Source organism: Phodopus roborovskii, unplaced genomic scaffold (genome assembly GCF_943737965.1).
Source record: "Phodopus roborovskii unplaced genomic scaffold, PHOROB, whole genome shotgun sequence".
Classification (NCBI taxonomy): Eukaryota; Metazoa; Chordata; class Mammalia; order Rodentia; family Cricetidae; genus Phodopus; species Phodopus roborovskii.
The window spans coordinates 544,818-833,175 of NW_026126618.1; the positions used below are offsets into that span (position 1 = coordinate 544,818).

Below are 288,358 nucleotides of genomic sequence, written 5' to 3' on the forward strand. Positions count from 1 at the left end.
CCCCTCCAAGCACTGGGGCTACAGGGTCCATAGCCACGTCAGCTCTCACGTGGGTGCTAGGGACTCGAACTCGGGTCTCCGTACTGGTGCAGTTTTGAGCCATGGAGTCATGTCCCCAGGCCATGCCACACCCTTATAACAAACATCTGGAACCAGCCCAGATAAGAGCACCCTGGTGACATTTTATAACAAAGACAAATTACTAAAATAAAGTAATATTTTATTTTACCTTCTCGGGCATGCAGTCCAAGGAAATACACATTTGTAGAAATTAAAAATAATACCAAAATGGGGATAACGTTAGAAGTTGCATGGAATCTGCAGAATGGGGTGATTTGGGGCCTTTTCGGTTTGCCAAGACAGGTCTAGCCCATGTAACAATTTCTGTGGTATCTGTCCAGAAGAGAGTTGTCACAGTCATGAGGCCCAAACAACTAAACATGCGTGGTACACAAAGCAAAATGGACAACATTACTAGGCAGCATGGATTAGCTGTTGACATCAAAATAACCAGAGTAAGTAAACCCCCTAGCCAGCTCCTCAGACATCCCGTCATTATTTGATTTGTTCAATTATTGATACGTGCATACATTCAATGCGTATTTATTTATTAAGCACCCACTGTGTACCAGAAGGCACGGTGTTGAACTCTAGGTAAAGGCACCTGTTCTGCCCTAAAGGAGGGAGCGCCCAGTCTCCAGTAGAAATGCAGAGAAGCCACCTGCATTTCTAGGGTGTTCCAACAATATTCCTGCCCAAAGCAAAGAGCAGGCACAGATTCAGTCAACCACAGTTTCCACAGGAAAGGTGCCGGCTCCCCTTTCTCTTCAGAATCAGAAAAGGTCACTGTCTTTTCCAGTGACCAAAGTGGCATTATATTATATTACAGTAGACTCAGAAATGGTTGCCAGTTTCCACCATTCGACACTTGAGAAGATGCAGGGTGTCATGGCAGAAGTGTCTGCTGAACCTCACCCATCCAGGTGTCCCTCTGTCCCCAGGTGTCCCAGCACCAAGGCTGTCCCAATGGGCTGTTCTGCCCCCGGCATGTGCCCTCAAGGCAGCTCCACTTGTCCAGACTTAGACAAGGGACTTGGGATCATCAGCACCTCCAAGGACACTTCTCCCTCTACAACAGCTGGGGTTTCTTCTGTCGGTTGTGAACTGGGTGAAGAGGTGGGGTCTGTGGGCCTGAACGACACCTGCCCTGTGATGTCACTAACAGTGGCCACAGGCATTGAAAGGCGCAACACACAGCAGCCTGTCCCCGGGTTCCTAGCCCATCTCCTGCCTCCCGGCCTCTGATGGGCTGACAGGCAAACTAAGAAGTCTCACTCCTAATGCCATGTCCCCGGGAAGTTTGTCATTTCTAAGCTGCCATGCGGAGCCCATCCTACCAGGAATTAGTTCCTAGGGCCCCCAGTTAATAGCAGCTTCTGTGGGAGACTGGGTTTTCAAACTGGGGTCCTTCTACCTCTGCTGGTTAATGTGCACAGCAAATGGCTTTTGAAGCCTTAACTTTAAAACATTTTTGTTTCATGCACTAAAAATCAAAGTGCTTTAGTATTAATCTTTACTGAATCTTTACCATTAGGGTATACAATCACTATGAATTACATTATATAAGTGCTCAAGATGAAAATATATGCAGGTCATTGTGTTTTAAAAAATGAAATTTCAAGTGAATATTCCCCTGATTTGGCTTCTTTTTTTTTTCTTAAAAAAAATAAATGTACTAAACTTAACATTGTTTCACTTAGTGTATTTTCATAAGTCATCCATACATAAAAGTCTAAATAATCTATACAAAAATATCCCCATTTTCTGCCATGTCTAGTCTTTTCTGCATATAAATTTGTTCATATAAAGAGAAAATATAAAAGTATTGTTAAAGTGTCGTTGATGCTAAGCATTCTCTAGAAAAACATACCTTTGTAAAAAGAACAACTACTAGAAATTCTTAATGAAGTTCAAGTTCCGGATGCGTCACAGGTGCGTCCTGGTCAGGGTGACATGCAAGTCCATCCGTCCTGGGTGCCACTTGCAGAAGCTGCCTGTGACGTTCACTGAGTGAGACAGGGTTCCTGCTCTTTCAAAAGTCATCATTGATTTCTGTGGATATCCTTAGGGTGACACTCTACAGAGAGGAAGAGCAAGGGTATCAACCAGTAAAACAATTCCGGCATTAGCGGTGGCATCCTCGGATATGCCCTAACAGCTTGACCCCACTATCATGACATGGCTGAAATGGGTCCTGGAGAAGTCTCTTGGCTTTGCACATCACTTATCCAATTACTCACTTGTTCTAGGAGGTGAGTCTCCCTGGGGTCAAATATGCTAAGGTCTTGTCTTCTCTTGGTCTTGGGAATATTTTCACCAACATAAAGTTTTTACACAGTCATATTTTCAGGGCTTTGGGACTAGTGAGATTTACCTGAACCCAGCCAGGACTTTGAGCATTGAATAGCAGATTATCATGAAAGTTTCATGTAAGTACCGTTAGAGATGTGCCTAATGTGTCCCTCTTTGGGAACACAAGGCCCTCCCCCCACTCCAATACACACATACATTATAAGAGTAAAAGAGAATGTCTCCCCAAAAATGCAAGAACTTTTCTAAGTTTTTAGTAGTCCTGATCATCACAGATTCATATAAGATTTGAACTGATAGATCCTTACCTGGAAATCTTGGATGAATGTTAGGAAATAGAAAATAAAACCAAAGGCCACGGTCCATTCACAGATAGCGCTCACTACGTGATACACATAATCCTAGCAGCAGCAACAAAGAAACAGAGTTTAGCCTAAAAGGCAATCATCTGAAATACGATATTGTCAAAACCGGAGAGGAAAAAGCTGCCCACTGGACACAAACTGTAACCTTGAGGAAAGGCCAGATGCCTTGCAGGGAGAGGTCAGGGCTGGTGGGAATGCAAACCTGCCCAAAGTTCTCACTTTCTGTTTGAAGACTCAGTGTACATAACTTCAAAATAAGGTAGATCAAGGACCACAGAATAGCTGAGACCTCAACGCACATTTGGACCCCAGTAAAGAAAGAGCTGGACTTGATTCGGTTGCCCACGGAAGCGTCTTGTGGGCACTCCCAGGGACAGCCCGAGAATTAGTGTGTGCATGCAGACAAGGGCAGCAGAGCCCAGCATCCCTCTAGGCATGTCTCTCTGTTCCTGTACTTGTTAATTCTGCACACAGTTCTGCTCAGCACAACCAGGCAAATGCAGCTGCAGGGGCAAATGCCAGCAAGACACAGCCATCCCATGACAAAATGGGAAAATAATATACCAGCGCTGTTTCACAAGTAGAAGGTCCTTCACATGTGCATGTGTGAGCATCTCTCACTTCCTCCCCCATGAGCCCCTCCACTTCTGGGTCTCTGTGTATGAATTTCTTCTTTCCCATGTCTGTGTATGTGTGTGAGTATATATGTCTCCTTTCCCATGTTTCTCCCAGTGTGTAGGTACATGTCTCCTCTCCCACAGCTCTCTGTGTGTGATCATCTGTACTTCTTTCTGTTGCAAGTAAATTCACTTGAAAGCACTCTTAAATTCCACATTCTTGTTTTTTTACCCTAATCTGCACTCTGATCAACTTACATGCCAACTCTGTAGCCACTTACTTTGAGGTCTGTGATTTCAGGTAAACGTGTCAGTTCTAGGACAAGAGCTCTTTTCTTTGACCTTCTCATTCACAGAGGTTTAACGGATGTGTGTCAAACTGTGGTAGACATCTCTACAGATGTTCACATCCATGCATGGTTCCCACCCAAGGTCACAACTGAGGAGATGCTGGCCAGGCTGATTAGGGACAGAGAATAGTGGTCACTAATGTTTGGTGCCAGCAGGAAGAGTCCAAGTGTACCCTAGGTCAGCCTTAAACAATGAAGGTGGCTTACAAAAGTAGAGGACAGGGGTTTGGAGAGATGGTTCGGCAGTTAAGAGCACTGGCTGCTCTTGCAGAGGACCGGGGTTTGTTCCCAGCACCCACAGGGTGGCTCACAACTGTCTGTAACTGCAGCTGCAGGGGATCCCAAGCCTTTTCTGCCTCCAAGGGGGAGCACCAGGCATGCTCATGCTGCACATACATACGTGAAGGCAACACACACACACATGTAAATATTTATTTTAAAAATGTAAGTAGTCAGGAAGACGGGCAGATGGCTCACTGGGTAAAAGGCACAGTGGCCAAGCCTAATGACCTGAGTCCGGTCTTTGGAGCTCACATGATGGAAGTACAGAGCCAATTTTAGAGAGTGGTTCTCTGCTCTCTCTCTCTCTCTCTCTCTCTGTGTGTGTGTGTGTGTGTGTGTGTGTGTGTGTGTGTGTGTCTGTGCACGCATGCTCGTTAAACAAAATTGTAAAAAGAAAAGTGGTAAGACAGTCTGATACTGAGAGAAACAGAGTTGTTTCTCCAGTTTATATGTAAATGCAGGCTAAGCTACCTGAATGACAATTATAATTCTCATCCTTCCCACCAAGTATGCGGCACTATGCAGAGAAAGATCTTAATCTACTACACGGAAGTTCAGGGCAGTGCCTAACTGTTACTCTATCCAGACAGCTGGTTAAAGGTTCTCACTGCAGCTATTGATACTGGAAGAAGGCAGTATCTGGGTGGTAAAGGAAAGAGAAAACTCTTTTTTTACGCTGGTCCTAAATGCATGCTCCTTCTTGCCTCGGTTTTCAGAGTCCTGGGATGGCAAACATGAGCCACCCACTCAGCCTTCCTCCTTTTCACACTTACAGACAGGAAATGGCCAGAGCTAATAGATTTTCAGGGGCCTGCAGGTAAGCCTTGTTGAGCCCCGCTGAGCCCTCGATTGCATTTCATTTGTGGTGAGACACTGCCACCTAGTGGACAAGGATTAAAGTACTGGAGAAGCCTTGTGTTCCTTTCCTCCTGCCGAGGACCTCCCCACACTTTTCCACTCCCTAGCTGGATGTTCTCTTCTTCAGCATCGTCCGGTAGGGTAGCTGCCCTGACGGCTTCCACTGCATGCCCGAATCTCCTCTCCCATCACTGCGCCTGCCTTTCACCTTTTACCTACAGCTCCTAACCCAACCTTTTACTGAAACTGCTTTCTGAAAAACATCTAGAGGACCCTCCCTTCTCAGACTGTTCAACTACACCTGCCATGGTTAAACTAGAGGTGGGGGGTCCTTCTCTTGGTCCCTAGGATACTGTCCCCTAGTCCATGGTGAGAACTGACTATTGCTTCTGTGGTCTGCGGTTCTACAACAGTGTTGGACTTCAACTCAGAGTTCTGCTTACTTTCAAAGTACTGCGCGTGGAGAAGACAGCGCTGTTCACCAGGCTTCCTTGGGGATGTGATTTCCCACAGCTGTCCTTCCTCCTAGCCTTCGTCACAGAGTCCTGCTGGTAGCAGGGACTAGCTCATGAGAATGGTCTGAGGGCGGTCCTGCACAGTCTGGTTCTTAGACTGGCCTGGGCCTCTTCCTGTCTGTTTCTATCTGGAAACATTCTTCTACTCGTCCCCTGAAAGCCCCCTGGTACTTCCTATCATCCTCCTGTCCGCCAAGCATTGCTCGTTCTGGACAAACTGACACATACTAAGGAAGCAGTTGGAACCCCAAACTGACCAATTTCCTTGGAAACAAGAGTCAGGGTAATTAAGAACCCCTGGTTTTCAAGAAAACTGAAGTGTCAGGACTACACAGAGAAACCCTGTCTCAGAAAAAAAAAGAAAACAAAAGTCCTAAAACAACCACAAACTTCACTTTCCTGTCATTGCCCAACTGTCATGACGTTCCTGTGTGTGTGTGTGTGAACCTGTGTGTGTGTGTGTGTGTGTGTGTGCACGCTCATGCACACTGGTCTCTACCACGAAGCTTTCTTCCTCAGCCCTGTGCAGCTCTGCAGGGCTCACTGTCCTCTGTAGACCAGCAGCTCCCTTGGATTTATGAAGTGCAAATAACGGCCAATTGCACCTTGAAGCAAGTTTGCCTCCATATTGTCTTTTGGAGCTAATTTTAACACACACACACACAGTAAGCTGATTTCACATCACTCCACACTTCCTGGGCCTTTCTAAGAAAGCTCAGTGACCCTTCCTAGAATTCACCAGCCACAGTCGCACAGACCCAGGACCAGAAACTATACCGAGGGTAAGTGCTTACCTTTTCTTTTGGATTCCATTCCAGCTTGGTTATAGAAATTAGCGAAGCACAGGCAATCACTTCAAAAGAGGAGATGGTTAAGGAGACAGCAGAAGAAAACAGGTCCTTTACTATTCAGGCAATGTATTAACATAGTCATTACACAATGCTTAAATAGGACAATTCTAAAAGCAAACCACCTGTATGAACTTCTCGTAATCTCGGACCTTCAATCACAACAGTAGCTAGGCTACAATAGGGCTGGCTGCAGAACACTTGCCTGGCATGCCTAGGGCCTCGAGTTCAGTCCCCAGTACCACAAATACATAAATCGACAAATTATAGCACGGAAATGCAGTTATTCCTTCGCAATAGTTTTTGGGTGTTGTGGTGGTTTGGGCCCCACAGGCTTGATATATTTGAATGATTAGGAGGTGTGGCCTTGTTGGAGGAAGTATGTCACTCAGGGTAAGCTTTGAGGTTGGCAAAAGCTCACACCCAGCCAGGTGCTTTTCTCTCTCAGTCTAATGATCAGGGTATAGCTCTTAGCTACTTCTTCAACAGCTTGTCTCCCTGTGTGATGCTGTCTGCCATGATGATAATGGACTAAGCCCCTGAAACTGTAAGCCAGCCCCAACTAAATGTCTTCTTTCATAAGAGTTGCCATGGATCTGGCACTAGGGAAATGTCCAGAGACCTACAAGGATGACCCTAATCAATAATCTAAGCAATAATGGAGAGGCTACCTTAAATGCCCTTCCCTGATAATGAGATTGATGAACACCTTATATGCCATCCTAGAACATTCATCTAGTAGCTGATGGAAGCAGAAGCAGACACCCACAGCTAAACACTGAGCCAAACTCCTGGAATCCAGTTGTAGAGGGGGAGGAGTGATGAACAAAGGGGTCAAGACCAGGCTGGAGAATCCCACAGAGACAGCTGACCTGAACAAGGGGGAGCTCATGGACCCCAGACTGCTAGCTGGGAAACCAGTATAGGACCAATCCAGACCCCCTGAATGTGGGTGTCTGTTAGGAGGACTGGGCAGTCTATCGGACCTCTGGTAATGGCTCAGTATTTATCCCTAGTGTACAAATGGACTCTGGGAGCCCATTCCACATAGAGGGATACTCCCTCAGCCTAAACACATGGGGGAGGGCCTAGGCTCTGTTCCAAATGATATGACAGACTTTGAAGACTCTCCATGGAAGGCTTCACCCTCCCTGGGGAGCAGAAAAGGAATGGGATGGGGGTTTGTGGGGGGGAACAGGGGAGGATGGGAGGGTGAGGGAACTGGAATTGACGTGTAAAACAAGCTTGTTTCAAATTTAAATTTTAAAAAAACTTATAAAAAAAAAGAGTTACCCCGGTCTCTTCACAGCAATAGAACAGTGACTGAGATGGGTGTGTATAGTAAAATTTTAATCTGTGTCTACATTTTGTTAACCTGAGCCTTTCCAGGAGTCCACATATGTAAACTGCTTAAAGCCAGCCCAACTGTCTGACATGGGACCCAAGACAGGTTTTTTTTTTTTTTTTTTTTTAAACACCTGCTACTGAATGAAAATACATTTCCTCTGAAATGTCATTCCCAAGGTGACAGCTTTCATGAAAAGAACATTCCATACACATAAATAAGCTACCAAGGGTCTGGAAAGATGACTCAGTGGTTAAGAGCACTGGCTGCTCTTCCAGAGGACCCGGGTTCCAAATTTCAGAACCCGTATGCATAAGCAACTATAACCCAGTTCCAGGGGCTCTGGTGCACGCCAAAAACCCATACACATAAAATAACAACAACAACAACAACAACAACAATAATAATAATAGCCGGAGAGATGGCTCAGAGGTAAAAAATCACTGCCTGCCCTTCCAGGGGTCCTGAGTTCAATTCCCAGCAACCACATGGTGGCTCACAACCATCTATAATGAGATCTGGTGCCCTCTTCTGGCATACAGGGATACATGCAGACAGACCACTGTATGCATAATAAAAAAATAAATCTTTAAAAAAAAAAAAAAGTTGATTTCCAAAGTTAAACTGCTACTTTCTAGAAACAGACTTTTGATGGGTGGTTAGATAGTAAGTAGCGGAGCCCCTTCCTCTGACCCCAAATTTTAGAGCCAAGAGTCTGTTAAAGTAAGACTTGGGAGTCCCCTGCAGACCAGCCTAACGATGCAGCCACAGAGGCTGCTGCCTTCCCTGAACCCAGCTATGAGCAAGGGCAGGGGATAAGGGGGAAAAAAGCTCTGGGGAAATAGAAAGCTCTAGAAATAGAAAACTACAGGAACCCAACCCAAAGTGCTGAGCCAAAGCCATGGCCTCTCCAGTTCAGAGTCACGAGTCCAAGAAAGGTCCCTCCCCTTTGTATTCTGCAAAGCTCAACCGTTCCCTACTTCTCAGAATAAAAGCAGCGAGAGCAGAGACGCTCCTTAATCATCTAATGACCGACTCTCTCATCCACTCCCTTTTCCCTTCCCGCTTCGGGGCACTAGGCACCGCGCTGTCTGGGAGCGCTGCAGAGTTCAGTTAACAGACTTAGTCTCAGCACTCAGAAAGTCCAGAAAGCATGGCAGCTACAGAGAAGAGTGGAGAACAGCACGGCTCAGATGAAAAAAAAAAAAATTAATTCAGTATGCCCTGGCATTTGGGGTACCAGGGAAGATATCACAGAGTTCGGTTTCGTCTGAGTTATGAATGTTAAAAGCCTCTCTGTAGCAGCCCCGCCCCACAGAACTATAATCTCTAAGTATACATTTGCTAGTAGCCGGGCTGTGGCGGTGCACACCTTTAATCCCAGGACTTGGGAGACAGAGGCGGGCGGATCTCTGAGTTTAAGAGCTGCTTGGTCTATATAGCAAGTTCCAGAACAGTCACGACTGTTACAGAAACCCTGTCTCAAAAAGCCAAATAATAGTAATAAATAGTAATGCTGATGATAATAATAAAAGAAATAAATGCAATTAATTTTAATAATGTAACTAATTTAGCCCAACATACTTAAATACTGTCACTACAGTAAGACTGATATATTATTTGATATTAGCATATATTCTGTGCTACCTACCTATGGTGATAGACAAGGGGCCCGCTGTTAAGGGTGTGTGCTGTTCCTCCAGAGGACATGAGTTAGGTGCCTAGCACACACCCTGGGCAGCCTAGAGCTGCCTGTAACCCACAGTTCCAGAGCACTTGATGGCTCTTCTGACAGCTGTGGGCAACCTGCACACACACACACACACACACACACACACACAAAATTTAAAAAAAAATAAAAATATTGGTGATGATGTCATTTTAACCTGCAATTCTGTAGTTATTAGTGTGAGCTGGAATAGAATCCCGTGCCAGTAATCCCAACACTTGGGAGGCTCAGATTAGAGAAGTCACAAGTTTGAAGCCAGCCAGGCCTGAATAATGAGTTTAAGTCCTCTCACCCCTGACCCCCCCCAAAAAAAAGAAAGAAAGAAAAACAACAACAAAACACCAACCACCCACCAAAAAATCAAGATAAGGACAGGGAACTAATGATGTCGTCTAAACTCCTCTCCCTTTTGCTCATGAACTAATGATGTCATCTAAACCCCACTCCCTTTTGCTCATGAGTATATATATCTGTGAAAGATCTCCGTCTGGGCCAGCCACATTTCAAGTATGCAGAAAGTCACAATTCCTGTGGTGAATCAGTAGCCCAGCTCTAGAACAGCCCTGGGGATGAGCACAGGAGAAGCAGAGAACAGGAAGCCACCATGCCTGGAGGGGAATGTCACAATGAGACTGGAGAGCCCAGAAGTCTCCGGCCACATGTCTCAAGAACCCCTCCAAGGTTCTTTTTCTCTTCCTTTCTTCGCCATTCCTCTCTCTCCCTTTCTTGTTTGCTTGCTGGCTTATTTATTTATTTACTTATTTATGAGATGGTCTCACTATGTACCTCTGGCTGTCCTGGAACTCACTCCATAGACCAGACTGGTCTTGAACTCATGGAGATCGAGTGCTGGAAATACAGGCATGTGCCACCTCGGCCCAGCCTTTCTCTCTTTGTCCTTTTCTTCTTTTCCCTTCTTACCTCTCTCTCTTCTTTCCCTTTCTTTCTTCCTCTCCCCCTCCTCTCTTTCTGAGTCAGGTTTGGACCATTACCATCACACCTGGATCCTATGAAGTTTTTGGAAGCTTTAGAAGCTGAGGCAATTTGAGCCAATAATCAGGAGAAATGAAGAAACCTGGTATGAAATAATGGGTCCCACAGCTGGGCGTGGTGGCTCATGACTTTAGTTCCAGCACCAGGGAGGCAGAGGCAGGGGGATTTCTGAGTTCCAAGCCAGCCTGGTCTAGAGAGTGAGTTCCCAGACAGCCAGGGCTGTGCAGAGAAACAAACAAGAAAGAAAGGAAAATGGGAAGGACTGGCCTCACTCTGGCTCAGTTTCTTCCAGAGTCAGTGGGGCAGTTTTGTTTTTTGTTGTTGTTGTTGTTTTGTTTGTTTGCTTTTGTTATTTGAGGCAGGGTTTCTCTCTGTAGCTTTGGAGCCTGTCCTGGAACTCTCTCTGTAGATCAAACTGACCTCAAACTCACAGAGATCCACCTGCCTCTGCCTCCTGAGTGCTGGGATTAAAGGCGTGCACCCCCCTCCCACCCCAGCTTCTGTGAGGCTGGTTTGTTGAAAGAAATACCAAGGAGAAACATGGACAGACATTCTAAGGAGCCTTTACCATCTTCCCAAAAAGCATTGCCACCACCAAAGAGCTGGAGGTCACAGACATCTTCAGGAGGAAGTTTGTTGAAATCCATTCAGGAGAGCTTGTTGCTTGCACTTAGCTGCTTCTGTGTGGGTCTCTGAGCTCTGGCTTGGCTAGGAATTTGAACCCTCTGAACATGAGAACAGAACATGGAAATGCTCCGATGGGAAATGGAGGCCAAGATGTCCCTGGTCCTCTGGTTTGAGTATCGAGTGATTTGCCTCTAGGAGTTGGAAGCAAAGAACTGTTTTCTGCATACGAAACTGTTTATGAAGGACACTACAGACGCCACTTACTTACACATTTTTATAGTCAGCACAAGCTAAAGATTTAAGGAAATGAATTCATAGAGGAAGTATGAACGTCTTCAAACCACAAACAGGACACGGATATTAGGGAAGGAGTTGTCTTCAGGGCAAAGGCTACAGTATGTTAGTACATTTCTCAGTGCCGGGGCTCAGTTCCTCCTTGATTGAAAATTCTACTAATTAAAAATTTTTCCAAGGCTGGGCATTGGTGGTGGATGCTTTTAATCATAGCACTGGGGAGGCAGAGGCAGGTGGATCGCAGTGAGTTCAAGGCCAGCCTGGTCTATAAAGCTACTTCTAGGACTAGGAAGAGGAACCCAGTTAGATGGCATATTCGTGTAATCTCCACACTCAGGAGGCTGAGTAGGTGTGGAGGGGATGGGTGATCGTGGCTAGCCTGGACTACAGATTGAAACGCTATCTCAAAACATAATAAAAACAAAAGCAAAATTGCACTTAGGCTACCTGATGTCACTTCTATTTCAGGAGAGAAACACAGAACTCAAAGGACATGATGTATCAAGGAGCTTGACCACGATAGACCGGGACATTGTTTACAAAATAGTGCCTGGTTTTTTGTTTGTTTGTTTGTTTGTTTCTGCAATCTGACATAAGATCAAATGATGGAGAAGTTAACACCCTTGAAATACCATATTACTTTTATTTTCTTGGTTTAAATACTTCATGAAGAAAGGAAAAAAGGAAGATAGGAAAAAAAGGAAGAAGGAAGGAAGGGAGGGAGGGAGCCCAGTGTAATCACACACAGCTGTAATCCCATCAGGGCAGGCTGAAACTGGTTGAACCGGTCGGCTACTGGCCATCAGCAAGACCCTGTCTCAAACAAATGCACAAAACAAAACCATGCACCTTAGAGAGAGAGAGAGAGAGAGAGAGAGAGAGAGAGAGAGAGGGAGGGAGGGAGGGAGGGAGGGAGGGAGAGGGAGGGAGGGGCGATTTTTGGAAACAGATCTTTGATACGGTACATCCTGACCGGTTTCCCCTCCCTCCACTCCCCCCCATCCCTCTCCTCTCCCCCAGACCTACTCCCCCTCCCCTCCCTTCAGAAAAGAGCAGGCTACACTAAGACGTGGTCAAGGCTGGACAAGGAGGGAAAGAGCATTTCTTAAGACACCAGTCTCTTAGCCCAGGCTAACCTTTCTGCCTTTGCCTGTCCAGTGTGCTAGACTCTAGACTACGGACATGCTCCTCCATGCCCGGCTTTCATTGCCTTGAGATCAGAATATATAAGCGTGGTTACTCATTTCCTTTATTTTTATGGCTGAGTTAGAAAATGAAGTGATAGCGGTTTAAAAGGAAATTTGAGTTAGTCAAACTGTGATGTCTCCAGCAGGCTCTGAGTCCAGACTCTCGGGATGTCGCAAAGCTGTTTCCTTAAATACAATGTCAATATTTGATGTCTTTAACCCAGCACTTCAAAAAATTAAATATTTTCATATGGCTTGTGAAACCGACCCGTGGGAAGGAGAAGTCAACAGGCCGGAGTGTCCTTGCTTCTTTTTTTCTATTCCCACTCACTCCTTTCTCCCAAAGTCTGTCTGAACCTAACACTTCTGCATTGTGTACACTGATCTCCTGTTTGGCCCTCTGCAGAGTAAGGACACTTGGTATATTTTCCTTGCCTTTTTAGTGCTTTAGGCCTGGGCGTAGAGGGACGAAGATTCTTCTCTTAGCTGAACTGTAGTCTGGAACCTAACCCTTCGATTTAACTGGAATAAGTTTAGAATATAAACCCAGTTTCATGAGATCCTGGTTAAGGTTAGTGTGGTGGTTTGAGTAAAACTGGCCCCCAAGGGCTCATATATTTTAAGGGTGGGGGGTCTCAGTGTGGAACTGTTTGGGAAGGATTCAGAGGTGTGGTCTTAGAGGTGTGCCACTGGGGGTAGGAGTGAAATTTCCAAAGCCCTGGCCACTCCCAGTTACCTTCCTCTGCCTTGTGACAGTGAAGCAAAACATGAGTTCTCAGCTACTGCTCCAGTGTCATGAATGTCTGTCTGCCACCATGGCCCCCATACCATGATAGCCACCGTCTCCAACCCTCTAACGCTATAAGCCCCAAATAAACTCCCCCTCTGTGAGTTGCCTGGGTCATGGTGTCTTTTCACTGCAACTGAAAAGTAAGACAGTTAGATATAGAGAATCTCCATCCCTACCCCCAAAGATTCTGTGTCAGCCCGGGACTGGATTCCAGAAAGTGGCACACTGGGGAAGATTCTAGAAACTTTAAGAGGTAGGACCTATCTGAAGCAGATCACTGGGGTCGATCCTTGGGCCAGGGCTGAGGGAGTCATGTCCCTGACCCCTTCCCCCACCTCCTCTTCCTGTCCCTGCCTTTCTTGGCCTTCTCCCCTTCCTCCCATCCATCCCTTGCCTTCTCTTTCCTGTTCATAATGAAGAAATTCTGCCCCCACATGCTCCAATTGCCATGATGTTGTCTGAGCACACCAGTCCAAGAAACCATGGAGTCTCAAAAACAGTGAACCCAAAGTAAAGCCTCCCCTATAAGTTGTTTGCATCAGGTTCCACGGCGGCGACACTGAGCCTGACAACCGTCTCCTCACAGTTGGTGTGACAACAGAAAGTCGTCCACAGCTGTCTGGTTGCCCTGAGTGTCCTGTACAAGAATCCTTTCAAGGAAGTTTAACTACCTCGTGTTTCCTGAGTCCTCTTCTACCCAAGAACCTCAAGCTGCTCCCTGCTGTAGACTTCCACTTACCCACAAGTGAGTCCCATTCCCTGCTGAAATACCCTCTAGCTACTGCTATGGCCCGAGGTAGGACAGTCTTTTTCCTTGCCATAATTTCCCAATTGACATATGGAAAGGATACTGGGGACCACAGCTGCGCAGGAAACGGCAGAGATGGCCATCCGGATATGGCATGTGGTGAGGCTGTTCCACTGGGGACATGATTTGTAGGAGATGATCGATTGCAGGAGCGTGTAAACCACACCACAGACAAAGGCCAGAAGGGCGCCACCATCGTGGACAACAGGCACAGCTAACTCCTGCAGAGATCACAGATGGGTTCTTACTCCATGGGAGAGTCGCCTGAAGCCAGCACTCACTCACTCACTCTGGGAGTCTCCAAGTCAGTGGTTCTCAACCTTCCTAATGCTGAGACCCTTTTCAAGCCGTTCCCCTAACCATAAAACTAATCATAAAATTATTGTCGTTGCTACCAGGTGTTAGTGGCGCACACCTTTAATACCAGCACTTAGGAGGCAGAGGCAGGTGGATCTTTTTGAGTTTGAGGCCAGCCTGGACTACAGAGTAAGTTCAAGGACAGGCTCCAAAGCCTGAAATACAAGACCAAACAAACAAATAAAAAACATTTTTGTTGCTACTCTGTGACTAGTTTTGCTGCTGTTATGAATTCTAATGTAAATGTCTGATATGTAAGCTATCTGATATTTGACCATCCCGCCCCAAGGGGTTGGGTCTCACAGGTGAGAACCATTGCACATCATCAGTAGTCAGGGAGGTAGGTGCCTATCTGAGTATCAGTATGGAGCAAAGCTTTCTGCTGCTGATTAATACCTGCGGCTGAAGCTGCTTGCTCCAGTAACTGTGGAGATTAACTATGAGTAAAGAAAAAGACAGCATCCACCCTGGAGGTCCGTGGGGTGGGCTTTAGAGCCTGGCACTTCTAAATCAAAAGTCCTAACCTCACTGTGAGACCGTGGCTTTAAGATAATTGGAGCTTCCCTTTAATCCCAGCTCTCAGGAGGCTGGCAGATCTCTGTGAGTTCAAGGCCAGCCTGGTCTACAGTGTGAGTTCCCGGACAGCCAGGCTACACAAAGAAACCCTGTCTAGGGGAGGAAAAATCAATGCATTTAGAAGCCAGGTGAGGTAGCTCAAGCCTGTAATGCCATCACTCAGGAGACGGAGGCTGGAGCATCACTGTGAGTACCTACACAATTGTATCCATATTCTACAATACCTGGCATTATTTTCTGTAAGTAGGATATCTAATGGAGTTACACATGGAAAGTAAGCGAGGGCATTCTATGCTTTAAAATGTGTGTGGCCCTTTAAATGTGTGTGGCCCTTTAAATGTGTGGGTACTTACAGAATTCAGGAAAATAATCGCTGAATGATACCGAGAAAAGTGTTTAAGATGAAATTTTTACACATAATGTGTATCTTACCATAGTTTTAAAAGATATCGTAAAAGAATTAAGAGAAATCCCTTTTATTGAGGGAGAGAGCAAAACAGAAACCAAAACATCATCTGCTAATTAATGACTCACTTTCAGGAGTAACCAGAATTCCGGTGCTTTCCACACTAATGGGAAGCCTGAGTTTGAATACATTTTCTCCTCCTCCCGCTATGGGGACATTTCCTTCCTCTGCCCTGGCCACCCTGACAAATCCTTTGGAGCTAAGTCTGCAAGCTTCATGGGCTCCCTGGGAATGTCTGCCCTGCCATGATCAGATCAAAAGACTCCAGACCCTGCTGTGTCTGCGTCTCTAATGTGTCTTCTTCCCAAAGGAACATCACTAAAGAGGTCGTAAAACTAGTTATGGTGGTATGCACCCATTATCACTGCAACTCAGAAAGCCAAGGAAGGAGGATTAAGAGCCCATGGCCAGCCTGGGCTACATAGTGAGCCCTCATCTCAAAAATCAGTCTCTCCTCTCTCTCTCTCTCTCTCTCTCTCTACCTCTCTCTCTCCCTCCCTCCCTCCCTCCCTCCTTCCCTCTCTCTCTCAGAACTTCATGTAGCCCAGGCTGGCCTCAAACTCTCTCTATAGTTGATCTTGAATTTTGTATCTCCCCGTCTCTACCTCCTAAATGCAATAGGCAGACTTGTACCATACCCAGAATTAGAAGGAGTTGAGGACTAAACCAGGCCTTCTTGCAAGCCAAGCAAGCAAGTATTCTGTGAACTGAGCCACATCCCTGTCTTTTAGAAGGGGAGGGGGTGGGGTCTTAGGTCAGATATGATGGAAATTTGGTGTGTTCTTTGGAAACTTCTGCAAGTTTCAAGGCACTAAGGGGGTTAAAACTTGTTTTTGTTTGTTTCTGCCATAATGAACATCTCAGTTTTAAAAAATTAGTTTTAACTTATAATACACAGGCCTGCCCCACACACACACCCCGTCCTAGAACCAGCCACCTTTTTTTTTTTTTTTTTTTTTTTTTTTTTGATTTTTGATTTTCTGAGACAGGGTTTCTCTGTATAGCCCTAGCTGTCCTGGAACTCACTCCGTAGACTACACTGGTCTCGAACTCACCAAGATTTGCCTGCCTCTGCCTCCCAAGTGCTGGGATTAAAGGCATGAGCCACCAGTGCCCAAACTTCAGTCACCTATTCATCCCATAAAATAAACATAAAAAAATTGTTTATAAAAATAAAAGGAAAGTGTTTCCTTGCTTCAGATTTAGATTCTACCTGTGAGGGAGAGCGTACAACATTTGTCTTTTTTGCATCTATTTTGTTTTTGTTTTTGTTTCATTTTGTGTGGGGCACTGTTCATATGGATGCAAATACGTGTGTGCTCACTCGGAAAGCAGTGTCGTTCTTAAGGAGCCAACCTCCTTGTTTGGACAGGGTCCCTCCTGGACCTGTAACTCACCAATTAGGCTAAGCTGCCCCGCCAGGGAGCCCCAGGGACCTACAGGCCTCTCTCTGCCTCCCCCGACAGGTGCCACCAGAACTGAGCTATGAGGACTCAGGGACTAACTCAGGTCCTCCAGCTTACACAGCAGGCACTTTGTCAGTGGACGGAGCAATCTCCGCAGCCCCTGGCTCATTTTACTTAACACGATATCTCACATTACCATTCAAAGGAGAGGACTCGGAAAAGAAAACGAAGCACTAACAGAAATAAATAAGGCAGATGCAAGGTGGGCAGCGTGCCCACCCAGTTGGGAAATCGAGCTTCGAACGTCTCATCAGGTGGATTTAAATGATCAAACTAGCTGCACCTGCCCCTCTCCTGGCCTCAAACCTGGGATTCTTCGGGTTCAGGGCTTATAGCATGCTAAAACGAACCACCGGACCTCACACGAGGAAGCCGGATGAAAACCTGGAGAGCTCGGACAAGGCAAACAGTTGACTCCCACGGAAGTCGTGAAGATCCTGTGTCTGGATGTTTGTAAGGTTCAAGAAAGCCTTAAAGGAGCGTTTTTTTAAAAAATCCATTCTCTAAACATCTACATTTTCCTCATAAAGCCTGTCCTTTCTGATTTTAAAAGTGGCACTTACAGCTTAGGGTGTTATTCAGAGGAGAAAGTGATATGATAAAATGTGTCCCTCCCTTGTAGTCACACCTCGATGATGCTCATCACTCTAAGCTCCTCCCCCCACCCCACCCCTCCCCGCCAATGCTAAGAGAGGGCGTGTCCCTTAGTGAGTGTGGAGATAGTGAGCCTTTGAGGCTCATGTCAGGCTGAGGCCACTCGGACCATCCACTCCTTACTTACAGGAAGACATTAGAGAATGTATGGACAGCAGGTGGCGTAGGAGGTATGTGCTGATTCCAGTGTATGACATGTGCTCGATCAGCCAGCTAGAGTGAAGCCCGCCATCTTTTTGTAAAAAACAAGCATCATACAAGGTCATTGCCAGTGGGGAGAAGGTTAGAGGTTCTCCTGGGCACAACGCAAGGCTTCCTGTGGTAACCCTGCCTGCTCTCACAGGGACACAAGGAGTGGAGTGCATGGCTATTACGATGACAGCCACTAAGTGCAGACTGTTGGTTATTCACTGATTATCTGATCCAATCCTTGCAACAGCATCCACGAGCTGGGTACTATCAGAAGTGTGAACATGAAGTCCACAGATTTCTCTAAGATATTAAATAGCTTCTCCATAGACAAACCAAATGCTACCTTGGAAAAGATTGTGAGCAAGTATGGGAAACCCCAGAGCAACATTACCATCTTAACAGCCTTCCTTCCTACTACTCTCTTAGAAACTAACATACCGGTAATTTTCCATTCTCCTATGATGCAGCCTGACCCTGAAAGAGTCCCAGCTGCAGGCTTATCGTATAGCAGGACTCCTGCATCCTGCTTGGAAGGACGTTCTGCCTCCCTCACACCCTCTCATTGGCCCATTCCCTCATTTCTCCACCGCTTAAACCCTGTTATTCTATTCATTGAAGGAGATTTGAGCAGAATACTGTCTTGTCTCCATCTCTCGAATCTCTTGTCTCTTCATTCTCCCTCCCTCCCTCCCTCAGGGTCCCCGACAACTGACCCCGCTGGCCGGGGCAACCAAGAGCCTTCAGATTAGTGAAAGTAAAGCTACTGGGACAGGGCCGTATTTGAATCTGCAAAGTAATTTACTGAATAAACCTGCACAAATGATTTCACCCCCACAAACCGAATCTTCATCTACAAAAGGGAGGGGCCAGGTGATTGTCTTTGAATACCAGATGGATAGGATCCAACAGCAGAATCATAAACATTTACTACGAGGAAAATCGTTTGCAAAGCTAAAGTAGCTCTTGCTTCAGACTACGAGGATATGAACTGGGAAGACATGGCAGTCCATGTCTCAATCCCTGAGTGCAATCCCTGAGTGCAGAAGGTTGGGGCAGAAGAACTAAGCGTTAGCAGTTCCAAGGGTGAGAGAGAGAGAGAGAGAGAGAGAGAGAGAGAGAGAGAGAGAGAGAGAGAGAGAGTGTGTGTTTAAAATGACTGCCACAAGTCCCAGGCCAAGCTGGGTCATACTGATGGTAAAGAACTGTCTTAAACAATGAGCAAACAAGGCGCTGAGCCTGTAGCACCGTTTGAGGGGCACACACTCATTATCTTCCACGTATAAACCCCTTCTCTCCCAACGCCCAGGCAAGACTGACAACCACGTTAAAAATCAATGGACACAATCCTAATTCATTGGCCATCTCACGGCTGCCCCAGCACAAGCTGGTTTCTTGACTTCTTGCTTGTCTACTCACACCTGGACTCTTTCATCATCAACCACCCCAAAACACTCAGGCCATACCTGAAAATTAGCTACAATGCCCATTCCGATACATCCCACCAATCCAAGAACCAAGGACACCAAGTTAAAGACGGGGGTGCCAAAATAGCAGGTCTCGTTTTGCTTTTCCACTATTTTATATCTCGTATACATCGTAGCTGCACCTGAAAAACAAAAAGAGTACAGTCTGGTGAATGTTAACCCCCGGTTCTTTTAATGAAAAGTAAGAACAGGTGTGAGTCTTCTATTTAAATATGTATATATTATATACTTGCTTAATTATGGCTGGGAGTGTATCGTGAGGCCTTGGGCCTGACTCCCAGATTCCCAGAAAGAAAAAAGTCCTGATTGTAAGTTTGCTGTTCCTGTTCTCTGTCCCATGCAGTGCACACACTCCATCTTGGCTATTTACATGTAAAGGGCATTGCACTCCATGCATTATTCTACAACTTGCTTTTCTGGCTTAATAATGTACCATGAAGATTCTTCCAAGTCACTGCTAAATAACCTACACTGTCCTTTTCAGTGTGTGAGATCCTGTCTTTATTTCACCCTTCCATTATGGATGGGTTTCTCCTTTGCCCCCTGGGTTTCCAACTACAAACAATACTCCATTAACATTTCTGATTTGTAAGTTTGGGGCACATTTTCAGAGCAGTATCCTAAGGTTAATTATATACGTACATACATACACACACTTATTTTGTGTGTGTGTGTGAGAGAGAGAGAGAAACTACATACATAACCTTTTACAATAAGCAGCCATCTAAGGAGTGAAAACAGAAAACTTTAATTGGTATTTCCTCATTAGTGAGAGGTAACAGTTTCTGCCTTTTGAAAATTACATTTTGGCTTTTTGTATGCCTTCTGAGAATCACATGACCATGTTGCCTTCATATTTTCCCCTTGGGTTCAAGTTGTAGTGGCTTGGACGTGTTCTGCACGTCAGTCTTCTGTCTACTGCTAATATTAACTTTTTTCTTCTGGTCTGGTTGCAAAGTGTGTGAAATGTGTGGCCCTCGCTGTATGAGGTAGACTGTGTGTGTGTTTACACAGTTAAGGCCACACTTGGAAACCTAGAGGAGACCTTATCTGAAAATTTTTAAAAGTAAAAACTAAGTAGATAAAAAGCAGGCTAGCAAGGAGTGGTGGCACATGGCTTTACTCCCAGCCTCTAGAAGGCTGAGGAAGAATCCTAAGTTCTGTGCAACCTCTGGCCTACACAACAAATGTTAGTGGGCCTGGTTATATAGCAAGACTTCATCTAGAAGGGGAAAAGCTAAAACTAAACACATATCCTAATTTCAAAATTGAATATATTCATGTCATGCATTGTGTCTAAACCCTGAACCTACCATTAATTATAGTCAAACAAGTGTCCATTTGCCCAGGTCGGGCTCAGCAGAGATGCATAAAAAGGCATCGGAACCAACTGGTCCTCTCTTTCTCCTCCCCGTTCTCTCCTCCAAACCCAGCTGGAAAAGCCTACAAATGGGTGAATAAGTGAAACTTATTGCACAAATTCTAAAGCTGCCCATTCCTTCAGAAGGGTTCCCAGAAGTCCTTCTGGCCTCCTCTATGGGGTAGAGAGGGTGTTGGTTACACAATGGGCCCTGGTGGCTCCACTGGGCGGAGAATAAAAAGAGAATGGAGGACTCCACATCTGACATTAATTGGCTCATGACAAGATTGCATCCCATAATGTATTTCTGCCTGGCTTCTGAGGAATGGAAAAGAAAAAAGTAGTTGTACCTGAGACTGATACAAACTACTCTGGTTTTATCTGTTTCTCCTCCCAAGTCAGCGGTTCCCAATCTGGAGAAAGCATCCAAGTGCCCTAACTGTTTTGCTTTGGATTTATGGAACACACCCAGCTCTGCCCACATGCCAAGCAAGTGTTCTGTCACTGATCTACAGCCTGGCTCCGTGTGGTTTTTTATACCATGTATTTCCTGAGTCCCATTACAGTTCTTGACTGAGTGGATCTTATGTAGCTCCAGAACATGCTTCTAACCCATATGGTTCTGGGTAAGCTGCCCTCAGAACACATTTTAAAACATTGCCTTATGCACTGCGCCTTGGCTACAAATCAGTTTTTGTTGTTGGTGGTGGTGGATTGTGGATTGATTTGGGGGGGGGGGAAGCAGTGAAGACAGGGTTTCTCTGTGTAGCCCTGGCTGTCCTGGAACTAACTCTGTAGATCAGGCTGGCCTCTGCCTCCCAAGTATGGGAGTATAGAGAAATGAATCACCGGTTAAAAATTTTTGTTGTTCTGTCATGAGGAATGGAGTTCAGACCCCAGCACCCACACTGAGTGGCTTACAAATACTTGTAACTTACCATAGAAGGTCTTGTCAAAAAACAAAAATGCTTGTAACTCTATGGAATCTGACTTCCTCTCCCCTAAGGGCACTGACACATACATGTTTGTGTACACATACAAGTACTGAAAATTAATCACTGACATATGCATGCCTATGTATGTGCGTGCATGCACATGCACACACACAAATAAAAATAAATTTTACATAAAATAAAAATCTTAACTCCATGTCAGAAATTTGGGATTTAAAGCCACCTCTTGCAAATTCTGTTACCAGATAAAGTATAGTTCTACAATGAGGCTACACATAATTTTGGATTTTCTTTTATATGCTTTAGTGTTTCAAAGTAGTGCAACATGCTAGTTACAAAAGTTGTGCTTGTTTGTAATGTACACAAACTATAAATAACATTCTATTTCATATAAGACTCTACATTTCTCATTTATAACAATCGTGTACTTACCAAGAAATGCAGAGAAGTTTATCATGAATCCAAAAATACCACTTTCTGGAGGTGTGGTTCCTGTGTCACTGAGAAGGAACAAAATACAATTTCTGAATTATTTAAAAAGGAATTTCAATTCCAACCCTCAGACAGATAACTGTTCCATCTCATACTGATTTTCCTAGGTGTTCAGACACTGAATTTCAACAGCACCAGCTGAAGTTGTCCTAAAGTATTTTGTTTGGGCTCTGAAAAAACCTAAAATTTGTTTTTCTACAAAAAAAAAAGGTGACATTTAGGGATAGGGAGATAGCTCTGTCAGTAAAGGGGTCTTGAATTCAATTCCCAGAACCTACATGGAAAATCTAGATATGGAATCTCACAAGTGCAATCCTGAGGAACTCTCTGGCTCTCCAGCCAGCCTAGATGAATCAGTGAGAGATCTTGTCTTGAGAAGCAGACGAAGAGTACACGGACACACACACACACACAGACAAAAGCACTCATATCTGCACCTGCCCATACACACAAACTCACACCATACATGAAGACACTATACACACTGTAGCAGTTTGAAAAAAAAAAAAAAAACCTCCAAAGGGAATGGCACTATTAACAGGTTGGAGTGGGTGTGGTCTTGTGGGAGGAAGTGTACCGCTGAGGAGGTGGGCTTTTAAAGTCACATATACTCAAGCCACACCCATTGAGATGACCACTTCCTGCTGCCTGGAAGCCAAGATGAAGGACACTCAGCTACCTCTTCACTGGGATGGACTAAACCTCTGAACTGTAAGCATGTTTTCCTTTATAAGAGTTGTCATGGTCATGGTGCCTTTTCACGGTAATAGAAACCTTAACTAAGACACACACAGAGATAAAAGCTAGACAATGTTTAAAATAAACAGCATGACTGTTTCTCAAACAACCCCACCTGGGTAAGCTCAATAAGAAGAATTGAATGAGACTATTTTGAAAATACAAGTAACTGAACAATATGCTCGAAAATTCCATGGTAGAGATATTAAGTACGTATACACACTCTATAATGGTTGGATTTGTGTATAATAACAAAAAGCTGAGCAATGTTATTGATCACTACTGAGTACTATATGGAAACCACACAGGAAGGGACCTTATTCATAGCTGTCCTCAGCTATGAGCAGCCCTAGGGCCATGGGTTGAGCATGCCTGCTAGAATATTGAAGGTATGTCCATTGGGTCAATTATCCTAACAAAAAGAGGTTCCTATTAAAAAAAGGAAGTCTTCAAGCCAGGCTGTGGTGGTGCACGCCTTTAATCCCAGTGCTTGGGAGGAAGAGGCCAGTGGATCTCTGTGAGTTCCAGAGGAGCCTGGTCTACAAGAGCTACAGGCTCCAAAACTACACAGAGAAACCCTGGCTCAAGCAACAACAACAAGGTCTTAGATGCAATTTGTTACTAAGGTGTCCCAGAAAGCGTGTTGAGGAGTGAGACTATGGCTCGGGGTTAGACTGCACGCACAGGTGCCCAATTCCATTCATAGGAAGTGCTTGGCCTGTTCTGTTTTCTTTTTGTTGGTGGCAGGTTGAAAAATGTCAAGCAGCTCACAAGCACCCTTTCCAGGGTAAAACAATGAATGACAAAGGTGCTCCCAGCATGTAATGACTTGCAAGGGTTCAGGCTGCTTCCACTTTAAAAACAAAAAACAGCTCTGAAACGTATATGTTGAAAACTGATCACCTTGAAAGGACACAAGCCAAGCATGCAAGAAAAACTCTACAAGAAGCCGGTGTGTCCAGAAAGCAGGAACCTCTAACTTTCAAAGGGATCTAAAGAGGCTAAGAGTGGCTGGTAAGGAACACCTCAACTCCCTGCTGTTTCCCTGTTGGCATCAGAGCCCGGTTAGGACAGAACACTCTACTTCCTACACTCAGGAGGCCTGGAGAAGGCTGTCCACATGCAGAGTGCCCTCGTGAAACCAGGGATGAGTGGACTTGGGGTGGGGGTGGGGGGAAGAGCCAGGAAGAGAATGTGGCAGAGGCAGCCGTTAGGCAACACATTTGCCAGACGATTAGTCTGATGAGAACATCAAGCCTTCCTGTCTCTGCCTGAGGGTGTGAAAAAGCAACCCCCAGTGAGACACGGCACAGTGCTTGTCACTCATGACCACCTTAGGCCTTAGGTGTGCTAGGGACAGGAGCTAGAGTAGATGTGTGCCTGTGTTTGGAAAGTGAAGGGAATGACCTAATGGGATTATATTCAAGAAAGTGTGTGGCTAGGGGATAAAAACATTCTGAAAGATCATGAGACAACTAGACTTGGGTACTCCTCTATTGATGGCAGACCAAAATACACATCAAAAGCCTGTATGTACGGTCCACATGGCATCAAACATGTGATCTGAAAGGCCAGAGGTTCAGAATGGTACTTTATTCTTGTTTATCTATTTCAAACCATATAGCTATGATGTAGCTCGTCGGTGGAGCCTGTGATTAATGTGAAGGTCTCAACTGAAAATAGGACAATAAATAAATAGATGAACAAACAAACCCATGCCTACAGGCAGGACATAAAGCACTCTCTAAATAACATATTTACATATGTGTTTATTGAATGCATGACTCTCACTTCCCACCCCAAGAAAGACTAGTCAAGATTTGGTGGACACACATCTGTAATCCTAGCACTTGGGACGTCCAGGAAAGCTATGGGTCAGGGACAGCTTGAGCTCCAGAAGACTCTGGAAAAAAAGACCTAATATATATTACTAATAGAATATTAATTATGCACCAGACGTGGTTTTATATCTACTCTACTATTTGTAATTTCACCTTCAGGAGCCTAGTTGGATGTGTATGGGGGTGTCTTCTATAAATTCCATTTTATTCAGGAAGAGATTGGGTATTTGAGAGGTTTCACAACTTGTTCAAGCTACAGAGGAAACTATGCCTAGTGTTCCCTGGTTGCCACAGGCACTCAAATGAAGGCATCGGAATGACTGGGGGTAGCAGAAAGGAGCCACTGATGTGCCAACAAGCGCTTAACAGCCAACTCTGGAAGACACTTGATTTGTTAGCATTTGCCAAGTCCTTGGGGGAAAATATCTCCAATATGGGAAACAGGCTACCAGAATTGCAGACCCTGAGCATAGAGTTATAAAGAGAAGTACACAGATGGCTTTCAGAGGTCCTGCTCGCTGGCCATAGCACTCCATGGGAAAGATCCCCATGGTAATGAGAAGGGACCCACTATGCCTCTACTGTATACTAGGAAGGGATTAAGTAGGTGCGAACTCTGTGCTCCTCAATAACAATTTAATTGTTAATTTAAAAGTCTCTTTGACAAGCAATGCTGTGCGCTATCTAATTTTTCTCCAGGATTCTGAATGCACAATACCTATCAACAATGCGTTAGTTCACACCCTTTAGGCTCATATTCAGATAACTTTCCACCCCACAGGAAGCTGTCAGCACTACATCTACTTAAACAAACAAAAACCAAACAACACCTTTGCTGTGACTTTACAAATAATATTATATTTATCTGCTTATCACTTAAATTAGGAACAATCAGAATTCATCAAGAAGAAGTGACTGTGAGTGCTCACTCTATATTCCCAGCATATGAGGGGTTGAGGACGGAGGATCGCCTCAAGTTCAAGGCCAGCCTAGGCTTATGGTGTGAAACTCTGTCCGCCCTGCCGCCCCCCCCCCCATCCCCAAATCCCAAAACTATTTGAGATACAATTTGAGTCACAGTTTCCTAAATTGTCAGGTTTGGGGTTTTCTATTCACAGATAAAATGGTACCTAATTACACGAGCCAATTTTCTCTCAAGAATACTTCATGAAATTTTTCTAAGCAGCAAACCAAAACTGCCATATATACAAAGTTATAGATAATATCATTGGGAAGCGTGGGAGGGCGGGGTGAGCAGATAATGGAAGGGTGAAGTGGGAGAAGGCACACAAAGACAAGGACAGAAGGGATGGGGGACGGAGGTGTCATGTAGGAAAGAGACAAATAAAAACAAAATATAGTAGTATTCACATTCCATAATTAAACTTATCATTCTGTGTGCTAACTTAGAAGAAGTACAGGAATTCTTACTACCACGGAAAAATGTTTTCATGCTGGGTGTGGTGCTGTAAATTTTAAATCCCCGCACTCAGGAGGCAGAGGCAAGTAGAGCTGTGTGAGTTCAAGGTCAGCCAGAGCCACATATTAAATACTAGGCTAGCCAGGGCCACATAGCAATACCCTGCGAGAGAGAGAGAGAGAGAGAGAGAGAGAGAGAGAGAGAGAGAGAGAGAGAGAGAGAGAGAGAAGGAAGGAAGAGGAGAAAAAAGAAAAACAGAACTCTTCATAAATCTGTCAAGTCTCTGATATTACATATCACATGATAAGTATTGAGTAATCCCACCAGATGTGGAAATGCAATGAATGTAGAAACAGTAAGGACAGCCAAAAGTCTTTGTTGGTGAACCTTTTTTAACAAAAATCTTTCTTTATAAGTTCAAATTAAATGATAGCACACAAGAGCAGAGGTAGACCATTTGTCCATCCATATCTGCATCTATATGCATATCTACTGAATGCATGAATTCAACCAAACAAGAATCCAAAACACATTTCAAATTCAGTACACTGAATACTCTAGTCGTTATCCCCTGAACAACACTGTTCAACGAGTACTTTCATAGTACTTACTTTGTTTAGATATCCTAAATAGTGCAGAGATGGCAAAGTATGCAAGAAAATGTGTCAAGATGTATGCAACCTTATGCTATTTTATATGATGCATTTGAGCAGCCAGCAACTTCAGTATCCTCAGAATTTTTTATTCCCAGGGTGACCAGGAACCAATCCTTCAAAACACCAAGAGGCCAAACCAGTTGCTTTCTAGTCTAATTGAAATAATTCCATCCTGCTTCCAACATATCCTTCTATATTACATGGCTTCCCAGCATGCTTGACCTCACTGGTCTTCTTGTTCAGAAGGAATTTATGATAGCAATCAGAAGTAATTTTTCTTTTGCTCCAAGGTTAGTAGTTGTTGAAGCCAGTAATTTCAAAATAAGTTATACCTGGGAAATCAATCATGACCACATTTCCTGTGTTTACATTAATATAAATTAAGCCAACTTTGGAAACTTCCAAGCAATTTGAGGAGCATACTCCGAACTAAATTTATGCTAAGGCAATGAATAATCTCTTAAAGCTCGAACAATACAATGATGGTGCAAGACTTTCCCAAGCATGGACAAACCATGATTTTTATCATTCAATACATGTGATTCCCATTAGCAAGGTGATGGCTTAACCGGGGATTGGAGATGCTGTGCCTTCGAATGGAGATTAACCTAATACCAGGTTCAGTGAGGGAGAGAGACCCTGTCTACATGGAACAAGCCTCTGGGTGCATGCATCCTCAATCGTTTACCACATACAATAAATAAGTAAATAAATATAAAGGCATTGGACTGGCTAAGTTTGTCAGCAAGTGCCTGTGAATTCCAGCGGTTACTTAGGAGCCTAAGGCAGGAGGACCAGGAAGGAGTCTGAGGCCACCCTGGAGGACATAACATGAATTCTGTCTACCTCCAAAAAGGAAAAAAAATCCTGCCTAGTCCAGGGTTGGGTTCACTGTTAACTTTCAAACCTGAATTCTTCAACCTCAACTTGAAAACAAAAGATCTACACTCTGAAGGCCTCTGGACATACCAGTCTACCATGAACATGCTAAAGAGTTATCGTTAGCCAAACTCCTCAGCAATGGCTCCAGAAAAGCCTGCAAAACCCTGACTGCAAGCATACAATGCTATGCTCACATAGCAATGGAAATGTGCTTAAGGAAATGTAACATGGACCATCACAGCAGAGGTCCTAACTGTGTCCATTGACTAGATGTTCAGCCTGGCTTCCCACTCATGTTGTGGTCTTGGGCAAGTTTTTAAAGAGATTTCCTTTTTTTTTTTTTTTTTTATTTTTTGTATTTTGTTTTAGGTAGCAAACTGCTTTAGTTAGGTTGCTGTGATGAGACACCATGATACCATGATGATTGCAACTCCGATAAAGATTTAATTGGGGGCTCTCTTACAGTTTCAGAGGTTCGGTCCATTATCATGATGACAAGGAATATGGTAGCATGCAGGCAGCCAAGGTGCTAGAGAGGAGTGCGACATCGTGTAGACCACAGGAAGTCAACTGAAAACCACACTGGGCACAGCTTGAACAAATGAGACCTCAAAGCCCACCCCCACAGTGACACACTTCCTCCAACAAGGCCACACCTCCCAATAGTGCCACTGCTTTGGGGGGCCATTTTTTTTCAAACCACCACAAATATTACTTTTGTGTTGGGTCCTTTGGTTTTGAAACAGGGTCTCATTTCCCAGGCTCACTTGCGTTATTACACTGTGTAGCCCAGGCTGGCCTTGAATTCACCTCCCTTTGACTCTCAGGTGCTGAGATTTTAAGTACGAGCTACCACGCCCAGTCTGAGGGTGTTTTGTTTTGTTTTTTAAGACAGGCTCTTCCTATGTAGTCCTGGCTGGCCTCAGAGTCACAGAGATGCACCTGCCTCTCTGCCTCCCAGAGCTGTGATAAAGGAGTGTACTACCACATCCAGCCATAATTTTGATTCTGAAATTAAAGTCCTGACTGAGCTTTTTTATGTCATTTACTATGTGACTATGTCTTTTAGGTAGCCGGGTTTTCTGCCATTGTTTACTGAGCTGAGATTATGGTCATGGGGAACAGCATAGGTGCTCAAAGACCGCATAAGCTGTCTAGCAAAAACCACACTCCCCACAAAAACTCTTGAAGTGCACTTCAAGAGGCCAGGCCAGCACCCAGAACTGACAGAACTGTGAGAGGGTAGGACCACATGGCAAACACAAGGACACTTCCAAGGAAGGCTTAAGAGGCAGCCTGGATGTTATCATCAGAAGCCCATAAAGATAAACTCATAGAGAGCCTGGAGGGGAGAGTTAGCCATGGTTGAGAATGGGAATGTGGCCTACAACTATGAGGTAGGCTTTTGTTTGAAGCCCATAAAGGCAAACTGATAGAGAGCCTGGAGGGGGAGAGTTTGCCATGGTTGAGAATGGGCATAGGAGTGTGGCCTACTCCTATGAGGTAGGCTTTTGTTTGTTTTGGGTTTGATACCCATGCATTAGCAGGTTCATAATGCACACAAAAATACTGCTTTGTACTACTCCAACTTACTACATGTGGCCAGTCTGGTCCTTTTAATTGAACCATAGGATAGAGATCCTAAGTATTTGTTTAAAATATTGATAACATACAAAAATATGTCAAGAAAATTCTTATAATGTCTTACTGACGTCAACGGCATTCTGCCACAAACATTTTTATTAGCCTCTTTATTTGATGAGCTGGTGATCCAGGGCCAGCATTTTGTTTGTGTTTGTGTTTTTGTTTGGGGGGAAAAGTTGTTGTTGTTGTTGGGGGTATATTTGTTTTTGTTGTTGTTTTTTTGTATGTCAATCCTGCAGTTTGCTATGCAGACCAGGTTGGTCTTGAACTCATAGAAATCTGGTTGCTTCTGCCTCCTGAGTGCTGAGGACTAAAAGTATGCTCCGCCACACCTGGGTAAGCACGTGCTCCTCTCTTAGTCCCTAGTTCTCTGATTGTCCTTGAAGTCTTCTTTATCTCAAGCTGTCCTCAGACCCACAGCAATTCTGCCCCTGACTCTTGAGTGTTGAGATAAAGTTGTGCGCTATCGTACTTAGTTTCCTATTAATCTTCATGCAAGCTGATACAAGTGTATTTGCTTCTCTCCCCTTTTGTTTCTAACTGAAAATGGCACACTTTGTTCTGCATCTTGCTTTTTTATCCATGCAATAATATATCTTGGACATGACGCGCTCCAAAGGTAAGAAACCACCTGACAGCTCTAAGCTTGAAGCACTGCATTCTTTGGCTAATCTATTTGTTTAGTAAGTTCTTTGTTATGACTATTTAAATGGTTTCCAAGTTTACTGAAAACAGTGTTGTAGCTCAGTGGGAGAGACCTTGTCACTTTTGATTTGGGTTTGCTCCATACCATGCACAGCAAATAACTAAATGAGTAGCTAGAAACAGTTCCAGCAACCTTACAGACAGGCAAACCTGTAGGATACTTTCCCTCCCCAAAGGGCAACTGTCATATCACACACTGAATTTGTCTTTTTCATAGATTTTCACTGAATTCCCTCCATATAATATAAAGCAAGGGCTGGAGAGACGGTTCAGTGGTTAAGGACACTGTCTGCTCTTCCAAAAGACCCATATTTGTTTTGGTTTGGTTTGGTTTTGATTTTTAGAGACAGAATTTCTCTGTGGCTTTGTTGGAGCCTGTCCTGAAACTAGCTCTGTAGACCAGGCTGGACTCACAGAGATCCACCTACTTCTGCCTCTCGAATGCTGGGATTAAAGGACACCAACACCCAGCTCCAAAAGACCCATATTTGATTCTCAGCCCATACAGAGACTGACAACCCCAAATGTCACTCCAGTCCCAGGGGACCCAACACTTTCTCTAGTCTCCTGAGTACCAGGTATGCATGCAGACAAAGCACCCATTAGTAATAATAATTTAAATTTTAAATAAATTTACAATTCCAGGAGTAATGGAATTCCCCCCAAACCTCACCAATAGTGTTATCAGTGAATCCCAACTGGAATTATTTTTCTTTATTATTATTGTTTATTTTATGTATGTATGAATTTCAGTATCCTTCCATGTCTCAGAATCATCTGAACATTTATGCAACATATTAAAGAATACCGGTGTTACTCGCTGGGCTTGGTGGTCCATGCCTAGTATCCAAGCACTTGAGAGGTGGAGATAGGAAGATCAATAAATATTCAAGGTAATCCTTGGCTTCACATCAAGTTTCAGGCCAGCCTAGACTACTTGAGACTTCATTTCAAAAGGCAAACAAAACCAAGACCAACAGTCTCACAAAGAGAAGTTGTCTGATAAGAAGGAAGCTGACGTTAAGGTCAACCTAGAAAATGGTTTCCCCTCATATTTCATAAATGTGCTAAAAATACCAGACCACCACAATGGCCAAACAGCAAAGGGAGCTCATCCTGAGAAGCTGCACATCACCAACCAAACACCCAATTGGCTGGTCTTATCTAATAGGGGTCCACCATGACCTGGAGCAAACAGATTGGGGAGGAGAGCATTTTTCCATACATACATGCGTTTATGTGAAGCTGGGAATTAAGCCTTGAAGACACGAGGCAAGTACTCCATCATTGAGTAACACCTACTTTCAGAGCTCTCATGGATCTTGTCTTCCTGATTGGTTGGAAGGCAATGGATGCTGGGGTGAAATAACACACGTGGTTGTCCTCTGCTGCCTTCAAGCAGTTGGACTATAGCTGTGGCTGTCCTTGGAGACCCATAGGCCAGTGATGACAAGTGAACCACACATGTGATTGCAAGCTCATGGCCTCCAAGATGGTGAAAGTGCTTGCTGCCAAGCCTGATAACTGAAGTTTGATCCCTGGAAACCACATAACTTAGGTAGAGAACGGACTCCAAATTATCCTCTGATTGCTACTTGTATGCCACGGAACTCCTGTGCGCGCGCGCGCACACACACACACACACACACACACACACACACACGTATTTGCAAACTGGCTATAGGAGTCTAAGAGTAGTAGGGTGCAGTTTTAAATCTGAGCTACCCTTCCAGGTATCAGTAGGGCAGGCTTTGCTAAGATGGTGTTTGAAGGAAGAATAGAGAAAACCTGTAGATGTCTAGATGGCCGACTCTGTAATGTAAAGAGGTGTACTTGTGTCTACAGCACGAGAAGGACTGTAGATACTGCTCAGTAGCAGAGCACTTGCTGTGTATCACAAGCAATGGCAAACTGGAGAGAGCCGGACTCAGGGGCTGTTTTATCCCAGCTACTTGGATGAGTTACAGAGGGCTGCCCAGTTTCGAGGAGGAGGAGACATGGTTAGATATGGTTACTCAGGGAGCTAAGACAGGAGGATTGCCACAGTTATGAAGCTTGTCTGGGACACATAGCAAGACCCTGCCTCACAAAAACAAACAAACAGAAATCAAGACATGGAAAGGAAAGCCAGTGTGATTGAGGACGTACAGATGTATGGAGAGGAGAGGAGACAGGAGTGGGGGAGGGGGAGGATGGCCCCCTGAGATAAGTGGTAAATACAGAGGCTTTGTTTTAACAAGGTCTCTCTTTGTAGCCCAGCTGTCCTGGAATTCACTATGTACACAGCAGCCTGGGCTCAGATCTCTGCCTGCAGAGGGCTTTTAAAACTTTTACTTTCCTCCATCTTGACGTTCTGCAGTGCTGGGGACTAAGGCCAGGGTTTTGTGCATGCTAGGCAAACCGTCGCCACATACTTCTTGATGTCTAGCTCTTACCTGCATCTGGCCCTTCTAGCAAGGGCTCACAGACAGTCCAGTGTCCCCACTGTTATAAAGGTAGAAGGCAAACGATGACCCAAATCCCCAGACACACTTGGGCAACCTTTTGTTTGCTTTGGCTTGTAGTTCCTAGCAATAAGGGGTCTGTCCGTCTTGTGATTTTGTGTCCCACCCATAATTCGGCACGCCTTAAAGCTTTCCTTGTTAGTCTATATAATCCCCTTTGTTGGAATGTCTGTGATTCCAGCACAACATGGTCTTCTCCTGTTTGAGGTTCGCTTTAGAGTAGCATCATTCATAACTACACCAGACACATAGATTCCAGTCTGGCCAACCCCTATCATATATTATCTATGAATGAACTTCATATCTAGGAAAACCGTAGCTGTTATTCTTGTCAGAAGCGATAACATGTCAAGCGGAGTATATGTTGATTCAGAAATGGGGAAAGGAAAACAGGTACTGGTACCTGTGACTACCAGATGCCATAGCTGCCCTGCCAAGGCTTTCAGGGACCCAGGACCAGCTACCAAAGTTCGTCCAAGGACAAAGCTACTCCTGTCGTCACTAAACACACGGAGCCATCAAAGAGGATCAAGCCATGGATAAAGTGGTCCTCAGGAAAGACTGAGACTAAATAGGAAACATTAAGTAGAAATGCCACAGTTTGGACAGCTTGAGGGTTCTGACTTTGGAGGCATCCGGTCCAGGGGAGTCTGAGGTAGAGCCATCCTAAATGTGTGACTCCTAAGGCTCTGGCAGTAAGCAGATTTGTGTTGCTGTTGACACAGGGGGTGACCAGGTCATGAATTCTGACCAGCGTGAGAATTCTACTGCTGTGGTTTGGTAGCTTTCACACCAATGTCCTGTGGCTGTGTCTTCATCCATTTAAAATCTGTTAAGTTCCGGGAGGGAAGAGGTGTGGTCGCACAGGGCAGGGGGAGTGCGGAACGCCTTTAATTCCAGCACTAGGGAAGCAGAGGAAGGTGGCTCTGTGAGTTCAAGGCCAGCCTAGAGTTCAGGTCAGCCAGGGCTACACAGTGAGATCCAGGCTCAGGAGTTTTTGGAAAGCGGAACTATCCTTGCCTCGATGCCACCAATGAAGGCAAGGCTCTTCCCAAGATTTTATCACATACCCGGGTACCCTCTGACTGCCCTCCAAATGCTTCTCTGCAGTTGCTCACAAAGGCAGAACCCAACACGCGCTCCCTGACTCTCTATCCTGGCCCGGAGGAAGGCGTGCCGGAGCTCACCCTTCATTGTCACACCTTCCTCTAGAAGATGCCCCTGTGCCTGGCCTTCCCTCCCCACGGACCCGGTCCCCCTGGTCCCTGACGCCCCACTTGCCCCTCACCTGATGTAGGGGAGAATGGGGTTGACGTGCCCCGAAAGCACCGCGACCACGTAGGAGATGATGAAGGCTGCGGACGACCATGTCACCAGGAGGAAGGGGACGAAGGCCATCCCCCTGAGGAAGCACAGCATCGCGGAGAGGGCTCGCCGCGCTCGTCGGGCCACCAAGCCGGCTTGCTGCGGGCTGCCTGGAGGCGGTGGCCACGACACCGACAGCTAACGTGTGGCGGACGGAGGCTCCGCGACAGCCGGGGCAGGCCCAGCCCCGGAGGGAGGGAAGCGCTCAGAGGCGAGAGGGCGGAGGGCGGACGGGCAGCCGGGTGGGTGGGGCGCGGGCGGTCCAGGCTTGTTGCGAAACCGGTGAAGTCACAAAGCGGCAGCCTGGTCCCGCGGAGCCGGAGCGCGCGGCCACCTCCCCGCCCACGCCAGGCCACGCCGGGCCGCTGCGCTTCCTTTCGCTTTTGCCTGGGACAGTGTCGGGCCGGTGCGGCGGGACCCGCGGGGCTGGCCAGCTCCTGCTGGAGTTCGCCGGCTGGGCTGGATTCCCAGCTTCTCCTTCCTTCCTTCGGGGTCTCCCTCTGAGCCTCTCTCCAGCACCCACGGGACGTCCTTCCTTGCAGTGTCTGGTCACAGATGCCCACCCCATCGGGTCGAGCGGGGCCTGCAGGGGTTCAGTGACGTTTGCCAGGTCACTGGGCATGGATGTGACACATGCCTAGGTGATAGGTACCTGGAAACGCAAATCGCGTGGTGGCCAGGTTTGATGATAGGGTGCCGTGGCATCCCTGGTGCTTAGCTACTACTGAAGCGGAGGCAGGAGGATCACAAGCTGAAGGCCTGACTGGGCAGCTTATTGAGACGGCCTCTAAAGGTGGGGATGCGGCTCAGTGGTGGAGCACTTGCCTAGCGCAGCTGAGGCTCTGGGTTTTATCTCTAAGCATCGCAAAGGACCTCATTCAATCAAGTGATGGGGAGGATTGGATCCAGCCTGGGTTACCCAGGTTACTACCCATGGTTCTGTTCCCACCAAAACTACTTGGAGTATTTATTTCCTAGCAAAAGACCAGATGGCTCGACCCACTTCAGATCCTTCTCAAACTCCACGGAAACCAAACTGATGGGTGTTCCTGAAGCACAGGCCTGCTCTGTGCTACCGAGTTATAGTTGGGGATTCTGTGCCGGCCCACCCCCTTCCCCCAGCTGTCATTCATGGTATTCATCGTACATCTTTTTTTTGGAGGGGGGGGACGGGGTTTCTCTGTAGCCTGTCCTGAAATTTGCTCAGTAGACCAGGTTGGCCTCAGACTCACAGAGATCCTCCTGCCTCTGCCTGCCAAGTGCTAGGATTAAAGAGACATGGACATGGACCACCCCACCCCACCCTGCCTTCTCCTTTTTTTTTTTTTTTAAGAGTTAGATCAAAATAAAATTTTCTCTTGCAGAGGACTGATGACCCCTACCCCAAAGGAATTTCACTTGATCACCTTATGTTTTTGGTGATTGTATGATATGATTCCCTACAAAATCCAATTTGACAGTTACTGTTTTTTGTCACTTAGAGCTCTCTCTCTCTCTCTCTCTCGACCTCTCTGTGTGTTTTGAGTCTAACAGGGGCTAGCCTCAAACTCATTCTGAGATCCTGCAGCTTCAGCCTCATACATCCTGAGATTATAGGTATACACCACCACAACTGGCTTCCTAACCATTTAAAACGTCGAATGTACTAAGCTGTCTGACCAGAGTAGCAGTAGTATGCTTGCTGGTGCTGATGTTTTAAGGAATTCAGATGAAGTTTATTACAAAGTAAAGGTGTGAACTCAAGGACAAATGTAGACTAAAAGGTCGCCTATCTTGTAAGTTACAATGAATACGTTTGCAGACACATTTCTTTTCTTTCTTTGTTTTTGTTTGAGTTTTTTTTTTTTTTTTTTTTTTTTTTTGAGACAGGGTTTCTCTGTGTAGCTTTGGCGGCTGTCCTGGAACTCATTCTGTAGACCAGGCTGCCTTGAACTCACAGAGATCCCCCTGCCTCTGCCTCCCTAGTGCTGGGATTAAAGGCATGTGCCACTGATGCCGGTGCACATATGTTTCTTAAAGAAGATTATTTTGAAGAAAGCCAGCATAATGATTCATTTTTTATTGACAACTTAATACTATCAGGAAATGCCTAGGGCACTAATGTCAGACATTGTGGATGTATCCATGAAGGGATTTCTGATGTGGCTTCAGTGAGAGGGGAAAACTGACCAAGTATATAAGTGGCCCCCCACATGGTCTCCCTTCATCAGTGCTGCAGATCTAGCCAGTCTGCTGCCATGGCTTGCCCGCTGTGGACTGAGTGCCTCTGAACTGTGAGCCAGCATAAGCCCAGCCTCCTCTAAGTAGCTTTTTCTTAAGTATAAGCAATCAGTCACAGCATAAAAAAAAAAAAAAAAAAAAAAAAAAAAAAAAGCAATGAGCAATGAACGCCACTGACATGTGAGAAGTGGTTACCAAGAGGCAGAAGAAACAGGCAAGCAGATCCAAGTCATCAAATAAAATGTATTTATTTATTTATTTGGTCGGTTGGTTGGTTTATTGAGATAGGATTTCTCATGTATCTTTGAGCCTGTCCTGGAACTCGCTCTGTGGACCAGGGTGGTCTGGAACTCATAGAGATTCACCTGACTCTGCCTCCCAAGTGCTGGGATTAAAGGCATGCGCCACCACCGTGTACTGGTGTATGATTTTCTAAAGCTTGCCTGAGGATTCAGAAAGCAAAGTCAGCCACAAGCCATGGAAGCCAGGCACAGGCCTTTAATCCCAGCAGCCAGAAGGCTAGGAGGTGGTGGTACACACCTTTAATGCAGAGGTAGATGGATCTCAGTGGATTCAAGACCACCCAGGGATACATTAAAGTGAATCAGTCTGAAAGAGGGTCAGAGCTCATACCTTTAATCCCAGGACCCAGGAGAAGTATTTAAGACCGGAGCAGGGTCAGTATCAGACATTCATTCATTCTCCAGCTACTCTGAAGATAGGAGGCATTGATTTTCCAGTCACACTGAGGAGACACAGCGGGATCAGCCCATTCAGCCTGAGGTAGTGGTGAGAGCTAGTGGCCCGCTACTTTATTTTTCTGTTCTCCAGCTTGAAGTTTGAACCCCATTATCAGTCTCTGGGTCATTTATTTTTCATGTTACGCAACCACCTGGCTCCGGTGCAATTTAGTAAGATTGCCAACAAAAGCATGTCTTACATTGCACAGTAAGGTAACTGGGCCTTTTCTTTACATTCCCTCCCCTCTTTACATTCACTTATGTAGAGAGAGAGAGAGAGAGAGAGAGAGAGAGAGAGAGAGAGAGAGTGCGCGTGCTAGGGTCACCTGAGAAGAGTTAAGAAAATGCCCCCTTCACTCCTGTGGGCTAGTCTGTGGGAGCATTTTCCTGATGAATGGTTGATACAGGACGGTCCAGCCCACAGTGGATCATGCCACCCCTGCACAGGTGGTCCTGCGTGGTATAAAAAGAAACTGGAGCAAGCCATGGAGAGAGAGCCTGGAAGGAGTGTTCTTTCGCGGGCTCTGCTTCAAGTCCTGCCTTAAGTTTCTCTCGTGGCTTCCCTCCATGATTAAGCCCTTCGCAAGTTGGCTTTGATCAGAACTTTATCACAAGAGAAACCAAACTAAACAGAACACATGCCAGGGCCACCTGGCAGGCAAGATAGCACTTATATCCCACATGGCAAGCTGGATCGCTACACAGGTATATAAACATAACTAGCCGTGTGTGTGTGTGTGTGTGTGTGTGTGTGTGTGCTGTGTGTGTGTGTGCTGTGTATGCGTGTGTGTGTGTGCGTGTGTGTGTGTGTGTGCTGTGTATGCGTGTGTGTGTGTGTGTGTGTGTGTGAGCATATGGCACACAACAGTCCCGACAGCACAGCTGCTGCTTTCTTTGCCTTCCTGAAGTTCGCCTTACCACAGACCTCCCCAGTCCAACCTTTACAGACTTTGACGCCACGCCCAACTCTTACTTCTGTATTTAAAATAACAAAACATTTTGACTTTTTGTATTTCAGTTATTTTCCCACAAGAGCCATCACCCTACCCAAAGGGCAAATAACCATCTTAAACTGTCTGCACCCATCCTAAGTCACCTGAGAGTATGGCATTGCTTTCGTTACCTCCGTTAACATGGGTGTGACAGTGGCAGTCAGATATTGGCTCTGTTTCCATTAGCGCTATAAACTTTTGATTTTAGGTTTTCACCTATACTCCTTTTTAAAGTGAGTGCTTATTTTGCTGTTGTACTAATTACTAGTTACCCACTCCAGTTTCTAAGTCCCCTTCCTAATAACAGAATCCTTATTTATTCTGCCCACCCCCAAAGACCTTAGCTTCCCTTGTAGTTATGGGTGCTTTTGACTTGATTTTGGCCCATGCATGGAAAAGAAGTATTTCATGATATCTATGAAAATGCCATTTTGGGAAATCTGTCTCATAATTAATAATAATGATGATGATGATGATGATAATGTAAAGTGGCAAGAACATGAAAATTGAGAAGAGACTTAAGGAACCGTCACAGGCTGATGAGTAGGGTGAATGGACTTAAGACAGCCTGGACCCTGGAACACAGATGGGACATTAGAGAAAAAGAGAATCCTAAGACTTGAATAGAGTCTGTCGTCATCCTCAATGAGTGGCAATGCACAGGCATTCATTTCTTGTTTTGATGAATGCGTCACGGTCATGTAAGATATCAGCATTAGAAGAAAACACAGGGCAAAGTATGCATAACTATCTTCTATTGTCACGATTTTTCTATACATTTAAAATTATCCCCAAGAAAATGTTTCTTCTAAAAGGAACTGTAGTAGTTTATTTGTCATGAACTCAGTGCAAAGTTCTTTCTCTAAATATAACACACACACACACACACACACACACACACACACACACTTGTTTGGGAGATTGCGCCTAACCTTGTAAATGCTAGCCATATGCTCTACCATCAAATCATAACCTCTGTGGTAGTTTTCTCATATTTCAAACTTCACATTTTTAGACGGCAGTGGTGTTGCATGTCTGTGATCCCAGCACTTGGGACTGCAAGCAGAGGATTGGGAATTCAGGGTTAAACCCCTGATACATAGGGAGTCTGGCCACATGAGCCCCTTTCTCAAAACAAACAATAATTCCCATAGGCTTTTTGTCTCTTACTCTAAATTGGGAGACCTGTCTCACATCAGCAGATCCAGGATCTGGCAAACACCTAATTTCTAATGTTCACACCCCCCCCCCGCCCTTTTATTTTTTTGGTGGTGGTGGTGGGGGTTGTTTTTCAAGACAGGGTTTTCTATGTAGCTTTTAGAGCCTGCCTTGGAACTCACTCTGTAGACCAGGCTGGCCTCGAACTCACAGAGATCCACCTGCCTCTGCCTCCTGAGTGCTGGGAGCAAAGGTGTGCACCCTCTTGCTATATCTTTACCTATCAGAGAACACAGAGAGGAAGCAGTGTCATTTGGTGATTTCTTCTCACAAGGACATGCAATGGGTAGTCTTGGTTATTAACAAGGATCTTGAATAAACTGAGACAAAACTCTAGGCAGGTGTGTAAATTCATTTCCCAAAGGGATGGACTAAGGTGAGGAGACCGTCCCTGAGAGTGACCTGCCCCTTCCGAGGCACCTGAGCAGTGGCATCCTACCAGCAGATGAAGAAGACAAGTGAGAAATGCATTCACTTACTTTCCACACCTTCTGGTCTTCTTATGGGGAAGCAAGTGGTTTTGTGTCTCAAGGAACCCTGGGAAATGAAGTCCGGGCCTGAGAAATTCCTTCCTAGTAAGTTCTCATGGGGAAAGTAAGATTCATGTTATTCTAGGTGAGAGCCTTCTGTGCCACAATGTGTGAACCCCTCACGGGTCCATATACGGAGTGCTGACCCCCAACTTTGGTGCTATTTTGAAGGCCATGGAAGGGCCTGGCTGCTGGAAATAAGTCACTAGAGCTGGGCCTTCAAATCCATGGTTTCCCTGGGGTCTTGGGCATGCTTTCTTTCTGTGATCGGAAAAAATTTAAAATGTGCTCTTGAAGACAGGGTTGGATCAAATCTTCTCCTGGGCATGGAGCCTTTCGAAACAGAATTAAAGCTGGGACCAGGCAAGGCAGTCAACAATCACTATGTGAGTGACTGATGTGTGCACTCTCTCTCTCTCTCTCTCTCTCTCTCTCTCTCTCTGTATCTCTCTTCCTCTCTTCCTCCTCTCCCCCTCTCCATCTCCTATCTCTCTCTCTGTTATACACATGCATGTTCTTACATGTGCACACTTGTATATATTTTCCATAGTGAGGTCCCTGTCCTGCGAATTAGTTCTGGGCTCTGTTCCCAGATATGTAGGGACATCACTCTTTAGAAAGTCAGGAAATTTCAACATGTCCTCAACATGTTTTGAAGTCGACTAGAAATTGCACAGTGAGTTTGATTTTACTGGCATCTAAGCTACCTGTGTTCACTTATTTTTATATAGTTAACCCCCAAAGGTGTGGATTTGTTTCTTTTTAGAATGTTCCTCTGCTTAGCTCTGTTGTTATTTGAGTCTGTTCTGTATGCAGGCTCATTCATGGTCTTCCAGCTGTGGAGCCATGTTCAATGTGGGTGCCTCATCATGTTGAGCCATTTGCCTACCAACTCAGATGTTTGACCTTCAAGCCACTTATTTGCATCCCAGGGCTATTTCTGCTTCATATTCCACAATGTTGACATGTTATCCATCAATTAGACTCTAATATCTTTGAGAGTAGGAACCAGTGCCGTATCTGACACAGATTAATTGGTTAATAAATGTTTATTGAGCCTGGTGGTGGTGGCACACACCTTTAATGCCAGCACTTCAGAGGCAGAGGCAGGCAGATCTCTGTGAGTTTGAGGCTAGCCTTGTCTACAGAGTGAGCTCCAGGACAGCCAGGACTGTTACGCAGAGAAACTCTATCTCCAAAAACAAACCAGCACCACCAACAACAAAACAACCAAAATGTTTATTGAAACAATATATGAAAGTGAATGCTTAATACTAGTTTAATCCTATTACCAAAACAATCTGACTTTATACATTTGTACACATCGGCTGACTATTCGTATCTCAGAAGAGCTACTATGGCTTTAAGCATAGAAATAATAGGGATGTTTAACAACCACCTGTCACTGAAGTCCCAGAGCATCCCACGCCCTCTTCTGGCTACCAGCGGTACTGCATGTATGTGATGTACGGGTATATATACAAGCAAAATACTCACACATAACATAAAATGAAAATAAATCTCCTGGGCTGGAGAGAAGGTTCAGTAGCTAATCTTCCATAGGTCCTGGGTTCAATTCCAAGCTGATCTTCCATAGGTCCTGGGTTCAATTCCAAGCACCCATTTGGCAGCTCAACAGCTATCTGTAATTCCAGTTCCAAGAGATCTGATTCCCCATCTGCCCTGCACAGATACCAGGCATGAATTGGTACATGTTCAAACATGCAGGGGAAACACCCACATATATAGACAGTAACAAAAATAAATTCAAAGGAAACAGAGAAGGTTTAGAAACTCCAGTTCCTCAAAGAGATAGAATACCAAAGTCCTTAGTGACCACTGTAATCACTCAGTTATCCAGGTCATTGCCATTTAGGACAGTAACATCTGATACTCTCTCGCTTTAATAACAATGCCTGGCAATTAGTTTTATTAAAGTTAGTGAAAAGTATTTCTGAGAAATCTGGGGATTTCCATTATGACAATACTAGAACTGTAAGTTTTAAGAGGTCAGCCCTCCCTCCCCCCACCTTCCTCTCATACATAGTTTCAAAATTAAGTCACAAGTACAGGAACTCATATGACATGAATTTCTCAATTTGGCTAACTTCCAATCTTTGTTGACTTCAATAGTCACACATAGAGCTTTTCTATTAGGTAAAATTCATGTTCAATTGTCATTATCTATGGAAATCCTGAGGTATGGTGCTATCAACCCATTTGTGTCCTATAAAAGGTTCTACATCTATGTCCCTTAAGAGGTCTGATGTCTATATCTATCTCATAAGAGGTACAGACTCCACACAGAGGAAAGAAGGGTCTCCTTTAGTCATCTTTCCTTGGTACTCTATAAGCTAGGGAGGTGACTCAGAGGGTAAGGTACTAGTCACCAAGACTGAGACCCAAGTTTGATCCCAGAGACCCACATGGAAAAATGGAGCAAAATGATTCCCACAAATTTTCCATGTATCCTCAGGTACACATGCACAAATGTGTGTGTGTGTGTGTGTGTGTGTGTGTGAGAGAGAGAGAGAGAGAGAGAGAGAGAGAGAGAGAGAGGGAGGGAGGGAGGGAGGGAGAGAGAGAGAGACTTTAAAAAACTTGAAAAGGGCTAAGAAAACATTGCAAACATCAGGATATAACTGCTTGCTTCCCATCTTCAAAATAAAATGCAATTTCGGGGTAGGGGAGGGGCTGGAGACATGGCTCAGGGGATAAGAGCACTTAATGCTTTTGAAAAGGGCCGGAGTTCAGTGCCTAGCATCAATCAGGAAGCTTATAACTGCCTATAACTCCACTTCCAGGGGATCTGATGCCCTTCTTTGGTCTCCATGGTTACTTGCAAACATGTGTGCATACATGCAAGAAGACACACACACACAACCAGGCGGTGGTAGAGCATGCCTTTAATCCCAGGAGGCAGAGGCAGGTGGATCTCTGTGATTTTTGAGGCCAGCCTGGTCTATAGAGTGAGTTCTAGGACAGACTCCAGAGCTACACAAAGAAACCTTGCTTGGAAAAATCAAAATAAATAAACTAAATAAATAAATAAAAAAAAATTTTTTTTAAAAAGAGAAAGGAATACATGCAAATAAAAATCTAAAAAAAATCTAAAATGTTTAAAGCAGCTTTTGGAGGGAGGAATTTCTTTACTGTTGTATTCTGCTTTACTTTATGATTAAGGCAATAACCCAGAATTTAAGATTGGTTCCTTTAAAAGCACATTGATTGAGGAATTGCAAGTTGCCAAACTCTGTTCTTCGTGACTAGGGCTATACAAAGAGAACACTTGGTGCTTAAAAACAAGGTCGTGGTGTTCAAATGAACCTTATCTGTCTGGGAGAAGCCAAGTGGTCCCATATGACAGGAGCACACCAGACTGGGAGGGGTGATTGGACTTTTACCAGGGAAACAACAAGAAGTCGAGGCCTAGGGTGGCACCATTATTTGATTGGTTGATTTTGTAGCAATAACTTCAGCAGCTCACAAAGGCCCTGTCTCACGAGAGATAGCCTTGATGATTAAAGGCTACTAAAGGAATGTTAGCCAGATGTGGAGGACACCCTGTTACAGTGCAAGTCTGAGGCCAGCCCAGACTATATGAGAAAGACCCTGTTTAAAAACACTAAGCATGTACTATGTTTCAGGCGGAGAAAAGGATTTGGTGGTCACTTTTTGAGTGGAATAAGAAAAAGAATCGAGGATGTAGAGCTTGTTTGTGGCATCAGAAGCTCAGACATTTTAATCATTGATGGCTAGGCGTTCCGTTTTTGAACACACAGAGGTCTGAAGTATCAGGATGAAGACATGCACTAGGGGCTTAGTTGCGAGTAGTGAGATGATCACTGTGGAGGGGCAGCGCTATGGAAACCCCAGAAGGGAAAGTGAGCTGGGGCAGACTAGCGATGCCACCGCTCTTCGCCAGAATTCCAGGACAGTAGTGCAAAGGGAAGCCGGACAGCTGGACTGAAGAGGGATGGAGTTAGAGTGGACAGCTCTGTAGACACAGTAGAAGGGGGTATGGGAAAGCCATGGAAACTCTCTGCTTTTCTTTTAGCTGGTTAATGTGAAACGCCCTCTACTGGCTCCCGTCTCGGATAATCTGTCCCCAACTGGAGAAGGCTTTGAATGCTGAATGTTGTGGAGTAAGGCCTCCCCGCTTAAAAGTAGGTCACTAGGGGTTGGCCTTTGAAGATTATGGGGCCCCTCCCCCCGGGCCCCCAAGCCAGGTTCCACCAGGCTTTCTGCTTCCTGGTCGGCTGCCATGTTGAAAGCTGCTGCCTCCCCTTCCTGAGATCCAGGTATAGATCTTCACGGCAGCCTGAAACCTCTCTGAAATCCTGAGCAAACTATGCTCTCTCTCCTTTGCATTGCTTTTTTTGGTCAACTAATGCAGCTGGCCTGAAAAGACTTGCCAGGACAGGCGGTGTGTTCTTTATCAATTCCAAAGTCCCAGAGGCTGAGGTGAGGGTCACTAAGTTCAGAGCTAACCAGGACTAGTGTTTTCCTGACCAAAAGACTCTCCCCATCCGAGGGATGGGGGGTGGCTGCCCATTCTATGAGTGAAGAAAGGCTACCTAGACCGAGAAAGGGGAATCAGAAATCGTTGACCCTGTCGTGTTCTCCTCCCAGAAGAGACGCTATCACGGATATGTGATGAAGTCTCTCCAAAACCCCACAGGGATTGAGTGGGTCCAGAGAGTTTCTGGGCAACTGAACATCTAAATCTTAAAAGCTGGTACACCTGAAGAGGGTGTACGGACTCAGGCATTAAGCCAGCCTGCCCCTGTCACCTGGTAGAATGCACTCAGGCCGTACCCTGGTCAGCCCAGGGTCCCGCGATTGTGTAGTCTGCAAAGGACGCCTTTAAAAGACAGACCCTGCCCACTTAGGCTCTCTTTCCCGCTGTTCTCCTGGGGCACACGGGACTTTCCTGTCTCTTCTGTCCGCTCTCTGCCTCTGTGTCTGTCTACCTTTTTGTCTTTCCTCCCCCCTCCCTCCCATTTCTAATAAAACTTCTCTCTTAAGCCCTGGCTGCCTGGCCTGCTTGTCCCTCCGCCTGGGTCACCCTTGCCGGCCATGGAATCCGCCAGGGTCCCCTCGCGCTTTAGCATAACAGAGGACTGCAGATCCCTTAACCCTTGCATCTTCTCTCTTCCATCCTCCTTTTCCTTCCGGTGGTGGAGTATCAAACTCAGGGCCTGCACACGACTGAAAACACACTCCCTGGACCCTGCGTCTCTGGGTTGTGGTCTCACCGTCCAGTCAGGCAAGCCTCCAGTTCGGGAAGCCCTGCATCTGCCTTCTGAGTGCTGAGATGACACAGGCATGAACCGCCCCGCCGCACTTGGTACCTTAGTTTGCTTCTCTGTTGTTGTGATAAACACCACGATGAAAAAGCAATGTGAGAAGTGAGTTTATTTCTCCTTACCCGTTAGAGTCAATCCGCAAGGGAAGCCAAGGCAGGGACCCGGAGCACCGCATCTTGGCTTGTTTCCCACGTAGTATGTTCAGCGCGCTCTCTTAGGCTGCACAGGACCAGGCTCAGGTGTGACCCTGCCCCCAGGGTTCGAGGCCCTCCCACATCAGTGCAATTGCCCCGCAGACATGCTCACAAGCTACCCCATGGAAGAATTGTCTCAGTGGCGGCCCCTCTTCTCGGGTGACTCTATGTCTAGTAGACAACATCTAATAGACACACTCAGGCAATTTGTAGCCTTGGAGCACTCACTATAATGAAGCAGCAATGTAGTTATTGGTTGAATTCTGTGAGCTGCTCAAGCAAATTAATTGAACCTGGGGAGACAGGGGTTGTTGGGACTCTATGAACTCCCTGTCCATAAGCACTGAGAAACATGGGGCTTTGACTGGTGTATAAATAGAGTGTTGGGCACTCAACTGTTAGGGTCTGCCACTATGTTGGTATCAGACTTTAACTGGAGTGGAGGATACCTGGATATTGTCCATGGTTGCAGAGCTTACCCCCAGAGGTTTTGAGGTCACACGTTTTCTGTGTTTATTACGGTGAAAATGGGGTGTTTGTTTGTTTAGACAAGTTCTAATCCTGTAGGCCAAACGCTCTTCCATGTTGTGCTAATAATCAATCTTTGACTTTCTGCTCCAAATCCGTACCTCTGCCTGTTAACATCGATCGCCTTTGCCGTGGGTGTGGTATTACGCTTGGCCAGTAGAGGGCAGTAAAGGAATGTTGCAGGAGCAAGGCTGTGGCTTCCTTGTGATTCTAGTGATTTCTCCAGCAGCGTGGTGAGTGGGTATGCAGGTAGGTGAGAACGGCGGTGGTCCCATATGCCTGGAAAGCAGTCTCCTCGGGACCTTGCCGTCTTGGAATGGGTTTGCTGGCCTTCCTGCCATCCTTCTGTGGAGACAACCGAAAGCGGTACCCCGACTCTCATTGAGAAGCTACGCTCCATACCAACATCTGCGCTTAGAGGGAAATCTATACTTTTGAGGTTCATAAGAAGCAATTCAGGAGGCTCCGGGTTCAATCCTCTCAGCGCTACAAAATAAAAATGCTAGGGAAAAAAGTGAACCAAGTATCATGTTTGACAAACATCAGAACAAACGGAGAGAAAGAAGAATGGGATTTACAAAGATGAAAGCACAAGCCATTAAACTAGAAAACCAGAAGAAAAGGTGGCGTTGGTAGCGTGTGCCTGTAATCCCATCTGGAAGGGAGAGATGGGAAAGTCAAGAGTTCGAGGTTTAGCCCGGCAGTGGTGGAGCACGCCTTTAATCCCAGCACTCGGGAGGCAGAAGCTGGAGGATTTCTGTGAGTTGGAAGCCAGCCTGGTCTATAGAGCAAGTTCCTAGGCAGCCCTAACTCGAGGGGGAAAAAAAAAGAGCCCGAGGTTTGTCTGGCTTCATTGGGAGTTAGAATCCACACTCGAGACAATGTTTCAACATCCTCCGCCACCTCCCTATTCTGCCCCCCCCCCAGAACAGTACTCCGCAAACCAATTAACAAAACAATAGGATAAATTAAAAAGCACACAAAAAACGAAACAGTAAAAAAAAAAAAAAAAAAAAAAAAAAAAAAAAAAACATAGGAAACAAAGGGGGTTCTGCTTTAACTTTCTTTTGTTTACCTTTGGACTCATTGTCTCCTTGCCTCAGTCCCAAGTACTTTGCTGGTGTGCCCTGTCAGGTTCACAGCAGCTGAAATCTTTGGATGTAGTTTGTGATACAAAAACAACCAAGGGAGGCCCAAACAATCCTCCAAGTGAATTTAACCTTAAAACAGTTTATTCCCTCTAACAGTCCAATTTCTTTTTTAGTAAACTGTTAATTCAATTCATCAAAACTGTAATTATGCCTCTCACTGTTTTTTTAGGACAAAGAAAGCCCATGCAAAATGCAATTTCTTCACACAAAACGTAAGCGGTCCAGAGCAGGCAGTTCTCTGTGGAGGGTTACCTACTTTGCACGTTGGATTTTCATTTAAGTGTGAGTGAAGGAGACACTCAAAGGTGATTGTTTTTTTCTTTTAAAGGCTATAATTCCTGAAGAAGAATTCTTATTTTCTCCCAAATTTTGAATGCATTGAGAAGGCTAGTGTAGAGAACTTAGACCTGCTTTAGTTCTGACAATTTTAATTAGAGGAGATTATCTTATATCTTTGGAGAGGAAGGCAGCCTATTCCACCTCTGAGTCTTTCCAGGTATGAACCTAGGCCCATGGACATGTATTCTCTTTGTTTGTCTTTTCAAGACGGTTTGTCTGTAGTTTTGGAGATAGTCCTGGAACTTGCTCTGTAGACCAGGCTGGCCTTGAACTCATAGATCCACCTACCTCTGCCTCCCGAGTGCTGGGATTAAAGGTGTGCATCACCAATGCCCAGCTGGACATGTATTCTTATGCCATTCTTATGCCTGACCAAGTGGCTTGGATAGCAGATCAGTATATAGGTCATTCAGATAAATGTGCAAATATACATTAAGTTGGGTAAGTATGTCCCCTGAATTGCATGGGATATACTTACACTAAATATATGCATTGACTCTCTTCTAAGATTTTTAGTTTTTATGTATATTTTTGCTTGCACATATGTTTACTACCATGTATGGACAGTGCCCTCAGAGACCTTTGGCTCCCCTGAAACTGGAGTTGCAGATGTTTGTGGGCTACCATGTGGATGCTGGGACTCAACCCTGCTCCTCAGGAAGAGCAGCTAGTGCTGGTAACTGCAGAGACATCTCTCCAGCCCGTGCACTGTTTTTCTGAAATTCAGAATTAACCTGGTCTTCTGTGTCTGGCATCTCCCCTGTCTCTGCTCTGGACTTTCTGCCTCAGATCTTCCCCAAGATACCTTGGATTTTGTTAACATTCTCGATGCCTTTAAGAGAAAGCTTTTTATTTTTAAGTTAGTCAATTAATCTTGAGACAGGACCTCGCTACATAGCCCTGCCTGGCTTTGAACTTGCTGTGTAGATCCAGCTGGCTTCAAATCCACGGAGATCTGGCTGCCTCCACTTCCTCAGTGCTGTGATTAGGAGTGTACACCACGCCCAGTTAACGTCCTTTATTTCCGACATGATCTTCAAGGCCCTGCTAAACGCCCCACTTTGCTGTACCTCTGATTGCCTTGTCTTCAAGTTTCAACATGGCCGGTCCGGCCTGGATGAACCTCCCTTCCCATCTTCTCTAATCCTTAGGCCCCTTTTTCCATATCATGTGCTCGTCAGCTTTCTATTACTGTAACAAATACCAGAGACAGTCGATTGAAAAACCATCAAGGTTCATTTCAACTCAGTTTTGGAGGTTTCAGCCCTTTACCTATTGCCCACTTACTTTTGGGTCTGGGAAACACCTGATGCCAATAAATGTATAAGTTAGCCATGCATACATTGTATAAATGTATAAGTTAGCCATGCATACATTGTATAAATGTATAAGTTAGCCATGCATACATTGTATAAATGTATAAGTTAGCCATGCATACATTGTATAAATGTATAAGTACCATGCCTACATTGTTAGCCATGCATACATTGTATAAATGTATAAGTTAGCCATGCATACATTGTATAAATGTATAAGTTAGCCATGCATACATTGTATAAATGTCTAAGTTAGCCATGCATACATTGTATAAATGTATAAGTTAGCCATGCATACATTGTATAAATGTCTAAGTTAGCCATGCATACATTGTATAAATGTATAAGTTAGCCATGCATACATTGGTTTTCCTCTTGCCCTGCTTGTTTCATAACATTCATTTTATACCTAGTGGTTTGTGCTTTTATCTTCCCTGGCAAGAGTGACCAACTCCAGCTGTTGTCCATACCATACCTGAAGGATGCTTTGCATATACCAGGTATGTAACAAGTCTTTCTCTGTCCTGCCTGTCAGCTCCCAAATAACCACGCAGAGACTTGTTATTGATTATGAATGCTCAGCCTTAGCTTAGGCTTGTTTCTAACTAGCTTTTATAGTTTAAATTAACCCATTTCTACTAATCTATGTGCTATGCTACCACCTGCCTCATGGATTTCACCTCTCTTCCTGCATGTCCTGCTTTCTCTCAGGCTTCCCTGTCTCTCCCAGGCCTAGATTCATCTCCTTTCCTTTTCTCTGTGCCCAGAAGTCTCACCTAACCTCTTCCTGTCTAGCTATTGGCCATTCAGCTCTTTATCAAAACCAGTCAGAAGGTGTCTTGACAAATACACATCTTCACGGTATACAAAAAGATTATTCCACAAGAACACACACACACACACACACACACACACACACACACACACACCTGACCTAGTAACCGTGTGACTATACAGTTTTTCAGTTGTGTGTGAGGGGGCCTGAAATAGTTCAGCAGGGTCAGGTGCTTACTTCAAAGTCTGACTCCCTGAGCTCAGTTCCCTGAACTGTTCCCTGAACAGTTCCCTGAAAGGACAGAAACGACTGACGATCATGCACACACAGGAGTGCCTGTGAATACACAAACATTCACAAAGTGAAGTGTTCTTAGCAGATCACCTATCCAAAGCTAAGTATTCAGATAGCATCTAAACCCGTTAGAGTTCTCTCCCTGCTTTGCCGTAACTAGCCTAACCTGTGGCCTCAAAAATGTATTTGGAAAATGTCTTGATTAGTGATTTTCATTTTTCTAGAACTAATCAGACCTGGAGCAAGAACATCCAGAGTAGATTGTCATTTTGGGGCAAGCTGAATATATGTTCCCTAACCACTGTCAAAAATCCCATTTGCCTCCAGAATAAACTTTAGACAGGAGCTGTGCTTTTAGCGGCATTGTGAGGATGCTTGTGAGGACACTTAGGGGGACAGTCCCTTTGGTTACCTGTTGCACTGGGTGGCTCCGGGCCAGTCTGGTCCCTTTGGGGTGGGGGGGGGGGGGGGAGAGCAGAGGGCAGAGCCCGCGGCGCACGCGCAGAGGACAGGCCGCGCGCCCTGCCCTTGCCCCTCCGCCCGCCAGGTGGCGCTGGCGACCCGCCGCCGCCTCTCGGAGGCCAAGGCGGGCGGCGCCGGCCGCCTTGCGGGCCCCGGGTCCGCCTCCGCCGCGCCGAGGGCGTGGGCTCCGGGCTCCCGGAAGCGGCGGCCGCGGCGTGGAGCCCAGCGGGCTGTCGGTCGCCGGAGCGACCATGCGCGGCGGCCGGGGGCTGTGAGCGGAGCGCGGCGGCGCGGCGCGGGCTCCTCCCGGCGTGGGGCGGCGCGGCCGGGGTGATGCTGCTCAAGCTCCTGCAGAGACAGACCTATACCTGCCTCTCCCACAGGTATGGGCTCTACGTCTGCTTCGTGGGCGTCGTGGTCACCATCGTCTCGGCTTTCCAGTTCGGAGAGGTGAGTAGCGGAGCCCGAGCCCTGCAGCCGCGTGCACAGCCCTCCCTGGCCGCGCCCCGCGTCTCCCTGCCGCCTCCCCATCCTCCTGCAGCCTCGGGACCAGCACACAGCCCGCCGGTCCCGGGAGCCCACAGCGCGCATCCTCTCCCCGGCTCGGCTGCGCCAGCTGGACTGGACGTCCGGGCCTCCGTGCTCCCGTGTGCTGTCCCCGAGATCCCCCCGGTCATTTGACTTCTGCTCTCAGGCCTTGCGCCGCTGGAACTCCTTTCTAGGGCAAGCAGTTGGTGTTGTGCTTGATTTTGTTTTCTGTAGTGATGATCCTCCATTCCTTGGCCCTCCTCGGTGCCACCCTACTAATCTTTCACTTCTGACAACACACCTTATCTTCTTCATCCGGTTTCTTCTGGATTTCAGACTTGCCTAAGAAGCACGTGCAGTTTTGCACCTGAGTTTGCATAGTGAAGGGTTGTTGTCCACCCTCCCCTAGCCGCCCCCCCCCCACTCTTGCTGTGTGGTGTATTGAACAGCCGTATGTCAGTGGGTGGTGGCTGTGCTGGTTAGAATGCTTTCGTGGATGGGAGACACCCAAGCGCTTATCTCAGATGAGCTGTGCCTAGGGTCCTTGTCAGGTGACTAGGACTGCCTGCCGACCTTGGACTCCAGCCCGGGCCCTCTTGGGAGCCAGCACAGGCAGACCCTTGCGTCATGGGGTATGCTAATACTTTTTAGAGCGGGCGCTGGTCTTTCTTGAGCAGAGACCTGCGCTTAATTCATGTGCAGTTAAGCAGTTTGGTTACATTGTAAACTATTCAAAGGGCACAGGCAACCGGTTTGGGAGGTGGGAAACACCAGCTGAAATGGATTTTGTGCTCCTTTGGAGGCATACGTTGGACGTTTTGGGACCGAAATTAATCTTCGTTTTAAGTGTGGTACAGCACTCTCAAGTGTGCACAGGGCGATGGATGGGCACGCGGGTGTGAGTCAACAAATGACTACTTCTGGAAACAGGAAGGAAAGTTGTGCTTTCAAATGGCTTGAAATGTTGTCTCCCAATTTTTTGTTTATATTTTAGTAAGAGGCTTAAAGGGCTTAAAAGTGAACAGAATGATTTTTATCGAATGCCACAGTACACATGTGTGCCATCTGCACCCACACTGGACTGTAAGATCTGTAGAGGAGGCGGTATCTGTTTAAAGACAGTAATGCTGCTCCAAGGTCAGTGCCAGGCACCACCACTGTGTGCAAACTAAGGATGTGTTCAGTGACTGGCTGAAGTATATGGCATGTGTCTAAGTGTGTTTTTAGTGGTTCCAGGGACTAGAAAAAAAATAGTCTTACAGATGGGAATGAGAATCCCCAGGCTTGTAAGAATGGTATAGTTTCTTAATATTGCACTACCTCCTAGTCTTTGTTTCGTGTGCTATAACTTAATGTGATTGTGTATAGTTAGTGTGTCTTACTGCTTTTGGATGACTTTGCTTTTAAAATAGTCTCAACTAAATTGCCCTGGCTAGCCAGAAGTTTGCAGTGTCCCTGACTCAGTCCTCCCAAATGCTGAGGTCACTGGGTTATGTTTCTAACCAGGTTAATTTTAAGTGAGCAGTTTATTAGCTGCAGTGTAAAATACATTACAGCCTTGAAGTCCCCATTTCATTTTACTTTGAGATAGAGTCTCACCATGTGAGCCCATGGCTGGCCTTGTGTCCAGAGTGCTAGGATTGAAGGTGTGGGCCACATGCCTGGCTTGTGGGCACAGACCTTAAAGGTTAGAGTAAATTAGAGAGTGGCTGACACAGAACCGTGGAGAAGAGGGGCTGGAGGGCTAGGTAGATGGAATCTGGATTTGACTGATGGCTCCATTTAATAAGCATGATAATAATGAACATATACCTTACTAGGCATTCTCTTGACTGCCTTACATATTAATTTAGTCCTCACAGTATCATCTGATACGGACAGTATTATTTTACCCACCTTACAGGTTATGGCAACTGAGGTGTTTGCATAAGTTAACACAGCTAATCCTTGGCAGACATTGGCATCCAACTTAGACAGTTGACTTTGATGCCACAATCACAATAAGACTTCTTAGTCTCTTTAAAAAAGGCTTTCATTGATTTATGTTGTGTGCATACATGTGGGTACACATGTGTACATTATGCATGTGGTTCTCTCCACCTCATGGTTCCTAGGGATCAAACTCAGCTTGTTGGTTTTGGCAGCTAGTGCCCTTATCCCCTAATCCATCTCATTACGACTGCCTCCTTTCCTTCCAGTGCGGGGACTGAACCTATGGCATCCGAGGCAAGAGCTCTATCCCTGAACGCCACCCCCAAGCTCTCAATAGTTTCTTGGTTTCTCAAGCAGCCCATACTTATCTGGTCTGGGAAAAGAAATCTAAACCCTCTCAGCTTCCCTTTCTTCAAAGGAAAGGCAAGGATATCTTCTTATCAGGGTCGCTAGATGGGATTAAGTGTGTGGCGCACCTTGTTCTGTTGACAGCAGGTAACATTGTGGAACCATCCAAGCCAATGTGACTCTCAGGGCTGTCATCATTCTCTCTCTCTCTAGCTCTCTCTCTCTCTCTCTCTCTCTCTCTCTCTCTCTCTCTCTCTCTCTCTGTGTGTGTGTGTGTGTGTGTGTGAGTGAGAAGGTGCCCTGGAGCTAGAGTGACAGGTAATATGAGCAGCTCAGGGTGGGTGCTGGGGTCCAAACTCCAGTGTGCTGGAAGGCTGCTGAGCCAGCTCTCCAGCCTCTGCTAGAGTGCCCCACCCTGTGTGTTTGAGGCAAGATCACATGCACCCTAGGCTAGTTTCCAGCTCCATAGGTACCTGAGGATGACCTTGAACTTCTTTCTGACTCTCCTGTTCCCTAGTGCTGGGATTATAGTTGTTCAAGGCTGTGCTGGATCTACCCCAGGGCCTTATGCATGCTAGGCAAGCATCTCCCCAGCCCCAGGTTGTTGCATTTAATTAGCCATTTGAACAATTTTCCAAATTTTGAGGAAAAATATAATCAAGGGAGGGATCGACTAAGTAACTTCTTTTCCCCTCAAAGTGGGGCCGAGTACTTTATGGATAACCCTTGGTAACTCCCTTGGGATAAATAAGAAACATAGCTGGCCCATAGCTGACAATCTAGAGGGTGAGCTGGGCCCTCATAGTGGATGTCCTGGTCTGAATGAAATGACAAGGTATGTGAAGGGGCTTTTACTGTAGATGTGAGGGGGGGCGCATCCAGGGGCTCTGGCAAGGAAGAGAAAGAAGTAGACTAAACAAGCCCAGTAGATTGGAGCTGGAGAGAGCAGGAGAGGAGAGGGGAGGGGAGGGGAGGAGAGCAAAGAGAGAGCTAATGCTTGCTGAATGGCAGGGTTGTGTAGGGTGTGAGGCTGAGGAGGGAAGCCCTGGAGCTGGAGAAGTTCAGGGTAGGGCTGGGAGAGAAGAGCTGAGGGGAGCCAGGGTGCCCGCATGAACCCTGTGGCAGGTGCTTGTAGTGCTGAGAGAGCCTGAGGTCAGCACGCTCTTGCTCTTTCGTATGCTAGTAAGCATCATAGTTAGCCATTTGTTCCAGGTCTCCTTAGGTCACAGCAGGTGAGCTGAGGGTAGTAGAGACCAGCTTGTTTGTAAGTCATGTGAGTCTGAGTTCCTTAGAAGTCAGAGCTCTAGACTGTCCTTAAGAGTCCTTTAAGCAATCTAGATCAACTGTGCCCTCAATTCAGAAACCTTCGGTTCTGCTTTTATGGTGCCAAATGACTTTAATGTTAGCACTCAGGGGGTCTGAGCTTTAGAGGTTAGCCTGGGCTGCAAAGTGAGACTCCTGCCTTTAGCATTAGTGTTTGTTCTGTCTTGTAGTTGCTGTTTTGTGTCTTAAGCCATGCTCTTGAGGTAAGATTGTATTTCAGGCCCAACGTCATGGATAAACAAATCTATACACCCTTGCCTGAGACTCGAAGGGCTTACTGCATTATCACATCATCAAATACCTGCACTCTCTATAGTGAAGTTCATGAATATTTATATTCCACGAGGAAAACACTGACTATAAATAGTCTCCTGTCAGTTAGGTCAGGTTTTGCCACCAGATGAGTTCAGGGCAGGTCACGTATGCTGCCAAGTGAGGAACAAAAGCAAAGCTGGTTTGGAGATTTGGGGATTTTAGGATCGTGAATGAAGGGTTGTAGATCTCCCGGTACGTGGGTGTTTTGATTGTGTGCCTTGTCTTACTTGGGAATATATGGCTTTCTTCAGTAAACTAAGCATGGAAATAAAATTAACTCAGGTAGGAAAGTGAGTAGGCGTGGTTAAAGTCTGCTCCTACTGTTCGAGAATCTCCTCTCCACCCCCCCCCCCTTCTTCCTTGTCTGTTTGTGGTCATGTTTTTGGATTTGGGAAGTATCCTTTTCCATGATAAAGAGGGTTGAAAACCCGGTCCAGCTCAAGTCACCCTTGCGACTAGTTTTCTTAACTTGTCCAATTTTAGGAAAAAAGGTGTGTTAGCATGCTTGTCTTTGATTGGTTTCCTGCTGTTAGGGTTTTAGTGGTCAGAGGCAACAAAGGGGGTGTGGTGGGGGCGGGTAAGCAGAAAGAGACCCATCTGAGAGGGCAGTCCCTGGCCTGTACAAACTAATTCTCAACCCTGCCCAAATCGACTAATCCAAGCTGAACCTGTGGGTGGGGGCCGCCCCTCGCAGCTTTATGATTTATTTTTGGCAGAAGTTTTATTGAAAAAGTGGTGATATATGCCTTTAATACCAGCACTTGAGAGATAGAGGCAGGTGTTTCAAGTTTGAGGCTGGCCTGGCGTATATTCTAAGTTGCTGGCCAGCCAAGGCTCTGGAGTAAAACCCTGTCTTATAAAACAAAAGCAATTAAAACAACAACAAATGGTTTCAAAACTACTAGCCAGGATAGTCAAGGCCCCTTGCTCCCATTTTAATGTACATTTATTGGGAGGTTGACACAAGAAACCTGAACTCGACAGTGTGGCTCCATGGGTAGTGTTTGCTGTGCAAGGTCAACAACCTGAAACCTGAGCTAGATGCCCAGAACTCATGTAAAGGCTGAAGGAGAGAACTAACTCCTCAAAGTTATCCTCTGACTTACACACACTCACTCACACACACACACACACACACACACACACAGAGAGAGAGAGAGAGAGAGAGAGAGAACACACTAAAAAAGAAGTGTTAACTATAATATTAATGGAATTTGTGCTATGGGAAAAATGTTAGGGATTGCATACAGCTTTTCTCGTAAAAGGTCTTTCTTTGAGAATACTACTGTCAGAGCTTAGTGAATCCCAAAGCAGAGACTGTGTCTCAGTCATTGCTCAACTCTTGGTAAGTGGAAAGCATTTATTAACCAGAAGGTACCAAGTAAATTCTGGAGCATGGATGGTTGAACAGATGGATGCATGGATGGATGGATGGATGGATGGATGGATGGATGGACGATGGATAAACAGACGGACTGTGATTTTTATCTAGCATCCTTTTAACCTCATTTCCAGTGAAGGTAGGTAGTCTACGCTGATCAATGTGTGGTTATTTTGTATTTTCAAACATGATTAATGTGACTGTCACCTGTCCATTTTCATGTTCTGAAATTCATTTTTGTTCTAGGAAGCTTTTCTAGAAACATGTGGCCTGCTGGTAGGAAGCTCACTGTATGCACATAGAAGGCACAGCTCAGGCTGGGGGTGGGGGGATGAGGCCACTGTAAACGTAAGGACCACATAATAGTGTAAGAGCAAAGGGAATCCCGTACGTGTGTAACGGCTTCCTTTAAGAGAAGACAAGGCACTGGTGGAGACTGTCGCAGGAGGCACAAGCTTTAGGGTGTCCTCATCAAGGAGCAGGCATGTGGGCAGAGGGAAGGAAAGACTGCTTAGGACAGTAGGACTGGGGTAACTGAGCCGACGCTTGGTCATGTAGAAAATGTGGTTCCTTTACTTTCCAATCCCTGGTCACTGGAAATGGCTGCTGGTTGTCCTCAGGTACTGGATTGCAAGAGACAGATTCCAACTCAGACCTGGCTTTTTAAAAAGGAGCTTAGCTGGTAACTGGGCAGGCTATAAACCTCTGGCAGGTTGTTGGGTCAGGGTGCTTGAAAATGATGTTGGGAATCCCTGCGTGTCCTGTCCTGCTGCCCCTCAGGCAGCATGCCCCAAGTGGATGTGGTCCCCAGCTTCTCTACTGCCCCTGCTAGTCGCTGCAGAGCCTTTCTGAGGGGGCCAGCCACGCTCCCAGCTGCCTGCCTTGCCCTGGGGGTGAGTGTCCTTGTTATACCCATGTCAGCCACCTGAATCACCTGCAGAGTCTAGGGGCTGGGCACGCCTGGACCACCTGATCTGAGAAGGCTACCCTACAGTTACCACACTGTTATCAAAGGTTGGCCAGAGCAACCCATGTCCAAGATACCAGCTTCAGTTCAAATCCATTTCCTTTCCTTGGCCCTCACGTTACCACCCGTGGTAGCGGTTTGCTGGTTTGCCCTTTATCTTACAGATGTAATCACGGTCTGTTTCCGTGGAAAGTATCTGTGAAACTTGTTCTCTTGTTTGGGTGTATTATTCTGGGGCTTTGCTAAATACAGCCCCAAGGTACCCCATAAATCTCCCAGCAGTGATTCAGCAACTTCATAGTTGCATTTGGTCAATTTTTAAGATCTATTCTTTGTTTGTTTGTTTGTTTGTTTGTTGAGACAGGGTTTCTCTGTGTAGCTTTGGGGCCTGTCTTGGCATTCACGCTGTAGATCAGGCTGGCCTTGAACTCACAGAGATCCGTCTGCCTCTGCCTCTCAAGTGTTCATTTTTATCAATGAACTTTAGTGTGTTGTAAAAGCAAAATTGCCTGACCTGGCCTCTGGAAGACAGTAGAAGTCTGTAGATCGCTCTGTCTACAGTAACTCCACCCCCTTTTCCTTCCCTGTTCCCACTGCTCCTCAGTTCTGTCTGTTTGTTTGTTTTTGTTTTCCAAGACAGGGTTTCTCTGTGGCTTTGGAGCCTGTCCTGGGACTAGTTCTTGTAGACCAGGCTGGTCTCAAACTCACAGAGATCCGCCTGCCTCTGCCTCCCGAGTGCTGGGACTAAAGGTGTGCGCCACCAACACCCAGCTTGCTCTTTACTCTTGAATGCTAGGATTGACAAGTACCTAGGCGCGAACCTCGAACTCCCCTCCTGTGGCAGACATCCGTATTTATCATCCCAAGCCGAGACGTGAGGCAGTGTCAGGAAAAAGAATGCAGCAGCCTGGGGTCCCCGCAGTGTCCCAGAGCACTCCCAGAAATGGAGGGAGACTGGCCTGAGACCTGAATTCTTTACTGCATTGTTACCAGTCACATCCTACAACCATGCCTGGAAGAATACCTGGGCATTTTATTATGTAGGCCATTAACTGTGCTTGTCCCGATGAATATGGTAGGCTGTAGTTGGGCCTAAGACATGTGTTACTCATTGGTAACAAAAACTTCTCTGTTGGTCTGGGCATAGTGGTGCACACCTTTAATTCCAGCAATGGGGATCTGACGTAGGCAGGTCCTTGTGTTCGAAGCCAGCCCAGTTACAGACTTCTGTGGTCACTTCAGGTTGCAAACGCTAATGTCACCTCAGAGTTAGGGTGGCCAGTCTCGGGGAGTAACGGATCCCAGAACCTAAGTTGAGGCTTTGTGACTCCCCTAGCTAGGTCTGCAACAGACCGCAAACCCAAAATCAAGGGAAGAGATGGGTTTGTGCCCCCTCTGTCCTAACCCAGTGAGAGAGCATGAAGAAGTCAGTCAGCAAGGAAACGAAAGTAAGTGTCACAACTTAAAGGGAGGGCATCCTTCAGAGACCACTCCTAGCGCCATGCTTAGAGGGCTCACTTGGTCATCCCTGATGAGACCCTTTCATTTTAGATGGGTTGGCAACTTCTTCTATGACCTCTGGAGCCTCCGACTCTGGGGTCGGGATGGGAGTCTGGGTCTGATGCTAGGGTCTGTCTCATGTGTGGCACACTTCTGCTACATGCCACACCCGTCTTTGGCTCCAGCTAGGGAGTGTGGGCTGATTCAGGGACGTCAACTTCCACCTCCTCCTGAGAACAGACAGCTGACAGCTCTTTGTGCTTCTCAGATGTGAGGCAGGGGTTGCATTTACGATTTGAACGATGGTGAACTGTGTTGGTGATCCACTGACTTTTCCCTGAGTTGGGGAGATTGGAAGGATTTCTCTGCCAGTCCCCGGATGAGGTGGAGCAGTTACAGAAGGCTAGCCGCCTCCTCCAGGCCCTGTGCCTTCGTGCCACCATGGGGGTGAATTCCCCTCCAGCCCGTGGGGAACGCAGTGTTTGGTCCATTGCTCACTTGGCGCTGTCATGTGGTTTCTTGTATTTGGCACTTCAGAGGAAAATGTGCACAGCAGCTTTTCAGGGCAACTGGCTCGCTCAGGGGATAAAACTTAACCTCCCAGTCCGTACTCAGAAACCTGCGGTTGGGGATGGCATCTCTGTACCCTTAAAACTCCGCTGTGCCCACAGAATGCCCGGCTCATCCATTCTGTTGGGAAATACTTAACCAGGCCCCTGGGGGCACAACAGTCAAGAAGACAGGGAGCTTGTACAGGGGAGCCTTCAATGCTACTTCCTCACAATGGTGAGCAGTGCTGCAGAGATGTAAGGGTGTGGTGGGAGAGACCGGCAGTGAGAATGGATTTGTTCAGTGGCCTAGGTCAAGGTGGCTTCTTGATGCTGTGTGAGCCCACCGGGAGGGCCAGAAATAACTCAGGCAGAGGAGGGAGGAGGCCAGGGCAGTTCCCGGCATTCACTTTCAGCTGGTAGTGATATTTCCCCCAGGGGACATTTAGATCATCATAGCTGGGCATGGGATGGAATAGTGCTGTGGGCTTTAATGTGTAGAAGCCAAGGAATGCTGTTAATGTATGGGACAAATCCCCAACAACAAAAAAAGTCACCCAAGCCCAATAGCAGTGGTGCTGGTATTGAGAAACTACCATTTCTCAACCAAAGAGGCTGAGTAAATGCCTTAACATCAGGAGAACAGAGTAACTGAGTCTGGTGTCCCGAGTTAGAGTCCCAGGCCCCGTGTGGTGGAAGGAGAGATTCCTAGATTCCTACAGGTCTTCCCTCTACATCCGTGCTGGGATTTACATGCCCCTGCCATACACAAAATAAATACATAAAGGCAGCACCCCTCCATGGCCTCTGCATCAGCTCCTGCCTCAGTTCCTGGCCTGCTTTCCTTCAATGACTGACAATGATGTGGAAATAAACCCTTTGCTCTCAGACTTACTTTGGTCATAGTTTCCATCACAGTAGTAGAAACCCTAACCAAGACACTGATTGTGACCGAGCCTGGTGAGGACGGGTGGGTTAAATGAGGTGTCAGATGTCTACGAGGCACCTTGCAAAGTGCTCCGTGGAAAGCATCCAATAAATGCTAATTAAGTGCCATGTGTCCCCTTTGGGGAGCTCTTCTAGCTGTGATGCTCACATAGGCAGAAGTGAGAGACTAGCTCTCTCAGCCGATGCTTGACAGCTGTTCTCCAGAGACAGCAGAGAGGTTCACAAGGGTTGTCCGGTGTGCTGTAGTGTGTTAATGGGGTAGCAGGGGGCACAAATAGTTATTAATATGTCTTGCACTTTTATAATTCCTATGTAGACATCTTCTCTAATTCCGTCTAGAGTGTAACAATCCAGTGTTTGTAATAGATGACGTTTATTCACAGTATGCCTTTTTAAGTCTCTCCAGTCTTGGGACATTCTGTTCCAATCTTGTGGTGCAGATGACAGTATCTTTAGCAGGTGATTTGTCAGCTTGTGGGTGACTCATACATGCAGTACGTTAACCAGGAAGAAAGGATCTTAGAGACATCCTACAGACTGTCCCTGTATCCTGTGATCAGATGGAAAGCCTTATGATTTAAAACCAAAAAGAGAAAGAAACAAAGCAGGCTGAGGAAGCCATGATGAGCAAGCCAAAAATCAGCACCCTGCATGACCTCTGCATCAGCTTCCATCTCCAGGTTCCTGTCCCAACTTCCTTTGAGGAAGAACTGTACCCTCATTTATTTTATTTTTTTTTATTTTATTTTATATGTGTCGATCCCAGTTCCCTCTCCCTCCCTCTCTCCCTCCCTCTCCTTCCCTCCCTCTCCTTCCCTCCCTCTTACCCTCCCCCCCATATGCACCCTGCCCACCCTTCCCTCCCATCCCCCCGCCCCCACTCCACATGTAGGGCTATGCTTTCCAGGTGGGGTCATGTAAATCTGCTTTGCCTTCATTTTTTCGTTAAGCTTCAAATTACATTTTTGCTGTATGTGTGTTGTGTGTGTATACATGCATACGTGTGGAAATCTGCGGATAACTTACTAGAGTCAGTTCCCTACTTTATCTGAGAGTTTTAGCCACTGTAAGGACAGGATAAAAACATATACTTCTTATGTAATTGTGGCCATTTATGGCCATCTCAGGGAAATAGTTCTGGGTCACTGGATGCCTGGCGTGTTAAGTAAACATGAGTTTCATAAGTGTGTATTTTACAAGCCAACTGCAGGTAAGTGAGGGAGCAGCCTGGGCAAAAGCAGAGCCAGCTGACATGAACTCAGCCCTACAGCCATCTGTGGCATCAGCTTTGCAGTTACCATCCTGTTCCAGGGATTCGGGAGGATGCAGGCTGGCTTTGACTGCCATTTTGTAAAAACGGACCAGCAACCGATTATGATTGCTATGATTATTAAAATAGACTCCTAGAAGTAGGAAACATGGGAGGCAGGGAGATGGTGCAGTCTCCGGAGTTCTTGTCATTAGCACCCACATTAAATGTGAGTGCAGAGCATGGTTCTTCGGTCCCAGAGCCGGAGAGAGGCGGAGACCGGGGATCCCCGGTCTAGCAGAATCTGCAAGCTCCAGGGTTAATGGGACACTGTGCCTCAAATAGTTAAGACAGAGAGCAACCGAGGGAGATATCCCATGCTGATCTGTGACCTCCACACACATCCACACAGATGTACACACACGCACGCACATTTTAACCTGATATAACAAGCCTCGTAATGGTATTTATACTTTTTAAAGCTAGTAACATTGTATGGTGTGTCAGAGATCACTTTTAGAAATAGTATTGTAGTTCGCCTAATCTCAGATTTTACCAAGAAATTGCCCCGATGACAGAGAAAAGTAAATATTCTGAGGAAAGTGGTTTAGAGCAGTGGTTCTCAACCATAGTAAGGTCATCTGTCCTCCCGATCATGCCAGCCTCTTCTCTTGCTCTTAGTGTTCTTACAGGCTCTGAGGAGAACCCTCCCCAGACTTGGGGTGGGGCATAGGCTACCCTGCAGCCCTCCAGCCTTCTGTTAACCCATCCACGGCCTGCAAGTCATAGTCAGGGCCCTGCTTCCTAGCCTGGCTTCCGTTCTGTCCTGGTTTCTGCCCATGTTCTCCTGAAAAAGTCAACCGCGCAGCTGCCCTCAAACAGCCTGCCCCAAATGTACTCTTCCAACTAGCTGACATTGTCCCTTTCTCCTCTCCCCTCAAAACCCCACTCAGACATCACCTCCTGTTAAATGCTTTGTATTCCCAGAGCTCATCCCCGTGCCAGGGAGGTGCTAAGTCCTCTCAGCTCGTTTACTGGCCTGAGCAGGGCATCTGATGTGGAGCAGTGCGGAGTGGGTGGGCGCCTTGGACCGCTCAACAGTCTGCTTTTATTTATTTTATTAATTTATGTTTATATTACAGTCCTAGCCCCCCCTTTCTTTCCCCCCACTCCCTCCCCCACCTCCCATGGCTCCTTGGAGAGGGTAAAGCCCCCCTCCCCAGGATGTCTTTCACGGTTGTCTATGAACTGAAATGAACTTTTGTATTGAACGGTTAGTTTTTGATGCACAAAGTATTGGTATTTTTCTTTTTCTTTTTATTCTAGGTGGTTCTGGAGTGGAGTCGGGATCAATACCATGTTTTGTTTGATTCCTACAGAGACAATATTGCTGGGAAATCCTTTCAGAATAGGTGAGAGTTACTTTTTGGTGTATCTATTATTTGAATTTAAAGAATAAGCCATGAATTCCTTCATGTTTTAAATGTGGTGCTCATTTAAAGAGATCTGTCCTGACTGTTTATGTCAACACAAAACCCATCTCTCACCTCCAAGGGAATAAGAAATAATTTACTTTTGAGGCAAATATATATGGCCAGGAGCATGGATTCGAGTTGTGCCAAATAATATGTTCCTATGTGGAAACTGGTTCATCAAATTTTTATAGTTATGTAGCAAAAGAAAATCATGAATGTATTTTCTTTTCTTTCTTTCTTTCTTTCTTTTTTTGTTTGTTTGTTTGTTTGTTTGTTTGTTTGTTTGTGTTTCCGAGATAGGGTTTCTCTGTAGCTTTGGAGCCTGTCCTGGAACTCACTCTGTAGACCAAGCTGGACTTGAACTCACAGAGACCCACCTGCCTCTGATTCCCGAGTGCTGGATTAAAGGCATGCACCACCAATGTCCCCAGCCATAAATGTATTTTGTAAACACATTGTTGGAAATATTAGGAAAGTGGCTGTCTCAGAAAACCAAAGAAAAACGCCCAAGAGAATTTGGCTCTGAATTTGCAACATTCTCTCTACCAGTGCTTCTAGGCAGTCAATTATCCTTGTAGAACCTTTAATACCAGTGTGTCTTTGTTCTGGGAACCTCAGGTCACATGGAAATGGCTTCATATATTTCAGAATATATACGCCCACCTGGAGAAAGCATCTAGTTCATCTTATTTTGTAGGTGAAAATTCTTGATCTCCACGAAGTACTCTTTCCTTACAGGGTTGAATAGGCTGAGTTGCAAGGACTCGTTTTCTCTCTAGTTCTGTGAGGCACAGACACTTTCATCTATGACAGGAAACCAGGTTGCCACTGTACAACCAGTTGTGAGCACTGGCCAGTGTACCAGAACTCTGTCCACCAAGGCACGCCCATAGTAACTGCAAGGGCTGGACCAGGCATTTTTGGTTATCACATCCTGCCTCTGAGGTAGCAATAGTCTCAATGCTATACTTCTGTGGAGGTGAAGCTTCCTGAAATGCTGTCTTTGGTTGGTTGGTTGGTTTTGGTTTTTCAAGACAGGGTTTCTCTGTGTAACAGCCCTAGCTGTCCTGCAACTCACTCTGTAGGCCAGGCTGGCTTCAAACACACAGAGATCCTCTTGCCTCTTCCTGACTCCTGGGATTAAAGGCGTGCACCACCTCCACCCTGCTACTGTCTTTAGTTTTACTCTTAGAGATTTCCTCCTTCATAAGATAAGCCAGGACTCAGAATAGAAGCAATCTCCATTCTTCCCTCTCCCAATATCCTATGTCCCTTCTTACAGACAAAATGAATCACATAGGTCCTTTTTTTTTTTTTTGTCTAGAAAACTATTATTTATTTTAAGTATTTTATTTTTAATTATGCGTTTGTATGTGGCTATGTGCAATTTCATGTGACTGCCCATGGGGACCAGAAGAGGGTATCAGATTCTCCCAAACTGGAGTATCAGGTGGTTCTGAGCTGCCTGAGCTGGGTGCTAGGAACCAAATCCAGTTCTTCTGCTGAGCCAACTCTCCAACCCAAATAAACACTATATCATAACAGCAGTGTACATCGTTGGCAATGATTCGGGAGAGCTGTGTGTGTGTGTGTGTGTGTGTGTGTGTGTGTGTGTGTTTTCTTTTTTCAATTTTTGGAGACGAAGTCTCTCACTGAACATGGAACATGGAGCTTGTGGATTTGGCTTGGATGGATGGATGGTGAATGCCAAGGTTTCTCACCAGCGATATTCCGATATTCCTATCTCTACCTCCAACTGAGATAACAGGTGTGTGTTCCCACAGCTAGGAATTTACATAGGTGCTGGGCTCTGAACTCAGCTCCTTGTGACTGGGCTGTCCCTGCTCCAGCCCAAGCTTTTACATTTTGCTTTGGTCTGCAGTGTTCACTAAAGTGGCATCCCTTTCACAAAGATTGACTCTCTCCAATCCACCCTGTTCTAGACATGGAGATGTATGATCTGAGTTAACCGTGAGTAGGGGAGAGAATGTGTAGTCAAAGTAAGGGAGGGACAGCCATCCTTAGGGTCTTCAAAGCAGCAGCTTTCAGACACAGGCTCCCCAAGGCCTCAGGGATTCAGTGAAACAAACACAAGATCTAAGACCTCAACGGGGCAGTGAAATATAAGATCTTTTTCTAACAAATGCATGATCCTATTTGCTTTTTAAAAGCTATGCGTTAGTGAATGGTATAAAAACAGTGGTGTGTAGAATTGCTCACACCCTAACATTTTATCACTGCATTGCGTAAAAGGAACAAAACAGGATGTTCTGTTTATAATGCTCAAGATGAAGCAGTGACAATTGTTAACCTACTATTTGTTGATCCTTGGGTATATATCTTTTTAATGACCTAGATCAGTGTTTCTCAACCTGTGGGTCATGATGGGGTCACATATCGGATATCCCATCTATCAGATATTTACATTACAATTCATGACAGTGGCAAAGTTACAGCTATGAAGTAGCAATGAAAATGATTTTATGGTTGGGGTCAGCACAACATGAGGAGCTGTATTAAAGGGTCACAGCATTAGGAAGGGTGGGAACCACTGTCCTAGATGATGTTCATATGAGCAACATGGTGATTGCTTAAGTAAAAGCCGTTGGGCATTGAGTCACAAGTTCAAGTAGCCATCTTTTCCCCTCCTCTGCTTACTCTTTCTATCTTGCACACCATGCACCTCCATTCCATTCACTTCCCTGTTCCTTCGTATCCACCTGAAGCCCTTGTGACACCACCCCCACCCCAATAAAATAAAATAAGTCTAAGAAAAAGAGAGAAGGAAAAAGGATCAGTGTTGTCATGGAGCTGTAGTGTGAGTCACACAGTAAGCTCCTGTAACCCTATGTTCTCACTTGTAAGTGTTCTCTGCAGGAAGTCATTGGTCTGGTTTGAGCCCTCTGGCTTCTGCTGCACCGTCGATGCTGGGCCCTCACGGGGACTTATTCTATTGTTGCCTTGTGTTGTGGAGATCCTGCAGCTTTGGGTCTGTAGGACTCATCCCTTCACGTGCTCCAGCAGGTCACAGATGGGGTGGATGCTGGCATGGGTCAACTTATAACCCTGGTTCTGGGCCTGGTAGTTGCAGGGTGGGTCAGCCCCCCAGCTCTCCCCGGTCCTCACCACCAGGGTGAGCTCTCCTGCATTGTCCTGGTTAGTTCACCCTTGGCAGTGACAAGCAAGGGGCGGAGCATCAACCAGCCATCCTTTCCATGGTAACTCTTGTTTGATAGGACAAACAGTGTGATTCCTCAGACTTAGTCGTATGAATGTATGTATGTATGTATGTATGTATGTATGTATGTATGTATGTATGTATTTGAGCAAGGTGGTCTTGCCATTTGAAGGTAATGACAACATTTGAGTTTTCAGGTGTATAGACCTTGCTTCCCTCCTGGTGACAGTAACAGCTTCAGGGTGTGTTTGTGGTTAGTTTTGGCCTCGCCTCCCTAACATTACATAAGGAGGTTGATAGAATGTATCAGCATTTGGCAGATTCCCGTGACTGTTTAAGCTGTTGTTTTCCAGTGTGAGGTGTTACTGACTCTTGCATTAATAATTGAGCTGTTCAGAGCGCAAGGATAATGTACACCCTGGAAGTCCCTTACGTGTCTTCAGATCCCATGCTGCAGCTAACCCTGAAGTCACTATGACTGATTTTGTTTTTTTTTTTTTTAGTGTCCGAGAAGACTATAAACGGTTGTCTGAAAAAGCCGTTGAAAGATGCCCCCCATCTGTCTATGCGAGTGGAAGTTTTTTCTAAAAACCTTTCAGGTTGAAACCAGAATTGTGAGATGAGCCTAACAGAGATTTTTCAGAAATTACAATAATGCCTCTCTTTAAATTTGATTGTTGTTGCCTAGAAAATAGAGTTTCTGGTTTCAGAGATGGATCTGCTGGTGAAGCTCAATAAGGAAGTACAAGGCCCAGAGCAGTCCCCATCTCCTGGGTCAAGCAGCCAGGCGCACACCTGTGAATCCCAGTGCTGGGGAGGGTGAGGATGAGCACCTGCAGTCCTGGCTGGCCTGGAGCTTGCTGTGTAGACCAGGCTAGCCTCAAACAAAGAGATCTGCCTGCCTCTACCTCCTGAGTGCTTGGGTTAAACATGCGTACCACCATACCCAGCTCTCTAAAGAATTTGGTTTTCGATTTATTTCTTTTTAAAACAGGTCTCACTCTGTATGTAGCTCAGTCTGGCCTTCCATTCAGAGTCCTGCCTCAGTCTCCCAAGTGCCGGGATTGCAGCCTAAAATCCTTACGGCTGATGTTCCTACTATTTTTAGGTTGCACTAAGTAGTATAATGTTTATTGACATCTCCCATCATTCTGTTAGTTTCTGTACAATTTTTTACTAGTGTCATTTACTCTGAATGAAAAGGCAATCCCAGTCTCTGTGTTAGTAACAAGCAGATATGTAATCATCCGCCACTACTGATTTCCAGGCAGCCGTTCATTCAAGGGCCCTATTTCATCATGGGTTAAACATGGGTATTATATTGTGTTTAAATCCTATTTTAGTTCTGTGGGTTTTTTTTTTTTTTCTTCTTCCTACTGTAGAACTAAAGGTCTGCTCAGTGTCTTTAAAAGTTACTTTAAGTAGTGGTTTGAATACAAACAGTTTTGTCACCATCACTTTTGTTCTGGTCCAGGCTTCCTTCTCATCTGGAAACTGAGATCATGGCCCAGTAGTTAGAGCCAAGGGCTCAGCCTCATTACTGCCATGCCTGATAGAAAAACCATTGACTCATGACCATGAGCTGGCCATGTGACCTCTTCTAGGCCTTTTAATTTAAGCCACGAGTTAAACTGGGCATGTGATAACAGGCTCATTTGAAGAGCCAGTGTATAAGTCACGTACAAACTTGACTTGTTTTCTTCAGCTGAACATTTGCCTAGATCTTCTGATTCTATCAAAACCCCTGAAGAATGAAAATGTCAGAATATGCATCCTGTCTTCCATCCCTTCCCACCTTTTCTCTGGAAAATATATTGAATCAAGCAGGTTTCTTCTTATTATTACTTTACATTGTTAGGTTATAAATGCTTGTCACACAAGCCTGATGACTTGAGTTTAGCTGCTCAGAATCCATGCAGTATTGGTTCTGTAACCCCAGTATATCCCTAAGTGGAGATGGGAGGCAGAGACAGGAGAATCAGATCATGGCCCAGCCATGGCTGGGGTACACAGCCACAGAGAGACAGATCCTGTCCCAAACTGACTCCTCAAGAGTTATCCTCTGTCCTCTACACATGCGCATGCTTTCACTGCTGCAAAGAAACAAGCACCCAATGCAGCACACACACCAACACACACACACACACACACACACACACACACACACACACACGGTGGTGGCGGCACACGCCTTTAGTTCCAACACTCAGAAGGCAAAGGCAGGCGGATCTCTGTGAGTTCAAGGCCAGCCTGGTCTACAGAGCAAGTTCCAGGACAGTCAAGGTAACTAGGCAAAGATGTGTTACATTTGTTTATGCTGTATAATACTACTTTAATTGTGTAAAGGTGTGTTACTGTTGTTTATACCGTATTTGATAATTATATAAAGATGTGATGGGAGATGTCATTCTGTAAATATGTTTTTCATACTGGGTAATGAATAAAGCACTGTTGGCCAACAGGAAAGGAAGACAGGTGGGACTAGGAGACAAGGAGGAGAGAGGAAGTAGGAAGGAGGAGTCAGCATGGAGAGACTTGAGAGAACAGAGGTCTGGGCCCACTGGTAAGATGAGACCATGTGGAAATACTTAGATTAATAGAAATGGGTTAATAGTTAAGAGCTAGTCAATAAGAAACACTAGTAACTGGCCAACAGCATTTTACCTAATACAGTGTCTCTGTGTGTTATTTGGGGCCAGCACAACTCTGGGGCCAGACCAGGCTGGCAGGGAAACAACTCATAACAAAGATGTGTTGCTTTTTTTCTTTTTTTTTTTTTTTTTTCCACCTTGCCTGCCTAAAGCACCTGATTGGTCTAATAAAGAGCTAAATGGCCAATAGCAAGGGAGGAGAAAGGATGGGCAATACTGTCATGCAGAGAAAATAAAAAGGAGGGAGTGAACAGGGAAACGCCTGGGGCAGGCAGCCGCCAGCCGGAGATGTGAGAAGCAGTGAAAGTCAGACATATAGAAGGAAGGAAAAGTAAAAAAGCCCGAGGCAAAGGGTAGATAAAGAGAAGTGCGTTAACTTAAAAGAGCTAGCCAAGAAACGAGCCTACGCTAGGCTGAGCGTCCGGAACTCATAAGTCTCTGTGCCATAGAGCACATAGAGACTCTCTGTGGGAGAGCCACACTGTGAGTGAGGTCTCTTCCAGAGACTGGGCTGAGGAGGAAGAAGTGACTGAAGGTGGCGTGAAAGCAAGCGTAAGAGCATCCTGCAGCTTCTTAACTCTAAAGCAGGATGTCCCGAGGACTATGGATTGTGAAGATTAGATGTGCCTGGACAGTGGTGACTCTTCACTCAGCTGTCACATGCATCCTCGCTGTCTTGACCTCTTATCTCCCTGATCTCCATTTCTAGTTAGAGTCTTCTGTTGGTTTGGTCTCCTAGTTTCTTGGGAAAGCCAGATGGGTGCCTCACACGCACCAGAATGCCTTTCCTGGAGTGTTCCTTCCTTCACTTCCAAACTGGCTTGTCTCCACACTTTACTTCTTTTCTACTAGGACATATATTCTCAGCATTCTTTCCCCAGTGCTGAGGATGGGGCCATAGACCTCATGCATAGTAAGGAAACGCTTTACCACTGGGCTGCATCCAGCCCCCAAAACTAATTTCTCAATAAGGCTCTCTCTGATATCTGTGTAAAAATAGTCTTACATAGACGTGCTTTCTAACCCCATTTTGCATTTATTTTCTTTGTGATATATGACATCTTTGACTTCTCATCTATTTCATTTATTTCCTGTTTTTACTCAACTAGAATATAAGTGCCAGATCTTTGTGGGGGCAGGGTCTCTATAACCCAGGCTGACTCAGATACCTCCCATCTTGGGCCTCTTGAGAGTTTTGTAATGACAGGCATGTGCCACCAATTGCTTGCTCACATCTTTCAGACAAAAGGTGGTGGTCATTTTGACTATTTTCCCATGGGATAATTCATCCATGATTTTTAAAAAAAGGATATATGTGTGTGTGTGTGTGTGTGTGTGTGTGTGTGTGTATATATATATATATATACACACACACACATATATATATATATATATATATCCAGAAGCCTAACTCCATATCCAGGCTGTAAGAAGGAAAAAGGACAGTGTATTTCCTCGTCTCTGTGTGGTTTGGCTCTTGATTCATACAGGGGGAGGCACACTGGCATGAATGGCTTTACGGATGGGGCAGTTGGAAGAGGTGGGTGGATGGGAAAGGGAAGGCAGAAACAGTGCTCGCTAGTTTTCTCCTTTCTCCCCTTTCATCTGATCCTCCAGCCACCGGGGATGTGCTGCTGTCCACACTGAGGGTGCCCTCCCCCAGCTCACCCTCCCCTGAAATGCCTTCAGAGGTGCACTCAAGCCTGGGGCTCCCGATGCCCTGGATGCCTCTTAATCTAATCAAGTTGATAATCAAAATTAACTATCACAAAGGGCAAGCTCTGGAAGTAGGGCCATACAACAAAGAGAAACTGTCCATTTATTTGGAAAATGGAAAGAACCATCTAGAATGTCAACACACAGATATGAAACCTGTATCAGGTCAGAGTTGTGGGCTTCCTCCCTCTCTCCCTCCCTCCCTCCCTCCCTCCCTCCCTCCCTCCCTCTCTCCCTCCCTCCCTCTCTCTCTCATTCTTTCTGTAAGTTGGTGAGCTAAATGAGAACATTCTTCTGGTGGCTAAAACCTGAACAGAAACACTAAGGCAAGGCTGGGCCTGACTTCTTTTGAGGATGATTAAAACACAAGACCAGGTTGGGGAAAAACACCTCCTCCTGCCTCACCCACATCATCAGCTTTTCTCCCAGACTGGCCCCTCTGTGCAGGGTGCTACACTGCCTCAGATGCTTCTGGAAGCAAAGCCAGGAGGAATCCTGCCTTCTTGGAGGTTGCTTTCACAGGAAGGGCATTGTAACTCATAGGAGAGGCATCACGGTAGTCATTTACTGTATTAGAAAGATGTCAAGTGCTCTGGACCAAAGAAAAGAAGAGGGCTGGACTCAAGCGGCCTTCTGAGACAGAAGGTGGAGGCTGGGTTGGACCGGGTCTTCATCACTCACTGTGTTTTACTTTTTTTTTTTTTTTTTTTTTTTTTTTTTGGTTTTTCGAGACAGGGTTTCTCTGTAGCTTTGGAGCCTGTCCTGGAATTCTCTTTGAAGACTAGGCTGGCCTCACACTCACAGAGATCCATCTGCCTCTGCCTCCTGAGTGCTGAGACTAAAGTTGTGTGCCACCACCATCCGGCCCCTGTACTCTTAAGTCTGGTTACCACTCTAGATTTGGCCACACTTGATTCTGCTGATCCTGTATTTGTGGAATATATGAGTGACAGACTATCCAATCTAAGCTGAGTTCTAAGGCTAAGCCCTCTGCTCCTGGATAATTATTCTTACTCTGCTAGAGACTTTCCTGTAATAGTAAAACGTACCCTAGCACGGAAATTAGCGTTTTATCCATTTTAAAAGTGTATGGTTGAGAGCAGCACCAGGTGCATTCACAGTGCCGTCATCACCATCTAGTTCTAGAACTTTTCATCACCCAGACAGAAACCCATGCCTGATGATCAGGCACTTCCTGCTCCGCGGAAACTCAAGGCCTCTAAGGAGCTACTTTTGTCTCTTGATTCTCCTCCATTAGTCTTCCATTTATTGTTGTTGTGGTTGTTGTGTGCGGGAGCCGGTGTGGAGCCCTCCCAGGGGATCTTAGGTTTGTGCAGCAAGCATTTTGAATTCACTGAACCACCTAGAGAGTCCCTGAAGTAATCTTCGAAAAGAAAAAGACATCAGTCTCTTTACAGAATGGTTGTGAGGATTAAATGATAGAACTTTCACAAAGTTTATTTTTAACATATTGCAGTTCATAGAGATGGTGTTTGATAGACACCACTCCCTCCCAGTGGTCCCTGGAAAACACACCGTTTCTGTCGGAAGTGTATGCCGAAGTTCTATGGCCTTTTCATCGATTTTTCTCTGACAATGTCTAAATTTAAACTCTTCGTTGTTGTTTGCTTGTTTCGATGTCTTTTGTTTTTTTCTAGACCGGGTTTCTCTGTGTGGCCATGGCTACCCTGGAACTTGTTCTGTAAACCAGCCTGGCCTTGAACTCAGGTCCACCTGCCTCTGCCTCCCGAGTGCTGGGATTAAAGGCAGGTGGCGCCACCACCAACTTAGCTTTAGTCTAAATTGTTAAATCTAAGTTCTGTTATACTCTTTTTTTTTTCCCCCCTGGAAAACCTATAATTAAGCCGGAGAACTTGTGGTTTGCCCTAGGCTCTGTCTGCCCATGCCAATCGATGTGGTTTACACCTGGGTGAACGGCACAGACCTGGATCTTCTAAAGGAGCTACAACAGGTCCGAGAGCAAATGGAGGAGGAGCAGAAAGCTATGAGGTAAAGCCGTTTGTACGAACGTCCACGCGTGGCTCTGAGCTCACGTAGGTGTAGTGGGCAGGGGGGTCACTCAGAGCTGCCTCGCTCTCCCCCCTCTCGTTTGGAAGATTTGCTAGGCGCTTGCTCCCCAGCCATTTCCCTGTAAGTGTCACCGGTGCACTGCAGTTGCCGGTCGCTTGCACCAGGCACTTCAACGGCTTCTGTCTGTCGTGGGTACAGACTGCATAAAGCACCTGGCAGCCGCATTTGGGAAGGAAAATAACAAGATGGTATTTTAAGTGAATTTTATTGCTTATAATAAGTTGGGGGAGGTTCAGGGGCCACTGGTAGTGTTTCATTGGAACACGGTTTGTTTACATTTCCAATGCCATAAGCACTGCTACTGGCAACTTAGTTCAGGTGAGGTCACCAGGAAAGGCAGCGGTGTAAGCTGTCCCTTGTTCCCATTTGGGGTTAGCGCTAGCAGATGCGTGTGTAACAGTCTGTGTTTGCTTCTGACCAGGGAGATGCTTGGGAAGAACACAACAGAGCCAACAAAGAAGAGGTAAGTGGTTTAGCGTCGTCCTCTGGGGAATCCAGCTGGGAAGGCTGAACTGAAGAGTCAGGGTCACCCGACTCCTCACTGTGGGCACACACTGTTTGTTTTGCACTTAAGCTACTGCTCATATTGGGCCCAACCCCTGCTATTTTTGACACCCCAATTAAGTGCGAGTTTGCAGTGCTCAGCAGCATGACTGACTGAGCGCTCAGGTGTTTCTGTTCCAGCCAGCCAGGCCCTGCTTGTTTCTGGCAAGCTTGGAGTACTCATTTATCTGTCTTGATGCATTGTTCTCTTGGCCTCTTCGAGCTAATTATACCCTGTGTTTTGACTATAAAGTGTATGCACATCATGTATTTGTCCATTTATAATCTCTCCTTATCTTTGGAAGCTGTGAGATGGTAAATATTTAAGGCCCAGGAAGGGGATTCAGCCCAATGACAAGAACCAGATATATCTGTCTTGTTTGGTATAGTGGTTTCAGTCATGCTTGGCCCTAATGAGCTAACTTAAATCAGCTCTCACTGACAAACAGAAGCTTCTTAACTGCTTTTTTAGATGTAAAGGGGTTGTTTATGGAGACGATCCTGACCCTCGGTTCTCAATAGTCTGTTCCATTGTTTGTTTTTGTTTTTATTTTTGAAAGACGCTCTCATACAGCTCAGGCTAGCCTTCACACTCACTGCATAGCTGAGGATGGCCTTGATCTCCTGATCCTCCCGCCTCTTCCTCAAGTGCTGGGATCAGACGAATGTATGGCTGCACTCAGCTCACAACTGTCATAGTTCATAGCCTAAGATGTCCTGCTTTTTAATTCCTATATCAATGAATCATTCTCATGCTTCATACCTCGCAGTACATTGTGCAGACATGTTATAAGTATATCGTGTGTATATAGTACCACATTGTGAGCTATGAGGCCAGATATGTTTGAGAGGGACAGACTTACAGTGCTTTGGTTAGCTCTGAGTCACCATTTTTTGAGGGATGCTGACTGAGTAGACAGGGTAACAGTTGCTCTCTTTTTCCATTTCTTTATTAGCTAAGATGGTTGAACAGTTTCACACATCCTTGTACTAGTTCACTTTGTGAACTTTCTAGCTGTGCTACTTTTTTTATTCAGGTAACTCTCAAAGGGATTTCTTTTATTCAGATAGAAAAGTCTCTCACATGTTCACTTTAGAACCTTGCTACACTTGCTGCTTTAGTATCAGTGTAATGTCCTATGTAGTTCACATTGCTCTAGTCGGGGTGGGTAAATTGTATCCACTTACATGATACTGTTGGCCAAAATCTCTTTCCAAATATGCTAACAAGGTGCTTATAGATACAAACATACATACATATGTATGTATGTATTTAAAGGTATTACTGAAGTGCTTAATTTCTTATGAGTTTTTAAGTTAGCAAATGTTGGTGTCAAACTTAATATTTTGCCCCACTGAACACATTTTCATAGGCGTAGAATTCACAATTGATCCTCTTACCTCATCCTTCAAGTGTGAGATAATCACCCTTCACTGGTACTCTTATAATTAATAGGTGTCTTTAAAATGTGTCCTGTTATTTTTATTCCATGGTTAATAACAAAACATTAGCATTCTTGAGGTTATCCTAACTTATTTAGCTATGACGATTTTGTATAGGTTATAGGGTTTTTAACCCTGCCTCCTTAGCAGTGGCCACAGCTTTAACTGGGTAATGTTGTTTGTCTCTGCAGTGAGAAACAGCTGGAGTGTCTACTGACACATTGCATTAAAGTGCCCATGCTTGTTCTGGATCCGCCTTTGCCAGCCAACAGCACCCTGAAAGACCTGCCATCTCTTTACCCATCTCTTCATGCTGCCAGTGACATGTTCAATGTTGCAAAACCCAAAAATCCTTCGACAAACGTGTCAGTTGTTGTTTTTGAAAGCACTAAGGATGGTAAGATTTTTTTCTGTCTTTTGTTTGTTTGTTTGTTTTATTTTGTGTGTATGAGTGTTTTGTCTGCATGCATGTCTGTATTCCTTGTGCCTGGAGGCCAGAGGGGCATGTTGGATCCCCAGGAATTGGAGTTGTAGAGTGTTGTGAGCTGCCATATGGGTCCTAGGAATTGAACCCAAGTCCTTAGGTAGAGCAACAAGTGCTCTTGACTGCTGAATCATCTCTCCAGCCCTTGTGTGTATATTATTATTATTATTATTATTATTATTATTGGCTTCATTGTGGGCACAGGGTCTCTATTATGTAGCCCCAGCTGTCCTGGAACTCACTCTGCAGACCAGGCTGGCCTCTTAACTCACAGAGATCCACCTGCCTCTGCCTCCTGAGCAATGAAATCAAAGGTGTGCTACCATACCCAGCTGCCTGAGTGTATATTTAAACCATGTTGTCACTGATACTCAGAATAACAGAATTCTGCATGCAACAAGTGATTCCGTTTTTAAGAGTGGCCTTATAAACTAAAAATGTCCTGAGGGAAGCCAAAGAGCCATTGTTGCATTGCATTGTAAGCCATCTTATCTCAGGAAAGGGCGGCAAACAATTCCTCCACGCAGACGCATCATAGTTGGTGTTCTGGATACTCTAGAGGACCTTCAGTCTGGCACACAAACAGTGCTTCCTTCTCCAGGCTCAAAGTCAGGCTGTTTGTTGTTGTTGTTTTATTTTTTTTACCATATAACTCAATGAGATTGTGTTCTGCAGTTTGGACGGGGCATACCAGAGCATTTATGCTCTCTATTCAGAAATGGCTTGTATTCCTTCTACTTCACACAGTGAAATCCAAACTCCCAAAGAGATGATCAGGGTGTGAAGGCTAAGCCTTCATGAGTACAGTTAGCATGCTTTTGTAATACCCCAGACTCCCGCCCTCCCCTGGGGAGTTGACAAGATGACTCTGGCTACGGCTGGGAAGAGAGTCTCCACAGAGCCGTCTGTGCTAGACCCCCTGCCCTTACCCTGTGGCCTCCAGAGTGTGAGGCGTCCCCAGCTGCTGTCTGGAGGGCAATGGGTGGCTCCGTAGCTTGTGGAATTAGTCCTGGCATGGAGTTGCTTCGTCCCTGTGCCGGGGCCACGCGTGCGTCCCAGCTCGGGTCTCAGTCACCCTGTTCATTGGGCATCTCTACCTGGAGACACTGAATTTCACCTGGGTGCCATGAAAGCTGTCAAGCTCCTTCCATAATACCGGGTGTCACTCCTATTGTCCATGCGGCTGCTGCCCTATGTTATCACTGGTGGTCGTGTATTTTGAGCTAGGGTACTATGTATGGCCCTGGCTGGCCTAGCATTCACTGCACAGGCTGGGCTTGAACTCAGTCTTTCATCAACTTGGTGAGCATTGAGATTGTAGGAGTGAACTACCGTCGCTTTCCTGCAGCCTTCCCAGGGTCGTGTGCACCTAAGCAGGTGCTGCCCCCTCAGTCCCATTGGTACGGGCTTGACACCTCTGCCCAGGGTTGCTGCCCCTCTCCCCAGCCTGTAATGTGCAGGACCTCACTCTGGAAGATCCCAGTCGGAGCCGGATGTTGTCCTCTTTTTTTTTTTTTTTTTGAATTGTCTCTGCCTTGTACTCCAGGGCTGTCTGAATCAGCAACTACAACTCTTGCCCCGCAGCAGTTAGGCTTCAAGAGCCCCAGCCTGAGGGAATTCCCTCAGGCACTGACTCTTTGACAGCTACACAGGGAGCTTATCTAAAGATCCAAGACTGAGGTGGAAGCCTGAGTTCAGAGAGGCCGAATAGCAAGTAGCTCCTCCTTGCTGGTCTCCCCAGAAGCCCTCCTGCCTCTCCTTAAAAACCCTTCTCCACCTGGCTCCTCCCTACAACTTCCTGTCAGCCAGTTGCTGACCCAGCCTCCCGCTGCAGGTGAATTTTATTTGGTCAAGCATGCCTTTGCATCATTAAACAAATGTGCCAGAGCATAAACAGAAGTAACACAGCTTCCAATAATATTGTACAAACCCTGCAGCCTGGGAGCTTCCGGTTTCCCTTTATCCTGAGCACCTTCACTGGGTCACCTGCCCCCTTTGCTTCATACTTCTCTTGTGGTTGTGGCCACCACCCTGACTCTGAGAAAGTTGCCTCTTAAGGGAATATTTATCCCTCCCTCCCCTTGTCTGGCTACTCTTATTGGCTAGTAACGGCATTCCCAGAGGTGTTAACGTAATCAGACAATGCTTTTATTTTTTTTTTCTCCCCCTCGCCCATGTTTGCGGTTACATCACATCTATCATCCCATTATCCTTGCCTTTCATCTCTGCATAAATCTCTTGGCAATGCAGAATTCAGTGTCCAATTATACACTGCTTTAGAGTGTGCTTTCTTTGTTGAACGTGCTAATTTTATCATCTCTGACTGCTTTTTTGGAAACCATGTATTATGCTGATTTACTAGCTCCCATGGTCTGCATAGTGCTCTGCCAGAGAGTTAAGTTAGGTGAGTGTTTGTTCAACGTGTGCTTGTCTCTCACATTGCTTCCTACAGTTGAAGATGCCCATGCTGGACTGTTTAAGGGAGGCAGCAAACAGACAGTCTGGAGAGCCTACTTGGTATGTACTTTCCCATTAGTCTAGAATAAAAGGATGGGTAATAAAGCTGTTTTCCTTAGGTCTTGCTGTGTAGTCCCATCTAGCCTTGAACTTGCAATCTTCCTGCCTGCCCCTTGGGAATGCTGGGATTGCAGTCCTGCACCGCCATGCTTTGCTCCTTAAGAGCCTTTCCTCCCACACTAGCTTCCTGGTGCCAGTGAGTGACCCGATACCGCGGTATTTAATGTGAACCCCCCCCCCAAAGCACAGCAGGAGTGCGCCAGCCCCCCCCCCCCCGTAAGTTTTCTCCCACTTCAAGACTCTGAAGGCGAGTTGAGTCTTTTTATTTCAGACGACTGACAAAGAAGTCCCCGGCTTAGTGCTCATGCAAGACTTGGCCTTCCTCAGTGGATTCCCACCGACATTCAAGGAGACAAGTCAGCTGAAGACGAAACTGCCAGAGACTCTTTCTTCCAAAATAAAACTGGTAAGGACAGAAAAAGGGCCACCGGCATGGCACAACTCATCCCTCATGTCCCTTCTCTCTTGACCCAATCTGCATTCCGTTCAGTATAGCTAAGTTAGACAAGGCCAAGATGGGCTCTGTCTTGTCACAGTCTGCCGTCAGAAAGGCAAATCTGTACAGAAGGCCCTCGTTACTCTTAACCTATGGCCAGATTGGTTTTGAAATTGCAGCAATCCTCCTGCCTCAGCCTCTCAAGTGCTGGTGTGACAGACCTGCACTTCCATACCCTGCTCTGCAATTACCACCTTTATTGTTTATCATTATTTTTTGCATTGCATGGTGTGTGTGTGTATGTTGGGGGAGGTCATAAAAGTCATAAGAACCCTAATGAGCGTATTTGTGAAAGCTTTCATTCATAAAGGGATTACACTTCAGACACTGCAAATGTTTGATACTATGGAACTGATTCATCAAATGCAAATCTTGCACGTATTTAGGATGCGTGTATATTTCTTACCCTTCTGCCCCATCTGGCCTTTCCCTGGACATATGTAGACTCAGGACCCCGTCCATGTGTTTTCTAGTTACCTTCCTCGTATCACGCTATTGGCACACATCCCAAGCGGTAAACTCGGACGCCTCTCTCTTAGAGGAGAGGGGTGGAGTCCTTGCCTCTGGAGCTGTAGGGATCTGCTTCTTGGGTTTGTGGAATTCTGCCCCTAGGTTTAGCTTGCTTGATTGCCACTTGCTCTTATTTTGCCAGTTAACAGTTTGTGGGGGCTGGAGAAGGTGGGGGTCCTGGAAGGGAGTAAGGGGGTTCTTACTCTGTTCCTGGGTTAGTCACCCACAAGTCCCCTTGAAGGCACTTTACTCTTTAACTGGGCCTTACGGTTTAAATGCTTTGTGCTAGGTTTATAAGAAAGCGACGATGACGCGGGCGGCGTCTGCTTCCCTGTGTTCCACATCCCCCCCATAGCTTGCTTTGTCTTTTTGTTTCTCCTCTTTCCTCCCTCTGGTTTTTGTTTGTGGCAGGTCTTGCTATGTAGGCTGGACCGTGCGTCCTCAAACTTGTAACCTTCCCGTCTCTGCTCCTCTGCAGCATGTCTGCCCCGGTGTCCCTTAGAGCGTTTCTTCATTGCGCTTTGAAATACGGTAGAAGTTCCAGATGCGTGGTCGGTTAGTACGCAGTACTTGTGTGGCATGGAACAGCACTCGGCTATATTTGGGCTGAATTTGTGGTTAATCTGCAGTCACTCTAAAATAGATACCACATCTCCTCCTTCCCCTGAGCTACTTTCAGTACTGATTTGAGCATAGATTATCTTTTGTTTCAGCCACAGTTTATTTGGCTTCTTGACTTTTTAGTTGCTGGTCCCAGAATTACAGACACGTGCACGTTTGTGCCCTCCTCTAACAGCTCATCCCCGTGTAGGAAGAGTGGCTTTTTTGATTCTGTTCTGGACGTCCACATTAATCAACATTTACAAAGAAATTTGGAATTCACTCTGCTTCTCCGTCTTCTGCTTTTGTATGGATATTTCCCATCCTGCTCTGCTGCAGCTGCCCGTCATTCTGACTACATTTGGCACGCCTACGGGTGATATGCGTCTACTGACAAAGACGAGGATTCTTGGGTGGCCTGGTGTGCAGTGAGTTTGGGTGGATGTAAAGGACGATGGGGACTTGAGTGGCCAGAGGAACTGAGGACCAGGAAGGGCAGAAGTGGCGGCATTTGAGTTCAGTTCTTAAAATCTGTGTGTTAAGGAGCATAATGCGGGTTCCTGTGTGTGTGTGTGTGCACGTGCGCGCGCGGGTGTGTGTGTGTGTGTGTGTGTGTGTGTGCACGCGCTCGCGTGTGTGCGCCAGGGGTTGACGTCAGGTGCCTTCTCACTCTTCACCTGATTTTTTGAGCAAGAGTCTCTCTCATTGAGTCTTTAGCCTCACCGGTTGGCCGGGCTGCCTGACCAATGAAGTCTAGGGAATCTGCCTGCCTCCCTTCCCCTACCAAGTGCTGGAGTCACAGGCATGCCCAGCTTGAACGTGGGTTCTGGGGATCTGAACTCAGATCTTTGTGCTGCCTTGGTGCCTTTTCCAGCCCCCAGTCTTCAGCTCTTCCCTTAGGCCCTGCTCTCTGCTTCTATGTGGATCTTCTGAGAACGGAGTTTCCTGTCCCAGGCTCCATCGTCTAGATTATTTTTATCAAATACCTCCTGTGTGCCAGGGAGTATGCTAGGAAGAGCCAAGGGAATCAAAGCATTTTCTTGGGACATGAACTTTTCCAAATAGTAGTATAACGTGTCCAACATGCCTGGGCTTTTCTCGGAGTTAAGATGGGCTTTGCAGCTTGATGGGCCCTACGCAGAGCTGCTGTTCCTGGGTGGGGAAGGCAGGTGCACAGAACAGCCCGAACAGAAGGCTGGAGGCTTCGGAGTATCGGGAGTAGATAGGATAGTGGGGAGTTCTAGAGCCTGATTGCCAGTCTGGGTATGGACGAAAGCTGGAGAGGTAGGTAAGGCAAGACCTTATCCCAGAGGCTGGGAAGACCGTGACAGGAAGAAGACAATCTGGTCTATTTCTAAGGCATAGGGACAGGTGTGGTAGATGTTAGATAGAAAGAGGCAAGAAAACTGTTTAGTCCTGCAAGGCATTTCTGTTTAAGGGCCTCTGGCTATGGGAGTTCCAGAAGCATCCCAGACATACTCCGCATCCTGGTGTCTGGGAGAAGGGATACTGAAGAGGAGTATGTGTGCTGTGTGGTGCAGGTGATGGTGTCAACCACACTGAGTTGCGGTGGGGTCCAGTTTGAGTGGGCAGCCCATGAGAGGGAGGACACTGACGTTCGGGCCGGGAGCAGCCTGCCCGTGTCCTGCTCCTGTGCTCCTCTGGGAGGTCTTTGCTGAGGCCTATGATCCAGGAGTCAGACAGGGCTCCGGCAGGTGTCACGGGCTCCAGACATCTCAGGACGTTGTTCTCTTCGCCTGTATACCTCACATAGGGGGTTGAGCACCGCTCTTAATGGCACTCACTGTATGCAGGCCTTGGGACAGAGCAGAAAGCTTGGTGAAGGTCCGCTTGCAGCACACCATTCTCCGTGTGGAAGGGTGCCTTTGCACTGAGCGGATGCAAGCATACACCCTCACCTTTGTGTGTCCTGCAGAAAAGAGCGGGGGCTAGAACGCTTCGTATTTGTAAGATAATGAATCTGAATTCCTACAAGTGTTTCTGTCCACTCCTGTACTATACAACAGACAACCCTTTCTCAGATTTTCTGTTTTGAGAAACCTTGAGGTGAGCCGTCTTATAGCCTAATCAAGTACCTAGGAATTTATCAGTAAAAAGTTCTAGATGTGACACGTAACAGAATTTCTGGGTAAATTACCCATTGCCTCTCTTCAGTTCACTCTAAACTTCTGTGCTTTTAGATGCTTTCATTCATGCGAGGGCTTTTCCGTTGAGTTTAGGTTTGGGATCTGTTCTGTTCTGTTCTGTTCTGTTCTGTTCTGTTCTGTTCTGTTCTGTTCTGTTCTGTTCTGTTCTGTACCATGTGAGGAGCAGGCGGGAAATGGTCCCAGAGTTCACAAGGGAATGCCTCCAGTGAGAATAACCCAGTGATGGCTGCAGCTGAGCGGGTGTGTGGGTGAGGAGGGTGTATACCCTCTGTCCAGTATTTAAATTGCGTTTTGAAGCAGAGGAGTTACAAAGTATTTGGGGATTGTCTGAGTAATTGAAGAGACTGCTACAGAGTTGCCCTGTTAGGATTTGGATAGAAGTGTACCCAACGGCTCCTGTGTTTGAACACCGGAGTCCCTGCTGGTGATACAATTTCCAGTGCTGGATGAAGTGGGTCAGTAGCAGCAGGCCCCGCCTCCTGGTCTGCTTGATGGGAACAGGCTGTCTCTGGTTCCCGCCATCGTCCTTTCCTTCCTTTCCTTCCTTCAAATGCCAAAGTAAATCCTCCCTCCCTTAACTTACAGAAGAAGCCAGTGCATGCATGAAATAGGAAGGGTCTGCGTGACCCTGACACATTTGACACACTGAGGAGTGCGTAGGCCGTCATGCTAGATCACCCAAGGCTAGGTGAGCTGACTGCTTAGCTAGGAAGGGTGGCACAGGCAAGGGGGTGATGGCTTAGTGACCTGCACACTCTTCCCCTCAGGAGCTGTTTAAGGTCACCGAAAAGTATGCTGCCCCTTAGATATCTCTAATCTGAAAATGCAAAGTCTAACATGCTCCAAACCCAAGAGTTTCTGAACATCACATGATACCACAGGTGTAAAATGAAGCCGTGTGTCCTCATGAAACTGTTTTATCTACAGAATTACTTAAAATATGCTATTTCAGGCTATGTGTATAAGGTATGTATGAAACACAAATTTCATGTTTAGACTTGTGTTTTATCCCACAAATAATTCATCACATGTATATGTAAATATTTGGAACTTTTTTTTTTTTTTTTTTTTTTTTTGAGATGGGGTCTCACTATGTAGCCCTAGCTAATAACCTACAACTCACTATCTAGACCAGGCTAAGACACAAACTTAATATTCACCTGCCTCTGCTTCCTGGGTGCCAAGACTAAATATGTATGCAGCCATGTCAGGCCTGAAGGAAAAGAGACACAGTAACACAGTGGTGTCCTCCTTTAATTCCAGCACTTAGGAGGCATAGGCAGGCAGATGGTTGTGAAATTAAGGCCAGCCTAGTCTCCATAGCAAGTTCCAGGCTGAGCCAAAGCTACACAGTAAGACTCTGTCTCAAAAAACAAAATAACAAAAAACAACTCTTAACACCAAAACCCATCTGGTCACAAGCATTTTAGGTAAAGGATACTTGGCTATGTAATATATTTACTAACACACCTTTAATGGCTTTTATGAAAATATCTTACTCACTTGGCTTTTAATGCATGACCTTCCTTTTGCTTTTTCTAAAATAGTCAGCAGATGAAGCAACAATTATGTAACTAACTTTAGCTCTGGAACGTTTTAAACCTAGCAGCCCTAACTTACCAAATTACTAAAAGGTGCTGGTTTGTTTCTGGTTAGCTGTAGCAGAAGTGTGTTTACCTCCCAGAAGTCTTTTTAGTTGTGAGCCTAGCCTTTAACAGATGAGCCATTTCTCTAGCCCTATCCCAGAGTCTTTTTAATACCATAAAAATCAAATCAACCCAAATTTAAAATCAACTTCCATCTTCTGAGTTTCTGAGTCTTTTAAAATGTTGGGTGTGCGTGTCTTGCAGGAGAACCCTGTTATTCTTTGGGATTTGCCATTCTCCTATAGCAGGTTTGCTTGCCTCTATACTGATGGTCTTACCCCAGTACAAATACTTGTAGGAAGTTTAGAAGTACTCAGGCTTCTGTTCTCTGCATCAGAGCCCCCTTAACCTTCCCACCACAGCCCCTGTGGCTTGAGAAATTTTTATATAATTCTAGGTGTATAGGTATAGGAAATAGGTATGCATTTACTGACAATAAATTTTAAGGATTTTTTTAACTTACAGGTGTGTGTGTGTGTGTGTGTGTGTGTGTGTGTGTGTGTGTGTGTGTGTGAATGCCACAGTGTGCAAGTGTGGAGGTCACAGGACAACTTCCAGTAGTCAGTTTTGCTCACCGTGTGGGTCCTGGCAATCAAACTTGTGATATCATGCATGCTTGGTAGCAGGTGCCATTATCATTTGAGACATCTACCCTCAGCCAAGGGAATTCATTTTCAAATAATTCTTTGGTATATATATAAATTTACTATGTATCAAAGATGAAAGCAAATTTCATATTATTGTGGTGGTTGTAAATAATTACATTCTGGCCATAGCTGATTCTTGAGAATCAGTTGATTTGGGGGGGGGGGATGTTCTTTGTTATCAGTGCTAAGAATTCTACTTTCTGGTATAAACACATTTAGGAGCATTTCAGAAGAATTTGAAGCTGCAAACATAGCTCAGTGGGTTGGATGCGGGTTAGGGTACCATAATAACCTGGAGGCCCAGCTCTGCAGAATTAGTAGCAAAAAGAGCAGGTATTCTAGGTAAGAATTCCATCCTTCAGCAGAGGCCTCAGCTACTCAGCCTTACCAGAAACCAGCTTCCTGCAACAAATGACATTTGCTACCAAAGTGAAAAGGTCCGGGATCAAAGCACATCTCGGATCCTTTTCCAGCAAGCTTCTAGTACATGTAATAGAGTTGCAGGCTTGGGTTGCCACCTAGTGGACAGCAGGGGATACTTCATGCTCCTTACCACTGCCCCTTACAGAGACAGAACAATCTGATCTTCCACGTTCCTTGCTTCTATCTCCTTCAACTATTGTGTGGTTATCGTGAGAGAAACTGTTTCTGATTTTTGATGATGTAGTTAGAAGCCAGACCTGAGTAACTGCTAGTGTGGGATGGCGAGATGGTTCAGTGGGCAAAGGTGCTTGCTGCCAGATCTGACTCAATTCAGCCCTGTTGACCCAGATGTTAGGAGAGGACAGACACCTGCCAGTTGTCCTCTGATACCCACACCTGCACTGTGGCGTATATGCCCTCCCTCCCACAAAAAGCATATAAAAAAATAAAAATTTGAAAACTGTCAAAATTAAGGTTAATTTTCTTGGTGCACCTTCCAAATAAAGGACAATTAAGACATCATTTTAAATAATGTTGCGAATCTTTGGCTCTTTTATTAGAATCCCCAAGCTGTCTTAAGAATCTCTGGGACATCTTTTCTTCTAAATTGATGGTGCTGGGTTGGAAGCCAGAGCCTCACAATGAGGATCCAGCACTCTACCAAGACATCCTCAGCCTAGTGAATTCCCTTGTCAGTAACACAACAGCAGTTATACTTACTGGTTAACAGTAAAAAGAAAAGGAAAAAATAAGGGATTGTGTCTTGTTTGCCTCAAAATGGAAACTCATAGCCTTTCAGGACGTGGTAGCTTGAACTACGTAGGGGCTGTGCAGTGACATACGTTTACTCCAGATCTGGTGACAGCCTGGCCCCTGCTTTCATCCCCAGCTGGGTTGAATGGTTTTCTCTCTCTGATGATCCCTGGGCTACTTCCTGGAAGCTGAGCCAGCCATCTATCCCTGCATCTCACAGGCCAGCATAGCAAGCAGCCCAAGCCCGGGTGAATGGCACGGGCTTAAAACAGTGCGGTCAGAATTTACACTTTCACCCTGGCATGATAGTTGCCCAAGGCAGTGTCTGGTGCACAGCATGTGCCCAGTCGCTGGTGGAGATTGTAGTGAAAATGCTATAATTACTGAGCTAAAATGTAACACAGACGTGTAATGTGCCTCAGAAGGAGAATTGTAAATTAAAGGCCTGTCAGGGCGCCTCAGTGAAACCCTGTCTCAAAGAGTAAAAGGACCAAGGGTGTAATAGTGGCAGAGCACTTCCCTAGCACACCTTAGGGCCTGGGTTCGTTACTCAGTGCCATCATGCCTGTGTAAGCATGCTAAGACAGGTGGGCCTTGGTGGTTTGTGGTTTTGCATCTTCCTTAGGAACGTATCCTAAAGTGTCTTAAAAATCTGTAAACTTTTAAAATGTCTATGAGGCTTAAATAATTTCCAAGGAAAAAACAATTTTGATAGAAGAGATTAGTATGTAGACATTTCCTCATTAAGTTTAAAATTAAATTGTAACGCTAACTTACTGTTTATTTATTCTAGAACAATGGTTTTCCTCACTCGAGGGAGCCCTTAGAGGTATTGTGGGTATCAGTGACTGGGAAGAAAGGAGCAGAGAGTTGTAGGAATGGGGTGGGGGTGGGATGCACCTCACACACACAGGCACGCACACACGCACGCACTCACGCACACACACACGCACGCACGCACGCACACGCACACACGCACGCACACACACACGCACACACGCACGCACGCACGCACGCACACACGCACACACACACGCACGCATGCACGCACGCACACACGCACACACACACACATACACACACACACGCACACACACACACATACACACACACGCACGCACACACACACACATACACACACACGCGCACGCACGCACGCATGCACGCACACACACACACACGCACACACACGCACACACACGCACACACACACATACACACACACACACGCACACACACACACACGCACGCACGCACACACACACACACGTTCTTCTGCACACACAGACAGCCGTGAGAGCTGAGTCCTGGAGTTCTTGGTGCATGCCAGGCCAGGAACGCAATCAGAAGACGGTGTGCCAAGAGTTAATAGCATGTATTGGTGAAAAGGGGGGACAGACAGACATGCAATCCCACCACTCTCTTCTGACCTGGGGCCTCTAGAAACTCAGGGAACTGTTTAGAAAAGGAGTTGAGACAGTGTAATAGCAAATAGAGAGTCCGGAATGACACTCACTGTAAGCATCTGTGTTTGTTTCTGTCTTATAGAATAAGAAAGAATGGCAGCCTTGTCAGAGACGCCAGCGTGGCAGGAGGATTTACTCTCCTCAGTGGGGTGGTCTCTACCCTTCTCCTTAGTTTCTGGTTGAAAAGCCTGCTTTCCTAGGAAATCTTGATCCAGAGTCTAAATCTGACACAGATGGAGGTGGTGTGGCCACCGAGAGGTTGGAGAAGCCGGCGTGTAATTTGCTGATGTTCACATGGTTTCCTCTCACACCTATGGTTGCTCCAAACAAAGCTTTGCCCACAAAATGTATATTCCCCTTGAGGCAGCTGGATGGCGAGGCCCAGGACACTCCAGGACTAAGGCAAGGGGCTGTTGAGGTGCAGTTACGGCACGAAGTCACCGAATCAGCAGCGCTACCCCACAGGCTCCTCCCAGGGTGGTCATGTTGGTCTTAGTCTAGAACAAGGTCAGAACAAGGTCAGAGACCACTGGCCTTCTCTTTTTTCTTGAGACAATCTCCATGCACAACCCTGGCTGTCCTGGAACTCACTCTGTAGACCAGCCTGGCCTTGAACTTACAGAGATCTGCCTGCCTCTGCCTCTGGAGTGCTGGGATGAGAGACAGAGAGATTGAGATTGAGAATAAAATCCATTTAAGCTAGCTCTGCAGAGTTGGGGGATTTCATAAGAGTCTAAAGTCTCAGAGCATCTAGAGTCCCCTGAAGGGTTGAGGAGTGGCTGTAGCTGTCAAACAATGCCCCAGGTGCCCTGGCCACACCATCCCTCCACTCCTTCCTGTTAACAGGTGTTCCGGTCACATTCATCTGATTAAAACTTTTGGCCTGGGATACTGTCTTTTCATTTCAAGGCTGACCGTTAAAAAGCTGAGCATAGTGGCTCACACCTGTAAGCTCAGCACTTGGAAAGCTGAGGCAGAAGTTTGCCATGAGTTTAATGTCATCCTCGTCCCTGAAGCTCTGTCTCGCACTAGAGGTCCAGTGTGCCCATGTGTGTTGTGTTTTTGTCATCTGTCAGTTGCAGTTGTACTCTGAGGCCAGTGTCGCTCTCCTAAAATTGAATAACCCCAAAGGCTTCCAAGAGCTCAACAAACAAACCAAGAAGAACATGACCATCAGTGGGAAGGAGCTGACTCTCAGCCCTGCGTATCTGTTGTGGGACCTGAGTGCCATCAGCCAGGTAAGGGGCGTAGACCTCCATCGCTCAGGGAAGGGGCGTAGACCTCCATCCTTCAGGGAAGGGGCATAAACCTCCATCGCTCAGGGAAGGGGCGTAGACATCCATCCTTCAGGGAAGGGGCGTAGACCTCCATCGCTCAGGGAAGGGACATAGACCTCCATCGCTCAGGGAAGGGGCGTAGACCTCCATCGCTCAGGGAAGGGGCGTAGACCTCCAATGCTCAGGGATAGGGTGTAGACTTCTACAGCTCAGGTCAAGAATTCCGAGTATTTGGTATTGCCAGAATAGCTCATCTGGGAGAGCAGCGGACTGAAGAATTAGAATGTTAAATATCTATATGCCGAGTTAGTAGGGGAAGGGAGAGGACTCACTGAGAAGTGACCACAGAAGGACTTCCCAAACTTCCGTTTCCTACCATTGAAACTTACTGAACAGAACAAGGCTGGCGAGGGCTGCTCTCCCCCAGGACCCAGGTTTGGTTTCCGCACCTACACTGGATGGCTGATAAGCCCCCATAACTCCAGCTTCTCTGGCCTCCAGGCGCTCACAGTCACTCACTCACCACTGTCAAAGAAAATAAAGCTGTGGTCAGGCTAGATGGCACCCGCCTTTAATCCCAGCGCTCCAAAGGCAGAAGCAGGCAAATTTTTGTGAACTGGAGACCAGCCTGGTCTACACAATGAGCTCTAGGCCTGCAAGACCAGTTGGATCTAAGACCCTTTATGGCAAAGTATAATAAAGAAGATACTCACACTCTCTCTCTCTCTCTCTCTCTTACTCACTCACACACACACACACACACACACACACACACACACTTGCATTTTAAAGATTAGCCAGAACCTCTATCTTAGTTAGGGTGTCTTTTGCTGTGATGAAATACCATGGCCATAGCAACTTGGGGAGGAAAGGGTTTATTCCGCTAACCCTTCCACAGCACTGTTCATCATTGCAGGAGGGCAGGAGCTGATGCAGAGGCCATGGAAGGGTGCTTGTTACTGGCTTGCTCATCGTGGCCCTGCTTTCTTATAGGATTCAGGACCGCAGCCCGGGGACGGCACCGCCCACAGTGGGATGGGCCCTCCCCCACCCATCACTAATTAAGGAAATGCTCAACAGGACTTGCCTGAAGCCTGGTCTTATGGAGGCATTGCCTCAGTTGAGGTCCCCTGCTCTCAGGTGACGCCAGCCTGTGTCAGGTTGACATAGACATATTTCCCCTTAGAGAAGAGCAGGCAGAGGGCTCTGTGCAGATACTTGATGTCTTTGTGTGCCTCCTACCTCCCATCAGTCCAAGCAGGATGAAGATGTGTCTGCCAGCCGTTTCGAAGATAACGAAGAGCTGAGGTACTCATTGCGATCCATCGAAAGACATGCACCATGGGTTCGGAATATTTTCATCGTCACCAACGGACAGATCCCTTCCTGGCTGAACCTTGACAACCCTCGAGTGACAATAGTAACCCACCAGGTGCGTGACTTTGCAAATCTGCCCAAGGCTGTGGCTTCTTATCTGTGCTTCCGGCGTGGTTCGGTGACCTCATCGACTCACTGCACTCACCTTCTCTACCTCCGTGGCTACCTTCTTTGAATTGCCACAGTCTCCTCCCTTCCCTCTTGCTCAATGCCGAGCCAGCTCAAAGCAGCTCACAGCCACCTCTGCACATGTGCTTTCTGTTAAAGGACATTTTCCGGAATTTGAGCCACTTGCCTACTTTCAGCTCTCCTGCTATTGAGAGTCACATCCATCGCATCGAGGGGCTGTCGCAGAAGTTCATTTACCTAAATGATGACGTTATGTTTGGTAAGGATGTTTGGCCAGACGACTTTTACAGTCACTCCAAAGGTCAAAAGGTAAGCGCTAAGACAGGTCGGCACCTGCCTAGGAAATCACTAACAGATGAGGAGGGCATTTCCTCGTGCGCCCCTGTATACCCTTCTGTATGCAAGTGTTAACAAGCCTGCGTTTGTGACTCCTTAGCCCCGGAGAGCCTGGGTTAAGAGTAAGGAAACTCTGGTGGGATGGGACGTTGCTTTCCTGCAGTCTCCGGTGACAGGAGCCCCCTTTTCCTTAAGTGAGTGACAGCGAAGCGGCCACCATCCAAAGTTAGCTTAAAGTGCTTAAGCAAGTGGAGGGTGTGTGAAGTTCCATGTACCTCGCGCTGTCTGGCCCAGGCTGTGCTGTGGGGAGGGCTGGGGCACTGGCAGTTTAGATCAGGTGGGATGGGGAGACCTCTGAACTAAACCGGATTTGTTTGTTTGTTTGCTGTGCTGGGCATCAGCCCCAGGAACTCATATACACTAGCTCGAAAGTGCTTACTCTACCATAGAGCCAGACCCTAGCCATTGACAGGCTCTGGTTCCGGTTTAGATTTAAAAAATAGCTTCTGAGTAAGTGTAACGAGCAAAGGGGACTTTAAAAGGGAGGGGGGTGTTTATCTTTAGTGGATCTAATTTATAGAGTAACCATGCACCACATAACTCATTTTGGGAGCTCAGAATGTCGTAGGAATTTTTTTGCCTCAGCACAGCCTCAGCTGCCAGCACTCACCTTCTCTTTCCCGCAGTCTTAGGAGATTATGTAGAAAGGCTCAGGTGACTAGTAGGTGTCACGGCCAAAGAGTGACCTGTGGTAGAGCCCCTTCCTATTTTGCTGCGTCTTTGTATTCGCCTGAAGGTCTGACACATGGCTGTTTTATTTAGAAGTAGATTATAAGAGCATGTTAGTAAAACTAACCCACGAGCCAAGTCCTTGTCCTCTGAAGCTTCTGGGAAAGAATGCTCAGCAGGTTTAACTCTGCAGTGGGCATCGGCCAGCCAAAGGCAATGCCGAGCAAATGGCATCCAGTCATTGGGAAACTTTGGAAGCTCATTTTTTTTTTTCTAAAGATATTTTAATTCAAGAGTGAAGGAATCAGAAATTGTTTTATTTTCTGTTTGATTTTATCACAGGTTTATTTGACATGGCCTGTGCCCAATTGTGCCGAGGGCTGCCCCGGCTCCTGGATTAAAGATGGCTATTGTGACAAGGCCTGTAATAATTCAGCTTGTGACTGGGATGGTGGTGATTGCTCCGGTAAGAATGCTAAATGTGACTTATTCAATTTGCATCCTTAATCCTAAGAATATGTGCTGCTGATTTCCTAAATCGTACATTCCAGAGATCAGTGTTACCCACATGGCCAGCTGATTCACAGTGTCCATTATTGAATGCATTTCTCTGCTATAGGCTCTGCACTTGAAAATATCTTTTGTTATTACTTAAAGTGTCTGGAATACTCAACCCAAGGCTCATTGCAACTAGTTCTACAGGAATCCATGGCAGTAACTTTCCAGGGAAACTGCAGAAGGTTGCAGAATAAAAGACTCTTATCTACTTAGCACACCACAACCCCCCCCCCCCAACCTTTGGACTTAATATTGGCGCTTTTGAAAATGTGTTTACTTATTACCTTTCAGAACTGAAAGGTAAAGCCACTAAATTCTAGAACCTTATTTATTTTGAGACAGGATTTCTCTATATTGGAGGCTGTCCTAGAAATCGCTCTATAGACTAAGCTGGACTTGAACTCACAGAGATCCACCTGCCTCCACCTCCCAAGCACAGTGACTAAAGGCATGCACCACCACCCGGCCTAGAACATTACTTATAACCCTCTTGAGTTTGGGGGCTCTGAGAGAGAGAGTGTGCACAGATGTTATCACCCTGGTGGTATGGAAATGTGTTGAGGGTCAGTGGAAACAAAGTGTAATGGCTGCATTAGCTGTCAGGTGTTGTAAAATGTAGGCAGCTGCAGGAGCAGCACAGCTGTGCTGACGTCAGCATTTGATAACGCTGCCGCTGCCGCCGCCGCCGCCGCCTGTGTCTGGACATGGTTTTGGGAATTGAGTCATGGTCCTTGGAATAAGCTCTTTCCTCCAGCTTTTCTCTGCCAGGTGGATTCCTTTCCCCTAAAACACAGGGGCTCTTCGTGTTAAGGAATGGGATGAGCCTCTGTAGCGGCGATCCACACATCAGTCTCGCAAACATTTGTAAGGCGTGATGAGCTGGCTTCTTTCACAGTTCCAAGTCCAGTAAAGACTCCCGTCCTCCTCCCTCTACAGGTAACAGCGGAGGGAGTCGCTTTGCTGCAGGAGGTGGGGGTACCGGGAATATCGGAGTCGGACAGCCCTGGCAGTTTGGCGGAGGAATAAATAGTGTCTCTTACTGTAACCAAGGGTGTGCGAATTCCTGGCTCGCCGATAAGTTCTGTGACCAAGCCTGCAACGTCTTGTCCTGTGGTTTCGATGCTGGTGACTGTGGACAAGGTATGTGCATTGCCATGAAAGCATTAGAAACAAAGGACTAACTCCACAGATAGAGAACACTGGGTGGTTGTCATCACTTAAAGTACCCTCAAATTAGTCATTGAAATTTATCGATTAGAAAGCATGCCGCATCTCTATAGCGAGTCAGGGTTAATGTTCCATGTAAACTGCTGTGCTCAGCTCAAATGGTGAGATGAGCCATATCCCCAAACCTTGTATTACAGCTTGTGAGCATTTTTAAATAAATGTAAATTCACCCTTAGAAAGTAAGAACTTGAACCCAGGGAGTTGAGGAAAGGCAGTAAAAATGTCTAATTAAAAAGAAAACTTGTTTGTGTTTTCTTCTCTAGATCATTTTCATGAACTGTATAAAGTAACTCTTCTCCCAAACCAGACCCACTACGCTATCCCCAAAGGTGAACACCTGCCTTATTTCAGCTTTGCAAAAATAGCCAAGAGAGGAATCGAAGGCGCCTACAGCGACAACCCAATAATCCGACACGCATCCATTGCAAACAAGTGGAAAACCATACACCTCATATTGCACAGTGGGATGAACGCAACCGTGATACACTTTAATCTCACACTCCAGAACTCCAATGACCAAGAGTTCAAAATCCAGGTAACAGTAGAGGTGGACACAAGGGAGGTGCCAAAACTCAATTCTACCACCCAGAAGGCCTATGAAAATGTGCTCAGCCCAGCCACGCCTCTTCCCCAGGCTGAGTTCTCTTTTGAAGATGTTCCCAAAGGGAAACGCTTCCCCAAGGTCAGGAGACATGATGTAAACCCAACGGGGAGATTCCAAGAGGAGGTAAAAGTCCCCCTGGTAAATACTTCACTCCTTCCAAAAGAGGCCCAGGTGAGACTGAGCAGGTTGGAGCTGCAGCTGGAACTTGGAGACATCACTCTGAAAGGATACAATTTGTCCAAGTCAGCCCTGCTGAAGTCTTTCCTGGGGAACTCACGAGATGCTAAAGGAAAACCTCCAGCCAGGACTGACCAAACAAATGACAATTTGGAGGTCCCACGGGAAATGCTGTCTCACGGAAGCCCAGCTGGCTTTGTTGCCGGCCAGAGATGGGAGACATGGACGTCCCCAGTGGGGACAGTGAACTGGAATGACCGTGACCACGACTTAAAGCCACCTCCAGTCTTGGAGACCGATGCAAGACTTAATAAGTTGGAAACTCAGACCCAACAGGGACCCGGCGTGGCTGTACCCAAAGAAAAGCTCACAGGGAAAGGAGAGGAGGGTGGTAAAGTGGAAGTCGATGCTGACAGCCACATGGCTGTCCATGAGGGAGTACCTGGAAGGAGGCTGCAGCACTACACAGACAGTTACCCAGGCTTTTTGCCTTGGGAGAAAACAAAGTATTTCCAGGACCTTCTTGATGTAAGTTAGACCCAGCCTTATTCTTGTCCACCCATGCCCAGGAACATAACTAACTTTGTAAGTGGTAATATAATAATAGCTACCATTTGCCAAGCACTTTCCTGTGACTACAACCAAAGTAAGTGCTTTTCTTGAGTGGTTTCATTTCATTTCCTCAGTAACCCAAACTGTAAACATGCCACATCCTTTTGCAGTCTAGGTAACGGTCCTTACTTGAGTGAGCGTTCTAGCCGGGGTGGAGGCTGGGGACATTGAGGAACAGCAGTGACACCCTGTCTCCTTAGCTTGTAGCTCTGGTGCTATCCCAGCTTCACTGCTGAGAACCCTGAGATTCAGATACGTCCATTGGCGTTTCTACAATCGGCACAACCAGCTCTGTAAGCCGAACCTGAGAACCGAGGCTTTTGTCCCTTACGCCACACGTGGCGTGCACTGTGCCATGGTGTGTTTGTCCTGAAGGTGCTGCCTCAGTGGTGAACACCGGACAATAGAGACACGGTCACTTGTGAGGAAGACTAGAGGCCACTAAGGAGGACAAATCGAAATAAAGCTGATAGTCTCTGTTGAGTCACAGGCAAGCAGTCCCTAGGGAACTCGGCCCTCGGGAACCGCGCGCTGTGAACTAACCCTAGAGAGCTGGAGGTGACAGACCCCCGATGGACTCTGAAGAAGAACAGGAAGTGGGCCCGTTTCTTGTTCCTCTCAGCCCTCTAGGGGGACATCTTTTTGCCTTGCACACTGGGCACTTGCTAACCGAGTGGAAGGTGACAGGTCTTGCCCATGTTTCTTTTTGTGTCTGCAGACTAGTGCACTTTCCAAGCAGTACAAAGATCTGCCATAAAAAGGGAAGGTCTTCCTGAATCTTCTTCCTTGAGATTTGGTACATGGCCGCCCTTCCAGTCTTTTCTCGAGGTGCATAGACATGCCACTCACGCGGTTTCTGCAACGGTGCAGTGGCTGCACGCCGTCCACACATTCCCTGTGGTTACCCCGACGCAGTGCCCATGAGAAGCAGCCTGTGGCAATGCCTTTGCTCGCCCAGCAGCTGGACCTTTCCAGCATTTCACAGCTACAGCGTTTCAGCGAGCATTTCACGCTCACCTTTCTTTATGTCCGTCGGTAGAATTGCCAGGTTTCATCCTCATAAACTTCATGTCCTAAAGTGTGGCACAGCGTCATACTCCCACGGTACACAGGGACGCTCGCTGCTCCATCACTAACCAGCACTAGTCACTGTCTTCTCTCTACATTTTCTTCAGTTTGTGAAGCAAAAACCTTCTATTGGCGTACCTTCACATTCTTGGCCAGTTTTCTCTGCCTGTATGGTTCTGCCTAGCTGGTTTCCTTTCTGTCATATAGTGGAGCTCAGTTTCTTTTAGTCATATTCGAAGCTCAAACACATGCTCCTTTGTAACCAGTGCTATACAATTTGTATGTAAATAACTTCCCTAAATGTTGTAGTGGATTGGCTTTGAAATCATGTGTTCTGTGACTAGCTTTTAAGGCGTACCCAATAGGCCTTAAAAGCTATGGCACTGTTATTCTCAAGCCAGCGTATTCCTTAAGATCCTTAAAGTGGCCCAACAGCATGGAGTTCATTCCCCTTGAGGACTGTTAGTGGCCAGTTACCACATTCTGTATCACACCGCAAGGCCGTGCCCTTATCTCTTGCTAATAGATTCTGCTATGGACTAAACACAATGTTTGTCACGTGGAATTCTCATTTCAGGAGGAAGAGTCATTGAAGACACAATTGGCGTACTTTACCGATGGCACACACACAGGGCGGCAACTCAAAGATACGTTTGCAGACTCACTCCGATACGTCAATAAAATCCTAAACAGCAAGTTTGGGTTCACATCCAGGAAAGTCCCCGCACACATGCCTCACCTGATTGACAGAATTGTTATGCAAGAGCTACAAGACATGTAAGTCTTAGTTGTGCCTGTGTGCTTGACATTCTCACGTTTACCCCGACGAGCTATGGCCTTCATGTCTGATGAGTCAAAGATGCCATACAAATAAGACATGAAGACAGACTTGTGTTTTCATAGACATCCAATCCCGTATGTGCCCGGAATATCCAAAGCCCTTTGCATGTTATATTTGGACAGGTTCCCTGAAGAATTTGACAAGACATCATTTCACAAGGTGCGCCACTCTGAGGACATGCAGTTTGCCTTCTCGTATTTCTATTATCTCATGAGTGCAGTTCAACCCCTGAATATTTCTCAAGTCTTTGATGATGTAGATACAGACCAATCTGGTATCTTGTCTGATAGAGAAATCCGAACACTGGCTACCAGAATTCATGATCTGCCTTTAAGCTTGCAGGTAATGTATCATTTCAGCCTTCATCTTGTTAACATACTGAGTGGAAAGCAGAATTCTGACAGCACCTCTTTTTCTCCCGCGTTTCAAGTAAAGATAATTCTGAGTATTTAATAAATTATTAGTGCCAGAACTGAAATATTCGAAATTGTGTTTCGTGGCCTTGCACTGGGGTAATCCTCTATTATCTGAGGGGAGAGCCAGGTGGTAGATACCTGCATATGATCCTTGTGACAAGTTCAGTCAGGGCATGGGGTGCGGCTGACTGGAGATCTCAGCCAAGTCCTCCTGTGATTCTTAGAAATGCAAAATTCATATGGAGATGGTAAAGTGAGTAGAGTTGTACCATATCTATCCCTGTGAGCCTGGACTACCTTGTAAAAATGGGTGTCTTTGTTGTATTGTCTTATTTTGCTCTTTTGAAATGTTTCTATTTTATACTTAACAATGCTATTGCTTTTGAGCCATTTAGAATAGCCACTTAGAGACTTTCACATCTTTTTTTATTATGTTTTTCCCTTTTAGTTTTTGAGATTATAATCTAATCATGTCATTTCCCCTCCCCTTTCTACCCTCCAGGTCCTTCCATGCACCTCCCTTCCCATTAATTACCATTAATTATTGTTACATACATATATATGTGTATTTCTAAATACATAAATGCAACCTACCCAGCCCATATAATATTGCTTCTATCCACATATTTTTTTATTTTTAAACCAGTTTTTTTTTTTTAATCTATAGTATATATAACAGATTTCTATTTTGCTTTGGATAGGATTTGACAGGTTTGGAACACATGTTAATAAACTGCTCAAAAATGCTTCCTGCTAATATCACTCAACTGAACAACATCCCACCAACTCAGGAAGCATACTACGATCCCAATCTGGTAAGTGTCATGGTAACCCTTATCGGATGCATCTCCGCCATTTCTGTGTCATGGCGGTGCAAGTAATACATAATCATTAATGTCTTGCTTGAGAATCCCTCCCCACTCGGTAATATGCAGGTTTACTTTCAGACTGACTAGATTCCATGAACTGACATTCCAGTGACCAAGGGTAACAGCAAGTAACCCGAGAATGGCAGACAGGGTGCTGTTGGCCCCTCCTGGGCGCTGGGGGATGGCGGGGGAGCTCCACACACCCATGGCAATGTCACTTCTTACCTAATTGTTAACTGTAAGAGATGTGCAAATATGTGCACCTCAGAATGGATGAAAGGGAATACACCATACACTGTTTAACTTGTTTTTATGAGTTGTACATACGATGTATGGGAAAATGCTTAGAAAGCCAACTGGATGAGGAGGGAAATGGGAAGCATACACTGGCTTGAATTATTGAAAGTTCCCTAATATAATCCACCCCCTACTTGAATATAAGAACACACATCCCTCAAAAGACATATTAAATCACTGAAAGTTTTTTAGTATTATTGTCTTGCTTGCATTTCCATATTTTTACAATAAATACCGTTTGCTTTCATAATCAGAATAAAATTCTGTTAAAACTTGTTTTTCTGGATGGGGAGGGTGGTTCAGTGGTTAGGGTCACTTTTTGTTCTCGTGGATTCAGTTCCTAGTACCTGCATGGGAGGTTTACAGCTGTCAGTAACTCTGGTAATACAGCTGGTTCATGGATGTTCATAATCAGTGAAAGGGTATGTGTGTAATCAGTAGTCATTTTTTGCCGCTGGAGAGGATAAAATCATCTTTAAACATAGAAGTTAAATTATGCAGGCTAAAGAGCATTCTCAGCAGAGTTTTAAAATTGATGATTCCTTTCTGGAAGTCTCCCTACATTTAGTTATGCTGGTTCTGTCAAAGCTAATAGAGTCAAAGTTAGTCACCTGTAAATGTGGATTTGTTTTCGAATTCTATTTAAGCCAGGCCTTGTGGCGCATGGCCTGTAACCCACCACACGGGAGGCAGAAGTTACAAGTTTAAAGTCAGCCTGGCTCTCCTTAGTAAGTTCAGGTCAGCCAGGATTTCAGAGGAAGAGGCTACCTAATAAAGTCATTCATTGACTACTTAATTAGGATAGGGAATTAGTTTGTCATTCATCTGTTTGTGAAGGTGACTTGAACACACCCTTTCTCCTCAAGAGGGCAAGTAGGCGCTGCAGATTGCCAGCCCGGTCACTTGTCTTCTTAGGGTGTGGCCTGTGCTGGGCTCCTGGCCGTCCCCTCCAGTGAGTGACCCTATGTTCGGCACCCAAGGCTAGGGCCTCTCTTGCTCTTCTTGTCTTGCTTGGCGGACTGTCTGACTGTGTTCTCTTGTAGCCACCAGTCACTAAAAGTCTTGTCACCAACTGTAAACCAGTAACCGACAAAATCCATAAGGCATATAAAGACAAGAACAAATACAGGTGCGTATAAATGTGTCTTTGTGCAGCTTATGGGCAGTTCCGAAGGTCCGGCACGTTTGCGCCTTTACAATGTCTTAGTCACCACCCCACCCACCCCCCGGCTTCACTAAAGTTTTTAAAAATGCTTTTCCTATTGAAATTTTGTTTTGCATTTCCAAAAACGCTAAATATTGTTTGGCAATTAGGTTTGAAATCATGGGAGAAGAGGAAATCGCTTTCAAAATGATTCGTACCAATGTTTCTCATGTGGTTGGCCAGTTGGATGACATCAGAAAAAACCCCAGGTACAATTTTATTTTCTTTTTTCTGGTTGATCATAAAACTGTGGGGGTTTTTTGTTTTGTTTTGTTTTTAATTCTAAAAGTAAATTTGACTAAGAAGGAAACAAGCAGGACTAGAGGGAAGGGAATGGCTGTTTCAGTTTGGAGTGGACAGTGAAGCTCCGTGGTAAAAGAACATTGTATTTCAGCTGGGTTTGAGCGAAGAGGCAGGGGTCATGAGTTAAGTGTAAGCTCCCGTGCAGAGCCGATTCCCGTCAGTGTGTCCTGAGCCCTGTGAACTCTTGGTGACCCTATGTTCAGCACCCAAGGCCAGGGACTCACTTTCTCTTTCTGTCTTGCCCTTGGCGGACTGTCTGCATTAAATGGAACGAATATCAGAACTCCTTGGTAGTGATGTGTTAAGGTTCACAGATGCCCAGAGGAGGCCTCTCAGGGATTGGTATTTTAGACAATAAAAATGATAATGCTATCTAGCATATTTTGTAGTTATAACTGAAGTCAAGAAATAAAATAAGAAATTGAAATAGCATGTCATGAATGCCTCTGACTTTTCAGAAAAATGAGCTGTGTAACTTCTTTTTGTTGTTGCTGTTGGTTTTTGTTTTGTTTTGTTTTTTTCCGAGACAGGGTTTCTCTGTGGCTTTGTAGCCTGTCCTGGAACTAGCTCTTGTAGACCAGGGTGGTCTCAAACTCACAGAAATCCAACTGCCTCTGCCTCCTAAGTGCTAGGATTAAAGGCGTGTACCACCATTGCCCAACGAGCTGTAACTTCTATTAAATTATCCGAATGAATCATTTCTCATAGGAAATGGATGATCCTGAATTTTTCTATGAGTTATTGTACTGAATACATATTGGAGAATTGTTTGATACAATCTTTTCTAATAAGACCTTCACTTTTCAGTTTATTATCAGGCTTATAAGGATATATATATATATATTTGTCATATCCTATCTTACTCTTAATGGCACCTTGATTTAGTTATTTTTGCTCTAAAGAAAACTTGAAGCAAGAAGAGGGTACACCATCCTAACCTGGTTTTGCTGAGCTCCAGCCTCTCAGCTTAGTTGGGGATACATTAATTCAAAATTCAAAGGGTCTCCACCATAGAACCAGCTGTATGTCAGACATCCACGTGAGCGTGGTCTGACAAGTAAAGAACCTGTCTTAGGTGCTTTCTAATTCACGCCTCCCCCCCCCTCCAGCTGCTAACAAAATATTGCAGCCAGTCAAATACATTTACTGAATGCATACACCTGGCTGCGTTAAATGGAAGTTATTTATTTGTTTCCATAGTTACATGGCTCATTCAGAATTATCTGCTCTAGTTCTCTTGTTTTTACAGGTAAGGGATTTGTGAGGAAACTTTAGAAAACACTCTTCCTCCTAATATTTCCTGATAGGGAACTCTGTCAGCAAATGTACCAACTTAGGGTGCTGGCACATTGGAAATTTCTTTGGAAGCCAGATCTCCTACTTTATGACCAGTGATGTTAGCTCTCTGTTTCAGGAAGTTTGTTTGTCTGAATGACAACATTGACCACAATCATAAAGATGCTCAGACAGTGAAGGCCGTGCTCCGGGACTTCTATGAATCCATGTTTCCCAACCCTTCCCAGTTTGAGCTGCCGCGAGAATATCGGAACCGTTTTCTTCATATGCACGAGCTTCAGGAATGGTAAATTCTGGTTTTGCATATGTGTGTGTGTGTGCGCTCGTGTATCTGTATATACATTTGTATCTGGATTTTAGGCTGCTGACATTTCCTTAATGTTTTACCTGCTGCATAATTTATTTGGGAAGATACAGTTACGGTTTTATTAAACATTTAAAAGATGTTTACTAGCATTTCAAGCGATTTGAAAAAGTCTGACTGGTTTTTACAGTTTTACTGAATGAAACTTCATTTATTCAAGTGTTCATTGATTGATGTCTAAGTGAACAGCAGCGCTGGTTTGGAAGATCTTGTTGTGTCGTACACAATGAGAGGTACAGGAAATGAGCATGGGCGGACCACACTGTCAAGCAAGCTTTCAGAACCAATGGAAACTGTAGCTGGTGTCTGAGAAAGATTGACATGTGCTAAAGCGTTGTCTAGAAGTTGTCTGTTATAGTTGGGAAGGATGAAGACAAGAGAAGACAGACATTGAAATGGAGGTCCTGGAACTCACCTCACCATTTTCAAGCATACTGTGCAGAGGCATTCATGTTCATGGTGCTATACAGCATTGCTCGAGTTTGAAGGCCCTTTCTTCACTGCAGAAGTGTCCCAGAGCCATCACTTCACTCCACAGCCCCTGGTGACCGTTCATTTGCTTTCTTGCTGTGAATTTGCCTATTCTGGACACTTAAGGACATGTGCCATGTGACCTTGTGTGTCTGACATCACCTTAGGGGAATTGTTTTCTTCAGTGATAAGGATCAAATCCGGGGGCTTGTATGTGCTTTACAACCAAGATACACCCACGCCCTTGATTTTTAAGACAGGGTCTCTCATTATATACCTCATGCTGGCCTGGAGTTCCCTTTGCAGCCCAAGCTGCTCTGCAGCCTGTGACTGAGCTGTGGCTCACTGTCTCATGAGTGCTCGGAGTAATTTGCTCTCGCTGAAGTAGCTGGAAAGTGATAGATCAAGCCTGACTCTTACGTTTAGACATTCTAGTATATTCTGTAGCTGCTTTGTGTGCTTCCTGCTTGTTTTACTTGATGCCATGAGGTCAGGAAACTTCATCTTTGAATTTATGAAGGTTTTTAACCCTTTGCCTGCCTTGCTATGGCAGGTTCTGGAGCCCAAAGATGAAGGATATATAATGCCGGCTTTGGGTGCTCTGACTCTGCCCAGGCGATGGGCGCCAGATAGGATATATTAGCGGTGGCAGTGAGGTTTGTGATGATACTGGTGTACTGGGAAGGGAGTCACTGATTCTTTGGGGGAAAGATAACATTTGGACTTGATTCTCTCCTTATGAAACATGGCCCTCACCCCAAAGGGAATAAAAGTTTATTCTTGAGCCAAATGTGAGTGATCATAGCCCAGGAAATAAACTCAGGTTCCTCAAATGATGTGTTTCTCTGTGGCGATTTCATGAAGTTTCTGTAGTCATAAAACAAAAGAAAATCATAAGCAAAAAAACTTTGGAGATACACTGGTAGAAACATTAGGTAGAGTCATAGCTGTCTCAAAATTACAACTCTCATGGCAAAGTAGAGAAGTTTATTCCAGAGCCAAATAACAATAATTATGCTCTGGGGGCACAGAATTAAGTTACCTCCAATTCCATGTCCCAGTGTGGTAATAGAACACAGAATTAAATGACCTCCAGTTCCATGTTCCAATGTGGTAATAGAACAAAGAAACAAAGTCATAAATTAAGGCACTTTGCAAATATGTGGTGGAACTATTAGATTGATGGCTTAAGATGCTTAGGCCTTGATGCTGTCCATTGGCCTTGGGTATGGAAGAGCAGTGGTCAGAGTCAAAGAGACGGTTGGGGAATTGGCAGGTCTCGACAACTGGAAAGAGTTTGGTAGGTGCAGTTGTATAAATGAAACTCTGTTCTCCGCTTGTCTATCTCTCTCTCACTCTCTCTCTCTTTTCTCTTTTTATATATTGATCCCAGTTCCCTCTCCCTCCCTCCCATTCCCCCCCCCCAACACCACAGGGAGGGTGATGCCTTCCAGGAGGGATCAACAAAATCTGTCAAGTCATTTGGAGTATGGACTAGGCCCTCCCTCCTGTCTCTAGGTTAAGGGAGTATCCCTCCATGGGGAATGGGCTCCCAAAGTCCTTTCCTGCACCAGGGATACATCCTGGTTCCACTGTCAGAGGTCCCTTAGACTGCCCAGGCCTTCTAACTGAGACCCATGTTCAGGGGGTCTGAGTCAGTCCAATGCTGGATTCCCAGCTATCAGTCTGGGGGCCCGTTAGCTCCCCCTTGTCTCTGTGGGTTTCCCCAGCCTGGTCTTGTCCCCATTTTCTTATCACTCCTCCACCTCTACATATGGATTCCAGTTCGGCTCAGTGTTTAGCTGTGGGTGTCAGCTTCTGCTTCCATCAGCTACTAGATGAGGGCTCTATGATGGTGGAAAAGTTAGTCATCAATCTCATTACCAGGGAAGGGCATTTAAGGTAGCCTTCCCACTGTTGCTCAGATTATTAGTTGGGGTCAGTCTTGTAGGTCTCTGGACATTTCTCTAGAGTCAGTTTTCTCTTCAAACCTATAATGGCTCCCTCTTTTATGGTATCTCTCTTTTTCTTTTGTCTATTCCTCCCAACTCAATCTTCCTATTCCCATATGCTCGCTCGCCTATCTTCCCCTTCTCTTTCTCCAATCTCCCTCTCTGCCCTCCCCCCACTCCCAATATGCTCAGGAGATCTGTTCCTTTCCCCTTCTGTGAGGGACCTTGTATGAATCTCTTAGGTTCCTCCTTGTATCCTAGTTTCTCCAGTGGTGTGAATTATAGGCTGGTGATCCTTTGCTTTATGCCTGAAATCCATATATGAGTGAGTACATACCATGTTCCTCTTTTTGTGACTGGGTTATCTTGCTCAGGATGGTTTCTTCAAGTTCCATCCATTTGCCTGCGAATTTCAAGATTCCATTGCCCCCCCCCCCCCAGAGTAGTATTCCATTCTTTATTTGAGGGGCATCTAGGTTGCTTCCAGACTCTTGCTATTACAAATAATGCTGCTGCAAACATAGTTGAGCACATGTATTTGTTGCATGGATATGGATCATTTGGGTATATGCCTAAAAGGGGAATCGCCGGGTCCTGTGGTAGACTGATTCCCATTTTCCTGAGAAACCGCCATACTGATCTCCAAAATGGCTGTATGAGTTTGCACTCCCACCAGCAGTGGAGGAGTGTTCCCCTTTCTCCACATCCTCTCCAGCATAAGTTGTCATTGGTTTTTCTAATTTTAGCCATTCTGACAGGAGTAAGATGGTATCTTAGAGTTGTTTTGATTTGCATTTCCCTGATCTCAACATAAATCCAGCCACACTGAACCTTAGAAGAGAAAGTGGGAGGTACCCTTGAACAAATTGGTACAGGAAACTACTTCCTGAACATAACTCCAGTAGCACAGACACTGAGATGGACAACTAATAAATGGGACCTCCTCAAACTGAGAAGCTTCTGTAAGGCAAAGGACACAGTTGATAAGACCACAGACTGGGAAAAGATCTTCACTAACCCCACATCTGACAGAGGGCTGATCTCCAAAATACACAAAGAACTCAAGAAACTAGTCACAAACACCAAATAACCCTATCAAAAGATGGGGTACAGAACCAAAGAGAATTCTCAATAAAGGAAATCAAGAAGGCTGAAAGACGCTTAAGAAGGTGCTGTCTATTCATTTTCATTTGTATAAGGAGAAGCTGTAGAGATTGTGGATTCATCTTACATATGCAACCTCTCACTGTGCGCGGTTTCCGGGAGCTGTGAAGACAGTTCTTGACATGCTTCCAAGTGCTAATTCCCCCAGTCCAGTGGCTTTATCTCAGTGGAGCAGCTAAGCAGCTGAGTAAGTGGTAGGCTTAAAGTAGTTTGAGCTGGGTTTTTTTGTTTGTTTGTTTGTTTTGTGGCAACTCCTAGGTAGTTGGCCATGTCAAGATGACGCTGAATACGTCCTTCCCAGACACCAGCTGTCAGAAACTCGCTGACCTGGATGACGAACACAAGCTTTGTTCCTTCTATAAGCTGTGCAAGGCCACAGAAGTACCTGCTGATGCCCTGGGTGAGCGGTGGATGAGTTATGTGGTCCAAATCGGAGGCGGTGATGACAGTGACATACAAGGTGTCCTGACCCACGGCAGAGTGTGCTCGCTGTAGACCAAGGAGAACTGTCGGGAGGAAGCGCCGGTCTGTTCCGGATGCACTGTGGATGCCAGGCTGAGTGTTCTCAGCTCCGTTATTGCAAGAAGAAACAAAGGAATGGGGGGGGGGGTTGTTCCAGACTAAGGCTAGACTGGAGGACACTACTGTGCCTCTAGGTTGGGGTCTAAACGAGCTCACAGGATCCAAAGGCTTTGCAGATTCTCTGAAGAAGATGATGTCTGCCAATATGTTGTCAGAAAGCCCTTAAACAAAGAAGAGGAGAAGCCCAGACCAGAGCACCCGAGTCGGTGTCTTGTTACCCCATGTGTCCTACAGCATAAATGCTGGTGTTTGCTCTGAAGAAACAACACACTAAGAAAAATGAGGCAGCTGCCTGCCTGCTTCAGCCTCTTAAGGGAAGGATGCAGTTTCAGCTAATTTTTTTATGTTAGTTTTTTTAAATTTATTTAAGATGCGTTTTGTTAGCATATAGGTAATAATGTGTCCTGCTATGCATTTTAACATTGTACACTGTTATTTGTTCTCTCTCCATCCCGATCTCCCTGTCTTCTTGTTGGTACCTTTCTCCATATTATTCCCTCATGATGTATGTGTTCCTTTAGCTCTTATCCCCCCCACCCCACCCTCCGAAGCTTTCTAGCTTCATAAGCTAGGCACACACAGGAATACATACAGATTAAAATCTATGATCCACATGGGAGAGAAAATATGCAGTATTTGTCTTTTTTGAGTCCGTCTTTTTTTTTTCTCTTGGGAATTTCCAGTAGCATCTGTCTTCCTGCTAATGCCTTGATTTACTTTTTATTTATGGCTCAGTAAATCCCATCGTGTATGTGGATCGCATTTTCTTTATCCCTTCACCTGTTGACAGACATCTAAGCTGCTTCTGTGTCTTAGCCACCGTGAATAGTGCAATGGTACACGCAGCTGTGACGGTGATCCCACACACGGGAACGGGAGAGTCCACTGAGCTGGCCGTGTGTGGCCACAGCAGAGAAAGAAGCATGTGTGGAAGAATAGAACTCAAGCTAGAGAGACGCCTATTCCCAAAGATTTGTAAGAATCTGGGACTAGGCAAGAGCCTGAGTGTAGAAGGCATTAGCTTATCTCTCAAGCATTTTTATTGAATGTTCGTAACAGTTTGTTATTTACAAAGTACGCACAGTACTTTTCTGCTCTTGTCTTTCCCATGACCCCTTCATTCTACCCTCACCACCTTCTTCTTCTCATCGCCCTAAGACATCTGCTGTTCTTTCCCACGCCTCAGCTAAAAATGGACTGCGTGCCTTACTTGTCCATCTGTCCTTCACACAGCCTCCATTTTTACCCTGATTGTTTGACACACCTGTATCCCACATCTCACTCACTTTCCTGAGAGGCTTACCGGCTAACCTCGTGTACAGAGTCGCCTCAGTCCCTGGCGGCTGCCTTTCTGTGGCTCCGAGTGTCCCAGAGCCCCCTTGGGCCCCCTCATCACTTCTGCAGGTCCCTGGGTGCCTGTGCCCTCTGCTGCTGTTATTTTCTCCCTTTTAGCCAGGCGTGTTCCTTCTCCCTCAAGGCTAAGGGGAAATGGTACCCCATTGCAGCCGGCCCCATTTGTCTGGGGTTTTCTACAAAACTTTAATTTTGATACTACTGGTTTCTAGCCACCTGATTGATGGCATGTCAGTGACTCTCCAAGTCACTTTCAAGCAGAAATTTAATCTTGTTTATCCCTCTGAATCCAGGAATTTTTTTCTGAAATAAACAAACGTGAATGAATAAATTTTAGAAATGTTATTTTAAGGTCTGCAAGTACTGATTTTTGGGAGCCAAGGAAATATTTACAACTGGAGTACAGTATATATTGTAAAGTAACAGATCTGAGCTTGTGTTAGAAATGTTTATTTTATTAATTTTTTTAGGGTTGACTGTGGGTAGTACCTTTTTGCCTTACGGTATGTCTTTATAAAATTCAGTGAATGAATCTTTTGTCTCTGAACAGGAGGGCATATCGAGACAAGTTGAAGTTTTGGACCCATTGCGTACTAGGAACGTTGATCATATTTACTATATTCTCATTTTTCGCTGAACAGGTAAGTTTTCTATATTTTTGGGTGGACTGTGTCAGCACCTTTTAGAAAACGATATAAATTCACACCCACAGTCAGGTGTGGAATCCTAGAATTGAGAGGTTGAGTTACAAGTTTGAGGACAGCCTGGGCTACTTAGAAATTGTATTGAAAATCTGCACCACCACCACCATACCTCCCAACCCCCCCCCCAAAAAAAAAAGAAGGAAAGGGAAGGTAAAGCAGTTTCACAAATGGAACATCTTAGCGCATAGCTGTCCATGTGTGCGGCACGTGAAGTCATGCAGTATTCATTTCCCTCGTCTTCCTTTTTACTTAGAAACTCAGTGGGTTAACTGTGGACCCTGAACTAAAACCGAAAAGTTCTGTTTCTAGCCCCAACTTTGCCTAGAATCATCTGGTACTAGATTTTCTCCCTCTCGCCTTCCCAGAGAAGCCTGTGTCTCCTCCTCAGGTGCCCATGGTCCCGCATGTCACAGTACACACCAGCAGTCCCTTACTTACATTCCTCTGAATTGCCGGATTGTCCTTCCTCCTCTGTCATCATCCTTGTACGTCTGGGTTCACTTCTGTCCACCCGGGTCCAGAAGTAGGAAGGTGAAGAGCCGATAATAAAACGTTAAGAGAATCTTCACTGAGCTACAGTCTGAAATACTGTGAAGAAGAAAGCTGAAGGGGAGGATGGGGAATGGGCCCATCTCCCTCACTGGTGCAAGGACAGAGGCCTCCTCAGCCTCCGGGGGAGGTGAGCGCTTGTCACTCACAGACACTGAACAGGAAGAGGTGGGTACTGAGAGCTGTAGGATAAATGATGGCTTCCTGCAGCGGAGTGAATGAGTGGGCAGGACAGTACGGCCTGTCTTGGTCCTTGTTGCCATGTTCTTGTAGGGGGAAAAAAACCACAACAGTACCTACCTTTAGAACGTGGTACCTTAGAACATGGTTCCCCCGAGGAACTTAGCAATGCGCTCGCAGGTGTTTTAAGTTAAAGAAGGAGAGGGACTTGGCCGAGGTGAGCCACAGGGATTGTGGCGAGGAAACGAAGGCCAAGCTTTCTCTTGTGTCATTTGTAGTAGGAGAGGACAGGAGCCTGGAAAGATGGAGAGAAAAGAGAAGGAAGAGGAAGATCCCTTTCATGCTTCTCCAGCACCCTGCGCTCCCTACTCCAGTCAGGGTCCCTTGCCTGTCCCCACCCTCAGACAAACAGCAAACACTGCTCCTCCCCCAGCTCAAAAGGCCCAGCCTCCGCCCCTGAAGGGGAATGGCTGGTCCTGTGTAGATGGGAAGAGGAAATGTAATCTCAACATTAGGGATCCAATGTTGTGGATCCATAGTTGTGTTTTTTCCTCAAAGCAGCTTCACAATAATGGCTAGGTTTCCATTTCAGAATATAGCACATGTAACAGCTTTTGAGAAAATAAATATTTATTTATTCACATTCTAAACGACACATGTAGAAATGAACTTCAAAAGGCTAGGTGGTGGTGGCGCACGCCTTTAGTTCCAGCACTCGGGAGGCAGAGGCAGGCGGATCTCTGCGAGTTCGAAACCAGCCTGGTCTAAAGAGAGAGTTCCAGGACAGGCTCCAAAGCCACAGAGAAATCCTGCCTTGAAAGAAAAGAGGAAATGAACCTCACAATAATTTTTGTTGTTGTTTTGTTTTTATGTGTGTGGGTGTTTTGCATGCGAAAGTTGCTATGCTCCATGTGCGTGCAAGTACCAGCGAAGGCCAGAAGAGGGCATTGGATTCCCTGGAACTGGAGTTGCAGACAGTGGTGAACCACCAGATGGGTGCTGGAAATCAAACCCTGTCCTCTGCAAAAACAACCAGGCTCTTAAATACTGAGCCATTTCTCTAGCACCTAGAAATTGACTCTTTGCAACCCATTCATAACCGTTGATAAGTGTAGGGAAAAAAATGACAGGATTTTAATTAGATATACATACATACATACATACATACATACATACATACATACATACATTTTAACTTTATGTGCATTGGTATGAAGGTGTCATTCCCTGGATCTGGAATTACAGACAGTTATGAGCTGCCATGTGGGTGCTGAGAATTGAACCTAGGTCCTCTGGAAGAGCAGCCAATGCTCTTACCACTGAACCATCTCTCCAGCCCCAAGTGTAGGCTTTTTTTTTTTTTTTAAACTGTCTTATAAAAAAGTTTATTCAAACCTAGAATTGGTGTTCTAACGATTAAACAGCTGCAGCTCCATTAAAAAAAAAAAAAAAAAAAATCAAATGAAACTGGACAAAGGCCTTGAAAATAAATGCCCTTAGCAATGGCTACATAAAGTCTCATGTTACAGATCTTCGATAAATGAACCATGGGCCAACATAATTTTAGGTTCGCATCTTGGTGGGCACATGCTTAAACCATACTGAGTATATCACCAGGCAAAACTAATGACCGCTCTTGTTTTGGGGGAGGTATGAAGGGGACTTGTATCAGACTGTGGCAATGGTCAGGAAGGTGTGGGTCGCAGAAGGAACCTCTGCCTCACCAACGGTGTTTCATCAATAGGGACAACTAACACTTATTATCTGTCCCCCATCATGTAGATAATTGCCCTTAAGCGGAAGATATTTCCCCGGAGGAGGATACACAAGGAAGCTAGTCCAGATCGAATCAGGGTGTAGAAGACCTTCATTTAAAAATCACCTACCTCAGCATCTTCTGAACATCTCACACCTCACCATCACAGGGGTGTCGCCATGGTGTGACACACAGACACAGGGTGGTTCCCATGATGTGACGCACAGACAGCCTGCTTGGAAGAAGGGACAGTGTGCAGACACGTTCTTCTGCAGCATGAAGAGCCTACTGCCCTGGAATTAGTCAGCACACTGAGAACCTGTGCTGACAGCTGTACAGCTTGTACTTTTAAAGGATTTACTGAAGGACCTGTCAGCTTTTGATGAACCCTGGATGACAGACAGGCTGCTGGTTTCCTCCCACAATCACCGCAGCCTACGAAGCCAGGCCAGCCCCGGAGCAAGTGCTGAGGGACCCCGGGCTTTGCATTCCAAAGTCTTTCGACATAACTTTTCATTTTCCTCTTCCTTAACTAACTCATTGCTCATCTTTGAAAATAAGTGGCTACTAAGCTAGTTATTCTCGCGTCTGAAAATAACGAATCAGGATGTCCAAACATGTTTGTGTAGATCTTATTTAGTGTAGAGTGTCACTTCCTTTTAGCATATCTAAATTATTGACTTTATTAACACTCAAGTGGTCTTGAATCACTAACAGCTACTGAAGATTTTGGGGACTGTTGCTGAAGTCCTTCGTCTGACTGAGTCCCCCAGGATACTGTGATTTCTTTGGCAGGCCTCATTGCAAAGGGCTAGTATCAAGTACCAATGCTAATCACCAGATGTAATTATGGCTTGCAAATGTCCATACGCAAACAAAAGTGCCTCACTTCAGAAATGAGGAGTGCTCAGGGCACCGGCTCAGGACTGTGGTGTCCAGGTGAAAATCCACCGTCTCTTCCAAGAGCCCACTCTCTGCTTGCTCTGTCAGAACAGCGGTCAGCCAACTTTGTCATTAAAAGAACAGAGACTAAATAACTTGAGACACATCTGTCCCTGTCAGACAGGCTTCTTTGTTTACTATTTTTTTTCTTCTTCTTTCAACCCGATAAAAAGATGAAAGCCAGATTTAGGTTTCAGCTATACAAAAACAGGCCCCAGCCAGACTTGACCCAAGACCATTGTTGGCAGACCAGAGAACCAGCCTCATTTTTATGTGGATAAATAAACCCTGATATTAGCCCGTTATATCATTGTACAGTGGTTTTGTGGAGACCTGATTCCATGAGTCCATTTTAAATTCTGACAGATATCTTTGATCATGATTTCAATAGTATTCTTCCCAAATGGCACACATTTTTGTAAAGAGAACTTGAAATGTAAATACTGTGTTTGTGCTGTAAATTTTATGTGTTTCAAAAACCTAAGTCTCATAAAAAAGATCACATTTATTGATTTGAGGGTTTTTATTATCATTTATTGTGCATGAGTGTTCTGCCTGCATGCATGTCTGTTCATATGTGGAGATCAGAACAGGGTTTCAGGTTCCCTGGGATTGGAGTTAGAAACAGTTGTAAGCTGCCATGTGGATGCCGGGGATTGAACCCTGGACCTCTGGAAGAGTAGCTAATGTTCTTAGCCACTGAGCCATCTCTCCAGCCCTGGACTTTTGAGTCTTTAAAGATTGGTGCTACGACTGCCCAGATTCAACAGTCTTGAATGGTTGTCAAGGTTAGGTAAACTGTAGTGGAGACCCATCCTTCATGTGGGCAGCCCCTTTGTGGCAGCCCAGGTGTGGTGAGGAAGTCGGGTGGGCTCTTAGTTTTGCCCGTTTGCAGTAGCCTCTGCTGGTGAGTGTGTCTTCCATGTGACAGCTAGCTTTCTTACCCCATGGCTGTCCCTGCACTGATGCTGCTGCTGCGGTGGCTGCCACTGCCACCATCCTTTGTATTGACAGCTTCTTCAGCCTTCCAACACGGACTGCAGATCATTGGCTCTCCAGGGATCTCCCAGGGGCCTGCGGTGGCCCATAGGAATGGCCAAGGCACCCAGCCTCATGCCCTCAGCAGCCACGGTGTGGGCAGCCATTGTTGGACTCCCCCCCCCCCAGCAGGTGGTGTAACAAGGCTTTCTTTAAATATTCATCTCATCACTTCCTCCAGAGGCCCCACCAGGACTGTGGCTCAGCTCTGTCCATCCCTGCCTCTTTCCAGTTCTATCCCCAGAATGAAGGCATGCCTCCTAACTCACACCCTTCGTAGAGTCCAGAAACTTCATCTCCGATTTAGAATGGGCAGTCCTGATTGGGAATGAATACAGTGATGAGTTTATTCTAGGCTCTGGCCTGAGAAATGGAGTCTTTCATCCAGAGGAGGCGTGTGAAGCCCACAAGAGCACTGTTCTCCTGTGAAGCTGTGTGTGTGTGTGTGTGTGTGTGTGTGTGTGTGTGTGTGAAAGAGAGAGAGAGAGAGACCAAGTTCCTAGATTGCTCAAGTTGAAGACAAGCTGCTATACTCGAAATCATTGCAAAATTCAAATCTGGTGATTAAAATGCAACCGACTTTGAAATGTTTCATTATTGATGGGATAAGTGTTTGCAAGAAGCGCAGCTAATATGTGACTCCGTGCTAGAGGACTTGCTGCACATGCTAATGGCCTCGGCTTACCGCCCCAGCACAGAAAAACATTGAAAATTTAATGTAGCTTTCTAATTCATAACTGGCCCTTCCTTCTGCCTCCCCTCCCCCGTCAGCTTCCCTTTGGACCTTTCTCTGTGCCAGCAACATTGTGTTCTCACAAGTGCGCTGTGCATGTAGAGGTGTGCCTGTGTCTGGAGTGAATCTTACTGATTCTTTTTGCCTTGTTCTTACCCATCAATCCCAGGTTCATACCGCATGACCTTTCAGTAGTCATTTACCTGCTGTCTTAGGGTTTCTGTGGCTGTGATAAAACGCTGTGACCAAAAGCAAATTTTACACTTCCAATTCACAGCCAATCATTAGGAAAAGTCAGGACAGGAACTCAAAGGCAGGAACCTGCAAACAGGGGTCCAATCAAAAGCCCCGGAGGAGTGCTGCTGAATGCCCCCCCCCCCCATGCATGGCTTGCTCAGATTGCTTTTTTAGACAGCTCAGGACCAACTGCCCAGGAGGTGGCAGCACTTACCATGGGCTGGGCTCACCCACAGCAATCCATTCAAGAAAATGTCCCCACAGGCTTGCCTTAAAGGCTGATCTTTTGGAGGTATTTTCTCAGTTGTCATTGATGATTCCTTGGCTTCTGCCAAACTGGCAAAATATAGCCAACACACAGTAAGGCATTTTCAAATTGTTATTATTATTATTTTTTATCCATTATTACTGTAGGGGAGAGGGGATGTGTCAGGATACATGTGTGGGAGGCCAGAAGACAATTTTATGAAGTTAATCCTCTCCTTTCACTTTTTTTTGGGGGGGGGCGGGGTCGGGTTCCAGGGACAGAATTCATGTCCCCATGCTTCTGCAGCAAGTGCCCATCTGCCAAGCCGTCTCACTGGCCCTACTGAGACATCCGATAGATTGCTGCCTCGTGACGAGCGCAGTTTAACACATCTTTGCCCGCCTGCCTCATCTTCGCCCCATCCTCATCACACCCTGATTCAGGCTGTTCTTGAACCACGGTGGTAGAAAGTTTGGTAGTTGAAGCATGCGCAATTGTGAGGAAGAAAAACGGAGGACAGGACGGAGTAAAGTGAGTCCCGGGATTTGTAACGTGTCCTGCGCTGTGAAGGAGTTGTTTCAAGAGCACCGAGAAAGCGGCAGAGGAGGGGTGGGAGATGGGTGGCCTATAGGAGAACGCCAGGGGCTGTGTAAGCCAGGAGTTAGAAGCCAAAGGGAAAACCCTGGGCGGACCAAGTCAAGCAAGGATAGAAATGCGTGAGTCAAAAGAAGCATTGTAAACTAAGCAAGCAGGTTGGGATCAGTGGAAAGGGTCTAACCATAAAACACCTATGGTTCAGTAAGATGAGGAGATAACGGACTACGGAGGTGGTCTGTGGTGGTTCCGTAGAGACAGTGCCAGGGTTTCAGTGTCCAAAGACTTGCAATAAGACTGTGCTGCCCTCTCGTCCAGAGGAACCGATTGCTCCCCCCTTTGAAGTTTGCCTTGGCCATTTGGATGTTTTTGGCAAATGAGGCACAAACACAGGCTTGAAAAGGGCTTTATGGTTTGCCCACTTTTTTTTTTTTTTGGAGACACTTTTTCTGTGTAACCGCCCTGGCTGGCCATAGACTCATCTGCCTATGTCTCCCAAGTGCTGGGATTAAAGGTGTGCCCAACCACCTAGGGCTTCAGTTGGACCGGAGACCTTGATGTGAATGAGCCGGAGGAGCGTCCTGTGGAGCACACTAACATGAGTGAGTTTTTCTGCCCGCGCTGGTCTTGTCCCGCCGCCACACCAGCCCCAAATAACATACAGAGACTCTGTATTAGGTGTAATGCTGTTGGCCAGGTACTAGTTTCTTATCAGCTAGCTCGGTCTTAATTATTAACCCATTTCTATTAATCTAAGTACTTCCACGTGGTCTCATCTTACTGGAGAGCCAGCTGGCGTCCTGCTCTCTCCAGACTCTCCATGTTGACTCCTCCTTACTATTACTACTTCCTCTTTTCTCCTTCTCCTAGTCCCGCCTATCTTGCTTTCCTATTGGCCAACAGTGCTTTATTCATTAAGAAACATATTTACAGAATGACATGTCCTATCACACACACAAATGCAAAAGACTAGTTAGACTGAATTCTCTCCAACTTGGTCTATAGATCAGTGACAACCCTCCCACAAAAAACGAAAAAAAAAAGAAAAAAGAAAAAAGAAAAAAAGAAGAAACCAAGGTTGGTTTTGTTTGTTTTTAATGAATCTTGGAAAACCCATCTAAAACCATGTGGGAAGTGATAGTTCAAGAACCAGCAGTAGATTTATGACGGAAAAACAAGATGTGAGACTTGCTCTACCGGGTACTGAAAGACCGCTAAGGTTGGGGTGGTGAGAATTGTGGTTTGGAAGCAGGGTTACAAGAAAAATTGCCAGTGGACCATCAGGAAGAGTAAACTCAAGAATTTTGGGAAACTTTTACTCTGATTTGATCATTACATACTGCATACATGTGTCAAATTATCAAATACACCCCATAGATGTGTACAGTTGTTCTAGCAAAATCTTTGACATAAAGCTAATGGAGATGGTATATAACACAGCTGTAAAGGGAGAGCACACACTTCTTAGTAAATCATATTGAGACATCAGTTTCCGTAAGAAAAAGTAATAAGATACATGTTTGATATGAGGTACAAAATTGCAGGTAAACAAAACCAAAATTAAAAAAAAAAAAAAAACATAGTGGAACTTGGAACTTGTAGAGGAATGGTTTTTAGCATTCAAAGTAATGATAAATTTAAAAACAAGAGAATGGACCCTCCAAAAGTTACAGAGATGAAAAGCTAGCATAAAAGGCCTTATAAACTCAGCTGTAGTGCGTGCTCTGTGGACGTCCTTAGTTTGCATCATAGTCCTGCCTGTCCATAATAACAGTGCTTTTATTGCAACAGTTAATAAAAAGTGAGTTGTAAGCCACTAAAGGTGGCACACGCCTTTGGTCCCAGCACTCAGGAGACAGAGACAGGTGGATCTCTATGAGTTCTAGGCCAGCCTCATCTGCAGAGTGAGGGCAGAGGCAAGACAGGCAGACAGGCAGGTTCCAAAGCTACAGAGAAACCCTGTCCTGTCCCGAAAAAGTAAAAAAAAAAAAAAAAAAATATATATATATATATATACACACACACACACATACATGCATACATATATATATATATATAGTATACTTTTTTGTTATTACAGTGCTCAAAGAGAAACAAAACTATGGCGTGCTGCCACGTTAAAGACCATGTCTATGCGTCACCAAACTCGGAAAACGTAAAGTGGTCGTTGGTTTACTCCTACACTCCCATGTCACACACATTCACAACAGCTTACACTTCACACGCCTCTCAATGAGGACCGTCCGTCCCGCAAAGAAGCTGGGTCAGATGGGATGATGGAGATGGCGTCAGTGACGGCAGCTCCTTGACCTTGTGTCCCTCACGAAAGAGCCCGCCCACCGCATGAAGAGCCCGCCCACCGCAGGCAAGTGCCCGCCCACCGTCATGAAGAGACCCGCCCACCGCATGAAGAGCCCGCCCACTGCAGGAAAGTGCCCGCCCACCGCATGAAGTGACCCGCCCACCGCATGAAGAGACACGCCCACCGCAGGAAAGTGCCCGCCCACCGCATGAAGAGCCCGCCCACCGCATGAAGAGCCCGCCCACCGCAGGAAGGGGCCCGCCCACCGCATGAAGAGCCCGCCCACCGCATGAAGAGACCCGCCCACCGCAGGAAGAGACACGCCCACCGCATGAAGAGCCCGCCCACCGCATGAAGAGCCCGCCCACCGCGTTCCCGCGGTTGGCTGCAAAGTGTGAACACCGCGGGGCGGGGCTACGACGTCAGCGGGCGTGGCCATGGCGTCCAGCCAATCAGCGGGAAGCGCGGTCGAGGCCACGCGGGATTTCTTCCCGCTCAGAGGCGAGGCTTCCTCAGAGGCGTCGCGCGGGCGGAGGCGTCCGGGTGTGTCCGGAGCCGCTGAAGTAAGGCCGGGCGGAGTGAGGGCGCCAGGCCGCGCCAGGCTGCGGGACGGGCGAGCACGCGAGGGCGGGGCGGCTCACCACCGCGGCCGCTGGGGCGGGCAGGGGTCGGACCGGCCAGCTCCGGGCGCCCGGGGGAGGCGGCGCGGCCTGCGGGGCCCAGCGGGCCGGGGTCAGGGCCGGGGCCGGGGTCAGCGGGCCGGGGCCGGGGTCAGGGCCGGGGCCGGGGTCAGGGGCCGGGGCTGGGGGTCGGGGTCAGCGGGCCGGGGCCAGGGCCGAGGGGCCGGGGTCAGCGGGCCGAGGGGCCGGGGTCAGGGCCGGGGTCAGGGCTGGGGGTCGGGGGTCAGGGCTGAGGGGCCGGGGTCAGGGCCGGGGTCAGGGCTGAGGGGTCAGGGTCGAGGGGGCCGGGGTCAGGGCCGGAGTCAGGGCTGGGGTCAGGGCCGGGGGCCGGGGTCAGGGCCGGGGGGGGGTCAGGGCCGGGGTCAGGGTCAGGGGCCGGGGTCAGGGCTGAGGGGGTCGGGGTCGAGGGCCGGGGTCAGGGCCGGGGTCGGGGCCGGGGTCGGGGCCGGGGTCAGGGCCGGGGTCAGGGCTGAGGGGCCGGGGTCAGCGGGCCGGGGTCAGGGCTGAGGGGTCAGGGCTGAGGGGTCAGGGCTGAGGGAGCCCGGGCCGGGCGGGAATGAGGCCGCGGGGCCCGAGCAGTTGGGGTCATGACTGAGGGCACTGGGGTCAGGAAAGTAGTGGTCAGGACCTAGGGTCAGGCTGAGGGAGCTAAGGTCAGGGCCGGGGGGCGGGGCGGGGGGCGGGGCTCCAGGGAATGAGGAGTCAAGGGGTAAGGAAAGGGAGGACCCTGGGAAATAGGATTAGGCAGAAGGAGTTAGGGGTTGGCGCCCAGGGGGTTAGGAGGCGGGGCCCAGGCTAGGGAATTAGGAGTCGGTGCCTAAGGAGGTCAGGGGGCGGGGTCAGGGGTCCTAGTAAGAGTGCGGGGGGGGGGGGGGGGGGGGTCAGGGCTGAGAGATGCAGTGTTGGGACCTAGGGGTGTAAGGGTGCTGCTGTCTAGGGGAGTAGGGGCGGGGCCTAGGGGATTAGGACCTGAGTCCTAGGGACTTATGGGTAATGAGCTAAGTAAATTAAGAGGGAGGAAATTTGGGATTGGGAGAAATAGGATAGGAAGTTTAGGGACATGGGGGTGAGGAACTGAGAAAATTAGGGGTTTGAGTGGGTTAGGATCTAGGGATTGGACACAGAAGAAATTAGATCAAGGCTGGAAGCCTAAAAAATTGTTGGGTACAAAGAAAATTTTGGGTTGGTACTGAGGCTGTTTTGAAGTGAGGGAATTGGGACTAAGGGAGTGAGGGTTATGCCTGATGGTTTGGGTCACGAGAGAATTAGGGTGATGGGTTAGGTATGCTGGGGCTGAGGGTATTTGGCATTGGGGTGAGGGAATAGGGAATCCTTAGAGGGGCTGAGAGAAATTGGGTGAGAGGATGAGGGAATGAAGGGTTAGGGTAGACATTAGGGCTTAGAGGATTAGGTGTAGATGTAAGGGGAGAGGTGCTAGAGCCTGAAGAAGAGTTCAGGGCTAGGTTGTTCCGAGGCTGCCAGAACTAGAACTTGTGGTTGGGTTAGAGAATTAGTGGTTGGCCTTGAGGGAATTGGGGTGGGAGCCAAATCAATTGGATTGAGAGTGACAGGTTTAAGGATTGTCGAGTTTGAGAGAATTAAAATTAGGTTGGGAAATGACAGAAGTAGTGGTTGGGATCAAGGGAATTAAAGATTGGTAATGTGCAATTAGGGATAGTTAAGGGAAGTGGAGTTTGGGGACTGAGGGATTTAGGGGTCATGAAATTTAAGTGCTATACATGAATTAATATGTGGGATGAGGGAGTTAGGTCTTGTGGGTGAGGCCAACTAGGGAGTTGGGGGCTCAGGAAATTAGGTGTTATGTGGGATGAGGGAATTAGGAGTTGGTGGCTGAGAGAATATGTCTTTTGGGGGTATTAGAGATTAGGCTTGAGGAAATGGAGCTCTGGTTGAGGGACTTGGGGCTAAAGGCACTGAAGAGCTTTGTGGATGGGGGCTGGGGAGTTCAGTGAAAGGTTGAGGGAATCAGGGTTAAGTGGATGAGGGAATGTAGTGTGAGGTTGGAGCTGGGGTAATGAGAGCTGGGTGTTTGTGGGGTTGAGAATAGAGGGCAGAGGAGCTGGGGGAAATGACATCTGTGGTAGTTAAGAGTTGGAAATCTATAGAGTTGATGAAATGAAGGTCTTAGGGCCTGAGGGAATGATGGCCTTGGGGATTTGGAGACAGATACTAGGAACTGAGGGGCTAGAGGTCTGGCTCAAGGAATAAGAAACAGGTAATGGTGGGGTACAAGGGTGTAATGAGGGGCTAGTAGGATGAGGACCTGGAAGAAATGAAGGACTAGAAAGTAATGGGCAGGGGGGATGGAGTGGTTAAAAGAACAGCAAATAGGGGCTGAAAGAACAAGATTGGAGCATGAGAACATAAGGATTGGGGAGTTGGTGGGGCAGAGGGGCTGGGAGCTGAGGGAATTATGTCGCTTATGACTGATGGGAAATGGAGAAGTGGGGCTTAATGTGCTTATTCTGCCCACCCTGCAAGAAGACACCTTTCCCTTTAATATGCATACTTATGGAAATTTTATAGGTACATTACTTTCCCAAGGTCTAGGAGATTTATTTTAAGGGCAGGGTTACTCTATGTAATCATCTTACATTAGCCTCTGAAGTAATGCCTGGTGTGTGTCACTTGTACTTTGGTTTTTGTTTAGACAAGGGTCTTAGTGCTGTAGTCCAGTTGCCCTGAAACTCATATATAACCACTGTGCACTTTATGCATATATGTACGCAGTGCTGAGGATGGAAAGCAAAACCTCCTGTATACGCATATAACTGAGCTACATCCCCAGTCCTGTAGATCTATATAGTCTAGATTTATATTGCTACAACAAATTTTTGGAATGGTTGTGATTTATCCTGCTGGTAACCATGATTTTACTTTCTGAGATGCAAACTTAACTAAAATTTATCGAGTATCTGGCAGCTAAGGCCAAAATTGAGATCTAGTGGCTACAAGCAGATGTTTTTGGAGTTAAGTGTTCAAGCTATTATTGTGTTTTCTTCTTTTAAAATTGATAAATGATTTAACTTTTGGTAACAATAAAAAATAAAGTCAGGCTGGCAACATGGCTCAGTTAGTAAAGGTGCTTTCTCTCAAGCCTCACTTGAGTCTGATCCTGAGGAACAACTGGTAAGAGACTCCTTCAAGTTGACCTTTGTCCTCCACATGTGTTCCTCCCCCAAAATAAATAATAATAAACATGTTTACTTAAATGATGTCATTGAATTCAAACAGTTTGAGAGATGTGGGGGGTTTTCTGTTTTTCGTTGTTTTTTGCTTTTTAAACAAGGAAACTCTAAAGATGGTGCCTGGTGGAAGAAAGCATTCTGGGAAATCTGGGAAGCCACCATTGGTGGATCAGGCTAAAAAAGCCTTTGACTTTGAGAAAGAAGATAAAGATCTGAGTGGTTCAGAAGAGGATGTTGTTGATGGTAAATATCTTTAATGTTGAGTAGAAACAATTCCTAGAGTTCATTTGTTTTTAACCCTATACACATAAAACTGAATAAGCATTTTCACATACTTATCAGCTCTCACTTTAAAGAGTATCTCTTATCTTTGCAATGCCCATAACTTTTTAAGTATAGTGCATGACTTACTCTGACCAGACTTGAAAATTTGCTTCTATAAAATGGGTCATGAATTGTGATTTTATTTTTCAGAGAAAATATTATATTTGCTTATCTGCTTTTAAAATTTGCTACAAAATCCTGAAAGAACTGAAAATAGATTTCATTAAAATTTACCAAAATAGCATACTTAATTTCAGTTTTTATTTTGTCAATACAGAAAATACTCCAGTAATTGATAAACATGGAAAGAAAAGATCTGCAGGACTAGTTGAAGATGTGGGGTAAGATGTTAAAAAAGAAGAAGCGTGTGTTTCTATATGTATGCATATGCACCAAGCATACTGGGTATTGATGTCTATCAGATATTCATGCTTGCAGAGCAACCATTTAACTAACTGAGCTATTTCCCAAGTCCCAAAGATACTTTCTTTGTTCAATAAATTAAAGAAAAATGTACTTCGGTTTATCTAGCAAGTAGTGATATAAAATACTTGGCATGTGGTATTATGATTTTCTGATTAAAAGATTATTTTTGATGGTGCTAGGGATCAAACCTCTAGTGCCTTGTGAACATTGGGAAAATGTTCTGTTGCTGAATTACATTCCTGGTCTTAATTTTTTTAATACAGTTTTTTTTTTTTTTTTTTTTTTCACAGAGGTGAAGTACAGAATATGCTGGAAAAATTTGGAGGTATGTATTTGGAAGGTAATTTAAAGAACATCGTTTAAAACTGTATGGTAATTATAATGTGAAATGTTGATCAGTTCACTATGTGAATATTATTGTTTAATGCCTTGTTCTCATAGGGTTTGCGTAAATATTTGTGAGTTAGCATCACAGATTTTTCTCTTAACTCTTTTTCATGATATAAAAAGTTAACATGGTACTTTTAAGAATTTTAGAAAAATAGAAGGGAAAAGATTTTTCTGTTTCTTTATATTCACAAGGTATGTCAGTTTTTCATTCACTAATTTTCTAGGACTCTTGTGGAGGATATAAATTGAAGCACCATAAGAGAACGACTAGTATTTTTATAGTAATAAATTGAAAGTAAATGGCAACTTTTCCAGCCAGTAAGAGATTATAATCAGAGCCAAAGACCTTAAGTTTTAAATGTGTTTTTATATGAGTTTAATTAGGAGACAGCACTCTGCTTATTTGCTTCTTTTCTTCTCTTTGAGACAGCTCAGGTTGGCTAGAATTTGATAGAGTTCAGGCTGGCCTTAAACTGAGTCTCTCTTCAGCCTTGTGGGTGCTGGGATTACAGGCATCAGTTACCTTGCCCAGTTTAAGAGAATACACTTTTTTTTTTTTTAACATTTTGGGGAGAGGTGGGCAACATGTCATGATACATGTATGGAGGGCAGACAACTTATGGGCTTCATTTACCTCCTACCATATGGATGGATTGGGAATCATACTCAAGTTGTCAAGCTTGGCTGCAAGTATCTTGTTGAACCATCTCATCAGCCCCAAAATACTCATTTTAAAAATATTTGTTTCCTATAAGGATTATTCTTACTAGTAAGTCTATTTTTTTATATTTAAGAATTGCTCTATTTGGTAATAACAAATGCTTGTTTTTATTTTTTTATTGTTTGGTTTTTCAAGACAGGGTCTCTGTGTAGCTCTGGCCGTTTTGGGACTCACTGAGTAGACCAGGTTGATCTCAAACTCAGTGAGATCCTCCTGCCTCTGCCTCCTGAGTGCTGGGGTTAAAGGAGTGCACTACAACTTGGCAATTGCTTATTTTATAAACTTACTATGCTAGAAGTACGTTATAGTTATACCATAATTAACAAAAGGTTACTTTTTATGGCAGAAAGGTAGATGCATAGCAAATGTTATTTGAGGTATTTAATGTTTTATGAACTGCCATACATATAGGATAAAAATGCTGTATAAAAACTACTGTGAACTGGGGTTGGTGGCACTCACCCAGCTCTTGGAAAGCAGAGGCAGGTGGGTCTCTAAATTCAGTGCCAGAGCAGTCCACATGGTGAGTTTCCAGGACAGCCAGGACTATGCCATGAAACCCCATCTCGACAAAACAAAAAACCAAAAATCAATGCACAAAACAAATCTTCCATTAAAGTATTATAAAGTAGTCAGAGATGTATTATTTAGATATGACATTAAGATTTCTTTTAGAAAAAATGTTTAAAGGTATTGATTTATAAATTTTATTGATAATCCTTTTTTGGATTCTTTTTTAATTTAGTATTTCTGATAGAGTTTTAACAATTGCATCAAGTATGGCCTATCAAATGGAGGATGTACTATAAATTTAGAAATATTTAGTTTTTATTTGTATTTATTCATAAGTAAAGTTTGGCTTTGTCCCTTTGTTTTATTCATTTTTTGTCACCCTTAAATTTAAAATTTACCTTCAGTTATCAAAATCAGAATTGAGATGAGGTTGATTTTATGTATTACTACAAAATATTTAAGACAAAAAAAGTTGAGAATACAGACATTTTTGGGTTTCATAATATTTGCACAGACTTTAATGGGTGAGCTTCCCTAGTCTGAAAATCCTAAGTGTTCACCTTTTTCAAAGGTACATGTTGGTGCTATTTTTTTTTTAAATTAAAATGTCTTAATTCAAATTTTAACTGTTTGTGTATGTGTGGTGTAAATGTTATGGCACCCATGTGCAGGTCAGAGGACAATTTTGGGAGTTGACTCTCCTCTTCTACTGTGGGAGATGACATTTCTCAGGGGTTAGTTTGCCCCTTCCACTGTGGATTCCCAGGATCAAACTTAGGTTGTTAGGCTTATGATAGGCAAGTGTTTTGTTTTCTTTTTTGTTTGTTTGAGGTGGGGGGGGGGTCCTCTATGTTTCCTTGCTGCCCCTAGAACTCACATTGTAGACCAGGTTGGCCAACAGTTCTCAGAGATCCACCTGCAGAGCTCTGCCTTCCAAGTGCTGGGATTAAAGGCATGTGCAATCATGCCCAGAGCAGGCAGGTTTTTTGTTGTTGTTTTTTTGTTTTATTTTCTTCTGAACCTTCTCCCTGCTTCCTAAATTTAATTTTAAATGTCCTTGATATTGTTGAATGAACCCACATTAATATTTACTTGATTATATGGAACAAAATCATTTTCTTGAACAGTAAATGTCAATGTTTATTTTCAATATAGCGGACATTAACAAAGCTTTAGTTGCCAAGAGAAAGAGAATTGAAATGTATACCAAAGCTTCTTTCAAAGCCAGTAACCAGAAAATTGAGCAAATTTGGAAAACACAACAAGAAGAAATGTAAGTATGTCCTGGTGCAAATACCTACAGAAAATACCTGCTTATTTAGTGAAAATACTTGTTTTTTTTTTGTTTGTTTGTTTGTTTTTTTCCTAATCAAGTAGGTCTATAACCTCATGTCTTCATAGAATTTAAGTGTATTTGAAGTTTCTTAGAAGTTAGGATTACTTTTTAATTTCTCTTTTTAAATAACTGAGAGGTTTTTAAACTATATCCACTGTGGATATGCAGATGTCATAAAAACTATTGTTTGATAACTATGTGTGAAAAATTCAGTTTTATATTGTAAATAATTACACATTTTAACCAACTTGACTATTACTTTGCACTAAATCTTTGCCATGCCAAAATTGGGGTGGGGAGCAATCCAAGTGAAATAATGTATCAGTAGGAAAAATTCCTTGGAGATTAAAAGTAAATTTTTCTGGAAAACTAAACTTCCTTGGATTTCAAGACATCTGTTGGGGAAAAAATACTGAAATCAACATAAATTTTTTACCATCAAAATATTTAAACTATTGTTTCCTTTTCATAGCATAAAATATGTGAATTGAATTTGCTTTGAATGTTATTTTCACACTGGTATAAAATTTGATGGGATTGTTTTTTACAGACAGAAGCTTAACAGTGAATATTCTCAGCAATTTATGAGTGTGTTGCAGCAGTGGGAACTGGATATGCAGAAATTTGAGGAACAAGGAGAAAAGCTAACTGTTAGTATTATAATTAACTTTATAATCATAACTAAACCCCAAATAGAAATAGGGACCCTAGTCATGTATTATGTCCATAGAACTAAGACAAGTTTTATTACTCATTGCTGGCTACATGTTTTAATATTGGCAGATCATAAACCACAGAAGTATAAGCACATACAATATTCCTAAGAACATTGGTCTTTGTAATAGTTGATATCCTTGCATTTTTAAGTAAAAGAAACTTGTCAAAAGATAAAAGAATTACTGGATTTCTGGGGTAAGCTTTAGACAATACAGTTGAATGGGATAGGGAAGGGTTGCTTATAATAGTGTCATCTGGGCTCTGCTGCTAGGTTCCATGAACTTTTAATGCACTAAGTTAATTTTCCCAGACCTAGACTTAACTTCAAATTTAGTGACTGCATAGACTGTGACAATCTTTCTGAATATCTTTGGCAGAAAATTCATGTGGCAAAACATCATTATCTAGTTTGGATCATTTGCTTACTCCTAACCAGTCACTGGTTACTTGTCCTCCTTTACTTGTCTTCTTTCTCCCCCACCCCATCCCATGAATGCTGGGACTGAACCTAGATACTACAAAAACATGTTATCCCTGAGCCGTAACCCCCAAGCAAGAATATGGTTACTAATATCCAAAGTGTATTATTTTTTCTGTCTCCACTGGTGATGGAAAGCAACCACCCTCATTCTTTTTTGGTTTGGTTTGGTTTTTGAAACAGACTCACTTTGTTGTTCTGGCTGCCCTTTAACTCACAGAGCTCCACCTGCCTCTGCCTCTGCAATACTGGGATTAAAAAGGTGTGTACAACCATGACTAGCTTGACTAGCTCTTTCTTCCTTCCTTTCGTTCTTTCTTTCTTTTCTTTTCTTTTCTTTTCTTTTTTTTTTTTTTTTTTTTGAGACTCTAGAGGGACAAATTTACTTCTGTTATTGCAGATTGAACCTAGGCCCTCAAAACTGTTCTAGCACTACACCATTTATTCTCAGACCTCTTTTTTACCTTTCATTTTTGAGACAGGATCTCACCAAGATGCCCAGACTACTTTTGTATGCTATAGCCTACATAGGACTTACACTTGTGACCTCCTGCCTCAGCCTAGGGTTATAGGCCTGCATCACTAGGTCTGGCTACAGAGAGACATTTAATAGTAACAGAAGAGGGAAATTGATAACTGCTTTTTGTTGTTGTTGTTGTTTTGAGACAGGGTTTCTCTGTATTGTTTTGGAACCTGTCCTAGAACTTGCTCTGTAGACCAGGCTGGCCTCAAACTCAGAGATTAGCCTGCCTCTGTCTCCTGAGTGCTGGGATCAAAGGTGTGCACCACCACACCCAGCTTGAAATTGCTAAATTCTTGAGAATGGAAGAGACATGAAGGTGGACTGAGTATATATATGGGTGATAGATACACATGGTGATAAAAATCTTCTCTTTGGATTCTGTTTTATTTAGTAGAGTCATCAGACAGTGAAAAGTAATACCACCATGTTAGAATAATTATAGATTTGAATTTTCCAAGGCAGGGATTTAACCAAGCAAATCTGACTAAGAAGGTAACAAGGTGTATATGCAAAAGAGTATTATACAATTTAATCTGGGAATTGCAGTAAAAGGAAGAATGCAATTTTAGTCCTAAATGAAGATTGGACTTTAGAACTAAGAAGTTCTAAGCCATAGTAGTGGGCAGTCAGTGGTTGAATATACAATATATTGGAGAAACCATATGTACAATGATTAGAGCCTAGATTATAGAAACCTATTTGGAACCAAATTCTGCTTGAACAATAGTTAGCTGTGAAACAATTTACTCTTACATTTCAGTTTCCTCATCTTTGGAAATAACTGATGAATATCTATGCCAAATAGTCGTGGAGGACTGAGTTCGTGTGTGTGTGTGTGTGTGTGTGTGTGTGTGTGTGTGCACTCTTAAGGGACTCAGAATAGTTAAAATATTAATACAGTTAATATATTTTGTTATTACAATACTCTAGAAAGGTTATGCCATTTATAATGGCAAAATCTAGAAGATAAGAACATAAGAATGTTAAGTGAATGGATTAAGGAAGGCTAGAAGACAGTCATTGGTGAATAGATTAAGGAACTACAAGTTCAACATTCAGATACCATCTGTGTAAGGCATGGTTACTGAAAATAAGATATTCTTGGGACTAGGGATATATATCAGTTAATAGACTCTAGCATGCACAAAGCCTTGTATTTGATAAACCAGATGTGGCTTTCACTTTCTACTCTCTGATGACCTTACTCACTAAATAAAACATGCTTATAATCCCTGCATTTGAGAGGTAGAGGGACCCATCAGTTCAAGATGATAGTAAATTTGAGGCCAGCTTAGACCCTGCCTCAAAACCTTAAACACTTCGATTTCCTATTCAGTCTTTTATGGTGCATTATGCCTGCAATCCCAGCTACTTAGGAAGCTGAAGTAATGGAGTCACAAGTTCCAAATCAGGCTGTGCAACATAGTGAAACCTGGTCTCAAAAAAGAAATATGGGCTAGAGCAAGGGCTCAGAGGTAAAGAGTTCTTATTGCTCTCAAAAACAACTAAGTTTTATTCTCAGCACTCAGATAGCTCCAGTTTCAAGGTATCCACTATCCATACTCAGGCACACAAAATATTGTTAGAAATGTTTATACTCATTGACTGATAAAAAAGTATAAACCTAGTCATAATAGTTGTTAAAATACTGAAGGTATTAACTTTAAACTGTGCTTTTAAGATTAATATGTAATTATTTTTTGCTAAATTAAAAAAATAAGGTTTGGGATAGAGCTCAGAGCTAGGTGTCTGCTTAGTATGCATGAAGCCCACAATAGCAAAACACTGACCAGTTCATTATTACAGGCTTGCTTTGCTTTATGTTTACAGAATCTTTTTCGACAACAACAGAAGATTTTTCAGCAGTCTAGAATTGTTCAGAGCCAGAGACTGAAAGCAATCAAACAGCTACATGAGCAGTTCATAAAGGTGAGTTATACATGGTAATATGTTTTTCTTTGTTGTATTTCTTTGTTTTCGTGTTTGTTTGAGACGGGGCTCACTATATAGCCTGGCTAGCCTGGAATTTGCTATGTAGACTAGACTGACTTCAAACTCACAAGGTTCTCTTGCCTTTCTTCCCAAGTTCTGGGATGAAAGGAGTGTACCACTAAGCTCTGCTCTCCATATCCTTTTTATATTGTTACTATTATATTGTTTTAGAATTCTTAGCTTTGCAGTGGTGCATTATGTCTTTAATTTCTGCTATTATATTTGTCCATTCTCTGCTTATACGATTACCTTTCTCATCACCCTGTCTCCATTAACACTATTAACTCATTTCACACTTTGAGTCTGAGATATTATCTTTCTAAAATCTCTTTCCTAAAAATGTATCTATAGTTTCCCGTTCTGAATTTTTCGTTAGGATTCCACTTGACATGATTCTTTTTAAGCTTCACAAACTATACACGTCCATTACTCCAAACTGTACAAAATTACTTTCTCTGAATCCACAGACTTACATATTTCCATGCTTGTTACACTATTCCTCTAAAATATTTTAAGTTCCCTTTTAATTAATGAAATTGTGTACATTTTGTCAACTAAGCAGGAATATTCATGCATATGACTATATAGCTACAGGGGTTGCATTTCCATTCTTGTTATAAAGCTATGTTATTTTTGTTTACATAATTTTTTTGATTAAAACAAGCATGTATTACTATTTTTTTTTTAGTTTCTCCACAAAAGAACAGTACTTTTTACATACTAGGCAATAGGATAACTATTTGTTGAATGAATATTAAAAATTTTAAAACTTTTTAGCTAGTTGTTACAGCATATTCCTCTGATTCCAGTAGAGGGGAACCTGAGGCAGGATAATAAGTTTGAGGCGAGCCTCGCCTATATAATGAGATCCTGTCTAGAAAAATAAAATATTAGGACAGAGTTCAATCTCCAGTACCCACATGGCAGGAGGAGAGATACCAGGACCCACAAGTTGTCCTCTACATGTGAGACACATACACAAAATGAATGGAAATATAATGAAGACACTTAAGAATATTAATGTAATACTTTTTATTAATCTAATAATTTTTATAACTTTAGAAATGACTTCATACTACAGATACTTTATTCTCTTTTTTTGAGTTGAAGTCACATTGGTTCTTAGATTATACCTAGATGCTTCAAGAAACTTACAGAAATTTTCAAAATTATATATACTGATGGACCTTCTACTGTTTCTATTTCTAGATTATATTTTCTTCTTTTGAGACAGGATCCTATGTTGCCCAGACTAGCCTCAAATTCTCAATTCTCTCATCTTGTGTAGCTCCTTCTCCCATTTTACCTTTTATCATCTTGATGTTAATATTTCATTAAACTATTGTTTTGGGCAAAACTGCTACTATTGTACCATATGTAATTGCATTTGACTAATGTGTGGTATATTTTACTTGTTTATAATGGGAAATTTGGTCTCAATGAGTAACTTAGAATGTTGAGGTAAATAACCAATTTGTATAACTTTATTTTATATATAGTTTTCTGTTTGCATGTATACCTGCATGCCAGAAGAAGGTTCCAGATTGTATTACAGATGATTGTGAGCCATCATGTAGTTGCTGGGAATTGAACTCAGGACCTCTGGAAGAGCAGACAGTGCTCTTAATTGCTGAGCCATCTTTCCAGCCCCTAATTAAACGATTTTTACCTTTGAAAATTTTATAGCTTAGAATCTGTGATTAAAAGTTATAGCTTATAACCAAAGTTGCCTTTTTGTGTTTCAGAATTTGGAGGATGTGGAAAAAAATAATGATAATCTGTTTACTGGCACACAAAGTGAACTTAAAAAAGAAATGGCTATGTTGCAAAAAAAAGTTATGATGGAAACTGTAAGTTCTATTTTAAATTGTAAAGATAAGGATTAATGGAAGCACTGAAATGTTTTATTTGCTGAAATTTTCATAACATTTAACTAAAATTGAACATGTTTCATATCTCCTTTCATGAAACAGCAGCAGCAAGAGATGGCAAATGTTCGAAAGTCTCTTCAATCCATGTTATTCTGATGAGTCTTTGAAGAAAGAACTTGAACCTATGTAATATATGATACAATTAAAATGTTATCTGAGGCATGCCTTTAGAAATTATAATTTAAACTATAACATCCATAATCATTAGTTTGTTTAAGTGGAAGACTTCTGTTTCTGTTAACATTTAAGTAAAACTAAACATCTGTGCAAGTAGCAATTTCAGTGCATCAAGCTTTCAGCTCTTTTGTTATAATAGTGAATTGTTCTCTATATTGTGTCAATAAAGGAAGATTTAAATTTAAGGTTTCAGTGTATCTCTTAACAGTCCCAAGTATGGGAAAGTTCCAAGTATAGATGGTTGTTTTGTTTCTAATCCTCTTGCCCAGATTAGTCTCAAACTCTTGGGATTAAGTGATCCTTATACCTCAGCTTCCCAAGTAGCAGGAAACATGCCACTACTACTGGCTTACACTGTTCTCCATTAAGAAAAAAGAAATCCTACTAAAACAATGGATCACCAATTCTAAAATAAAACAATGGATCACCAATTCTAAAATTAGAATCTTTATACAGTTTATTAAAAGAACTTTAGTGTGTCTTGGAGTAAATTATAAATGCTAAAAGCATTAATATACCTGAAAATGTAAGTGTTTTAATATACAGGTTTATGCAAGGTCAACGATATACCATGTAATTGGTCTGGTCTGTACTTAATTGACACATGCCCTTAGTGATGATTCAGAGCATTATCACAAACACAGCTAAAGTTATTTATAGCTTGAGTATTTCATATCTGTCCTCACTCAGTAAACATACTAAAGCTTGATTTCACATTCAGTTCATTCACTTCCAAACTTGAACTGTTTTTAATTTTTAAAATAGGCATTTATACAGAGAAACTTAAACTCAATTTCATAAATGTTGAATTGTTCTTTGAAGTCAGTTAAGCTTAATAGTTTTGCTGAAATTGCCTTCAATGAATCATTCAGAACAACAAAACATGTCCATTTGAAGGAACTAATTTTGTTGTATAACCCACCCAGGTCTTAGAAGAAATCATCCTTCTACCATTAGCTTTGACATTAAAAGTACAGTTCAATACTTTATAATTCTGGCGGGGGGGGGGGGGTTTGCTGGTAGATCAAGCCAGGGCCTTACCATGTGAAGCCTTCACTCTTCCACTTAGCTATGTCTGCAACATGGGATATAAACCTGAAGTATCATTCAGACTTTTAAGACCTTTCAGTTTATCAGTAGTTAAGAGAGGGAAAGTAAGTACTTCAGAGTGTTTTCTCTGTATTCACCTATTTTTACCTTTTGAGAAATATATACATTTTTTAAAAAGTATATGTTTGTCTGATTATTTCGTCATATAGCATATAGCCTATTTTGTTTGAAATTAGAAATAAGGTCACATGGGCCATAAGATAACACTGAAGAGTGTTAAGTGTTAAGATAATTTTAGTACTTTTAAAGAGAATCTTAAGTATTTTCAACTGAAAATAGAAAAGACAATAAGTACCTAATGTACTTAGTGTTGAGTAGTGACACCTTTTGCCATTTTTTTTTTTTTTTTGAAGATACTAATTTGCTTTCCTGTCAATTATTTTAGCTTCTTTTGTCTTCCTTTGGAGACTTAAGGTCTTTTTTTTTTTTTTTTTTTTTTTTAATGGAAGTAAATTTTTTAGTTGGACTAAGGCACAAAGAGTCACATTATGCTGAATTGGTACAACAGATTCCTTTTACTAAACAGATTACAACAAAATTCCTGTAACCATTGTTTTAAATTCTAGATAGTACACTAAAGTATATCAATGTATACATCTTTTGAACAATGGCTATTATATAAAAGTATTTCTCAGACTATCACTTGACTCAATTATAGCATTATCATTATATACTTAGTATTTTGAGCTCACTTTTCAAGTTTCATCAATCAAGTGTCACTGCCATCACTGCCAAGAAGGCTAGAAATTCTTTTAAGTTCTGAATATTTGTGTAATCCTTTGGTAATCAATATCCCGAGTCTGACAGGTATTTTGTAGACACAGTGCCATTTAGAATCATTGGGGTTCAATTTCTTACTGTCCTTAGTATTCAAATTTAGTTTTTGTTCTTGTTTCTAATTCATACATTATATTGTACTGATGTATGTGATAAAATATGTTAATGACAAGAGGGACTCATTACTGACAGACATAATGGAAACTACTAGATTTATGTTTTACATTTAAACATAACCTTATAGATAATATACTAGCCTCCTGCATAAGGGGATTTCCTTCACACATAGGTTCCCCTAACTGCTTCTCCTCTTTTCCTGGGGCTACTAGTCAGTCAATATGCTTGTGAACCTGTTCAGGTGTTTGTTGACATGAAGTCTTGAAGATATTTAGATGAAGGTGTCTTGAAATTTGCAGGCACAAAGAACTAAAGTATATCATCATATCAAATGAAGAAATGACCTTTGGAAACAAAAAAGAATATAAAATGGGTTACATTTCATCTTTTTCTAAAAATACAATTATTTTCCTATCAGCCCCAACTCCCACCTCAAATGTCCTTAAAATTGCTAACTGAAATATTATATTTTAGAATACCTTTCATACTTAAATCTTACTATGGCCTTAGTGTTCTTTGTTGTTGTTGTTTTTGTTTGTTGGTTGGTTTGTTTTTAACAGGGTCTTGCTATGGAGCCCAGGCTGGCCTTAACTCCTGTCACCCCTCTTGCCTCAGCTTGCCAAGTGCTAAGATTATAAGCATGTGCCACAATGTCCAGATATCCTGGGTATTTATAGAAATTGAAACACAGAGGTAAAAAGACCAATGTACAAATGCTCAAAAGTACAAGAAAGAACCCAAGTCTTCTGACTCTACGTTCTCTATCAACTTTCTGACTCACGTTCTCTATCAACTTTCTGCCATTCAGTGAAGCCACAGATTTCCTAGTAGAAGGGGCTGTTCGTGTATTTTTATTCCTTATACATTTAAGAACACAAAAGGCCTAGTTGAGTGGAGCATACATAAAGTTGCACTGTATTCAAATCTAAAAAAAAAAAAAAATCTCTAGATACTGCCCAGAGATTAGAGTCAAATACTTTCCTTCAGAAAATAAAGCCCAGAAAAAGCTTTTTAGGAATGGAATTCTCACCCACAGGAAAAGCTTTTTATTTGCTTGGAAAATTCTGCCATGCCCTTTATATCTCTGAAAGCTTTCTCCATATTTTGTGTGTCGGAATTGTCTTTTACAGTGTTTACAGAAAAAACATTCTCAGTTCACCAGATTGCTCTATCATTGCTGTAAATCAGGCCAATTACTATTTAAAAATAGGTGCTTTAGCCAGATGGTGGTTGTGCACACTTTTGATGCCAGCACTCAGGCAGGTGGATCTCTTGAGTTTGAGGCCAGTCAGGTCTACAAAGTGAGTTCTAGAACAGCCAGTGCTTCACAGAGAAACCTTGCCTCCAAAAACAAAACAAAAAATAGATGCTTGATTCCCCCCTCCCTTTGATCTCAAGGTCACACACACATACACAGAGCTTACATTACCTGAGCAGATATACCTACTCTTTCCTCTAGAAGATTCAGAGTTTCAAAGTCTAACACTGTGAAGTGCTCAGACACAAATGGGCCCAGGGATCATGGGGGGTGGGGGGGGAGAGGGGAGGTGGCTGGAAAGACTGAAAGACCCAGAGGCTGGGGAGAACTCAGGCAAAACAATGTCTTTTGGATGCAACAGGATAATGAGCTCACAGCAGTTACCAGTTACGTGCTTGTCTACATAAGATGAAGCCAGTCAACCATTTCAGCATGAAGGGGCAGGTCGCCACCCCTATCTAAGGAGTTACTGACAAATGAAGGTTGGTAGGCAGGAGAGGGAAAGCCCATTTTAATAGTTTAGCCCCCACACCCAAGAGTATATGAGTAGTACAAACTGTACTCATTGGGCTATTTTTAAAAGGGGCATGAAGTTAGGAGGGGTGTGAGGTGGGAGAGGGTAGAAGTGGGAAGAGTTAGGGGAAGAGGTACTGGTGAATATAATCAAAATACTTAATATGCATGCATGAAATTCTCAGGAGGTATGTTTTAAAAATCTTGCACCAAGTTTTCAAGGTATGAATAATAATTTCCTATTTGGGTTGTTTTACAACCACAAAATTGATGTTTCTTAATTTGTGGGGTGTTTTTTTTTTTTTTTTTTTTTTTTTTTGAGCCATAAAAATAGAGATAGGAAATTAAAAGGAAATTAGTTATAAAAGACTTTTCAGAATATTGCTTAAAACCATTTACTATTCACCAGAAAGTTTTTTAAAAAAATGAATATCATTCCTGGGAATAATGGAAGATGGAATGGAATATCAATTAATAGTAGACAGTTTATTCCAGTAAGTTTAATGTTGTGTAACCTATTAGAGGGTCATTTTGTACCTATTCACAAAACAGGATGATCATGTGAATTAGTAAAACATCCATATATATTACTAGCAATTTGATAAAAGCCAGTGAGGGCCATAGGTGGGAAAAATATAGTAAAGCTATCTTTAGTTACCATAAAGTTCAATACCAACCATAAAGATAGGTCTCAATATTACAAAATGTTAATGGTCTATTTAATTTGGTAAGATTGAAGTGTTACCAGTAATGGCTTTTCCTCAGAAATCTAGTATCTCTTCTAAGAAATATGTATATATACATTCCTTTTAAACAAACTTTTGTTATTTTGTGCATATGGGTGTTTTGCCTGCATTTGTATCTGTGCACCACAGGGGTGAATACCATGAGTGGAGGCCAGAATGGGACTGGAATCACAGATGGTTTTGATCTACCATGTGGGTGCTAAGATAAACTCAGGTCCTCTGGAAGAGTAGCTAGTGCTCTTAACTGCTGAACCTTTGTTCCAGTCTTGTACAGTCCTTTCTTAATCAGGGTATGGGCAATGAGAATTTAGCCTCTGCTTGATAACCAAATCATTAATAAATATTTTCACCAAGGGCTGCTGTATTCAAGGTTGCTTAGCTCAAACAGTCTTCAAATCTTATCCTGTTCTGTTTCTCCAGCATTAAGAGACAGTTTGGGGTAGAGTAAGTGCCAACACCAAGCCCATCTACTTGGCTTATTACCTGATACAAGCTGGGGATAACTTTAATAAACATAAGTTGGAAAGTCTTGAGCAAAGTGGAATGTTTATAAATCTGTTCTGATTTGGGGGAATGAAAAGTCATCTTTAGGTGCACTGCTGTATTTCTATGATCTAGGTTGTTGAAACCCTGACCTCTCACATATGCCAATCACTTCTACACATAATATAAAATGATTCATGGATTAAAAGTAAATTAAATTTAAATATGCAGAGATACTATATAGGCTATATATGATCCCACTGAAATGCTTACACCGTGAGCTGACATGTTAAAAAATAAAAGCTCAAAAGTACTTACCATTGCTATCCATAGAACAACATATTCATCTATAAAATTATTAAAGTACTGGTCTAAAAACAAAAGACCCGGACCAACAAACACAGTGTCTTGAAGATACAGTTCACTTTTTGTCATGTGAGCTATCTATAAAAAAGCAAATAAAACAATGTCACTAAGTTTTAAGTGTTTTTCTTAATTTTCAGGACACATTTATGACATTAATTCACTATTAAGACAAGTCCATTTCATTTAATATTTGATAAAGAAATACTTAATGTATATCACAAGTTCATGAGCAGATAACTTATTAAAAATCCTAAAATTTAAATTTCTTGATATGAGGAAGCTATAATAGAATATTATTGAGAAACGAGGGAATTGACTATACTATTAACTCATAGTTTTACCTGGAACACAGCTATTTTTTTTTGTAAAGGAAAGCCAACATCTTATAGGACTTATAAGTTTGATAAGAAAATGTGGAAAGCTATAATATTTATATATCATGAATCATAAAAGAATTTCTTACCACCAATTTTTGTGCAACTTTAGCAAAGACACATCCGAACATTAAGGTATAAAGGCAAGGGTGCCTTTCAAATACATTTGTTGCAGACTTTTTATAGATCATTATTGCCAATATAATAATTAATCCTATGTGGAGTCCAGGTGACAAAACACTGGTACCCTATGGGATAAAAGCAAAACAACCAATAGTAAATACAGAAAAAGGATAAATAACAGCCTACCATAATGTTTCATGAAAAACATGCTGAAAAGCACCAATAAACTGTTAGAACATACTTTCATGTTCTTTACATTTCAACTAGAGCATTTAAATTTGATTTTCAGTACAGACAAAAACATGATTTTTTAAAAATACATTCTTTGTGAAGTGGAGGAAGCACAGTTCTAGGGACAATGACCCCAGAAGGCCATGATAATGAGGGCTTGGAAGAGGGTCAGAGATAGTGACAGGTGAGACCCAAGGGATTAATAACTAAAGAAACCTATCAACTTTGAGAATTCTTTCTAGCAAATGTAAATGAGACAAGAAGTTCAGAAAGGTTCATGATTATGCTGCCCATCCCTGGTACAGGAAGTTAAATTCAGCTCACTTGGAATAAAAGACGACATAAGGCATCAACATTGAATGCTGTGACTACTCAACCCCAAGTACACTTTGCTAAAATCACTGTTAAGAACTCTTAAATTGTTCAAGCCCCAGCAGCTGGAAGTAACTCCAGGCTGTATGTGCCTTTTTGGGGTACAAAGGCTGCCACTGCTCTATGCCAAACAGCTACTTGAAAGTTGCTGTAATACAGTATCAAAGATCCACAAGGCTCTTTAAAAACAACTTAAGATATTTTATAATTTTTTACCTGCCATTTTTACATAAAGCTACTGATACCCAGAATATTAACTTTTCACATAAAATAATTTTTTTCTTAAGTGTTCTTTGTGTAATAGTAGCTTCTGATCTGTGGATTATTATAGGGGCATCTGTGACTATTTTTGGGGTATGCAGAACCTAGCCCAGCAATGAGAAACTGTGTAGTTGGAGCAAACAAGGCCCTCCAGCTAACAAGATATACCTGAGGAGGAGACAGAGAGGGCTTCAATCAAAAGGGGCTGTTTCTGCAGAGTTATTCACCAATGACCTTACTTCCATGCCCTGGGGAAGAAGGGGCTATCCTCAGACTACAGATAGCAAGATTTATAGGCTGGCCTTCTAGAAAGCTTAACAATGTTGTCCTCTCTCAGAGAGTCAATAGGAGAAAGAATATTGTAAATATTTTTTTTTTTTTTTTTGAGGCAGGATCTCATGACCTTGACTCTCCAGTGCTGGTATTATATGCATGTGCCACCAGGTCCAGCTCTGAAGATCTGTTTCATGTAAAGAGTATATTGTGGTATATGGATTAATTTACACTTTCTCCAAACCCCTGGGTTATACAATGATAAGGGACAACATGCATATATATATATATATATATATATATATATATATATATATATATATGTATATATATATGTGTGTGTGTGTGTGTGTGTGTGTGTGTGTGTGTATAAAATCAAAATAGGAGGCCATTTTTTTTTTTTTTTTTTTTTTTTTTTGGAGACAGGGTTTCTCTGTGTAGCTTTAGAGCCTATCCTGGCTGGCTTCGAACTCACAGAGATCCACCTGCCTCTGCCTCCAGAGTGCTGGATGTGCACCACCACCACCCAGCATACTTTAAAGTAATTCTTAAAAGCCATTCTAATAGTTTTGTTATAAAATGGCATTAAGTACTACCTTCTTAAGGCCAACTACCTTGAAGATATTATTAGACTTTTTAAAAACATGGATTTCACATGTCAGAAATTCTTTATTTTCCTTAAAAGTACTGACTTTTTAAAACAATATAATTTCCCATTTGTAAAACCTTTGACCTTTGACATCTCCTTGCTGCTGGTTTGATCCAGGTACAAAATGAAAGCAAATGAAAGGCACTGATAATGCCTATGGTTATTATGTGCAATAATAAAACACTCAAGGAAAGAAAAATGCTTCAAGTCTAAACGTTTTAAAATGCTTTTGTGTGTAGTGAGATAGTCCATCTGTGTCACTGACCACGCCCATTGGGGGTAGAGCCATGGGCGGAGTGACCTGTGGAAGGAGGTCGGAGGGGGCCAGGAAAGGCGCTCTCTTTCTGGTGTGACTCGGACAGGAGAGGATCGGGTTGAATTTCCTGGTGTTTATCTGTCTAGGTTGTAAGTTATTTCTCCCTGAATAAACATCTATTCGGCCTATTTGTTTATCCTGATCCTTATTTAACCGCGTTATTTATGTTATGTGTCTACAACGAATTCTTCAAGATAATTGGCTTCTTCTTGAGTTTTGGGGTACTTGGATATCTTTTTATAATGACAATTTATTATATGTTAATATTGAAAGATGAAGAAAATGATGTCTTACTGCAATAGTAGATCCATTCTTGCCAACACCACCATGGAGGATCACATGGAAATAATTTGAACAGGAAAATATTGCTCCACCTACTACTCCAAGAACTGGAAAGATCTTCAGTTTTATTTCTAGAATAGGTATCTTTAGGGGCAGAGGGAAAAAAAATCAGAAGAAAACTGAGTTTCTGTCCTTACTAAATCGAAAGAAATATGGCATGGTCATGTACAACAGGCTATCCTTTTTCACAAAATCAGCCCTCAGCTTCAAGAATACAAACAGGAACTTTCCTAGGATTGCGTTAGTAACTGAAAAATGAGTACTCAAATCAGTTTAATTTGTATATGGATCATAATTGAATAGTTAATTTTACAAGCCTTTATCTGACTTCATCATAAAAAAGTTCACTGGAATTCACATCTTCCAAAAGGCAGCATCACAGAAGAGGCAGACACCATGATCTGCACTCTACATGTGATGAACACATGTGTGCATGCAAAAAACTGTTTAGATCCAGGATTAAACCTCCGCAATATATTTACCTGTAGTCAACTGTTGCTCGAGACAACTTCCAAAGGCAGCAAAGGATTTAAAAACAGTAACAATGAATTGCTAAATGCTATAGCTAATTTTGAAAATAGACTTTGAGAGATGATACCAAAATTTGTGAAAACTGTAGACTAGCAGCTAAATGTAGAAAACCGTAAGTATCATAGTTTGTGAAAATAAGGTATGTTTTCTCCCTATGGAATTGCCAAAAACCCTGAATGAAATGAGTTAAGATTCAGTTGCAAATTGAAGACAACCGCACCTGATTTAATAACTGGAATTGCCCAACTGCTCCTTGGTCCACATTCAGCATCCAATGCACTCAGGTCAATAGTACCGTGTCCTTGATTCAAGGTTTGGAATGTTTGGGGAAGGCATGACTACTCGAGAGTACACTCAGTCTCTGTCTGAGCTTACAGGTATGAAGTAACTGAGAATTTGAAATAGTTAAGTGCCACAGGGAAACTTGTCATTGTTTTTAAGTAGGGCTTGATTTTAAGTGTGTGTGTGTGTGTGTGTGTGTGTGTGTGTGTGTGTGTGTGTGTGTGTGTGCATGGGGGTAGGGGATATTTAGGGACAACTTTCAAATATATTTTACTAAATCTTCTAAAATATTTGTTTTATGTAATAAATTTTGCCCTAGGAAAAAAAGGTAATTTCAGTGGATTTTTTTTTCTCTTTTGTATTAGGAAAATAGGGACAGTTTCTGTGAAATAAAACATTGATTTCAGAAGAAAATGTCATGTAAATAGAGTATACAGAATAGTAATATTATTAAATGAAAGAAAACAGCTTAGAAAAGAGAATTTTAACTCCAAGGATTTCTAAAGACAGGCAACAATTTAATATCTTCCTATGTACACAAAGAGTACTTAAATATTGATTAAAATATTTAGATTTACCGTATAGTCCCACATTGTTGCGCCTCCAAATGTAGACAATATAAAGATGATCATTAAAGCTACCTGAATCTCAGTTACATCCACTCTACAGAGGAAGAACAAACAGCAGGTAAGTGTTTGTAAACCAAGTTCTTGAACATGAAGGTGAGTTATCACATGCTCTATGGCACAAATGCAAATAAATCCTATAGACCTTGTTGATTTTTAACTTCTATGCCCATCACTGAATTTGGTATCAGCTGACTGCTAGGTAGAAAAGAACACTGGTTCTCATACAGGTAAATACCAGTATAGATACAGAAGAATTACTGTATACCATGTATCAGATTGCAAGAAGTTACTGAAACTACAGAACAAGACATTTATTTTCTACTTGATGTATTTGTGTGGTTTGGATTTTCAAAAGAAGTGTTACTCTTAAAAAAATTCACAAACACTCATAATAACACATGAATAATCACATGATTAAGGAAAATTAACATCATCATTATTATTGGTAACTGTGCTATGTGAGTGGAAGTCATAGGACAACCTTGGTGTGGGCCTCACCTTGCATGTCGTTGGAAACCAGTCTCCGTCATTTGCTGTTGCACGTGTCAGGCTAGCTGGCCTGCAAGTTTCTGGGCTCCTTCTGTCTTCACTCCCCATCTACCATGGAGGCACCGCCATCACAGACAATTGCTGCTGCCCCTGGCTTTATGTGGGACCCAGGGATTTGAACTCGCCCTCATGCCTGTGCAACAAGGACTTTACCCGCTGAGCCACTTCCCTAGTTCTAAGGCAGATTCCTCTTCCTCCTCCTCTTTCTCCTTCTTCCTCCTCCTCCTCTTCTTGGTGATCAGTATTTACTTTTTTATAACAAATATTTTTAACCCAGTTAGTGTGTGTGTGTGTGTGTGTGTCTGCACGCCATGGTTCTCACTACCATGTATGTCCCAGGAATCAAACCCAGGTTATCATATCAGGCTTAGTAGCAGCACCTTTATCCATTGAGACATCTTGGCTGTCCTATCTTTTAAAATTTATGTTATGTATATGGGTGTTTTGCCTTCATGTATGTAATATGCACCATATGTTTGCTTGGTGTCCATGAAGGCCAGAAGAGGGGGTCGGAGCTCTTGGAACTAGAGTTACAAATGTTTCTGAAGTGCCACATGAGTGCTGGAAACCAAACCTGAGTCCTCTGGGAGAGCAGCCAGTGCTCTTAACTGCTAAACCATCTTCCCAGATTCACCTAAGGTAAATTCTTAAACACTTAAGATAATTTCACTTATGAAGTAGAGAGAATTCTAACAGTTTCTTTATTATTTCCAATTTCTACAGACCAGGCTGGCCTTGAACTCATAGATCGATCCACCTGTCTCTGCTTCCCCAGTACTGGGACTAAGGCTTGTGCTACCATGCCTGGCCCTAAACATTTCTTTAACATCTTTTCACAAGTTGGAAGCTTAGCTGGGGAAGGTCTTGTCCTTAATCACTACTCCTTTCATTTCATTTAGCATTACTTTTAACCTCCTTGAGCATGGATTTAGCTCTATTGTATTTCCTGGTGAGTCTTTTCTCCTCAGACTGTGCATTTTCGATTTTCCCTTGCTCAGCTTATTCCTTTTCATTATAGATTTGCATAAGACTGGTCGCTAATAACCAAGCAACACAGTCAATACCAGGAGGTTTTGAAATCTCCTTTGCTAATGCCGTTAATCCAAAAACCATTCAATTTTGCCTCAGGCAAACTTTTCAGACACAGGCAAAAAGAAGCTACATTCTTCACCAAAACATCACAACTCTAGGCCACTTAACTACTATTGTTCTCTGGAACCTTGTTAGTCAGGCCATTATAATCTACTCTCAGTACATGGTCTTCCCTGCCCGTTAGTATAAGCCCCACTTAAAGCATCCAACTGCTTCTTTTAAAATTATCTTATTTTCACTGTATGTGCATTGCTGTTTTGCCTGCATGAACGTGTGTATGAGGATGTCAGGTCCTCTAGAACTGAAAGTTAACAGTTGTAACCCACTATGGGGGCTGGGACTTGAACCCAAGTCCTTTGGAAGAGCAGTCAGTGCCTTAACCACTGCGCCATCTCTCCAGCCCTCTCAAGTGCTTTCTTAATAACCCAAAGTCCCAAAGTGCACATTCCATCAACAAGCAGCGTGTTCAAGTCAGTAACAGCAACCCCTCACTCCTGGTACCAACTTCTGTACTAGCTAATGTTCTATTATTGTGAAGAGACACCATGAACATGGCAAGTCTCACAAAGTAAAACACTTAATTGGGGCTGACTAATGGGTTCAGAAGCTTAGTCCATTATCATAGTGTGGCAACATGCAGCAGACATGGTAATGGACAGTGGCTGTGAGTTTTATATCCAAATCACGAGGACATAGCATGACAGAGAGAGACACTGGGCCTGGCTTGAGCATTGGAAACCCCAAAGCCCACACCCCCCTAGTGACACACCTCCTCCAACAAGGCCACACCTCCTCCAACAAGGCCACACCTCCTAAGCCCTTCAAACAGTGTCACTCCTGGCGTCCAAGCTCTCAAATTTGTGAGCTCTTGGGGACAATTCTTATTCAGATCATCACACCAGTCATTTGTATGCAGCCCTAAACATACTTCCGGCACTTTGTATTATATATTTATGTGAAATGGCAAAAATTAAAAGGTCAATTCTGAAAATGTTTAAGACAATCTACATCCTCCAATATCAAACATTCAGTCAAATTTATTCTTTAGGTACAAATACATGAGCACATTTAACTCATTAAAATGCAAATTTGCCTTTATCTGTATTGTTCTACTTTATGCCTGGGTGTCTTGTCTGCATGCATACAAGTCTGTGTACCGCTTGTATGCCTGGGGCCTTTGGAGGGCGTTGGATCTCCTGGAACTGGAGTTACAGATAACTAAAGCTATGAGTTGCCACATGGGAATCAAACCCAGGTCTGAGCCATCTCTCCAATCCCATTGCATTTATCTTTAATAAAATTACATGTTTATGTCCTTTTTGAAATAAAATTCCTAATGATTTGTTACCAGTCAATGTTTGAGTATCCATTTTATAAGCCTATATACCCATATTACATAGTTTTTCCCTCAGGAATAATGGGGTTACAAGTAGAAACAGCTTAAGCAGTCTGTTTTAGAGTTCATATCTTAAAACACTGGTTCCAGAATTTCATCTGCAATTTTATATCCTTTGAATAATTTTACCTATACTTAAGACTATCATCTTACATTCTAAATCCATATCTCCAAACTACATCTTTTTCCTCTGAAGTCCAAATTTTTATATTTACCTACTTTACATCTCTGCTTAGATACTTGTCTTAGAAAATCCAATAAATGCAGGGATTCCATTTTTAAAAAGATATAGAAGAAAACCTCTCAACTGAGTTATTTGGGGTGTGGTTAAAAGAATAAAAGGGACTTATGCTTAACACCCAAATAAAAGAAAAATGTGAGTAAGAACATCCAGTATTTGCAACATCAATGGCAAGCAAACCCAAACTTCCTGGCTACCTGGAGAAATGGTTGCAAAGGTAAAATCACCAAGAAGGAAAGATACTAACATTTGCTAAAGACCTACTATGTGTGATACAACCTATAAATTATCTGGTGGTGTTTTTATTTTGGGTTTCTTCTTTGTATTGGAACAGTTGACTATTCTAGAAAAACAATCTCGGGGTTGATAGTCTTATCTTTACCTCTTAGGACTCATTATCAGTGTTGCAATATTTTCAGTAACAATGACAGAATTATATGTGGCCTATCAGTAACCGTCGTGGGTTTTAACTGGTGACTAGAAGCAGATAGAAAAGTGGGTAGATATTATAGAATGGGCTTTCTTCATGAAAGCAGAGAGCATGATGAGAACTGAGCTTTACCACAGGCTTTCTGTTAAAACTATGTTTACCCCAGGCATTGTCTCACATGCCCATCAGCCCTGAGCCCAGCGCTGCCACCACGCCCAGCTTTTCCTGTGTGGGTTCTCAAGGATGAACTCAGGTCTTGAGTTTACATGACAAGCACTTTACTAACTATTAGAATTCTGCAGGCCAAAAAACAACTGAAAAGATTATTAAAATTGACAAAATTATGAAGTTTATGGGAAGGGAATGAGTGACATCAGCAAGTCCTCACAAACAGAGTGGCATTTGCCTGCGGTGCCTACGGAGCTTCCCAAGGCAATGTGCAGCTCTAGCTTCTATAGGGTGCTTTCATGTGAGCTCACCCGACTTCCACAGCTGAGCCCTAGATGACTGCTGCTGGTGACTGTTGTCAAGGGGGTCATGATAATTTGACAAAAAGAAAATCATCTTTATTTGGGTATAACAGCTCATCCTTTAATTCCAGTGCTTAGCAGAGGCAACAACTGGATCTCCATGAGTGTGAAGCCAGCCTGGTCTACATAGTGAAATCTTGGCCAGTCAGGATTACATATAAAACCGTATTTAAGGAATTTTTTTTTGTTTTGTTTAAAATTCCTTAAATTCAACAACAGCAAAAATCCGTCAGTTCAACATCACATTATTTTATGAACTAAATAGAATTTGGGTACTATATATTGTTTGGGTGCTTATTTTATTTTATCCTGACCTTGAACTAGTAAATCTGAGAAAGAAGAAAACACATGTCATCGAATAATGAAACTATAAAAAATGCAGGATACCAGAACAGCTCTAGGCATAGCACTGATGGACTTTCCGATAAATTGGAAGAGTCTTAATTACTGAACAGAGCCTTCCTTAAGATGGGTAGATGCCATTAGAGATTATAAAAATGAATTTGGTTGCATTTTAAAATGTAGACTTTAAGAAAATGCTTACCTTCCAAATCTCAGTACCCCTGAGACGTAGGTCTGCCAGTGAGCACAGTAAAACATGAACATCCCCACAAAGGAGCAAAAGAACAACATATCAGGGTGTGTTCCCAGGCGAACAGCAACCGCAGCGCCAATGGCCATGAACACTGGAAAACAGATTACGAACAGTTAGGAATAAAACCAAGCCAGTCAATGGTGGTGCACACCTTTAATGTCAGCACCTGACAGGCAGAGGCAGGTGTGAGTTCAAGGCTGCCTGGTCTATAGAGGAGTTCAGGACAGTCGGCTACACAGAGAAATCCTGTCTTGAGAAACCAAAATAAATATATAAAACCAAGTGTGGCAGTTTGAAAGAAAATGGCTAGCCAAGGCAGCAGCAGTATTAGAGGGTGTGGCACTAGTAGGGGTGTGGCTTTGTTGGAGTAAATGTGGCCTTACTGGAGAAAGTGTCACTGCTGAGGTGGGCTTGAGGTCTCATATATGCTCAAGCCACATCCAGTGTTTCAGACCACTTCCTGTAGCCTTTGGGATCAAGATGTAGCTCCTTTTCCTCTCTTGGCTCCTTCTCCAGTACCATTCCGCCTGCGTGATACTGGACTAAACCTCTGAAATTGTAAGCCAGCCTTTAAAAACTCTTTTATAAAGAGTGGCGGAGGTCACAGTGTCTCATCACAACCACAGAAACCCTAACTAAGACACCAGGTAGTGAGTTACCCTGTTTAGAAATACAGTTTTAAGGGGCACAATCCTGGCATCAACATACAACAGTTAAAACAACAAATTCTATTCTTTATGATGCAAAGTTGAGCTTTGTTTATTTGTTTTTGTAGATTTACTTATGGGAGACAGAGAGCTGCTGGAGCCAAGGACAGTGGCTCAAGACCAGCATGCACTAGTGAGGCTCTGTGCAAAACCAACGGCAAAAGGGGCTGGGGGTGAAGCTCGGTGGGGATCACTTCTCTAGCAAGCACGGGGTCCCAGTTTCAACCCTCAGTACCAAAACAGCAGTAAAACACGCCCAAGGTAGGTACTTCCGTGAGGAAGTTGTATGTCTGGGAGCTAGGGTAGTTCACATTACAGGCAAACTTTTATGGAAGAGAGAAATATTTCTGAACTAAAGAAGACAAAAAGGAGGAATTCCCGGAATGGGTTGGGATTTTCCCAGCCAAGGGTTCATTAACTTTCCTGTCTTTTTATGGCATTTTCAGGATGTGTCATAGCGTGAGATTAATGACAGAAACAGGCAATTTCGCAATACTACCGATATGGAGATAGAATTACACTGAAGCAAGGGCATTTAGTGGTCATCTTGGTCCTAATCAGGTTTGGGGAGTAGCTCCGGGGCTGTATCAGGCATTCAATTGCTGTTTGTAATCTAACAAGGCTTGCCTGGAGATCAGAGTGCAGAGAGCTGAGCCACTAGTTGGCCATAGAGAACAGGCAGTGGTGGCCACATCTTTAATCCCAGCACTCGGGAGACAGAGGCAGATGGATCTCTGTGAGTTCAAGGCTACCCTGAATTACATGAGAGTGAATCGGTCTAAAAGAGAAACAGAGCTCACACCTTTAATCCCAGCACTAGAGAGGAACATAAGAGGCAGGAGCTCAGTGCAGTCTGAGAGCAGACGAGGATCTGTGGAGGCAGGATCTCCCATTTTGGTCTGAGGGAGAGATAAGGATAGTGGCTGGCCGCTTTGCTTCTCTGATCTTCGGCTTGAACCTCAATGTCTGTCTCTGGGTTTTTATCATCCATGCTACAAATTGGCTCTATGCTCTTTGCCTGTATAACCCACTTCATGTGTCTTTTTAGCCTTAAGAGGTTGAAGAGGGGCAAAGATCCATTCTCAGTAACCCTTCCAGCTGACACTGGGCGGTCTCCCCTGTATACTAAGAGAAAGGAGGATGTTAGCCATCTGACCCAGGGGAGTTGGAGGCTCTGTACGTAGGGGCGAGCTGGAGCCCTCACAGGATCATCTTAGCACAAAATGAACTTTGGAGCATCCTTTTAAAACACAACACACTGGGCAAAACTGCTCCCAAATATGTAAACCTCAGAAATGCACTGGCACCTCAAACAGCTCAGATCACTGAGGATTTTATGTTGTCACTGAAAAGCAAATACAGAATGAAAAAAAAAGCAAAACTCCGCTAACTTACCTGTGGAAAGAGAGTCACAGCCATGATCAAAGAGCTCTCCTAAAGGAGAACAAGAGTTTGTTCTTCTGGCTTGCTTGCCATCGATGGCATCCAGTGACTGGTAGATAAAGAGTCCCAGGGCACATAAAAAGTATGTCCAGTACGGCGCCTGCAAAGGAACCCGAGCAGGAATAAGTGAGTTTATGGAAACGTGAAGTACTGAGTGCTTCAGACGGTGACCCACATCCCTAGTCCATGGCTTTTCTAATATCCCCACACTCACAGACGGCACGTGCCAAATCTCTGCTGTAAGACCTTCAAGGCAAACTGCAGACCTGTCTGTGTCCACTCGTAATTGAGAAAAGAGACTGGATTTATTCTACTACCCATGGAAAGCAACCTGAGCTCTGTTGTGCAATAGTACTTTAACTAGGTAAAGACATCTTACATTTCTTTATGTTGTGGAATATTACTTTAATTATGTAATGGTGTGTTATATTTGTTGATGCTGCATTTGTTCAATTATGTAAAGGTGCACTAATGTTTCATCTTGCCTGCCTACGGCACCTAAGTAGTCTAATAAAAAGCTGAACAGCCAATAGCTAGGCAATAGAGAGATAGGCAGGGCTAGCTAGCAGAGGAAATAAATAGTAGGAGGAATCTGGGGGAGGGAGGGGAGGAGAAGAAAGGGGAGGAAGGAAGATGCCCAGCACCGACTGTCAGGTGGCTCACAACCACCTGTAACTCCAGCTCCAGGGGCCTGGATACGTCTGGCATTCACAGATATGCAGACATAAGCAGAATATACTCAGACAGACAGACAGACAGACACAGTTTGAAATGCCAACAATCCTATGACCATGTGCTATTTAGGTTCTGGAAGAGCATCGATTCCAGGTTGTTGAACTGCAAACTCTCTGCCCTCTTCTGCGTCTGAGGCAGGCACTTAAAACCCTCCCCGTTCATGGTACTGACAGAGGAAGTCAGTAAAGTGAGAAAAGGCAGGGGTGTCAGGAACAGGCTTGCTCTCATTTCCTGAACAAATGGACTCCTCTGTGGGGCTTCTACCACAAAGAAAATCAATTCCTAACTGCTCAAGTGATTTGACTTAATAAGGGCGTACCACCTCTCATCAGTACACAGCAAAGGTTAGCGTGCATATGTGCATGCGCACGCGCACACACACACACACCCATGCATACATACATGTGCACACACACATGCACGCACGCGCACACACACTCGCACACACTCACACGCACATGCACACATACACACACGCACACACATACACACTCACGCACACACACACACCCATGCATGCATGCATGTGCACACACACATGCACGCACGCGCACACACACTCACACACGCACACACTCACACGCGCGCACACACACTCACGCACACGCACACACCCATGCATGCATGCATGTGCACACACACATGCACGAGGAAAAACACTCACGCACACGCACACACCCATGCATGCATGCATGTGCACACACACAGCACGCACATGCACACACACTCACACGCACATGCACACACACTCACACACACGCACACACATACACACGCACGCACGCACGCACACACTCACACACACACACACCCGGAAGGAGCAAAGGGGGGGGGCAGCAATCATCTAGCTTCTTTGCAACCAAGGCCTTCTGGCCCTGATTCTTAGGGGAGCCCTCTTGTTTCCCACAGCTCCTGTTTCTGTCTTCTTGTTTCTCCAGCAGTATGCTTTTAAATAACAAGCCATGCCTCAACCCGGAGAGAGGCTCTGTGTCTTCTCACAGCTGTCAGCATCCCCACCTGGCCAGCTGACCTCTCCAGCGACTAAACAGGTGGACCTTTACGTGGGTACAGAGGATTGAACCATATGCTAACTCATCCATCACTTTACTAATGGAGCTATCGCCCCAACACACAGCAAACTGGTTTTTATTTTGTGTTTTCAAGACAGGGTTTCTCTATGCAGCCATGGCTGCTGTAGAACTCACTCTGTAGACCAGGCTGGCCTTGAACTCACAGAGACCCACCTGCCTCTGCCTCCTGAGTGCTGGGTTAAAAGGTAAGCACCACCACCACCCAGAATAACTTCATGTTTTATTGATAGTTGATGCAGACTTTTCCAGGCGAAACAGTTTATTCCTAGAAATTAACTGGAGTGCCATCACCGAAGCCAGGGGCCCACAACAAGGGAAACTACCCTGAAAAGCTTCTTCTGGGCACATCTGGAAGGGGGTGAGGCAAGGAGGCGCCTCAGCTGCAGGGTTTATGCAAATATCTGCTCCCAGGTGCCAGAGAGGGCCTCCATGAACCCTGAGGCCCTGGTTTGCCCCCTCCCAGTCATTCCCCTGCTCCTTGGACTTTCACCTTCTGGCAAGCGGGAGCTAATGTTTTCTTTTAATAAGAGAGGCCACACCATTTTAAGACTCCTACCTTAATACATGACACTTGACAAAGTATTTAGCTCGTGAGAGAGAGAGAGAAGTGATTAAAAGGAAATCAGATCTCAAAGAACTGAACAGTGGAAATCTGTGGAATGCCTATTGCTTTTCCTTTCTGTCATTCCCCCCAAGAAATAATTCTCTATAGAGCAAAGGTAGTTACAATCCCAATTATTTAAAGCCAGGTATAAACCACTTGTTAAACCCCCAGGCAGAGTCATGTTTTCACACTGTAGGTAAAAGAAATGCACTCGTCAATGCCTTCAATCTGGTCCCAGTCTGCTGTGCGTATCTTCTTCATGAGACAGTGCTGATAGGACCATGAAAGAACAGGACAAAAGCCGCTCAGAACAGTGCCTGGCATACAGTAAATAGGCGGGCACACTGGCTACTAACTCTCATCGTTGTGGGAATTCAGAGGACCGCGGAGCTGATTTGACTTGGAAGAAAGAAATAAGTGCACAGGGTACCATTAGGGGAAATGGTGTTAAAATTGAGCACTGAAAGAAAGGTAGGTAATTGGGTGCGTGAAGAAGGGAGAGGATGAGAAGAGATAGTCCGGCCCGAGTACACGGGAGATGGCTGAGCAGCAAGCGTAGGAAGAAACCTGTAAAGACCATGTATAATGGAACACCACTATAGAAACTCAGTCAGTCACAGCCTCTTCAATTAGCATCCCTTCACTCACAGTCATGTTCTAGAAATAAGGGCATGGCTACTGAGCTCCAGTCTGCCTGATCAGCTAAGTGAGCCAGCCCTATCTCAAAAATAAAAGTATGAGTTCTCTGGCCCATCATGTTCAAGGCCCCTTGGTCAGTCTCCAATACGGCAGGTGCAGGGTGTGTGAAAACCCTATGAATCCAAGTCTAAGAATCAAAACCTTCCAAGCTAGGAAGGTCAATGAACCTCTGTGCACTTCAATTTTCCCTTATGAAAAAATACACCAGTTACTGCAGGCTGGCAGGAAGGAATTCCAAGATGGTAAAAAGGCCACCCTAGGAAGGGGAAACTCACTGGCCTCTTCAGGCTGACAGTAAAAACCGCAACCAAGGCAAAAGTCCTTCACACACTTGTATCATATAAAACGCCACTCGGGCCACCAAAACGATGTACACTTCGCAATCAGACTAACTTGGATCTGAAGTTTATCAAGCTGGGTCATTTATTAAAGCAAAAAATAGCCAGAAGCCATTGTTAAAATACAACAAACAAACAAACACCAATGTGGATCCTACAGCGCTGTTTCTTCCACTCTGGGCAGAAATGCAGGGTCCAATGGCATGCACTTCACAAACTGACATTTATCTCCCATTTACAGCTTCGCAATCTTACCGGGGCCATTCTGGCTCCATCCATCCATCCATCCATCGCCTAGAAGTTAACCACAAATGTATCTATCTCATCCATAGCCCCCCACCCCCACCCCCGCCTCTGGCCCTAAACAAAAGCTCTGGGACTCGTCCGTCTGTTCTTCTAAGTGCTGGGCAAATTCGTAAATAGCATCAAAGTTCATGGCTAAGCTGACCGATGCCAGAAACATCCAAAGACTGTCAGCCACATCCAAGCCCAATTCAAAGCTAAAAACTCTAGGACACGATTCACAGCAGTGTGTCTGTAATGTGTTGCGGGATAGTTTTAATCTGTTGAGTGAAGTGCAGTGTCCTACATTTATCTGCATTTTTCATCTGGTCATCACTGCCACCTTGTAAAATTGGCCGGACAGGCATTATTTCTATTTTCAACACGGGAAAACAGATCTGATAGGTTTGGCAGAGGCTGATGAGATGTCAAGTCCTTCACTTACAGACCTGTCATCCTTCGTCTTGATACAGTGCTTCTGGGGGCTCTGGAAACAGTAAAAACCCAAATCCCTGACAGCTTAGTGTTTTCAGACTACATAGAAACAAAGAACAATAGAGTGTTTGCTGAGGAATATATGATGAACACAGCCAGCGGCGGTCGAGATGCTTTAAGCTGCCTGTAAGCCCCTTTTAAAAAGTGTTTGCATGGATGCAGAGCATGAACTATTTCTGTTGAACTCCTGTTATTGTTATTGAACTCCGACCTCAAGTCTCACTTTTGGGCGCGATCTGTTTATATTTAATTATGGAGGGAGATTAAAGAAAGTAATGCCTCACAATCTGCAAGCAATGTGTTCCCTAAACAGTGTATCAAGGTGCCGTGCTACTGTTCCCTGTATAATTACAACTAATAAAATGCGTTGGCTTTTATCATCTCTAAATCTGGATAACTGATGGCAAGGGCTGTCACCTACATCCTGTTTGCTTCCCATGAGAAAGTCAATGAACCAAAGCAGAAGTTACCATCCAGAAATACCTTATCTTTGATCGGTTATGCCACCAGTAATTTCAGGGTCACTAGGCAGCACCTTTGAGAAACAAGGTTATGAAGTGCCAAAGGGTTTCCTCAACCCACCCACAGGTCCTGCCAGCACGGAGATGCAGGTGTGCAAAGTGCAGGCTGGCGGTCCCCACAGTCAACCTCCCTTCCAGTCAGTCCACGGCGCCAGGGACACGGGGCCGGGGCCGTGACCTTGACAGTCCCCGGGGGGGGGGGAGCTCAGCACGGCCACGGGACCGGGGTAGTGGCGTGGCCGTCTCTAGGAGCCCGGGGGAGGCTGAAAGTGAACCGGGAGACCCGGAGGATGCTCCGCCAACAAAGGGTCCCCCTCCTCCCCGGAGGGAGGCCAAGGGTTCCAGGGGAGCGCCCCGGTGGGCGGCCAGCCCTACCTCCTCCGTGACCGTGGGGCAGTAGAAGATGAGCACTAGAGTGGTGACCAGGTTGATGGCGAGGCCGATGAGGGTGATGGTGTTGGGGGCCACCCAGAGCGGGGTCCTTTGGAGCAGCCAGGTCCAGTAAAGCTGCAGCGGGGGCTCGAACAGCGACTCGCCCACCGCGGTGTAGCGGTGCTCCTCCAGCCGACGCAGCTGCGCGGCGCTCAGCGGCTCGCCCAGCGCCTTCACCCAGCGCGGCGCCGGCCTGGCCCCGGCGCCCGCCGCCATGGCCGCCTGCGGGGCCCGGCGCGACCCAGCGCAGCCCGCGGCCCGCGCGGGGGGCGGAGAGAGCCGAGCGAGGGCGCAGCCTCCGCGCCAGCTCCGCAGGTGGGACTCAGGCAGCGGCGGGGGCGGGGCCTCGCGGGGCGGGGCGGGGCGGGGGGCGGGGCCTCGCGGGGCGGGGCGGGGCGGGGCGGGGCCGCCCTGGTCCTGAGTCTGCCCCTGTGTGTGACTTTCCTATTGGGCCTTGGTCTTCGGCCTCTGCCCACGTTTCTGTGGCGACGGCTCGCTAGCCTGGACCGTGGCAGAGCTGGGTTGTCTACCGAGTGTTCTAGTGTGCCTAGGCTCCGGCCTTTTTATTAATCAGGAAGATGCATGTACCGATCAGGAAAACTCTCAAGCACCGTGGAGGGATGTGGCCCCTCCGCATATCGACTCAGTTAACCCTCACGGCGGGATCAGACAGTGAGGTTTTAAAATGAATATGTAAAAGCTAGCAAACAGACAAAACCCAGACCTGAGAAATATTGTCAAAGGGGAACTGAATGTTTGAAACCCAAACGCCTGTTTTTCCGACCGTTTGACATTCACAGGGTGGCTGTTTTTTTAGACACACCCTTCCTGGAGTAGAGAAAAATCTAAGTTTCACAGAATGGTTGAGAAGGCTGATTGCCACATAATGGAAGGTCACCAGACCCTTACCTCACAATGCACCCATTTGGACTGGGAACATCCTGTCATAAGCACGTTCCATTGCCTAACCAGACGTAGACCGGCCACTGTTGCTGTTCACATCCTGGGTCCGATCTGGTTGCATCTTTCTAAGGCATAAGACAAGTTCCACAATCTCCGGCTGAGCAACACGAACAGCAGATGCATTCTGCCTCACAGTACTTTGACAAAGCGACAGCAAACTTGGACCTGAAGGCCACCGCCACCTTCTCATTTCCCACAGTCCACTACAAAAGTGTGCTCTTTAGATTTTTAGATTATTGGGGTGGGGGGAAGGAAATCGAAATAAGAACAATGTGATGTTGGAACTTACGAAATTTAAACTTCAGTTCTGTGACTATGGCTGTGCTTATTTCAACAGCAGTGGGGAGTTGTAAAACAGGATGGCTTACAAAGGCTTGAATGTTGACTACCTAGCCTTTCACAAAACAGCTTTGGCAGGCAGGCAGTGGTGGAACACTCAGGAGACAGATACAGGCGTGGGGGGAAAGGCAACACCTGCATTATATGTCCCTAGCATTTTATTTATTTTGTTTCCAGGCTTTGAACCTAGGGCCTTGCTCTCTATTGCTGAGTTTTATCTTCAGTCCTTTTTTGCTTTTTATTTTGAGACAGGATCTTTCTATGGAGCCCGGACTGGTCTTGAACTTGTGATCCTTGTGCCTCAGCCTCCGGAGTAGCTGGGATTACGAGCAAGTGCCACACCTGGCCTCTTCTAATGGGACATGATTGTAAAGGGACAGCGAGCATGCTCAGAAGGTATTGGCTGTTGCTTTAGGCTGCACTACTATGACTTGAATGAGACAGAGATCCACTTTTCCCAAACATAATGGCTGGGTATGAAATCAAGGGTTGCTGCAAAAGCTCAGTGTGTGACAGACAGTTTTCTTCCATTTCACTGTCTGCTTCCTTTAGGGAGCCCGGGTCAAAAATGGGTGCTCACAATTTCCAACCAATTGGAAGGAGGGAAAGAGAAGGGAGCTGAACTCTCTTGCTTTGAAGGTCATGATCCAAAGCTGTATTCCCTGCTTCTGACAGAACCCCGCCATGTGAGTGTAACACCTATTTGGGAGAAGAACTAGAAGTGTAGTCTTCTGGTGGCCAACAATTTGTATGGCTGATTTCCACTCCTATTGAAAAGTGAGCGAGGGCACGCTGGAGAGCTACCTGCCCACTTCAACCACAGGGTTATGTTCTGAATTGTTTTCAATGCACTTCTTAAGAAGGATAATATTTTATTAATTTATGGGAATTCCATACAAGGATTTGATCATAGTAACCCCTTATTCCTCGTCCCAACTCCTCCAAAGCCCACTCCTAAATTCCTAACCTCACAACTTTATGTCCTCTTTGTTAGAACTGGTTTTGGTAACCAGTCAAGTCCAATTTGTGCTGTGTGTGGAACCATCCCCGATGAAGCATCCTCAACCTACCAGAGGCCACGTCCTTAAAGAAGGCTGAGTCTTCCTGTCCTGGCAGCCTTCGGCTGTCAGTAGCTCCTCAGGGAGAGGCAGCAGAGGACCCCTTCCTCCTCTACTCTCTAGTGTTGACTGACTTAATTCTGTGCAGCTCTGATGAAGGCAATCACAGCTTCGGTGATCCTGTCATGTTCAGGGAATATTGCTGCCATCCAGCCCTCACTGTCCTCTGGCTCTTATGACCTTCCTGCCCTCTCTTCTTCCGTAGTCTGTGAGTCTGGGGAGAAAGGTTTGACACAGATGCCCTACTTGTGGCTGAGTTCTTCTCTGAAGCTCATTTTTGGCAGTTTGACCAGTTGGGAGTTTCTGTGTTAACCACCGTCCACTGCACAAGGAAGTGTCTCTGGGGACCTGAGAGCTACACTAATCTACGAGTATAAAGATAAGAATTTAGAGAGCTGTGCCCTTTTAGCAAAATAAAAGTAGTACGCTTGCCCCAGGGGCCTGTAAGCTCCACCTCCAAAAGTTCTTAGTTTTATAGAACCAGGCATGCATTTCCTCCTGTGGAGTAGGCCTTAAATTCAATCAGAAAGTGATGGGTTACCTTCATAATATTTGTGCTATTATTACACCAACGGGAATATCTTACAGATCTGGTCATTATCGTAGCTCAAAACTTGGTAGCTCTGTTGATGACTCTCTCTACCCCCAATTAAAGATGGGCATGATGAGGTTCAAGCTCTTGTCCACAATTACACATACAGCCAATACAGTGTTCGCTAGGATCTGAGTTTATACATTCTTATTCCAGAGCCTTTAATCCCAACCTACAAAACGCCACCTAATCCATGATGTGACCAAGAACAAATTTAGCATTACTGGTTTATAAATCTGAAATGCTCCAATGCCCACAACTTCTGGAGCAGTGGTATGATGCTTGCTGCAAGTGGAGTATTCCACAGCTGATGTCATAAGACATGTTAGTCAAAAAAGAGAAAAATTGTGTGAGAATACCTGCACACAGTTTACAAAACACATATGAAACAAGTTGGTTCCTACACCCGAGATTTCTCATTTTATGCATATACACATAATCTGAAATCTGAAAAATATCAAAACTTGAAACATTTTAAAATATGAAATAGTGAACATGTAAAAATATAAAAAACCTTAGATGGGGATTTACTTTTGCCAGTATCGAATAGTCCAGCTCCCATGTATCGTGTAGGCTTGTGCCCTTATAGTTAGTCTTGAAGGTTCCATAAAGAATTACTTTCCTAGACAAGGAGCAGAAAAATACAGCAAAGAAGAATGAACTCTGGAGTTCATGGCTTCTTTTCTCAAAGGAAAGCAAGGTTTTGCTCTTGGCTCTTTTGCATAACTTGCATTTCAAATTTTCTTCAACATCCATCATGTTTAAGCCAAATTTCCCAGAAATGTTACATAGTTTCACGCAGCCATGGTAAGTACAAATTATACATGAAATAACTACTTCAAAACCGAGTTTTCACTGGTTTGAACCAAAAAGCAAGGCTCCAATAACCAAATTATCTGGACCCCAATTTGATCATGGTACATTGTTTATTTGTATCAAATTTTACACCATATCCAGTAAGTACATACAATTAAAATACTGGCTTTTAAAAAGGAATCACTTGGCTAGACTTGCCAAATATGCATGTTCACAATTCTGACTTGATTATTATAGTTGTGGGGTCCTATTTTGAAAACACTTGTTTTTTAAGATTTTATTTTTCCTTTATGCATTTGAGTATTTGTCTGCGCATATGTATGTGTACTGTGCACCTTCGTGATGCCCTAGGAGGCCAGATGATGGTGTTGGATCTCCTGATATTGAATTACAGGTGTCCCTAAGCTGCCATGTGAGTGTTGGGAACTGAACCCAGATCTTCTGAAAGAACAGCAAGTACTCTTAACCATTGGGACATGTCTCCAGTCCCATAAACACTTGCTTTTATTAGATTTACTTTGATCTGTCTTAATACTTTTGTACTTTGAGATAGTAAAGTTCATATTTTATGTAACTATGGTATCTAACAAAATATGTAGATATTCAGTGTTCAATAATAAATCAACTAAGACCTTTGCTCTCCTCTCTAGACATACTTAGTGTCCACTCAAGATCAGAGAAAACAAAACAGAACGAAACAGAATTTCACAACAGAGTCCCTGAGATGTGGCAACTGTGCTTTTTATCTGAAATTGCAAAAGCAATCGAGGGTTAAAGAAACTGCTCTCCCCTGGACAGTTATTTGCCCTCAATCATGTTTCGACCCTTAATCACTTTTAATGGTTTTTTCCTGAGTCCACATTGTTCTGTTAAAATGCTTTGCATGGTATGATTTGAGGAACCCTAAAGGGAAGCTCCCTCCTCAAAAATGTCTTTTTCAACACCTTTGATTGCCTGTGGCTTGGGGGCTTAGAAAGAATGGGTTAAGCCACATTGGGATTTTGAGTTGGGTCATTATTTGGAGGGGTGTTATGGGTTGAATCTGCACTGTGCCACAAAGATTTAGTTTGGGGCACTTGACCCCCAGCTGATGGCAGCATTCTGGGAGGTTGTGTAACATTTGCGCAGTGTGGCCTACCTAACAGGAATTGGGCTTTATAAGCTATATGCACTTTTTGTTCCAGCCAGAACACACAGTTTCTCATCAGCAGAGGTCTATGGAGCCTCCATGACATGTTCCCATGAGGGGGCCGAGCCTTTCCCACCATGGAACCGGGAGCCATAAGAAATCCTGAGGTTGCTATGCTCTGCACATCACTGTTGAGCCACTTTTACTGTAAAGTAGTCCAGAGCCAGTCAGCTAACTTCTGATTGGTTCCTCGCCACAGGGAGGGTATCTGACCTCCTAGATGGGCAGGGCCAGGAAGCTCAGCACATTTTGCTGAGTCTTTTCTGCAGCCTGTCATGGCTGCGAAAGCAGGGGACTGGGTGAGGGTCTGGTCCCTTCAAAGGAAAATAGAATATCTTTCCTTTGGGACATCTGAGAGAGAGGGGTCCCACATAAATAGTCATACAGAATTAGACCGATGTGCACAGATGTCCTTGGGGATCTCACTGAAATGTAGATTTGCGATTTGTAAGTCTAGACACTCCCGGGTATCCAAGTGGGCCATGAAACCACCCTTTGAGTAACAAGGGGTCTAGGCATGTAGCCTTAGAACACACCACTGTGACTGACTCCTTAGGGCCCCATCTGGAAGTGGATAAAGAGAGAAAAGACTGCTAGAGTAATTAAAAGATAAAGAGGAACAACTGGACTCTATTTCTCCCAACACTGATGTTTTTAAGACACAGGCTTGCCAGGTGTTGGTGGCGCACGCCTTTAATACCAGCACTTGAGAGGCAGAGACAGGAGGATCCTCTGTGAGATCGAAGCCAGCCTGTCTACAGAGCGAGTTCCAGGGCAGGCTGCAACGGGACACAGAGGGTCTAGATAGAAGAAAGACAGGTATTTAAAATTTTATATTGTATTCTACAGTTTTTATTTTACATATATTTAAAGGACATAGTTTGTACCAATTATGAACTCTACTTGTAGAGCAATGGCTGCCTGCTGTTGAGACCTGGGTTGTGGTGGTGTCGGAACTTTCCTGAGATAACACTGTGCCTCTCAGGCTAGGAGACCTTCTGCACCCTGACAATATGCCTGAAGAACGCAGCATGTGTTTAAACATCTGCGAAGGGAAATGTCTTAATATTAATGTGTCCTGGCCGAGCCAGAAAGGGTGAGACCAGCTCACACCGTGGTTTCACATCGCAGGGTTCTCTTTCTTTTTGAAAGGAGGCCCCGGCAGGAAAGGGTTAAGAAGCCACTGCTGGGTTGATGCTTGCAAGGCAAGCCTTTTCAGTGAGCACTTCCTGCTTTAGCTCCTTGCCTGCTAACATTATTTCTGGCTCCATTTCTCTGGCAGCTCTTGACTGCCCTTCCCTCTGTACAAATAACAGTGTTAATCTGTCTGCCCCTCCTCCACTTGCTGAATGCTGCTCCTAGGTCTTGGCTGGCACTGAGTCCTCCTGTGTCACATGCTCCTGGTCTATCTCTCAGTGCTTAACTCCTTAAAGGAGCAAGTACTGAGGGCTGAATTTGGCCACAGTTGGTGTCTGTCACTAGGAGGACTTGAAAGCATGAAATGCCTCAGGAAAGCTCATGTTACCCGTGGGCTGCTGGCTGCTGTAGGGACGTCCATGGCACTCTGCTTATCAGCTGCTAGGAAGAGCTTAAAAACAGCCCCCACTAACAGGTTCTCCCCACAGCAGCCCACTGTTCACCCCAACCACCCTCCCCGTGCAGGAATAGCAACCGAATTCACCGTGACCCCAGTGGACACCCAGGTAACAGGCTGGAGAAGGCACTGCAGGCGACACTTTCTTGGCTCCTTCATCCCTGGAATCTTCCCCACGGCCGCATGATGTTTTATTTTGAAACATGGCTCCCTTCCCATTTCCCATGACCCTTTGTCGTAATTCTTGAAGAAGGTTGCCTTACAGTTTAGGAGTGGTGGCTCCTTGTCACAGAGCTGGGCATGAATTTTGCTTATCCTTTCTTAAATTTAAAAAAAAAAAAAAATTAAGTTGAGCCGGGTGTTGGCGCCTTTAATCCCAGCACTCAGGAGGCAGAGGCAGGCAGGTCTCTGTGAGTTCGAGGCCAGCCTGGTCTACAGAGCTGAGTTCCAGGATGGGCTCCAAAGCAAACAGAGAAATCCTGTCTCAAACAAAAACAAAAACAAAACAACAAAAGAAATTAAATTGAATAAAAATATTTTTAAACTTAAAAATTATAAGCCAGCATGTATAATTTAGTATGCAATGTATTTTAATGTTTCCTGGCCCCCAAGATTGGAATGAGTTGAATGAACAAGAAAACCAGGAATGCATCCTTTGTCTTAGGGAGTTAACAGTTCCTGTCAGAGAGCAGGTAATGTAATATCTTAGGAGAAAAAGTAGATATGCTGAATGAGCCGTATGAAATATTTGAGTCGCCCCAAGCCACCTTTGAGTCCTCATTCTATGTCTGTCCTGGTATTTTCGCCCTTAGAACCTCCTTTAGACATTGCTGGGACCAGCACCCCTGGGAACACAGAGAGCTTGCCCGGTAACTTTAAGAGAGCAGTGCCAACCCTTAGAATAGGGTAACAGGTTGTCTCACTAATGGATTTGTTTCTCCAGTCTAAGCTTTTATCAGTATTTAATTACAAAGGACTTCATAAGTTCGTGTAGCCATAACTTAAATCTCTGGTGCAAGAATAGCAATTAATTGGAACCCACAAAAATAGGACAGTTTCTTTTAGACAACTAATAGAAGTAAGCACACTCTGAGAGGTCCTAGGCTGCCTAGTCTCACGGCCAAACTCTAGTCATATCTGTTTCCCCGGCTTCCCGGCACACTTAGTATTTGAATGGTGTGATTGGACATTATCCTGAAAACTGAGAGCTCTAGGCATTCCTCTCAAGCTTTCTAACCCAGGATGCAATTTGTACCATCAGAGTTCTGATTCTTAGGCTTTCAACTGTGGACTTTACCCAGTGTTCACTTTGTGAACAGAAAACTGGCTGTCCAGTCTCTGTAATTTATAACCAATACCTTTAGACTCAATCTCTTCCTAGAACGCAATCACTTGTCTATCTAATCTAAGCTAACCATCCACCTCATGTTGGTTCTGTTTCTCTGGGCATCCTAATACAATGTGCAAAATAGCGGAGTCCCACACTTGTTAGAGTCACCTGATTTTTGAATCAACCATGCACTCATCAGGGTAGACTGAAGACCAGTGGCCTTACCTTCACTCTCCCCCAAGCGCTGCGAAAGAGCACAGTTGACCGTGGCTTTATCTCTGTTGAAAAGTTGTCACTCCATCCCCAACCTGCAGCCACGGTTTCATCACCAGTCACCTCTGGTGCTGCACATTTTGCATAGAATTGGTAGCAACGTGAGCCCCCTTTAAGGTCCAGGCCACCCTGGTCTCTGGCCCAGCCTTGGGTCTTCCCTCTGTCTCCTAGTCTCGCTGATTCCTTTTCTGTCTCTGTCTTGTTCCCTCCTGCGGTGGTCTTTGTTTTCTCTGTCTCCCAGTCTGCCTCTATCCCACTCATGTCTCCATTCCCAATAATCCTCTTGCATTAGCTCTGTTACATTTGGCGCGACCTCTTAGTGGCTCACCTTGGCCAGGTCCGGGAGCTACCTTTTCCTCTGCTTTATCATTACAGTCTCCATATAGGATAGGGGGTTTTTCAGCCTACTGGTTTGCTAGGGAACTCAGGATCACATTTGATATAGAAAAATAAAATAGTGTATCCTGTCCTGTACAGTGATTCTAACAGATATATAAATTGCATTATCCAACTTTGAATCCATGCATGAACTCCGTACCTTCCCTGCTTATATGAACATAAGTTCCCGAGTTCCAAGCTGAATCTATCACTGCGCAGAGAAGGCAGAAACTCAGTCATTTGTAGGGCTAGTATTGTTTCCAAGTTCAACATGAATAAGAACATGTTACCTTTTCTCCATAATGGACCTAATGGACATTTTGCTACTTCCATATTAATTTAGACCGATGCATTAGGCTTTCTTTTAAAATAAATAACAAGTGTGATCTTTTAAATTCTTCAATGATCTTCCCCAACCCACCCCCAAATTTGGTGATTTTCCTGTGATACAGTTTTTCTTTAATGGAGTGACATTTAAACCCAGTTGCAACGAAGTTGTAGGAAGATTGATGGCAGGGACAGTTTCTGACTTGTTTTGCTCACCAGAGACGACTTCTTGCTTGGAACGTTGTAGTGTCTAAGTATGTTTGCATGAGGAAAATATCATGTATGGATAAATAACATTACTGAGTATAAGATATAATTAAGGGTAAGTCATGAGTGAGGAAGGAAACTCTGGGAGAAAGCTTTGGAGTCACTTTTAGACTGTGTATAGATGGGCTAAGAGACTGGATAGTGCAGGACTCAGCAGAATTGGTCAGCCAGTATTATCAGGAGGCAGCCAGCGCGGCTATTGTTCTGAGCCAGCCAGCAGAGACATGCTGCATGCTGGCTTTGCTACATTGTCATTTATTTGGTGCATTCTAGTCTTCATGTGTTTATAAATGAGCTAGACTTCGTTTGTGCAAAATATTTTAGTCATTAATGTTCAGATAGATTTCCTAAAGTGAGGGCTAATGTTATATTGATGATCAACTTTATGATTAAAAGTTTCAAATTCTGTGCTTCAGAGAACTATAAAGCAAAATTGGACTTCCTCATGTTAAGGGCTGCTAAGGGTTGATTTTTGTAATGGCCTGGTCTTGTACAACTTTAACAAAACGGATGTTTCTGTGCCTGTGAGCAATAGCTTGCTTTGCCCAAGATGACCTGCTGCTTGTGCATAGACAGAATGTAACTTTGTGTCCTTTGCCTTAAAAGCTCCTGACTGAGGAGGCTGGGCGCTGCCTCCTTTGTTAAAATTTATTCATAGTGTTGGTGTAGGCCTTTTAATCCCAGCACTGGGGAAGCAGAGGCAGATGGATCTCTGAGTCTGAGGCCAGTCTGGTCAAACGCGTGAGTTCCAAGCCAGCCAGGGCTATGCAGAGAAACCTTGCTTTGAAAAACCAAAACAACAAAAATCATGGTCAGAATGGTGAATCTCTGAAGGTCACCAGACCCATATCATTTGGGGTTTTGTGTGGGTTTTAGGCATTCAACAAAATCCACCTTTTTTTTTTTTTCCTGGCCAGCCTTGATAGCCTGTAGGATCATTGAGTATTGGAAGTGAAGAACTTGGATAGGGCCAGTGTTTGGAGGGAGATGCCAGCAGGTTCTCGTTGCATAGATTGTGGGGGAAGAGGCATCAGAAAACCTCCAGAGGTGTAGGTAAGGATTTGTCTGTAGTACACATTTGTGGGACTAGTGGGAAAGCTATAAATACACCAGCTCAGGACACTGAGAAACAGGCCTTGAGAAGTCCCTTTAAAAGGGTCAAGTCGAAAATGCTACAGAAGCAGGACCATGTAGGAAATCTCCGGAAAGCAAAGTGTCTCAAGGAAACAAAACAACAAACACCCATCCCAGGCCGCCTCCTGCTGTAGGGCGGCTTGACTCTGGCCACATTTTGATACCAGCCTGACAGTCAGGATCATGGACTGGCATCCCTAGTGGATCTTCTGACTGAAAACATGACTCAAAAAAAAACCAACGCAGGTTTGGACAGACTAAGATGGCAGAGATCTGTATTGTTCTAGATAAAAACTGACAGACGCTTGAGAAACAAGGTAAACCTGAACGAAAAGGGATAAAAGAAAAATTTAAACTATGGGGAGGGAGAAGAGAAGCTAAAGAGTTTTGACCGCGGCTAGAGCACCAAGAATTGATGTTTCCTATTTTATATGTAGCAAGACAGTGACCTACACAGTTTGGCAAAGAGCCTATGGAAGGTTTTTTCTTACCTAAACTCTATTCAGGGCATTAGAAACTGGCTCGAAAAAGTATATAACTTTGTTAAGCTTTAGCTATGTGGATGAAGTCAGACATACATGAACAATTGATCAAAGCCAAGTTTGGTGTGTCACACCTGTGACCTCAGTCCTCAGGGGCTGTGGCAGGAGGCTGGCCATGAGCCTGCAGCCAGCAGAGCACACAGTGAAAAGTCAGTCAAGAAAGATGGGTTTTCGGGATTCTATTATGGTGTATTACATTGTGAGTTTTACCCTGGGAACGAAAAGCATTCAGAGATACTCTTACAAACCAAGATAATGGAGTTTCCTATTCTACAGCTGGCTTTTTAGTAAAGTACAGTGAACTATAAACAAGGCTATAGTGAACAAAGTGTGACTGCAGAAGAGATTTTGTTCGCTATTTTTAATTAAGCAATCTGTGCAAACATTTTTTTTTTTTCTTCAAGGTTAGGAGGAGAGAAAATGACCACACTTGGAGGGCTTAGAGAAAACCAGAAAGAGCTTTCTCTTTTCAAACAAATTTTAAAGCAGTGGTGTTTCTAGAGGCAGTGCCCAGCCCTCAGTATTCCTCGGGGTTGCTTGATTGTAAGTCTCGCAAATAAGAATCAATTATGTTTGGAGGCACACCTTGCAGGAGGAGCCTGCAGAACGACAGCCCACCTAGAGAAGACAAGAAGGAAGAGGGGGCAGTTAAAAGGACGTGGAAGACCCCCGGAAGGATGCTCCTGGGCTAGCTGCCTGCAAAGGGGGTCAATTTTGTTCTTATTAGCTACAGAGACTCACTCAGTCCCCACTTAAAATCTTCTCCTGGTAATCCCATGTTTAGAAATGAAAGTGCTTGGCATCTCAACAAAACAACAGCAACATCAAGTTCCTGGCAGATCCGTAGTAATTTATCCCCCTACCATTGTTCAGTCTTGGTTTAAATTCCTAGTGCTCTCAGAGAGGTTTGGAGTCATCTCCAAATTATGTAAAGCTTCTGACTGAATAGCTGTGGGTTGTCAGGAGAGCCACTTCCCAATTCGTTAATGTTGTTCTTAGTTAAGTACAGAATATTCTGATTCAAGCACATTGGAGAAGAAAAATATTGGCTTTAAAACTGACCGTTTATAAACTGTGCAAACACTAGAGCTAATTCCCTCTGAAAGTGAGAGAAATGCCAATATTTCACACCTACCTTCTGAATTCCCATATTAAAAAACAAAAACAAAGTATCATTCAAGAGAAAACCCACAAAACCAGAAGCCTGGACTACCCTTTAGTGAAGTATGCTTCACTTCTTGCTAAAAAAAAAAAAAAAAAAAAAAAAAATCATGACCAAACAAAAACAGCATGCTGTTGGAACAATCTTACAACGTCTTTAATGCAAATTTGAGAAGCTCATTCTCCTTAATAAGAAAGGAAACAACCAACCACGTCACATATTGGTAGAAATGATGCCACTTATATACACGTCCATTCCTTGATGCAAGTAATTCAGAATGCATGGCTACCAACCATGTCATCTAGTCACATCCCACATTCATGCTTCTGCCACATCCAACAACTTGCTGCATGTCAAGGAGAAAGGGTTGCGAAGGGTCAGTATTAGACGTTCATTGCAAGATCCAGAAATACATGTTAGAACTATGGAGTTAGCAGGTTCTGTTTTCATTGGATTATGTAATGAAAATCATGCCATACTCCACAGGCCAGGTATGGCTTATGACATTCATAAGCTTCATATGCTAAAGCCATATGAAAGCTTACCTTAGGTGACAATATACATTCAAAAATCCTTACTGTGCTACAACTAAGGAAGAGAGAGAGAAAGAAAAAGAGAGACGTGGTGAGCATTAAGAAAGTGTAACGTCAAAGTTGAGTATATGTTGGAGGTGAAATTACGGTCACGATTATGATGAGGTGATTTCATTAATCCTTAGTCGGGTAAATGACAAAGGAAAAAGTGAAGGGTATCACTTCAAGAGGGTCATTAATATATAAAAAAATTAATAATATGCATAACCACTTTGCTAGAGTAGGTGGCAAAGCTAATCTGACTAGTGAATATGGTAAGAGCTTCCAAACTGTTAGCTTAAAAAATACCCTACAACATATATATATCGTGTTTTTCAACAAAAGAAAAACATAGACAATACTGGAAAATGTTAGTGTTCATATATATATGTTGAAATTCCAAAAGGCAAAATTATCAAGTGTAAATATTAAGCTAGTGCATTTTATAATATTCTGTTGGGACTGATTATACCTAACTGGTCTAAGTAAGTCTTAAACTCAAGCTACAGTGTCTGTGCTATAACCTACAGCACCTCAAAGGAAGAACTCTGGTATTCTATTTTCTCTTTAGTGCTGGCATTACCTCTAAATTCAAAAGGCAAATGCTGGAAGCTCAGCATGGATATACATCGGAGTTTGATGCAGGTTGTTTAACCTAGCTCCGAAACTCTTAATTAGCGCTTCCAAGTGAGAGTGGTCGTAAACATAAAATAGGACTTTTTCTATGTAATACATTTTTCATAAGGCCCTGGACTTTTGCTTCCTTTTAAACTCATAAGCATATAAAATAACTTGGATACCAAACTGTCCAATAGATGTATAGGTTAGATATTCTACCAGTGAAATTGCAATGGGAAAATCTTACATATGAGAGTTTCTGAATGTTACACCAGTCTTTGTATCTTCCATCGAAAGTGCAGGGAGCATTGCCCTCTGTAGAACTTAGTGGGTGGGAGGTGCTCAGTTTCTGAATTCCACCGCGAATATAAATTCCCTATGCTAGACGCTATCTTCAAGGACCAACCTATCTATATTCACTTGGAAAATGAAGACATGAGGTAAATGTCCTCGTTTTTGGATAGTCATCTATAAAATGAAGATTTCCTCAAGCGCCGCTTTCTGGCATTGCTTGTGGGGACAGCTGGTCTGAGGAAAGGTATTGGTTCTGCATTAATTAATATCCTTGGATAATTTGCCTTCCTCGTTCATGGCATAAACATTGTATGCCATGAGCCTCTAAGAAATACAATTAAAAGCAAACCAAAAAAAAAAAAAAAAAAAAAAACCAAACCCAAGCTTTACATGCAAAGTGCACTTTCATGTAAGAGGAATGGAACGGAAAATCGGAATGTCCAGTGGGACATGAGCTTTTTGAACCTGTTGCTGCCCCTCCAGGGAGACTGGCTGTCCAGGGGTATTTACGCCTTGATATATCACTGCAGAATTAGAATATTTGTACCATATTTATTTATTCTCATTGACAGTCTTACCTTGTAATGCATAGCTTAGCTCATCTAAGTAACCCCTTATCCAATAACAATTTCATGATATAGCCAGCTTTGTTTTTAGAACCAAACCCTTTATCGAAAGAAATCACAGTTGCTACCTTATCATGACTTACTTACAAAAGAATGCATTTCCTTATTATTAAATTCAGCCTTTACTCAATTCACTATAAAATTACCCAAAACATGCATAACATCACTTGTTTGTGTGGAAGGCTCCAAATACTGAACCATGTATGAAATTATCATTTTATGCCCTTAATATTTCATTATTTTTAAGGCATGATGATATGACAGTTTTTTTTATTTTGCTTTTTGGATGATGTTAGAAATTTATCTTGAATAATACCTTGCACAGTGAGTTTAGAGCCCCGATGAGTTTTACGTGTGGCCTAAATCATCACTTAAAGCTAAGTATAGTGGTTAAACCTGTAAGGCTTTCTCAATAGTAAGCTGTGGAATTTTTTTGTGGATATTATATGTTTATGACATAGAAATAGTTCTCTTATCACTCTATTCTAAATTACCATATATCTGAGTACTACTGACAAAAGCCATAAGAGAAAGAAAAGTTATAAGAGCATGGTATTGTTCAAGAAGATTCTTATACTCTATACTAAACTTAGGAGGAAAGGGTCTTTTTAAAAATACCTTAGACATTCATGACTATAAAATGCATATTTACAAAGCCAACAATTTTACTTTTTTGGTTCTAATTGTTTCATCATAGACAGACAGGGGAACTAAAACACTTGGGTTATCAGAGGATAGAAACGAAATAATGAGAGAAAACACGTTAGGGTCATGTTGTCTGGTATCTCATAGTATCTCAAAGTAGATTTTGGCTGTTAAGAAAAACGTTAGAATAAGCCATTGTCAATTAGTAAGAGTGTCTGTAGATGACACTTTATGCTAAGATTTTCCTTCTATACAAACCCTTATGTGTTTTTCTTGGCTTTGCATTACTTGTGGCATTTCTTAAACGGAAAATAAGCCTATAAAGGAAAGTTCTTTAGCAATGCTATAATCTGCTGTATCCTACACATATGTCAAACACTACATGCATACGTGTATGTATGAAGTTTCACAGATTACTAAAAACAGTGACTTGCTTAACTGCAGTTTCGTAGATATGCTCTTACACTAAGGTTTCCATTATAGATGGATTATGTCACCAAAGCAACACTGTTTTTACTTCATTTATTCTCACCATGCTGTCCACCTACATTTCACTGAAATTAATGTGCCTTTAATTAACAAGAATTAAAGAAAATAATAAAACAAGTTAACCAAAATAGTCACGTATCTTAACAGCAAAAATGCCTATTAATTCTGCCTGGGATTTTGCATTGAGAGCTTCTTTAAGCCACATCCTTAACTGAAGCCTACAGACGGGATCTTAGGTGGCATACCTTTCACCTCCAGTTTGCATTCGATCTCCACTGTCCCGAGGTCGTTGACTGCTTTACAGCAGTACGTGCCTCCGTCATAGGGACTGGGCTTGCGGATCTCCAAGGTACAGACCCCTTGGTTGCTGAACATCCTGTATCTTGGGTCATCCACAATAGCCACTTTGTTTTTCATCCAGGTGATCTTGGGCTGGAGTCCAGAGTGAAAAAACTCAAGTCAAAGTGTGTCTGCCTGTAGCATATTAAGAGTCCCTCCGACCCAGTAATGAGATTTTAAAGCATGGATTAGAAAGAAAGGGCATCTAAGAAGTGCAGACATCTACTTGGTCCTGTTCGTCTTAAATTAAATTCTATCCCGTTAGCGAGAAAGCAAATGGGACAGTTCTAAAGAAGAAAGCCGGGATTGTGCAGAGGACAGCTCAAGGACAATCTTCCTAGATGGGTTAAGTTGCATTCCAAATAAATCGACATGGGCACAAAACGTTCCATTATAACACAGTTGAGTTCTAAGCCCCTGACGTCTCGCGTGTGTGGTTGTGGATGAGCTAGTTTGATTGTGGAAATCATTGCACAATGTGCACATCAAATCACATTGTGTGCCTTGACTATACCCATTCTTCATTCACCAGTTATTTCCAGATTTTAAAAATTGATGTACAGGCTTGTGATATAGCAGAGAGTATATAGACTGGGTACTTTTCCAAGAATTCCCAGCAGTGCCACGATCATCTGATCGTCTCCTCGTGCCCCAAGGAGTTTCTAGTTCTTTGTAGGCTGCAGATGCCTACTCACCATGCTACCTCCCCCATGACAGCAATATTCATCACCTAGTGGTAGGACATCTGCCCCAACTGAATAATACGCGATCAGCAAAGGTCCAGTCACCCAGGAAGGTGGCTCTGTGCTCCCTGACCCTTGATCCACGTTTGCAGTCATTACCCAACCCCACTTCCTCCTCCTCCTCCCTCTGTAAACACACCCACCCTTGGCACATTCTCTCCTACTCTGCATTTATTGCTCTGTCTGCCTCAGATCCCAGAGTCAGCATTTGCCATCTCTTTTTCCCAGTCCTCTCCCTCCTTCTGCCTGTCAAATGAGAGCATCCCCCGAGGCTCACATCTGGGTCCTTTCCTTCCTCACTGTGGTCCCTTTCCAGAACTTCTACGCTAAAGGCTGGTATGTAGCACCTCCATGCTGACACTCCCCAGATGAAAGCAGCAGCCTGAGCCTTCCCTACCCACATCACATCTGCTTACACATTAATTCAGCAACTTTCCCCATGCTCTTGACTTCCCCCACCTGTCCAAGATGTATGCCGCCCTTGCTGAGTTTCATTCTATCAGAGTTTTCAAGCTTTGCCTCCCTGCCACCCAGTGACGGAAACCACTATGGACAACATGTGTTAATTGTTACTTCTAAACACCAGCAACATGAAGCTTGAGAACCTTTCTAAGTGTCCCCTATGGAGTGTGATCACCCAGGTTTAGCATTCTGCACCCTTAGCAGAGCACATTTTATATTCTGCCCTGGGTGTTTCAGATATTTGATCGCACTGTGAACCCCAAGAGTGTGCTATTTACTTGGAAAAACCCGTTTCCAGTTGTGGTGTGGCACACACCTTTAATCTAAGAGCTTTCTGCTTGAATATTGCAAACAGGATTAAATAAAGTCTACCACAGGTCAAGAGGCGAGGGAGCAACCAGTTGACAGGAAGTGAACACAGGAAGTGATTAAGAAGAAGCCATAGAGGGCAAAGGGAGTCAGGGGGACGGATAGGGAGACGCACAGGAAGTAGAAGGGAGGGGCATGGAGTTTGAAGAGAGAGTTGTTTTGAGACAGCAGCAGAGGAAGGAGTTTCCTGGGAGGTTGGTTGAGGAGGAAGGTTGGCTGGGTGCTTTCTCAGCTCCCTGAGCGAGCAGGCTTTCATCCCAGCATCTTTCACTCCTGAGTCTTTATTGATACAATTGAGCGTTTGAGATTTTGATAAAAACAACACCTGAGTTACCATGTGACTGTGAAGTGTGTTAGAGACCTCTTGATGAGTTCAGGTAAACCAATATCCATCTTACCTCTTGCTTCTATTCCCATAGTTTTGTTTCTTTAGTAGCTGCCCAGTAGTTGATGAAGTTGTGTCCCACATTTGCTCCTACTAATTTCAACACTGTTAGTTATTTACCCACAAAACCCACCTTTCTTCACTCCCGCCACCCCAGAAAGACACGCAGAGAAGTCGGAAGGCCGGTTTATCTTTTCCCTTGCCATTGTAACAAGGCGCACATAAGAGAGAGGTTTTGGAGTCAGTTCTTAATTTAAGGAATTCCAAGGTAAAACACAGTACCTTAGGATTTCCTCGGACGCTGCAGTTCAGGGTGGCATTATAACCAGCAATGGCATAGGTGTTAACCAAAGGCTGAGTAAACATGGGAGCCTCTGTGAAGTCAAAGTCTTCATATACTGGATTTTTGTAGATTTTACCTTAAAAACGAATATTAAAATATGTTTAAAAAATAGAAGTTGGCTTGAGTTGTATTATTCCTGGTATCCTTTACTCATGAGTAAAGCTTCCTTCAGCTCAGACAATCGCAAGCACATGCCACATGACATGTAGTCTAATGGGGACGCATGTATAGCCAGCCAGTCACACCTGAGATAGAAGCCAAAGTGGTTTATGAGAGCTAAACCTTGTCCTGAATGGATGTAGCTGTCTGAGCTTCTTGATCGGAAATGTGTCCTAATGTGGCAATTACAATGAAGGACTTGAGAAAAAGTCACTGTGTGAAAAGATAGAATTCAGCTCCTCATTTCCTTAGAGTCTCATAGAATGCTACACTGAAGGTGTCAAAAGTAGACAGAAAACCAAGAATTTTTTTCTCTCTCTGCATGACATCCATCACGTATAGACCCAGTGTGCAGAAACTGGGATGAATTGAATGTGTAAAATCTAAAATAATACTGTAATTTCCCTAGAAAAAAATTAACCTTTAGAACTGGAATTTTACTTAAATATTGTTACTATAATTTCCCAGCACATGCTCACTCTTTTTCCTTTTCTCCATATCTCCTCTTTCAGTCATTTCCATTGAGTCAACCAAGGTCTCCAAATGTCAGTCCACCTCCAACTCACCGTCCTTGGCAATCACAGCACTCTCCTTAGTCATGGTGGCATCCTCACTGAGGCCACACATGTTTTCAGCAAAGACCCGGAAGTAATATTCGTTCCCTATGACCAGCTCGGTAATGGTGGCATTGGTTCGGTGGTAATGCTCAATGACAGTGAACCATTCCTGAAGGGGACAATGGTTATTATTTCATGAAAATCACCTACTGATTGGAATAAAAAGAATGTGTCATTAATGAAAAAAAAAAACAGCACTGATTTTTATGTTGAGAGCAATGACAATACATATTTAATACTATGTAACTTATCTACAATTGTCTTCATCTACGTGTTAGATTCATATCATCTACTACTACCATCTTGATAATATTTTATAGCTACATCATCTATTTATCTATCTGTGGATCTATTAGTTTTTTGTGGAATAAAATATAATAACAGAATGTAAGTGATACTTTATTGTTAAAAAAGATAGATAAAGCTGGATCATAGATAAAGCTGCATCACTAGAGGAAAATTAATAGCATCCAATAATTTGCCTAGATTATTAATTTCGGTTATCCTAGCTATCACCTTGTTCCTGCTTGTTTCTCCTGCTGTACTCTTTGGCCATGCTTTATGACCTTCATCTGGATGCTTTTTCCTTGTAACCCTTGTTAAATTAACACACACACACTTGATTCCTCTCTCAGCTTTAGTGGATGCACCATTAACACAAAGCCTGCTGTCTTCCTTTCTCACAGAGCCTATGACAGTACCCGGCACCTAGTCGATTCAATACACAAAGTAAATATTAAATAGTTAATGGATAAGTGAATGAATAAGTTAAGACACCTTTAAATGTTCTGTCCTCCCCATACCAAGAAATGTAATTTCAAAGCTTGCCTTGTTGCCAGTAGAAGATCCCACTATTCAACACATATTTTGTACTACTAACAGAAAACAAAATACATTTGCTAATAAAAGCATACTTTCAAAGGAAAAGCACTTTCCTTAGAATTTTCAAGGCCATCATTATCTATAAATTTTGGATAATTTAATACCAGAAAAAAAAAACATAGTTATGCATTCATTTGTCCCCAAAGCTCTTTATGCAAACCTTTATCCTAACTTTTTAATATTGGCTTATCCTTTGGCTTTATGTCTTTCATCTTGCCTTGACTGTGAGTGCCTAAAATAGGAGTTATCTTTCTTACTTCCTTTCTTTTTATTCAGCTGATACAACGGTGCTGAACACACAGTAAGAGAACAAAAATGTGAGTGTTTGGGCCACATAGTAGAAACACAATAAAGGTGGGAGACCCCGGGGATTTGGTGAACACTGGAGTCTGCAGGCGTGAGGAGACAGCAGTGAGCTTGTCCCTTTGACGAATTGGTAGAACAAACACCTTCTGAGCCTGGTTCTGTTGCTGTTGAAATGCAAGAGAAACACAGGGGTGGGTCGGGGGTCATCAGGCAGTCTCAGTCACATGGGCTGGCGGAAAGTCTTGAGCCAGCTGGATCCCTTAAGAATAAAACACTGTACACATATGATGGTCTGAGACAATGTGCGGACTGTTTAGGGGTCCTCCATAGAGACTCTCATGTCTCTGGGTCTCTGACAGTATCAGGATCAAGGTGCAAGAAAATCCTTCATTACAAAAGAAGTCTGAGCCGTTCAGGTCCTTCTTGCAAGGTCATCCACCCATTGGCCTACCTCTCAGGCTGTTCAACTTAGATGAAAAATTTCACTTGAAATGCAAATCTTATTTTGTCATGTAGCACTTAGAAAAAGAAAAAGCCATGCTAAAAACAGTTTATGAAGGAAGTAGTTTGAAATGTGTCTTTCCCACCCTAGCCCCTTCTACGGAGCCAACATAATGCCATGACCTAAGTCCTTGCTGAGCTCCAAATGTGTAATTTGGACTTTATAGCATTCACTATGATGTTTTACTATGAGAGTGAAAGGTATTCTACTCCGATGTGTGTCCTAACATTCTCTCATCCATTCAGTCTCTTACAGGTAGACCAGTAGGAGGGTATAGCATATAGAATCTTATTCAGCATTTAGCACTAACTTCTGTTCCTCATCAAGTCTTTGATTCGTTCAGAGTCCCACTTCCTCATCTCTAACAGATTCTAAGCCATTATCTCCCAGGGTTGCACCTTGAACACATTAGGCTGGTTTCTTTCTCAGAAACTTAGCACATGATGTGACTTTCCCAGTCTTTCTTTTCTAGCCGATGTTTACTCATTTTTTAAATTTTGGTTTTAAGCCCATACCGTTGAACGTTTATTTCACAGAAAGCAATGCATGGTGAATATTTATTGAATGAAGAATTAATTCTGTCTGCATTTCACCTTTTGCTTTAGGCTAGGTTTGCTTTAAATAACCAAGCAAGACAAGCATCTGCACCTCCATGTTATAGATAGGGAAATGGGGGTCAAGGAGATCAAGGGACTCGCCATGCACACATGACTTAGTGGCCGCAGTGGGGAAGAATTCAGCTCTGTGTCTTGAAAGGCCCCACCTTGCTGGCTGGGCCTGGCTCAGCCAGAGGAGCCACCAGAGAAAGCTCACAATGTTCCCATCATCTCGGATGGACATGACTTTGCTCTTGATGTTGAGCCAGAAGCCAGACAGACTTACCATGCTCTTCTTGTCGGCCTTCTGGATGGTGTACCCTGTGATGGCCGCATTGCCATCGTCCTTGGGTGGTGTCCATGTCAGAGCAACGTTCTCTCCCCACACATCTTCAATAGTCACAGCTTGGGGAGGGCCCGGGCGGTCTGCAGGATGGATTCATGCCATCATTGTGAGTTCACATCCCCCTCCAGGCTATACCGTTACACTGGGATATCTTAAGCTGTGTTTTTCCTGTTACAAAAGGCAAGACTCTTCCAGTCTCAGCCATAGGGTCTGCTTCCTTCATCCCGGACAGGCCCAAAAGTCTTAGACTCCTCTTAGCTTAGAAAACTCCTTGAGGTTTGCGAGAAGAAAACAGTGCTTGGTTTGAAGAGCAAGCCTCAGGTTCCCAGAGGAAGTTCCTCTTTAGTTCAGCAGTTCTCAACCTATGGGTCACAACCCCTTGGAGGATTGAATGACCATTCACAGGGGTCGCATATCGGATATCCTGCATATCAAATACTTAGATGACAGTTCTTAACAGCAGCAAAATTACAGTTACAATGTAATGTATTTATGGTTGGGGTCACCCCAGCGTGAGGAACTGTATCAAGGGTGACAGCCTTAGGAAGACTGAGAACCACTGCTTTATTTAGAGAATCTGAAGCCTCCACAAATTAGGACAACAACAAAAAGGTTGGAAATAAGGCTTCTCTTAGCACGGATAAGTAATTGGTATTGTTTTGTGTTTTAGACATAAAACTCAGCACCCTTCTGCCTTAGCCTTCTATGTGCTGGAATTACAGGCATGCGCTACTCTACCGGGCTCTTAAATTCTGTCTGTGTACGTGTGTGAGTGGCATATGAGTGTGTAAGGGGTGGAGACACACGCATGTGGAACCCAGAGGAAGGTGTCATGTGCCCTCACTTTGCACCCTACTTCTCTGAGGTAGAGTCTATTCCTGAACGCAGAACTACTGTTTTTCAGCTAGACCGGCAGCCAGCAAGCCATAGCAAGCAGGCAGCAAGGAATTCTGGGATCTCCTTTCACCTCAGGGCTGGGTTACGGGCCGCCACACCTGGCTTGCTATGTGGGTGCTGGGGACCAATCGCAGGTCCTCATGCAAATGATCTTGACCTGAACCAACTCACCAGCCTCCTAAACTTACTGACATAGCAAAATGCAGAATAGTTTAAGTGGTTGTGTGTGTGTGGTCTGTATGTGTGTGTGTGTGTGTGGGTCTGTGTGTATGTGTGTGTGGGGGGGTCTGCGTGTGTGTGTGTGTGTATGTGTGTGTGGGGGTCTGCGTGTGTGTGTGTGTGTGTATGTGTGTGGGGGGGGTCTGTGTGTAAGGCCCCCACTCTGCTTCCCTAATTCTGAACTAAGATGAGAATTAACTGTTTATTCACCTTCTACAGGCACTGATCAGCACAAGCCATCAACGCCGGCGTTTAACTGGTGGGCTTTGTAGTCGCTTCTTTACATTAGGAAGAAGTCTTCACTCTCCACCCAGACTTTACAATTGGTGAATTTTGGGTGTGGAAAGGAACATTTTCAACTGTCTAGGAGCTACCTTGTGGATTTTCAGCATGAAGCATACTTAATCATCAGAGAGTCAGAAATTAAAAGCAAGAGAGAACTGGATAAAAAGCATTGCAGACGGAGATCACCAACAGCGTCCACTAACTTTCTCACACATATGTCCCTAGGTCTCCATGATTAGGGCATTTAGTCACTGAAAGTTATTTTTGAAACACTAACAAATCTTACTGTTCTTACACACTATTTCTTTTTTAATCGTTCTTTTCTTTCTTCTTTTTGTTTGTATGTTTTTGCTTTTTATTTATTTTTATTGCTTTTGTTTTTTGAGATGAAGTTTCTCTGAGTATCTCTGACTGTCCTGGAACCTGCTCTGTAGACCAGGCTGGCCTCGAACTCACAGAGCTCCACCTGCCTCTGCCTCCTGAGTGCTGGGATTAAAGGCGTGCAAATCTTTTTAAATGTTAAAACTGTTTGTGTAGAAGAAGCCTAACACTCCTATCTCCCCCAAATGACAATGAGGTTGGCCTCCACCCTCATGTTCTGATGGAATGTTCTGGCTCTTTCCCCGGTACCTACCTACGATCTGGATGTCTATTGAGGCGTTTTCCTCGTACTTGTCCACTTTGACCTGCAGGTCATACTTGCCAGAGTGGCTCCTCTCTGCCTTCCTGATGAAGATGATGGTATCAGTCTCTGAGTTTCGGATGTTTATCTGATTCTTGTCAATTTCTTGGCCGTCCTTCTTCCAGGTCAGCTCTGGTCTTGGTTTGCCCTGAAATGAAAGATGTGAAATAAAAATAACATTTAACATTGTCTCGAATTTTTTTTTTTTTTTTTTTTTTTTTTTTTAACATCACAAGCATGACAATGGCCTAACCTATTCTAGCAAGGATGAAAACTTCCTGACCTGGTGGTGGTGGGTGACACCAAGCAAGCAAGGCCACTTCCGGCTGACTGCCTTCTGTGTGTCAGGTGCATGACGTTTATTATTTGCCTCAATCTACAACTAGATGAGTATTGTTATCCTCCCTGATTTGGGAAGAGAGGTTCAGCAATTTGCACAAAGCCTTGAAGTTAAGAAACTTCTAGAACTCGATCTCAAAGGCAGATGTGCCAGATGCCAGCAGGATGGTCTGTCCCCTGGGACCCTGGAGCCTTAGCTGGACTATTGTCCACTTAATAATGGTGTGACCCTGGGGAAAGAATAAACTCTTCATGCCCCAGTTTCTCCATCTGGAAGACAGGGACTGAAGTCTTCCGCAAACAGCTGTAAGTGTTTGGTAGTATTGGCTAAAGGCTGACGATTTTCCTCCGCACTATGTTCCCCCTTCCCAGACTGGTCTGCAGTCTCTCTAGCTGCTGACACAATTAAGAAATTATAAAATTAAAAACGATTTTAAAAAAAAAATTGTAAAATTATAATGTTATCTATAGATATGAGTTTCTGTTTCTTTTTCTTTCTTTTTTTGGGGGGGGCATGGAGGCTACAGGGTCTCATGTAGTTCAAGATAGCTTCAAGCTCCCTGAGTGGCCTAGGATAACCTTGAACCCCTGGACCTCCCACATTTACCACCTGAGTGCTGAGACCACAGGCAGGCACCACCACACCTGGCATCATTGTTCATTGATACAGGACTTGTTATGTGGACCAGCTGATTTGTTATTTGTCTTAAAGTCAAAGTAGTCCCTCTGCCTCGGCCTCCTGAGTGCTGAAAGTTAGGCATGACCAGGGTGTGTGTGTGTGTGTGTGTGTGTGTGTGTGTGTGTGTGTGTGTGTGAGCACGTATGAGTGGGACAAAGAGAGACGCCTAAGCTGATTATTGTTGTTTCGAAAAGCAAAGCTAATCTTATAAACAACAGACTCTTTTTGTTGGAATGATTATTTCACAGTGGGCCTGTATTTCAGTTAGTTAGCGACATGAAGATTTCAAAGTATGTTCTGTTTGGTTGGGAGCTGTTATTGTTTTGTTGGATATGGGAACTTAAGAGCAGACAGTCAGTGTCACAGGTGGCTGGGCTGCAGAGATTCTTCGAGAAATTCTTCATCTCTCTCTCATATTATCTGCCCTACCGCACCTGGTCTTTAAGCATGGCAAGATCTCGTGTCCTGCACAACTTAAATCTGAGAGGCTCTTGGCTTTTTCCATTACTGACCTAATCTTTCTGGGGGAATTCTCAATCATGATGAACTTAAAGGCTAGACCACCTCCCTCTCCTTTTTACCTGGAAAGGGATGACCAGATTGACAGCCTCTCCAACTCTGCGGATGTAAGTCTGCTTCAGGTGCCTTGGGATGCGAATCTTAGGTGGCTCTGGGGAAGGGTGGAGAAATACAGTTGTACAATCAGTACAGTATCCTGGAAATGACCTTTTGTAAGTGGAATGGCAGGATGCTCATGACCCATCTTTGGGATCACTCCCTTTCACACAATTTTAGATGTTTCGCTAACAGTATATTTAGCAATTTTGGTCCAAACTGTTTTCTTTAAGTAGAGATAGCTTTTTATTTATTTGCTTTTTTTTTTTTTTTTTTTTTTTTTGAGACAGGATTCTCTGTGTAGTTATTTATTTTTAAGATGTGTTTTTATGGGGCTAGAGAGATGGTTTAGCACTTAAGAGCACTGCCTGCTCTTCTGATGGGTCCTGTTTGAGCCCCAGGACTCACCGTGGTAACTCACAACTGTAACTCCAGTACAGGAGATCCAATGCCCTCTTCTGGCCTCTTTGGATGCTAGGCACAAACATAGCATCCTGGCACACATGCAGCCAAAATACTCATAAACATAAGATGAAGTAAAATGATAAAAAAGGAAAGCATTTGAGTACATAGAGATCTGGTAAGCAATCCTCCTGCCTCAGCCTTTCAAGTAGCTGAGATTAAGGGCATATAGCACTATGACCACCTTCCATACATGATTTCTTGATGTGCATTGGTCATTTGGAAACAATTACTATATAGAATCATGCAGATCTTCTGAATGCTGATGTTTGATTGTATAATATTTTAAAAATGTGTTGGTAGGACTACTTTATCAGTCAATATGTTTAAGTATTCAAAATCTGTTGAAGCAAGTATGCAATCCTGATGACCTGAGTTCAACCTCTGAGACCCACATAGTGGGAAGAGAAAACCAAGTTTTGAAAGTTATTCTCCAGTCCAGAAAAAAAAAAAATGTTCAGGAATCGAAGACCAATATTAATATAATTAACATTTTTTTTTAATGTTTGATCAATAACACCCCTAAGGCAAAACCGAGCCTTCTCTTTAACTGAGAGCACACAGGGGCAGTGGTATCTGTCAGAGCTCTGCGGTACTGCTTGATTCATGCGAACACACCAATGGAACACACCAATGGCTTAATTTACACCATCAGGGTAGATGTGAGTGTGTTGAAAAGGGCCCAGATGTATCTGTCATCATAAAAATGGTTGTGACTTTGCAGACCCATGAGCTAGAATGCAGGTGGAGTTCCACGGCAGTTGGTACAGAGAATCTGGCCAGGTCATTTACCTGGTCTTCTGAGTACTAAATTATAAAACCCAAAGCTGACCTCCTAAACTGCCTAAAAAGCAGTGTTTTGTTAAGTGTTAACTTCCAGGAAACAGTCATAAAATATCAAAGGAATGCCAGCAAAACAAATTTTAAGAAAATGTGTGTGTGTGTGTGTGTGTGTGTGTGTGTGTGTGTGTGTGTGTGTGTGGTGCTTGGCAGAGGTTACCCTTGGGTGTCATTCCTCAGGAGAAGGTCCACCTTGGGTTTTTGTTGCTGCCTTGTTTTTTTAAGACGGAATCTCACTGCCTGGAGCTTGCTGATTGGCTAGGCTGGCTGTCCAGTGAATGGCTTACCTATGACTTCCTTCACAAGAATGGGCTGAGAATAGTATTTGGGCTCGCTGGCCCCAGCTGCGTTAATAGCCTTCACACGTACGAAGATCTTTGCATCCGTGGGCAGACCATTGATGGTGAACTTCGTCTTGTCGATCAGGTCCGTGTTTGCAACTATCCAGTCCTCAGCTAAGACCAGTAGAAGAAAAAAAAGAAGGAGCAGGAGTAGTCTTTAGTGAGAGGAGCCATCCCAGGCCATCACAACCAGCTCCAACTTAGCATTTCACTCATACTCAGATCCTTCAGAAAGAATATGATTTGGGCTAGACTCGGGTTATGACTGAAAAAATGCCCCCAAATGGCTAACGTAAGAAACAGGAAGAATTAAATTAGACTGTTATTTCTGAAAAACTCAAATGAACTCTTAGGAATAAAGTGCCCTGAGTAATAGTGAGTGTGCCAATAATGTTGAAGTAGTTTTACTTCACGCTGCTTCATATAATCTTGACAAACTTTAAAGTTCAGAAAGACAGGAAATCGCTCTCCTCGTGAAGGAAAGGTACTATTCTTGCCACGTGCTCTCTGTTTTATCTCAGCTGGCTTATAGTCGTGAAACATTAATGTGAACATAAAGAATCTGATCATTTGCACTCATGAAGAAAAGCCAATTCTATTTATAAAGAGGAAAGGAGGCTCATGACTGCATATCTCATGAGTTGGTTGGTACAACCCTTTCCTTCAACCAGAAATTGGATTTTCTTTTGCGGCAACTGGTAGCTTTGTCCACACTCTGTAATATCAAAAGACTTTAACCCCAGCATCCAGGACATACAAGTATTTCAGCTTCTAAAAGTCAGAAAGGACCACTGGGAAAAGCGAAGTCTTGGACCCCAGTGAGAAAGTTCACCCTCCCCCGCCCCAACCCTACAGACTTCTGTGTGGAGGTAGTGGGGAGGTCATTCAAGTAAGGTCATGGAACATTCCAGATAGGGGTCAAAGAGTAGGGAAGTCCGAGAGCTCCGCAGATACTTTACCTGGCAGATCATACGCAGCCTCCCCATTTTCATTAGACCGTTTGGCTGATGTACCTTTGAGAATCCGTCAATACATTAATTCAAGACACCCATTTTCACACCAGAAGAATATTGTATCAGCAGTCAGCATTCTCTGTTAGTAAAGTATGCAAAGTAGACAAAGAGACTGGTCCGGAGTAGAGACGCAAGAGACCAAACATGTTAAGGGGAGGGCACGGCTTCCTCTGGGCAGCCTGTGGGTTTTGTCTACAGGCACCTGGCCCAGAGAAGAAAGAGACAAAGAAGAGGAGAGAGGCCGGGCATCTCCGCAGGAGGGAAGAAGAGCTAGTGGGCAAAACAAGACCTTGAAGGAAAAGGAATCATCAGTTCTGGAATCCAGAGGGAGCAGCCTCTCCAGTCCCCCAGGGAATGTGATGCTCCCACAGTGGGGCTCCCTCCCCAGACTCTAGGAGGACACACCAGCACAGCCTTACCAGGACTCAGCTGTGCCTTAACACATGGAAATGGAGTCAGCCCTGGCAGCTCAGGGAGTAGCCCTGGTTACCATGACAATGAACTCTGCATCAAGAAGACAAACTGGACATTCCTGTGCCCCTATATTCCATGTGAAGGGCTCACAGGATGCTTTGGGGCTCGTCCCAGTGGTTTGGATGTACCTTTTTTTTTTTGGTACCCAGGAGATTAACTGGGGCAAGGAGTACAGAGTGGCTGCTTCTGGGGACCTTGGCCTCCCTCTCTCTTTTCCCAGCCTTATCAGGACTATAAGGGAGGTTTGACATCTTTTATAGCTGAGAGGGAATGTGGATGATAAAAATTACTTATGACTTTGAAAAAAAAAGATACATCTTTCGGCAAATGCTCTGTTCGATAGCTGTTGTACCAGTTTCATAGGCAAGACTCAGTGGATGGGAAAGCCAAAACAAGAGACAAGAAAAAAAAAAACACAAAAGAACAAAGAACGGATAAAAGAGAAAAGATGAAAAGAAAGGGCGGGGAGCAAAAATGGCCCATCTCTTCAAGTCCAAGCTACCCGACTGAGGGGAAACAGAAAGAGGCGGATGCCTGAGGGGCGGGAGGTACTATGTACATTGTTTAATGCATGAGGTCTGTTTTAAGAAAAGGATGAACTAGAATAAAGACGAGAAGAATAAAATGCTTCAGGCATAAAAAATAAAACAGAAAAGGCAGAATAATAATAATTAAAAAAATAAAAAAAGCACACAACCTTATATAAGAACGACTTTCACAGACTAAACCTGACATCCAAAAGCATCAAACACTTGAGAAATTAGTCCGGAGAAGAGCAGCCATTAAAAGAGAATGAAGAACCAGGCAGCCACATTAAGAAAACCAGGAAAGACTACGAGGAGAGAGATACACGTTATGAAAGAGTGTCCATAGAAAGCTAATACCGACATGTTATGTGGCAAAATATATACATCAATGACCGTGTACATATACATATGTATATCCTCATATACATACATATCTACACAGACAACACACGAAATCATGTAAAATACACTTGGTTGTATTTTATCTAAGGTGGGTAACATCAAAATGACAGGCATCTATCATTTTGCTGTATCTTCTTACTTTTTAAACCTATCAGAAAGAAAAGAGTAAAGAATTTGCTCTGTTTCATACACATAGAGAAAGGGCTTGCTCAGAAGCCACGTCACATTTACGCTAGGGAATTCTGCTGGCTAGGCGATACTGAATGGAAATGGACCATACTCGGAAATGCTGGAGGTTTTCCTTGTTGACTTTATCACAATGCCCACGTCCTTCTCTGCGCCAACCCTTGGCCTTTTTCCTGTAAGGTCCCCCACTGGCTTTGGATCCTTCTGAAGCTTGAAGAAAGCGTGGCAAGTGGGACACGAGGGCGGGGCAAAGGAAAATCAGTGGCCAGGGCGCTTCATCGGAATCTCTGCTCCTTCCCGAGCTGCAGCAGTCCTGCCTGCAGGGGCCCAGTGCGCACGCGTGCACTTCAGCCACTGAGCTTCTCCCCAGTGATTTTCCTCCAGGGACACCCATTAGTGTTTATAGTCTTGATTCACAAAAGCATCGTTGCCTCTTCCCTTCTCGGGCAGCTTCAGGGTTAAAGTGTGGGGTCGGAAGAGTGGTTTTAGGGGTTAACTCTTGGTCTTTGTTTAGTGAGGTCTCAGTAAGCTTCTGTGGGAGACCATTTGCCTACATCAGCCACAGACAGGCAGGGTCCACAGCCAGGGTTCTTTCTGCCTCATTCACCTAATCATCGTTCTTCTACCTTTCCTGCCTCCCTTCCGCCTTCCTTCTTTTCTTCCTTTCTTCTTTCTTTCTTCCTCCCTCTTTTCCTCCTTTCTTCTTCCTATTTGGGCTTATCACACTCTAGACAAATGCTCTACCACTGAGCTACACCCCCAATCTATTTTCAAATGTCATTTTCTTCTGGCCATGGCAGACAGGAAATTATATCACTAGGCAATGAGTGAATGTCACACCATTTCAATTTTGGTTTTCTGTGACATTTTATTCCTCTTTCTCTCTCTTATTTTAATCAGAGGGGCTCTTTTGGATTCTTTACTTTCCCTTCCAAAATTTAATTTTCATATACACGAGTCTTAAGATTGCCATATGTTGAATGCATTGCTCATGCTCTCTGGGATTTATTCCTAGCTCCTTAAAATTAAGAGTTGCTTTTAATCCTTCTTCTCTTTAAGAAGGAAGGATGTGCTCATTGGATGGCCAAATGCGTAGTCTATCCCCCTATGCTTGGCCATGAGTAGATATTCAGTACTCAGTGACACATTGCAGCTGCACCAAGTTTGGGAATGGATGCCCCTGAAGCTTTGTCAAAAGGCCATTCTCCTATGCCAGCCCAGTGGGGATGCCCACCTTACAGCCCAACTAAGACACTCTTAGCATCTACGTGTATAGTTTATAAAATACCAGCAGAAACCTATGTTCGTTACATCTCAGAAGGATGACCTTTGGCTTGGTTTCATTATTCAGTAAGAAAGAGATGGCTCCCCAAGAAAGACAAAAGAAAGCAAGGTATATCTCACCTAGCGCTGACGGTATGTATTCACTGTAACCTCTAGGTGTACTTACTTCCTTCAAAGCAATACTCTAGTACATAGCCATCTAAACCTGCTGCGCCAATCTGGTCTGGCGGCCTCCACTTCATTGTCACAGATGAGTCAGTTACGGAGTCAACAGCCAGAAGAGTAGGAGGGCTGGTCACAGCTGAGAACATGAAAGCAAGAAAAGGAAGAAACTGTGAATGCTGAGCCATGGCAGAGCACCTGCAGTAAGATAACCCTGGGATGCTACTCAAACTATGCGGAGAAGCCGCATGCCTTGCTGAGCACTCCCAGAGCATGGTCATTTGGAAGCCAAATGTCTGACTTAGGAGAGATTCCTGGAAAGACTGCCACGCTCCTTCTCCAGTTTAGAAAGTTTGTGTGAAAAGCTAAGCAGCCAAAGGGAGTTAGAGAAATCAGTTTGGGGGAACCGAGGAATCTACAGTAAAATCGCCATCGCTCTGTAATATTAAATATTTATCATTTTTAATTATGTGTATATATGCAAGAGGAGGTTATCTGCCCATACATGCAGGTGCCCAGCACTCGAGAAAGAGTTGTCGGATCCCCCAGAGCTGGAGTTAGAGGTAGCTATGAGCTTGACCCGTGTGGATGCTGGGGCAGACTCAGGTCCTCTGTAAGAGCAATGCCTGCTCTTAGTCACTGAACTTTCTCTCCAGCCCTGAGATTTGCCATTTTAAATAAACTCTTGTGCTTAATTTTCCATTTCTTAAGGAATACTTAAATACAATGAAATAGTGGAGACAGCTTATCTTTCATTTGCCTTCGCTGGACTGTTTGCTGATGTTTCATAGATAAATTTAAGATGAAATTATAAACAAAGGTGAAGGTAAAAACAAAGACTTCACCGGCCAGTGTAACTTTGGCACTTTAGGAAGGACAATGGATTCGGCTTCATGCTTACAGGCAGGAATGGCGATGGGAGCCACCCACTGTTCTCACTGGAGCTCTGCAAATGAATTCCAGGACCTCCATTCTGAAGATGGTCATCTTCCCCAAAGTCTGTTTTGAATTTCTTATCGCATCACCCTTATCTGTCTGGCTATTCCCTACCCACCTCTCCAAGAAGTTCCAGGCCATCCCCCCTTGGAAATCAGAAAGGAAGCAGTAATAATAATCTGTGGCAGTGGTTTCCACAACAGAGACATTTCCCTTGACTCACCCAAAGGAACAAAGGGCTTGGATGGCATACTGGGCTTGGAGATGCCGATGGCATTGACCGCAAAGATGCGGACTTCGTAGGCCACACCTTCAATCATCTTCTTGGGCTCAAAAGTTGTTTCCTTGCAGAGATCAAAATTCAGTCGCATCCACCTGGAGCTTTGTTTCTTTTTCCTCTCAATAAAGTATCCTGTAGTGTACAAAGTGGAGACTTGGGCTTTTTATCTTATCTCCAAAATTAAACTTTATTAGACATTTTTGCACATTCTAAGCAGCATGAGTGAAGTAGACAAATGCATTTATGTTTTAATCAACTGTTAGAGATCAGATAACACAAATGTGAACTCTGTAAAATGCAGATTGAAAAAAGTAACGGGACTAGTAAAAAGTACAGTTGTACTAGGAAAAGAAGAAAAATGAATCAGAGACATTTTAGTCCTAGCAACTGAGTCGCTGTGGTTGAGCAATCCAGAGCCGAGGACCCAGAAGGTTGCGGCCATGGAAATAAAGGGAAAAAGATTCGTTTTGTGAATTTTATTACCACCTATAGGAAAAAAGAAATTTCTCCACCGAGGAGGCAACTTCTCCTAATAATTTTACGCTGAGAAATTCCTCCATGACACAATCTGTGGTGGCTTGAATGACAATAAACCCCTGCCCCCCCCCCCCACAGCTCTCATCAGGTCCACTCTCTGCCTGCTGGCTGCAGATGAGGATATAAAGTTCTGAGCTACTGCTCTGGTACCATGCCCGTCTGCCTCTCACCCTGAGGATCAAGGACTAGCCTTCTACAGCTGTAAGATGGCCATCAGCTAAATGCTTTCTTTTATAAGAATTGCCTTTGTCGTAGTGGTGGTGTCTCTTCAGGGCAATAGACCAGTAGTAGCTAAAGCACTGCACTATGATGTTCGCTGGCAGAACAATGGGGATTAGACTCGGAGCTGTCTGGAAAGTAGTGAAAAGAGCAAGCAAACAAGAAAACAGGTGTCTGGAGCGTGCACACCAGAGCTCAAACCCCAAGGAGTTGTGGGATGTCGCAATAGGTACTTCAACTTCAGCAGGCATTTGAAGTCACAGTATGTATTGTAACAAGCAACTGCCTCCTCCTCCTCTTACTAAAAACTGACTCCAGAACCTGCTGTATGCCAGGCCAGGACTCTGCCAACTCAACAGGCTTTTTCGCAGCCTCAATTTCCAGAATGTATTCTGTTCTGATATGCACTGAGAGAATGCCAGCTGCACTGGCTGTAACGTGGGTGCTCAGTCTATAGTTACCCAAGATTGGTGACCCTCCGTCATAGGCAGGGGGCTCCCAGTTCATGATACACCAGTCATCTCCCACTTCCGTCACATTTGGTGCCACTGGAGGGTCTGGGATGTCTGCAGTAGGCAAAGCAGGAAAGCGTTAATAGTCAAGGCAGCTTTGCTTGTTTGTTCCTTTTCTGAAATGCATTCAAAAATTATCTTGGACAATATGTCAATACAGGTAAGGGGGAAAGAGCTCAGTGAAAATAAGTATAACAATGTCTAAAATCCTTGAAAACTGATAAGAAATTGTCACCTAAATGATGCATATAGTTGTTTTGTTTTTTAGCTACCAAATGAACTTCCAACAGAGTGAAGAGTCAGTTATTGTCAATTTACATCAAACAGGTTCAAGATATTTATTGGAGGAACTCAGCATTGGCAAGACACCATGTCATAGTTTAGGTTCGTATGAAGTGACTAATTTGGGTTCACTTTGAAATATGGTTCCTCAAGGAAATTCAGAGTGGGGAGAGGAGCCTCAGAGAACCTGGGACACTAATAGTTCCCCTTCCTCAAAATGGTTGATGTGGGAAGGGAGGGATTGTGTCTCAGGGGCATTTAATGGGCACCCAAAAGCAGCTACCGGGAACTATGGAGGTCGTGCTTCTTAGAGGAGAATCTGCTACTGGGGTTTCACTAAACTACCATAATTCCTAACTGCTTCTAAATACTTATCCTTACACCCACAAGTAAGTTCTCACCCTCATCAAAGAAAACTTGGCTTTGCAACAAACAGACTACTACAGACTATCACAACTGTTTAAAATGCAGAGCTGATCACCGGGTGCCTACACCCCGTGCTACAACACAAGCCTGGGAATATTGCAGATGGGGAGATGGTAAGGGCCAAAGGAGCAGGAAATCTGCTGTGAGGTCGCATCGCCTATAAAACGGGGACGTGCCACCCATAATTAGCAATCCGCTGTCTAAACAGGACCCTAAGTACAGTATCGATAGACGTGCTAACATGGAATAGACTGTAGCGATGACTTGAAAGGGAGAGCTCACAGGGCTCCGCCATACACAAAGAACTGCACAGGCAACTAGGGAATGGCAAAGCAGAAGAAACAGTCTTCCCTAATTGGTTATCCAGTACCAAGAGGTCAGTCCTGAGACCACACACATATGAGTAACATTGAATGGACTGAGCAAGTTGTGTTTCTACACATGTATTTTGGTGTGTGTGTGTGTGTGTGTGTGTGTGTGTGTGTGTGTAAGAATTGAAAGAGGCCATGATTTTGAGAGGGAGTTGGGGGACACGGGAGGAGCTGGATGGAAGGAAAAGGAAAGGGTTAAATAATGTCATATCTTCATTGTAGTAAAAAAAAATTAATTTTAAATGGTTCCCAAAGAGATGATGACTTTGAAGAACTAATGAACAATAATCCCAAATGCCTCTAACTATGCAGTTTCTCCGGTTAGAAATCCTGTAATTAAGAAAATACAGGAGAAAAATAAGAGAGAGGAAGGTAAGGCAAAGAGGGAAAAAAAAAATAGAGGTAGAGAAGAGAAATGCCTGTTTCCTCCTGTCTGCCCGATTCTGGAGGGTGGTTCCCCTGGGAAGCTTACCCACAACTTTAATCTTGATGCTTGCATGTGCTTCTCCAGCTTCGTTTTTCAGATTTATGTTGTACACACCAGAGTCATCTCTCTCCGCCACGTCAATGACCAGCGTGCTGCTATCAGGGTACGATTCCGCCCTGATCCGGCCACTGCCCTCCATAATAGCCTGTCATGAAAGAGGCAAACAGGGCATGATGGACTGACAGGGCCGTTGCAGAGCACCTGAGGACCCCAGGGCCGGTGGGCCCGAGAGCCTAACATACACATTACAGGGCCACTCTTCACTCTGAGGAAACCCAGACGCCACGTGCTCAAAGCCCACACAGCTGAAAAGGGGAGAGCTGGGAGAGAGCCTGTTAACTACAGACTTTACCAACGGGAAGCCGGAGAACAGAAAAATACAAGGGTAGAAGGCGTCCTGTAGGGTGCAAGCTCTCTTTTATATAAAATCACACTAACTCATATCAGAAACCCATTATTGCCATGTATATGGATGTCTTGAGAGTTTGAAAACATTGAATGCTGGTGCACATCTTTGTCCCAGAGCTCTGGGAGTGGATCTTTGTGAGTTCAAGGTCAGTTTGGTCTACTCAGCAAGTTCTAGGCCAGCCAGAGCAATATAGCAAGATCTTGTCTCACAAACAAACAAACAAAAAAAACCCACAAAAACCATGGCAGAGGGTGGGCGGCTTTTAAAATGGTGCAAGGGTAATAATTTCCACTCCAGTTAACATTAAGTTTATATTTCTTTTCTCTTCAGAGTTATTTATTTTTACTTTATATGTATGGTCGTTTTGCCTGCAGAGATGTCTCTGCGTGCCTCTAACATCAGAAGAGGGTGTCAGATCTCTTGGAGCTGGAATTACAGGTGGTTCTTAGCTGCCACATGGGTGCTGGGAACTGAACCCAGGTCCTCTGCAAGAGCAGCCAGTGCTCTTAACCACTGAGCCATCTGCCCACCCCCATGTTTCCACTTTAGATAGGGGCAGGGAAAATCTGAGCCTTGTATTGTACTCATCCACGTCTGTTTTAAAATCTTAAACCACTAAGCCACAACACCAACCTCTGGTTTCCTGAGCCAGGGTCCCACTATGTAGCCCTGACTGGCCTGAGCGTTGCTATGTAGACCAGGCTAGCCTTGAATTCACAGACTGAGATCCTCCTTCCTCTGCCTCCAGAGTGCTGGGCCACCACACTGGCTAGAGAATCCTAGGCCTTGACTTGTACAGCTTTCTACTCTGGCGCATGTCTGCTGAGCTCCTGCCACTTGGGTTCCTGGGAAGGAAAATCCTAAACACTCTCTAGGTTCGGTATGGGTGTCTCCTCCGTGTACACTACCTGAAATGGAAATATCTCCTCTCCCCCTTCTTTCCTCTGCTAGGAATGAAACCCAGGGCCTTACACATGTTAGGGCAAAGGCGTGAGCCCTGAGCACTTTGGGAGGACTCTGCAAGCAGGGCTTGTAGACCACCCTCACTTACAGGACACATTTGGAGTCTTTGCCCTTCATAACTCGACTCCAATGTCTAGAAAGTAATTTTTCCCATGGTTTTGTCTGTCTGGGGGGTTATCTACATGAGAATATAAATCAAGTTCCTGCTGTTCCATTTTGGCAGGATGTCTCCTATTTTTAAATGTAATGGTGGCAGAAAGCCAGGAGTAGCTTAAACTGAGGTTCTTCACCCACCTGCCTCTTGTTTTTCTCCTCCTGGCCTACGTGCCCCAGTAGCCCTGCTTTCTAGGCCTCTGTCCTTGACCTTGACACTACATGGCCTTCAGCAGGCAATCTCTTTCCTTCCGAGTTAGCCACTCGAGCGTCAGTGACTATATAGCTGCTTGCTATCACAGTATGCTCTTGGGTTTTTCCTTGTTATATATTATTACCACACTGGTTATTATTAGGGTTTTTAAAGATGGGTCTTTTTAGGTTCCTTCGATGTCCATGAGTGCTCCTGCCCTACGCTCGTCAGTGTAATTGTTTCTGGTCTATGACACAGCTTAGCATACCCTCTCACTATTTCACAGCACTTCTTACCATGCAAAGTGACGTCGTTCCTTAACTTATTTACGTATTCCCTACTTTACTACTTTTCTTCCTTCCTGACCCCATGACATCCATGGAATATAAGGTGGCGTCGTGTTCATAATTCACAAAATCATGCTTGGCCAAATAAGTGGGCGGCTAGAAATATGAAAACAAACGATTGACGGATTTACCTGAAAACCAGCCCACATTCTCTTCTCAAAGGAATTATACCCATAATGTACTCTTTTGTGTGTATGGAGGGGGTTGGTGGGTGTGGGTGTGTGAGACAGGGCCTCACTTTGTAGCTGTCCTGGAACTCATTATGTAGACCAGGCTAGCTTCAAATTCACAGAAATCCGCATGTCTCCAGTGTTCAGATAGACACGTTGGCTTGCACCATTTCCCTTCACCTGAACCATGGGGGCAAGGGATGAGGGGCAAGGAGTTGAGACGTGTGTGTGTGTGTGTGTGTGTGTGTGTGTGTGAGAGAGAGAGAGAGAGAGAGGGAGGGCGGACAGAGGGGGGGAGAGAGGAGGAGAGGGCGGACAGAGAGAGGGGGGAGGGGGGCAGACCTTATCGGCTCGGCTCCAGAGGGCTTTGGGGGGTGGTTCCCCTGTGACAGGGATCTCGAGACGAAGCTTGCTCCCAGCAATCACTGTCACTGTGTTGTCAGCATCGAGGCCATCCAGGATGATCTTGGGAGGATCTGGAATATTCAGTATAGCTTTTGTCATCAATCAGCCATTTCCATGTGGTATTTTTGGCTAGCGATTGGCTACTTGGTAAACACTGGCAACAATTTTTAACATGGCTGAGTAATCACAGCAGTTGGTGCTTGTCACACTATAAAACTGCTTCTTGTTAGATTCACAAATCAACTACTTACAACGCGTGAGTAATACTGAGTCGATGCATCTTTTAAATCATATAGCTCTTGAAACATTATAGTTCAAAGTAAGCAAACAATTGAACAGCTGTATGATAATGTATCTGATCTACTCACCAATGACATGAACTTTGGCCGACATAGGAACATTGTAGGCATCTGGTGTAAACACATATTCACCTTCATCTTCAATGAGAGCATTGGCTATGACTAACTTGTGGACTCTGAAGAAACACGAGAAACAGATTACCACCACTTTACAAGGGTGTAGAGTATACGTGACCCAAACAGAAGAGTCATGGCCTGTGTTTAATGCACTTCTTATAGGAGAGAGATAGAAATAGAGGAGCACGGGGAGATGGGGGTTATTCTATTGACTGCTATGAATATATCACTGCAAATACAATCTGCTTATTATGTATGCAAGTCTCTACTATTCTTTTGTCGTATAACTTCAAAAAGAACAAAGCACAACAGCTTAATAATGTGACACTTAAACATACAAGAAATTACAAAGGCAAACACTGACTGTGGTTATATGTATGGATCTTCTCACTGTACAAAGTGTACATTTGGGGCCTAGTGGTGTAACTCAGGGGTAGAGCATCAGCCTAGCATGTGTGAGGTCCTAGATTCAATCCTCAGCACCACACACTTATATACTAACACAATACAAACACACATTTAGTAACACATGAAGGACATCCTATGCTGCTATGAATGTATATGTGTTTGTATACATATGAAATTTTAGAGGATTTTTTAAGCCCCATAAATTCACTTGTGATCTGGTGAGAGTTGTGAGTCAAGGTTCAATTTCTTGCCTTAAATCGTTGCTAGGTTCTAGGCAATTCTGCTTCTCACATGAAAACAAAAATAGAAGGAAGGTTATGTGATAGTTATTATTACTAAAGGTGGACAATAGTTATTGTGCAAAGTTTTTTTGTTTTAAGATTTATTTATTAGCCTGGTGGTGGTGGCACATACTTTTAATCCCAGCATGCAGGAGGCAGAATCAGGCAGGTCTATGTGAGTCCGAGGACAGCCTGATCTACAAAGAGAGTTCCAGGACAGCCAGGGCTACACAGAGAAACTCTGTCCCAAAAAAACAAACAAAAGAGATTTATTTATTTTTATTGTATGGGTATGGGTGTTTTGCTTGCAAGTAGGTATGTCTACTATGTGCATGCAGTGTCTGTGAAGGACAGAAGGGGCATCAAAGCCTTTGGAACTAGAATTAAGACAGCTGTGAGCAACCATGTGGGTGCTGGGAATTGAACTCTGGTCCTCTCAAAGAGCAGCCAGTGCTTTTAACCACTGAGCCATCTCTCCAGCCTGAGGGTATAAGGATCTTAACTGACATTTTTATTTGCATTCTGGAATCAGGCAACCAATGCCATAAAATAGAATGAGCGCTTCTATAAACTGAACAGAGGAGGTTGGTATTAAAGAGAAAGGGTTGGGGGCAACAGACAATACAATGCAGATTCTTCTTCCCAAGCAGAGGGAACTCGCTCATCATGTCAGCTCAATGTGTCCTGTTCAAGGGTTTGATATTAGTCCCCATTATCTTAGTTTCTGCACACTTACAGAAACTAGGTTTGGGCAAGGCAGGGTGGAGCTTCAGCATGGGTACCTCCATGTTTATTTGGTCTGCTGGGCTTGATGCAGAAATTCAGCCCAAATCAATGGTCTCCTACATGTCTTAGTGAACTTTAGGTCCTCAACTCGAATCGACAGTCACTCCTCTAACCACATGTTGAGATGGTGCCGTTGGTAGGTTTTAGAGGGAGCACCATAGCGTGAGGTGTAAGAGGATCTCAAGTAGGATGTGGTATCCAGCAAAGCAATCATCAGTTTTTACGACGTCAGAGATCCCCATGCTCTCCAAGGAAGGAGCCCATGAATATGTAATTTAGGAAGTGGGAAAAGTGAGCGTGGCTGATTCCTGGTGAATGGCCCACCTGGCTTGCTTACCTTCCTTTGTGAACAACCTTCAAACGGTCACCCTCCTGAACAGGGAGCCCATTTTTTGTCCATTTTCCTGGTACATTTTCAGAGATTTCACACTTCAAACATACTTCTTTTCCAAGTTTCACAGTCTGATCAGTCAGAGGTGTTGTGATCTTAAGGGGTCTCACTACAGAGACAAAGAACATTATGGATCTACAGACCCGGCTCCAGATAAACTAACATGGTGACATTTTACAGTGCCCTGCGTTCTTGTGTGTTACATGCTTTGAAGCTGACAACTTTTTCCAGTGTAGATGATGTAACTGAACAGAAAGAAGTGTAACACACGTTCCAGAACCTCGAAAATCCATCTTGCCCACCCATAAGATATGAGTCGTATCCAGTCACATCGAGGGTTACAACTGTTTGTCTGACTTAGACCAGGCTGGCCTCGAACTCACAAGGATCTGCCTGCCTCTGCATCCTGAGGGCTGGGATTAAAGGCGTGCGCCACCACCAACCGATGTTGATTCCTCTCTAAGAGACTTGACATGACACTCAGCTAGAGTGCAGTCCGATTCTGCGTATTTTAAAATGCCACGAGTAAAAGACCGAGAAGATTGAGACTTTCCTACAACTGAGTTCACAGTCTTGCTTGTCAGTTTAGAAGACATCAATCGAGTGTTACTCACAGTCAACACTTAGCTTAGCGGATGATTGTCCCCCGGTCGTCATGGCTGAGTATTCTGCGCTGTCAGCCTTTGTCGCACCTTCTATGATCAAAATGTGTTTTTTGCCCTCAACTTTAATCTTGTATCTTGACTTTGGACCCGGTACAATCTCTTCACCATTCTTAAACCTGAGTTAACGTCGATATAAAGGGAGGAAGAAGATGTTCAGTAAGAAGAAGGGAATAAGGGAGGGCAATGGGATATTAACAAACTAAATCATAATATATATATGTATGCATATATATATTATATTATATTATAGTTAAATTTGCCCTCACTTCTAAGCTCACAACACATTTTTAAGTTATCCATATTTTAGATTAGGGCTAGCAATCTTTTCCACACTAATAACTATTGATTTCTGTTGTGTAATTTATTATATTCCTCTCAATATTACAATTCATTTCGCAATCCTTAAATCTTCTAGCTTTCAACTTTGAGCTAACTTTCAGGAAACATTCAATAAAAGACTCTCTATTTTCTATAATCTCAAATTTTATTTTTGTTTGTGAGCCTAGCCTTTAATGGCTGAGCCATCTCTCCAGCTCCAAAGTTTTATTTTTATTTGTGTGTGTGTGTGTGTGTGTGTGTGTGTGTGTGTGTGTGAGAGACAGAGAGAGAGAGAGGTCAAAGATCCTTGAACAAGCTAACTATGCATCACTACTAAGCCACACCTCTTGTTTCTTTTTAATTCAAAATGGGTTGGTGATTTTCAGCCTACCATATTTTTCTAGGAAACTGAAAAAATAAAGTGGTGAAAATTGAGTTGTTAGGTGGTAGGGCTGGAGTCTGGACCAAGTGCTGTCTCCCTGGGTTACCTTTCCAGTGACAATGATAATTTAAATGGGAAATAGGTACATTATAATCTTCTGTGCATGTTACCAGTAAGGACTGCCACAAAGCTTAAGAACACCCGTGTTATTTCCAATCAAAAATTTTTGAGTAACCTGTGTGACCCATTTACCAGTCAGTTCCTGCCTCCCTACTTCTCTGCCAGGACAGATCTCTAAGAGCTGGTTTTCAGATAATGGTACAGTTTTCGCTATCATCTCTGCTAATACAACATAGGTTGAGGTCGTTTTCATGTTTAGGAGACACTCCCATGTTGCATTCTATTGGTTATGAAGATACTTTGTGTATTGGACACAGGCAGGCATCAACAAAGTACTTTACCATTTTACATTGGCATCGTCTTCAGACACCTCAACTTCCAGCTCTACTCTCTCCCCACAGTAAGCGTTTGTGTCTTCCAGTTGCTTAGTCACCATAATTGGAGGCTCTAGTTGGCAAAGGGGAGATCAAAATCACTAAATATCCAAAGCCTGTGTCTTGAACCTGTTTGCTCATAGAGGAGAACCCAGCAATAGGAAAGAATCATCAATCTAGGGTGTAAATTGGAGATGTGAATCTCTGTTTGTGCATGGCAAACCAAATAGCTGCCAGTGCTGGATCAGCTCCTGCCAATTGTTTCAGAAGTATTCAGAGCACATATTGCTCGGGAGAGCACATAAAATGCACACCACCAAGTTTTCCGCCTTCATCAAGCAGGGTACGTGTGATGCTTGAAGGATTTGGTTTTGGCTCTTGACCGGGTACAGCAAATAGAGTCATCTGTAACCAGAAGGTTCCACAGAGAAATAAGATGAACCCGGAAGTCTCTGACTCCCCCATCTTTTCATCAGGTTAGTAAATGCTGCTCTTCTGACACCAGTGAACGATGCCTGCCTCCTAATGGAGCTTTCATGTGTCCCAGTAAGTGGCCAAAATGCAGGTTACTCCTTCAAGCCTAGTGGATTTCAGAGGCTATAACCGAAATGTCCATCTTGAAGAATAAGTAGCGCTTGGCTTAAGTAAAAAGCACCAGGCAGTTTCATGTAGCAGCTTTTCTCTCCCCTCAACTGCTCTATTCTTCAACAAATCAGAAGGCTAATTAGGAGTCAGGGTATCTGCTGACGTAGTGGGGCCTCACTATGGAGCCAGCCTAACCCACAAGCGGAGCATTTCCGGAGCAGCGGCTGCTTCGGCTCTGGGCTGAAGTGGCTGCTTTGCCTCTCTTTTGGATGAGTGTCCCTGGAAGGAGAGCCCTTGCCCCCTGATAATGCAATAAGAGATTTCTTTTTACCTCTCACAAAGAGCTCGGTAGAACATTTCTCATCTCCAGCTGTCACATAGTACTCCGAATCGTCTGTCAGTGCACAGTTATTAATAAACATGATTCTCTCGTTTCCTTTGTGCTCAAAGATGTATCTGTTTAAACAGGAGGAAGGCAGAGTTTGTGACCTCGGTTTACTTTATCAGCAGATTTGGCTTATAATTTGTTAACACTTGAGAATCAAGGATAAAGCTATGATCTTTCATTTATGCAGCATACTTGATATGTTCAGTTAATGTCATGTCAAAGCTCACTTTTATTTTTAATGATACATGCCAAATATGTGTATTTACATATACTATTTAATTTGTTATTCTCTTCTTTCACTTAAGTTTTTATTACAAATATAAACGAATTCTCATACAGTTAATTTTAACCCACTTTAGGAAGATAGAGTTGGTTGAATGTGTTAGATGTTTAACTCTGTACATTCTTCAAATGATTATGTACTAATTACATATGTTACAAAATTGGCAGCCCCCTTTATCATACTTATTTACACATATCCCTTCATTGTTTAGCCCATGGACACAGAGTATTTTTGTTGGATGAATAAATGATGGTGAGATTTAAGCAATAACTGGCCTTGATTGATGAGATCACCAGAAAATATGTTTCTTAAATGAGAGTAAGCACTGTGATTATTGTGTAACACCTACTCTCTATTACAAAATCATATGCCAGGCTGGGGAGATGGCTCAGCAGTTAAGAGCACTGGATGCTCTTCCTGAAAACCCGGGTTCAATTCCCAGCACCCATGTGGTAGCTCACAAAGTTCTGTAACTCAACTTCTGGCCTCCATAGGCACAAATGGTACACAGGCAAAACGCCACCACACATCAAATCAAATCCATTTTAGAAAGGAAGTTTAGACACAGAAAGCTAGAAATCAGAAAGAGAAAATACTCCAATTATATGTGTTGAGTATGGAAAAGCACACGGAGTATTTTTCAGCTGAGCCAACAAAAAAGGGGGGGGGCTATCTTGAATTGAAGACTTCAAGAACAAAACAAATCAACATTTTCTAGTAAAGCCACCGTAAGAAAGCCGTGTCCGAGTAAATCCAGGCTGTTTTCAAGAGACTTTTGCAGCAGGTATGAATATTAATATCATCGTGTTAGTCATGAGCCCGTGGGAAAGCTGGGGACACTTCGTTGTACTCTAGAAGTGAGGGTTTCTGGGATTAAAGTTCGGGTTAGTGTACAGGTGGCACCTATTAGCTTAAAACAAGAGGCTGGAGCTGGAAATCTCCCAGCCCACCTGATGAACGGCCAATAGCGAGGCAGGAGCAAGGGTGGGTGGGGCTGGCGGGCAGAGAGGATAAATAGGAGGAGTGATAGAGAAGAAGCCAGACAGAGAACGAAGGAGGAGGAAGTCTGGGGCCAGCCACCCAGCTACCCAGGAAGACTCGGAGTACTAAGAGAAGAAAGGCGCACTGAAGTAGGAAAGACAAAAGCCCAGAGGGAAAAGGTAGTCAGGTAAATTTAAAGATAAGAAAAGCTGGCCAGAAACAAGCCAAGCGAAGGCTGGGCATTCATAACTAAGCTTAAGCCTCCATGTATCTATTTGGTAGCTGAGTGGTGGGCCCCTCGAAAAGTCAAAAGAGTAAAACAAAGCAAAACAAACACATTTAACACAGCAGACTCCTTCCGTGGGAAGAGGGAGAAGACATGATAAAACACAGGCTCAGGCCCAAGCTTCATTACCTTAACATCAAACAGTTCTGTTTAGATGCAATACGATGGGTGCTCCCAACAGTGCCCAGGTAGAAGATGTTCAAATACTCATGTTATATTTGGGGGGAAGGGTGGGCAAAAACAAACACAACGCCCAAAACCTTCTAATTATGAGATGCACTTTTCACCTGGCATAGCAATGTGTGCTTCAAGTACTTCTACGTTTTATTATTTTGAATAGAGAAAAGTTGAGATGACATAAAATGCATAGTGACCCAAAATAACTGCGACTCGCTTGAAATAGCCTCAGAAAACTTCTCTGAAAACATGAGTTTATTTTACACAGCACTGTGACTTTCAGAATTCCAAACTACATGAAAAGTGACCTCAACATTTCTTTCCCCTCCATACAGGGTTGTAATATAAAGACATATTGGAAAATATGCTTTAAAAGTCCTCCGAGTCCCTGAAAGTGAAGTCGAACTACCGTTCACCCGAGTCCATCAAAGCCCACTTACTTTGTGCTGGGCCGGATCTCTTGGCCATTTTTAAACCATTTCACCTCCAGCTTTGGATCGGCCAACTCCACGACAAACCTCACTTTGCCTCCTTTATCAACCTGATATGCAGGGTCGAGAATTTTTGAAAAAGCTGTAAATAGAAACAAAAATGTGACTGTGTGTATATACCCACAGGCTACCAATTTAGATAGCTAATGTGTGCATGAAAAAAAAAAAAATCTAAGAACAAGAAGGGGAAAAAAAAAGTCTCACAGAAGAAAGTTGGAAGCATTCCTACACCCCTTATGTTTCGGGGTTATGCGGACATGTATGCAGTGAGATGCTTTAAAATCGAAAGCGAATTCGTGCTTTTAAAAGATGCTAAAGAGAAATTATAGCATTACTACTACTTTTCAATTGCACTCATTTATTTTGTGTGTGCCTGCATGCATGTGGGGGAATTGGTGTTCGAATACACTTTGGGGAGTCTGTTCCCACCCTGCACCGTGTGGGGTCCTGATTCAAACTAATTAGATTTGGCAGCAAGTGCCTTTACCCGCTGAGCATCTCATTGGCGTATGCTCACTTCCTCTTATTTTAAAAAGATAAAAGTGAGTATTGGGTTCCTAGCCAGTTACCTAAGCACTCGGATTCAGAACTCTGTGTTCAGAAAAGCCAGCCAGCCTTTCTAAGGGGGTCGTCAGCTGGCTCTCCACTTCAGTGATTGCTTCTGGAATCATGATGTAGGAGTTGTGAGAGTGGGGATGCTCAGTTGTGCAAAGGGTGGTTCTCAACCAATTCGGGGTGACACTTAGAAGCGAGGACCGGATTCATAAAAAGCCATAATAAGAGTCTTTAAATCCTATGAGAACGTGAAGGGAAACAATAGGCTTGATATCACCCTGACACATCATACACTGAAACCCGACAACGATGCAGAGCAGGGAGGGAAGCTGGAAGAGCCAGTGGCCGACTGGCAACTCAAGCCTTTGTAGTCACTCCACCCCATACACCTTTGCGTTTCAAACCACAGCCAAGTGAACCCACCCGGAAACCTTACTGGGTGCGAGGGACGAACTCTGGGGAAGAATCAAGAGATAGAGTGAGGGAGATATGAGCCTGAATAAATGGAGAGCTCCAAGGGGTTCCTAGGGGCCACAGGATGCCCTCTGCTTCCGTGTGTGGCATCCGTGGTACCGTAAATGTGCGGACCCTAAGCCATGAGGAGCCACGCCACTATCAGCGGAGCACTGTTTCCCCTGAAGCCTTGCTTCATGGATGAGAAACAGGATGGGACCAGACACACAGTTCTAGGTGACAGACCCGCCTCTGCCACGTCCCCGGGTAGGCTCACCTGCGCTCTTTTTCTCCACCCTGCGCATGCGCTTGAGCCGCTTGAGCATGCCACGCAGGTCGGTGATGCCATACTGGAAAGCGATCTTCTCGTATTCGTTGGGGTTGGCATTCTTCAGCAGCTCCCACACGTCTATCTCGGGCTCCTCCTCCTGCTGCTTTACCTCCCTAGCCCGGAAGAATAATCACCTAGGTTAGAAACTGCCCTGCCCCCTAAAGACCACAATATGGGGTATGACCCCATTCGGTGATGCTAAGGGTTCTGCCTTGAGCCACCAATCGAGTCCACTTGACTTCTCTGGAAACTTCCAGAGAGTAGATCAAACACGTACACTTTGAACTTTCCTTTTCCAACTTAAAACACAATACTGGCTATGCCCCTATTTCAAACTACAAAATGAAAGCAAAAACTTACACATAAACCTTTTAGTGGATCAGTTTAGTATAAATGAACGACATAAGCCTATCTTGGAATTTCTTTAAGTTCTCATGTTTCCTGAGAAGGAAAAACAATAGAAACACAGAGCTCAAGGGAGCCTAGGCAAGGGTAATGTCGGAAGATCTTCTTTGCACCTTACGCTGCCATGTCTTCCTGCCCAGTGTAACAAATGAAGCTAATCTAGAGAGTGGAAGGACCCAAGAGGTCTGTGGTCCACCATCTTAATGGCGATGTCTAGCCAAGCCCATTAAGGGAACATGTGCAGGGGCTGAAGAGATGGTTCTGCAGCTAAGAGCATACATTGCTCTTGCATAAGAGTCTGGTTCCCAGCGCTCACACTGAAAAAACAATCGTCTGTCACCTGTCTCCAAGAAATCCAATACCCTCTTATGGCTTCTGCAAGCAGCCATACTCACAGAGACACCTGCTGCAAACCCCCCCCCCCACACACACACACTTCTTTGAAAAAAAACATTAAAGGAAGAAGAAAATGTATCTTAAAAAACTCATGACCCATTTGGGCATGATGACACACACCTTTAATCCCAGCACTCGGGGAGGCAGAAGCAGATGGATCTCTGAGTTTAAAAGCAGACTAGTCTACATAGCAAACTTCAGGTCACCCAGGGCTACACACTGAGATGTGTCTCAAAACACAAACAAAAAGAAGAAGCATCCTCATCTCCCAGAAGTGAAAATATGCCTTGCGTTCTGATATAGAGAGTGAAATTATACTTAAATTGGAACATTGCTGATAATTTGCCAGATTCACTAACCCTGTGACTGAAAGGAGGTCTTCCTTTTAAATCCATCTTCTAAAGTACTTTACGATGGGGACCGCAGAGGTGGCGAGCCATTAAGACTGCTTGCTGCTCTTCCAGAGGACCTGAGTTCAGTTCTCAGCACCCTTGTGGAGTACCTCATAACAGCATTTAACTCCAGATCCAAGGGCCTGATACCCGTGGCCACCCACGCACACTTGGAACTCCCTCACACAGACACAGATACACATAATTAAAGATAGTAAAGACACATTTTAGAGTATTTTAAATTTGGAGAATTGTAGTTAAAGTGTATATATATATGTGTATATTTTCTGTGGGGTGTCCCCTTATTCTACTAAACCTTTTCATTAATTCCAGCTAAATATATCGACTCAAACTTTAGAATTAATTCATACTCTGATTATTTTAAATCTGGAGATTTTGTTACCTGGTACTTTAAGAAGAATTATGTTATAGATATTTCAATTTATATACTTCACATTACATGTAGTGGAAAGATTTAAAGATATGAAAGTCTATACAATCTTTTTTTTCGAGACAGGGTTTCTCTGTGCAGCTTCGAACTCACAGAGATCCACCTGCCTCTGCCTCTGCCTCCTGAGTGCTGGGTCTAAAGGCCTGTGCTACCACCACCCAACCTTCAGTTTATTTAAGATGGCTCATGTAGCCCAGGCTGGCTCTGACTTTATGATGTAGCCAAGGATGACCTTAAACTTCTGGTCCTCTTGCACCTACCTCCTGAGTACTGGGATTACACATGTGTACTGCCATGCCAAATGTAGTGCTGACAATCAAAACCATGGCCTTGTACACAGCAGGTGAATAAATATTCTACCAACTGAGCTACACACCCAACACTTATTATAATTTAAGTAGACACGAGGAGAGAGAGAGAGAGAGAGAGAGAGAGAGAGAGAGAGAGAGAGAGAGAGAGAGAGACTGGGTTCGTGAGGTGAAGATTTACAGAGGAAGCCAGTAAAAATGCTCACCGTTTCCTAGACTTGAAGCCAACCATCCTCAGCATCTTTCACTGATGTGTGAGGATATATGCCTTTCCAGCATGTTCCTTATCAAATTGTATGTGAACATCACTGATGTCTTTCCTTCTTTTTCTATCACTTTACTATAGCCCCGAGTTTAAACAGAAGGTTTTATCTTGTGCTGGGATATGAGGTCAAAGCTCTGTTCTGCAGTAATCAACCTTTACACGCCGTGGTGGCTACTCACTGTCTCTGTGGCCAATTCAAGTAAGGTGAAGAGAGAAATCTAGACTTTTAGATTTTGTTGCACCATTGGAATAGACCTGTACAGTGCCACCACACTTTTATCTACAGCAAAAATTTCTATAGATTGATAGTCCCAGTGAACCATAAATCATTTATAGAAATTTCATGTAGAATAAAACTTCTGAATATTTATAAAGGTCTAATCCCACGATGAAATGCTGCCCCAAAGGTTAGCCTTGATTCATCTAGTGTATATCGAAATAAGCTGGCTCTAATATGCAAAGGGAGAATTTCCTGTTCAGAGACATTGGCTCTAATATTTATTCCAATAGAGATTTTGCCACACACTTCTGGAGAAGTAGAAAGGGTTACCATGTGTCATTACCACAATGAAAACACATGCAACCACAGTTTAGTAAGAAACACACACCTTCTACAGTGATAATGATGGGTTAGTACCATATATTAAATCAACAGTCTTACATGAACAACCCATGAATCTAAGCCTTAATTAAAGGATGTAAAGGAAATGAGAACTAGAGACATAGTCACTGCCCTTTCTCCTAAGATTATTTTCCTCTTGTCATTTGGACTATATAATTAGATCCCTTCCTTCCCCATGCAAATTGTTGGTAGAAACAGCCTGTTTTGTTTTTGGTTTTTTCCTTTCCCTTTCATTTTTAAATTGGAGTATGGCACTAAATTTACCGTATGGCATCCTGATTGTGCTCATGTGTGCTTGTGTGTGTGTGTGTGGTCTTTGTATGAAGACAAATGCATTGAAAGAAAACATTCAATCTTTCTAGAGGAAGTGATGGATTCTGCTACCTACCACGATCCAGATCTTTTATATTTAATTTAATTTTCATAATTCTTACCTTTTACTTTTCACATGCACATATGTGGAAATCACACCCTAGAGAGGATGAACATTTTGACCAAAGTCACACAATGAAATTCCACGCTGTCAAGAAAGTGTGGTCATTAATACTAAACATTTATTTTCATGTCACTACCTCATATTACTTCTTGGTGTTGAGATTAAAGTCTGTCTCACTATCATACATCCTTGTCTATGAAGAAGATCCTGCTTTATTTCCTTGGACACTGTATAGCTTTATTTCTACAAAGAAGCAGTTGGTATTTTCCAGTTGAGTGACATGTGCAGAAGGAAGAGAATCAACCTTGTCATCTGTGGTGTGTGATGTACATTGTAAACAGCAATGTTGGGTTCTAGGGCAGACTTGGAGTTCTGTTTCTAACATGGAGTCACAGGGATGGCACTGACCCAGAGAGGAAAACAGAGAAATTGGGATTCAGATCTCTGCCATACCTCTTCCAGTGTCTCTCTGTGTGACTCTGTCTGTTGTCTGCCTGTCTCAATGTCATTCTGTGTAAGTGGCTCAGGGTCTCAGGACCTTGGATTCTCACCAGATAATGAGGTTCATTTAATGACACTGTTGCTTTAAATGAACTTTGGGAAATAATTAATACTATTGCCACATGTGATTAATATTTATCACTGATTAACAAATAATACTATTAGTATTTCTGTGTTATCCTTAATGTTGAGGGCTCTGACTGAAGTCTTCATCCCATTGACTTGAAAAAAGCCAGCCCTTTTTTAGTATTCTCATCGGTTTGTACTCTCATCCAAACAGAACACAAACACAAGCCCGGTTTCTTTCAAGAATTTACAATTTTTGAGGAGCATTTGTTCTAATGTTCCTTTAACATCACAAATAGGACTCAAATTGTTTTTAAAATGAACCTGAAATGCTAAATGAAAACTGATGCCGAAATTATAAATGATTAAGACTACTAAGTTTACTGTTTATTCACAAATTTGGTAGATGAAGCATAGTCCCAGAAAATATCAGCCTTTTTGTTGATTTTCTGCTATGAAAAATATATATGTAGCTGCAAATAGCACTTATGTAATATAGTCTATTATGTTGTTTTATAATTTTACATATATGAACAGAAATCCTATAACATGGTTATATGCTGACTGAATGGCTATCCTATATGCCCATTACATGAGACAATGCTGTCAAGGAAGTGTGAAAAATAAACACTTATTTCTGTTTACTACTGTGTATCATTATTTCTAAATAGTCATCTCGGGGATGGCATTTTAAACATCTTTGGAATAAGTATGTGTCTTATAATCAACACAGTGTCACAATAAAAATATTTTTTTAAAAAATGTCATCGTTGGTGTTTATGAAATATCAGCATGACTTCAAATCAATAGTCTTAAATTTGAGTCATAAATAAAATATCAGAGTGACTCTGCCTATTCCAAAGACCATGACCAAAAATTTGAAACGACATTTTCAGCCACATGTCGTAAATGAGCGGTAGAACAAAAAGGCTGTATTTACCCAGTCACAGAAGAAAGTCCTATGTAGCCTTGGCTGTTTTCAGGCATTTCAAATCTTATGTCTCAGTTATCAGATTTCCTCACCCTCAACTAAGAAAATACACAAAAACTCATAAAACACATAAGTAGAAAGTTTAGGAAGCATCAGCTACCGCCTTCAATAGATTAGTGTGTAGTCCTTGCTTTCTCTCTCTTAGTCGATTGTTATGTTCCATAAGCAAAACACACACTACACAACGGCAGTTCTTTGAAGAGCATTCAGCTTAAACTTGACTTCTCTGAGTGGGTCTAAGAGATCCCGGCCGCGGCGCCCCACGGCATCATTTGGTTCTCACCTACGTTTCAGGAGACCACTAAAGTCAAGTTCTCCTGCGTCCTCTTGACCTTCTCCACTGTCATTAACAAAAGAAAAGCAAACCAGGGTTTAATGCAGACACATAGATGGGTTCCCCCGAACAAACACTCTACACAGAGTGTATATGCAATTTTGTACAGGCACACAAGGACCAAATCAACACAAACTATTTCTTTTCACACAAGTGACATTGGGAGACTTTGGAGCATGTACTTGTGGAAAAGTAGACATAAGGAGCTTGTGTCCCTGGATGATTGCAGAAGACACGGTGTAGATTGCATATATGAAACTGCTTGGATTTGTGTTAAAAACCAGATAACACAAATGCACTTAAGCCAAGCAACACAAAGTACTTTGTTTTTGCAAGTTGGGGGCTCTGGAAAGGAACCTGTGTAAAAAGCAAAGGACTTTTGCTGATCTCTGTTATCCGTGGAAGGCAGAGATTGGCTTGAAGGACAAAGCGTAGCCTGACAGGCATGTAAGTGCACACATGGCCTTACATCCAAAGCTAACCTCTATGCCCATGAATAGATGAATCTGGTAAGTGATGTCAACAGGGCATAAAAATGGAGCTACTCACTGTAGAGCTTTCTAGAAGATGCATTTCTTTCTGTTTTAAAGAGACTGCTCTTTGCAGTATAGTCATTTGGTTTTCTTGTTAGCACCTTTTAAAAGTGTAGTTCTCAAAGTGTTCTCTCTTGAGTTGCCGGTTAACTCTTTCCTAGTAACCTTTTAAGGGTTCTCCCTATAGAGAAATGCATCTTACAGCGGGCATGCAGCCGCTCTCTTGATTTTTCATTAACTCTAAGAAGAAGCTGTGGGGCTGCCGTGTAAACAGCACTACGGATTTACTTACATGTCTAATTTTTAATGGAGATTTTGTTTCCTGCTCTCTACGGATGTTAGTTGTAGTTTCTAAGAAAAGAGTATGTGGGTTTAAAAACAGCGTGCCTAAGAAGTAAGTCATAAGAAATTAAACACAAGTAATGTGTTCTCGTGTTTTCTGTTAGCAGGTGGCTGAGGGCCTTTTAAAGTAAACACATACATTTCTATTCTCTCAAAGCACAAAACAGTAGCTTGTGACTCCCTGTCGTAAGGTACACCTGTGTGCACCATGAGCACATTTAGGTCAGTTTATTGAGAAGTATGAGATGGGGTGGGGGCAGTAATAGGATTTGACAGTTTGAGGTTTTTTTTTTTAACCAATAATTATATTGGATAATATCTCATATTTTTCAAAAGTCACTAAACATTTCATTTCTTGATTAATTAGATAGGAAATTGTGTCTTTTTAATCAGATAAAACCCCTGCTTTATAATAAAGGGATCGCATATTTTATACCCTAGGGCAACTTTCCTTAGTCAACAAAATGGTATGTGGGGGTCAGTCTAAATCGTTCCTTTCTAGGGTGCCTCCAGCGCCAGCATATTCAGAGGTTATTCATCTAGGATAATCCCACAGTATGTGTCGTTAGCTTTAACTGTGTTTTGGGTAGGGCATGTGGCTTAGTAGCTCCATACACAATGAAAAGAAAAAGAAACGAGAGATATGACTATGCTGGTGTCCTATGAGGTATGTTCTCTCCTTTTCTCTTGTGGGTATTTGGAGGAGCACAATGCAACTAAGGATGAATGGATATGGATAACCTAAGGCACCACGAGACCTGCAAAAGCAGAGGCTCCTCTAACAAGAATACTCTAAGAAATTGTCAGAATAAGCTTGGTTGCTCATTGGGCTCATGGGCTCTAATGGCAACTTTCAAATGAATGATTGGGCTGTGTCTTTTTGGAGTATGGAGTATGCAGGGGAAATCTTCCACCTCATGTTACATGGAAACCCTTGGATTCCCACTTTGAAATTACCTTCTCTTGAAGGCAGATCGGATGTCAATGTTTGGAGTAGTCCCAGTGGATTCTTTGAAAAGAAAGAAAATAACTCAATGAATGCCAATTAAGAAGGTGGTTTTGCATTCATTTCTCACGTGGACTGTGGAGATTTTCCCCAGTTGGAAAAGCATCAGATAAAGGGAGATGGCTGTCCTGTGTGGCTGCGCTCCTGAGGCATCCTCCCCTCTCAGCCTCTATACGAAGAACCAACAGAGGCTTGGGAGGACAAATGTCATTCCACCTGCCTGCCCACGGGTTCACAAAGAACTCTGAAACTGCATTAACGTTATTTTCTGATAGAGAGTTTGAGCTACTAGATCATGGAGGGAAGTCCAAAAGTCAGAATTCTGAAAAGTTTCCCAGGAGACTCTTAGACATGCAGCTCTGTGGGCACTAGAAGTCCTCATAGTGAAAGGACCCATGATCATTCTGCATTTGTCTGACAACTCTCAGAATAAGAACGCCATGTCCTTGCTAGGCTATCAGCATAGCTTCCCTCTCCTCTCCCTCTCCTCTTCTCCCCTTCCCTCCCAGCTTCTCCCCCTCCCTCCTCCCCCTTCCCTTTCCTTCTTCTCTTCCTTCTCCCTTTTATTTTCTCTTTTTTAGAGACAGAGTTTTATTATTTTCTCTATCTGGTCTGAAACTCACTCTATAAGCCAGGCTGGCCTCAATTGCAATAGTCTTGCTATCTCTGTCTCCTGAGCGGCTGAGGCATGTGCCACACCCAGCTTGTGTACACAGCTTCCTGGCAGGGTTCATCCAAATGTGAGGACAAAGTTCACCTCCTCACACCCTGCAATCCGCCTAACGCAGCTTGAGTTCAGGAAAAGGAGCTTTGTGGCTGCCCCCATTTGTGCATTAAGCCATGACCGACTCCCTTCACCCATATACACTCAAGTGAGATGCGGGTGTGGTTTCTGGAGTCTTTTGTGATCCTGGTTACCCTGCTCTGGAGGGATGGAAGTTGAGGTACAGAACACATGACTAATGACATCACTCTGAATGTGGAGCAAGCAGTAGGCTACAGAGAAAAGCTTTGTTTCCTAAAACCCAATCCCATTCCATGTAAACAATTCCATTTAAAACAATACTTTTTTTTTCTTAATTTTTTTTTTTGTGGCTACATCACACTTAGATGAACTCATCTTGAGTTCATACTTATTGTTAGCAAGTTGATTTTCTCCCTTCACACTTACAAAAGTGGAAATTTCATTTATCCTCGATGATTTATCCATATTGTGTTTTCTCTGGACAGTACGTGAAACACATGGGTAGAAATTTTCCATTATGTGACATTAGTCACTATAGGAGAACATCTTCCATTTGTCCTGGCATCCTGCCCTCTTTGTAGTCTTATTCCCAGAACTCAGTGGAAAAGTGCCCTCATGCAACAGATAAAATCTTTAGAAAAATAATATACTCCTTCTCTGGGAGACTGAGGATTACTGATAGCAAGAGATAATACTGGTTCATTGAACTTACTAAATCTTCCACAATCAGAAAAACACAATCTTAAATGAAAATTAAAATGGTGGTATTTCAGGCCTTTAGTCCCAGCTCTAGGGAAGCAGAGGCAGGGGGAACTCTGAGTTTGAGGCCAGCCTGCTCTACAGAGTGAGATCTATAGTCAGAGCTACAGAGAAACCCTGTCTTGAACACAAAACAAAACGGAATGCAGATTAAATCACCAAATCTTATAGTATTACATAAATATCTTCTTCATCCCTTTCCTCCCTGTAAAAGGTTACATATATCCAGACGAGATGGTTCTCTTACCATGCACTTCAAGATCGAATGAACAGCTGTCAAATTTATCCTTGTAGGTGACCTCACACCTGTAATTTCCTGCGTAGTTCTCTTTGGCCTTGATGATCTGCATCTCGAATGTGTATATCTGTAACGAAAAGAATCCACACTGTAGACTGACCTTTACGGCAGAGATAAGTGTTCAACTTTCAATTACTTAACAAACTTCTCAGTAGTGGTGCAAAGATAAGACAGTGTCTATATCCAGTATGTCTCTGTCTAGGAGGGTGAAGGTGCCCCATAACAAGACAATTGCAACCGAGTGCAGACATGGGAACGATAACCCAGGGGGACCAAAATCCCTCCAAACTGAACTTGTGTCATGTAGCTACCTCGGGGTTGGATCTGATCGTTACCATTTTTGAATCAGAGTAGCTGTGCATCACCAGCCTGAAACAATCACAAGACCAAGCCTTCTTGACATTGCCTCGTGGAGAGAATATGGCGATTCACCACGCCCCTCCCCGTGGTTACATAAACAGCAAAGAACTACAGAGGGAGAGGGTAATCTGCTCTGCAGTGCTAGCTGTCAGTTAAGTCGAACCAAAGATGGGTGGTGCAGCTCTTGTGAATCATCGCCCATGCTGGCGTGAGGCTTTACATGATGTAGCCCCTGGTGTTCTCACGCTGCTGCAGGTAACATCTTACACATGCTCCCAGAGATAACCCCAGCGGACTCGTTGGTCACCAAGCTGGACTTGGATGGGAGCTTTTCTTTTAGATCACTGTCTCAGTTATCTGTGGTGAATAGAAATATGCTCCCTAGGAGAGAAGCCATGCAGCAGTCTGAAACAGCTTTCTAACCCCACACAAGGGATGGGCCAGGGGTTCAGGACTGTACCCGAGTTTGCCTCTCGAAGGTCTCCTTTAGCTGTAGGTGCTTCCCAGCTTTGCTGGCCAGATCCATCCATTTCCCTTTGAACCACTTGATGGTGGGTTTTCTAAGAAGGTCTTCAGCCTTGACTTTGGCTATAAAGGTGATGTTTGCACCTAGAAAAAGCACAAAGGATTTAATCTGAGATCTAGAAACCATCATTTGACTTGCTTTCAGCAGAAGGGAGTTGATACAGGTCTGCCTGGTATAGAGCATGGCTTATATTTCCACAGTGGCATAATAAATTGGCCCTACTTTGTGATAAGTATCCCTGGAGTCTTAGGGAAGCCCATCTGATCTACTTTGGAAGTTTGTATGTGTGTATGAATCTCTCTATATTTTTTACTGAGTAGTAGATATTTATATATTATATACAAGAGAGCAGTATATATACTCAAGTTATATATACATATATATATATATATATATATATATATATATATATATTCAGATACACACACACACACACACACACACACACACACACACATATTTAAGAATTGAAGCCTGAAATCTTGTGCATCCTAAACAAGTGTTCTATCTCTGAGCTACATCCCCATTTGGAAATTTTGAATCAGAAAAGAAGCAATGAAGATAAGATATTGGTGGACAGAAATATTTATATGTGTATTTACATTTATGTGGAATAAAAAAAATCACAAAAGAAATACATCTCTTTATTAGTTAAGATGATGGGTGCCTGTAATTACAGGGCCATGACTAAGTTAAACCAATCTCTTTGAATTGACTGTTAGTGACTATGTAGTCACCGATTAGGCCCTGGGGACATCAGAAGCAGTCTGACCACTTGCCCAGAGTCTCACAAGACCATATAAGAAGCCAGTATTTCTACTTGTGTGCTAGGTCTGAAAGAACAAATTCTAGTATATAGTTAATTAGCTGCTCATTTGTATAACATCTGGTTCTGATCATAAGAATTTGCTAAATTAAAACCTTGGAGGCCCTAAGTCCTTAGTCTCAGCTCTATCTTTATTTCCTTCATGACATGCAGCTTTTGTGGTTATCTGTTTGGCTAACTTTTCTTATCTGTTCCTGTCTTTAGACTATCATGTATGTGGATTTCATATGGCATGCTGTATCCAAGAAAACCAGACGGCATGTAATGAATATTTCTGAATAAATATTTCCAAGTCTATAGCATTGGTCTGACCAGCTGCCCTTGAGACACATTCCATAGTTTACCTAGCACATGGGCATCTAAGCACCTGATGGTGATGGGGCTGACACCAGTCTTCAGAGCCGGTCACCTACTTCACAGACAGGCATCATCGTTTATTCTCACTTTACACAGGAAGAGACTAGGTGGAATGACTAGCAAGAAGCAGAAGCAACATTTTAGATCTGATCGCATTGACTCTCACTGGGGATAGGGAGATGGCTCAGTGGTTAAGAACACTGTTCTTCCAGAGGACCTGGGTTCAAGTCCCAGGACCCACATGGTAGCTTACAACTGTTTGTAGCTCCAAGATCTGACACCCTCACGCAGACATACATGAAGGCAAAGCACCAATACACATAAAACAAATTGGCTCTCAGGTCCTGACATTGAACTCCTGTGTGCTAACCACTACTAAAATAACTATTTAACAAAGATTAGGGAACAGGGGAATAGGGTAGTGGAATAATGGGGTACAAGATCTCCTGAGGGTAATGAAGACATTTTAGAATAACATGGTTGTGACGAATGTTCTCAGGGCTACTGAAAAAAAATCTCATTTTTAAATGATTTATTTTGTGATATGTGCAGAGAAGGAGGATTCCGGGCTAATACTCACCAACTTTCACTGATCCTGTTTGAGGTTTTTCCACAAACAGGGTGGACAGCTGAGAGTTGGCATTCTGTTTGTCCTGTTCCTCTCCGCCAGCAGGTGACTCACCCAGAGACCATTCTGGAAGTGGAAAGGAGGACACCGATCATTTCAGGGCCAGCTTTTCCTCAGGCTGGCTTACCTGTGTTTGCTGCTCTCCTCTGTCCTGATTCTTGTTCTCGCCTAAAAGCCTAGATCAAAGTGACAGCATTCCTTTGCCCCTTCCAACCACCGGTAGGGAGGAACAGATCTCCATTCCTACAGTGTTAGCTCCTCCACAGCCAGACCGAGGGACCACCTAATTCCTGGAATAGTGAAGCCTGTCGGGAGAGTTGTTAACTGGCTTTGGTGCTCTGCCTGTTCCCCATTATCTACCCAGCGGCAGTGAGAGGTTCTCACAGCAGTCTCGGTGTCCAAATCCATACAACAGGATCTGGAGAAAGTAAAAAGGCATGTCACTGTGAGGATTAGCTGCTCTGCTTGGCTCAGGCAGCCAAGCCTGGCTTTGTACTTTTAAGGCTCCTTGCTGTGCTCAGTGGAAAACTCTACGTAGAGGTTAAGTAACAGGGTCATGACCTGCAGGGACAAATTTAAAGAATAGTTGGATTGTCCTGCAAGGAAGAAAAAAAAAAAGCAAAAACAAAAACAGAGAAGACTGGTCACAGAGCTTTCCCACAAAGAGAGACGCGCTGAAAAGGAAGCCTAGCTTGCATTTCCTAGCCTGAAAGGGGATGCCGGGCTAACAGTGTTTAGCAATCATCTCCACAGAGAGAGGATGGTAATGGAGAGCTATAGTCCAGCCCTCACTGAGCCAAGGGCAGAGTTCAGTTGTCAGCATTTGATAACTAGGGGGAAATGCACGGTTCAACAACTCTGTCTGCTTGTTAATGTTGCAAGGAAAGAAGGAAAGTGCATATTTAATCATTTTAGTTTTCACGTGTCCATCATGCTCAGTGCTAAGAATTCTACCCACAGTGAAGTTAAGCCAAGTAGCCGCTTGAATGCACATCCTTAATTCCCAAGTTAATGTGAAAGTGAAAGGTGTGTGTTGTGTTCATGTTAATAATCAGTGAGTGGTGATCACTTGTGTAAAGGATATGAGGACAAGAATTCTCACTATTGCGTTCATTTCTATGTCCGAAGTGCCTGTGCCACTGACTGGCCCTTAAGTGGCCAGGGTTGGGACCAGGTTAGGCCCACAGCACAAAATTATTGAAGGAATGAATGATCAAGTGATTTCAGAATTATAGATACAAGACATGTCTGAAAATGTTTCTAGCAATTATATTTACAATTATATACAGGTGTGAATTATAACTTCGCCACATCCCAGGAGTGGAGACTGATCTCTCTTTCTTTGCTAAGTGTTAAAAAAGATATTGTGATGTAAGAAGTAAGTTGGTGGTATACGTGGTCAGACTCCTGAATGTGTGTATTTGTATCATGCAAAATTAATTGTTTTCTCAATCCATTAGTTTCCTTGTAGTGGGAGATGTCACAAAAGCTACAGGCTGAATAAACCAAGGATTAGAATGAACACAGCTTCGTAAAATAGTCATTAGTGCTTGTGTAAGCCTGGCGTCCAGATGTCTTGTCCCAGTGCGTTCGCTCACCTGAATCTTTTCTCTCCAGGGCCCGACTACCCAAACCTGAAAAGAAAGCATCATTTGGAGGATGCAGCAGGGTATAGGAAGGGGGAGGTGGACTAACTACAACCTCCCTGGGTACCCTAAACCCCATCTCTTTGTGTTATAGAGGAAGAGAACTACAAGTTGGCTTGAATCCCAACTATGAAGGAATCCCAACTATGAAGTTACAAGTCTGTCTTCTCTAAGAACAAAAATACAATTTGAAAATACAAATAAGGGTGAGGATGGCAGGGTACATAGATGAAAATCGTTGACAAACAGTTTCATTCCTAAAGTCATCCATATCCAAGATTTTTCTCTTCTTCTTCCTTCCTTCCTTCCTTTCTTCCTTCCTTCCTCTCTTCCTCCTTCCTTCCTTCCTTACTCTCTTCCTCCTTCCTTCCTTCCTTTCTTTCTTTGAAGACAACATCTCTCTATGTAACTCAGACTGACCATGAACTTACTCTGTAGTCCAAGCTAGCCTGAACTTGAGATTCCTCCTGCTTCAGCCTCCCCCGTACTGGGATTATGGCTGTGTACAACTACACCTGGCTAGGAAATCTTCCTTTTTAGAAGTTTCTCTTGAAAATCATCATCAAAGCCAATGATTCCCCTCTTGCTTCCCAACTCTTTGCTTCTACAACGGGACAAGTTAAAAAGTTAAAGCGGGAGTTAAAAGTTGGGCCAGGGAGTCATCCTAACCTGGAGGCAGGGCACTTGGCGGAGAAGCCTCATCTTCCTCTGAAACAAGAAACAGGAGGAAAAAGTCAAGGAATAGAGAACTTCATCCAGGTAACCTGGGGAAGAGGAATCTGGAAAAGAGGAGAGAGGCTACACAGCATTTTCAACTGCAGAGTGAGCCGTGGGAGGCCTAGAACCTGTGGGCAAACTTTAAGAGCATGGGCAAAACCCCAAACGGAACAGGAGAATTCAAAAAGGGTGTGAGTGCTGCTGTTTCAAATGAAAACACGGATTAAAAAAGGGAGCCAGAGCTTCTGTGACTGTGGGTCAGTGGGGGAAATGACAGAGGGGGGTCCCAAGTTTTTTCTTTCCTAACTGAAACCAATGTCAGATATTATGCGTGTATCATTCATTCAGACACTGACACACGAGCTTTGAGACTTCTAGAGACCCTGTTTCCACCCAGCAAATCCCAGCATTTCCCTTCTGTATTTAAGACGCCAAAACTCAAGTTAAAGAACATAAATTAATCCGTTTTTATTTTTAGTGATAACCATCTTCAAAACTTTAGAGCCATTTCCTCAAGATTGTATTGGTACTTCCAGTGCTACCTAATTTTAAATTTGCTCAGCAAATTTATGAGTTCCAAAATAGGTTGTGCAGCACGTATGCTCAGAGGCACCAAATAGCCCCTTCCTGACATATCTCTGGAACAACATGCATACTTTGCCTGTGTAAAGAGGCAGTCTGTAGTATTGGGAACACTGACCCTTCTTCCCAAAACACTCAGGCTAAGGTCTGAGTAAATAATTCACATTTTACACTTACCATAATAGGACCTTACAGGACCTCACACGTGCGATACAGAAGGCCCGTGTTCATAGAATGTTTGCTAAAAGTAGTTTAAAATTACAGAGAAGGTAGGCTTTTGTATGATCTATTGGAATATTTACAACAAATATTATTTTAGTGGCTCTCCATCATTTTCAACCAGGGATGTATCTTAGCACTTCTTCAAGTGAAATATTGTAACACAGAGACCTCCCCCAGTGTTACTGTTTCAAAAACCCAGGAGGAGATTGACCAAGTTATGAAAATTGGGATTGTTCAGCAGAAACTTTAATGATCCAAGGCTGGAAAATGCTAGGCTCCATAAATGCTTGTGTTTGATGGTGCTGTTTGCGAATATTCACTGACACACATGCCAGTGCCCTTGTTGACTGTGTCTGCTAATGGACTTGAGGTGATGTACTTCTTAAACTCATTTCTCTTTGGAGCAATCATTAGCATTCCACAAAGTGCACATCTACTTCTGAGAAAAAGGAGAAAGCTAGCCTGGAACTCATGAACCTCAACCTTGAAATCCTCCTGCCTCAGCCTCCTGAGGGGTGGGATTAATTGGTGTTCATCTCCGTGATAGACCTTGGGTGTGGAAAATCTGACCTCAAGCTCTCCAACACTGGTCTGGTTGAACTGAATCGAGTTGGGTGGAGAAGTTTAATTTTTTCTTATCTACCATTAAAGCCAGATTCTGTGGCGGGGGGTGGGGGTGGGTATGAAAGACAGAATCTCAAAAATAAAAAAAAGAAGGCAAAAAGTAGTGTAGTGTGGAAGTCACACGACCCCTTTCTCTACTTCAAAGTGATGACAATGGTGATGGAAACTCTTAACATTTCCTTTTGGGCTTACTAGAATACAGCACACTTGAAGACAGGGCCATCTAACAAAGCAAACTGTTGTGGGACACTTGATCACACTGTGAAACTCTGAGACTCTGTTAATAACATTAACCTTCAATCAGGGGGTGGAGCCAGCGACTAGTTGACAGGAAGTAGCCATAGAGACAATGGAGAAGCCAGGAATATGGATAGAGAGGTGCACAGGAAGGAGTAGGGAGGGACCTAGGGATTGGCTGTCTTTTTTTGGCCTGGGACATGTGAAGACGCGGTCTTGCTGGGGCTCTGTTAAAAAAGGGAAGTCAGCTGGTCGCTCCTCCATCACATTTTCACCCCAGTATCTGACTCCGAAGTCTTTATTGGTAATAGAACAACAGCGACCTTGCTTATCTCTAGGTCATGGGAAAATAGCAATCATGGGGCCATGAAAATGATGGATGAAAAACTGACGTTTCCAGGGAAGAGATCAGAGGAGAGAAAAGCGCGCCGGCAGCCTAGGATCTCAGTGAGCTGCACGAGTTGTCTGGGTTGTGTGTAGGTCCTGCTCTCTAATCACAGCCAACCACAGAACCTGTAGGGTGTGTTTTCAGCCTTCTGGGCTCTGTTAATTATACAATTATTTCCACCTGGCTGGCTTTGAACTCAAAGTGATCATCCGCTCGCCTCTGCCTCCCAAGTGCAGGGATTAAAGACGCGAGCCACTGTGCTTGCTTCCCATAGTTGATTTTAAATTGCCTGTTAATGTAAAACATAATTTAAGCAATGTACACCTAAGACAAACGTTGAGGCTTTAGAATGAAGAATAAAAGCATATGAAATATGCATTGTTCATAAGAAAGACTGGTTAAATACTGATATAATATCTTGTATGATTTAGGCAAATTCTTGAATACCTTAAGCAGGACAATCATAAGTAGAAAGTATATTATATGTTACCAAAATCATTAGCAGCAAGAACAAAATATTGGAAGATAGCAACAACAGCTAGCATTAATTCATCATTTTTGGGTCATTTTATTAACTTACACTTTTTAAAATGACAATGCCTTCATATTTTGATGATTATAAAAATCAATATTCATCTTATTATAAATAGGTGTATTTAATGTTTTTTTTTTCTGTCCTCCAGACACATAAAGTCAAGGTTCTATCTTCTAACGGCTGCCTCAGAACTGAAAAATGCAATGATGTGAACTTTTAACAAAGTTCATTACTGTAAAGCAATGAATGACATTAGAATACACATCGAGCCAGGCAGTGGTAGCACACTCCTTTAATCCCAGCACTCGGGAGGCAGAGGCAGTCCGATCTCTGTGAGTTCAAGACCAGCCTGGTCTACAAGAGAAAACATAGCTAAAGAAAAGGAAAAGTATATAAGAGGCCTTTCATCATGCGATTGGTTGATGGGCATCTAAAGGTAAATTGTTCAAACATAGCTCATTATAAGAGCAAAAAGCCCCAGGATACTGATACTGCAGGTATAAAGGAACCTAAGTGAAGAAAATGAATGAAAACTCCCTTAAAGAAATTGCATCCTCCGGGAAAGCACAGGTTCCAGGGTCTGCTGCCAGCGACACTGGGTCAGGAGGAGGTAGGTGACTCCAGCTCAGGCTATGTGAGAGATAAGCATGGGTTTCAATGAATTTCATGGGAGATAGTTAATGCAGTGGTGACACTAATCCCTGAAGATAGTAAGTTTTTCTTCTCTTTGCAGCAGCTACCAAAAGCAACTATTTTTCTGGAAGGAAAACAAAAGGCACAATAATTCTTTTAAATATGCGTGTGTGTGTGTGTGTGTGTGTGTGTGTGTGTGTGTGTGTGTGTATGCTCTGAATTAATAGGATACTAAAAGACAGGGTTTTTTTGTTTTTTTTTTTTTAAGCCGGGGGTGGTGGTGGTACACACCTTTGATCCCAGCACTTGAGAGGCAGAGGCAGGCCTGGTCTACAAAATGAGTTCCAGGACAGGCTCCAAAGCAACACAGAGAAACCCTGTCTCAAAAGGCCTGAGATAGGGCCTTACTTTGTAGCCCTGGCTGGCTTCAAAACTCAATCTTCCTGCTTTAGCCCCTTAGATTCCAGGATTATAGGTATGTGTTACTATGAATGACTCAGAAGCTCCTAATATGTTTGAAGAAGTTGGCACCCTAATACAAGGTCAATATCTGAACCAAGTAACTCTTCACGGCTACAAAAATGAGTTTGTTTGTTTGTTTTTCAGAAAATTTCTAGGTCATCCCAGACTAATTTCAGTTAAAATATTCCTTTTTAAAACTTTTGTTGTTGTTGTTTTAATTTGTATCTATATGGCCATTATCCCTAAAGCGCATGCAGGCAGTACCTGTAGAGGCCAGAAGAGGCCATCATAGTGCCCAGGACTGAATTACATGGTTATGAGGGGCCATCTGAGTGCTAGGAGTCTAACCGGGGTCCTCTTGGAAGAGCAGTCAGTGCTCTTAACCACTGAGCCGTCTTTCCAGTACAGCAAATAGTGACAGCCATAGAGCTTCTAGACAGAAGACTAGCGTGCATAGTAATAAAAGATGCCAGGATAAGTTTAGAACTATTTCCAGGTATGATCATGTTTAGAGGTGTTGGGCAATTGTTCTACATTACTGTCATCAGCTATAAGTCTGTACCTTGCCCAACAAATGAGAAGAACATAGGAATAAAACTATCCAGATTACCACTGTTGTATGGTCAGCAGGCAAGGCAGCATAGAAATTCAACTGTTGATTCATCCTGCAAGTGTTTCCTGGGAGATTGTCATGTGAGGTTCTATGCCAGATAATGGAGGGAACGAGACTGAGGTGACCAAAGACACAGTGCCTGACCACTGAAAAGCAAGGAGTCAACCATTAATTCAAGACTGAGTGGAGATAACCATAAACGACAGGGGCAAATGGTCCAAGAAAAATTAGGAGGAGGAAGGAAAGAAGGAAGGGAGCCACATGGTCAGAGCCAGCTGTCAAAGGGCTGAAACCAGAGTCAGACAGTTAAAAAATAAATAAATGAAAGACAGCTACCGGGAAGATAGGATGTCAGGCATTCTCCTGTAAGCCAGAACCACGTGCAGATACACTGATCAATAGAAATGGGCTAATAATTGAGAAAGCTAACCAGTAAGAAGCCCGAGCCATCGGTCAAACAGTTTGTGATGAATCTAAGCCTCTGCATGTTTATTTGGGACTGAACGGCTGCGGGACCAGGAGGGACAGAAACTCTGTCTTCAGGAGGAGGCTCGAACACAGGAAGGCATTCTGGCTAATACTGGAGAGAAGTATGGCGGCATGGATTCCATTTAGTGCTTCTTTCTTATTGTACTTTTTTGCTTAACTATATTCTTTGAAAACTCCCTGTCCTGGATGAAAATGAATGATAGTTGAAGAGGACTTCGTAGAGAGAAAGCAAAATCAAGCCATTTGCCTAGCTTCATTTAGGGATATCACTTTCTACACTAAATAGACTTGCATGCCAAGTATGAACAGTGACTCTTAAAAAACGTGGCAGTTTGTGAACTCTGGTACGTGACTGCGAGTGGTCAAGCCTACAAGTGGAAGAGGGAAAAAAAAGGTACTAATTTTAGGAGATCCCATCATCTGGCCTTGTTTCGTCATGCTTGTTTCCTGAAAGGAAGTATTGGTGACTGGTTGCTTTGAGTTTATAGAAAACCTCTTTAAGCATATAAATGGAGTATGATGACCTCTGTAGACTGAGGGTTGAGCCTAGGCTTTGTTTAAAGCATGACAGCTTGCCTTCTGGAATTACATCACCTGTCCTGTTGGTTCAGTCCCACAGGTCAGCTCAAGTACCCCTTTCCAAACTTGGAAGCAGAGGTATACTCTACTGGTCTTGTTGAGAATAATGTTACAATAACTGCAGCCAGGATGTGCGAACCTCCTTGAACCTGTATCATGGAAAGATTTCTAGGAGTTTGCACTGTCTGCATTCTGTAAGAAAATAGCCTTGAACTATAGCCACATGGCCAGAATTAGCATCTGTGGTACTGTCCGTGGGCACTCCTGAAGGTCAGGGCAAAGTGTAATGTGATAACACTGCCTTCATTTGCAAGAGAGTAAGTCCAAGTTATTTGAAGTAAATCCAATATACTGAAAAAAGAGGAAGGAGGAAAGGAAGGAAGGGAAGGAGAGAGGGAGGGAGGGAGAGGGGGAGGGAGGGAGAGGGGGAGGGAAGGAAGGAAGGAGGAAAGGCTTTACGAATGTGTAAGAGATAGGAATTAGAAAATGACATATAACATACAAAGAACAAATAGATAATTAACATGCTTTGAGCTGTACCCAGGAAAGATAAGAGTCTTCTTATTGTAATCAGAAAGTAATGACTCTGAACTTGAAACTACACTCTTCATTAATGTAAAAATGATAATGGAAGCATATAAGGCAAAACTGTCCATCAGCTCCCATGAAAATTTCCCTTTTAGGCTAAGGCTCTTACTCTTTAGTGATGACAATGACTTCAACTATGGGGATACACAGAAATACACAGTAATGATTACTTTTTCCCAAAGGGCAAATCATATGTCGGTATTACACCACTGAGTGCCCAATTCAGAAAGCAGCTGCATGATGTCTGCTTAATGTGTAATGTCTACAAATCAGTGTATCCACGCCAGCATGCACTCCATATTGTACAGTGAGGGCTGGTCTGCATGTATCTACGGTCTGTGTTGGTGTTGTACAGTGAGGGCTGGTCTCCATGTATCTACAGCAATGTTAACTCAGTGTTGTTCCATGAGGGGCTGGTCTTATTGCAACAGAACCTGAAGTAGTTCATGTAATGACTCACAAACTGGAAAACTTTAGAAACCTCAGGATAACTCAGCTGATCTTCCCAACTGAAGCAAACCAGGATCATCATGCTCAGCGGGACTCAAAAATTGCCAACTCACCAATTGATGATGGCTCCTTACTGAATGCTCGTTTGGAAATGAGTTTTACACACACACACACACACACACACACACACACACACACACACAAGCACCATTTGGGATTATGCTGATTGGTTCTTGCAGATAAGATGCAAACGAGGAACTGGAAACTCTACAGATGAAAGCTAATGCAGAGAAATGTCACAGGTCACATGACCACTGATGGAACCCTCCTCCTGTTCTGACCTGGCTGGATTGGATTGGATCCAATCTGCCTCTCCCTCCCTCCAACTCACCTTTTGCTGGAGCAATCCCCGCCTCTTTCTCTTTATTTGGTTCTGTGTGGAAAGTACAAGCACATTTTTAAAAGTGTCTCCCAGCACTTTGTTGGGTGATGGGCAATGAGTAGAGTGAGAGGAAGGGAATAAATGATGACGTTAATGAGGCTTAAGATTCGTTATGCTGCATATCAATTAGGAATGTGGGGATTATAGTTTAGAGTCACTTTAACCTTTAATTAATGCAGTTAATAAATGTGATCATTTGAAAAGTGTATATAAAGACATGCAATACACATGGGTTAAAATACACTTGACCCAGGGCAGGGTATGGTAGCATACTGTTTTAATCCTAGCACTCAAGAGGCAGAGGCAGGGGGTCTCTGTGAGTTTAAGGACAGCCTGTTTCATATATCAACTTCAGGACAGCCAGGACTACACAGAGAGACCCTGTCTCAATGAAACAAACTCTCGCACCAGAGGAAAAAAAGAAGAAAGAAAAAACTAAACTTAACTCTACCATGTTGTTTTTCATACTGTAGTAGTACTGAGTATTCTAAGTGGGTCACTTTCTTTTAGAGTTCAGCCAGGGACACTTTAAGGAACATTGGCCCACATAAAGGCCCCGATAGCTTAATTTCTGGCTGTTACAAGGAGGTATAAAATGACTGTGTGAGGTATGTAGATTGGAAATGTTCTTGTGAGCACATGACTTTTCTGGATTGGCTTGGGTAGCAATAATTTTTGTTATGAGGACAGCAGGATCAGATTTTATCAAGGCCATCTATCCTGCATTTCTTTCTGTTCAGAAGCATATTAGTTTAGAGATGAGAAGGTGGGTTATTTAAGGTAATAACTGTTAGGGTTAGGGATGGCTCCGCAGTTAAGAGAACTTGCTGTTCAAACATGAAGACCTAAGTTTGCATCCCAGCACCCATGTCGGGCGGCTGACATTGCCGGTCACTCCATCCCTCTTCTGGTTTCTCCCTGCACCAGACGCATGTGCATGTACGTTCACACAGATACCCCCGCACAGATACATCTTAAGACATTAAAGTAACTATTTCATCCATAGCTGGGTGTGGTGGCACACACTGTAATCCAAAGGAAGCAAAGGGACCATGAGTTCCAGACCAGCCTGAGAGATCCATGAGACCCTACTTCAGACAAACAAGAAAATAAATACATACATACATATCATTTCAAACATGAGTTCTGTCCTCCGCCTTCTGTCTTTCTTCCTATCTGTCTGTTTCTTTCTATAATTAGGGTGCCAGATCTCAGCTAACTAAAGATGATTTCAGCAAAGTTTGGGAGTAGGCATTTTAGCCATAGTAGCTCAATATTGTTTAGTAAAGATGAAGTATGGCCGAATAAGGAAAACATAGTTTGTAGTGGCCTAGCACAGCATCTGACCTGCAGGCAGGAGAGAAAGTCTTATCTAGGTTCTCAGTGCGCTCAGTGAGGGCCAAAATAAGCCTTACATACAAGAAGAAACCATAGCAAGGGAGAAGAAGATCCTAAGACGAATGGCACATGTCTCCAATGGCTTCAAGATAGACGCCTACAAAATACTAGACCCAAGCTTATCCACTTGACTCACAGGGCATCGAGCCTGTTTCATTCGTTTGGAAATTCAGCAGTATTTCTTACTATTTCAGGTTTCCAGCTGGTATTCCTAGCTAGACACAGTGGCTCTGTGAGCTGCTCAAGTCCCTGAACTGCCCTCTTAAACACTGTCTCCAGGGTGGAAACGTTGCAGAATTCTCTCATGAATTCCCAGCAAAGAAAGAAGGGAGCAGCACTAGCTATTGAAGTCTTACTCAGTTTACTTTGAGCTTGGTCTCCCGCCTCTTGGCTCCAGGCCACATTGCCGACTCGGATAACTGGCACACTGCCCTGGAAGGGCTCCTCACAGCATTGTGAGCAGGCCAGTCTAGTAGCTTTCATTTGATTGTTCTGTGGGCCGTGGTTTATTTTCAGTTTGACTGCAAACCAATAATACAGGAAACTGTTTTCCATATAGGACTTCATGCTGTGTTTGGTTCAGTGTGAGTTTTTGTCTTTCAAGTGTTTGGAAGGGAGTCCTGTATCCTTCTCCAGGGTTAGGGTGCCACCTAGAGGTGTGCATGCTGTGATGCTCAGTGAGGGACTCACCAGGCGTCTCTTTAAGGAGGGTGACAAGAAAGAAGTTTGGCTTTGGGGTTGGCTTTGGCCTGTGTTGAGGGCTTTTGGGACAATGCATGTGATTTTGGTTTCTTTGTCTTGGCAGGAGCAGACACACAAATGATTCCTGAGGTCCACTTTGAGCTTTTAACCATCATTTGGGCTTGCTTATAATCCTTTCAACTCCATTCTCTTCCTTAAGCCGTGGGTCTCTTTTATCTAAATCAGATTCTGTGTGTTGTAGACCTACCACGAATTTTGCTGGGTAGTTTCAGTTACTCTCTTTCTCAATCTGGAAGGCCAGAGAATACTAACAATCCAATAGATTGGATCTGATGCCGTGCCTCAGTGGTCAACCATTCCCAAAGAGTCTCTGCAGGTGCCTGATGGTGACATAGACCAAGTTGAGAAGCTAATGAGCTTCAGGGTGAGATGGCATCCATTTTCCATTGTCACAAGAAAGATGTAAACTCTGGCTTTTGCTGAACCTGGGGAAATTTCACAAATACTTTGCCTCTACCGATACAAAATGTGAGCCTGGCTACAACTTGTTTATCACTGAAGGACTTGGAAATAATCCCACAATGTATATGAAGTGCTGTTCAAGTTAGGTTAATACACTGTATATTATTTTTGTTATCAACTCATCACACCTGTCACCATCCAGTGTCTCCGTAGGAAATAGGTTAAAGCTCACAGCATCCATGGAGGCCAAACCATGCTGGGACGGACTTCAGAATTTGCTGCTCAGACACGTGATGGGATGGTTTTACTTACCTTCTGGGGGAGGAGCTGGGGCTGACACTTCATTTTCTAGAAAAGAAAAAGGAAAATGGAAAGTGTTAGGCTCGTCTCTCAACAGTATGGGCTGTTCCAGTCTGGTGGCATCTTCCCGTGCTTGCTAACGGAGCATTAGAGGAGGCATCAAGAGGTTGTAGACCAGAGCAGTGTGGCAGAGAAGTCTGCTAAAGACCTTCTTGCACTGGCTGTGCAGTCTTCTAGAGGAACTTCTGTTAGAGAAGATACTGTTTCCAGGTAGCTACAGGCACATGCCAGGGTGTAAGAGCATAAAGGTGCTCCTGTGGGATCCCCATGGGTACCAGAACTGGGTGCTATTGGTTTTGTGTGACTAAAGCAGATGCTTAGTTCCAGAACAGGAAGAGGCTGCTGATGAAGACGATTTCCTTAAAAAGTGTTTTCCACTTGATCATTAAATAAAACCTAAAGATGAGAAAGTTGTATTTTATGCAGATAATGGGATCTTAGGAGCTTTATAGATGTCCATGTCTAGGATGCCTTCCAGCATCTTGGCTGTGGGAATGCACAAGACTTTAGTATACGACGACAGGGATGGGCTTAGGAAAAAAAAATGGATTATGCCATGACAGAAATCAGAAAATGAGCAATGCAGGGATGTGGAGATGCAACAATGTCATATATATATATATATATATATATATATATGTATATATATATATATATTTGTGTGTGTGTGTTTACCTGATACAAACTTAAATTTTTCAATTTACTTGTATGAAAAATTTTTAAATATTCTGGTGATCAATAAGTATTTTACTATTTATTAATGAGGGAGAAGATGATAGATAGATACATAGATACATAGGTAGATGGACGGATAGATAGATAGATAGATATCAATGGAGAAGAGGTATTTACCCTTACTTGCCAGGAGAAGTTAACATGGCAGGATGTGTTGTCATTCACAGGTACAGTGAAGAGACGTACGTCCCTTGAAATGCCATTGACAAGACTGTTTCCATGTCTTTATCACATCATAGAAAGTATCATTAATGCTGCTATCCACTACAAGGTAAAAGTCTCAGCCTTTTGGTTTGCCCAGATCAGAGTGGAGAAATGGAAGTGTTGCCGGCTCTGCTGTGGCTGAGTTGTTGAGGCACACCGGTGAGTAGCAGGGCACCAGAGAAGCCAGCTTCTCTGACACATTGTCTTTTGGTCTGAGCCACGGCTGCAGCATGCCCAGGACCTCTTGCTGGCTCTTCCTGTCTCCTAACCCTTCCCCCCCCCCCACAGTTGTAGAAGCTGTTTATTGTACTCCTGCGTTCCCTCCATTATTCTGTGTTGGCACTCACAGCCATTGCTGTGTTTTCTTGTTCTTTCTCCTACTGTTCTATTGCAGCTGGTCTACCCTGGAGCTGTATTCTCTGTCCACCCTCTGAGCTTCCTGCCACTGAGGTCCTGCTGCCTTGTTCTTTCCCGCAGCGGGGCTTCTACCTTTCCTCTGTGAGTACGTGGATAGATTAGGCGGGATACGGTCTCACTTGCTTAGGCTTTGTCCTCCTTTCCGGTTTCTTTCAAGGCCCTCTGGGCTGTGACATTCTGCTTTTACCTCTTCCTCCCCAATTAAATATGGACAGGGGTGCTGCTTTTCTCCCTGGCTTCTCCATGTACACATTAAGTACATAGGGAACTAAGTAAGAAAGAATGGCGAAAGAGTTGGTGGATAGCTGTGCATAAGCTGTCAATCAGGCTGTTAGTGCTTTCAGCTTTGTTGCTGAGACAAGATCTTTCTATGTAGCTCTGGCTATGTAGCCAAGGCTGGTCTAGACCACATCACAATCCTCCTTCCCCAGCCTTCAAAGTGCTGGGACTCCAAGCATGCATTACCACATACAACACCAGGCGAATTTCCCAAGGACAGCTAGCGTTCTTTCAGATCCAAGTGGGGCCTTGGGTGAATTCTAACCAGACTAATTAGAATCATCTTGGATGCTGATGCTATAAACATGCTCCGAATATAAATTGCCCATCTCCATTGTGCCTGAAGGACCCATGCACTACCCAGCAGGTCAAAATATAAAAAACAAAATGAGGATTTAAGACCTTTAATTCAACAGCCTGGAATCTGGAGGTTACTATTCTATCAGCCAGCTGTGGTGGATTGTCCAAACTGTGGAAACACTTCAGGACGTTAATGCTGAGACATCTGCATGACGATGACGTGGAAACGAAAGTTGTGTGCCTGCTCGGAAAGACCCGTGCCCTCTCAAGAACAGAAAAAGCCAGTTGCTTTGCAGCCAACAAGTAAACACAGCAACTCACGACACCTACTGCATTTAGGAGACATTTTTAACTGTAGTAACCCTTTTCCACACGGGAACTGAAACTCCTCCAGGCCCCACAGTTGGTGAAGAGAAGCTAGGCTCTGTGCCTTCTTCCCCATCAGGCTAACTGGAGAGCCCGTGCTCTCTGGCAGCGCCTGCGCCTCCTTTCTCAGTCGCTCTGAAGGAGGCAGAAGTGAACGGATGGACTTTCCAGTATTATTACTTCCCTTTCCCTCACATTGGTCACCGTAAGGTCACGTAACCTCTTAGCTGTCCCTCCTGCAGGAACGGTGCCTTAGTTTCTTCATGAGGAGGTGGAGCTAACAGTAGACCCTCTACCTCAGGGAGGTTGGCAGGAAGGAATGAGTAGCAGATTCAGCGTCTCTACGTCATCGATTGCTGCTTTCTCGTAATCGTCAGTCGCTGTTGTTCTTACTTGGCCACACCCACAGATGTCTACATATGCCACCTGTTAAGGATTTGTGGAGTTTTCAGGACTGTGGACTTCCCAGGGTTCTTGGGGTAGGGGCTGAGGAGGCAGCCAGGGACGGGACAGATATGCTAGCCTCCTCCACACTAACTGCACGATGGGAATACCTGTTAATGTGAGTACAGCTCAGGGTTAGCATTGCAGCGCACAAGTTACATAAGCAGATCAATCATCAACCAGTCATCAGGAGTGCTGAAACAGAAACGGAAGGGGGAAAAACCTCCCCCACTGTTTCTGAAGCATGTGTACAAAGAATCCGTGTAATTTGGAGGTGATAGGTAAGTAACCAGGAATGATGATGGCCAAGCAGGCCTGACTCAAAAAAATGAATGTATCCCAAAGTTTCAACTCCCCTACGGGGCATCCTCTAAAATTAGCTGTAATGCGCTCTCTCTCTCTCTCTCTCTCTCTCTCTCTCTCTCTCTCTCTCTGTCTCTGTCTCATGCAGTTTGTCTCAGACAGATCCTGCCATGCCCAGTCTAGCCACTAAAATCATTTGCATTGACTGCTTCTATAACAAGCATTTATTAATAGCAATGCCCCCCCCATACTCCACTGAGTGTGAGGTAGGTGGCAGGACCCAACCATCATTTGCCAAGCCCCTATTATGACTTTGGCAAGAGCAAAATGCTTACAAAAGTGGCTGAGAAAGGAGAGCCCCACGTTTAAGGAACTCACAGGCAAATGATTATCTGTTAGTATTGATTTTGTTGCCCTCCATCCCTCTGTTCTACAACACTCAGGACTCTCTGCTTCCATGGACTCTAGGGCTTCAGAAACTACCTGGTGCACAGGATCCAACCAAAGCACGATTCTGACTGGAGCTCAGAGTCGTGTTCTAAAGCCTGCATTTCTCACCGGTTTGTGGATACTGCCGGTGTTGCAGCCTACACTCTGAGCACCTCAGGCCCTGAAGGTCACCTGTTCCTCCCCGTTCATAGATGACTGTACATGCTAAGCACTTACAGTAACTGGGGACCTCTCTTCCCTCTTTGGTCACAAGCTTCTTGAGGACAGGCCTGACTTCTTTCCAAGTCCCACCCAGCAGGTGCTCTGTAAATATAGCTGACTGGCAGGCAGTTCCTACCCGCACAAAAGCTCCTTCTCCTCCCTGCCAAGAAATCAAGAGCTGTCCCCTGGTGCCCTGTGGGCAGCTCTCTTCAGCTGCATTACCCACAGGGAACACTATGTCTTCCATCGCTGTCCCTCCTGCTGGCCAGGCATCCGTCCAACCCATCTTTCAGACTTCATCTTACTGTCATCATATGTCTTGCATTTCTTAACAAGGGCAGGAGAGCAAACATGGCTGGGGTTTTGGCTCTCAGGAGCAATGCACCCCTTCCTTTCTAAGGAATCTGCTCTTTTAAAAAAAAAATCTAGGCTGGAAAGGCAACTAGAATCAAGGAACCTGCCCCCACCAATTTCTAGGCAAATAGCCCTCAGTCAGCCATGGTGGGTGTGTTGATACCTGGCTCCCTGTGTAGTAATGGCCAAGCAGCAGCACAATGGTAAACTCTGAATCTTAAATAAGCAAGTAGATGTTGACTAATGAAGATGCCACTAAACTTCTGCCTACTTAAAAGTCAAAAGGCGAAGTCTGAGCTTTGTGGACCAGCTGGATAAAGGCGGCTTTTTGCCGCCTCACTTTGTACTCATCCGTTACCAGAAACCATGCCGCCAAGATGGCGTGGAAAGCAGGGTTAGGTACTTTGCTAAAGAAAGAGAAGGAGGAAGAAGGGGTGGGGAGGAGGAGGAGGAAAAGGGAAAGGGGAAGAACTAGCTAGGGGGAGCCCAAATATTTTAGTGGACAACATAAAAAAACTAGTGGGACTCTGCAAACAAAGAGCCGCTGGTCTTTGATGTTTTCCAATTCCCTTCCTCTGCAAGGCTGAAATGCTTTCCGATGCCTGATCTATTTATGGTGGATTTTTCCTATGACCGCCTACTGTAAAAAGCACAGGTATGCCACCAATGGCATGCCATTGTGCCAGCCCTTCTAATTGACGGGCACTGGTGGCAGCAATGACAGCCTCTTATGTGGCCCCCAGCTGCTAAAGAAACGCGGGGAGCAGAGGCTCCATAAATGGTCCGACTTTGTCCGGTGGAAACCATTTCCACTTTCAATGCCAAGGGTTCTGCAGGAGCTTCATGACCTGGGAGATGGGGGATGTTGTAGGGAGATATTCACCTTATCCGCACCTGTGGCATAGACCACGCCCATTGGGGGTGGAGACGGGCCGGATGTGACCTGGGGGAACTAAGCTTTGGAGGGGGCTCAGAGAGCTCTCTTGCTTGCAGCACGGGGACAGGAGCACGTCGGGAGGCATCCTTGGGACCAGGAACCTGCTGGCGTTCATCTGTCTATGTTGTGAGCTATTTCCCCCGAATAAACATCTATTTGGCCTATTTGTTTCTCCTGATCCTTATTAAACATCAATAGGATCTTAACTCTCAGGTGGCATTAAGCTGTCTGTATGTATGTGTCTGACCACTGAAATGACATAACTCAGTCAAGTTCTTGGTCATAGGCCCACACTGCCTGTGACAAAGCTGTCATACTAGTTTTACATAATAAAACTACTATTACATTATTGTATTTTATATTGTAATATATTTAAACGATATATTATCATTAAACGTGTTCTGTGGACCCTTAGGTGCAATTCCATTTAAGCTGGCATTGCTAGTTTTACATAATAAAATTTATTGCATTAATGTATTTTATAGTGTTATATATTTAAGCAATACGTTATCATTAGAAGTATTCTGTGGAGGCTTAAATATAATTTCATTTAAATTTTTGCATTATTGAGGGCATAATTAATCACACCACATGAATGTTACATGGGAGTGGAGAAGGCAGGAAGAACACGTAAAAAGTTGTTATCACTGGGTGCTGTTGCAATATGCCATTTATGGCTTTCATTCCATCACCTATCGGGGAACCTTGAAAAATGAATCTCCTAAAGCCCTCCTTCTGCAATATGACGTTGAGGACAAGACGGGATGGCTTATTTGTTTATTTTCGTGACAGAGTCTCACTGTGTAGACCAAGCTAGGCTTACTATCCTCCATACCCACCTCATGAGTGCTGGGATTACGAGTGGCCCACCACGTTCAGACTTAATTATTATTTACACTGTTTAAACAGCTACTCTGTGTGCGCGCGCATGTACCACAGTGCGCATGTGAAGGTCAGAGGGCAGCAGCCAGTTCTTCCCTTCCACCGAGTGAGCTCCAGGGATTAAACTCGGGGGTGCTCAGGCTTGGAAGCGAGTACCTTTACCTGCTGGACCACCTGATTGGCCTCTATTCTCAAGGCAATATTCTGAGTTCAAAATGAAATTTTGTATATCGTAAACATCAATGATGTTGACTTTACCCAGCCCACTATAATAAGGTAACAGCAAATCCTTCCTTCTTTTTCCACTAAAAAGGCAACGAGCATTTGTTGACAGTAGACTCTGGCGCTATGTACTTGCTCCATGTGGAACCTCATCTGCCTGGACAACGGCACACAGGAAGTATCCTCAATATAAAACCCAGACCCTGGCAGCAGTTGGGCTATGTACTGAGACATAGCCCCACCCTGGGTTAACAGCACATGCCATCCAGATTAGAATGACCCTGGCAGCATTGTGGCCATTGGACACCAACTGGGCAATGGTTTGCACGAAGACATTCACCCTACCATTTAGGGAAATATTGACTATACTAATTACTGTCACAAAAAAATTATAGTAAATAGTTCTCAAAGTATGGGCTGGGACTCCTGAGTCCCCAAGACTCCTCTATAGAGTCTAGGGCTGGAGAGAGAGCTCAGCAGTTAAGAACACTGGCTGCTCTTCCAGAGATCCTGAGTTCAGTTCCCTGTAACCACACTGTGGCTAATAACCATCGTTAATGAGAGTCTAAAATATCAAAGTTATTTCTGTAATTTTTTTAAAGTTTATTTATTATGTATACCGTGCTCTGCTTACACACCAGAAGAGGGCGCCAGATCTCATTACAGATGGTTGTGAGCCACCCTGTGGTTGCTAGGAATTGAACTCAGGACCTCTAGAAGAGCAGTAGTGCTTTTAACCTCTGGAGCCGTCTTTCCAGCCTATTTCTGTAGTTTTAAGATATTATTTGCATGTTTCATTCATACCCTGTCACAAGGAAATTGTGAAGTTCTCCAAAGGGCACACAGGAGATGACATAAGTTTTCTGACAGCTTAAAGAACATGAGCTTATATATTTTTACATTTGAAATGTCTTTTGAGTTTTAATTTCTTTGAAAATAACAATCAAAAACCGGCCAGTCAGGTGGATCTCTGTGAGTTGTACAGAGTCTACAGAGTGAGTTCCAGGACAGCCAATGCTGTTACATAGAGAAACCCTGTCTCACAAAACAAACAAACAAACAAATGAACAAAAAAACTGGCTAGTGCCTTCAATAACTAGAGTGGTGGGCTTTTAGCTCCAGTCACTTCTGAGGTTGAAGACAGATGGCGACAGAACAAGGTCCTGTCCTACAAGCAAAAACAAATATATATTTGAATTTATGTGCAAAATGTGTATCTGAACGAGAATAAAAAACGATTTGGGGGTAAGGTCTTTTTAACGTGAATAAATTCATGTTATATACTTTATTTGGAGCTTTGATTGATAAAACCGTGAAGCTGCCCTCACAGAGGACCCAGGTTCAGTTCCTAGCACCCACAATAATTATAGTTCCAGGGAATCTGACAGCCTCTTCTGGTACTGCATGCCTGCAGTGCTTGGACACACCTGCAGACAAAATACTCATAGACATACAATAAACATAAATAATTTTTTTTAATGTAGCCAAACACAGTGGCATACTTTTTAAGTCCCAGTACTCAAGAGGCAGAGGCAGGTGGATCTCTGTGAGGTCAAGGCCAGCCTGGTCTGTATAGCAAATTCCAGGACAGTCAATACTATGTAGGGAGACCCTTTTTCAAAAGAATAAAACTGTAAATTGACTTTGAGGGCAGTAACTTGTTTTCCTATAGGCACAATAATACAGATGAAGGGCTAATATTGCCTCCTCCAAAATTCATCTACCTGGCAACTGACTTATCCAGGTGACAGCTGCTGACCTAAAAGTTACAAGGGCCACTGAGGAGGGAAATGCATTGTAATCAGTTCCGCAAGCATCCTTCCTTCCTTGAGACCCGTGAGCTGTAACACAGTCTTGAGCGAGCACAGAACATGGGCCTCGGGGCAGGCAAGCCAGGTGTCAACTTTCAAGGGGTGCTCACCTTTAGGTGGCTGCCCTGTGCTTGCATGACTGGAAAGGGAATGCTTTCTCAGACGTGACTGTTCTCAAGGCAGGAGCTAGGTCCATCACCCCATGCACATAACAGCAGGGGAGGGGTCCATCTGGGGATGGACAGGAGAGCAGGAAAACTATTAGTTATTTGGTGTTGATTAAAAAAGCTAGTGATTTGGATTCTTGGGACAACATGGTCTACAGTATCTGTGACATAAGGCAAAGTTAAATGACATCCACTGTGCTCTATTCCTTTTGCTTTCTGGGATAGAATCTTGTGTAGCCGAGGCTAACATTACACCCGCTGTTATAGCTAAGGATGGCCCTGCCTCTACCTCCCAACTTCTGGATTGCAGTCTACGCCACCACACTGAGTTGCCACTCTGATTCACCTTTAAAATGGAGAGATTTGCTTCTAAGTACAGATAGATTACATTAAAAAAAGTTTCTATCCAGTATTGATTGATTCTATCCAGTAATAAAGATTACCAGATTCTAATAAAACTGTATACAACAAAAACAGTTACTAAGTAAGAATTGCAGTAATAATATCTAATCCATTTGCACTTGACAAAACTAGAGAAAATAATTGCCTCTCGTCTTGGTGAGTCTAAGGTTTTATATCTGATTTCCTTTCTACTATAATTAAGGAAAATTATAATTATAACTATTTAGTCTTTAACTCCATCAAAGACCCCAGCAGGTTGAAATGTTATCTAATGACAGGGACATCACACTGCCTGGACTTCTGTAACACTGAGGCATCTGTCTCTGGTCCACAGGGTTATCACACCTGTCAGAACTTTATTCCCTTTTAATTAGACAAATTGGTTTAATAAGATGCTGACTGGTCAGCAGCCAGGCAGGAAGGACAGATGATGGGGTAATCAAACTAAGGATGATCGGCAGAAGAGCAGAGTCCGGAGATGCCAGACACACAGAGTGCAAGACAGGCATGCTGTACTGAGAGAAGGTACTACCGTAAGCAGAGCATAAATAAGGAATATGTGTTAACTTAAAATGCAAGAACTAGTTAATAATAAGCCTGAGCATTTACAATTGAAAAAAAATGACCAGGTTCTAGAACAAAGCAAATCCTCAGCATTGCATGCAGTCCCACACTTTTTAAAGACTTAACCCCTGTAATCCAGATTTGTCTGCTGTGGCCACATGCTGCTGAAGATGGCACTGAAGAGTTCAGTGATTCACACTTCAGCTTGATGGAAGTTCCCTAGATCCACAGGTCTTGTTTAACCCCTCAGCTAGCTTGTGGTTTGTCGGAATTCTATAACTCATGATGCCATCCACTTTGAAAGGTATGAAGATATAGGCATTTTTACATAGTAAAATTGGGTTAAAACTAAGATGTTTCACGTTGAATAAAAATAAGGTACTCCTGATGACAGCAATGGTCATCATAATAATCCCTGCTCTCAAACAATGTGACATTGGCTGCCTATAATCCCAGATCCCAAGGGACAAATACAATAGGACTGCCAAGTTCAAGGCCATCCAGGGGCTCTACAGAAGGAACCAGGCTAACTAAAGCGGCATAGCAAAACCCCACCTAAAACAGAAACAAAAGACGATCTTTATCTGGTCATGTGTTATGAATATTAACAAAGATTAGGAGGAAGCAGTCATTGTTGGAAATACAAAGTTTCTACCACGTATGTGGTACGTAATATCATACACAGTTCTGGGCTCACTGCTTGTATCCTTGCAATATGGTAAGTCTTGTTCCGGATACTTTAACTGATTTCTTTCCATTTTTACAATGACCATGTGAACCAGGTGCTATTTTAACCACATTTTAGCCATGAGAGAACTGAGGTGTAGTGAGTATATGCAACTCAGAATGTGGCTCAGCAGGAATTTAAGGTATCTAGAATGTTCCATGAGTATCGTATGTTTAGTAAGAATAGTGTTTAATATGCATAAAGAGAGGCTGGATATATTCAGGACAATCTTAAAGGCATCCAGCTACAGGCATGATAAACTAAACTATGAATAAGTAAACTTTTGATATAGATGGAATATTGACATTTTATAAAAGGCAAAGGTATAAGCAGAGTGGTCCTCGGGAGTTTTAAGGAGAGGTCTTGGGTGATTTTGAAAATGAAAGGTGTTTAGCCTAAATAGATAAACTTGAGTCAAAAAAAGTGAATAAAACAAACCCTAAGAGCTGCCACCTGACATGCCATGTAACTTTGGTTACTACACCTGTGCGCCAAACTGCCTACAGGAAGATTCCTGGGGAGCGTAGGAGGGTAAGAATCTCGTCAAAGTGGATCTAAACTTGAGAGGCACAGAGTGAAAGTCAGATTCCTGGTGAACTGGAAACATAAGCATGGGATGGAACCAGCTTTGTCTGCCAAGTCAGTCAGCCCACGCCTGCCCCGAGCAGATCCAAAGACTGACTCTGGAAGCCCTGCCCCATGAATGGGAATACCCTAAAATTCGGCTTCTTGTCTATCTATGTGGTTGTGCAAATGCAATCTCTAAGTTAAAGCTACCTTGTCCACCCAGAACAGACCTGTGTGGAGAAAGGTCATACCATCGCTTTGATTTATTTAGGGGGCTGTCTGATTAAAAAAAAAAACCTATGGGGGCAGGGATCATATGCTCTTTGTTTATGAAATAATTCGCTGCCTCTGGGAAATAAAATGACAAAGTCTTGGTTCTTTTTCATCGTTTGGTCTTTGTTAATCACTGTGTTCCCGATTTTGAGGAAATGGCTCTTGAATAAAAGCTAGATTCTTCCCAATTTACTTAACTCAGAACACACATTTCTGTAACTCTCTTCCCCTCTGAACCAACCAAAGAGTTTCAGGTAATGAAAACTCATCTACGAAGAGCTGGCATCAAGTGATGATAAGACAGGGCCGACACCTCTCACACTGATATTGATTATTTAACACACGCACTCACAAGTATATCGAGAGATGTGGCCTAGCATTAGCTCGGAGGTCACTGGTGGCCAAGAGTACTTAGTGTCACTTACTGGAGGCCTCACAGAGGTACTTAGGAAGGAGTTTGGGTAAAAACAGAAAATTTTAATAATAATAGAGTCTTCTTTACAGGTCCATACGGACTCTAATTGACTTTTTAACAAAAGCTAGTTGCCAAGTAGTGGTAGCTCATGCCTTTAATCCCAGTGCTTGGAAGGCAGAGGCAAGAGGATATTGGTGAGTTTGAGGCCAGCACGTTCTAGGACACCCAGAGCTGCTACAAAGGGAAACCCTGTCTCAAAAATAAACAGATAAACAAACAAACAAACAAATAAATATGTAAACACATAAAATGGGTCATAAGAATATTAAGGAAAAAGAACAAGCATGTTTTCTATGCCTGAAAAGCAATGGCAATAATTTCACAGCAACCTCTTCCCATAGACCCCTAAGATTTAAAAGAATATATTTGCAAGAACATTGCAGAAGATTGTTACACCCAAGTTTTTGCAGAGACTATTAGTTTGAAAGTGACTTCAGTTTGGGTAGCTTATTCCCACATGAATGGACGTTAAAGTTGCTATCAGTAAGGAAACACTGGAAGTTGTGTGTGCCCAGGGACTCTGAAAGTCAATATTTGACACCTGGGAAAGATGGTGTATGCCTGTAATCCTAGTACTGGAGGGATGAAGGAAGAGGATGGTGAATTCAAGGCCAGTGTGAGCTACACAGTGGGACCCTACTTAAACAACAATGAAAACTCTTCAAGGCCAAAAATAAAGCAAGCCACAGAGGAAATCTTAAGTCCTCGACGGGTTTCCTTTCCCTCAAGCTTCCCAGACAAGCAGAGCATTTGACCATTTTACCAGTCCCTCACTCTTGCCTTCTCTGATATTTGAAATTCATTGGAAGCAAGAGGGAGGCTTCCTGGGACTGACTGGATGAGAAGCAAGGGCACAGTTTGTTCTCCTATAGTTTTTTTTTTTTTTTTAAGCGTTTTATTTAGAGGGCTTGAGAGGAAAGAATCGCCCTGTCCTTTATTTATCTCCCTGACAGGTGCAGTGTGATGGTCATAAAAGCAAGTACCAAGAGAGAAGAACCCTGCCAAGCATCGAGCCTCTCCAGGCTGTATTTCCCGAGACCATTCCTTCAGACACAGAGAGCCCAAGCCTGTACCACGAGTCTCTACTACATCAAGGCAGCCCTTTTCTGAGTGGGTGGGGTGGGGTGGGTGGAGTAATACTATAGTACCCATTCATGTATCTTCTTATTGTCATTTCCTGTATCTTCTTTGAGACAGCGTCTTACGTGGTAGCCTGGGCTGGCCTTGAAGGCTCTGTTCTCCTATTTCAGCCTGCTGAGTGTTGGGGTATAGGCAGGCATTACCACAACACACTTCACCGTGTGTACACTTCACAGTGTGTACACTCCTCATCCGAGTCTTTTATGTGACCTACATAGTCATGCAGAGCTAGAGGGAAAACAGTTGCTGTTGATTAAAAACAAAAAGCCTCTTCCTTTCTCCTCTATTCTTCTATCTTGTTTCCTATAAATCATTAGCTTCCCCCTAAATACATATACATATATATATATATATATATATATATATATATATGATTTCACAAATCAAGTTTTTTTGGGGACTTCAAACAAGCCATGCAGTGGCTGTGGGAACTGAAGGTCAGCGAATAAATACGAGAGGGAGGGCGCCCCATCCCTGTGCTCCTTTTGTGATGATGACTAAGCCCAGAGTCATGCTTAGAAATAGGCAAGAGGTGAAGGATGTCACTTTAGTTTCACATTGGTTTTTATATTCCACAGAACTTTAAGATGTTCTGGGGACCAGAAAAGAAAAGTAGAAGAAACAGGGAAGGCGTGTGGACGGCAAAAATGTCTCTGCGACCATGTCCCCTCCTGTTCCCACTGAAAAAGACCCACGTGGACATAGCAGGGACTCTAACTGAATGCCAATGCAGCTGAAAGGCCACGGCTTTGAGTCTAGGACTTATCAGAGGACGCCTTTACAACTGCAGTCATAAGTGACCCCGTGCTTGGCCCGTGTCTTTAGTGTCCAATAAAAGATCCTCATGAAAGAGGAGGAAACCACGATGACTCCAACCTATGGTATTGTGACCTACACACAGGACCCAAAGGGCTATTGGTTTCTTCTGATGAGTGACTTATGCAAAATATAATAGCACTCGATATATGGCATGACGAAAGTGAAATTCAAGGTGAGGCCTCAACATAACGTGTGAGAAAAACGCAAAGAATGTAACAGTGAACAATTAGGTGCAGATTCTGAAGAGCCGGGCCTTGAGCCTTTCATCATCGAGTGCGTGCGGCAGAGGCTCATCAACTTCTCACACATTTAAGGGTCATCTGCATTATCTTTATACTTTCATTGCATTTTATTTAGTGAGTGTCTATGTGCACGCATGTGTATGTGCGTGCGTGCATGCGTGTGAGTGTGTGTGCATGCGGGTGTAGTGTGTGTGTGTGTGTGTGTGTAGCGTGTGTCTATGTGTGCCATTGTGAGCATGTGGAGGTCAGAGGACAAGTTGAGGGAGTTGGTTCCTCTCCGTTCATAGTGTAGATCTCATGATGGAACTAAAGTTGCCAGACTTGGCTTCAAGTGCCTTGGCCTGCTGAGCCACTTCACCAACCCCATATTATTTTAAAACTAGTGAAGACTCAATCCCAAGAAGTAACAGTATTAAACATTTTAAATTTACGTTGATAGTTTCTTTCTGACGGAAAATAACTAGAGGCAGGTTATTTCCTTACATGTTAGGACCCAGAGCGGCAATTATTCTTGACAGCCTGAAGAAGCCACCTTATATACCCCTCTGAAATGGAGCACAGTAGTGCTTAATTAACAGTTGATATATAAATGAATCTGTTAGCAAGGCACCCTGGGAGATTCCTATTGGCTGAAGTTTCTTTCCAGCATCTTCTCTCACCATCTGATTAAAAAAACATAATGGGCTCAGATTCTCTATGAATACAGAGTGTAAGATAGGTCCACGGGATAAATAACACAGTTGTCCAAATGCTTTCACAACTGGTGAAATGAAGAGAAGGCAGTGCAAAGTAGTTACTCCTGGTCTGGGCAAGGATGCAGCTTGATAGCAGACCATACACCCAGCATGCACTAGGCCGTGGATTTGATCCTCAGCACCACCCAAGGAAAAGACGCTTTCTGTTTCCAAGTGGAGTCCTTGAGATAGCCAAAAGATTTTCATATAGACTAGTTCTTTGCACTAGACTTCCTCCTTGGGGTCAAAAGCTGCACACCTGTCTTTCTCTTCCTTAGAGTGACCCACTCCCCGAAGATCTGACATGACACTCCCAGAATTAGGCCACTGCAGGGTAGAGGAATCTAAGTGAGATGTCTTTTGCACCTTTAGGTGCTGAAAACTCAGTCTCTTTCCAGATCCTATCAAGGCTCATAGCAGTAGTCCAACCCTTCTGGGCATGATGTTTGAAGGGCGGGGAGGAGAAGAAGAAAGATCCCCTAGGGCTTGAGAAATATGTACAGGCAGTTCTGAAGCAAGGCATGGTTTATTCTTGAGTCTGTCTTTCAGAGGGCAGCTTCAGTGGAACAAAGACAACCATAGTTAATATGAAATCATCTACAGGGTGTAGCTGCTTCAGACCAGAACAGCACAGGAATTACCACATTCTCGGGTTGTAAACGATAGTGATTGTCAAAAGCAACAGTTTCATGAAGGCAAACCTGACACTTTAATGATCAGTTCTGCTGGTAAGGGAATTAAAAAAAGGAAATCTCTGTACTTCCTTGATGGTTTTTAAATATATCACTGATACTTTTGGGGATGCCACTGCCCACCATCCAAATTTAAACTAAGCGAAGCATCTGTGGGTATAAAATTCCCGCCCTGGGCGGAGGAACTCCTACACAGAAAATCAAAAGGACTTGGATAGCAAAAGAAACTCGTGGAGACTTCAGTATTCATGTGGATTTATTTTTCAAATGTATAAAATATACAGTATAAAACATATGAAAAGAAAAATATATTGTCTTCTTCCTAGCCCTGTGATTTCATTCTCTGTAAATGTAGAATAGATTGGATCAAGTTGCCAACCCAAACACAAAACTTCCCTGCATCCAGCAGGCAGAACCATTTAATTCTCTTTATTGGTCCTGCAGCCTACAACCTTACATATTAATCTTTCATCTTTCTTGTCGTTTGGGACACCAAACAACAAAGAAAATTCAGAATAATTAAAATAATCTTCAGTTATCAGTTAGGAATCCTAAAAGACATTTCATCCGAGAGGCAAGTCAAGTGACCCATTTTATAAAAGGAACATTTAATGCACATGTAAATCATTTGCATCACAAATAAGACACTTTAGCAGGGGTTAGACACACTTCCCCACAGTTGGGATTAAGATCCCATATTAATGCATGCATTTGGTGTGGTTATTTTGGGAGGAAGACTTCATCCATCAATGCTCTGGGCCAACCTGTAACTGATCGCCCCAACCTGTCAGCACTGACTACCTAATTACATAAAGAAAAATACTTAAAAGCCTCTTCATCATTTGGTTAGTATCTCAACTTCATGTTCAAAGTGTGGTATCTTCTGCAAAGTTCTTTAAAACAATGGTAACATGTACTTTTAAGAATTAAAAATGAAATGAAAATCCTAAAAAAAAAATTTATATTCTCTGCTGATCTAGTGTGCATGTAAGTATGCTTTTATCTGCAGAGGAGAAAAAAGTAAGATTAAAAAGCCCCAATGAAACTGATTTGGTTTAAATATTTATATTTTGTATTAGTCTCAAAGAAGCAAAGCATCAGAAACTTGGCTTGTCAAAAACTTGGCTTGTCAAAACCTGGCTTGAAGCTCAAAGGTATTCCTCTCCCCTGTAATTGTTACTAAAGGGTGAAAGATTTACAACATCTGAAGAGAAACCAGAGTATGAGGTGGAAGTTATAAAAGATGTTTCTACTAAAAATTAGTCAGTGTATTTGTGCGATGAATGTGACTGTCACAATCACTAACACCGACTTGGTTACATTATTAACTAGCAATTTTAAAATACTGATCTTTGAATGAGAAGAAGAGAATCTTGTAATGAAGACTATTCTTTAATTGTCTTCCTTTTTATTCTTGTTTATTTTCAAAGGCTACATATTTTAAAATTATATGTAGCAAAACTCAGAAGCGGGTACAATCTACCAGTCACAATCAGAAAGAATTTTCTTTTCAAGCAAGAATTTCAAAGCTGAGCTTGCAAAGCTACAATCAAATCTGCCTGTATATTTTAAATGTCTTCCTGTGGGGAAAAATAGTAAAGCCACAAATAATACCACACATCCTTATTTGAAGACTTGACCAAATTTCAAATGTTTGAGAAGGCATCCTGCCCACACCCTACACACTGCAAACAAGGTGTGCAATGTTGAGAAACAAAGTAGGAAAATAAGCTTGAAAATGCAGCCTCCTCCCCACAAGCAGCTGATATCTTTGATTTAAGCATTTCAAGAACCTCTTAAAATCGAAGAATCGAATTTTCATTTGATCATTGAAATCAATATTGCGTTATAAACTATATTTCTCAGCTGATTATATAGTCTTAACATTTTTCTCCTGGCCTTTTCACAGACAAGAATTTTATCTTTGCACCCCAGTTAAGTCTCCTGTTTTATAGTCTGTTCAAAAAAGTCAGATAACTGTTTGAAAATAAACACCACAGTAAATATCAAAGAGTAGAACAAGAAGATTTATGGGTGTTCTTACCCTCTTTCTTAGTGGGTTCTGGCATGACCACAATAAAGGGTTACTCTCCGAAGAGTTTTTTCTCCCTCCAGACCAGTTGACAGAAACCCCAAGAAGAGCGGAGAGACGTGCGGGTCCGTGTGACAAGCAGCTGCAGAGATGTCGAATGCTTTTATACAACCCCCCCGCACATCAATCATGTTGGCACCTCCCTTCTTCGGCACAAGGATGCTGAAACCTGACAGCTCTGGGACATTTCTCACATCTGTTGTCTGTGCTCTGCTCCCTCGCCTGCTGGAAGGAATCTCCTGTCCATCTCGTGTGGCAGATGCGAGCACCTCTAACTTTCTAAATTCGGCTGCAGCCTCGTGCTCGTCCCTGTTCTTTTCTGTCCGAGGGACAGATGCATGTCCCGACTCAGCAGTGCATGGATTCTTCTGGGTGATTAAATAAATGAAAATCATACGATATGAGCCTGGCTTCTCTCCTTGTTTTCACTAAGACTTGAAAGGGGAAAAAAAAATGGTATATTAAGATGATGGTTTTTATTCCCGTCTTAGTTGTTCGTTTTCCTTCTTTCTTAATTACTGATATTCAAATTTTTGTGTTGTATTTCTACACCAGTGTTAATCAATCAAACTGAATTCCAAGTTAAGTATCTTGTTTCATTTTTTTCTACCAAGAATAAATAGCAAAGGTGTCTATTAAAGAGCATAGTGTATTTGGATTTTTTTCAAAATTTTTTCTTTTAAAAATTACAAGCATATAAAAGAATGAAGCAAAGAAATATGCCAAAAAAGTGGATAGAATTTACACTAATGAAAGAGATTAGCTATAAGATCATGTTATTCAATTCCACTTTTGTGAAATATCGAGAATAGATAAATGCATAGCATTGGGAAATAGCTTAGTGATTGCCACAGGTGAGAAGTCGAATTAGGACTGAATGCTCATGAATGCAAGACTCCTTCTGGCAACAAGTGTGGGAATGTTTGCAAAGCTTTGTGGAAATATGTGTGTGTGTGTGTGTGTGTGTGTGTGTGTACACACACTGAACTGCACATGTGGGGCATGGGTAAAGAAAGTCAGATTAGCCAGAATGCCATGAACAAACAAAAAAGTGATTATTAACATGGCAAATGGTCTGGGAGGTGGTGGCACATGCCTGACCTATCAGCACTCAGGAGACAGCAGAAGCAAGAGGATCACAGTAAGTTTGAGGCCAGCCTGGTCTACAGTGCAGGTTCCAGGACAGCCAAGGCTACACACACAGAGAGAAAGCCTGTCTGGAAAAACAAAAACAAACAAATGTGGCAAATGGACACAGGAAAGCTAACCTAAGGTGGTTGCAGACAGCATGCAGACAAGGTAGTTGCAGACGGCATGCAGACGGCATCAGACTTGATCCTCTGAAACTCAGAGATCTATCAAGAAACATGACCTGGCAAGGGGCTCCATTCAACAGCATCCCGTGCATCCATGCATATGCATGGCACCCCAGACGGAGGGCTTAAATTTGCTTATACATAAAGCCACCCCCCACCTTAACGGTGTGTGCTTTTGATACAATTTGTCCCGAAGCATCCACATTGTGTCAGTTAATCTCCCTTGTGGCTGAGACACAGCTGGTCTGACTTAGTTCTAACAAGCACTGTGCCAAGTTAAATTTTCATATGCGGATGGGAACCCGGCTGAGCACTCAGTGGCATCATGAGTTAGCTATGTGGGAAGAAGGGGAGGAGCTAGACAGCACTCTCAGTGGATATAGTCTGGAAATACAGCCTTCTCTAGCTCTATTGAACACACCGTTTGTTTTTCAAACAGACCCTTTTGCTTTTAGACGACAGCCCATTGCTGTCAACCACAGAATGACAAATTCTGAATGCTAAGTTAGACATAGCTTGAAGGAAAAGGAGGAAGGAAGAGCTTCCCCGAGTCTGCTATGGGGATGCCCAGTCACACATCCAACTAGTTAAAGCATCCAGGATCTAAAGGAAGATCCCGAGGTTCTGTTTATGGGCCTGGTGTGATCCAGCCAAGCTACTATAAGGAAGTCTGGTGGTGAATCTGTGCACCAGTTTCCTCTTATGTAAAATAGTAGCTTTTAAACCTAATCTCAGAAGTCCACTATGCCTCTAGCATTTTCAGGGTTTGTGTGGTGGAAGGGCCCTGAAAAGGAATCCCTTTCCCAGCATTCCCAGCGCACTGAGCATTTCGTGTGAACTGGACAGAGGGGCAGGGTGTTGTGTTGCAGGAGAATGTTTATGTGATGGGCAGATTTCACACATGCCGCCAAGGAGCTCAGTACCATCCCTGGCTCCAGCAGAGGCCCCATGGGCTTGTACTACACCGATCATTTTACTGAAGCAAACACATGCCAGGAAATACTGCAGTCCTGGGAGAAAGTATTTGATGACTTGGAGAACTTTTTGTTAACGAGGGATTTCACTACAAAGATAAAACGCTATTGGAGGATTTGAAAGGGTAAGATGAATTCCAAGATAAATAGCCACATGGTTTACCAGACGGTTTATGTGAAATTTTGAATTAGGATGAATTGGTATTTGCAAACTCTCAGGTAAGAAAAAAAATGATCAACAGGGCTCTCCCCCCTCCTTTGGTTAAATACTTATTTGAGTGTGTGTGTGTGTGTGTGTGTTATTGAAGAAGTTATCTAGCCATAACACACACACAGAGAGAGAGAGAGAGAGAGAGAGAGAGAGAGAGAGAGAGAGAGAGAGAGCAATGGTTTAATCAAGAAAGAAATACTTTCTTTCCAACAATAGAGGATAGTCATTCTGACTAGGGTGAGATGGAAAAACAAAATAATTTTAATTTGCATTTCATTGGTAGCTAAGGATTTGAACCCGTTTTTGTTTTTCTTTTTTTAATTTACTTTTTACATTCAAATCCTGAATGCCCCTCCCACTCCCCTCACTCCCCCCACCTCCCATATGCTCCTCAGAGAGGGTGAGGCCTCCCTTAGGAAGTCTACTAAGTCTGTCGCATCATCTCCTTGAGGCAGGACCAAGGGGCCTCCACATCCTCCACACCCCTGTGTCTAGGCTGGGCAAGGTGTCTCTCTGGATAGAATGGATGGGCTCCACTAGGTCAGTTTGTGCATTAGAGTTAGGCCAGTGGCCTCATATTGTCCCAGTCACACCATTGTCACCTATATTAAGGGAGTCTAGTTCGGTCTTATGCAGGTTCCCCATCTGTCAGGCCTGAGTCAGTGATTGCTCACTAGCTGGGGTCAGCTGATTCTGTGGGTTTCTCCATCATGGTCTTGACTCCTTTGTTCATATGTTTGATCCTCCCTCACTTTGTACTCCAGGAGCTTGACTCAATGTTTAGTTGTGGATTTCTGCAACTGCTTCCATCTGTTTCTGGAAGAGAGTTCTAGCTTATCTAAGGTTATGGATTGTAGGCTGGGTATCTTTGCTTTATGTCTGGTATTCACTTATGAGTGAGGACATACTATATTTGTCTTCCTGGTTTTGGGTTACCTCCCTTAGGATGATTTCTTTTTTCTAGTTCTGTCCATTTGCCTGTGAATTTTAGGATACCATTGTTTCTTACAGCTGAGTAGTAAATATGCCACGTTTCCTTTATCCATTCTTCAGTTAAGGGGCATCTAGGTTGTTCCCAAGATCCGGCTATTACAAATAATGTTGCTATGAACATAGTTGAGCAAATGTCCTTGTAGTGTGAATGTACCTCCTTTGGGTATATGCCCAACAGTGATATTGCAGGGTCTTGAGGTGGGTTGATCCCTAAATTTCTGAGAAATCGCCATACTGATTTCCACAGCGGCTATAAACGTTTGCACTCCCACCAGCAGTGGAGGAATGTTGTCCTTTCTCCACATCCTCTCCTGCATAAGCTGTCATTGGTGTTTTTGATCTAAGCCATTCTAATCGGTGTAAGATGGAATCTCAGAGTGGTTTTGATTTGCATTTCCCTGATAACTAAGGATGTTGAGCATTTCCTTAAGTGTCTTTTGCCATTTGAGATTGTTCTGTTGAGAATTCTCTGTTTAAATCTGTATCCCATTTTTTAAATTGGATTATTTGGTAGTTTGACGTCTAGTTTCTTGAGTCCCTCTGTCAGATATGGGGTTGGTGAAGATATTTTCCCATTCTGTAGGGAGCCATTTTGTCTTGTTGACCGTGTTTTTTGCTTTACCGAAGCTTCTCAGTTTCAGGAGGCCCCATTTATTAATTGCTGCTTTCAATATCTTTGCTACTTTAGGAAGTGGTCTCCTGTGTTCAAATTTATTTCCCACTTTCTCTTCTATGAGGTTCAGTGTGGATGGATTTATATTAAGGCCTTTGATCCATTTGGACTTGAGTTTTGTGCCTGGTGATAGATATGGATCTATTTGCAGTCTTCTACATGTTGACAGCCAGTTATACCAGCACCATTTACTGAGTATATCCTCTTTGTGAAAAATTAGGTGTTCTTAGGTGTGAGGGTTGATATCGGGGCCTTTAATTGATTCCATTGGTCCACTTGTCTGTTTTTATGCCAATACCAAGCTGTTTTCATTACTATACATCTAAGGATGATGAACACTTTTAAAAAGAAATATTAGCCACTTATATTTCTTTTCTTGACAACTACATATTAGTTTCATTATCTATTCATTGACTGGAAGTTTTGGGTTTTCTGGTGTTGAAAATTACAGTCTTTACTTTGAAATATTAAGGTAATGCCATCTTGTTCTGACTCCATTTTGGGTTTACTTAGTGAGTTCTTAGCCCTCCCAACGGTCAGGTTTGCCCTGGCAACACATTTGAGATTTCCATGACCTTGACCGTGGTCCAGATATGCCAATCAAAATAATTAAAGTAAACTAAATTAAATAAAGACGATATAAGTAAAAAATAGTTTTGGGACAGTAGTGACACACACCCTTAATCCCTTGGGAGGCAGAGGCAGGTGGATCTCAGTGAGTTCATGGACAGCCTGGTCTACAAAGTGAGTTCCAGGAGAGCCAGGACTTACACAGAGAAACACTGTCTTGAAAAACCATTAAAAAAATGTCATTTTATGTCTGAAATAATTAATATTCTGTCATGCAAAGTTACTCTGACCCTAATCTAACTTTGATATAAATTATGATCTCTGCCTTTAAAATCATTCTACCCCTAAACTTGGGCACCAAGAGATTTATTTGAGGCATGAGCCTGCTCTTGGTCTGGCCATCAATAAAACAGGACTCAAAACTTTTAATTGGCTTAACCAGTGTAGTTGTCAGTAACTGTCTCAGTGGATCATTTCAGTGTATCCTTGGCATTAACCCCTGACTGAAACGCAGCTGGTAAAGACTTTCTTCTATCCTGGTATACTCTCTCCACTTAAAGTTAAATAATTCCACATGGTGTGGATGTGATGTATTTTCTTGATTAGATCCCTTTTCATGAACAGTCAGTTAACGTCAGCGTATACTGTTCACAATTAATATTGTAATCAACGCTTTGGGAAGATAGCAACGCTGTCACAACTCCCCCTTAAACCGGGGGCGGAGACAGGAGGGTGGAAAATTCAAGGTCACCCTCGTCTACGTAGCAAGCTTGAGGCTAGCCTGGGCTATATGAAACTCAAAAAAGAAGATAAATTTAAATAAAACAAAACTTGAAAAATGAAGCCAAGCATGGTTCTGCACAGCTGTATTGGGAGACTGGGACAGGAGGATGAAGAATTTGAGGCTGGCCTCAAATTTGAGCCTTTCAAAACATGAAGGATAACTTCACAAAATTGTTACCCAAAGTTTGTGTCTACCCATTCCCCTGCCAAGAAATCTCTCACTCTGTGTGAAGCAGAGAACACACGGTATGAGGGACAAATGTTGGGAAAACTGGTCAGGTGTTAGCAGAGTTACACAAAGCAATCATTAAGAAAATCCCCCCCCCCCCCCGGCACACATGTGTGGGAAACTGCTTTAGGTGAACTGTTATGGGACAGTGACATTTCTGTCTACCACATTTTGAACTGGTAACATGAGCAGTTGCTCTTTAAATCTTACATTTTGTTAAGTGATATTAAAACCGAAGTTTCTATTTCCCTTGAATCTTTCTGTAAGTAGATTTCATCTAGGAAAATTCAATGCCCTCTCTATTGCTTGTCATGTTCCTGGGCTCGTATGTTTGAAATAAAAAAGAAACTGCCTTCTTGCAATCCTGTGACTTTGAGTTTTCTTTTGTGCCAAGTCCAAGTTCATACTGCTGGCTTGCTGGCTATCAATAGAACGCTACTCATCTTCCTTATTTTAAAACTGAAGCATGCTAGCCCTTCTAAACCTCTCCTCAGAAGACATACCCTTCATCTCCCAAATTAGTCTGGCATCTTTGCTGGGTCCCTTCCAAGGCTCAGACACCCTCTTCAGCTCGGTGACCTACTACATGCCACAAAGTGAGCTACAAGCAGGCACAGTTCCCATGCCGTAAAGTCTCCGCTAATTTTTAGCCCCTAACAAGTTTTCACCTCCACATCTTCTGCTTCCTGCTAATAGTACTCATCAGAAAAACGCAAACAGTGTCCCCGTTCTGATGAATTGAGATACACTGCGGTAGTTTTTAATGTTTGATGGGTAAATTTATTTACTTACTTGCCCATTCCATTTTGACAATCTCATATTTGTGTGATGAATTTTGGCCTTTTTGTTGTTGTTGTTTTGTTTTTTGGGACAAGGTCTCTCTACGTAGTTATGCCTGTCTGGAACTTGCTTGCTATGTAGACCAGGCTAGTCTCGAACTCACAGAGATATGGCTATCTCTGCCTCCCAAAGTGTTGAGACTATGCCAACCCGAATTTTGGTAATTTTCATCTCCTTCCTTCAATTCCTGTTGAAACCCTTTTTCCTACTTTAGAGAGAGAGAGAGAGAGAGAGAGAGAGAGAGAGAGAGACAGAGAGAGAGAGAGAGAGAGAGAGAGAGAGTACCACTGAGTTCAATTAGGGTTTCTTACATGAGCTTGGGTTGAAGGTTATTTACTGGACCGTGGGCAATTATCATTACCACAGAAAAAAAATGAAAATTTTAAATAGATCATTTAAATAAGAACACCCTCTCCTCCAACAACTTAGCTGCCAATAGACCTTCAGGGAGGGGTGTGGCCTCATGTGCCCCTCCATCCCGGGTGGAATGTTGATGGGCCCAGCCTTGTGCAGGTCATAAATAGGTAAGCACAGCTGCTGTGCATTCAGGAAATATGGTGGTTTGTCACATCCTGAAGGCATATTCTCTACACTCCGGTCCTCATCCTCTGTTTCTGACATTCGCTCCAATTCCTCTTCCATGATGTTCCTTGAGCCTTGGAGGCATAGGGAAGAGGTTTATTTTCAATAAGAAGCTGAAAACACACAACAAAGCAAAGCCTTTAATTCAAAGCTCAGTGTAATCCCGAGGCCATTGGCCTTGGCTGTGATTTTTTTGCCTGCAAGTCTCTGCTCTGACCATTTCATGCAACAAGAAGAGATTTTTTTTTATTTTATTTTATCCAGTTAGAATGTATCCAAAGCTGTTCCATCATAGAAGAAAAAAACAATAACAAACAACAAGCATCACAAAAATCTCAGATCCTCCTGTTGGAAATAGATGACTTCTTTAAAAACTTTACATAAACTCTGTGTAGTAAATACACTCTAGTTATGTGTGCCTTATTACTTATACCAGAGATCACAGCCTGGAAAACCATGACCTGAATCATTTCTACAAATGTTTCATGCGGCCCACGCACTGTTTTGTGTCCAAACCATGAGAACCATACAAAATATGATAGCTGACTTCTCTTCATGACAATAGATCCATTGGTTTCTCTTGGTGACAGCAGGGTTTTCATGAAGTCATCAGCAGGAGGGCATAGCACTTTGCTCCTTGAGTCGTTTATATTCCTTTTCATTGGCTGCTGAGCCCAAGAGAACATTCAAATTTGAAACATTATAGGCAATTGTAGTCTTGGAGAAGGATAGGCCCTCAGTTGTCATGGAATGAACACTAATTTGCAGCTGAATGAAGTGTATATGAAAATTGTAAATTAAGGGAATACCTGAAAGTACATGTATGTTAAGAGGCAAGTCTTTGCTTTGTTTTTTGTTTGTTTGTTTGCTTTGTTTTTCCCCATTGTACTACTATCACCAGCCTGGGGCTATAAAACCAGCCAGGGCAACACAGAGGACATCGTGTGTAGTAAAGTGCATGCAGCAGTATGGGAGTCAGATATCACCCAGAAACGTGGTAAGAAACAAGACCGCAGGGTCAAATGGACTTGGCTATAAATGCTGGTTTTACTCCTAGAGTTCTGTGACTCGGGTAAATACTGAATGTTCTTGAGCCTTGTTTCTTTGGCTTCCTTGCCTTCTGTTGGCTTATTTTCCTCCCTGAAATCTAGATCGGGATAATAATCCTATCTGCCCCACAGAGGTGTGGGAGGATTAAGTAGGCTAACATTGGATGTCCTTGGTCCACTGCCTGGGCAAGGTTAATTATTCTACAGATGGAATGGGTTATTATTGGCTGCTCCATAATCCACAATCATCTATGGTACATGCAGGGACATCTAATCACTAAATTCACTGTGTTCTATTTCTACATAGTCTGTATTCCCAGGCAATTTGCTATACTCTACTAAAAATGGCTCCTTAATATTCAAGACTCCATGGATGATTGCTGAGTCTGTGTGGGCGTGACAGAAAAGATCAGCTTGTCACCAGGAGTCCGTCCCTGTGCACGCTGAACATGTAAAGGCCAGCCTCGGGCCTGCAGCTGCAGCTTCTATTTGTAGCCTGTGTGACGAGATTCTGGGGTTCTGATTTATTTTCTGCCATGTGTCTTTGTTTGAAAAGACCCCAGCCCGGCTCAGCTGCCCGGAACACGGCTGCTGTCAGAGTGCGTGAATTTTGTCACTGGGTAAAGGTGGACTTCCTTAGATGTCTCCTAAAGAAAATCGTTGTCTTCATGCAGTCACCTACAGGGTTCACGGCAGCCTGCTAAGCATTTTCATGGGTTATGTCTGTCATTCCATCCTGCTAAAAACACCGCGAGAGGGTTACCATTGTTGTGCTCACCTTAAAAAGAAAAGACATGGAAACAGGCACAAAAGTTGAATTATCTCCAAAGCTCACCATTAAAGGTAGGGCCAGTATTTGAAAATGTTTCCTAAAATACATGGTTTTTAGTTATTAAACTAAGCCCCTTTAACACGACGCAGAGTAGGTCACGCTCACCCACATGATCTTCATAGTGACTGCCATGTAACTATAAGGGTGCTGGAATACATTCGAGCTACATGTACTGATCAATTAGTAAAGTCTGCCATTGATTTTTGGACTGTGTGTCTGTTAGCTCTGAAGGGGAAAGCTGCACAAATAAAAGTCTTACTCTCCTAATTTGCAAGGATGTATCAACAGAATGACTTCATTTAGGATCATAAAGCAAAATTGTAGATATCATTTGAAATATTTCTGGCCCAGCAGGTAAAAGCACTTGCTGCTGAGACTGATGGGCAGAGTTCGGTTGTCAGAATCAACATGATGGAAGCGAATCAATAGGCAAAAGTTTTCTTCTGTTCTCCACGACATGGACATGCTCACTCTCTTGTGTGCAAGCACGCGTGAATGCACTTGTGCACGTACACACAAACACACACACACACACACACATTTATTTATAGAGATTACGAAAGCTATATTGCCTGTGATATCTATCAAGCAAAATGAAAGAAATTTTCCGTCCTGGGACCCTATCATGCTCAAGGCCTTTCAAAGGAAACCCATTGTGTACATTACATGGAATCAAGTCTATGTCTCTGATGTCTGTGAGGGAGAAACCTATCTTATGAGATGAATAAACTCAAAAGGCAAGCAAGCACTACCAAGCCTGGTTCCGAGTTCATGTGAGTTGAGCAGACTTGCCAATTTCAGAACCCAGACCGCAGTAGGTCTAAAAAGAAGCTCAGTGCCATAAGGCTAAGAGAGGACTGCTAACTGATGTGCGTGTTTCAGGCTCCACGGCATCTCTAGCCCCAAATCCCTCCCAACCATCAGCGTATTTTTATTGAGAAGCAGCAGTTAAGTATATGTGAGCTTTGTCGTTGAGCTAGAGTGGTGTGCTTTTTTTTTTTTTTTTTAACTAAGAGTAGAAAGGTTTGAAAGTAACAAAGTCAATATATGAATTTATTAATTTATTTCCCTCAGCTTTGGAGGGCTAGGGTGTAGGTCGGTGGTGGACCATTTGTCCAGCATGTGCATAGCTCTGGTGCTACAAATCCCCAGTACTAAAAATAGAAAAGAAATTCTCCACTTATGAGACTCTTGTACTTCTGCTTTAAAACACCCAGCTGGGGCTGGAGAGGTGGCTCCGTGGTTAAGAGCACAGGCTGCTCCTCCAGAGGACCTGAGTTCAGTTCTTAGAACCTACAGGGTTACCCACAACATCTGTAATTACAGTTCTGGGAGATCTGATGGCCTCTTCTCCTCAGATGCCAACAGTATATATGGTGCACATACATGTGTGCAGGCAGAACATTCATATACACAGGGTAAAATACTCTCAGAAGTTACTAAGATAAAATGCCTGATTGAGCTTTGTGATGAAATGTGATCTCATGGGCCACACTTGCACATATGAGCTTTACACACAGAGCTATGGAATTTAGTTTCTGAAAGTAAATTTCTTAAAAGATAACCAAATGGCTGGTTGGGGTAGCACGCAAAGGTAGCATCTTTTATTTGTCACCATCAGGTGGCAGCTTCCTAAAGTAAGCAAGTCTCCATGTTCAGTCCTGGTACAGGACCTTCCCTCAATTCTGCTCAAACATCCACTTACGCATTGCTTTCTCTGGGCCTGACCTAGTGTTATTCCTTGGTATTCCCAGTGAGAAAGTCATGCTGTCTTCTGACAGCAGGGACAGTTCTCTAGGAAGACACTCACCAGCAGCTCACGGCATTACCACCCTTGTGGTTACATATGGTCCTGGCTGAGCAGCTAAGACCAACTGGAGGACACCCACCCCAGCCGCCAGCACTGGTCTCTCATGATTTACTGTTGACACCATGAAAATAAAGAAGCCAGGGATGCGATCTTTATCTTCTTTTCCTCTCCCTCCCTCCACCCCTCCCTCCCCCAGTCCCTCCCTTCCTCTCTCATTTTGTTGACAAGAGCTCGCAATGTAACCTTGGCTGGCCTAGAACTTGGTTTTGAGCTTTCCCTCCTCGTCCATCATCCAGGCTAGAGCCACACACTGCAACATCCACGTCACCTCTGATCTCTTGCCCTAAATGAAGACTGTGTGGTCCCTCGCATAAATCGGTATTTATTTATTTGGATTCACAATTGCATCACTCACACAGAATGGCTGCTCTTATCTCTCTTCCAGGATGAACAGCAACCCTGCTGCCCAGGCCAAGATTTGACTGATTATCTCACCATCCCTCACACTCCTGATTTCTGTGCACAGTGCACGTATAGACTCGGACTCTAGCTACATTCAGGTATCTTTGCTTAAACCATTGCCTCTTCTTAGGACATATTCCCTTCATATTCTTGGGTGGCACATGACCTGAACCTCTAATGGCTTCTTCAAATTCTACAATTAACTTGTCTCTGGAACCTTCTGTGGCGACATATTATTTATGATTTATTGAAGCTTGCTGAAGGTACAGAAAGCAAAGCTAACCACAAGCCACAGAGCCAGGCAGAGGTGATACACACCTTTAATCCCAGCAGCCACACTAGCCAGCCATAGAGCTAGGCGGTGGCGGCATACACCTTTAATCCTAGGACTAAGGAGAAGGGGGAAAAATAGCTCCATGAGTTCAAGGCCACACTGGCCTACACGAAATCGATACGGTCTAAAAGAAAAACAGCTCACACAAAGGTGATCTCAGCACTTGGGATCACACGCCTTTAATCCCAGCATTTGAGGTATATAAAAAAGGAGCAGATTTTCAGTCTAGTGCATTTTTGTCTCCAGTTATGTCCTGGCAATTAGTCCCCAACCATATTGAGGGCAGGATTTATTTCAGCCTGGGAAGAGGTGAGAGCTACTGGCTTGACGGCTTTGCTTATCTGACCATCAGCTTGAACCCCAGTATCTCTCTCTGGGTTTTAATTTTTATGTTACATCCTTCCACATAGGAACTATGATTACACCTTCAGTGAATGAACTGCCCCCACCACACACACACACAGCAGGGGAACAATAATTGAAATTTTATCCATCTACTTGGAAGTTTCTCAGGGACCATGAAACAAAGTTTGCTTAAGAGTTATACAAATAGTTTGCACATTGGAGTCTTGTGGAGAAATTTTAAATAGCTATTATGGGATTTCACTACCTCATCCAACCCTGCATTTTTGTTGACTGGCTGAGAGGCTAAGTGGGTCTCCATTGTCTATGGCCGTAATGTCCCCTCGGGTGATGAGACATTTTAGGCTCTGTGATGGACATGGCTGTCCCCGAGGAAGAAGACACAGGTCACTTCATACCCTGGAGGCACTTCTGGATGGCACCCTTAGAATGTCATCTTCTTAAGCTTATCCTCACAGAACATTGTTCTTTACGGTGGCTTGTCAATGCTCCAGAGGGTGGGGCCTGGGAGAACAAAGTGGATAAATATAGCAGACTGAAGTTCCGTGCAATAGCCAACTCTGTTCAGAGCAGCAGGCAATTTCTACTCCGAGGGTTAAGAAGAGTCACATGAGTAAAGTGTACGCACAGTCACAAGGGCAAGGCGAGCATGGCGGGCAAGCTGTCCCTAGACTGCATGTGGCAAAAACAGAACATGTTTCCCATAGAGGTATGTAAACAAACAACAATGGCCAGTTGGGATGAAAAATCTGAAGTGAACTCACTCCTATCCTCCACACCTGGGATGAGCACGAAGATATAATCCAAGAACAAGTTTGTGTTTCGGGAGAAAATGAGCTCAAGAGCTCTTGCCTTGTTTCGTGTTTGTTTGTTTGTGTTTTCTCATAAGCACTCAGAAATCTCATCACATGACTCCACTTCTGGACCATTCCTGGACCATTCTGATAGAGACAGACACCTCTCTGTGGAGTAGCTGGTACTCTACCCCCAAGAAAGCTGATGTAAAAAGAACCCTGTATGAGCAGTGGTGTGATTAATTTTGAAGAATCTAATTGTCACCTGTTCACAATTCACAGAAAACGTTAGCTTTCCTCCTCATTTCTTACCAGAGTTATTACATATATTTTCCTTTAAAATTGTGATGTGTGTCAGGTGTGCTGTGACATACCTTTCATCGCAGCGGTCTGGAGGCTGAGGCAGGGCTACACAGAGAGACCTTGTCTTAATAGTAGCAGCAGCAGCAGTAACTAAGGAAAAGAAAAAGGAAGAGATGTATCTATATACATGATAAGCCTCGAAACCTTACCACTTATTCCCCCACTGCTACTGATTCCATAGGGAATTCCAATGTATGCAACAAAACCAGGAAAAAATATAAAGAAACGCTTGTATTTTATGTCCCGCGTCACCTAAGTGTTTGCCAAATGCTTTACTTAAAAGACAGTAATATTAAATTCACTGTCGGGGTTTCAAAAGACAGGAACAAAGATGATCTCAATATTTTAAGGACTTCTTGGGCTACAAAAATGATTAGCAGTCCCAAGATGCCAGGGAATGAAACCTATCCCAGAGACACAAATCCTACACTGTGTACACTGCACACTGGGTATCACAAATGTATCACAAATTGTTATTTTTCCCAATTTCCCGCCAAACTCAGAAACACTCACCTGTTTGGGGCTTTTTTGGTTTTGGTTTGGGGTGTTTGGTTTGGGGTGAGGCTTTGGAGGCTGTCCTGGAGCCAGCTCTTATAGACCAGACTGGTGGTCCCCAAACACTCTGCCCTGGCCATTTTTGTGTTATTGAAAAGGCTGATCACAAATGTACAGTTTTTCTCAAAGATTGTATTACGTTATATTTTCCTAATTTATACTGTGTATGAGGGGGCATATGTGTGCCCCTGTGCCCACCTGGAGGTCCAAGGACAGTCCTTGGAGATTTCATCTTCTTGGTGTCTTTCTGCAGTTGAACTTGGGTTTCACGGCTTGGGGACAAATTCATCTACCTGCTGAGACACCCGAAGGTCATAATAATGCTTCTGTTAGAAACATTACACTTATTGCTCAAAAGCAATTTTTATTTTTTCCTAATTTGTGTGTAGGGTTTTGGATAGTCCAGGCCTCTGGCCTGGTACTCACAGCAATTCTCCTGCATCAGAGAGGTGGGATCACAAAGCTTGAGTCTTCACACCCAGACAAAACTGATCTTCTGAAGACAATAAAATATTACACAAGCTCTTGTTCTGAGCTCTTTTTTCTTTTTTTTCTTTTTTAGGTAAAATGACACATGGAGGGAGTCTTGTTTCAACATAAAATAAGCTGGTGTGCCACTGCTTTTTTAAATGACAGGTATTTTTATTCTGCGAGAATTTCATACATGCATACAATGTAGTCCTATCGTATTTTCACCCCACCCTCCCCCCTTCCAGCTACTCCTGTCATTACTTTTTCAAAGCTGAGTTTGCTGTGCTGTCCTTCTTCCTCGGCCATTTTGAACTGCTGTGTTTACAGGGGCTGATGAAATGTGTATTTCGTATGTATTTATCACACCACCTCTACACACTAAAGGAGATTTGTAGGGGCGCTTTCCATAAGTGACAAAACCCACAGTCAATCCCTTACTGTCGCCTTCACTGTTCCTGTTAAGTGAGCAGATGTGGAAAACACTTGACACTTCCCGATAGAAAGAAAGGAGCTCACTTCTGCAGACTTAGAAACCTAAGTCCCCCAGACCTTCCCAGCTGAGGGGGAGTGGGGTAGGGACCTGGAAGAGGGAGAGGTAGGGAGGAGAAGGGGGAAGGGGGAGGGAGGAGAGGGGGGAAGGGGGAGGGAGGAGAGGGGGGAAGGGGGAGGGAGACAGACTGGTTGAGAGGCCTGTCTCTGGGGGAGATTCCTCATCCCAAAATAAACTCTCCTGCTCAAGTTAGAGCATCGGGCTTAAAGTCTCAGCAATCTGGAACCAGAACAATACAAACACGGGATAAGGTTGATGAGACGGGAGCATTCATAGGTGATGTGCTCATCTCTGTTGTTGCAGGCTCAGCGTGCAAACGAACGCACAGAGGTGGGGGTGGGATGGGTGGGTGGGGGCGGAGTTCCAGCCAGCTGTGAAGGAAGGGGCCTTACCGTCGCTCAGCTCCCAAGTCCCTACCAGACTGTCAGCGTTGTGTGGTGGGCGATCAGATCAGCATCCTGTGGGCGTGGTAGTTTGTCAAGATCCACTAACCCATTCCTCCGCTAGCTTAGAGAACTCAGATTCTATGTCTGAAAGTCAGCCTTACCAAATATCACATACAAGCCAGTGAAGATTACACTTTTCTGAGCGACTGAGTCACAGAGCGTGGTGGTTTGCTGCCTTTCTGGTCAGAACTCAGGAGGCTGCAGGAAGACACGTGGGAAAATAGTTTAGGCCACTTAGTTAAGGTCAAGACCGGTTTGGGTTATGGAGTGAGACCCCGGCTGGAAAATAAACAAACAAGTAAATAAGTAAACTAAGCAAGTAAATAGAAAATAAGCCTTATGTTCAATAATGGGACTCTCATTGATTATTGCGTATTAGTTAACAGGCATTATTTATAAACCCTACACAGTTAAATGTCATATGCAAAAAAGGATAAAAGCCATAAAAAATCATGTAGAGGTCACTTACAGTGATGCACACGTCTAATCCCATCACTCAGGAAGCAGAAGCAGGACTAAGTCCCCAAATTCAAGACCAGCCTTGTCCACATGGTGAGTTCCAGACCAGCCAGGGCTGCAGAGTGAGACCTGTCTCAGTACTCTAAAAACAATGTTTAAAAAGTAGAGTTACACTATTTGACACATGTTGAAAGATTTACTGCTGACCTATGTTACAGTATCTTCTCATTTTCTGTGCCATATACTATTTGCAACCAGGGTATACAAGAAAGTAACAATCACTAATTTTTATAAGGTTTATTTTTATCTGTGTGTCAGAGCCCCTGGAGCTGGAGTTACTGGTGGCCTGTGAGCCAGCCAACATGGAAATGACTCTCAGTGTGATGCAATACACCTGGAATGCCATCTGGGGGAGGTTGGGACAAAAGGACCTTGAGTTTGAGGACTGCCTGGTCTGCATAATAAATTCAGAGCTAGTAAGGAACCAGCATGGTGGTGCTTGCTTTAGATCCCAGCACTCAGGAGGCAGAGACAAGTAGAACTCTGTGGTCTCAAGTCAGCCTGATCTACACAGTGAGTTCCAGGCCAGCCTGACCTATAGAAAGAGACCCTATCTCGAAACAAGCAAATAAACGCAAGCTAGTATGGGCCACATAGTGAGCGCAAGCTTCAAAAAAAAAAAAAACTACTCTAAAAAGACAACAAAGTAAAAAAAAAGGCTGCTTCCTTTTCTAAAAATACATTCTACACAAAAGATCCTTGAAAGAGATGGATTACAGGCCATGAAATCACATAGCAGTAGATTAGATGTTGAAAAGCTATAGAAAATTAGAATATCCATTCAATATAGAAAAAAAAATCAATCCCAAACTCCAGAACTCCTTTCTTTTTATAATTTCCACAGTGTCCTGCATACAAGCAGTTTATGTGCAGCTTTTCCAGTTACTACCCAATTTTCATTATTTTTAAAAAGCACCCAGGGCTGGAGAAAAGGCTCCTTGGTTAAGAGCACTGGCTGCTTTTCCAGAGGACGAGGACCTGGATTTGATGTCCAGCACCCACGCAGAGGCTCACAACCATCTGTAACTCCAGCTCTAGAGGACCCAACACCTGTTCCAGGCCTCCACGTGATCCAGGCATGCGTGTGGTGCACAGTGGTAGTGACAGGCAAAACCCCCAAATACATAAAATAATGATATTTTAAAAATAAAAAAAAAGACAGTACTTGGTTCTCAAACAATGAACCTCCTTGCTTTTTCTTGTCACACATTTAATTTTATTGACTCTTTAGAATTTCATACATGAATTCGGTGAATTTGAACCATAATCACCTCTCCCCCTAGCAGAATCTACTCAATTTTGAAGAAAACCTCTCTTTTTCATCTCCCGTGCTTGCATCCTGGTTTGAGTTTTCCCTTCCCATCAGACCTCTTCCTCTTTGTTAGCCTTACTTAAATCTTGTTGCATGCGGTCACCAGGGGAAAGCTCCCACATCTTCCAAAACAGAGACCAAGGAAACTATCAGGTTTCTTTAATGCTCAACTAGGCATAGAAACTTGGCTGATGGAAGACACACACACATTGAATGGTGGTGAGCCTGGCTGCATGAACAAAAGGCTATGTGAAAATAATCATAATTCTTGCCAAAGAAGTTGACAAAGCACCAAAGTAGACTCTTCTTCGGCGAAAGGACGCCGAATGGGAAGGTTTTCTTGACGGGGTTAGATTCCGGGTAGAGAGCCATGTCAGTCTGGGAGAGAGGAAGTTGGGAAGCTCAGCCAATGAGCTACGGAGACGCTGGTCAAGCAGGAAGAGAAAAGCAGAGCGATGATGGAAATTTCTATTCATCAGCTCAGCTTGTTTGAGAAGGGAAGAGCGATGATTGGGTGACAAGGCCAAGTTGAAAGCCTGTGCACTTAACTCCGTGAAGTTCTACTGTGTCGCGCTAGGGGTTATTTTAGGATACTCACGAGAGCACTGGAACCCTGAACAGGGAACTTCTCCTTGCCTTATGCTTTCGCACACGGACTCAGAGGCAACTGCAAAACTCCAACCAAAAGGCGAGCAAGCATTGTCTATGTCCACCCTCGCACAATGCCTTTTTCCTCCAAGCCTAGATCCACCCTAGCCTCACTTCTCCTGGCCCGGGAGAGCATTCGAAAGGAATGATGTCACACACAGAGTGGGTGTCTGATTTAGTTGGTGACAGGGACAGTACGAAAAAAATCCTCATAACTTCAGTTACACTGAGTTTTACCAGCCCTGTTTATATGGTGCTGTTCTGGGTTCTTCTGGTAGGAGCTGGATTTGGGGGGAGGGTATGGTTTCCAAGGATACATGCCCAAAGCCAGTTTTCCTTGCCATAAGCAGTTTGAGACAATTACAGCTTTTAAGTCTCCACAATGGCAAATACAGAAGCAAGCATTTAACATCTCAAACAAACCCGGACAGTAGCGGTGCCCACCTTTAATCCCAGTACATGGGGAGGCAGAGGCAGGTGGATCTTTGTGAGTTCAAGACCAGCCTGGTCTACATAGCTAGTTCCAGGACAGCCCAGAGCTACACAAAGAAACCCTGTCTCCAAAAACAAACAAACAAAACCATAAATAAATAAATAAATAAATGTAAGGCATGGTGGACTACATCTTAGAGGAGCTGTGAGCTTGGGGGGCCAGCCCGTTCTACTCTGCCAAAGCAGAAGAGGGGGAAAAGGGAAGAAGGGAGTGAATGTTTGTTGCTTGGCCAAATTCCATAGCTAGCTGGACAATACTAAGATTCGTCCAAGTTCAGCATCACTCAGTAAAAGCCCTCTTGCACATTAGGGCATTGATTCTAACCCTTATCTCTGATTATCACCAGTTACAGGAGTCTGTCCTTCCGCCTTACTTCTGCTGCATGAACCTGACTATGTTCCCAAGAGAATAAGTATCTTTCACATCAGCTGCAGACAGCCAGAGTAGTTATAAATATAGGCTCAAACTGCCTCACTCAAGAGTTTGAGTTTTGGCTTCAGACACCCGACGTGCTAATGTAGCATGGGAGTGGCTGGCCAATCCTCAGCAGCTCTCTATTTGCAAGTAATTTATTACCTTAGTATTATCTGAACTAGTGAGGAGTCTCTTCCGCCTCTTTCCTTTGTCCTCTATTCGTGCTTCGGTTTCATGACTGAGAGATGAATACAAGAAGAAAGCTGGGCTTGGTGGTGCTTGCCTTTAATCCCAACCCCAGGAGGCAGAGGCAGAGGCAGATAGAGCTGTGTGAGTTCAAGGTCAACCTGGTCTAGAAAGCAAATCCCAGGCCAGCCAGAGCTATGTGGTGAGATCTTGTTTCAGAGTAATTTAAAAAAGAAAAGGAGGAGGAGCAATAATATGAGGAAGAAATCATTAATCATCCGGCTCTCACTCAGGCTACTATAGTAATGAGTGTTTTTTTCTACTGGTACAACAATTTATAAAATACAATAGCCCTGTGTATAAGAGTTATTCTTTTACACATAGAGACTCAGGAACAACAGCATCTCCATTGCACTTGTAGAGACTTGTGGGGATCTGATTTCAGGTTGTGTGCCTCTACCCATTCTGAATGCTGGAGACAATGCAAACCCATTTAGATACTGGGCCTCTGGCCTCATCTTCATCTCCCAATAATAACAACTTCATTTTGGCAAAATCTGGTGATAGGCTTATTCCTTGTTTGCTTTTTCAATAATTCACCATCACGCATGACACTTAACCTTCTTCCATGTTACATCTTCCCATGCTCGCGGAGACACCACAGAGCAGTTGAGTAAATTCTCGCAAGGCAATGGCTTCCCACAGTGACACAAACAGAGATGGTATTTTAAGTTACAGTGAGGTTGTTGTGCCATCTCTCCACCCTGTCCCTGACGTCACTGTCTCTCCACTCTTCACACGGTGTCTCTTCTTACATTTGATCTGACACGTTTTTTTTTTTTTCCTACTGTCATCAAACATTCTTGTGATGAGGAAAATAACGGTGTGTGTGGGGGGGAAGCATGTGAGTACCTACAGTTTTATCTTCCTCTCTTCTCTGCCAAAGGGAATTCTCCCTCCTCTCAAAGCCCTCAAGAGGGAGGTGTCTTGCTTCGGGAAGAAAAGCTAGGTGACAGAGGTGGCTGGGGGTTAGGAGGAACAAGCTTTGGGGGACTGAATGGCAGACTGGGAAAGGCTTGCAGCTGAATGTGGACTGCAGAGGAGGTGAGTTAAAGTGGGTGGGGGAGGGTTAGGGGGCGGGGTGGAGCGGGTGGGAGTGGAGGGGTTAAAAACTGTTGCTGGGGTAGGTGTTTTGGGGCTCTCTTGAAAACCCTTTGCAAGTGTGTGGGAATTTGGGGTGGGGGCTCGACTTCTGCTTCTTTAAATGTAACTCCAGGAAGACACAGGTACTTAGGGACCCCATGCCCTTCTCTGCATATGGGTGTTGTATCCTTAGGTACGGATCAGGAAGATTTTGGGGGGGAGGGGGATTCAGGGGACCGGTGTTCCCTTCATGGAAATAAGGGTTAGAGCACAGGAGAAAGTCAGCCTGGCTGTTGCTGGTGTCGAGTAGCATTGTAATGGGATGAGGCTCACACACACTGAGAGCTTTCTCCTTCTCTGCTCTCTGTCATGTGGTCACACAGCACCAGAAGATGGCTGTGTGTAGACCCCAGCAGACATGTGTCCTGCATCGTGATCTCAGGCTTCCCGGCCTCCAGAACTATGAAAACACGGGTATGTATTATTTCAGCTCTCCAGTCTAAAATATTTGTTATAAAATCAAGCCAGACACGTGGACCTATTTATTTTTAAGACTTTCAATTTGCTATCTGGAGCTTTGATTTTTGGGTGCAAGTGGGAATGAAATTGTGGGCTCAGTTAAGGGGCGTTCCTTTCTGTCAGTCTGGTTGGCTTGCATTCAGCCGCAGGGAGGCAACACCTTCACAAACAGCCACAGCCTCCTTCAGCAGAGAAATGCCAACAGCCCACCAGACTCCAGAGCACTTAGGGCAAGGCAGTAGCTGATGCATGTGGCTGTAGTGTGGGAGGCTGTAGTCGTGGTTGTGACTGTAGTGGGAGGCTGTAGTCATGGCTGTGACTATAGTGTGAGGCTGTAGTCCTGGTTGTGACTGTAGTGTGAGGCTGTAGTCATGGCTGTGACTGTAGTGTGAGGCTGTAGTCATGGCTGTGACTGTAATGTGGGAGGCTGTAGTCATGGCTGTGGCTGTGGCTGTAGTGTGGGAGGCTGTAGTCATGGCTGTGACTGTAGTGTGGGAGGCTGTAGTCAAGGCTGTGGCTGTAGTGTGGGAGGCTGTAGTCCTGGTTGTGGCTGTAGTGGGAGGCTGTAGTCATGGCTGTGACTGTAGTGTGGGAGGCTGTAGTCATGGCTGTGACTGTAGTGTGGGAGGCTGTAGTCAAGGCTGTGGCTGTAGTGTGAGGCTGTAGTTGTGGCTGTAGTGTGGGAGGCTGTAGTCCTGGTTGTGACTGTAGTGTGAGGCTGTAGTCCTGGTTGTGACTGTAGTGTGAGGCTGTAGTCATGGCTGTGACTGTAGTGTGAGGCTGTAGTCATGGCTGTGGCTGTAGTGTGAGGCTGTAGTCATGGCTGTGGCTGTAGTGTAAGGCTGTAGTCATGGCTGTGACTGTAGTGGGAGGCTGTAGTCATGGCTGTGACTGTAGTGGGAGGCTGTAGTCATGGCTGTGACTGTAGTGGGAGGCTGTAGTCATGGCTGTGGCTGTAGTGTGAGGCTGTAGTTGTGGCTGTAGTGTGGGAGGCTGTAGTCATGGCTGTGACTGTAGTGTGAGGCTGTAGTCGTGGTTGTGGCTGTAGTGTGAGGCTGTAGCCATGGCTGTGGCTGTAGTGTGAGGCTGTAGTCATGGCTGTGACTGTAGTGTGAGGCTGTAGTCATGGCTATGGCTGTAGTGTGAGGCTGTAGTCATGGCTGTGACTGTAATGTGGGAGGCTATAGTCATGGCTGTGACTGTGACTGTAGTGTGAGGCTGTAGTCATGGCTGTGACTGTAGTGTGAGGCTGTAGTCATGGCTGTGGCTGTAGTGTAAGGCTGTAGTCATGGCTGTGGTTGTAGTCATGGCTGTGGTTGTAGTGTGGGAGGCTGTAGTCTCAGATCTTATTGTAGTGAGCCTGGGCTCTTATTACCAGGCCTAAGGCCATGAGATACCCCAGCAGAGAGTTAGCCCCTGACTGAAGGAACCAGTCTCGAGCTACAAGAATGAATAAGACTATCTCTCTGGAAGTTCCTCAAGGTACCCTTGCTGATTATTTAGTTGGTTGGGACTCCATTGGAATTCTGCCTATACATAACGAGATTATCCACCTGCCCTGGAGAATTAGGGTATGGAGGAAATCTTCATTAGCCTTTGAGAAGTCCATGAAAGACACTGAAGGAAGTTGAACCAGTACATTGCCATTTGTCACTCTCGGGCATGTGTTTGAGAGAAGTATCCTAACTATAAAGCTGTTCTACTGGCAAAGACAACCAACAAAACACTTCTTCTAAATGGTAAAAAATTAAAAAATGAACATATTTGTGTAGTTGGTTAGTTTTACTGTTTACTTTTGGGGGGCTCACCACCCCAAAATAAATAACACATAGAGACTTATTATTACTTCTAGATGCCAGGCCTTAGCTTGGCTTATTTCTAACCAGCTTTTCTAAGCTTAAATTATCCCATCTACTTTTTCTTCTTATTTCTATAATTTTGCATTCATTATTACTCCGTGGCTAGTTGTGTGGCTTCTTTTCTTGTTCCTTAATTTCTCTTTTTCATCTCTTTTTCTCCTATTTATTTTCTCTGCCTGCCAGCCCTGCCTATCCTTTCTCCTGCCTTGCTATTGGCTGCTCAGCTCTTCATTAGACCAATCAGGTGTTTTAGACAGGCCCAGTAACACAGCTTTACAGAGTTAAACAAATGTAACATAAAAAAATGCAGCACATCTTTGCATCATTAAACAAATGTTCCATAGCTTAAACAAATGTAACACATCTTAAAATCATATCCTACAACATATGTGTATAAATATTTCTTATTAGTTAGGGCTTTCTAAGTAACACAACTTGTAGCACAACTTGTAGAATGAAATTCTCTCTCCTCTCCCCCGTCTCTCTGTCTCTCTCTGTCTCTCTCTGTCTCTCTCTCTCTCTCTCTCTCTCTCTCTCTGTGTGTGTGTGTGTGTGTGATTAAAGGCTGCTGTCTAGCTAATCCAACAATGGCTGCCTATGAACAGAAGATCCATGAATCCAGTAGTTATTCAGTCCACAAGGCTGGATGTCCCAGCTGGTCTTCTGTATGTGCTGGGATTCTGAAGAGGTGGACTCTAACATCAGGGAAGGAATGAACTAGAGGAAGAGCAAGCAGGCAAAGGGCAAACACCTCCTTCTTCCATGTCCTTTTTGAGGGTTCCAGCAGAAGGCAAGGCCCAGATTAGATGTGAGTTTTCCCAGCTCAAAGGATCTGGATCAAAGGCATGCCTTCCTACCTCAAAGGCCTGGATTAGAAGTGGATCTTCCCACTTCAAATTAAGCAAAACATCTCTCCTAAGATTGCTCTGCATTGGGGGCTTTAGGTAATTCCAGATGCACTAGAGTTGACAAGCAAGAATAACCATCACGTACCCTCTGTGATCCGCGGATTCGGGAGTGTGTGTGATGGCTTTGGCACAAACCAGTCACCTGGAAAGAGGGACTCTCATTTGAGGAGTTGCTTCCTCCGAGAGGGCATGGGCACATCTGTAGGGGATTTTCTTGATTGACGACTGATGTGGGAGGGCTTAGACTACTATGGGTGAATCTACCGCTGACCAGATGGTCCTGGGGTGTATAAGAAAGCAGGCTGAGTAAGCCATGAAGAGCAAGCTAGTGCACAGCATCCTCCATGCTCTAGGCTTCAGTTCCTGCCTTGACTTTCTTTAATGATGGACTAACCTGTGAGCCAAACAAACCCTTGTCTTCTCAAGCTGTGCTGGTCAATGTTTCACCAGGACAAAGAAATACTAATTCTTAGGCAAGAGGATATTGTGATTTTAATCTTAATGCATACTTAAACATTTCTTTTATTTTTTTTAATTTGGTTTTTTGTTATTGTTGGTTTTTTTGTTTGTTTTTGAAACAGGGTTTCTCTGGTAACAGCCCTGGCTGTCCTGGAACTCACTTTGTAGGCCAGGCTGGCCTTGAACTCACAGAGATCTGCCTGCCTTTACCTGCTGAAGTATCCACCACCATCCGACATTTCTTTTCCCCAGAGTTACAGTATCTGATATTCCCAATGGCAGCACATGGCCATATGTGTCCCCCACATTCTTGTAGGCCCCAGATATTAACACTCTGATTTATCACTTTCCAGCATCCCTCCTCTAAATGACAGGGATGGACGGCATGGTAGTTGGGCACAGGTGGCTTTCTCAAAATGTGACATCATTTTGCCACGGATTTCCCTAGTTACTAATGAGGTTGAAGAACTTCTTAACATTTATAATATTTATTAAATTGGGGGGATTTTGTACCTAAGGAATCCATTTTTAAAATAAAAGTACTTATTTAGAAATGTATAGAGTGATAATAATTTATAAGGGATGAAATAATTTTTACAAATTTATCTGTCTAAAAGTACTTATTTCCGCATTGACTGGGGGGAGGGGGAGGGAGAGAGAATTGTGGTTGCAATGTAAAATGAAATAAGAAATGAAAAAAAAGTGCTCATTTCAGATGGAAAGGACTATATTGTGAGTTATGTTGCTCATCCTTTGATTTTGTCCTTACTAAGCCCTATTATTCTATACCCCCCTCCCTCCCATACAGTGAGCTCTCCTCTCCTCTCGCAGATCTACTTTTCTCTCCCTGGGTAGCTGAGCCTTCTGGTTCTCATCCCTGGGAACCAGCCAGTCCAGTGTGAGGCTCCGGACTGTTACTGACTGCGGTGGTTTGAATGTGATTGGCCCCCATAATTTTAAAGGGAGTGGCATTATTAGGAGGTGTGGCCTTGTTGAAGGAAGTGTGTCTCTGCGGCTTTGAGGTCTCTTTTGCTCAAGCTTCCCTCAGTGAGACACCGAGACCACTTCCTGTTGCCTGAAAGATATAGGAATAACTTAAAGAGAGATATGAAGAAAGAACAAGAGTCAAAAGGCAAGCAAGAAAGAGAGAGAGACAGAGGGGGAGAGAGAGAGAGACAGAGGGGGAGAGAGATGGAGAGAGAGAGAAAGAGAGGGGGGAGAGAAAGAGAGAGACAGAGGAAGACAGAGGGAGAGAGAGAGAGACAGGGAAAGAAAGAGAGAAAAAGAGAGAGAGAACGAGAGAGAGAAAAAGAGAGAGAGAGAAAGAGAGAGAGGAAGAGAGAGAGAGACAGAGGGGGAGAGAGATGGAGAGAGGGGGGAGAGAAAGAGAGAAAGAGAGGGGGAGAGAGAGAGGGACAGAGGGAGAGAGAGGACAGGGAAAGAGAGAGAGAGAGAGAAAGAGAGACAGAGGGAGAGAGAGGGGGAGAGGGAGAGAGGGGAGAGCAGGAAAAAAAAGTGAAAAGGCCACACTTGTTGGAGAGACTGGAACACGGTGTTCCAGGCAGAGGAACAGCACTGTGAAGACCATGACAGATCTGCTGTGTCTTGGAACTGAAACAACAGACAGAACGGCGTGTGGTGAACATCTCCTTCCCCGTCTCCTTTCTCTTTCCCATCGTGTGTGTGCGTGTGTGTGTGGTGTGTATGTGTGTGTGTGTGTGTATGTGTGTGCGTGTGTGTGTGGTATGTGTGGTGTGTGTGTGTGTGTGGTGTGGTATGTGTGTGGTGTGTGTGTATGTGTGTGTATGTGTGGTGTGCTGTGTGTGTGTGTGTATGTGTGAGTGTGTATGTGTGTGTGATGTGTGTGTGGTGTGGTATGTGTGTGCATGTGTGTGTGGTGTGTGTGCGTGTAGTGTGTGTGATGTGTGTGTGGTGTGTGTGCGTGTGTGGTGTGTGTGGTGTGTGTGCGTGTGTGGTATGTGTGTGCGTGTGTGTGATGTGTGTGCATGTAGTGTGTGTGTGTGTGCGTGTGACCCTCCCGCTCACCCAGGGCAATCTTTCCAGCCTCCTCCTTGACTAACGTTCCTCTTTGTCACCCATGGGCATTCACAGTGCTGTGCTTGCCTTCTCTGACAGCTCTTGTCATAGCCGTGACCCCAGATCAGCGGGCACAGTCTGGGATTTGTCCTCAGAACCCTGGCTGTCTGAGAACAAGACCTCTTCTCATGGGAGGTCAACAGCTAAACCATCTTCACTAACACAGACTGCAGCGAGCCAGGGTTCAGCTCACAGGGCTACAAGCCTCTCATCCTCTGCCTTCACCATCTTAAAATTCTTCATAACTTTCAAGAGGCGGCCCTGGACTCTCCTTTTCCACTCGACTGGCCAGCGGTCTTGATAACTAGTCTGCGTTTCTCCAGCACCTAGGCCAGCATAGCTAGCACTGGATTCACAACAAGCAGTGGTTGAAAGGGTAGGTGAGTTAACTGACTACTGCTCATTCATGATGCTGGCTGGGCCTGACCCCGCTGCCTGCGCAGGCCGCGTTTCCCACCTTGTGGACTCTATCTGCCCAAGGACTTTCTTTCCTACTCTTTCCTCCAAACTGTTGTCTCCTGGGACACCTCTGGGGTAGGGTTGCACTGGAAGCATTCTCTGGCATAAACAGACCTCTGAGTCATAGAAGCAATCCCATCAGGAGGCCTGGGACAGCTGCAGCTGTCCGGCATCTGTCACTTTCTTTGAGGTGGCATGAAAAATATCTCCCGATTGGATAATTCTACCTTATGTCCTTTTTCTGATTGGTTAATTCTACCTTATGTCCTGCCCCCAGATTTGTAGGGCTGACATTTCTGAAGAATACTTTTATGTACACATGAAAAAAAAAAAAAACAAAAAACCAGCACCAGCTGCTGACGGGAATGGGCCGGGGCCGCCTCAACTTCAGCTGGGATAATCTCTTACTTCAAAATTAATTTCAGTTTGGTCTGAGCTGCCTCTGGTCTCTGCTGACTTTAGAGTAGTAACGAGAAAGGATTAGACCTGGAGTCAGGGACCTGAGGCAGGAAGAGAAAATGGATTCGGAAGGGGCTAAAGGAATTTGTGAATTGGCTTGCCTTCCCAAAGCCCATGAGGCTGCCTCTATGATTAAGCTGGCAGCAAATGGATTTGTAAAATCCTACCTTGAAGCAACCATCAAAGTGAAAAACTCAGAGCCGCCTTTGGTGTGTTGCCCACTGGGCAAACATTTGGGTCTTAAAGCGTGTCAGATATGGACTAGCTCTGTGCCCATGAACCACCTTCAAATGGCATTCTGGGTGCTGGTGATGGGAACTTGAGTTCTTAGGCTTACACAAGCACTTTACCCACAGAACTGTCCAGCCCCAACAGTCTAATTTAATGAGTTAGGAGCTGGGTGGTGGTGGCACACTCCTTTAATCTCAGCACTAGGGAGGCAAAGGTAGGCGGATCTCTGTGAGTTCGAGACCAGCCTGGTCTACAAGAGCTAGTTCCAGGACAAGCTCCAAAGCAATACAGAGAAACCCTGTCTCGAAAATAATAATAATAATAATAATGATAATAATAATAATAACTTAATGAGTTAGTAATAACATGCATAAATTAAATAATTAGAAATGTGGGAACACATTTAAAAATATTTTTAACTAATTTTATTTTACACATATGGGTATTTTGCCTGTACGTATATCTGTGTACCATATGCATGCTTGGTGCCTGGTGCTTGTGAAAGCAAAGAGATCAAACCCCCTGAAGTTGGAGTTACAGACAGTGTGAGCCACTATGTGAGGACTTGGACTTAAACCCGGGTCCTCTGGAAGAACAGCCAGTGAGTATTCTTAACCCTGACCCTCTCTCCACCCCCAAGGTATGTATTTTAAGTGGACTCACACAATGAGTTACAGCACTGTCCAAAAGCTGTTGCATGAGTTTCCCAGGGAACAATTTATATAGCCTAGCTCCTGGGCCATCAACTAGATCCTATGAAGCTAATGTGGGTTTGTGCCTATAAGCCACTGTTTGAAGACAAATACTATTTTCTTACTCTAATGAAGTATGGTTTTAATCCCTTCAGAGATCACCAAAAAGCAAGCTAAAAAAATTAATAGCTGAACCTAATCTTATATCCTAATTAAAAAAAATATGATACCACTTGTTTGGAAAATTCAAGAAGAATCTATTTGCAGACCTAACAGTGTAAAGAAGTGTGTCGGGTTACATACATGTTGCTCAGCTTTGCAAGAGCCAGACCCAAACCCCAGCTCTCCCTGGCAAGCTTGAAGGCAGGTGGGAGAGCTGTCGTGGAAAATGAATGTACTGAGACATGCAGTTGTGGTGCAGAAATCCCAGATTAGAACCTAACAGAAGGTTGCTTTGCTCATTAGAAACATGGCAGTAACTTTTTGGTGATGATCGTTAAGAGCTAACACTGAGCACCAACCCAGAAGCAGGCAACGATCTCCTTAATTCCATCACTGCTCTAAATGAGTTTGATCTAGTTTATAGTCTCGAAACCTGCAGCACTGAGAAATGGTGTGATTTCCCTTAGGGCTTCTGGCTGCAGAGATCACACCAGCACAGCACCCACTAACCCATGATGGTGCGGAACACTTCAACTGTGGCCAGTCACCGTGGACACATGTTATATTTTAAAGCAGATTTTAAAAGCATAATATAAAATAAATAAAATGTGTCATTAATATTTTTTGTATTCATTGCTATGGTAGTGTAGCTTTTTATTCCAGGCATAACATGGCTATTCCGTTGCCAACATGGAATATGGATAACTCATGACAATTAAAAAACAGAGCAGTGATGGCTAGGTCCGCTGTGACGGTGGTGAGACTATTAACATTCCCTAGTAGAGGGTCATTATAGCCTTAGCTGGGGTTCCATCTGTCACCCTTCCATACTCCCTAGCTGCATATCGTCTTGGTTGGGTTGGGAACTGCTGGATACAGGACATGGAAGGAAACTGAAGATAGGAACCCATGATACAGCTTCCATTGGGTCATTATTCAGAATAGAGCGGGACTTCTCAGTGGTGGGACTGTTCTCCATTACCCACACTCCTGTAAGTAAACTGTCACTCATGCTCCTATAAGTCGAATATGCTCATTGCTTCACTGATTGGAACTAGACAGAATTATTTCTTTGGTGAGTCACTGATGCCTTACCTAGGATGGATACGACTTCATTCATATTGCCCTGGGAAAAGTACTGTGACAATTTAGTTTTGTTTTTGTTTTAATTTGGTGAATTCAATGGTATTATTGGAAGTTTATGTGTCATAATGCTTTGTCTGGGCATATTTTTAACCCTTACCAGTCTTCTGTCTATATACCACGGTTTCCGATTTTGTTTATGTGGGTTTTCTGTGTGTGTGTCTTTGATGGGAGATGTCATTCTGTAAATATGTTTCTCTTGTTGGTTAATGAATAAAGCACTGTTGGCCAATAGGAACGCAAGATGGGCGGGACTAGGAGACAAGGAGGAGAGAGGAAGTAGGAAGGAGGAGATTCAAGATGGAGGACAGAGAGTAGAACGTGAGCCCCTCTCTCGGGTAAGATGAGACCAGGTGGAAACACTTAGGTTAATAGAAATGAGTTAGTATTTAAGACAGAGCTAGCCGATAAGAAACACTAGTACCAGGCCAACAGCTTTATGTCTAATACAGTGTCTCTGTGTGTTATTTGGGGCTGGCATGGTGGGGCCCAGGCCCGCAGGGAAAAACCTTACTCATAACATGTCTCTGTGTTTCTTGTGCTTTTCCTTTGGCTCCTTTTCTTCTGTTTGTTTTGTCCTATTCTGGTTTGTTTGATTTTATTTTACCTTATTTAATTAATTAATTAATTAATTAATGTATTTGCTTATTTTAATGACTTTTCCTGAGAGAAACACACAGAGAGAGAGAGAGTTTGGATTTGGCTGGGTGGGGAGGAGAGACTAGGAGGATCTGGGAGAAGTTGGGGGAGGAAAAACAAAAATCAGAATATATAAAAAAACTATTTTAAAAAAAAAGTAATAATAATTTTTTTTCTTTTGTCTGAGGGCCTGGAGAGATAATTCCACAGTTAAGAGTGCTTGCTGACCTTGCAGAGAACCTGAGTTTGGCTTCATGATAGGAGTCTGACAATCACCTTAAATCTAGCTCCAGGGGATCTAGCACCCTCTTCTGGCATTGGTGAGCACAACACACATGCAGGCAAACACCCACGATGCAATACACAACGCATAAAGATTAAACTTTGTTCGTATAAAAAGATTCATTTGTGCCAGCCTTGTTTGTTTGTTGTTTATTTATTTGCCTATTGGAGACCGAATAATATGTAGCAAATTTTAAATGCTCAAGAGCTGCAATAGTGTTTAAAAGTACTTAGCAGTCGCCAGATGGCAAGGCACAGTATAAAACACCCCTAGAAGCCCAGCCTGTTTCATCAGCTAGTGCTGCTGGGAATTCCTTTTATTGCAAAATAGTAATCCACACTTTAAAAACAATGACCAGAGATGAGGCCTCATTGAAACTTCTTAACCCCACCCCCACCCCATTTCAGGTGTAGAAACTGAGTTCAGGGGCTGGAGAGAGAGAGAGAGAGAGAGAGAGAGAGAGAGAGAGAGAGAGAGAGAGAGAGAGAGAGCTCAGAGGTTAAGAGGACTGTCTGCTCTTCCAGAGGTTCTGAGTTCAATTCCTAACAACCACATGGTGGCTCACAACCATCTATAATGAGATCTGGTGCCCTCCTCTGGTATTCAGACACAATGCAGACAGAACACTACAAAATAAATAAATACAATCTAAAAGAAAAAAAAAAAAAAAGAGAGAGAGAGAGTAAGAAAAGAAACTGAGGCCAGAGAGGTGTTGTTGGGATCTGAATGCAATTCCCCAGCATCAGCAATGCCTGGAAACTTGTTCAAAATTGGAGGTCTGAATAAGCAGCTCCCATTGGGACCCCATCCGCCTGAGACCTAACTGCTGTGACGTGGTGTGACATTGTAGTCTCTAAATACCCAGCACAAGGTACATGTGGGCATACATCTTTGAATTAGGTGGTGTGTCAAAAAAATTTTTGGGTGAAATTAACAAACTGTTTGATGAGGTAGCGTTGTGGAAGAGTAATTGCTTAGCACACACAAGGCTTTGGAGCTCCAGCTCCAAACATATAGCATGCACTATTACTAATCCTTAACAGATGTGCACTAACCCTTACACAGGGTCCAGAGCTCCTCCTATCAAATGAGATCATAGCAGAGTGCCATTAGTCACTCAGGCAACTCTCTGGCCCCTCTCTTTCCTGTAGTCTTCTTGTTTGTTTGTTTATTTGGGGGGAGTGTTGTTTGTGTTTTGTTTATCGAGGGAGGGTTTCTCTGTGTAGCCTTGGCTTTCCAAGAACTCACTTTGTAGACAGGCTGCCTTGATTCAGGGATCCTCCTGCCTCTCCCTCCAGAGTACTGGGATTCAAGGTGTGTGTCGCCATGCCCAACTAGCTCTCTATTTTCTGGTAAGATACAGACTGTCTTCTCATGTTGTTGAGGGAGAGTCAAGTGGCAAGTGAGCACAGAAATAAGATGCAGGTTGTGAAAGCAGCTAACAGGGCACTGCAGCAGGGAACAGTGACTGCAGTCATCAGGGGACATCTCTGGAAATATGGCCTTTGCCTGATGCAGAAGGAAGGGGAGGAGCCTATCATCCAAAGGGCCTGGAAGACGGCATCCTAGACCAAGAGGCTGGCATGTTCAAAGGCCCCCGCTAGGAAGAAGCTCATCGTAGGAAATGACAGGTGGACTGCTCTGATGATGCAGATGTAGGAAGAGACCAAGAAACACCAGGGACACCTGGCCAAGGTGGGATGCTCTCGTCCACTCTCGTTTTCACAAGGAATGGCTCAGCCTGTTCATTATCTTTCACGGGTCTACAGGGTTACTCTGACATCAAACAAAAGCTTCAGAGTTGAGCGTAGATTCAGGGGGAGCCCTGGATTTGTGTCTTGTGTCCTTCAAGCTCAGGATAATGGGGATGGCCATGAGTAGGTGGTACTGATTCCCAGGCATTGAAGCATGTGTACACATCGAATGGACTGAGCAGATGGATCTTTCTAGAGAAGTGGTTATCACCCTTCCTGACGCTGCAGCCCTTAGTTAACACAGTTCCTCACAGACAGCCCTAGACCAGTGGTTCCCACCCTTCCTAATGCTGCTACTACCCTTTCACAGTTTCTCATGCTGAGCTGCCCCCCCCAGACCAAAAAGTTATTTTCGTTGCTACTTCCTAACTGCGATTTTGCTACTGTTGTGAATTGTAATGTAAATATCCGTGTTTTCCAATGGTCTTAGGTCATCCCTGTGAAGGGCTGTCAACCCCGGAAGAGGTCATGACCCACAGGTTGAGAACAACTGTTCTAGATTGTGGCCCTGGATAATATCTTACTCAAGGTTTTTCTTCAGTACTTACTGCTGTGCCCATGTGATGCTTATTTACTGAACAGATAAATCTGGCAAGGGGGTGGTAAGAATCAGAGTAAGAAACATTGGGAGGTCTTTTTTTTTTTTTTCTTCTGTGAAGAAAAATAAAATGTGGTTGTGCTAACTTATATATCTTTAATATGCTCATTGTCTTTGTAACAGCTTTCTAGGGAGCCGCAGTCCTTTCCAGTCGGGAAAACGAGACCACAGACATTTAACAAACTTATTCTGCAAGTGTTTGAGAGTCTCGGGCAAGGTCTCATGGATTTAAGTGTTGGGAGTACTGATTCCAGTTTGTTGGATTCTGGTGTACAATCACTATTTCTAGGTTGTACTATCTAGTAAATGCCAGAGTATTGAAAATGCTGTTTGCTCCCTAAACCCATTCGGTAAATTCTTTTTTTTTTTTTTTTTTTTTTTTTTTTTAAAAATGTAATACTGTTTATTTAACTTCAAAAACATTTCAGCATTCTAAACATACAAAAAATAACAGAATGTTGCAAATTGCGTTTAGGTACAGAGGGTTCTTGAACTTTCATTGATGCAGTAGTTCTTTGCTTTGCTGACAGTGATGAGTTCTACAGTTTGTTTAAAAACGGTTTTAAATCTACGGCACTTAACTGAAGAAAAATCCAAACACTTCTCATGCCAGCTGACCCCTCCCCCCTTTTCCACAACTAAGAATGTCAGCAGAATGCTATGCCACTATATACAAAAACAAGACAACCTGAAGCTAAATGGATGCCCACCGCAGTATCAACAGGTCCAGCCTCACAGTGCACGCCCTGAGCTACGGCCTCCTCCAAAGGCATCTTCCCCTCACAGCCTCCACGTCAAACAAGGAGCATCAAGAATCTGTCTGGGTTGTTTGTTTTCTTTACAAACTATAGATATGTACAGTTGACAACTCAGGATTTCTAGCCAATAACCAACCATATAGTTAACACTACCTTACGAGTTGAAAACAAAATTCCAGGAACATCTTCAAATGCCTTGTCACACCAACAGCAAAGTGCACAGAGTGAGGAGAACACGAGAGTGCCTTTTCTTTTTAAAAATGTTTGGAGCTATGTACAACTTTGATACAGTTTCAGGGCGCTCCGCACACCCACGGCCACTTCATGTAAACCACTGACACTTTGAGAAACTACAATATGATCGTGATCAAATTTTGTAATTAAACCTAACAAGGGCAATAGACACGGCTCAAATACGAGATGTGTCAATCACGGCGCTCTCCTACTCTAATGTATTCACAAGGAGACAGAGGTTTTATTCATCTTCCTCTTCTTCCTCCTCCTCTTCTTCCTCTTCCTCCTCCTCCTCTTCCTCTTCCACCTTTTTCCGGGCAACTTTAGCAGGACCCTTGGCGCCATCAAACTTTCCTTTAGACTTATAGTCAGCAACATCCTTCTCATACTTCTCCTTCAGCTTTGCGGCCTTGGTAATGTAAGGCTGCTTTTCACTGTCACTTAAGTTATTCCACATCTCACCCAGCTTTTTTGCCACATCTCCAATGGAGATGCCAGGGTTTGTGGATTTGATCTTGGGGCGGAATTCGGAGCAGAATAAGAAAAATCCAGACGGTGGTCTTTTGGGGGCATTGGGATCCTTCTTTTTCTTGCCTCCTTTAGCTGGTCCATAATCTTTCATTTCCCGATCATAGCGGACTTTATCCGCCTTTGCCATTTCATCAAACTTCGATTTTTCCTTACTGGACATTGTCTTCCACCTCTCAGAGCACTTCTTGGAAAACTCTGCAAAATTGACTGGGACCTCTGGGTTTTTCTTCTTATGTTCTTCCCTGCATGTCTGCACGAAGAAGGCATAAGCAGACATCTTGCCCTTTGGTTTCTTGGGGTCACCTTTAGCCATTCTGACTGTATTGTTCGCTAGTCTGGGCAGCGCAGGGCACGACGCGCGGCCCATTCGGTAAATTCTAAGTAGGAGTAAGCATAACGCAGAAGGTGGCAAAGGCCGGCTTTGCAGAACCACAAAACCATAGTCTTGACCTTGCACTCCGAAGCCAGAGTGCTCCTGTATATAATGCCAGGGTCTCCGGCCCCGCGTGGAGACAAGGAGCTGGCCGGCCCCTGTGTCTACATTCCCACTTGCTACCCCATGGGTCCAACTGCCTGCGGCTCCCTGACGTTATGCCTTGATGGCTAAGTCTGGCCTGGCACCGGGGTGGAGATACTCCAAGGCTCCCAGAGCCGAGAATTCTTGCTGGTCTCTTGGGAGGACCAGATAACTCCAGTGAGATGCTGGCACGCTCCGGAGTCAGAGCGCTATTTTGAGAATCTGGTCCCAGCAATGTTTCACAGTGGAAAAACAGCGGCACTCAGCAGCAGGATGTGCCCTGACATGAGTTATGGCTCAGGCGCCAGTGCCCCGGGCTTCTATTTTTGTTGCTGAACTTGCAGATGGAACTTTAAAAGAACTGGCCCCCTAGAAAGAGGTTAAAAATCTGGACAGTTTTCTGGAAAGGCAAGCACTTTATAGATTGAGCCATCTCCCTGCCCATGACCGCCCTCTTTAAAATCTGTCAGTCAGTGGTCTTCACGTTTTTCTTCAAATTCTTCTGGTAAAATTATACTCCTGGACTAGACGTGCAGACACACGTCTGCAATCTTGGCACTAGGAAGTCACTGAAGGCAGGAAGATTGGGAGCAAAGGTCATCTGGGCTGTGTAGTGAGACCCTTCCTCACTATCAAATCGGGCTGAGACACAGCTCAGGGGCTCAGGGGTAAAGGCTCTTGTCCCCAAGCCTGTGGACTGGACCTTCCCTGGGAACCACAAGGCAGAAGTAGAGAACTGAGTGCCGGATATTGTCCTCTGACGTCATCTTCAGTGTTGTAGCATGCACACACACACATTAAATAAGTGGAAATGGAATTTGAAAACAATGAAAAGAAAATGTACTTGCAGCCATGGCCCAAGGCCTCTCTGTTGGTCTCATCTTCCTCTTACCATCTCACCCTCCTCCCTGTCCCCTTCTCTCTGGATTTCCCAGACTGCTGGCCCAGCTCTTCCTCCAGCAGGCCTCTCCTTCAGATCTCAGCGCAGAGGCCATCTTTGCTGGCCAATTCATATTAAACAGGCCATCCCATTCTGCTATCCCCCAGTTTTAATTCCCTGCAGGACACTTACAATTTTTGGTTGGCTTGTTAAACTACTTGTTTACTTCCCATGTCTGTCTCCTTCTTGGAAACTGAACACAGTGACTTCAGGACCATGCCTGCCTTGTGTCTCACTTAGGACAGGGCTTGAGGAGTAGCAAACCTCAATGTAAGTGTGTTTAACAAACAGCAGTTTTCATTTACATTACAAACCCTGACAATTTATACAATGTTACATTCAAATTGTATGGGAGTGATTGTCTATATTAGTGTAAACATTTCCTTGAACAAAACTGGGTGCTTCACACACTGCCGAGGCCAGCTTCTTTCTGAGCCAGGATGATTTTGTGATTGCAGAAGTAGGAGAAGCTGGGTTCTCCTTTAATCCCAGCACGGGAGGCAGAGGTAGGCGGATCTCTGTGAGTTCCAGGCGAGCCTGGTCTACAGAACAAGGACAGCCAGAGGTACACAGAGAAACCCTGTCTTCAAAAACCAAAACCAAAGGAGGAAAAAAAAAAAAAAAAAAAAAAAAAAAGACTACACACTTGTACCTAGTAAATAACATTTCCAAGGTCCTTCCTGGGCCAACTGTCCAAACCAGTTTTTTCTCAGTATAAGATACAGGTTAAAGCCCAGTCAATCTGGTCAGACAGCCTGGTCTTGGATCTCAAGTCTACCTCTTCCTAGCTGAAGACTCCTTGGACAACTTACATAATCTTCCGGGCCCTGGCTTCCCGGATCTGTGGTCTGGATAACTGCTGCTCGCCGGTGCCAGGATGCCCACACAGCCAGGGCTTAGGGGCAGCGCTGGTTGGAGAGGGATGTGAGGAGCCGTGCTTGAAGCCGGGTTTGCTCTTGACTTAGAATGTTTATTTTAAGGTCCTGCTGGAGATTTGGTGGTCACAAAAGATCTCCCGAGATATCTTTTGGTGTCACACCAAGTAGCTATGTGGATTTAGTAAGATAAGTCCTAAAAGCCCTTAGCAGGGCCTGGCACACAATAAGAGCTCCACGATGCCCCGTGCTACATCAGCACTGCATAGCTGGGTCCTCAGAATGACGCAATCTCACATCCTAAACAAACCACCAAAATGAACTTTCCAGAGTGGCAACAGGGAGGGTGATGTCTCACCCAGTCCCCAGGAGGACAAGAGTCAGGAGAAGAGCGAGCTTCAAGCCGGACACATTTAATCCAGTCACATTGTCTCTCCTTCTTCATCTTTATGAAAACTTTTGTTAGGGAATATTCTTGCAATTACTTTGTTTTAAACAAGGTGATTAAAAATACCTTGTGTAGCTAGGCTATGGTGGTGCATGTCTTTAATCCCAGCACTTGGCAAACAGAGGCATGCGGATCTCTGTGAGTTCAAGGCCAGCCTGGTCTACAGATCAGGTTCCAGGACAGGCTCCAAAGCTACATACAGAAATCCTGTCTCAAAAACAAAAAGTTGTGTTTTGGAAAATTCAGGGTTAAAGGTTCAAACTGAAACTTTTTTTTTTACTTTAAGTCTGATATACATTTAGAGAGGAAATTTAACCCCCTCCAATCACACAGTCATATAGTGTGTGTGTGTGTGTGTGTGTGTGTGTGTGTGTGTGTGTGAGTCTCCCAGGCAGGTTTTGAACTTGTAATCCTCTGCCCCCTCCTCCTGACTGACAAATTGCAGCCTGCACCACCAAGCGCAGTTGTAGACGTGATTTAAAGCTGGTCACATTGCTGCTTAACTGTACCTTAGTCTCAGCTACTTGGAACGCTGAGGCAGGAGGATCACTTGAACCCATAAGGATGGATACAGTCTGGGCAACATGGGAGATCCCTTTTTTTAAAGAAAACGATGGAAAGTTGGGATGAGTGTGTAATTTAATGGCATGGCATGGGTCTAGCATGTGTGACATCTTGAATTTTGAAATTAATCCTCAGCAAAACACACACACACACACACACACACACACACACACACACACACCATCATATTCTGCCAGTTACCTTTTCCATGCCGTAACTCTCTAGATAAAGCCTTTCTGTCTGTTTCATTCACTTAGAATTTCCTTTCTCCTACAACTCCCACAGAGGACCCCCAGATAAGCTTATCTATTTTATCAGAAACCACACAAAAATCAAAGAAACACATTTTAAAGTGCTCTCCTTTATTCCAATCAAAACAAGCATCTTCATACCTCACTCAACTGAAGTCAAATAAGCTGAGTATGACATTCTGCCTGGAGGAAAGAAGATAGCAGAGAGATTTTTAGGAGGCGATCCACAAGTCCCATCTGCCATTCAGAGGACATGGGAGGACCTTCTTGCTCTACAAAAAAATGTTTTTACATCATCCTGCTACCATGCAGGCCTTCCATAGACATGCATCTAAAAATAAACACTGAGTTGGGTTTTGCCTTTGGAAGAAATGACATAGAGAAGTTTAAAGACATAACTACTCCTATGTGCAAGTACACAGAACCGGTGGCCTCTGTTGTATTTTCAGCTGCACTGTGCACTTAGACACACTGTGACACCATGTCTTTCAAACAGCCTTGTGTCCTTTGCCTCTCCTTCTTGTGGTAGACTTGGTCTCCTAGTGATTCAATAAGTATCACATAGAATATTTTTAAAAACGAATATTCACGTGGAATTAATAAATCATGTCACTGGCTTCGTGTAAACCAGCCAATTTACAAAAGGAGGCAAAGAAAAAAATTACTGTTTTGATACACACACCAAAAAAATATAGACGTAGATACAGTTTACACCCCTAACTTCGAAGAAAGCAGTAGATAATGAATGCACGTAGAAACCTGCTTAATAGTTAGAAAAGGTCAGATGCAAAACAAGGACAGAAGAACAGTGATTAATTGATAAATCCTAAAATAGTGGGACTGCAGAGACCAGCCGGACACACCAGAGAAACACAGTCTTGAATTAACCATCTCTGGTTGTATTAAAGTAGTTTGTTGCTAATTTGTCTGTAGTGATATATTATTTGTGATTTATTAAAACTTGACTGGGGATTCAGAAAATCAAAGTCAGCCACAACATTTAATCCCAGCAGCCAGAAGCTAGGAGGTGGTGGTACACACCTTTAATCCTAGAATTTAGGATTAAGAGGTAGACAGATATCTGAGTGCAAGGTCACCCAGATCTACACAAGAGTGAATAAGTCTAAAAGAGGATTATAGCTCACACTTTTAATCCCAACATTGGGAAAGTATATACGACAGAAGCCAGGCCTCATAGAGGCATTCATTCTCCAGCCACGCTGAGGAAAGGTTACAGTCTGAGGTTTTATGAGAGCTTGTGGGGACAGGACCAGCCTGAAGTAGATGTAAGAAGCTAGTGCCTGACTGCTTTGCTTTTCTAATATTCAGCTTGAAGCTTGAACCCTAGTATTAGTCTCTGGGTCATTTATTTATTTGTGTTACATTTATCCTTTAGTGGAAATGAAGATAAATTCTTTTGGAGGAAATACCATCATCCAGAATTGCTATTTTACATTTGCAATGCCTGGCCAAATAAATAAATAAATAAATAAATAAATAAATAAATAAATAAATAAGCAGACACATCAAGAAATGAGATCAACAGAGAAAACAGACCCACAAATGCTCAATAGAAGGACAGTGGTTATTTTGGCCTAGAAGAGAAAACTTGAACAAATGAGTGTGCACAAAGGAAAGCCCAACAGCTTTCTCTCTTGAGAAGTTTAGAATTTTGAGGCACAGGTCTCACAAGTCATGGGTCAATAAAGGCTTGAGAACAAGGTAACTGTCCAACAATTTCTAAATGAAACAGGCCCTCTGTCTCAAGAGGTAACTATTCATATACTTTCAGATTCCATGTGATCAAATTGGATCAAATCACTCCAGCTTAGAATGGAGGACCGGGAAAACTGAACACAGACATTGTGAGCATCTTCTTAGGAAACTGTGGGTCCCTTGACAGCAATTTAACCTGCTCTGGGAATATAGGATCCAGGCATGAGACCTTCAAGTCTGAATTCTGGAATATCTGTCTAAGGAAGAACCTGTTGCCAGATGATAGATAATATTTGTACCATCCCCAAGAGCCAATTCACAGCCAAAACTTTCAGTTTTACTTGGTTTGGAGGATTTAAGTACCATGCTAAAATTGCCTTCTTGGGAAGACAAGGAACAGTTAAGTAACCATCTATGATCACAGAAGTATTAAGAACAAAGAGAATTTTTGGACATTAGCCAGATGGAAACAAAGGTCTTTAAAATTAACCCCACATGCCCTGATCCTCATTACTGTAGTTAAAATTCCAGTCAACTTTCATCATTATTTTGCTGCTGATGCTTCCCAGCATCCTCAGATTCCCTATATTTGGGGGATTTTTGGTCTTGTGAGTCTGGGTAGGAGACAAATCATTTTCCAAGTGTACAAGCACATGACTTTGTCTCATTCAAGCAGAAGCCCTCTTCCTAAAATTTGAATGAGCAGATTTTGGAGGAGGGACAGTAGCAAACCATGTATGGGAGCTGTCACACTGTCCTGATAAGGCTCTGTTCAGTGACATCTGAGGTAACAAAGAGTCATGTAGAGGTAACAGTGTGACATAATGTATCGGCCACGTTTTTTGATGTGATTTGGGACTTTGGCTGGTTCTAGCCATCTCAAAAATTCTTCAAGCAATCTTTCAAAAATGTTTCCTCTAAGTCAAGCTGGAGCTGATTATTTCAGTTAGTAACAACAAAGAAAATTTACCATTTCAAAATTCAGTGTAAGACATGAAGTTTTATTCAACTGTGAAGAAAATAAAAATGAAGTTAGGAGGGGCCAAGCTGCTGTGGCTCGCATCTTTAATTCCCACTCTAGGGAGGCAGAGGCAGGGGAATCTCCAAGACTGAGGCCAGCCTGGTCTACAGAGCAAGTTCTAGGCCAGCCAGAATTACACAGAAAGACCTGTCTCAAAAACAAACAAAACAAACAAACAAACTAGGTACTAGGGTAACTCCTAAGAATCCACAAGGAGGACCCCAACTAAGACTCCTAGCAATAGTGGAGAGGATGTCTGACATGGCCTACCCCTGTAATCATCATAGAGCTCTCTAGGAATTGATGCAACCAGACACTGCGCCACAACCAAGAACCAGGCCAGGCTCCGGGAATCCAGGCAAGGAGAGGGAGGAGGGAAGATATGAGCAAGGGAGTGAGGATCATAATGGAGAAATCTACAGAGACAGCTGAACCAAGCTCATGCAAACCCATGAACTCTGGACCTACAACTGCGGAGACTCCAGGGGCCCGAACTAGGACCCCCATATGTGGGAGACAGGTGTGAAGCTTGGACTAGCTGAGGGGCCCCTGGCAGTAGGACCACGATGCAAACCTGGTCCATGAGAACGCTTGTTGGAGCACACTGCCTATGGTGAGATGCCATGCTCAGTCTTAATGCATGAGAGAGGGGCCAGGCCCTGCTCCAATCTATTGTACCAGACTGTGTTGACTCCTCATGGAGCCCTTACCTCTGAGGAGGAATGGACTGGGGATGGGCTAGTGGAGATGGGGTGGGGGGGAGGAGAGGGGGAGGGAGATCTGTGCTTGAAATGCAAAATGAAATCAGAATACAAAGAGTGGAAAAACAGACAAAAGAATAAAATTAGGAAATTTTTAGGAAAATGAATGAAACCAGAAAATATTATAATGAGTTTGGTAAACTAGGCCCAGAAAGACATTCACTCTTGAATGGAGGAATATTATAGTGAGTATGGTAATCAAAGCCCAGTATGACAACCAGTCTTGAATAGAGGAATATTGTAATGAATGTGGTAATCCAATTCCAGAAAGACTGTCACTCTTGAATGGAGGAGCTCTATTGGATAATGCTGCTCACGGAAGCCAGAGGTTTTTAGACAAAATTCCCAGTGCTAAGCCTAGGGTACCATCCTATGAGCCCATGGTCAGGGGCCTACCCCACCCCTGAACAATAATACAGGCTTTTGCCATTGCTCTTGGCTGTGCATTAGAACAATAGAACTACTGCCAAAAACACCACACACTTTGGTTGCAGGTCAGAGAAATCAAGTTAGACCTGAGCTGGAGCCTTCTTCACAGCTGGTTAGCTTTCATACTGGCAACAGGTACCATACAAGTTTGGAGGAGAGAAAAATCATCCCCTGTCTTATCCTATGGTGGACCCTACATTCTCAAATGCTGACTGTAGGGTGTGTAACTTCCACAGCAGCAGCATCCTGGGCGTTTTTGTCTGGGCATTTTTGAAATGCATGTGTTGGACAGCTAAAGGCTGGCCTGGCCTGTCCCTGGTTTTCTTCTTAGCATCCATTTCTGTCTCCTTTTAGGCAAAGTCTGTTTTGTGTAGTTGTCATTCCCTGCCCCACCCCCACCCCACCCGATGTGCGATGGTCTCAGGGATCCTGGAAAGTTTTCTTGCGGGCACAAAGGGGAAGGAAAGTCAGAGAATTCCAGCCGGCAGGGCCTCCAAGGCAGCCGCTCTCGGCCTGTGGGTCAGGACTCCTTTGGGTTGCATAACAGATATTTACATTATGATTTGTAATAGTAGCAAAACTACAGTTAGGAAGTAGCAAGGAAAATAATTTCATGGGTGGGGTCAGCAGCGTCAGGGTTGCAGCGTCAGGAAGGATGAGAACCCCTGCTCCATAGTCTGCCCTGAAGATGGGTCAGGCAGGTTAGAAACTTCCCTGCTTTGTGATAACACAGTTAAGACCTGCCAAACGGGGTAAGAAGGGAATCGTCTCCTTCTGGGGGTTCCCTATGCCATTTAGAGAATAAGCCAGAGCACTCGGTCTCAATTGCCCACATTCAGTTTCTTTCCTCAGTGTAGTGTTTGCTAATCACTGTCTTCACCAGAGCAAGGTGGGGGTAAAAAATCTGGTTCTTAGACTGAGTTGAAGGGAGAACGCATCAGCAGCGCCTCCCTGTGGCTGACCTGTAGAATAGCCTGAGACATTGAACTTTAAAATGGTTTATAGTAGTTGGGATCTTCAAACGATTATTTATCATCATCACGGTGTCCTTTTCCTTGGGCCACCATCTTCGCTTAGCACCCCAAGATGACACCTCATGAGAGGAAGTGCAGAGAAACCACAGGCTGAGGATGACCACATTTTTTATGTGTACTTAGTAACTGTGTATGCTTGATGTATCTAACCACTTTGGGATAGCTATTGCAGGGACACTAGCCCACCCAAGCATGTGATTCTGGCAAGCCTTGCCCTTCTCCATTCCCTCTGCCTTGCTAAAAACCATTGGAGTATATTCCTAGCGCTAGCCACCAAGGACTATCTCTTATGTGGCCACGTCCTCCTCCTGAGGCTGACCACCAAGGTCCAACCATCAAAGCCCCCTTTGACTCATCTAATTAACGTGCCCAATTAAAGTTAAACACCTCATCCTAGCACGACTTTCCCATTTTACCTTAGTAAACCACAATTTGCCTATGTGCCATGTCTGTCTCCTCTCTACCCAGAGGCAGCCTTTGTCCTCTTCTGGAACAAATACCCCTGCCCTTTCCCTTGTCCCCTCCCCCCTCACCCCATTTCCTTTACCACACTACATTAACCCATTCTAACGCGGGCCTTCTTCCCTTTTCTCCCATCTACAAGGTCGTTTGCTGCTGTTTTTCTGCCTGAGTCCCCAGTTACTAAAAGATGTCTGTGAAAACAGATTCTGGGTGTGGTTTGTGCCTAAGCCGGGGTGTGGAAGGGAGCCCCTGTTGTGCAGGAGTCCCCTTCAACTGTATCTCCATCACCTCAAATGTCATTGTTTAAGATATCTATTCTGAAATAGACAAAGCATTTTTGTATATGTGCATGTATGTCTTTGTGAACATATGCCATTGTATGCAAGTTGCAGGCAGTTCGTGAGCTGTGTGGGTGGGTGCTGAGAACCAAACCGCTTCCTCTGGCAGAGCTGAGCCAATTCACATACAAAATGTCACTATTAATCTGACGGAGGACTAGAACGTCAGAACGTTTCTAAATACGGTTCTACTCATTAGCCAACACCACCCCAACCCCTAGTTAAGGCCCCTGCTGTGATTTTGATGCTTGATTACACTAGATGTCAGAGTTCCTCTACTACCCCGAGCCTCACACGCCACTGATACGGTGTCTCACACCTTTGATCCTTGCCCTGGAGAGGCAGAAGCATGCAGACTGTGAATTTCAGGCTAGCCTGGTCTACGCAGTCCTTGCAACCCTGTTGCAAGAAGTGGTGTTTTATTTGTTTTGTTGTTGTTTCTGTATAGCCAAGGCCATACAGAGAAACCCCATATGGAAAAAACAAAATTCTGAAGTTTACCATCATTGCAAATATTTTTATTAGAGTGTCTTACACAAAGCAATGGGTTTCATTATCACACTTTCATGGATTCCTGTTAAAGCTCTAGGGAAACAGAGCTGATAGAGTGAATATATCTTCTAAGGCTGTTTGTTAGACTGTCTTACAGTCAAGTAGTCCAGCAGTGATTGTCTACATGCCATCCAAAGGCTGAGAATAAGAGGCAGCAGCTGCCCAGCCCGTGAGGCTGGATGCTGAAGATTGGAGAACCTTGCAAACAAGTCTTCAGTCCACACTGGAACACTAGAATCAGAATTCTGGCAACTACACAGCAGATTCACGTGCTTCCGCAAAGGTGAGGGCAGACGAACAAAGATGCTATTTAGGGGAGGATCTTTGCACTTACACACACACACACACACCAGTTAATCTTTCCTAGAAACACCCTCACAGACATGCCCAGAGGTACATTGATTCCAGAATAACTCAATTTGACAGTCAACATGAATCACAGCTGTGGTGATCAGCATTAACCATCGAAGCCACAGTGGTGGCGATGCCTTTAATCACAGCACTTGGAGGCAGAAGCAGGAGGATCTCTGTGAGCTCGAGACCAGCCTGGTTTACACATATTTGTTCTAGGACAGACTCCAAAGCTAGACAAAGAAACCACGTCTCGAAAAAGGATGGATCACTCCAACAGGGTGCTAATGATCACAATCCAAAGAACCAGGTGTGGTAGGACACGCCTGTTAAAGGCTACAGAGGCAGGGGAATCTGCGTGAGATACAGCAGCTAGTCTGGTCTACATAGTGAGTCCCAGGACAGGGCTGTGCAGAGACCCTGTCTCACATGTGGCATTGCTTTGATTGTATTCACTACTCCATCACCTTCTGTCCCTCCTCCTCCCTCGTGCTGCCCCCCCTCTCTTCCCTAACCATTCCTCTCTGCTTTCCTGTGTAGTCTCTTTTCTGAAGGCGAGCATTCCACTATGTGAGCATGGACATGCCATCACAGTGATCATGGGAAGGTAGACATGTCTGGGGTACACCGATATCAACTACCTTGGGAACATATCCAAGAACAGGATTGCTGGGTCTTGTATGGTGATTTTACTTTTAGTTTTATGAGGAAGATTCACACTATTTTTCATGCCTGTACTAACTTATTAGTGCCAATAGCATATTGATGCTCCTTGTTAAAGATTCCAGGGAGGATGGGAGGGAGAGGGAACTGGGATTGATACACAAAATAAGGTTGTTTCTAATTTAAATTTTAAAAAATCTAAGAAAGGGAGAAGAGATTCTAAGAACAACAGCAGCAAAAACCTAGTTAATACAAAATAAACTTTGGGTGCACTCACACACACACCCATCTGTTATTTCTGAAAAAGAAATTAAGGTGAAAACTCACAATAGTCTAATAGCCTAGAATTCTTAACTATGTTTAACCAATCATTTACTTCTTTGGGATCTATGGACAACCATGGAAGCGTGACTAATGTAACTAAAGCTTATATAGATAAATGGAAAAGATCTCTTGCCTGTCAACTTTCTCTGAATTGAAATAGACCCTTCGGGTTAGAGACTCATTAAGACTCATTAAGTGAACCAGGTGGTGGTGTATGCCTTTAGTCCCAGCACTCGGGAGGCAGAGGCAGCCGTATCTCTGAGTTCAAGGCCAGCCTTGTCTAAGGAGCGAGTTCCAGGTCAGACTCCAAAACAGTAGAGAAACTGTCTCAAAACAAACAAACAAACAAACAAAAAGAATACTTGTCCATGGGCCTAGGTTCATACCTAGAAAGACTCAGAGATGCAAAGACTCAGATTTCCAGGTCAGACTCCAAAACAGTAGAGAAACCGTCTCAAAACAAACAAACAAACAAACAAACAAACAAAAAGAATACTTGTCCATGGGCCTAGGTTCATACCCAGAAAGACTCAGAGATGCAAAGACTCAGATTTCCAGGTCAGACTCCAAAACAGTAGAGAAACCGTCTCAAAACAAACAAACAAACAAACAAACAAAAAGAATACTTGTCCATGGGCCTAGGTTCATACCTAGAAAGACTCAGAGATGCAAAGACTCAGATTTCCAGGTCAGACTCCAAAACAGTAGAGAAACCATCTCAAAACAAACAAACAAACAAACAAACAAAAAGAATACTTGTCCATGGGCCTAGGTTCATACCTGGAAAGACTCAGAGATGCAAAGACTCAGAGTTCCAGGTCAGACTCCAAAACAGTAGAGAAACTGTCTCAAAACAAACAAACAAACAAACAAAAAGAATACTTGTCCATGGGCCTAGCTTCATACCTAGAAAGACTCAGAGATGCAAAGACTCAGATTTCCAGGTCAGACTCCAAAACAGTAGAGAAACTGTCTCAAAACAAACAAACAAACAAACAAAAAGAATACTTGTCCATGGGCCTAGCTTCATACCTAGAAAGACTCAGAGATGCAAAGACTCAGAGTTCCAGGTCGGACTCCAAAACAGTAGAGAAACCCTGTCTCGAAAAACAAAACAAAACAAAAAAGGCTCAGTAAGTAAGTGGGGCTACAGAGATGGCTCAGGGGTTAAGAGCATGTCTCCTCTTCCCAGCATCCTGAGTTCAATCCATTCCCAGCAACCACATGGTGGTGCTCTCTTCTGGCCTACAGGTGAACATTCAGGCAGAATACTGTACAAATAAAAAAGACTCAGGAAGTACGGGCTGGAGAGGGGCTAGTTCCAAGGGATTCCTACACACTCACACAGTCATACATGCAGGCAAAACACCAATGCACATGTAACAAATAAAGGAAACCTACAAAACTCAAGAAGTAAAGATCTCCACAAGCGTTAACAGTAGCTGGAGAGGAAACACACATCATACATACATACTCCCTGGATACAGTGCTCAGATATTATCACCCATGAGATGCGCTTAGCTTTCTTCACTTTTACAATTCAGGGTTCAGCCTAGGGAATTAATTGTGCCACCCACAGTGGACTGGGTCAATTTAAAGTCAAGACAACCTCCACTGAAATCCCACTAAAATGCCTCAGTGCTAACCTGAGCTACATAACTCCTCAGCTTAGGCTTTCTTCCAGGTGTCTCTAGGTGTATCAAGTCAATGTTAAAATTAAACAGCTTCCTGCCTCAGTCCCTGTAAAAACTGGATTAAGCTCAGCTCTCTAGGAGTTCCTTAATCCAATCAAGTTGACTACCAAAACTATTCCAGCACAGAAATAAAAAATTAAATGCTTAAATAAAAAACTAGCCTTGTGTGTAACCCATACCTTTAATGCTAACATGCAAGAAGATGGGTCTGAATTCTAAGCCAGCCTTGTGTGCTCCAGGCCAGTCAGAGCTACAAAGTGAGACCCTGTCTGGAACAACAAAAAAACCTAACTACTAGAACAGATAAAATTTCATGCCTGTGAGTTGAGCAGAAATTTCCTCAACATGACCTCCAAACCAAGCACACACCTTTAACACCAATACTTGAAGATCTAAGCCACATATAATCATAAAAATACAAATTAAAGTCACAGTGATAGCCCAATGCTTATTAGATTGGATATTATAAAAAGATATTATAGTTTTCAAAGCCAGCAAGCAAGTCCACCTGCGTAGTCAGCAAACAAAATCATCCTATAATCATCCAAGCGGGCATACTCTGGAATAAAAAGTATTTTCATAGCAAAGGGCATTCAACCTATAATTTCAATTGGTTGAAATATAATTGTTCATTCATTAATTAAAAATTAGTAAATTGATGGAAGATGTCATTCTGTAAATATGTTTTTCTTATTGGTTAATGAATAAAGCCCTGTTGGCCAATAGGAAAACAAGATAGGTGGGACTAGAGGCAAGGAGGATTCAGGGAGAGGTAGGAGATTCAAAATGTTGAGACTTGAGGAAGAGGTCCTGACACTCTCCAGTAAGCCAAGACCACGTGGAAACACTTAGATTAATAGAAATGCTAGTAACTGGCCAACAGCTTAATATCTAATATAGCGTCTGTGTGTTATTTGGGGCTGATGAGGTTGTGGGACCAGACTGGTGGGAAAAATGCCTGTAACAGTAAATGGCCTGGAGCACTTCTACCTTGAAATTTCTGAAACATCTTCAGCTTCATTTCAATGGAAACATAATGCAAACACGACCTAAAATGTTGTCAGGACGAGAAGAAGTCTGACCATGTTCTGTGCAGGCTCCTCCTTAGATGTGTCGTGAGCATGGGGTCTGTGAATTTGGAGAGCAGCTGTTTGCTTTGGAAAAATTCTGGAGCTGGGGAAGGGGGGCATTTTTGATGCTAGCAAGGCAAGGGGCGGTAGACTACAATCAGAAGCTGGGGTGACTTAATTCTGGTAACTGGTGTGAGTAGTTTGTGTTCCAGTGGTTCGGGCTGAGAAATTCCTCATCACGCTGGTCATAAGGAGAGTGGAAGAGGTCTTTCCCCCTGAAGTGAGATGGAGATAGTCTCAGGAGAGCAGCTTCACTGAACTGGTAGGTCAGCTTTCTGCGGATTTTCGTGATCTCCCCAGTCCTGGCATAGTTCCTCAGGGCTCTGGCCATCTTCTGGTAAGTCATGGGCTTTCTGTTGCCTTTTCTTTTCCCCCATAGCTCAGCAAGCTTTTCTTTGTTTTTTGATACAAACTGAAAGACACCTTTGGTTTTGTCGACCCACTGAATACAAGACGACATCTCCGAATCGCACAGAGATTGGAAAAGGTATTCAAACAGTCGAAGCTTCCTCCGGCCTGCAATGGAGGGAGAGAGGAGACATCAAACCCGTGTGGCTGGCCCTGGAAGGCCCCATGGAAGGACTTGCTACCCCAGAAATGGAAGCTTCACTGAGCTGGCTTCCTCTCATGCACTGCCTTAGGAACACAGTTCCCAGCAGTCCAGAAAGATCTGTGGGCCTCTTAAAAGTTTGCACTGGGACTAAATGATGTGGACATTGCTAAGAGTTCCTTATTTCCTGCACCCCCACATCTGGAGATTTTTCATTTGAAGGAAGTTTTCCTTCACAGTTAAATCTCCACCATAGTTTCTCATTATGAAACATACCCAGAGGACCTGAGTTCAATTCCCAGCAACCACACAGTGCTCTGTAATGAGATCTGATGCCCTCTCGTGGCCTGCAGGCATGCATTGCAGGCAGAACACTGTACACAAAAGTAAATCATTTAGAAGGAGGAGCAGGGAGGCTGGAGGGAGGGCTCAGGGGTTAAGAGCACTCACTGGCTGCTCTTCCAGAGATCCTGAGTTCAGTTCCCAACAACCACATGGTGGCTCACAACCATCTACAGTGGGGTCTGATGCCCTCTTCTGGCATAAAGGCATACATGCAAATAGACCACTTGTATACATAAAACAAACAGGTTCGAGTCCCAGCAGCTCACAACCACCTTTAACTCCATTTCACTGTTCTCAAATGCTGTCCTCTCTCGGCCCTAAAAGTAATATTAAGGGAATTAGTAGCCATGACACAGAGGCTAGCTCTGAGATTGTAAACAATGACAACAAAGAAAACACTGGACAATTCTACTCCAGTTTTTCTGAAGTTTACCATTGTTGCAAATGTTTTTATTAGCGTGTGTTACTTACACAAAGCAATGGGCTTCGTTACCACACTTTCATGGGTGTGTGTTAGAGCTCTAGGGAAACAGAGCTGATAGAATGAGTATATCTTCTATATACTGTTTGTTAGATTGTCTTACATGATACATGCCGTCCAAAGGCTGAGAAGCAGTAGCTGCCCAGCCTGTGAGGCTGGATGCTGAAGATCCGAGAGCCTTATGAACAAGTCTTCAGTCCACGTTGTTCATGAGCAATGGCTAAGGGCATTGCCATTTTCAATTATGAAATCAAGAGCTAATGTCAGTGTCTTTCATCTACTTAGAAATGTAATAATGTGTCTCAAAATGACTAGATAAGGAAGTAGATTTAGAGGATTCATTTGGATTGTGTGTTGTTGATAGAATTCATTGCATTAAAGTGACAGCCACATCACGACATCCAAATTAGCACATGCATGCCGCATCACACTCCACTAGATCCAAAAACCAAAACAAAACTCTTGGCTAAATTATATTTCCCCCCTTGAGAAATTAGCAGTTTATTCCTACGCTGCTTGCATATCTGCACCCTCCAAATCTGCTTGTGTTATCTTGGTGTGTGAACTGTGAAACTGTCCTCTGATCATCACAGGCTTTTGAAGGTGATATCGCTGCACTACTATCAACTCACCACAGCTGTGGCGACCCTCACAAGAACCACACAGAAACCGAGACTGCCTACACTCTAGCATGGTTATGGAGAGGCACATGGAGCTCTGTGAAAAGCTTCTGGTAGTTAATGGCTGCTGGGGGTGAGGTGGCGGCATCATTTTTCTTCCCAGAATGTAATCAGTAAGTTACCTAGGATCCAATAAATAACCCGATAGCCTTGGAGTGGTCCAATTCATGTTTTCTTTTTCTTTCTTTTTTTTTTTTTTTTTTTTTTTTTTGAGACAGAGTTTCTCTCTATTGCTTTGGAGCTTGTCCTGGAACTAGCTCCATAGACCAGGCTGGCCTTGAACTCACAGAGATCTGCCTGCCTCTGCCTCCGGAGTGCTGGGACGAAAGGCGTGTGCTACCGACACCCAGGTTGCTTCAAACTTGCAATCCTTTTGCCTCAGTGCTGGCCCTAAGTATGTACTACTGTGTTTGGCTACAAGATAATACTTAGAAATAGAATTAATTCTGAACTCCATCCATCATGACGCTGTATACTTACCATCTAAAAGCAGGATTGCAAGTCTGAAGGCATCTTGGTGTCTACCAGTGAGATCTAAGGCCAGCCTAGGCTATGTAATAACAGAAAGAAAAGACCAAACACATGCATAACAGCACGTTGTACCTATGTAAGGAGTGTCACAGCAATGTACCTTTTCCTCCCTTTGGCTGGAAGAGGGAGACTTGTCCCGCCAGCTGGTTTTCATTTATGCTCTGCAGAGACTGTGGGATATTTTCTTCCAAATACAAGTCCCCAGGACCATTCTACAGACACAAGACAGCAGGATGTTAAGTGGGAGTTTGTCCCGTGCCTCCCCGACCCTCATTGGTGGCTGAAGACCAAGGCTAAGAAGAGTAATGGGTACTAAACCTCTGCATTCTCAAAGTGCTGCCCCCACTACAGCCAGATCATCCCAGGGATGATCAAGCCATACCGGGACCACAGGACAGGCGCTAACGTTTGACTCCTCCTCTCATGAGAAAAGAGGTGGCTACTCCTCTTCTTAAAGATGCCCAGTGAGAGGAAGATCCAAGAGAATCGGTGGGAATTAGGTGTGGCAGATCACAACTGCAACCCCAGCACCAAGACTAAGGCTGGGAGAGTAGTGCTTCAAGTGACTGAGGCAGGAGGATTGCTGTGAGTTTAAGGAGATCCTGGGCTGCAGAGCCTGCTAGACACAAGAACATCACCTCACCCCCTGTCCCCCCCCCCAAAGATGGATGGGAGCTGGGATCGTCATATGTGGCAACAACGTGTCCATTGGTTTATTAGACACAATGGAGGGGGCTGGGCTTGAGCCATCTTATCACCCCACACAATCAGGCCAGGGGTCCCAATTACAAGAAGCTGTACTCTGCAGTCTGGGAGTTAAAAAATAAGGTTGCCAGATTCGGCGAGTAATAAAAGTGGACTATTATTCCCAGGCCCTTCGTTGTGTGTCCATTGATCACACAAATAAAAATGTCTGTGGTGGGAGGGGCTGATTGGAAGTCACACCCAGGAGAACACATTCAGCTTGGGGATCCAGGTGACTACACTATTTATTGCTCAGAACTTTCCCATCTGCTTCTCTGTTCCGCGTCTGATCTGAGGTCCTACTTATCTCTCTGCTGCTTGGTCTCCTCACCCTTTTATTCACATTTGCTTCAAACCTAACAAACTCACTCATATTAAAGCAAAAGCATGGCTGTTGTGCACCCTTTTCCGTGCTGAGCAATTGGCCTCGCTAGACATACTCACTATTACGCTCCTCCAGTTATAGGTGGGCTCTCCTGGGGATAAAATGCCATAGTAGCTGCAATTTCCTCTGAATTGCTGAGGGTAATAGTGAGCCATCTGAGTTTTATGTTCTAATTTGAAAAGAAAAAAAGAACAGAAAAACATTCATAAGTCCAAGTTTACAAGCACACACACGTATGGAGGAGGCCCAAGGTAACACATATGCTATTGATTGGTGCCTCCTAAGTTCTCTCCACTTTATATTTCTTCCATGGTGTTTACCCAATATTCTAATATTACAGATACTCTTCTACATAACCCATTTGCCTTATGGAGAAATATTCCGTGTGCCTAAAGTGCCACACTATTTTCAATCTTGGAACTCTCTATGATACTGTGTATAAACTCAGTAGACAACATAATTGCATCTTACCTAGATCAGATAGTAAAAATAACTAGAATGAGTGAAGGATAAAAATCTGTATTCTTCCACACTAACTACAGTCTTGGGTGAGTGGAAAGCCTGAGAGATATAACAATGAGGCTTTTTTTCTGGGCTAGGGGGATGACTCAATGGTCAAAGCTCTTGCCACATAAGTGTGAGGACCAGAGTTCAAGTCCCCAGAAGCCAGGTAAAGCTGAGCATGTAGAGAGGTATGTAATCCCAGTATTTCTGTGGCAAGATGGGAGGCTAGAGTCAGGGGAGTCCCCATCAGTCTAGCTAGCCTG

The 288,358-nt window shown here is 43.9% G+C and overlaps 7 protein-coding genes across 12 annotated transcripts in view; 2 read left to right on the forward strand and 5 right to left on the reverse strand.

Annotated features, from left to right (window-relative positions):
• Positions 1 to 203: 203 nt before the first annotated feature.
• Dram1 (DNA damage regulated autophagy modulator 1) lies at positions 204 to 33,966 on the reverse strand. Its single transcript, XM_051206353.1, has 7 exons — positions 33,657 to 33,966; positions 21,919 to 21,986; positions 19,153 to 19,295; positions 14,022 to 14,199; positions 6,152 to 6,210; positions 2,679 to 2,771; positions 204 to 2,137 (listed from the first exon to the last, which is right to left on the reverse strand). Exons 1-7 carry the CDS (start codon positions 33,785 to 33,787, stop codon positions 2,093 to 2,095), a joined length of 717 nt encoding a protein of 238 aa, XP_051062310.1. The 5' UTR covers positions 33,788 to 33,966; the 3' UTR covers positions 204 to 2,092.
• Positions 33,967 to 49,958: 15,992 nt separating this feature from the next.
• Gnptab (N-acetylglucosamine-1-phosphate transferase subunits alpha and beta) lies at positions 49,959 to 108,523 on the forward strand. The gene is made up of 21 exons (XM_051206361.1): positions 49,959 to 50,251; positions 62,167 to 62,252; positions 71,751 to 71,870; positions 72,373 to 72,414; positions 74,129 to 74,334; positions 76,874 to 76,938; positions 77,270 to 77,404; positions 86,784 to 86,945; positions 88,237 to 88,416; positions 88,629 to 88,799; positions 89,898 to 90,021; positions 91,050 to 91,253; positions 91,604 to 92,649; positions 94,379 to 94,578; positions 94,765 to 94,984; positions 95,760 to 95,873; positions 97,268 to 97,353; positions 97,539 to 97,637; positions 99,146 to 99,313; positions 105,464 to 105,554; positions 108,129 to 108,523. Exons 1-21 carry the CDS (start codon positions 50,135 to 50,137, stop codon positions 108,204 to 108,206), a joined length of 3,714 nt encoding a protein of 1,237 aa, XP_051062318.1. The 5' UTR covers positions 49,959 to 50,134; the 3' UTR covers positions 108,207 to 108,523.
• Positions 108,524 to 114,752: 6,229 nt separating this feature from the next.
• On the forward strand, positions 114,753 to 127,991 carry Sycp3 (synaptonemal complex protein 3). The gene is made up of 9 exons (XM_051206355.1): positions 114,753 to 114,758; positions 118,186 to 118,327; positions 118,686 to 118,749; positions 119,125 to 119,159; positions 121,614 to 121,731; positions 122,345 to 122,444; positions 125,343 to 125,441; positions 127,250 to 127,354; positions 127,478 to 127,991. The coding sequence occupies exons 2-9, from the start codon at positions 118,198 to 118,200 to the stop codon at positions 127,529 to 127,531; spliced, it is 705 nt and encodes a 234-aa protein (XP_051062312.1). The 5' UTR covers positions 114,753 to 114,758; positions 118,186 to 118,197; the 3' UTR covers positions 127,532 to 127,991.
• Chpt1 (choline phosphotransferase 1) lies at positions 127,387 to 149,852 on the reverse strand. 3 transcript variants are annotated; one of them, XR_007835887.1, is made up of 9 exons: positions 149,489 to 149,852; positions 144,301 to 144,448; positions 142,148 to 142,289; positions 137,315 to 137,399; positions 135,876 to 136,007; positions 133,446 to 133,604; positions 132,935 to 133,060; positions 129,757 to 129,960; positions 127,387 to 127,557 (listed from the first exon to the last, which is right to left on the reverse strand). XR_007835887.1 is itself a non-coding variant. In XM_051206351.1 (9 exons), exons 1-9 carry the CDS (start codon positions 149,759 to 149,761, stop codon positions 127,513 to 127,515), a joined length of 1,221 nt encoding a protein of 406 aa, XP_051062308.1. In that variant the 5' UTR covers positions 149,762 to 149,852; the 3' UTR covers positions 127,387 to 127,512. The 3 variants fall into 3 exon arrangements, 2 of the variants coding, with proteins under 2 accessions (XP_051062308.1, XP_051062309.1); XM_051206351.1 differs by having other exon boundaries at positions 129,850 to 129,960; XM_051206352.1 differs by lacking the exon at positions 127,387 to 127,557 and having other exon boundaries at positions 129,583 to 129,960.
• Positions 149,853 to 160,753: 10,901 nt separating this feature from the next.
• Positions 160,754 to 236,183, reverse strand: Mybpc1 (myosin binding protein C1). Of its 4 annotated transcripts, XM_051206348.1 has the most exons (31): positions 236,058 to 236,183; positions 219,259 to 219,294; positions 209,493 to 209,531; positions 208,776 to 208,811; positions 207,130 to 207,243; positions 205,301 to 205,449; positions 204,430 to 204,547; positions 202,630 to 202,681; positions 200,747 to 200,803; positions 195,577 to 195,743; positions 194,241 to 194,373; positions 192,017 to 192,141; positions 191,068 to 191,173; positions 189,856 to 190,022; positions 189,188 to 189,350; positions 187,328 to 187,434; positions 186,897 to 187,030; positions 184,305 to 184,464; positions 182,703 to 182,807; positions 181,429 to 181,617; positions 180,274 to 180,408; positions 176,168 to 176,335; positions 174,545 to 174,633; positions 172,898 to 173,093; positions 170,803 to 170,942; positions 168,180 to 168,339; positions 167,394 to 167,530; positions 165,059 to 165,245; positions 163,519 to 163,577; positions 162,115 to 162,157; positions 160,923 to 161,025 (listed from the first exon to the last, which is right to left on the reverse strand). In XM_051206348.1, the coding sequence occupies exons 1-30, from the start codon at positions 236,080 to 236,082 to the stop codon at positions 162,152 to 162,154; spliced, it is 3,459 nt and encodes a 1,152-aa protein (XP_051062305.1). In that variant the 5' UTR covers positions 236,083 to 236,183; the 3' UTR covers positions 160,923 to 161,025; positions 162,115 to 162,151. The 4 variants fall into 4 exon arrangements, with proteins under 4 accessions (XP_051062307.1, XP_051062304.1, XP_051062306.1 ...); XM_051206350.1 differs by lacking the exon at positions 163,519 to 163,577 and having other exon boundaries at positions 160,754 to 161,025; XM_051206347.1 differs by lacking the exons at positions 162,115 to 162,157; positions 163,519 to 163,577 and having other exon boundaries at positions 160,754 to 161,025.
• A 32,636-nt stretch (positions 236,184 to 268,819) lies between these two features.
• On the reverse strand, positions 268,820 to 270,165 carry LOC127237925 (high mobility group protein B3). Its single transcript, XM_051206356.1, has one exon. It carries the CDS (start codon positions 270,116 to 270,118, stop codon positions 269,516 to 269,518), a length of 603 nt encoding a protein of 200 aa, XP_051062313.1. The 5' UTR covers positions 270,119 to 270,165; the 3' UTR covers positions 268,820 to 269,515.
• A 13,807-nt stretch (positions 270,166 to 283,972) lies between these two features.
• Positions 283,973 to 288,358, reverse strand: part of Spic (Spi-C transcription factor) — a 5,587-nt gene continuing 1,201 nt past the window's right edge. Inside the window, exons 3-5 of the mRNA XM_051206321.1 lie at positions 287,651 to 287,760; positions 286,563 to 286,674; positions 283,973 to 284,391 (exon numbers count right to left, since the gene is read on the reverse strand). Of these exons, the coding sequence (XP_051062278.1) occupies positions 283,973 to 284,391; positions 286,563 to 286,674; positions 287,651 to 287,760 (641 nt within the window). The remainder of the gene's footprint in view (positions 284,392 to 286,562; positions 286,675 to 287,650; positions 287,761 to 288,358) is intronic.

What these genes read in the sequence shown, in the direction of transcription:
- Gnptab (XM_051206361.1), top strand. Translation starts at nt 50,135, where the DNA reads ATGCTGCTCAAGCTCCTGCAGAGACAGACCTATACCTGCCTCTCCCAC. An exon ending in ACCTGAGTGCCATCAGCCAG is followed by an intron (nt 86,946 to 88,236) that starts GTAAGGGGCGTA and finishes ACCTCCCATCAG; the next exon opens with TCCAAGCAGGATGAAGATGT. An exon ending in TCTCATTTTTCGCTGAACAG is followed by an intron (nt 105,555 to 108,128) that starts GTAAGTTTTCTA and finishes CCCATCATGTAG; the next exon opens with ATAATTGCCCTTAAGCGGAA.
- Sycp3 (XM_051206355.1), top strand. Translation starts at nt 118,198, where the DNA reads ATGGTGCCTGGTGGAAGAAAGCATTCTGGGAAATCTGGGAAGCCACCA. An exon ending in AACAAGGAGAAAAGCTAACT is followed by an intron (nt 122,445 to 125,342) that starts GTTAGTATTATA and finishes TTATGTTTACAG; the next exon opens with AATCTTTTTCGACAACAACA. An exon ending in TACATGAGCAGTTCATAAAG is followed by an intron (nt 125,442 to 127,249) that starts GTGAGTTATACA and finishes TTTGTGTTTCAG; the next exon opens with AATTTGGAGGATGTGGAAAA.
- LOC127237925 (XM_051206356.1), bottom strand. Translation starts at nt 270,118, where the DNA reads ATGGCTAAAGGTGACCCCAAGAAACCAAAGGGCAAGATGTCTGCTTAT.
- Mybpc1 (XM_051206347.1), bottom strand. Translation starts at nt 236,082, where the DNA reads ATGCCAGAACCCACTAAGAAAGAGG. An exon ending in CCTGGAGAGAAAAGATTCAG is followed by an intron (nt 207,244 to 208,775) that starts GTGAGCGAACGC and finishes TTCCACTTCCAG; the next exon opens with AATGGTCTCTGGGTGAGTCA. An exon ending in AGAGTATTGCTTTGAAGGAA is followed by an intron (nt 176,336 to 180,273) that starts GTAAGTACACCT and finishes TACTGGTCTTAG; the next exon opens with CTGAGGACTGGATAGTTGCA.
- Dram1 (XM_051206353.1), bottom strand. Translation starts at nt 33,787, where the DNA reads ATGCTGTGCTTCCTCAGGGGGATGGCCTTCGTCCCCTTCCTCCTGGTG. An exon ending in AAACTTCTCTGCATTTCTTG is followed by an intron (nt 19,296 to 21,918) that starts GTAAGTACACGA and finishes TTTGTTTTTCAG; the next exon opens with GTGCAGCTACGATGTATACG. An exon ending in GCATTGTAGCTAATTTTCAG is followed by an intron (nt 14,200 to 19,152) that starts GTATGGCCTGAG and finishes TGATCTCTGCAG; the next exon opens with GAGTTAGCTGTGCCTGTTGT.
- Chpt1 (XM_051206351.1), bottom strand. Translation starts at nt 149,761, where the DNA reads ATGGCGGCGGGCGCCGGGGCCAGGCCGGCGCCGCGCTGGGTGAAGGCG. An exon ending in GCCCCACGGTCACGGAGGAG is followed by an intron (nt 144,449 to 149,488) that starts GTAGGGCTGGCC and finishes GTTCCTTTGCAG; the next exon opens with GCGCCGTACTGGACATACTT. An exon ending in GGGGTACTGAGATTTGGAAG is followed by an intron (nt 137,400 to 142,147) that starts GTAAGCATTTTC and finishes CTTCCTCTGTAG; the next exon opens with AGTGGATGTAACTGAGATTC.